Raw genomic sequence first — 288,358 nt, forward strand, 5'->3', positions numbered from 1 at the left:
TGAAATCTTTGGTCCTCATTTTTTGGTGGACTTAAAGCATTTTGCTCATTAATTTTTCAATGAGTAGTTTCTTCCCCTGAAATTCTGACTTTCTTTTCATCTCTTCAGAAAGTTAAGTTTCACAAGGTATAACTAGAAAAATGGAACAATCTCTGCTCTACCCTCTAAAGATTTTTACATTAGTGGCAGGATTACTGTTGATAATTAGGAGACTGCATGTGATCTTATCTAGGCAGGATTGACACATAATTTATTCAGGTGATTCATGTAACTTAAAAAATAATTGCCAAATGCTACACAAACAGGTGTCAAGTAGTGTGACAAATAGCATCCTAATTGGCCTCCTCAGTTGTTCTCCTGCTGGACATGTATGAAGGGCGATGATCCGCAGGCAGCACCTCATTTAGAAATGCCACTGTGTCCATAGTGACAACATCTGGTCCTTATTAAAAAAGTCAGCTGGAGAAAATCCAAATGTATAATCATGCTAACAAAGTAGTTCGAACAGATTATAAAATGAAATCCTAAGCAACGAGTTTAGCTCCACTGCTTTAAAAAATAACTATTAGATCTAGGTCTTTTTAAAAAAAATATTCTCAAATAAATCTCCTTTCAGTAGACTTTTATACCTTGGGCTTGTTGAATAGCCAAAGGCACACGGGCCCTTCTGAAGGCTCCTCGTTTTTGTACTTTCCCAAACGTTTCTCTTTTCTCCCCACCCCCCACCCAAACTTAAGTCGTGTGAATCCCGTAGGACTAGTACTTTCATTCATTGAAGTTGGTCAGAAAAATTCTAGACTTTTCACAGAGACCTATAAAGTCTTAGTGGCACTTTATATAAAATATAGCCCAGTGGATGACGCTGTTTTCTCAAATCGCTCTCGCTTAAAAGAAACTTTATTTCCATATGAATGTGAAATCTTGACTATGCATACTATTTAAAAATGACGCCAATGCTGAGGACAGAGAAAGATAGTATTTATGTATGGTAAGAAGGCAAGTGAACGAAGCTATAATTTTATTTAATTTCTCTTAGTACATCCACAACTATTTCCACCTCAATAGATCTTTAAAATAAGCATACACAAGTATCGACTATTATCTACAAATATTTATTGTAACACTTGAATAGAACTACAGGAAGCCCTTGGCACTGATAGAAAATATTGATTCACTGTTAGGTTACAAAAATTTATACATAGCAAAATTTAATGCTCTTTACATAAAAAATATTAGACTACTTAAACAAAACTTTCAAAAATTCTTGGTAATAGCTACCAGAATTAGAAAAAGAAAATTAGGCTTTAGACACTGCTTCTTCTAGAACACTGGACTCTAACAGCACCTCCACGGCTGGAAAAAAATACGTAAGTCTGTCATGCAACAGGAGAACAAATCACCAAGCTATTCTGCAACGACTGTTCTACGCAGAAGAGAGCTTCTCCCAATGAAAAAGAAAACAGTCAAGATCCAAATGGGCATTTTTAGGCATTAACAACAGCAACAAAAAGAATCCAGATGAAATATTATACTTGATGTTTAATTTTAATAGCGTCTTGACAAAGGTATGCTTCCTTTCACTTTAATACATTTCTGCACATGTATGTTTTAAAATCCAGGAAACAGCCAAACCACAAGTTAATTCTTAACATGAATATACATAGTTAACCCTATATTACGCAGCCCCTTTTAAAAAGCACTGATGCACCCAACAGTTCTATGTATCATTTCATAAAGAACAACACAAAGATTACCATCACTAATACCCAATATCTATAGTCACTTAATGTTCTGGAACACACCGATTTAGAAGGCAAGTTTCTTTTGAAAATGGCTTAAACGCAAGCAGGTTTTTTTTTTTGTTGGTTTGTTTTTTTTGTTGGTTTTTTTTTTGTTTTTTGTTTTTTGCTGAACATCGAACTTTATTATTCCAGGAAACTAAGATTTAGATAAGAAAAAGTGAAATAAATACCAACCCTAATTTAAATTACTTAAGTATTCAAGTCTATAAAAGTAGGAGGTCTGTGGCCTATTCGTAACTAGGTTTTAGATAGTTGGTATGAAATTGTAAACTCGCTTTTCAGACCACATAAAAATGGTTTAGAATGGTGGTCATTTTAATAAGGTAACACTTCTTAATTAAGAAAAGCATTTGTGGAACAAAAGTCTATGAAGGATTTTGGGTCTCGCATTGTAATATAAGTTCTTAGAAATTTAAAGCAAATACTCATTAAGGCAGAGCTGACATTTATTTCCCAAGAAGAATGATGACAAGTGGGTCATTTTATTAAAATGAGATCTTTTATAAAATTGATTCTGGAAGCTCGCCAATGAACCAGAGTCCAGCTTCTTCAATGGCAGGTGTAGCAGCACTATAGTAGCTCATTTTAGCATTATTGAAAAATAGATTTCCGAATGGATTATGAAATTAATGTGCCCTGGTCAATTGTGAGAATCATATTATCTTTGATGAGCCACAGTTGAATAAATGTCTGCTGTCAGAAATGGAACTTGACACCAATTCCATTCTATTCCCTATTTAGATACATTTATTTGAGGACAGACGGCACACATGAATTTATGGTCACATCCCTTGATGCCGCACGACACAGGTCCCTATCAAGGAGTATGCCATATTCTCATCGCCTGTCTTGGTAGGCTTGCTCTGGCAATAAATATGAACATGCCACAAATTTCAAAAGGATGAACAATCGTTGTGTCAAAGTGTTGCCTTTTAAAATGGCTAGCATAAAACCTCCAAGATCTGTTCTAAAGCAAAAGATTTACCTACTGTAAGGTTTTCCTAGAAATATATCCCGGCAGCTCGAGACAGACAGTGAAGTGTTTGTACTTGTACACTAGTGTTTTTGGTGGGACAGACATCCGCACTGCAGGGCAGCTCTCTGATGATTTGTCAGAGCTGTAAATTCGTCGGCTGAAGCACTCTGGCAAACATTTATGTGTAAGAATTGAGTTGTTCTTTTGACCGAGACTGGATATCTTGCAGTTCCTGTTCTTCCTTTGCTTTGATATCTTGGTAAGCCTGCATTTTGCTTGCATCCTTTAAGTAAGCCCAGTTAGAAGACAGTATCATGAGGAAGTGGATCTGGAAAAGAAGGGTGAGCATGATGGCTAGTGAGCATGTCAGAAGGCAAAGCAAGCTGCTAGGCAGATTAGACAATCTTTACTGTAAACGGGGAGAGGGTTATTCTGTATTAATACTCATTCTGCGATCAGCGGCATCAGATACTGAAAGCATGCTCTACTGGTAGGCTTAATATTAAAAGGCTGAAGAAAAGTTAGTATACAAACATAGTGAACTTGAAAAAATGGCCGAAGTTATTGTTAAGAAAAAGCAAAAAATACAAGAAGTGTTTTTTTTTTTTTTTTTTTACCATTTTGAGGGTAATTTTTAAAACCAATGCAGAAGTTCAGAAACACGTTGTGTGGTTATGTCAAAATAAGTGTGGTGCAGAGGTCTTTCCTATCTGAGGAAAAAGTTAAGTCCCCTAAAGGCCTAAGAGTGTGAACAATATTTATTTCGAGTAAATCATAAAAAAACTACATATTTAACATGTAAAATTAAGTGAATGTCAAAACCAGACTTAAGAACTGTAAGCAAAGCATGCAGTCCCTGTGTTAACAAATTTTTAGTAATGAAACTACATTTTCCATTTTATAACTGCCATTATTTCATTTCACAAAACGTAAAACTCCTTATTCTTTACAGTCGATGTGGTAAACACTCCTTTCCCGTTTATTTTCCTCATCTTTCCTGCAAAATCTACATCTCAACTTCCTTAGATTTCATATTTCCTTCTCAACATCTTTGAGACTTTCAGATCCAGGAACAATTTCTCTTCCCATTAAAATCTTACGTGCATTTTGAGAACTGGCTTTGAGGAATCAGTTACCACTCACCAAAACAACAGTTTAAGGTTATCGATTTTGTGGGCTCTGAAAGGAAGGACTGTGTTAATGGGTGGCCTTTATTTTTCTTCACATTTTCATCTGGCTTATTCGAGGGGAATTTATTTGGTAGTGAACCACGTAATCATAAAAAAAAAATCAAATTTAAAATATGTTTTAAAAATATTTTCCAGGAGTCTGACAAAAAAATCCAGATTAAGATGGTTCTCTTCCATTTCGTCTTCACTTGTTTTCATTTTCATCATTTCAACTTGGTTATCAAGCCAGCAAAAATAACGGAAAACGCAGGTATTTCCAAGTTTTAATACTTCATTTAGAGATACTGCTCAAAGTTTAAGAAATTTATTTTTTAATGGGTGCTCACCAATGTCAGTAAATAACTGAATCCTTTTCAATATGTGGAAATAGCCAGATCTCATAATTTTGTAATTCATGTACGGTAAGTCATCTTATTCATCTACCATGCGAAATGAGTTGACTAAAGCTATTTACAAATTACTGGTACAAAACTGCGGAAACCTAGACTCTGCTTTAGTCTGGGGGTGTCAGTGATATTCATGCTACATCGTATAGCTCTCTAAAGCTCCTTAGTGGCCTTATGCAACTTAGAATTTAGTGCAGCAATCTTCCCGACTCTTAAACTTCAAAACCGCATAGTTATATGTAGTAGCCATCATGTAGATCAGCTGGTGGAAGAGAACAAAACAGGACAGTAAGATACAGGCAGTGAGGGCCGGTGCCATGACACTTCTAAACTTGGGGCGGGGGGCAGGGTGCCAACTCGGCCTAAGGTGTTCCTTTTTCCCATTTATAATCACAATGGAAGATTTTCACGTATAGCACATACAGACTTTCTCTCATTTAACATATACAATATCAGTCCTTGGCTCTACCCTCAATACGTTTATTAAAAAGACTTGGATATGTTTAAAGAATGACAGGATAGAGCGCTAGGGTCAGCAGCAATGGACGGATGACGCTAAATGCCCTAGATTTCCCATCATCTTTCCCAGCAATTGTCCTCGTCCCGCCTATCGTATGGCCAAGAGAACAGGCAGCAGCCTGGAGAGTGGGCCGCCGCCATGACGTAACAGGAGCTTTCTTTTCATGGGCTGCAATGGGAGGGAATAATTCAGTGGCCGGAAAACCTGCGAATGACTTCTTTCAGAGCAGATGAGACAGATGTCCCCCTTGTTCTACCAGTCTTAGATCTCTCGAAATCACAAACCAAGCCCTCCCAAATTGCATATCTACATGCACGTGCGTACATACATACATACATACACACATATACTCGTGTGCATTTATACAGTTGATTCTTATTCACAGATTCCATATTTGCGAATTTCCCCACGTGCCAGAATTTCTTCGTGACCCCCCAAATCGATACTCAGCAACTTCACGGCCATCTGTGAAAAAGCTAAGTCTCCCAGCTGAAGCCGACCGAGGTGTCCCTGCCTTCTAGTTTCAGCTCTTAGTCTGTCAGCAAGTGTTCTTGACGCAGCCCGTTTAGTGCCCTGTTTTTTGCATTTTTGTGATTTTTCTCCTTAAATGTTTGCTAATGGAAGTGCTCTCTGGTGTTGTCAAGCGCAGGAGGACCAAGGTCCCTTAAAAAATGTGTGTGCTACATGAGCTTCATTTACTGCGAGTCTGAGTGCTGTCGCCTCTGAGTTCGTGTTAGCGAATCAGCAGTATACACAATATCAAGTGTCTTTGAATAGAAACACACGAAATGAGGTTATGCATCAATTGGTTTGACAACAAATGCTGGGACCAGAGGATCGCAGACACCTCACCCTCTTTTTCCCCAAGGAACAATGGCTTGCTGTTCGTTAGTTCAGCGTTGGAGTCTTTACAGAGCGTAACTACTGCACGGGACAAGATCAACTGTACATGTGTGGATGTATATATGTATATTTCCATTTTTGGAAAAAATGGAGATTTCTTGACAAAGAAAGGGGCAATGCCTCACGTGAGCATGGGTCCCTGACTGAATTCATGACAGTAAGGGCTAAATACGCAACGACACGACCTTCCAGTCCTAGTTAATAGGTGTTCAAGACACTAGTACCCTCTCTTCTTCCCCCAGAATCCGATTTACATTACCTGCAGCCGGTGCCACGACAGCCGACTAGTACCTCCTGCAACCTAGACGTGTGGTAAGTGTACACAGGTGACATTTAATCAACCTTGAGTCCCAGGGCTGTTTGCTGGAAGGGAAATCTGTCATTACAGAGACTCCTGGGAGGGGGGAGCTAGACCAGGCCAGTCCTCGGGCCATTACTCACCAGGGCAATGACGGTGGCACCAGCTCCTGCACAGGCCACAATGAACAGGTGATAGGACATGTAGAACTAGGAGAGAAGAGGGCACCGGCGTGAGCATTTCGTGTGTGATGAAGTGGCCTCCGCCCGTCCCAGTGGGCAGAGTCATCTTCTTCAATAGCCGTCTTCTGCAAGCCCAGCCGGCAACGTTGGCCTCGCGCTGGGCTCACCTGGGGAGCTTTGAAAACTCTCAGATGCCCCGGCTGCCCCCTAGAGCAATTAAATCTGAGCATCTGGGGGCTGAGCCTTGACCATCACTGTATCATAATGCTCCTCGATGGTGGCCAGCTGCAGCCAAGGCTGGGAGCCCCTGCTCTGAGCCGGTCCACATTGGCGGCATCCAAACTGACCAACCAGGTTGGTAGGCACTGATTATTTCAGTCACCGATGGCTTTCCAAATGCGTATTAGGATGCTCTTAAATATGTGGCTCCCACTAGTGCATTTACGAATTTTATAAACAGTTTTAAGCCAATGCCTGAAAAATATTCTGGGGCCGAGAGATTTTACACTGGAGCGTGTTAGGATTTAGTGCCAAGTAAGGGTGAATGAGCAATAACAGCACATTGCTCTGGAAATAGAAATCATTTATCTGTGACTCGATTTATAAAAATCTGCTTTATATATAAATTCAGGGAGACCTATGACATTACATTTATTCTGGGACACATGTTCTACTTAGAAAAACCATTCGAAGGGGAAAGAGAAGAGTCCGCGAGCCCCTGGCAGGAGAGGGCCGTACCTCGTTTGTGTTGCAGATGTTCTCCAGGGCAGAACCACATATTTTTCCTGGGAAAGCATTCCAAGGGATGATACCTGCGAAGCGAAGCCCAATAGAATGTTAGGGGCGTGGAAACTACAGTGCCCGGCGCTCACCCGCCCTCAGCGCTGTGGGTGCGGTCACCACACAGCTATGTGTTCCGTTCTTCATCCGCCCTCTGCAGAGTGGGCTTTTCAGAATAGTAAGTCCTATTTGGACAACAGGACAAGAGCCATGTCAAGCAGTCTGTAAGAAACTTAACCTGATTTTTTTTTTTTTTTGGCTTGCAAATTATGCTTTGTTTAGTTGAGCTGGTATCTATCTGCAAACATTGAATTTTCAAAGCTCGGTTTTCCTTCATATGAATTTATGAACTAGAGTGGAACAGCCGCAGGACGACCCCCTCATAAAGCGTTTCAACACACCGAGGTCAAATCCATTTCCCCGTGAATTTCCTGGTCTGCGGCCTTGCACGTGAGGTCTCCGTGAGTGGTTTGCCATAAGTTCTGAGGTCGAGAGTCTGCGCTCAGAAAGTTTCATGGCAGTTTGATGGCGATTTATGTTTACATTCTGCAATTTGGACTTGTGTTTGGTATGCCTTCGCTTTTATATTCATGTTCATTGTGTTTTACAAACGTATTGGAAATACTTTGGGATTGAAAACACTGTTCACCACAGATGGAGCCAGCACGGTCTGTGCTTTCGGCCTGCGAGTGACCCCGACCCCCGCCCCTGACCCGCACTGCAGTGACAGTGCCCAGGAATGCACAGGTGAGTGCTTAAATATGAAACACTCAAATTATACTTCTCTCAGGAGGTAAGGAAGGAGGATGTTTAAAAATTTCCTTATTCCTTTCATCCTTGCCATGGGCCAAGAGGAAGTCTTTATGCTTCAGGAGAACGGGTCATGACAAGTCCCTAAATTGTCAGGGATTTCAAATATAGATGATATAAAGAGATGTGATACCAATCACTAAAAATGTTTAGTGAAAATACTTAATAGGGAAATGATATACATTCAGACATTCATTTACAAATGTTTTAAAAATCAACTTTAGGCTCTATTTTCAATCCATTATAAAGAACAGTGTGGTCGAACCTTGGTGTTTACGAAAAGAGATCATTAGTCTGATGGGCAGTTTTAGGCAAGTTTCCTATGATGTGGTAAGAGGCTGGCGACAAGCCACACAGGAAAAACAAGCACCAAAAATGAAATAGTTGTTTCTCTAGAAAAGCACTGGAAAAACAGTTATTTCTTCTTTGATTCTAATGAAAAGCTCCCCCCCCCACTCCTGATTATTTCTGCCAAGAACAGGACTTCCTACCATCTTGGCTAGAAGCACTAATTAAACTCCTTACTTAGGATGCTCTCCTCTCTCACTCAGCAGGAAAGTCAAGTGTCAAATTAATGAGCAGGAAGGAGAAGCAACGGCCCCATCTGTGGCTTGTCAGAATGAACCAACCTGAGCTGCCTATTGAGGATCCTGTTCATTTGAAAATATGTGTGAACAGGTTTCCAACAGCCATTTTATAGAGTCCATTCTGGTGACTTTAAAAATACATGTGGATTTTATATTATGTTTTTCAGTACAGATGAACTTTCAACAATTGGTCTTTTAAAAAAGGCCTGCTTTCAAGAGTCAGACATTTGAATTAATTGGGTTATATAGTGCGTATCTTGGATGGGAAGTTGGTTGGTACAAAACGGAAAAGAAATTGAAGAAAAACTATGTAATCTGTTTATAGTCGACATCCAGAATTTTTTTTCTGATTGAACTGCATTATAAAGTTTCTTTTACTACATATCTAACTTGAAAATATAACAAAATTTTGAATGGCACCTTTTAGCAATTAAGAGCCTAAATGATCTTTGTGTTCAGAAAACAGAGTATAATGAGGCAAAACATATACAGTATTCCAACAGAAGAATGTATGAAACAGATCATGACGATGAAAAAGACGGCCATGTAATAACTAAAATCTAAGTGTGCAAGACTAAGATGTATGCACAAGAGGGTGAAAATTAATCCGGGGGATTAAAAGGAAATACCATATTGCCGTATATCCACGCAGATCTGCTCCACACCAGCTGTCCCGTTGGCCTGGGGTGACTTGATGACTTCACAGGTTGACCATATGTTGTAGTACATAAACACGGGCACCGCAGAGAACCCAAACACGCCCAGCCAGGCCACACCCAGCACATAGGTGAGGAAGACGAACTAAGCCAAAAATGAGAAAGAGAAAATTGTCATTGAACCCGTTAAGACGTATCCCTTGGGAGGAAGGATTCTCGATTTCTGACCTGACACTGAACTGTGGGATGCATTCAATTTAGAGCACTGCCTGGGCTCAGCGACAAGGTGAAGTGACAAGGGACGGGAAAACTGAGGGCTGGCAGCTGGGACAGGATAGTCACACTCTCCAGAGCTGTCGAATTGAGACTGTTACTACCGGAAGCCACTTCAGGGACTTTTTAGGTCCCTCTTTTAACAAGGACCTGAGACCCTAGGAGGTGATCTCTCTCATCCAAGGACACAGAGCTAATTAGTGATAGGGTCTCCCACGTGGCATTCTTTCTAAACATCAGTTCTGTACTTACCGTGGGCTGGTGTCTGGATGGTTCCACAGGCCACATGAATTATAACTTCATATTCCCAGATTTCCATTATTTTACATAATAAATGGGTGGTATAATAGCAATTGCTACAGGAAGCCCTTTCTCAAAAGGAATTTCCCTAGTTTCAAGATCCTGTGAAATTATGAAGTGTTAGATGCTTGAACCTTTATTAAAAGTTTAAAATAGCCTTAAACACAAGCTTAATGCGCAGTAAATCTGATAAAGTTCTCATTTCCCTCCAGTTTTTTTCATCTTTAAGATTCACAGCAGCTCTGCAAGCAAAGCCCTGGCTTAGGGAAAAATCTTCATCGTGTTCACCCACACGTTGCCATGGGTGATTTCAGGAAGAATATAATCATATTGCTTTAGTTTCCTCCTAACCTGCCTTGACTACCAATTTTCAGAGAATGTTAAAAGGCTGTTTCAAAAACATTGTGGTATTTATATTTTCAGAATGTGCACCCACACAGTATGTGGGTGAAGCTCTGGAATTCTAGTTTGGCTTTTATTTCCTCAGGCTGATGCTGAGGACCCGAAGGTTCCTTCTGACTTTCCATACTGCGAGAGACACCTGGATTATGCCAGGTTGACCTGGGGGTCAGGCTGAGATGGGCCACCTGCTGTTGGCCACCACAGGAGACTACAGAAACAAGTCACTTTGGTTTATCTCAAGGCCAGTTATGCTTTCGGACGCATCCGCATTTCTAAAAATATTCAAAGAAGCAAATTTCAGCAGTTTCGCAGCAACGCTTATGGACGGGCTACTCCAGACCAGGGTTTCTTTTTCTTGCGCTTCGAAAGAAAACTTTCTGATAACACCACGAAGACTTGAAAAAGGCTGCTGCTTCTTTGCTCGGTGAGCCCGCGAGGGCAGCCAGTGTCCCATTGGGAGAACCCATGGGGGCATCTCATCATGGCAGCCTCCAGCATTCTGAGTTGAGTCCTTAGCGAGTGTCCGGGCAGCGGCTGCCCATAATGGACCAGCCGGAGCAAGGCCTGGTGGTGGGCAGAGCTCATTGGTCCTCGCCTCAGGCAACTTTCTGTCATTAGCATGTTGCTCCAGCCGTCACCAACCGTTCCCATCACCTAGCGCACCCAAAGGTGGGTCCGTTCAGTGATTCCCCTCGTGTATCAAAACCACAGCGAGCAGGGAACAGGTGCCCAGTGAGGACATGGATGAAGACGGCAGGTCTCACTGCACAACTGGTTTTCAACTTTTTAGAACAGATTTTTTCTCAGATGAAATCTAACTTATACAACAGGTCAGAGAGGGATGTGTGTGTGGGGAGGGGTCTTCCAGCTCGGCAGGGTGGTACAGGGGCCCCCACACACGCCCACACCACATCCCCCAGGGGCCCCCCACCAGCCCTGGGTGAAGCACCCCCCGCCTCCTGTACCAGCTCCCCATATTCTCTACCACTTCCCAGATGTTAACACCTGCTCCAAGGTAAACAGAGGCACCGAAATTTTTTTCAAGAAGTTTGAAAGTGTATTTGGGAGTACATCCATTTGAGCGGGGCAGAAAGTGTTTAGGGGTGCCCCAGCAACAGGGGCTAGGCTTCTCCCCAGAAGCCTCGGGGTGAGCTTGCTCATGCCCGCCACTCTCAGACAGCTCTACCATCTCAGGCCAGAGTGCTCCCAGAAACCCTGGCCCAGGTCTCTGTGGCACCCTAGATAACTCCAGCTGGGCACCGGCCGCAGGCACGTCAAACCTGACACACGACACAGAAAGCAGGTGTCCATCCTGTCCCCCCACTCCTCATGCTGCTGTCGGGCAGCCTCACCACGTGACGAGCCAGAGGCTGGGCACTCATCTCCTCCCCTGTGCTCACTCCCACATGCCAAGTGTGGCCCACAATCCTTGAATCTGTCCCGCGTCCTCCACTCCACGACTGGAGCCTCGTTCAGCCTTCTGCTGTTGCCTAGCATGAGCCTTGCCATCACCTCTTGCTGGCCTGTCCCCCCTCCCCTCCACCCTCCCTGCGTGCCACCTGGAGGTCTCGCTCTGATGTGCATGCATGATGGTATCCCTCCCTGCTCGGCTTTGTCTTCCGAGTCTATTCCTGGCCTGGCACGCAAGGCCTTTCCTGTCCCCCCTCCCAAGCAGTGTCGCTTCCATCCTTCTTTGCTCCGCCCTTCCCTCCCGGGTGCAGCACTGGCCCCCTGGAGCCACCCCTCTATTCTGGGCCTCTGCCCTGCTCATGTTAGTTCCTCTTCTCGGATGTTGTGTGGAGCAATTTCCTGCACCCCCGCCTGCCACAACGGCCCCCCCAGCTCTGCGCACAGCGCCGGCACCACTGTACACATCTGTATTGCAGTTCCCAGGCTATTAGCTAAGGACTCAGAAACTTAGCAGGAACTAAGGGCCAGACAGAGAAGCAGCAGGGCCAGCACATCTCAGCACAGTTTCTCTAGGACCCGAGGGCCCCTTGTGGGAGGCGCAGCTGTCAGTGAGTGACACGTGTACCCAGGGAAGGATCGCACCGACCTTAAGAAACTTGATGCACACTGTGTCACAGACCCCTCGTGCCCAGGCTCCCATCTCGTCACAGAGAAGTACGCTACGATGCGCGTGCCTCCTTTAAGAGGATTTTCATGAACGCTGGGCTCTCCATCTGTTTCAAGCCAGTGTCCATCCCTTCTTCACGGGGGGCAGAAAGCGCAGTGTGTGGCCCACACAGCGGGGAGCCCGCGGCCTTACGGCCAGGTCCTCTGCGTCCCTCCACAGAGGGCCAGCGCCTTCACCCGCCAGCCTGGCCTGCCTTCCTCAGTGGTAGCATTTCTCTCTCTACTTCCAAAAGGTTTTCTTGACACCTGACGACTCCTTCTAATGCCAGACTGACGCCGCTGCTTGGGAGATGCTTCGGCTCAAAAAGGCCTTTACAAACTCAAATGAACATGCCCAAAATCAAACTATAAACGCCCCTTCCCTCCCAGCCTCTCAACCCCCCTCTGAGTTTCCCTCTGTGCTACAGCACTTTATAACCCTACCTTTTAATGAGCCCTTTAGACCAGAGGCCAGCAAGCCTTGTCTGCAAAGGGCCAGATGGGGATCAGTTTAGGCTCTGCAGGCCACTTACGGTCTCTGTCACGACCACTTGGCTGTGTTGTCCAACATGGACATGGACAATATGTCAACACTCGGACGTGACTAGATGCCACTTGAATTTCGTATAATTTTCACAAGTCATGTTATTCATTTGTCTATCCCCCCACGATTGAAAGATAATACAGCGATTTTTAGCTCATGGGTTGTACAGAGATGGATAGCGGGCCAGGTTTGGCCCAAGGGCCGGAGTGGGCTAATGCCTCTCTTTAGACTATAAGCCTCCTGAAGCCAGGAGCCTGCGTTTTAATCTTTGCATCCTCAGTGACTAAGAAAGTCCCCAGCGAGGTGCTTACTAGAAGTGCTTGGGAATTACTTCCAGAAGGATTGTGCCAGTTTGCCATAATACATGTGTAAGTCTTTATGGCCACGATCCGTATTCAAAGACAAATGACACAGTATGAAAGTCATCTTCTTTCATAGTGGGACCTTTATATTTGCAAAGGCTTCCATACCCTTATTACCTATATATTGATAAAGAAAATGTACCATTTAAGTGATTATCACTAATGTATCGAAGGTATTTTCACAATCCTAAGTCTACATTGGTAAGAATATTACAGGCATGCCTCGGCTTTACGGCACTTCACAGATGGGTTTTTTTACACATCGAAGGCAAGAGCTTCCCCACCATAAAGATTCCGACTCGCTTTACTGCGGTGATCTGGAATCAAACCCGTGATATTCGTAAGGTCTGCCTCTATCTGTGGCGTGGACTCTCCATCCGCTCCCAATCAGCTAGTAGGTTTTACAAAGCAACACATACAAAGCAACACAGAGAGGTGTGGCTCTGGCTGTGTATCGGACAGGCCGAGATGCGCACTCACCATTCCACTGATGCATCGGCCGCAGGCGGTGGTTTTAAACTCTCCATGCAGTTCTTTCACTGCGCTCGTGGTGTAAAAGCCTTCTGCCAACAGGATGATGCCATACAAGAAGAAAAAGGACGCAATTCCATAGATGACATACTGCATCAGTTGGATCCTATGGAAAGGAAGAAGAGAGCCTGAAAAGTTAAATCCGCAGCAGGTGGGAAACACGTTTTCAGCCTCTAGGGGGAGGACACAGGGCGATGGCTTCCGTGGGCTCATGGGGCATTCCGACAGGCGCCTCTGGCCACCGCCCCACAATTCGGGCCTTTCTTCCAAGGCAAGCCCACCGTTGAGGTGGACAGCCTTCCCAGATGAGGGAGGGGTTTCCTTTCAGGGCCGGGGGCCTAGTAGTGACCTTTTAATATTTAGCCAAGTCCTGTGCCATGAGGGTTAGAATCCTCACGTTGCACATAAGTAAACACGGGCATTGAGGATACAGAGTTAGTGGCGCAGCCGGCATTCAAACTGGTCCAATGGACGACGTGCTCCTCCCGCCATATCAAATGTCTCCCAACCACTAATCAGTGGTTCACGCTGTGCTGCTAAAACCCATCAGTTAGCACTCAGTGCTTCTTTAAGGAGTAACTTGGGCAGGTGTTTTGTGCACTGAGAGCCTCACTACACAAGTGATAATATGTCAAGTAGGTTTGATAACGAAGTGTTAACTCACGACTGATTTTATCATATGAAGGCTCATGGGAACTCAGGTGACTGTTCTTCAACCTTCAGCTGCCCATTGGAACCTGCGGAGCTTTAGAAACTACTGGTACCTGACTGCTATCCCCAGAGATTCTGACTTAATTGGTCTGGGGTGAAGCGTGAGTGTGGGGTATTTTTAAAGATTCCTGGAGGTTTGAGAGCCACTTACTGAGCTCACTAGCTGATTAAATCAACACACCTTTCCCAGGCTCAGTCGTGGTAACTATTTCCTGGTCTTCTTTGCATGTAGTTGTGCTCAATGAGTCCCTTGTCCTGCTCGATTGTCCTTAAAGCGCCCCCTGCCCTGCTTATTTCTTTGATTGGCATTGATGGAAAGATAAGGACTAAAATTCCCTCAGGACTCTTCCAACATGATTCTATTATTCCATAAAAATTCATGCCTTTCTCAGTCTGGCAAAGTTTCCTATACTCACAAGAAACCTCAACACCGCGAGACTTCGGGAGTCAAGGAAAAAAGCACTGAAGGCAATGGAGAAAGGGGAAAATATATGAAAGGAATAAATACCCTGTTGCTGAGTTGGCACAGTTATGAGAATCCATGCATGAGTGTTCAGATCCCAATGAGAATGATTCCAGAATGCTAAGACGGAGATTTCCGGCCCCACCCCCAAACTGCCCCTTTTCTACATTGGAAGACACTCTGGGGCTTGTTCTTCTGCCTGATGAATAAATGCCAAGGCCCTGCTCCTAGAGACTTCAAGTTAGGCTAAGTGCTCACCAGGGTTCCTGTCATCCCAGGGAGGAGGAACCACAGGTCATTTCCTGTGAGGACACTGGAGGGCGCCTGTTACTCGGGAACCATGAAAACTCTGGTGCGATGGTTGGCAGCATCAACCTATCGCCTTGCCTCGGTCCCCATGTCCACGGCTACAGCGTGCAGAGTGTCCTCGGTGTACACCGTGCCATTCCCAGATGAGATGCCACCCCAGGTCTCAAACACCCCGGGGGGCAAACACCCACTGCATTCTTGGCCCTGTCTTTTTCCTTCTCTCCTGGACCTTTTTCTTTCTGCATACGGCAAGCTTTAATGGAAAGCATCAGCTGTATTCTTTCTGAAAACATCACAGCGTGGTTGCATTTTAAATACATTTTTTAAAGGGAAGCAGCTACTTACACCTCACTCAGCAAGGCGTGGTCGCTGGTGTTGGTGGAGAAGTGTTGTTCAAGAATCGCCACGGTGCCCGCGAGAGCCACATGTCCGCAGCCACAGAACAAGGCGACTCCGGAGAAGCACAGGATGGTGGCCACCAGAGAGGCATAGGGGACTCCTCCCAGACACTTGATGCAGCATTCGAAGCAGCCTGGATCCAAAGGAGAGAAAATGCAGCTGTTACGGCCAAGATGTCTCTGGCCTTCACGTCCGTCTCCACCTCCCCTCTCATGCTCTATGGTCACTCGCTCAACAGCACGAAGGCCACTGGGGTTGCCATCATCATCTCCCATGCCGTGGGTGAGGACCCTGGGACTCCGAGAGGGAATGTAGCTTAATTTGCTCGGGGTGAGTAGCAGAGAAGCCACTGACAAACAGTTATGGAGTAAGTCACAGTTCTGCAGCTTCCCAACTGACCCGGGGCTGGTGGGGGGCCCTGCACAAGTGACGATGAGGAGCAATCATTCCACTAACACTCGAAAGAGGGGACAGCAGTGAAGCCGCAGTTCTATGCAAAGCGACCAGCAAGTTCCCCTCAACCTCACCCTTCGGGGATTTTAAGTGACTTTCTGTAGCGCTCATTGGCTTTGCCCGAGCCTTTTCCTCTTGGGTAATCAGATGAATCAAACACAGTAATTATACTGTTGCTGTTTTCAGAAAATGATCAACGTGATAATTTGGTAAGGAGATGGGTATTTTGGTCCCTAGACATACAAAGTCACCAAGAGCCACTCAAGTGGGTCCACTCAAGTTTCATTCATGTCAGCATCAGAAATCACCTCAACTTTGTGATAAAAATGTCCCCCAGCCAGGCAGCGCAAGCAGTTTATTCACAGTCTTCCTGCTCCCCGGCTTCCATCTGCCCCCCTCCCTCGACACACACCTTCAGAGTAAGAACTCGGAACTAGTGGGTGACATTTAAGTACTTGAAGAAGGAAAAGGAACAGAAGAAAAAAAAAAAGACAAAATGAGCATCCATGAAGTGAAATGAAGGAGAGAGGGCCACAATTCACTCTTCACCTTGAGAAGGATAAGACTTTTATCCATTTTTTAAGATAACCTTTTACTTGAGACGTGCACGGAGAGCTCCCCGAGGGGCAGAGGCGGGTACCATTTTCCATTCAGAGACATTTAGTTTCAGTAGAGCAGTGCTGGCCTCAGGATAATGTCACTACCTTCCGACCTCCCATCTCTGGTTCTGTTATCCAGACCCTTAAGTAAATGGCTTGTCAGGGAAATCAAACTCTGCCTGCATTATGAGGTCTCACAGCAATCACGAGCAGTTCATTACTTGAAGGCAAGCACATTAAGCTACATTTCTTTTCCCCAAGCGATCTTTACAATAGACCGGGAATGACTACCCAGCGTAAAACACTGGAGGCGGGCTTTTCCGTTTTGGTGAGCATCCCATTCTAAACTAGCTTTTGCTGAAACCTACCTCAAGAGTTGACTATGAACTCTCATTACCAGATTTCTCTTTAATTCCTTGGAAAATTAAAAAATGTTAGGACTTCATAAGACAGCATGCTTCCTTTTATTTCAGAAGGTGACGAGATGTGTTCAGGAAGACCAACCTCTCTGAAGTGGATTTATAAAACTACATAAAGACCCAGTACACAATACAGTTCAAGTTCACAGCAAGTCAGTATCTTAAAAAGCTTCAGGTACCTGAGATTTGTGAACGACAATGATGGGAGTTCAATCTGATTTTGTCATATGACTTTCTAGGGGCTGAAGTGAGAGGAATACAACTTAAAGTCCAAGTTCTTTCCAGGCTCCCAGACTAAGAGAAACTTAAATCCCCAGCCCAGATGTGTCCTATTACATAAAAACAAAATAGACCTGTGTGTGTTATATCATTCACGACCTTCCCCATCCTCAGTCTCTATGATGATGTAACAAATGAGATGAATGGCTGTTTCCCTGGCAGTTATATCTGGGCCTTATTGGGTAGAGATGTGTGGCCTTGAGATGATGATGTCTAATATGGTAGCCACACTACCATAATAGCTCATGTGGCTATTTAAATGAATTAAAATAAAATAAATAAAAAATTTAGTTCCTCAGTTGCACTAGCCGTATTTCGCATGTTCAAAGCCACATGTGCTGGTGGCCACCATATGGGACAGAGCAGACATAAAACATTCTATTATTATAGAACACTGTTTTGGAAGACACAGGTCGACCTGCCACATATTTGACTTTCTGTAACACGAACGGGGTTCCGAGTTTTACTTAGGGTTTCATTAAGTTAATTCAGTATTTTTTGAAGATCTATTGGGTGCTAAGCACTGTGCTTGGTACCGGCGATACAGCTAGGAAATCAGACATCTCCTTTGCCTTCAAGGAGATCAGTGTGATGCTGTAGACAGACACACAATGTAATTATTATGGTACAGCACAATGAGGGCCAAGATACTGCTGGAGAGCCAGTGGATGGTGGGCAAGGAAGGAGAAAGAGAACGGGGAGGAATAGAATTCCTATGGGAGAGAGCTTAGGAAAAGCTTTCTGTAGACACTGACATATAATCTGATACAATGCTCATTCATTTATGAATATTTTTGTAACCCATATCCTTTCTCATCATTTGGAGTTAGGTTTGGTGTCACAGCTCAGCACACTTGTCCTTTAACAATGTAACTCATCCCCAGTTGCCGCTTCAAAACAATCTTTCATCCAAAGGGTTATAGCATTCTGCTTCTTTCAAAGGAAATAGCACAGCCACTCTGACTCAAAAAGACAAGTGGGTTAGAAGAATGCTGCTTTTTATTCCCAAATTCACCACTAGATCAAGGCTAAAGTTTCCCTCCAATTTATCTTTCTCAAGGACTCTATGTCCCATGCTGTGGGTCTGGTTTTATAACAGCGGGGGAAACCAGGGACTCAAGAATTTTGGGGATCACTTCAATGAATCATAGTCTCTCAGCAGATGCCAGTGCTCTTACATTTTCAGCAGATGGTTTTACTTGTGCCTAATAGAAACTCTGGCTCCTACGGAAGTCATATTGGTCACCGTTGTCCCACGTGCACAGATTAAATTCTTATGGACCCTGCTGGCCAAGGTGAGTAGAAGCTTGTGGAATCAACATGGGAAAAGTTTATAGGAAATGATACAGCTGGGTGCATCGCTTACTCTAGTTTGGTTGACCAGTTACCCGCGGAGCTAAAATTGCATGTGTGTTGGATCTGCATCCATCTGTAAATGGACTGCCTTCCCTGTACCTTCTATGTCGGTCTAGAAGTTACCTCTATCCACAGTGTGTAAGGTATCTTTGAACACTGGACAGTTTGGTCACACACCATACACTTATCTCAGAGAAAAACTGCTGCACAAAGAAAGAAAAACTTAAATGTTTTCTAAATGTGGATATCTACTGTTAGTGTCCTCACATTAACAGCATTTCTGACGTTAAAAACGTAGATATGTATGTGGCAGAGGTGCTGGTGGAGGCCATGATGATGTGTGTTTAGGCTGCCCTCTGCAGCCTCGTGGGGCCCTGTGTTTGATTTAGTGCTCTACCACTACCATCTTGAAATTCTTAATTTTTGAACAAGGGTGTCTGAATTTTCATTTTACACTGGGCCTGCAAATTATGGAGTCAGTTCTGGGTGTATTTATGTGGGAGGAGGCACGAGGCCTTTTGTTTGTTTGTTTGTTTGTATGTCCATATTAGTATTCTGTTTCATTTTACAGTGCTAGAAATACAGCCTAAAATGTCAGACATCTCTTTGCCTACCATATCATCCTGAAAACAGCAACTGTCAAACTCTATATAAAGGGACTAGCCAAGTCCTGGAATTAATGACTTCCCCTTCACTTTAAAACAGAGTAGCTATTACCCACTACAGTATCCATCGCAGGGTCAACAGCTCAGTTCTCCTAAACCAGGGGTCACCTTGTATTTTTGTAAATAAAGTTTTATTGGAACACGACTTACACTCATTCATTTACAAATAGTCTGCAGCTATTTTTCCCTACAATGGCAGAGTTGAGTAGCTGTGACAGACAGCGTATGATTTACAAAGCCTAAAATAGTTACTATTTACAGAAAAAGTTTGCAGTCTTATATCTAGAAACACTGATAGAGTGTGATACCAGGACCAGCATCACCTATGAACATATTAAAAATGCAAATTCTTGGATTTCTCTCCAGAACTACTAAATCAGAAACTCCATAAAATGATTCCTGGCTTCTGGCCAAAATGGAGTATTGGGGACCAAATTTATTCTCCTGCCTGAAACAACTAAAAACTGAACAAAACATATGAAACAATGGTCTTCGAGACAGTAGACATGGCTAATGAGTTAGTTTTTAAAATACTTAAAAGAACCAATGTTAGATGACCTATAACATTTCGAAGAAACAGTTAGCAGAAGTCCACCTGAAGGTACAGCTCAGCCCTCACTCAAACGAGAGAAACTCTACCCATAACCTTGCTGTTATCAACACCTTGGGAATTGGGGGCTCTTAAAGGTCTTCTTTAATCGAAGCTGTCATTTAAGCAGGGTAACAGATATGGGTGAGGATGACAGCATTGGGAAGGAGGGAGCAGCTGTCCATTTACCCCTTCCATTTCATTCAATTAGTGAACATTCGATGTCCCAAGCACTGGGCTGAGCAATGGGGACTCAATGGTGAGCTAAGGTAGGCATGGCCTATAGTCTAATGGTGTTTATAGTCTATGGGGGAAACAGACATTAACCAAATGGTTTTGAGATCAGAAGTGCTAGGGGAGCAAACAATGGTGACTTACTTAGGGCACTGTGGGGGGAGGAGGACAGGAACGCCTTCCAGAGTTTAAATATGAAGGATGAATTTGAGTCCATTAGGTAAAGGGAGAGAAGGACGGGTTACAGAGGATGTTCCAGCACAGAAGGAACAAAAGCTCTCCGGTGGAAAAGAGCAGGGAGCTTCCCCAGGCATGAAAGAAGCCAGAACACAGAGTATGCACGTTGACGGGGGTAGGGCAAAGAAGGCGGGAAGGGGTCTATTGGAGCTCGACCACTTAGGGCTTTCTAGGGCACCTTAAGGAACCTCAGAATCATGGGAAGTCACTGAGCATTCTTCACCACGGGGACCAGACTGGGGTCGTAAAAGATCACTGAGGCTGATGTGATGGGAACAAAGTGGAAGCAGAGACCAGTAGGAACCCAGTGTAATGATTCAGATGAAAGATGACAGGAGCTTCGAGCGGGGGCAAAGGTGGTGGAGATGGAAGAAACTGTTAGGTCTGAGAGATGATAAAGATGTCATATCATATGGGCACAGCTTGGGGGTAGATTTGATCGTAGGGTTGGGGGTGCACTGGTGAGTACCAAGGATGACTCCTCAATGTCTGGCACAAATAACCAGATGGATATTGTGTTGTTCCTTGAGTGAGGGTTGACCACAAGAGGGCTAGGCTTTGAAAACAAAGACGTTGAGTTTTGTTTTAGATGTGTTGAATTTGAGGTGATTTAGATGTCATCATAAAGGAGGATTTCTGGTAGGAGATTGGACAAGTGGGTCTATAGCTTAAAAGAGCTAAACATGGATACTGTCAGCTTCTGCTGGACAGCAATGAAAACTTCCAGAGGTCAAGAAAAGATATGAGTGGACCATTTATTGGTTGAAAGTGCTTTAGACCCTTCGCTTTGCAAAGCGTGGTCCTTGGACTAGCAGCATCAGCTTTAGCAGGGAGCTTGGAAATGCAGATGCTCAGGCCTGTACTCACACCAGCTGAATCAGAACCTGCATTCTCACAAGCTCCTCAGGTGATTTGGTGCACAGGAAAGTTCGAGAAGCCCACCTGTAGTCGACAGTCCCATCTTCCCAGTCTCAGGAGTGCTGTCCCAAGCCTATCTGAAGTGCCTGTTTTGTGTTCAACCATATTTGGTGTTTTCCCCTTAAGAGGTGGCCCGCTGGGTTTGGCCATAACTCTAGCCACTTGCAAATCAAATGGCAAGTAAGTTCCAGGGGCAGCGACGTAGAAAACAAAATGTTCCAAGTTGTTCAGCTGTCTTGAAAAGACTGCAACTAGAGTGCTTTTTCTGAGCCAAGCAAAGTCCTGTTAACCTCAGAATTTTTGACAAAGATGCTTTAGTGCCACACCACAGACGGGGTCTGGGAAAACAGATTCATTCCCCCATCCCACCGCACCATGGTGCTGAGTGTGCTTAAACAGACAAAGGAACTGGATCTGTGATTCAGGCTGTCGCCAGTGTGAGAAGTCACAGGCGAGGCTGATGTTTGTAAGTGTGGAGGTGGGGTTCAGCATCGGCAGAGCCCCATCCTGCTACAAGTTTATGCTAGCAAAGGTGGGTCAGTGCTTTTCTTGGAGACGCCTATAAATGCACACTCAGGTTTTCCCCAGCTTCACACCAGCAAGGACAACATTGGTTAACATGAACCAGAAAAGGCGAAGAAAGTTTTTTTTTTTTTGATGACTATGATCTACTCAAGTAAACAAACAAACAAACAAACAAAAAATCAAGGCCAGGTCTTCTAGCACATTTTACTAGTAATTCTCAATACTTCTTATTTATTAAACCCCCCCAAAACTCTTAGGTTAATAATGCCTTAAGCCTTCACTTAGTGGGTCTCTGCGGCTAAAGAGAATTTTTGAATTTTAGGTGTTGATTCACACAAAAACTCCAATGTGCATTATTAGCCTAAGACAGTTTAAATATAAACCACATTGTAGGGAGAAAAAGTACGCATCGATGCCTCTAACTCTCAATGGCCATTTTGTCTCCAGCATCTCTAGAACCTTTGGTGCAGAACAACAGAATAAAACGCGTTTTGTCCTCCAGCTTGCGGATGGCCGTTGCCATGGCTGTGAGTTCATAACGGCCCAGTGATTTGCCCCGAGTTGTCTGTGACCCTGGCTGCGGATTTAATGCTGGCTCAGAAGGAGGGCCAGTGGGAACAAGGCTCAGATTCTTCCCCAGGGAACGAACGTCACACACTCCACGGTCTCACACACACACCACACTCTACGCAGGGCCTTCCTTGCTACTTTACTGATTCTTAATGAGCCGCAGAATTAAAAAGAAAAGGAGAACAACCAAGGTTTGCAACTCGGAAACAGCCAGCATCAGGAAAATGGAGGCAGAGAGAATTCTACTTAAAAGAAGCAAAAGTGAATGTCAGCGACAGTGACCTCCTTGATTCTGAGATGGCCCAATCAGTGGTTCTAGACAGAGTGACTGTGCCCCCAGGGGACATTCTGCAACGTCTGAAATATTACAACTGGGGGAAGGGGTGCTACTGACCCCAGGGATGCTGGTAAACACCCTACAGTTCACGGGACATCCCAACAAGCATCTGACCCCAAATGTCACTAGCGGTGAGATGGAGAATTCCTGAGGCCGCATGCAGAGACAAGTACGCAGGGTTTAGACCGGTGGTTTTCAACTGGGGATGATTTTTGCCCCCCCGGTGACATTGGGCGGGGTGTGGGGAAGTGTTTTCAGTCACCACAACAGGGAAGGCACTGCGGCTAATCACCTGACAGAGTACAGGACAGGAGAGCCCCTCCCTTGCCCCCTCCCCAAAAAGAAGGATGGGATGTGGCATGTCACCAGCACCAAGGGCGAGAAACACCCCTGCTCTAAGGTTACAATGTACAGTCCTGGCGGAGACACCTGATGTTACTGTTGAATTTGACGATTAAAACAAGTTGCTGAAAATAAAGTATATTTTAAAAAATATTGTGGAGCAGAAGTTCTCAAATTTTGCTGCACATTAGAATTACCTGGAGAGCGTCTGAAAGACCTGATGCCCAGACTTCACCATAGACCAACTAAATCCAAATTTCTGGGGGCGGGACTCAGGAATTAGAGGGTTTGTTATTTTAAAAACAAAATTCTTCAGGTGATTTCAATGAACACCCAGGTTGGAGAACGAGTATGGCCAATAATGCTTTGTTTTTAATGTTTCTAAATAATTTTCAAACCTAAACCTTAAAGAAGAATATTTCATGACACATGAGAAGTATATGAAATTCAAATGTCTGTGTCCATACATAAAGTTTTACTGGAACACGGCCACATTCATGTGGCTATTTGCAAGCTTCAAAGGCGGAGGTGACTGGTTTCCACAGATATTTACCATCGGGCTCTTTCCAGGATCTCTGTTAGAAGAGTAGGGCTTCTCAAACTTTATAAATCCCCTGGGGATCTCGCGAGAGTGCAGATTCATATTTAGGCAGGTCTGGGAAGAGGGCTGCGCATGTCTTACCAGCTGGTTGGCAGTGATTCCATTCTGCCAGTCCACTGGCCCCACACTGAGCCACAGGGGCTCTAAAAGGGGGGCCTGTGCAGCCCTGGGAGACCCTGAGACTCTTTCAGGAGGTCTGCGAGGCTCAAACTTTTTATAATAGCACTAAGATGTTGTTGAATTCACTGTGTGGACATTTGCACAGTAAAAGTGCTGACAGCTTAGCTTAGCACGAACCAGGCAGTGGCACCAAATTAGCAGTGCATTCTTCGCCACCATGTGCTCACAGTAACAAAGATAAAAACAAAACGATCGGTTTCACTTAAAAATGTCCCGGATGCAGGAAGAAAATGATGACTGTCATTAAATCTGAACCCAAGTATACACCTTTTCAAAATTCTGTGCGATGAAATGGAAAGGATGCAGAAAGCGCTTCTGGTGGGTACTAAAATGTGATGGTTGTCTGGAGGCAAAGTTCTTGTGTGACTGAGTAACGAGCTGAACTGGCACTTTGTGTGTGTGTGTGTGTGTGTGTGTGTGTGTGTGTGTAACACCATTTTTTCTTGAAATAGCTGACAAGGTACAATGATTGAGACTTGGGTATCTGACAGAAATTTGCACAAAATTACCCAAAAGAGCTTGTCACGTCAAAGAAAACAATTGATAGTATCTGTTGCCAATCAATTTTGGAAAACTTGTGCCTGCCATAATGAACATGACTGCTTCCCAACACTTGAAAGGCTTCTTGATGTAATTGGTGGTAATATGAACAAATGTGACTTTTTTGATCTGGTACAATGAAATGTGTCCATATTTGAAAGATCCGCATAACTCAGAGAACCAATTTTTTCAAATGACCAATGTGTGATGTTACAAAATCATTCTTGAATACAGAGCCAAGATAGAGCAACAGATTTTAATGCAATAGAGTACAAATATACAAAAAGGCCATTGAAACACTCCTCCCTTCTCTATCTACATATCTGTGAGACCCTCAGTTTTCTTCATATACTTAAACCAAAACTAGATGCCCCAAGATGCCTTTGAATGCATGTAGGGACAAATGTAAGAATCCAGCTGTCTAATATTAAGCCAGATAGTAAGGAGATTTGCAAAAATGTAAAACAGTACTATTCTTCTCACTGAAGCTATCTTTCCTAAATATTATTTGTTAACATGGAATGGGTTTATTATTATTTTGAATAAATAATAAGCATTCTTTAATAATAAATTTCTCAGTGGTAATTTCTAATACAGAAAATATTTACACATACAACCCACATAAGCCAAAGCTTTTTGGGGTCTTCAGTTATGTTTAAGAGTATAAAGGGACATAACTCCTGAAAGTCTATGAACCGTGGGTATAAAGGTATCATGAAGTTAGGGGGATTCCTGTTGAACAGCTAAGTGAGAAATCACGTAAATGATTAGATAGGTTGCTTCTCAGTTCTCCCTTGAGCTTCTTAGAGTAGTTGATGTAAAAGTTCAACTATATAATGCTAAAATGCTGAAACTCTTTTTAATAATATAAAAGGAATTGCTTTTCAGCAGATCCTTTTAAAAAGCTTGTCCTGAAATCTATTAAGTAGATTAAAATCTTAAAATAGATTAGCTTCAAACATCTGCAATATGGCATGAGCAGTAGACGATAAGCAATTATATAAAAGGAAAGATAATGTTCACCAGGTGAGAACAAACAAATTCAAGAAACAGACACTCATTAATTTCTTCCTTTGCCTTTGTGGAAACTGACTTTGGTTTTCCTAAAGACCATGTGTGTGTGCTTTTAGCCTAGTGAAATGGGGGAGCAGAGAATCAGGGAAACCGATGGTGAGTAGGAGAAGCTAACCCTGAGTTCAGATGACACAGATTTTAAGAGCACGGAAATCTGTAGGGTGTTCAAGAAATTTGAGAACTATCTACATTATTAAGCTTTGGCAGCACTCAACCCCCTTGACCATCTGGGCGATAGTGTCTATGCTTTCCTGGATTTCACTGAATTCAAGGAGTGTCTGTTGAACTGCTGCTCTATGCGAGGCACTGCGCTGGAGCTGCAGGGCTTTGGTTTGCCCTTCCGGCATTGACACTTTGGAGTGAGGCAAGGGACAGAAAAACATAATAAATCATTAAAGTAGAATAAAGAGATGACTCAGGGACATGAGGAGTGAGACAGGGAAAGATCTCCTTGGCTTAGTACAAGGAGCTAAGAAAGGCTGCATGGTGGCCATAGTGGAGACAGGCCTTGAAGAACAGAAGGATCCCATGGCTAGGGCAGATAGAATGGCATCAGGGAAGAAGCTCAGGACCAACGTCGTGAGGGGCACATGGGAAGAGTGCAGGGTGTGGCCGAGTTCATCAAGGATGCCAGGGCAGTGTTGGGAGAGAAGCCAGAAGGGTAGGTGGAGCCTGCAGCCTTGTGGGCTGTGTTTGGCAGGCAGTGGGGAGACAGGGAAGGTTTGCGAGCAGGTAAGCGACACGATCCAAGGTATGCTTTTAAGAGGTTAATCTGGCACTGGGGTGTAGGCTGGATTGGAGTGGGTGCAAACTAAACTCTTCCACTGTAGGTGGTAGCAGAATAGGTCTTGTTTTATTCAAAGTGCATATGGTGTGGTCAATGGAGGCAGGAAGGATGAAAATCAGACAAAGCTTGGAGCTATTCAACAGCCATCATCGCCCAACGTATTTCATGGGAATGGCTTGGTCAAAAACAGTGAGAGCATTTATGTGAACAAATCTTCACAAGGGTCATTCTAGAAAATGTAAACAAATACAGAGACACAGAAAGCAAATCAGTGGTCACTTGGAGAGGGCAGGTGAGAGGGAGGGCTTACAGAGGGACCAGGGAAACTTTGGGATTGATGGACATGTCACCATCTCACTTGAACACATACAAATGTCAAAATTTATCAAGGAGGCCACTTTATATATATAATTATATAATATATAACTGTACTCCAAAAAAAGTAAAAAAAAAAAGACCTGCTTCTTAAGTTTGATTTTTACAAAAGATACCAGTAATTTTAAAACGTTCCAAATCCCTTTAGGAAACTAAAGATTGGCATCAAACGGCAGGAGCCACATCGACCTGGGTGGGGTGGGGTTGGGGGAACATATCTGGTGGCCCAAGAAACCACAGCCCTGCCCACTAAGTGAAGGGGCTATTGTCATCAAAAAGAGAAGACAGTGCTCTATGGGGACAAAGGATGCATTTCCACTTTGAAAGGTTTATATAGCTTGTGGCAGGCAGCCTTCTAGAAACCCCCATCCTCACCTCCTGATAGTCACACCCTTGTGTCATTGCCTCTCCCTGAATGTGGGCAGGACCTAGTTGACTTGCTTCCCTGATTAGGTTTCAAAAGACTGTGACTTCTGTCTTGCTAGCATTTTCTTTTTCTCTCTCTTTCTCTCACTTGCTGGCACACTCTCTTACCTACTCACTTGTTCTCTCTAATGAAGCCAGCTGCCATGTCATGAGGGAGCTATGGGAAAGCCCACATGGCAAGGAATCAAGGGAGGTCTTGGGCCAACAGCCAATGAGGAACTGAGGCCCTCAGTACAACAGGCTGTGAAGAGTTGAGTCCTGCCAACAACCACAGAGTGAGCTGGGAAGTGCATGGTTCCCTGGTTGGGCTTTCAGATGAGACCCAGGGGCAGATAAGCTGAGCCCAGACCCAACCTACAGAAATCGAGATAATATGTTGTTGTTTCTTGTTGCTAAGTTTAAGACTAATTTGTTATGCAACAATAAATAATACGCTGGTGTTTGTCTACAGCTCAACAATAGAATCTGTTTGCACTTTTTTTAACACACAAAGATGCAATGACAATATAAAAACCTCAAGAGGAGTTTGCTTCAAATTCAACAGCACCATCTGCTAAGGATGTGATGATTTGGCTTTGGGCATCTTGATTGTAAATATGTATACGAGTTGCCTGTGAACTTCAAGTTTAGGTTGTTCTTCGGAAAGGTATCTTGAACTAAATAATACTTTACCAAAGATGTTATAAAGAGGAGCTATTTCCTTAACCAAGATTATGATCCTCTATGTCTACAGTAGCAGTGGCCAGACTTTAGCGTGCATCTGAATTGCCTGGGGAGTATGTTAAAACATACCAACTTCTGGGGCCCACCCCAAAGAGGGTAGGTGGGGCCTGAGAATCTGAATGTTTAATCAGCATCCTTGGTGATTCTGATTCAGAGTATCAGAGGCACATACTTTGAAAAATTGCTTAAAGAAATGACCCCCTCCATACAACATTAATGAAATATTATAAATGATGTTTCTCATATCACAGAAAATAAAACTTGCTAAAGCACACTGAACGGAACAAATAAAAACAGCTCCATGGCGGCCATTTAACAGGATTTGGTTTATTATGGGAACACTCAGAGAAAGACCTGGAAGAGGCCAGAGGGGCTGAGCTTCTAGAAAGAGCCAAGGGACCCTCTGGACAAGGACTGAGCTTTAGTGCAAAGCCTCTGAACAATGCCCCCTCCCCCACCCACCCAGGAGCGAGGATTCTGGAGCCTAGAGAGAAGAAGGTGAGGGATCTTAGATGCAGAAGATTTTAGAAAACTGAGTGACAAGCAGTGTTTTTAGGTGTTGCCTACCCTAAGTGGGTTGAATTTGCAAGATGTGCTAAGAATGCAATTATTCTAAGTCAGGCTGGCATTTCTTTCCTGTTAAGGACCAGATAGTAAATATTTTTGGCTTTGCAGGGCATATGGTGGTAACCACTCAATTCTGCAATTGTAGCAGGAAAACAGCCAGACCATCTGTAAATGAATGGGCATGGTTGGTTCTAATAAAACTTTATTTACAAAAATACTCAACCACAATAGAGGCTCAAAGATGCACCCCAAGAGATTAATGTTTCTTCCTCTTTGAAAGACATTTCAAATGGTTTCAGAAAAGACCTCAAACTTAGTAGCCTTACAAAATTAGGTTACGAAAAAGTGACACTAAAGAAAAACAAAAATACCCAACAGCATTTCCTAGGACTCACATCCACAGGTGTCAGTCTATTAAAGTGGATCCATGAGAGGTAGTTCCCATGCTCAGCCTGGCTGGGGCTGTAGAGATAAAGAGTGGGGATCTCAGGGGCCCGCCTTCTCAAGTCACACTTGGGCAGATACAAAGCACCAAACGTGTGACCTGAGTCACAGCGGTGAACAGGTGAGATGCTTCCTTGCCCTCTCTGCAGGTCTCTGCCCCTCCGCGGAGGCTCAGGGGGCTCAGGAATTCGTTCTCAGGGAGGGAAAGCCTGACACCTGGGCTTCCGGCTACACTCTCAGCAAAACACCATTCCCTGTACTCTTCCCACATTCTCCACTGTATGTGAGAGGGGCTCTGTTTGGATTTCTATTCCAGAATTACCTATGTCCATCTTAACCCAAGCAAGCATCAGAGCAATTAGGATTTGGGAGATGGGTAGAGGGAGGAATTAGTAATTGGTAAATGGACTGGTTTTTCTACTCCTTACCTGTCAGATTGAAAGTTGAACTACAGATTTACCAGTGGATGAACAGTCATTCTTGACCCATTAGCTTATAGCCTATATTAAGTAACGGTACCCTGCACATCACTGGATTTTATTAAAGAATGTGATGAGGGACATTTAAACATTTTCCCCAAGCTCTGATCAACTAGTTTCTCCTTACCCCACTCTTTAGCACAAGGAAACAAACCTTTCCCACTTTCATTGCTCCTCCTCACTCTCCTTCAGCAAGATTTTAAACAAAGGAATAAGAGTAGGCATGCTTTCAGAAAAGTAGGTAAGAGAGTCAAGGTCACAGACCGTCAAACTAAGCAGGACTCGGTGCATTTATGACTGGCTGTCCTTATGTTGGCTCTTCACAAACAGAGGGAGAGAAGAATGAACATCTTAGGCAATTCTGTCTTTTTCCAAGATAAAGAGATGTCTAGATCTCAAGGGTAAATTCACTTCAATTCCTTCCTGTCCTCTTCTTGCTCTTGAACCTTCCTCTAAATTAGTGCTTTTCAAATTTCAGTGTGCACAGGAAGCATCTGGAAATCTTGTTAAAATGCAGATTCTGATTCAGCAGGTCCAGAGTGGGGCCTGAGACTCTGCATTCGTAATAAGCTTCCAGGTGATGCCAATTCTGCTTGTCCACAGACCACACTTGGAATAGAGGATTTAAATTCTCTTAAGATTATACTCTGAACTCTGTGCAACATAACTGACAGTAGCCAGAAGTATTCCCTCCCTACACATTAAGTGCAACAGCCCACCCACTAGAATGCACGTGTATTATTTAACGATTCCTTCTTTCACTAGGCCTGCCATCTCAGGCCTAGGAGCCCCAGGTAGCATCACACAGGGTTGCCCATGTGGCCATCCATCTTTTCCGTCCTTTCATTTCCTGTAGGCCTAGAGAAGATGTAGGTATTACCTGGCTCAAGAAGTTAAAAAATGAAAATAATAATAATAATAATAATAATAATAAAAAGCAACGGATGGTGATAGATTAACCATCCGAATTGTAAACATGTAATTGTACTGGAAAGTTACACCAAAAAAGTAAAACGTGAAGAGATCAAGGCAAAGGAAACTGGAACCTCTGGACTTTTCCTGGGAAATAAGGAAGCTGTGGGCCTGGGGAGAGTGGTCTGTACTATAATCACCAAACGCACGGGGGAGGCATTTTCCTTTGGCAAAGATCTGGTCAGCCTGTATCAAAACCTCTTCCCCCCTCTTCCACTTGAAAGAAACTGAGAACTCTGCAAAAAATAAAAAATAAAAAGACACAGAGCCATATGGAATTCTCTATTTTTTTCCCTCATACCATCTGGTTTGGGATCTAAGTACAGAATGCCAACTGCAGTGATTTAGAAGCCAACAAAATCTCCAAGCAACTGGGAAGGTGACAACACGGTTGGGTTCATTCCCCTCACTCTGGGGCCTGTACTGTATTCTTTATACTATCCGACATGCAAGGGCTCTGCAGCTGGCTCCACACACAAATGGTCCCAATGCGTGCGCCACAGAGGCTTATTTTTTCCAATGACTTCAATCACTGCACAGAAAAAGTTAAAACTACGTGTGGGTGGAGATGATTTTATAAATCAAGTTCCGCGATTTTGTTTCTCCCCCTCAAACAGGAACCTGCTTGTTTATGGAATTCTCACATGAGCTATCACCAGAAACCTGATACCATTAGAGCTCTACAATTTCTTATCGTACCAGTCCAGAATTCCAAAAACTCTAAAAACAAAGGTTGGTTGGTTAATTGATTGATTGATTTATAGGTCTAGCTCATCTGGCAACAAAACCTATTCCAATCTGAACTTACTTGGTGCCAAAATCTGACCTGAATGGATAAGAGGCTGTTTACAGGCTCCATTTACCCAACCTAGGCTCGTCGTAAAGATGATGTGTTGAATTTTTGGGAGCACCCAGACCTTACTGGTGATGGCATGTAGCGCATGGTATATGTGCCATGTTACTTTTCAAAAGCCAAACTCTTCTGAATCCTGAAACAAATCTGGCCCCAAAGGTCTCAGAAAAGAAATGGGAGCCTTGTATTTTTCTTCTCGGCTGCCACTACTAATTAGAATCCCCGTATTCCAGTGTTTGGTTGTAGGGTCAAAAAAGTATTTTTCCAGTGCTCTTACAGGGAACTGCTCAACCAGTGGACAAAACTCATCAAGAACAATTGTTAGCGGGCGTTCCCCTAATAAGATATTGACATTTACTCTTTACCACACAATCTAGGAAAAACACTTCGTTTTTTTTTTCTTGATTTCCAACTAGACTGCTATCTCCTAATGCATTCTTCAAATGAATACCGTTCTCTTGCAAGCAGTAATTTCTGATAGCTTGGGGACCTTCTTGTCGCGTTAACACATACCCTTTTCTCATTCTCATTCTGTAACATCTGATGGTGTTTTTTAGGATGGGGAAGCTTTTTAGAAATAGCATTAATGAGATCAAGTTTATGTATAAAATTCACCTGTTTTGAGTAAATTTACAGAGTTCTGTAACCATCACCACAAATTAATTAAAAAAAAAAACATTTCCGTCACTCCAAAAAAGATCCCTTGTACCCATCAGCAGTCACTCCCCATTCCCCTCTCCCCCAGCCTCTGGCAAACACTAATCTACTTCCTGTCTCCGTAGATTTTTCAATTTCAGAAATTTAATATAAATGGAATCATACAATATTTGTGTTTTTGGTGTCTGGCTTCTTTCACTCAGTACAATGTTTCTGAGATTCTTCCTGCCGTAGTACGTGCCAGTACTTCATTTTTATTGCTGAATAGTATCCCATTATACGGCTATGTCATGTCTAGTGGCAACTGTTAAAAAAATCTCGATTCCAGAACCCTCCATTCTTTAAAAGATCTATGAGAACCGATGTCTGATGTCCTTTCTTGCTCACCTTTTCTAACCAGCACTGATCAGGCATTCACAGAGCTGGTGCCTAGCAGCCCTATGTAGAATGAAGGAAGACATAACTCATGATGTAGAACTCAATCTAAAGTCACATTTCATATTAATTAACCCGAAGCCACAATTTAGGTTTTAAAAGAAAAATTTTTATAAAATTAGAGGTATTGTGACTTTGTAATTCAGTAGGTGTCTGACATTGTACCTCAGGATTGGTCTGTCTAGACTTATAATTTCCACGTTGTCATTTCTTAGGTATTCCTGAAAAAGTAAGCAACTATTTGGGAAAAATAATGCTATGGGTCCATTTGAAATGATGGCAATACTTTAAACCCACTGTGTTTATTCGACCCACCACCATTCATTTTATATTCATATTTTAAGTAACTTCAGATCACTGAATTTTAGCTAACTGAGCTGAGTATTAAGATGCATGTAGACTTTGGGAACATGTGGTGGGTGGATGTCCATATTGCTCAGTCTTCTCCCCCTCCTGGGTCCCCAAATCTACCGACATACATTTCACCCAGGCCCAGCCAGTACCTAGCAGTCCTGAGAAACCAGTGTTTCTCATGAGCAAGGAAACTGGAAACTGGACCCGATGGACCTACCTGATGAGATCGTATATACCTGTATAGTTATCCGATGCTCATTTCATGGGCTTTGATTTTCCCACCTCGAAGGTAATGACTGATGTTTAATCAGAGTGATGCAAAGCAGTAGGGCTGAGCAGACATTTGGGGACACCCACAGTAATCTGGGGGCCAGTGCTCCTCAAGTGTCCTGGCCTAGTTCTCAGTCCCAACGTGGACATGGGTGACACTCCCCTCCTCCCATTACTGGTTCAGACACTGGGAATTTTGTGGTTAAACCCAAGGTGTATCTCATTGTACACTGCTCCCTTTCAGAAAAGGTAAGGGCGAGGAAAAGGGGAGGAGGGAGAAGAAAGAGGCGAAAGATGGGGTGGAATGGAGAGGAGGAGAGAAAAAAAGATGATTCAAAAATTTTTAAAGGGCCAATTCCACCCACACCCCTATGAACAAATTAATGCATCAAGCAAAACATAAAATATCACCAATCTGAAAGAACCATTACAAATAATATTAACGATAACAGTTGACTTGCTATTAGAATTCACCCCGAGGCTGTATTTACCTGGACTGCTCAAGGGGCTAGCCCTGTCCCCCAGGGTTGGCACGGGATGGTACTGGTGGTTCTTTGAGCCTGGGTACATCCAGTGGTACCTGCCAATTTCCATTTCAGCTCTGCTGTTCACTGCCAATTTCAGGTGGCAAAGAGTCAGTGTCTCTTTCTCCAGCAAAGATTTTATATCAGCATTTTTAGTTACTCTTTTACCATATAGTTAAAGGCAAGGGGGAGTTTTAAAATATGTGATTGAAATGCAATCATTCAGTACCATCTTATCAACTCAGCATGATAAATTGAAACTGTCGGAGTCTCTTCCATTTTTGAATATGTTTACAAAATCACCAAAACTGTCTTTTCTCTCCTTATTTTATCCATCTCCCCCACCCGTTACCCCTTAGAATGCTCATTTTGGGCAGACATTATTCGTAGCAAAAATCTGGCTTCTTGTGATAATATTGTTCTGTTTATTTCTCTTTCAGACCCACAGAGTGCCATAATTATTGCAGCTGCACAAGCAAAGGTGACTACAGGCTCACTCTCCATAACAGTACCCAGTTCCAGACTTGAAAATCTGGCAAAGAACCCCATGGTCTGCTGACTCTCGGATGAAACTCCTGTCTTCCCACTGACATCTGCAATATTCTCTGTCACCTTATCTTAAACTTGGTACTTCAGTCTAGAATGTTCTGGATTAAATCCTGATCCAATGATCATCATCTAGTGTTTTATAGACCAAAGTCTGCTTGCTTTGGGCTCCAACCACTGCATACTCACATGTAAGGTGACAAGTGGCCTCCTGGGGACTCATATAGTTGGTAATATGACTACATTTCCTACTTAGGGAATCGGAGAGAAAAAAACATCTACTAATTTGCCTGACACAGAGAGGCTGCTGGTAACCATTAGTTGAATTACAATCTTGAAATCCCTAAGAGACCATAAGATGACTATGCCAGCTTATATCTGAGAATCGCACAAAACCTCAGAAGGAGTGATATCCTCTGGGGTCCCACAAATATTTCAGGATAAAAAAAAGTGATTCTAGCATTGACATAGGTAATTATCCCATCAGATGATCAGGTTACAATGCTCCATTTGACGCTCACGTCACTGAGGATAAAGACTGAGAAAACGACCACATTGTGAGGCAACCGAGCAAATGCCCTCACCAGGTCCACTTAAAACCTCACAAAGTCTTTTCAAAATCCCCACCACTCTCCATGGACTCTGAAAACTCTCGCGGTATTTCCGATTAGGACGTGGAAACATACTTTTCTAGGTGGTGCTTTAGAGAAAACTTTTTTTGGCTTCAAGTTAAAGTCAAATGTCTTTTGAAGACATTCAAAGACTTTTAAAGACATTGAAAGAAAAAAAAGCTAGGACAATCAGAACTGCACATTGAACCTATTTTTGCTGCCACTGTTTTTGCTGTCGATGATGACAGCTATAAGTTAGAGTGCTTATGATATGCTATCATCATGCAAAGCACCTCGCATCCATTACCTAGTTTGTCACGACCACCCTATGAAATAGGTGCTATTACTATTTTGTCTTTATGAATGAAGAAATGGAGGACAATGAGAAGGTAAGTCACTTGTCCATGATCATGAAGCCAGGGTGGAGGACCCTGCGTATAAACACGGGCATTTTGACTCCATGTGGCACATTTCTGAAACCACCATGTTATCCTACTGAGGCCGGTGCATTTGCTGCCATTTTTGCTGAAGCAGTGGGTAGCTCAACAAGAATTTTTCTGAAGTCCATTTGCAGGTGGGTTGTGCTTCTGTGCCTCCTAGAGAAATGTTTCTGGTCCCAAGCTACTGATGTTATTCCAGGGCTCTTAAAACTTAACTCTTAACCTTCCCTGAATTTAGATTTTTGCTTTGCTGTTCAAGAGGTTCTCTCTCAGTCATGGGTTGTGCTACATTTTCTGAAAGCAAAAAAAAACCCAGTGGGGCTGGTGGAAAGAGCCAGAAGGTCAGGTTGCCTGATGGTATGTATGCTCTGATTTCCTTTTCATAAAGTGGCTGTGAGCCTTCCATATCAACTTCGGGCAAGAGGAGTCCATGTAGCTCAATCACTTTTGATCTGAAAAATTAAAAAAATTTCTCCATGCCCAACACACAGTAGGTGCCCAATAAATTTCTGCTAAATAAATATTTGGTTGAATGCAAAGGAGTACCCTGGGACCCTGTGGACCAAAAAATAGACCCCTAGTTGTCCCCAGCACACTGACCTTACCCAGGCCAGGCTGTGCAATTTGAGGGATCTCAGCATAGGATATATGTACTCTCTGTCCTCATCTCATAGGGATGGGGAAGTCTCCAGACATTTGGGAATTAGGCACAGGCTGCTAGGCAATAGCAATGAAAAGCATGGACTGCATTTTCTGAAAACAGCATGGCAGACATGTCTAAGATGCTTAATTTGCATAAAAATACCCAGCAGATGTGGGGATGCAAATGGGTAGAGGTTTTCCAGTGCCCCTGAGAAGGTCTTTTTACAATAGTAAATTTTTAGATAGGAAAGAAAAGAAAATCATGTCTATTTTATGTTTTTGAGCCAAACTTAAATGAAGGCATTGCCTATAAATTATTTATAAAATTTCAAAGAACACAGTATACAGGGTCCCAACACTTAGAAGGGAGTCACATGCTTGTCTCAGCTTGAAGCTATATTAATAATATGTCAGTTTTGGGCAACTGGCAAGAAATGGGAAAATGTGCATACCCAGGAAGATCCTGCTTTATAGAAGGAAGACAAATGTTCCTCTCAGAGAGTAGAGGAGAGCAAAGGGCAGGAGGCCAATCTATATTCTTGAAGAAGCGCAAAAGACTATGACATCTGAGATGATATTTATGGTTGGGGCTGAGGTGAGTGGTGATGGCTGATGTCCACAGACACAACTGTGGTTAGTCATCCCCAAAGGTGGGTATGAAACAAACGATGGGAAATCGAGGAAAGGAAAACGAAACAATGTCGTGTACACTTTTTTTTCCCATTTACTTAGATAAAGTGATTTAGTGGCAAGGCTGAATAACTGAACCGCGGACTGCTCTACTTTCTAGCATCTAGGAAATTATCACTGGAAACAACTGAGTGATGAAGACTGATGTCCTGGAAAGACCAAATTCACTGGGCAAGGTCTTTGAAAGCTCTATCATTCTTCATTTTTAGCTACTATTTAAAATATGAAAGGAAAGCTATAACAACACTATAGAATATAGCAGAGGTCAGCAACAATGGCCACCTGTTTTTGAAAATAAAGTTTTATTGGAACACAGCCATGCCCATTTGTTTATATACTATCTATGGCTATTTCATGCTACAGTGGTAGATTTGAGTAGTTAAACAGAGTCTGTGAGGCTCACAAAGCCTAAAATATTTACATTCTGGACCTTTATAGATGAAGTGTGTTGATCTTTGATTCAAATACAGCAAGTAAAGCTGAAATATATAAAGAAGTTAATGCAATTAATGAAATCAACCTATAAAATGGGAAACTGTTTTCTCTTATCACATGTTCTCTGAAGAGAAATATCATTGGGCTCGCTAAGGGTCAAAATTCTCTCTGGCATTGTTGTCTGCTATTTAATCTGCCACTAGTCAGCAAAATCATGGTTAAAACCAAGATCATACTACAAATATTGGTCCCTAAAATGATTTAGCACCCTTTTACTCCTATGACGTGAGCTGAGAGGATGGAAGGATAACAGCTCAAAGGAGAACATTATTAAATGAATAAATAAATAAATGAATCAATGACTAGGTACATTTGTGAGCTGGGACTGTAGCCTCGTGCTCTTCAAAGCCAGTGTATGTCACCTTCTTCCTCTGTCCCACAGCCATCCCTATTCCTGGCCAACCATCTCGACGTGGATGTACATCTGGTCCTCCAGAGAAAAAAGAGAGTGTCTTTGGAATAATTCAATTCATCACCAGTCCCAGTGAGGAGAAATTTATGTCATGGGGACAACTGGCTATTTCACATGCTCTCAGATACGTCGAAGCTAATAAATCATGTGGTTAAGATTATTTACTCTATATTGACCTCTACTTCCAAATAACAGAGAAATACGATTTTTAACATTGTAATCTGAATTCAAGATTTTGACTCAATTTCAAGGAAGGCAAATCTTAATTTCGGGAACTAGGTCAGAATTCTTTGTCTAATGAAATAGCAAGACCGAGTCTTGAAAAGTATGCTAATGGAAACAGTAATATAAAAGTAGGAGATGTACCAAATGGCTCGTTGAGATCTTCTCCACACTTAAGTTTTCCAAAAAAATAAATAAAAGCAAGCTGTATCATACCTACCACATATGTCCAGCACCATCTGGCCGGCCATGCTTTTCTCTACAGCCTAATCCCCAGACACCCTCTCTTCAAATGTCCTCCTCTGCAAATTCTTATAGGGAAAAACTGCATCTAAAACATTTTCTGTACCGTATTCATATAATCAAGTTAGAGAACGTCAATAAAAATCTCAAAATCAAATAATTCATAGATCACCAGGAACAGTGTAACATGTTAAATGTGTCGCTCTGGGTTTTTAACATACGGGTCATATATCCTAGAGGAGGGCTTTTCTTCCTAAATGAAAAAGAAGAGAGGGTTTGCTAAAACAAACAAACAAACAAACAAACAAACAAATAAACAAAAAATCCCTAACCATATAAGAAATTATGTCTAATTGATTAAAAAGATTTAAATGGATGTGCTAATTTTTCCATCAAGTCAACAATTTGAATTCATTTCTTATTTTGACTACATCTTATAATTTATTTTAAACCGTACTTTATTTGCAATTTACTGCATTTTTCTTCTATGTGGTTAGGAACTTAATTTGATGCCTGGAATTTTAGAATTTATTTCAGCAATGATTCATAGGAACTGAACTAGCCTGACTATTTGCTTCAGTAGATTCAAATTTCTGACATATAATAAAAATAATTTTCATCACAGATATTTAGTTTTTTTGTCATGCAATGGAGCAGTTGATTCAATTGTTTTTCTACCCCGTGATTCAGCACTCCCAGCAATTCCAGATGCATTGGCTTTCACAAATGAATTGACATCAAGTAATACTACACAGAAATAAATAGAAACCTAACTCTCCATTCTTTATTATTGAGTCTTATGATCTATTTCCTTTGATTCCGCCTTACTCATTTCTTCCACTTACTCCATTTCAATGAATCTGCTTACTCAATCCTCACACTTTGATTTAATTTAATGCTTCAAATTTAAAAACTGTCATTTGCAATAATTTGGCATTTCTTATATCCATCTGAGAAAACCTGATTGCTTTCCTTAAAAATTCCTGAATAACTACTAAATACTTCTTGTGAATTTTGATCATCACGTAGTTTTCTGTGACAAAAGCTATGAGACCGTTTCAAAAACACATTTGCTTTCTTTTTTCTTAAGGGCTTATTTTTATTTAAAATAGGAACAAAGTCATTCAGATTTCATTTAAAGAAACATCTCTTTGTCCTGCCCAAACTCTCAGGAAGAGTGACACCAACTAAAAAAGTTGAGGTCAGTTTATAAAGTTAAATTTAATTTATTTCTTAATGACGTTGTGGTAATTATCCAAAGCTACTAATTCAGAAGCTACTGGGCACCGGCCATTGGGCAGTAATACCCCAAATTAAGAGACAGATATTGTCCCTAGTGCTAACTGTTGAGAGCAAAAGAAGGAACGAAGGGGGAAAATATATGTGCATAAAAACTATGGGAAGCGACAAAACAGATAGGATTAAATTTGGTAAATTAAATCCCTTGCTAAAAGTCTTAAAAAAAATAGAAGAACAGACTCACCAGCTCAAGAACTATATAATGCATTCTCTGTGTCAAATTTTCAAATGATCATTTCAATGAAGTAAACATTTATTTTGTATTGAAACTGAAATCTGCAGGAATCCTGGAGTGACAAGCATGCAGAAACATGTGTGATTATCTTTTTATGCCTATGTGTGTGACTTGAATGACAACGGGTGAGCAAACTCGGAACACTACAAAGGTGACACTTGTGTGAGTTTTCACTTGTGCAGTTATGAACTTGCTCTGTCTATATAAGAGTAGTTGAGATACCACCCTTTGGATCCACATTTATGATGGGTGGGTCACAAAGCAATCACAACCCCAGTTGATGCAGCAAAAAGGCACTCCCAGGCCCATATTCTCACTCGAGCTCATAACTTGGCATTTTTTCATTCCTAACCAAATAGCTAGTTTTTATTAATTTTGGTAATTTTACAGTTCTTCCAGGGATTATCTTTGCTTCTAACTCTGTCTCTAAAACCATACATAGCTAATGAGTTTTCATACACAGATGGTCAATCGATGTAGTGGCAGCCTGTGGATTTGGTCTTAAATAATATTAATTAACATAAAATAATAGTGGTCCATAAGACTAAATGATAACGAGATACACAATTGTGTGGTAAGGATTTTATATTGGCTTTATGCCCTTTGCTTGCTTTTGGAAACAAAAAAGAAAGGTATGTTTTTACAGAGACCAAAATGGTGTCATTTGACACTGGCAAACATCGTATTAATAAAAAAGAGTGTGTTAAACAAAATCATCTATTTTAAGGAAAAAAAAACTGCTATCAACTTAGATAAGCTTCCTTACAACAATGCCATTAAACGATTACACCCCCAAACTTCATCTCTGATCATCGTGAAGCTTTAAACTTTAGTCTCAGTTCTTCAGCTTCACAAACATTCTCTTATTGTTATTTGCTCATTCGTGTAAATTTAAAACATACATACAAAAAAAGGCACCATGTTTTTTTTTTGGCTGTCTTTTTTTTGGGGGGGGGGCAGTAGGTTTGATACAAGATTGAACTAAACTATCAATTTTAAAATTAAAGTGCTATGTACTTAATGCCACTAAATTATACACTTAAAAATGGTTAAAATGGCAAAGTTTTTGTTACGTATATGTTCCTACTTTAAAAAACAATTAATTTAAAAAATGAAGTTGCTCTGTTTAGGATACGATATTATTAAAGCATTGTGTACAGAAGAAATTCCATGTAAGAACAAGCAGCTTCTATCCCAGTGTGCTGTTAAATTGAAAACATGAAATTGCCATTTTTTATCATGTAAAATGGTTGACTATCAGTAGTTTTTCAGTTTAACCTACATATTCATAATTAAAATGTAGTTGTCCTTCCACCCTGGAGAACTACTATTATTTAGTGACCGCCAGTGGACACAAGGGCTGTGAGAAATAACCTCAGCATGATGGCTTTTGATATTAGAGCCACTGCAGTCAGAGAAGATGTCCCTTGCCTTTCTGACAGTCTACAACTTTTAGGTGAGGGAGATAATTTACCATGCAGCGAAATGCCGTTAACCTAACGGCATAAATTTTAGTTTCTATTTTCTGCCATTTTCTTACCACAAAACATTTCTTTCTCAAAAACAAACAAAACAAAACATTCTGTATGTCGACATCGTGATATGTGTTGAGATTCCCTTTAAGGAACAGGACTTTTATCAATTTTCCTCCCCTAAATCTCCAGTCATAAATAGAAGACCCCCACCCTCCACCCCTGCTTCCATCAGCACTAGGAGAACAGAGCTGACGTCCCTTCTCTCAAGCTCCAACTTAAATACTTATTTCATGTCATAGTCAGGGCCAGATACACAGAAATTGCGAGTGTATTTAATAAGAAGATGAGAGAATGTCCAAATCGCCACGGCATTAGCAGAAGCAAAGCATAATCATCACTATGTGTGCCTCTCCTCGGCATGAGCAAAAAACAAAGCATCCCATGTCTCTGGAATATAACATACAGAACTTAAGTCATGACATTCTATTTAAAAAAAAAAAAAGTTTCCCCAATCCAGGTAGCAAGATGACAAACTGTGGACACCCTTCCGTGAAATACCACGTTCGGTAGGAAGATTTGGAACAGGAATGGATTGCGGAGAGGCTGCTCTACTAACTTAACATCAGCCCACAGGAAAAAGCCACCCTGAAAGCAAGACCGTGCCACAGGGATTACTTCTGAGCTATTTTACAAGAGACACAAAACCGGGCTACCCCTTTTTAAGCACCCCCAGTGAAAAGCTTTAAACAGGCTATTGTCAGAGCGCTGGGTACCTTTTCTCTCTTGGCTTTGTTCAGTATTTTCCTCGGCTGCAGTTTCCATGGCTGGCTTCATACCATTCACCAAAAATGCTTTTCCCCGCTCCCCCAGCACACACTTTTCCCCTCCTCTTCCTTTTCTTCGGACTCCCCTCCGTCTCTTATTTACACTCGCGTGATTGAGAGGTTCTGTTCTTCACTACAGTAGATTACAGTGCCTTCCAAGATGCAAAAGTCTCGTCAGCGTCAATTTCCCTCTGCCTACTGGTCCATAAAGACAGCTGCCAAGGAGCAGGCAGCCATACGTCACGGAGGATCCCAGTTATAAAACAGCCATTCTGTGCCTGATTGTGCCTCGAGTGTCAATGCGGCTCCGAGGGGACAAGGACTCGCTCCCCACCGGGCCCCTTCCTCCCTGCTCTCCAACACACGCTCCGGCGCCCTTCTTTCTCCTTGCCAACTGCACCCAATGAATGCTAATTAATTCTCCCAGGAAAGAAGAGATTCGTGACATCAGAGAAGGGGATGTGGAGAAGAAAGAGCCCCCTCCCACCACGTGACTCAGCTGATCAGCCAGGATGTATGTTCTCTCGGGGGAATGTGTGTCTTTCATAAGCAAACTCTTTCCTGTGGGACCCCTTTATGGGGCATCACAGTGTGATTTATTTCCTTTACCCCCGACCTGGCAGAATATAGTCGAAGGACTTGCCCATGGTCTCTGTTTTATTTGCTTGCTTTCATCTTTGTCTTTCACAAATCTCTAAATAGATTGATTGACCTCAACATATATATGAGACAGGGAAATATGTAAAGTGTGAAGAAAACCCAGACACGGGTATAACAATAACACTTTAGCAATTTACTATTAGGACCTGTTTCCTGATCTCTAGCTAACATATGTGATCGAAAGAGAAACTTCAGCTCAAGCCTAATTCTTAAAGGGACACCTGTCCTTATTTAAAAATAATCATAGTATGCTACAAGTATATCTAGCTGATATTTTGATGGCTTCTTGGAATGAAAATCAAAATAGAGTGGTTTTTCTTATTAAACATGGTTATTTCTATATGAAACTTTATTCATTAGAACCCTGCAAAGTCAAAGGGTATTTTCAAGAGCATTCAAAATGTTCAGCATAAAGGCTACAGTACTACTAATAATTTTGATTGCTTTCACAAGCATCCTTGCAGACCTACCAGATATCAGTGTTCTCGACCCACCTAAGCATATTAGCCTTTATCATGGTAAGCCACTTGTTTCTAAGCATCACTAATTTCTGTAGCATGTTTTAAGCATTTGTTTGACCCACTGTCAAAAAAATGTATAGAAGCTCAAGTCAAATACAGGGATGACTATTAATAACCACAGGGCAAAGGTTCCCTGACTGAGAACAGAGTCTGCTAGTTCGTTGCTTTGAGCACCCATCTTAGAAGCCAACATAAACCACTCTCCTCTAAAAAAAATCTCTCCCAAGTTTTGAGTATTTCTTGCTCAATACTTTAAAAAATGTATAAGATCCTGAATCAAAATCATCTAACAACTTGATCTTTTAACACATTAGCTTTAGATAACCCCTAAAATTTTCTACATTCAATACCTAAGGCCCTGTTAAACCAGAAAAGATTTTGAAAACCAGTTTAGCTTGTTTCAACATTTTCATTTAATTTCACATCTCATTTTCCCTTTAACCATCATACCAGAAGACCAAGCCCACAATCAGCTATTGCCTTAAATTATGGCCCCAGCCGATTTTATTGTCTCATGGCAAGGGGATTAAGAAATATAGCAGTCTAAAATTTCAGACTTTCAAAAACAGATTCATTTGCAATGAACTAGCTCCACAGGAAAACCTGACGATGTGTCCAAACAGGATTGTCTTAAACATTTTTGCGAAGACTACTTAGGTAGGTGAATTCAGAAATAGAAATGGCAATTGTTGCTCTGTGACAGGTTTGTTCTCCCTTGCAGTTCAAGTTAGAATTAATACCAAAACAATTCAATTCAGCACAAAAAGGGACAATTGTGATTAGCTATATTATTAGTTTTCATTTTAAGAGTATCTAACAAAATCATTCACTTATAGAACATACAGGATAGAATAATTTTCTGGTTATGATTTAAGAATATTACTTTTAAATATTGGTAAGAGTGGGAAGGTAGAATATGGAAGACATGCTGGACCGAAGGGTGATTCTGGTTCTGTATCACAGTCATCCAAATCAAAACCATGACACGAAATAGTCATAAAGTCTCCAGTTGACACCTTGATATACTTTCACCTGGAAAAACTCCATGTAAATGAACAATGCATCATTTTTGCCTCATTCGTATCTTCCTCATCTTCATTAGGCTGATAATGTATGACAATTCTAAAAATTACTATGTAACTTTATAAACTGCCTCAAAACCTCACTGATGTTTATGATAAACCATTTGAATCACAAAAAGCATAATAGAAAGACTGTTTATGGCAAGAAAGAAGAGTAGATATCTATAACATTTCTCAGGTATGCATCCATTTTTGGCCACAAAAACTGGATACATAGAACGAGTAGGACGAGAAATGTGTTGCAGAGGCAAAAACAATTCCTTGACCCCTTGTGTTAAGGCAGTCTGACTGAAGGTAAGAATACCTCTGCAAGCCAAAGTAAGAATAGCAAATATTGATGCAAAATAGATGTATTAGATTGAACCATACAAAATTGCTAATATTGACTGAGAAGAACAGTAGTTTCATATGGTTCAACTTATGTATTTGCATGTCTTCTAAAGAATTCCGGCCAGTTCAGTAAACATGCATAGAATAACATGCATGTTATTGTACTAATATCTACAAGAAATGCAGCCATAGACAAGAGATGGTACCTGTCTGTCTCACTGCCACCCACAGACTAAGGAAGCACCAAGAACCCTCCTAAGCCAGGGTGATACTACCTGCCACAAGCGCTATAGTATCACAACAAAGGAGATGAGAAGGGGAAGAGAATTTGGGAAAAGCTTTGCAGACTTGAATTAGCTACTGCAGTTGGTTAGAAACTTGCCAGGCAGGAAAAGGGAGAGAAGGGAAAGAGTGTTCCAGGAAAAACTGAAAAGCATAAAAAAAGGGAAAAAAAGGGTATCATTAAAGTGTTGGGGAGATGATTCTTCTGACGGAGGGTCCAGAGCATAGGGTATATGTGTGGTGGGCTGGTGGGTGGTGGGAGGGAGATGAAGGGAGATGGTTGACCACAGTAGGTTGGGAACCAAACACTTTGCTAATCCTGGAGGCAACAGGTAGAGATGGAAGGCTTGAAAGCAAACCTAATCTTGCTTTGCAAAGGTCATTCTGTTGGTAATGTGAAAGACAGCAGGGCAGGGCCAGAGTAGAGGAGTCTCCTGAAATAGTACAAGCAAGAGACATTGAGGGCCTGAATTATAGCATGGGGAGGAAGTGAGGACCCAGATGATGTCTCACTGGATGTGTTTGCATGGGGTAGCAGGAGGGATGAGAAGGGCGTGAAGGAGTTTCTAGCTTGGGTGAGTGTGGAGATGGTCATGCTGTGAACCAAAATGGGGATCTAAAGAGAAGGAAGAGGTTTGGTAGAGAAGATGAACATGTGTGATTTCTGGTGTCCTGGGACACCCTGTAGGAGCTGTGCAGGAGGCATTCAGGTATATGGCTCCAGAGGAGAGGGGCAGCCTGGAGACAAGGATCTGGGAGTCTTTGGTGCAGAGGTAGCCTTGAGAGTACAGGAAGTCCAGCTCTGCTCAAAAGCCACCTTCTCAGAGGAATCTCTCTGACTTTTTTGACTAAAATTGTAACCCTGACATGCCTAGTCCCCTTTCTATTCACTTATTTATTGTCTCTTTCTCTCCCAAGAATATAAGTCCCTAAAGGGCCAAAATTTTTGTCTATTTTGCCTCTGCTGTATTACCATATCCTATAACAGTCCCCGGCACATAGTAGGTCCTCAACAAATATATTTTAAACAAATGGTTAACAAATGACCAGAGAGAGATATAAACTACAAATACGTTAAGATTAGAATTTAAGGAACGTCGACTTTTAAATACAAAGGTAAAGGAAAACCTTTAAAGGGAGGGTAAAAAAAAAAAGACTAAGAAGGAAAAATTATAAAAGCAGGGGAACAAGGCCAAAGTGGGATTATGGCATTAAAAAAGGTTCCATGAAGGGCACAAAGTCAATGGTGTCAGATAGCGTCGAATGCTATAGAAGAAGCAACAAGCATGAGGACTGACAAGCAGACAGTACCTTTTACCACCAGAGTCATTGGAATTTCCTTAAGAGTTCTGGTTGCATGATGAGGACAGGAATAAGACTCATTGCTCTCAAAATAGGAGGCTCCTATGGTCCAATTGAAATGTTTATCTCACATATAGGGCTTTGTGCCTGTGCCTGTACATCTTGGTCCAGTTTCCAACTTATAAAGATGATCTCGATTTTTTTCTATGATCTATTCTATTAGTGATATTACCAGATTTATTTTGTCTCTACCAATTCTGGTTACCAATTTCACTCTGTGTGGTGTGTGTGTGTGTGTGTGTGTGTGTGTGTGTGTGTGTGTGTGTGGTGGAATGGTCACCATACCACCAAGGAATTCTACACCACCAGCTGGGTGTCCTAAAATTTAACTTAGTTCTGATACTATCTACCTGGAAATAGTATCAGATCCCACAGGTGAAGGGCTCAGTCCCACAAGACTGCCTCCTCCCTCTTCAGAGACCAGTCACAAGTCCAGGTTTTCATGTGAGCTTCTAACCTACTGGGCAGATTGAAGATCTCAATGACTCCCCTCTTAGGTTTAATTTGTTAGAGCAGTTCACAGAACTCAGAGGAAAATTTTACTTAGTAGATTACTCTTTTATCATAAAGGATATTAAAGGATGTGAATCAATAGCCAGATGAAGGGGAAAGGGTGCAGATCTTCCATGCCCTCTCCAAGTATGCAACTTTCCCTAAGTCTCCACGTGATCACCAACCTGGAAGCTCTCTGAATCCCCATTCTTTTAGATATTTATGGAGGCTTCATTACATAGGTATGGGTTGATTAAATCATTGGCCGTTGGTGATCGAACTCAATCTCCAGCCCCTCTGCCCTCCCTGGAGGTGGATGGGGTAAGGGTGGGGCTCAAGGTTCCAACCCTCTAAACACAGGGTAGGCTCCTCTGGCAACTAGTTCTCAACCTTAGGTTCCAAAAGTCACCTTTTGTTAACATAACAAAAGATACCTCTCTTGCTCTCTATCAAAGGAAATTCCAATGGTTTTAGGAGCTCTGTGCCAGAAACAGAGATAAAAATTCTTAATATATTCAGAACACAACACATTCTCCAAGTATAGTAAATTTGCTTTATGCATCTTATATGCCTGCAACCCCAAAAATGCTGGAAGTATTGAGAACAACAAGATTGAAGAGAGAGAATCCTGTGTAGGCTCCTATGGATATCATCCTGGTTGGTTGACTGATTCGTTCATTCATTAATTTATTCAACCAAGATTCATTAAGCACAGACTGCATGCCAGAAATTGAGTCACTATTGTATGTTATATGACTATGATTGTTCAGTCAACAGGGAATTCAAGTTGCACAATGATCTATACCAGTATATACTTATCATAGTCACATCACTATCAATAAAGTTTGTCAAATGTCTACTTCCAAATTTCTAGAATTATATTTTGTTTCTTCTAGTCGCAGAATGACTCTTCAGTGGGGCATCATTAATCACCAAGAAGGGATGTTTCCATATCCCTTCAAACTAATTCCTCTGAAATTTTCAAGTTTCATAAAACATTTTTTTCCTGAAGTCCGGCCTCCCACTCAGTACCCAGGGACAAAGCCTCCTAGTGGTCCTGCAGCTCCAGGGGACAAAGCCTCATTCATCCTTCCATTCACCTCATTTTCCATTCTTGGCATTGACTATTTTCTTTCTGGCTTGTTCCTTTCCTCCAGGTGATGGACATCCCCTCCTTTTCAACTAGCCAATGTACCTTTCACTTCTCTCCTGAGGAAGGAGCTAAGAGTGCAGTCATGGAAGATATGACGGTGACCAGCTTGGACAAAGGCAACTCAGAGCCAGTGGGTTTCTCTGAGACCTATTCCTTCTACACTGTTTCTGGGGCCTGGAAGACATTCCATGTCCCAGTATAATTTACATGCCTGGCACAACCCTTCCTCTTTGTCCCTCAAAGGATATCAATACCCAGAGCAACAGCCCCAGAACCAGACAACCTTGCTTCACATTCTAGTGTGAAAATCCCTCATCTGCTGGAATAGATTGATTTTAAATAAATTATGTTTTAAAAGAAATTGTTAAGTGACTAGTATTCTCACATTACTCTCCATGATAAAATCAAAGCTGTGTTCTAGTAGCAAATAACTGAGCCTTTGGAGAGGATTCTTAAATCTTACATTTAAAGCAGAAAAAATACTTTTCATATAAAGTAGCATGAATATTCAAAATATTAAGACGTCCATGCTATACTCAAAATGTTGCAGAAATTTAAAAACGCAGAAACAAGAAATATAGTATAGAGTCAGAAATTTACAATATGATTGTCCAGAGTTGGGTCCTTTCCATAATTAGATCTTCCTGAAGCTTTATTAATTTGGCAAAGCTTTGTCTCCCATTATCAGAATGAAATTTCTAATGTTACATCCAATGTGGTTTTTTAATACCTCTCAATGCCTTAGTCTTATTCTCTTTCCTGATATAATTTCCTCAGTACCTCCTCTATATTTGTTATACTTCCCTTTATAGGAAATGACATCGCATAAAGCTAAGAGCTGAAATGACAAACCAAAATAGATGGCATATGAAAACTCTTATAAATATATGAAAACTCTTATAAATTGCAAAGCTCTGAAAATATAAGCCATCATCATTAGTGTTTCTCTCTAATGGTAGAGACGGTTCCCAGGTAGGCCACTGTCACGAAACTGTCTAATATCTATAACGACGAGCACATAGGAGCCTCTGTTAGCCAATCTCTTCCCAATAGAATCAGCTGTTCATTGAACAATAGGCAGCGTCCTCATTAAGAGCTGTGGGGGCCACCAACCAGTGAATTTTGAGTTTGGCAAAAACTACTTGAAGGGTGATGAACCTCTCTCTTCTGGCAAAAATGCCGCTAAACCTTATTTTCAAAAGGAGAACAAAAGAATAAGTTTGGCAGGAGCAGGGTGAGGCTTCACATGATGAAACAGGTGTGGCATGAAAAGTTTCAACATACCAGGCAGATGAATGGGCACACAGCCCAGGCAGTACTGCAGCATGAGGTAGCGTGTGCATTTTCCTCACTTGCATGGACTGTATCTGTCTGCCCCAAAGTCAAAATCAGCATTGCTGCTTCTCTGCATTCTCTCCCATCAACTAGGAATTCAAGCTCAGCACTAGTGACAACTGGGGCTGGATAATGCTGAGGGGTGGGCGCTGTCCTGTGCATTGTAGAGTGTTTAGCAGCATCCCTGGTCTCTATTTACTAGATGTCAGTAGCTCCACCCTAGTTTTGACAACCAAAACTCTCTGTACATTGCCAAATGCCTCCTGGAAGGCAAAATCACCTCCAGTTGGGAACTACTGTATTAAATCTATTATTTTTTCCCTAAGTTTCCTCTGGCTATTGTGATATTCTGCTAGCCAATGGTTCTCAATCCTGGTTGCACACTGGAATTGTTTGGGAAGTTTTGAAACACTGATGCTCATTCCCCATCTCCAGAGAGTTGAATCTGAGGGTCAGAAGTGTGTGGTGGGTCAAGAGCTTTAAAACCTCCCCCAGGTAATTCCAATAAATCAGAGCTGTTTTATGAAAACTAAAGAGGGAAGTTTGATGGATGGATGGATAGGAAACAAGATAAAATAGAATTGGGGTGACCACACTCTACTGGGGAAGAGGTAGAAAAGTATCTCCATCCAGTTGAGGCATAAATGAAAACCTTGGCAGCAAGGTGAGGGAGAGAGGCTTCAAGGTTGATTCTGAGATGTCAGCTTGGATCCCTAAAAGAATGGTGAGTGTCACAGGAAACACAAAGGGAGATCAGGGGATGTGTTAGTTTCCTCAGACTGCCATAACAAAGTACTACAACTTTGTTAATTACTTAAATAATAGTAATTATTCTCTCACAGTTCTGGAGGCTAGAATTCCAAAATCAAAGTGTCAGCAGGGCCATGCTCTCTCTGAAGGCTCTAAGGGAGCGTACTTCCTTGCCTCTTCCAGCTTCTGGTAGTTACTGGCAATCCTTGGTTTGTAGATACATCATTCCAACCTCTGCCTCTGTCATTATGTGGCATTCTCCCTATGTGTCTGTGTCTCTTTTTCTAAGGACGCCAGTCATATTGGACCAGGGCCCACCCTAATTGAGAATGGTTTCATCTTAACTTGATTATATCTACAAAGACTCTATGTCCAAATAAGAGCATATTCACAGGTACCAGAAGTTAGGGCTTCAACATATTTTTCTAGTGGACACAATTTAAGTCTCAATGGGTGAGGATAGTAAGTGAGCAAGACTATCGAGTTTGGAGGCCACATGGGCCATGATGTGTAGCTGATCAGTCGGGACAGAATTGGGAAATGAAGACTTGGGAGTTAACGGCAGAGGAACCAATTATCATCATGGTAGTGGGTTAGGTGCCAAGGGCGATGGTGAAGAGGTGAAAGCCTTGCAGGTACCACCAAATTTGGGGGTCTCTAGTGAAAGAACTACTGTCAAAGGATGCAGAAGATATTGGAGGAGATCCAAGAAAGGGCGTTGTCACGGAGAATGAGGGAATTTTGAGAAAGAGGAGGTGGTTCACAGTCAAAGCAGACAGAGGGTGAGGACTCGGGAAAGGCCACTGGAATGGAAAATTCCAATTACCTTACCCGCACCCATAGAGAGACTGGAATAGAACCCAGTTCATGGAGTGGCTACTTAAAGACTGGGAAGTGAAGAAGAGGAAGCAGGGGCAGCTGACTTTCTGAAGAAATTTGATAGTGAGGGGAAGGTGAGAGGAAGACGCAGGCAGATTGAGGGGGAAAACACAGTAAGGAAGAGAGTCCCCAAATGTTTTATGCTGAAAAGATGGTAGTGGTTGAAAGAGAGATTGAAGAAGATGCAAGTGAAGGTGGATAAATGATGAATTGAAGATCAGAGGAGACCAGCTGTGGGTAACAGAATGGAACGCTACTTCTTCTGATGTGGGATTCCAGAAAAAAGAAATGGAGGGAAAAGGAGAGTTTATTTAAAATTTAAGGAAGTTTATCTTAGAAGAGGTGGTGGTGACAGAAAGATTAAAAGGGCATCCTGTTGGGCATCAAGAAAGGTCCATTTATCAGCTGACTTAGTCCACGTCACGCCCTAAGAGGGGGGTATCATCAGCCCCATTTTATGGGCAACATAATGGAAGGCATGATGGTCTTGGTCTTGGTCTTGGTCTTGGTCAGGGAGGAAGCTTGCCCTGAGACTGGAGGTAGAGCAAGGAAGACAAACAATACCCCAACTGAGCATCTTATCACACTGGGGGGAAGTGATCCCATCAGGATGGAACCACACCTAAAGCCAAAATAGAAACGAGGACAAGATGATGGGTTTTTAAACTGGTTTTGAGTTAAAAAGGAAAGCTTCTACTTCCTGTGTGCACAAGGCATGTATAAGGAGTCAGACAGCTGATCTACTGACAATGTCCTTCCTGATTGATTATCACATCCTGTGGGGAGCTCAGGTCCCTCGTTAAGAGTGGCATGCCATCAGTGAGCTCTCCCTGTGCGGGCTGTCAACAAACTCATTCACCAAGTAAGCATCAGTCAACAAGAACAAGAGCAGGTCTTTCAAATCCATTAGCTGTTGACGAGCAGGTATTGGGACCCAGGTCATGTCTTTGGAGCAGTTCCTACTCTGTTCACCAGAAAACAAGGTGGCTAGAGTATTCTCTTAGCCAGAGAGTTGACGGCTCAACCTCACAGCTGGATGAACCTGGAGTGATCTGTAGGGGATTTCTCTTATCTCATTTGCTAAAAGCCTAACTCACACTGCCTCCCCAGCTCCCCTTCCCTTCCTGAAAGGCACAGCTAAAGCCTGCCTCCTTTAGGAGACCTCCTTGGGGAACTCAGGTCACTTTCCTCTTAGCATTCTAACCACCCCTCCGTCTCTTCAGACGGAGTCTTTTTGAATGGCAGCTATCTACACTGGAAAGACACTCATCTGCCTTTACCTGTTTCCCACTCAAGTGAGAGACAAAGACTTATGCCAACTTGGACCAACTTGAACTTCATTGTTGTACTCCCAAGGAAAGCGAGTCTCAATATCTTTGTCCTGTTTTGCTGATGGAAGCTAGATATTTTCAAATCCATGGTTAAATCACAAGACATGTGGGCTGTAAGAATTCTCACAACAGAAGCTGGAAAATTATGGGACAAGGCTTGCAGTGTAGGGATAAAAATGATATGACTCCTTTAAAAACTGAGAGCTCAAGGTACATTAAAGAGGCCTTTTTCTTGCCTAGATGGAGCAGTCACTGTCTCCTTTCCCTGAAATGGTGTCCATGTATAGATTAATGGATTTCTATCTGTTGGGCTGCAGAGCGGAGGGACTTGATCGGGCAGGAACATAGACCCCCAGGTATCCCGTGGGGACCTGGACCCCTCTAAGCCCACCCTCAACAGTGCTGACTTCATATTGATCTGAGCAACAGAAAGCATAAATAGTCCTGGGGGCAACTTATATTTCCCAAATTGTCTGCAACTATCACCAAGTCATCACAGAAAAACTGTAAGCGACAGCTTCCAGAGACACTTGGCCAATTCTCTTCAAAAGTTGTTTTGATTTGCTATAGGTGAAAGAACTGGCCGGATGTAGATTCCAGGAACAAGGCTCAGCATGGTATCTGGAGGGCCCACTGCACTCACTAGAGATATGACAGTAGCTCAGGAGGTGTGGAGAGAGGCCAATCAATACTCAGGGATGGAGGGCCCCCTCTGTACCAACACCACTGCAGAAACTTTAATCCACAGTCTTACATTTTTGCCTTCTTGATGGCGAGAGGTGGGCACAACTATCCCCCTTGAAACTAAGACAAAAGAGAGCCACAGGGGCTTGGTCAAAGTCATGCAGCTGGTCAGAGGCCAAGCTAAGCCTTGACTCAGGCCATTGGATGTCGAAGCTGGAAAGTTGGGAGTCAAGCAAGAGCCATAAACAAGGGGGCATGGGACTAGGTGAGCAGCTGCATTGACTGGCTCACTCAGAGAATCCAGGTCACCGCCAAAGACTTGCTCAGAACGGATCTTCCACAACTTGCTACATTCTCCCCAAATGCGGTAGTCTGGCATGTCCCCCATTCGTCCTCCCAAATCTCTGGTAAAACACGAGGTTGCACACCATCCCAGTTGAGTGAGGTTTTCAGGTCTATATTCTTGCCCACCATCCTTTCCCATCCAGTTCCACCACTTACCAATCTTATGATGCCATGCGACCTTCCTGGGCCTCAGCTTCACCACCTAGTGAAATAGCTTGCATAGAACTCACTTCATTGGGCCATTGCCAGGGCGATGACATAAGCAGTACACAGAGCTTCAGCACAATGCCTCCTGCTCAGTACTTATAAAGTACTATTATTTGTACCTTTTCACTGCTCCATGCACCCACCATCAAAAAGGTCCATGGGGGAGGAAGAGAGAGGAAGGAAGAACTGGTGACTCTATATCCTTCCAGATCTTTTCCTATCCCTCAGGGGTTAGCTTCTGAGCATTTATCTGGCCTGACTGTTTTCTAAAGGCATTCCCCAACCCCATACCTCCCCCAGGCCTCCCTGAGTTGCTATGGCTTGGACGTGATGTCAAATAAATAAATGGGACTCAGGTGAATAAGGCAACGGGATTAAAAATGACATGCCTCCAAGGGTACTCTGTTAATAAATTGTCAGAATTGGTTTCTGGAATCTGGATGATGTTGCTAACACCTGAGTACTCAAGACCAAATTAGATTTGTCTGATTTTTATTTTTACAAAAAGCACATAGAAAGCCACCCTCGAAAGGGCCCCAAGCTTGGTTTAGTACTCTGATGTCATTGTATTGAAATTCTTAATAACTTGATCTTGGAACTTGTGTTTTACAGATGAAGTGCATGGGTCAATGGAGCATGTGATCAGAGGAGCTCTGAGTTCCTAGCTACCCTATTTGTGTATAGTATTCATGATGACCTGTAAGCACAAAATTCTGGTGAACTTATGAGACGTGGGAAGTTCAGTGAGATTCAAAGTCAGTCCAGGTAAGCATGCTATGCCTACCACTGAGTAAGCACTGGCTCTGTCACTTGCTAGTCATGAGGACTTGGGCCATTCATGCCTGAGCTTCCACTTCTTCAACTATAACAACACTGGACAAGATGCTTTGTGAAGCCTGTCCTGGCCTAAGGTCCACTGGGCCTTAAGTGACCACTTTGGCAGCATGGTTATAAGGAATAAAAAAACATCAAGTATGGAGGAGCCCTGCAACTCCCATCTCCATCACCGTTCCTACTGACCTAAGTCATCCTTCCACTGTGCAGGTCAAATGACTTTCCACCTGCTCTAACTAATGTCTGAACACCCTAGGGTGGATTCCACTGGGTTCTTGGCATTCTTTGGAGCAAGATGCCAGCATCTTTTTCTTTGAAGGTACGTGGCACAATTGACTTTTTCTCATCTTTGATCTTACTAACCTTTGTCTTTTGAGCTTCCAAAGTGGTTACACTAAACTTATCTTCGTATTGCTAAGAGTATAATGAAAATGGAAACCAGTAAAACCATTACAAAGATATTTCATAAAAATATTTAGACCTTGGTACCCACCTAGAAATATACTATAGAAACAAAATGCATAAAATTTAGTGCTATTCAATAGAACATACACAAATTGAGTTTTACGTTTTCATGTTTCAGTTTTTTTCCAAACAGGAATCTGGTAGAAAGAGAGTTTTAAGATTGCTTAAGATGTTTTCATGGATTTGGGATTATAATTTTTAGTAAAATTGAAACAATATATTTATGTAATTTTTATAATTAAAAAATAGGCTAGGATAGAAGGACTATGATATTTATTAGCCTTCGAACTGCCAGGGTGGAATAAGGTGATTTGGGGTGAGCACATGACTGTCACCTTCTTCTCCCTCTAGTCTAGATGGGACCTTCCTGATGAAGGATGATGAAAATCTAAGACAAGCAGTCTCATACCAAGTGATTCTGATATAAACACACCAAAGTCTGGAAACCATTAATTTACAGAAGAGTATAATTATCCAACATGTAGCCTGACAGAATATTTGAGATTTACCAATGCTTAGCTTGACAAGAGCATTTGAAATTTACTTTCTGATGTTAGAATGCCTGCTCATGCTACTTCAGGAAAACTCCCAGGACTTGTAGGTACATAATCCAAAAGCCCTCGGAAGTCTACAGAAAACCAGTGCTTTGTTGGGTCAGCTGTTTGGTAGGCTGGGGTTGGCATAAAATATGAATTGTGCCAAAACATGAGCTATTTCATTTAGCCCAGGGGTTCCCCAAACCCTGGGCTGTGGACTGGTACTGGTCTCTGGCCTGTTAGGAATCAGCCCGCACAGCAGAAGGTGAGCAGCGAGCTAGCAAAGCTTCATCAGCATTTGCAGCCACTCCCCAGGACTAGCATCACCGCCCCAGCTCCACCTCAGATCATCAGGCATTAGATTCTCATAGGAGCACCGGTCCCTGGTGCCAAAAAGGTTGGGGACCGGTGATTTAGTCTACTACTGATGAGAATTTACACTAAAAAGGGCAAAAATCCACATACTTTTAAACATATTCACATTATTCGAAAGCAATATTTTATTAAATTGCCTCTTCTCTATATTTTCTGGGATGAAAATTAGGAGAAGTAGGATGAAGTCATTTAGGTCCTTCACTCCATTAAAAGTCAGTAGGCTTTGAAAATTGGAACCATTAGGACAGCTTGAAATAACCATCCCTGCCAGATCAGATATAAAATATCCGAGTGTGTAGAAAAGGCGACCAATAAAGAGTAAATCTTGGTGATCTCACGGAAATATGCCAATAATATTTTACCTCATTAAATTGTATATGATATCTTCATATTGGGGACTCTACAGACTCAAAGCACCTCAGAGGAAAAGGCAAAATCTGAGGGCCAAGCTCTGTATAGTCTCCAGCCTCAGCAATGGACAATGGCAAACAAGGCCAACCACCTGCTGAGTACACACAGCCATATTTGTGACTTGAGTTGTGTTCATCATGCTAAATGGGGAAGTTGACAATTTTGCTGGAACGTAAAAGTTTGTCTCTAGGCCCAAACAACGTGTAGCAGTATCCTGAGAGAACTTTTGGGCATGACTGTACATCTGCTATAGATAATCATGTTGAACCCAAGAGATGCTGGGAACTGAGACATAAACTAGCCCAAATTTCTAAGGCAGAAAGAACGATTTTCTTCCATCACTAAAAAAAAAGTCTAAAGAGATTTTTTCAACAGATCACTCATGAATACTCCTACAGGAAACTGATTTCTAGAAGCCAGCCTAGGTCCCTAAGGAACAAGTAAAGACAAACTAACATGCTTTTTCTATTTCAATATTTAATTTGTGAACTTAACATACTTAAATAACAATAAAGTGGGAAAAAAATGCTTTCTCCCATGAACATTTTATGAATTAATTTTATTCAAACTCTTCTCCTGTATCTTCAACATTGTTCACTCAACCAATGAGAATATTTGTCATCACTAGAACGTTAAGAGTTTCCCAGAGCCCGTTAACCTTTGCTTCCTTCTTAGCTGTCTGATACGCAGCACTTCTGGAAAGTCTGTGGAAGGTGGTGTGAGATTCGCCCAGCCAATGACAAGTACCCACTCACAGAACTCATAACTTTAGATGGGTCAGGTAGCTTCAGATTCTTCTAAATTGCATAGTATTTATAAGTTTTATATTGATGGCATACTGTATTGCTAAAATGAATATATGTATGTATATATATATTCATATATGTTCAGGAATATATACATATATATTTTTAAAGATAGGATCACTAGATCAGGTGAATGCCATCTGCTATGCTGACTTTGCAAGCCACTTAATAAAATCCTTCCCATATTTTTGGGAATAAGATAATGTAATGTCAGTAACACGTCGGTACATTTTAAAATATTGTGTTCATTCTGTGCTTTCGATCAACAAACAACTTGAGGTCACTTATACATTCAAATGGAATCAGAATGGGCTAATGTGCTTTCAAAGTAGTTGCTACATGATGGATGTCAAATTAGAGAGGAAGGTTTCTAGTGCTGTACCATTGGGCTTTGATCTTGGTCTGTGCCATGGAGATGGCAATGTCATTTAGGGCCCTGAAAGGGCAGGCCACTAACGTTCATTTGATCACCTAGGCATTTGAGATGAAGTCACTGGAGTCAGACCACCTAAAATTTCTTCACGGAAACTACAATGAGAAGAATTTTGTTCAACTCTTCCCTGATTTCCTAGCCCTGCTTAAAATAAATGTTATGTGCGCACAGAATTCTAAAAGCAGGAGGAACATTTTCAAACCATCTAGCTCTTCTCTCCTTTTCCAGTCTGTAATCAGGGAAGACAGGACTAAAGATTCAGGCCTCTTGACTAACAGCCAAATATGCTCTTGTTGTTGCCTGATGCATAGTTATCAAAGGAAATATTCTGTTAGGATGACGTCCAAATGCCAAATCTGCAATGCGGACACTAGACACAGATAATTCTTCCTGAAATATACATTATAGCTTTGAAAAACACATTCGTGTATTTTACAAAATACCTTTTAAAAGTAAAGTCATATTGAGCCAAAACAGTATTATAGAGAAGACAACATAAATCTTTGGAAATCAATGCTTGTTAACGTCAATTTATCTTTTTAATGAAAAGCCACTGATAAACCATGCCATTGGATCAAGTGAGCTAATGCATGCCATGGGCTTTGCACAAGAGCTAGGAACACTCAATAAAAAGTAGCTGTTATGATTAATAGGCGAGACTGGAGTGGGGTTGGAAGGGCTTTTTCATGAAGGCAGTAAAGCTCCAGGATGGAGCTTGTCAACCAGCCCCGGCCAGAGCATAATGGATGGATAATGGTCATCTGATCCAGCATTCTTGGGGATCTAGGATGACGAGCAATCGGCGCCCAAGCTGAGATCCCACTCTTTCTTGCCCACTCAGGAAAGTAGATCAAAGTGCAAGGGACTGACAGTGGTGTATGATAAGAATAGATGCATACATTTACAAAAATAAAAAGGAAATCAGTGCACATCTTCAGGCTTCATTATTAACAGATTGGGATTTCTCACCAATAATTGTAGCACACCAGTATGATACATTCCACAGCCGAGAATGGATGCTTTGGGGGAATATGAAATGTCTCTAAACACTTAAAATGATAAAGCATTAAAAGAATCCAAACTATTGTTATATTACCAAAGAGGAAATGCTCACTACTGTTTGCAATAACAGAGAAAAAGAAGAAAATTCTTGATTTGGGCCAATTCTTCAATTCCTGAAGCTAAAGAAGAGTTTGTAGCTTTTTAAAAAACTGCCTTCCTGATCCTAGGGGTTGATATATACAGGATAAATTGAACACGGCACTGTGATGTAAAATGAAATTCAAACGTATTTAGAAAATTTAAACATGTTTATTTCTAATTGGCCATGTGATAATTAGCTGGTTTAAAATGTCAAAAATTTTGTTTGAGGGATTTGCTGTGTAACCTTTTCTGTTGCACTGTCAGATTCATGGGTAAAAGTGACAGGTAATTTGTCATGTTCAGACCAAATAGTTGATCAGTCAATATGCTAATTATCCTTTTAAAAAAGTAATTTGATTATTTTTCCCTAGTTATTGCTAACCTTAGTGGAAGTAGTCACAAGAAATTAGATATGAATTTTAAGCCTATTAACCCCACACTTGTTTTAATATGTTTGGTGGGGCTGGGAAGACAAATTATTTCACAGTTTAATCTGCCCATGATTACTTTTATCACTGTGAATAAAAAGCAGACAATTAGTATGTTTGCTGTAACGCATTCCAGTTAGGCTGCCTTAAATGTTCTGTAAACCCTCTGCCTAAAATTATAACGATTGAACTTTTAGCAAAAACATTTCCATTTCTTTCTCTTTCCCCTCCTCTTCCTCACCCATTAAAAAATCAGATCTCTCATTATTTCTGGATTAAAAACATATTAAAGCTCAGTTGGAAATACAGAGAAGGTGATGAAGGCTAATTCTTTCCTTTTTAAATACCTGTAATTTACTGCTAGCGATATCTAAAAAGTTATAAATATTTTCACTCTTAATAATTTATTTGTTTAGTTGACACATGTTTATCAAGCGGCAGCCATGTGGCAGGGAGCATGCCAGGTACTGTGGATCTAAAGAGAGTAGAGATGCTTTTTCATCCACAGAGTCACGGAGCAGCGGGACACCAACAGTCACTTCTAATTCAGCAGATCTTCACCTGTCCACTCATGTAGGGGGCACTGTCATGGTGGCTGGAATCCCAGAGTATTTCTCTCACAGAAGGAACGGTCCATGGGTGTAGGCTCCATGTCTGATTCATTCTTCAGCGCAGGCCCAGCATCTGGCTTGGGGCAACTGTCATGGATGTTATTGATTGGCCACCAAGAAAAATCTGGTCCTCAGCCTTCTTGAACTCATACAACCCGGGGAAGATGGGGAAGCCACAGGGCAGGGATGGAACGAAGCTGAACTTGGGGGGAGGATGGCAGATAAGGGCCAGGGCTGGAGGTGGCAAGAAATGCTTTGTAGAAGAAACACACTCTGAATGGGTACCTGAGGGATAAAGAGCAGGAGGAGGAATTTCACAGTTTCTTCGCGAGTGCTAGACCCCACTGTAAAATCTAGGAGTTTTAAGATTTTCCCCAACTCTGCAAGAGTAGCAAGTCACTCAATTCCTCTGTGTCTTCGATTCTCACCTGTAGAGCCAGGTAATATTTAGTCTACTCACCTTCAAGGAACTGGGAAGATTAAATGATAACATAGAAAAGTGGAAGAACAGTTCCTGGCTACTACATTAAGTGTTAAATACATAGTGATATAATTAAAAGCTACTCATTGTCATGTGGCTGCTCCTTGCTAAGCATGTGCCTTTTTAAAAAGCTCTCATTATACAAGATATTTTCCAAGTTCCAACACCATTATCAGCAGTCAGCTTGGACCATCGAAGTCTCTAAGAGGGTTTTGCACATCCCCCAGTCTCAAATCAGGGACAAGAAGTCTCGCTTTTGGGGTTTCTTTAACTCCCAGTTTCATTCAAGTTTTACCTTTTTATAGTGAAATACATAAGAACTTGATCACCACTACAAGTGAAAAATGCTCAATAAAACTATGCACTAGCTTTCAGCTCCTGGAGGTGAGAACAGAGTAGCAGTTCCCAGGCACGACAAAGCTGGCTAAGAAACCCATGCAAGACCTGACCCAGAATAACGTGGCTCTTAAACACCGGTCTTATGCCACCAGGTGAGGTTAAACAAACAGAACCGGTGTTAAACCATCGCTTTGTGATCTGTGTGAGTTTGAATGAGACAAGTCTTGGGCTTGCAACCAGTAGCAGATGGCACTTTAAGCAACTAAAATAGGTGACTGATCTGCTTCTTCACTATGAGATCCTTGACGTGCTATGATTCCAATCAGAAAAACAAATGAATGTTGGATGTTTACAACCTGTGATTTTAATGCTAAAGCGTGCTTACCATGCCAATGAATAGAGCCCAGACCTTAAATTAAGGAAGCAACAAATGCACACAGTCCCAGTCATTTATTACCTGTGTGCATCCAGGTACATGAGATACTTCCTTGTAGAGGTGAATGAGTGAACTCTAACCCTAGTTTCTATCGAGTGAAGTTCCATGGGTATAAATACGTTCCCCTTTTTACAGTGCAAAGATTCATCATGTTTTAGCTTGTCTACATTTATCAAAAAGAGAAACAAAGATGTAATGTTTAATTTTTTTTAAAAAAAAGTATATTAGAGACTATTGCAATAAAGACGTCTTATATTTTCATTTCATACCTAAAGCATACTACAGCTGGCCCTCCACATGTGCAGGTTTTGCTTCCATGGGTCATGTGCCCACGGATTCAACCAACTGTAGATCAAATATATTTTGGGGAAAAAATCATGGAAAGTTCCAAGAAGCAAAACTTGAATTTTCCATGTGTGGAGAACTACACTTGAATCCACAAAAATGAAGTAATGTGCAGGCGAATGCTGCTGTAGCCTATATGCAGACACGGTCATCATGCAATATCCTCAGGGCATTGGTTCCAGGACCACCCCTCCCCAAACCCAAATCCCTGGATGCTCAAGTCCCTTATGTAAAATGGTGTGGTATTTGCATATAACCTACATACATCCTCCTGCATACTTTAAATCATGCCTAGATGACTTATGATACCTAATACAATGTAAACACTATGTAAATAGTTATACTGCGCTGTTTAGTGTTCAACTTTCTGGAATTTTTTTTCTGGAATATTTCTGAGCCATGGTTGGTTGAATCTACTAGTGCGGAACCCACAGATATGGAGGGCCAACTGTAATACTATACCATTTCTCATAAGAGACTTGAGCATCCTTGGATTTTGGCATCCACGAATAAAGTCCTGAAAGCAATCTCCCAAGGATACCGAGGGACTATTGCACCATGATTTTTCACCAAGTACTCAGCACAAATGTAGAATTCAATTAACTTTCATTTTATAGCTTCAAATGGTGCTTTAAAATTCTCTTTCACGAACTGTGTAGAATAGGCTACAAGTATACATGACAAATATACAAATTGCCTCCAACGAGTCATGTGAAATTTCAATTTGGAAATACTTTTGCAGGTCTTAATGGCTGTTTGGTAACGCGTGCATTATTCTTCAGTTATGAAATTCACACATTTTAAAAAACTAACTGAGCTAAATTGTGTCCATGAGGAATTAAATCAGGGCACTTTTCCTGCATAAAAATCAGCCAGTGAGAGCAGGAAGGAAAACATGTTTTTCCTATTGCTGAATGTAAGAGTCCACATCCAATACTGTCATCTCATTGTATAGAAATCCTGGCTAAGTTGGCCGCATAAAAATTCAAGTTGAACACATAAACATTTAGTTAGACATCTAGTTATCTAAGGAGAGAGCCAATTGAATAATACTCTGAAGACCTGAACAAAATAAACACGAGGCAAATTGTATTAAATCGTGATAAGGCTTTGGAAGCACAAGTGTCTAGATAACCATTCAGTCATGGTCTTGGAGTGATAAACTTTTTGCTGCCATTTCGAAACGTCGATTTCTTTTTCCTGGGCTCTGCCTTGTCTAGGAGGAAGGCCTCCATTTCGAGTCTGTTGCATAACTTCCCCACCCTGACACATTTAGCATTCTATAATTTTAAGCACACAGCCTTTGTGCAGGGGGGCAGCCTAAGTTCCCTAAAGAACATGGCTGTCTAGCAAGGATGACAAGAGGCAGTACCTGGGTGTTGGGAGAGGGCAGAGCAAACCCATGAGAACCCACTCAGCTGTGGGCAGCCACAGACCAAGGCTTCACGGGTGACTGGAGTTGTCACCCTATTCATCCCCTTTCTCCCTTTCTCACAATAGGGAGCCCGGAGCCCTCAGAAGACCGCCTTCCCTCTCTTTATCATCATTCATATCTCAGCTATGACAGGCCGAAAAAAAGACTCGGAGGGGAAATGTGCCTCAAATTAGCATATTTCTCCCCTCCACACAATGGAGGCTTTTAAGCTTCAGCTTTTTAAAAGCAGGGGAGAGGGAGGAGGAGGGGAAGGCGAGGCTGCTCTTAGCAACAGTGTCTGAATGTAATGATTTGCCTCCCTCAAAGAGGCTATGTTTTCCTATTTTCTTAAAGCGAGCCTCCTCTGAAATGGCCTCGACACTTATTAGAAAATATTTATTGGGCCACTGTGTAAATAAACATCTTCCATCTTGTCATTAAATTGCAATTAAACTCTTTGATTACAAAAAATAATTACAAACCCTAAACTCTTCCTCCAATCGTGCTATGGAGCATGACGGCTCCCTTCTTCCTGCAGAAACTGACAAAATGAAGAAATCCAATTATTGTAAATGCTTATTAAGGGGGCTTCTCAGAGGGGACGGCCTTGTCATGTTTATCTAGACATTTCCAATCTCCAGTAATAAAAAGGGGGGGGGGAAGGTTGAAGGGCAACACCGATGCTCTAATTACTCCAACACTGACTATGGGGTGCAAGCCATCACATCATGCCACCTTTTCTCAGAGGCTGTCCCTGTCACTTTTGTCTTTGCTAAAGGAGAGTCCTAAAGCTACAACAGGCACAGGCTTGGCAAACCAGACTGGAACATTTGAAAGGTCATAAAAACATCAATCTCATAAATCTGTAAGAGGTCAGCAAAAGAAATGATTTGTGTTCCATTTCGCTAAATATTAATTCTCTAAGAGATCTCATCTCAATTCGAGGGGGAGAAATTAAGATTCCTCTGGCTCAGAGTGAATTCTCTGAGCGGGCTCTGGGCTTTAACATTAACCCAAAAACCATCAGGGATACTTAAAATGATATCCTTCTTCACGCAAGCTCCAGTGCCTTAATCATCATGGCTTAGGCTCATTAGTTTCCATGGCCCCCAGGAAAATCAGGGTGGAGAGATTCAGAGTGTCTGAGCGCTCCCAAGGGCCACGATGGAACCATGGGTAGCTCTGGAAGGTGACTGACTCAGGCGCTCTTGCCGAAGGGAGAGAAAGGCAGCTGAAAATGATGTCAGGCCATCTGCTTTGCCTCCCGACCACACTGCCACAGAGCCAGCCTCCTGAATATTAGATGCCTGGACACGGCCCCCTCCCCCAGGCCCAGTCCCCTACGCTGGGACCAAAGTTCATCTCTGTGTGTGTGATTGAGTCTGCGGTCACTAACCCTGACTTGACTTCTCCTTCTGCTTTCTCCGATTTACCCCGGAAACCCTTGGCTCTGACCTTCCTCTTGCTTTCTCATCTACGGCACACACGTAGCACCTTTTTCTCTGTTAACTGATGTTTCGCTGGTCTGGATAGTTTCTCTTTTGGGTCTCTCCTCATTTCGGGTCTTCTAGGGATTAAAGCTCAACTCAAAAACTGATATTCAAAATGATAGTTTAATTCTCTCCAATTTGATCTGTAGATCCAATGCGACTAAGTCAAAATCCTGGAAGGACAAAGGAACTAGAACAGCCAAACTCATCCCGAAAAAGAACAAAGTCAGAGCACTCACATTTCCTGATTTCAAGACTTACTATAAAGCTACATCAATCAGGGCTGTGCGGCTGTGACAAAAGGCAGACATGGAGGTCAGTGGAACAGAATACAGAGCCCAGAAATAGAACCACATAAATATAGTCACCTGACTTCTGACAAAAGTAATTTGATGGAGAGAAGATATTCTTTTCAACAAACAGTGCTGAAACAATTGGATGTCCACATGCAAAAGATGAACTCAGACACATAGCTCATGAAAATTAACTCAAAATGGATTGATCATAGACCAAAATGCAAAATGTAAAACTATAAAACTCCTAGAGGAAAATATAGGAGAAAATCTGCATGACCTTGGGTTCTGTGATGGGTGTTTAGATACAAGACCAAAAGCACAATCTACAAAGAAAAAAAAGCAAAATTTGCCAAGGTAGACTTTATCAAAATGATAGCGTAAGAGAACACGTAATATTCGGTTTAAAAGTTTTTGAAGACATCTGCTTCCTCTAGCTAATAAACGTAGGTGAAATGCTTCATTTTGAATGATGCCACAGCAGGGTCACAGTTCTGTCCTGCGTGAGGAATACCTGGCTGAGCATCACGCTACCTACCCCACTTATGTTACTCCTCTGTGACCTCACAGCGACTGGAGTTGCCCTGCTCTCTAAAGCCACAGCACCTCCTCTGTCACAAAGTGTTATGCCAGTGGTTTAAGCATGATCTCCTGGCCTGCCTGAGACTCCATGGGGGCTGGCACCACGTCTGAGATTTCCTAGTGTCCCCCATGTCCTCAATCAGTGCCTAGTGCCTAGTAGGTGCACAATAAATATTTTTTAAAAAACAAACAGCGGTGAACATTCAGATGACATTTGTTGGGCTCCTATCTCTAGTGGAGCACTGCCTGGAACATGTAAATCCTCCTCCCCCCAGCCCCTTCTTCCCCTCTTTTGGCCACACCTCCTATTCTCCTTATGATCCATCTGTGAATGTGTAAGAGGCTCATTTAGGTGCCCCGCCTCTCACGAAGTCACCCTTTCTAAATAGATTCCAACAGTTCCACTAGGTCGAAACCTCTCAATTCAAAATTTTAGGCCACAATTTCGAAGCTCCAGTGGCTCATTTATAACATGCATGTATGCATATGTACATATGTTTATAGACACATTCATACGCATGTACATATATACATATATGAAGGGAAGAATGAAGGAGGTTCTAATGGAGACAGGGAAGATGAATTCAGCTTAGAATATTTTGATCTTAGAAGGATGTAGAATATTTAAGTGAAATATTCTACACATGTGTCACATACATACATGTGTGACATATAAACATGCATCTACAAACACCTCACATGTATATATATGCACATGGATGAATGCATTTATATGTACATCCATGTACACAAACATGTACAGCATACATGCTCATATATGTACACATACATTTGTACATACATATACTTTCACTTAAATATTTCATATCATTCTAAACTCAAAATGTGCTAAGCTGCATTCCCCATCTCTATCCCCATCTGATGCTTCCCTTATCCTTTCCAATTCTCTCCTTCCTGTCAAAACTATCACATCATTGCAAAAAAACACATTTATTTAGGCATTCAGATTGCCAGCTCCTCCATTTACCAACTAAGTCACTTTGGGAAGTTATTTAACTTTAACTCTCGGATATCCATGTCTACAACTGCATAATGATCATGATATATTCCTGTATCAACATATTGTTTGGAACAGACATTCAAATTCTACAAAATCCCTCTACATACCGTATACACTTTCTCTCTCTCTCTCTCTCTCTCTCTCTCTCTCTCTCTCTCTCTCTCTCTCTCTCTCTCTAAAAGACATACTATTTGGCTATGACTTCTCCACATTGGACTAGTTAACTGTGTGTGTAAGTAGTTCAAATCCATCCTCGCCCTTCTATCCCACCTCTCCTGGTCTCACGCTTGGATGGTAGCAATAGATGCCTAGCTGGTTATCAACCTCTACAATCTCTCATCTCAAATCCCAGACCGAGGCTTATCTGTCCAAAATTGACACTTTCACTGAGTTGTTCCCACATCTACAATGTAATCCCTGCCTACTAGCCCACGTTGGCTCTCACAGACCCACATGGATCACCTTCCTGCAAACCCAGTCACCCATACTCACCCGTCATGCTCCTCTCAGTTGCCTACAAGTACCACACCTTCTTGTCTCTGCCTCTTGGACCAGTTTCATTCTCACTCTTTCCTCTGCCCTTAACTTGTTCTAATTCTAAGGCATAACTCAAAGGCTGCAGCTCCTGGGAACCTCTCTCAATGATTTGGTTCTCAGCCATGTCTCAGGCTTATGCCCCCCAATTTCCCACATTTTGACATTTTCTCTGAAGTGTCTGTATATTTATTTAAGTCTTAAATTTCAAAAAGACTCCGACCTCTGTTGGGACAGGGACCATACATGTTACTTTTCTGGTGTCATGCCAAAACACCTAGCCTAGGTTTAGAAAAATGTGGTCACATTTAATGAGAACTCACTGATTTTTCAAATAATAATCATCAGACTATTTGCAATGCTTATATCCTGTGGTTTTTAAAGAGTATGATTTTTCTATCTTAAAGAAATAAAAATGAACCACACAGTATGATCTCATTTTAAGAAATTGGTAAGTAAAAAGCACTTCATTACTAGAAAGAAACTATTTGGCAAAGAATATTTTAAAGTGTAAATTTACATATTTCATATATTACATTGGTAGGGCTCGATATGTAGAAATACTAACAGTTTTAATTTTCCACCTACAGTTTGTGAAGCCCAGGGGCTCGAAATGACCTCGATGTTGAACAGGAGGTACATCCGTCTGCCAACAGTAATTGTTTTATTGACCCAATTAAAGAACAACTATTTCTATGGTCAAAAACCCCAACCCCAACCCATCAACCTTAGTTAGGCACACAATGGCAGCAATTAGAGATGTGTATTTTCCTAATTAAAATGTGAGGCAATGGACAGAACATAAAATAATGTATTATTAACATTTAATCAATGTATTTTCTTCACTGGTTATAATGTATAATTAAGTCTAAACCCGCCCTTTTTTAAAAAAAAAATTAGCTTTATTAAGATACCATATAATTGACCCACTTAATATGTACAATTCAATTATTTTAGTCTATTCCTCCCTTCCTAGTTGTTTAAATCCTATGATTGCAACCATCACCACGACCTAATTTGGAACAATTTGGTCTCACCCCAAAAGAAATTCTGATCCCATTAGCAGCCAATCCCCATTCCTCCCTGCCCTACCCCACACCCCAACTCTGGTTCTAAGCAGCAACTAATCTACTTTCTTTGTCTATAAATTTGCCTTTTCTGGACATATGATATGTGGTCCTTTGTAACTGGTTTCTTTCACTCAGCATAGTGTTTTCGGGGATCATCTGTGTTATAGCGTACGTCAATATTTCCTTTTTTAATTAATGAATAATATTCTATGGTATGATACATCGCATTGTGTTTACTCATTCACCAGCTTATAGACACTTGGGTCCTTTCTACTTTGGGGCTATTATGAATAATGCTATTATGAACATTCATGTACCAATTTTAGTGTGGATGTAAGTTTTCATTTCTCCTGGGTCTATACCTAAAAGTGAAATTGCTGGGTCATATGTAACTATGCTTAACCTTTCGAGGAGCTGCCAGACTGTTTTCCAAAGCAGTTGTACCATTTTCCATTTCCACCTGCAATGTGTGAGGGTTTCACTCTTTCCTATATTGTTTTTCACATTGCTATTGCCTGTCTTTTTGCTTCTAGCCATTCTAGTGGTGTGAAGTACTACTTCATTGTGATTTCGATTTGTATTTCCTTAATGACTAATGATATCTGAACATCTTTTCACGTGCTTATTGTTCATTTTTGTATCTTCTTTAGAGAAATGACTATTAAATCCTTCATCTATTTTTATTTTATGTTGTCTTTTTATTATTGAGTCATAAGACTTTATTAAAATATATTCTGGACACAAGTCCCTTAGATATATGATTTTCAATATTGTCTTCCATTCTCTCAGTTGACTTTTCACTTTTTTGATGATGTTGTTTGCAATATAAAAGTTTTTCATTTTGATAAAGCCCAATTTATCTGTTTTTTTCCTTTTGTTGCTTGTACTTTGGACTTTGCATCTAAGAAACCATTGTCTAACCCAAAGTCATGGAGATTTAATACCCATGTGTTCTTCTAACAGGTTTATAGTTTTAGCTTTTACATTTAGGTTTATGATCCATTTTGAATTAATTTTTGTGAGTGGTGTGAGGTCGAGGTCCAACTTCATTTTTTCACATGTGGATATCCAGTTGTCCTAGTACCATTTGTTGAAATCAGTATCCTTTCCCCATTTAATTATCTTGGTACCTATTTTGGTCCATTTGGGCTGCTATAACAAACTACCATAGCCTGGGTGGCTTAAGCAACAAACATTTATTTCTCACAGTTCTGGACGCTGGGAAATCTAACATCAAGGCACTAGCAGATTCTGTGTCTGGTGACACTTTCAGTTCTTAAACAGCCAATTTCTCCCTGTGTCCTCACATAGCCAAAAGGCCGAAGGAGCTCTCTGGGGCCTCTTGTATAACGGCACCAATCTCATTCATGAGGGCTCCACCCTCATGACCTAATCACCTTCCAAAGACCACACCTCCAAATACCATCATAATGGGGATTATGTTTCAGCATATGAATTTGGGGGTGTGGCCACAAACATTCAGTCTGTAGCAGTACCCTTGTTGAAAGTCAATCCTCCACAAATGTAAGGGTTATTTCTGGACTCTCAGTTCTATCCTATCAATCTATATGTCTATTTTCCTGCCAGTAGCACACTGCCTTGATTACTGTGGCTTGGTATTTTGGGCTATTTTGGGTTCTCAAATTCCATTTTGATAAAATTCTATTTTAACACAAATTTTGGTTGTTTTAGAAGGAACTGGACAAAACTAATTTCACACTTGACTGATACTCATTAGATAGCAAAAACTTTTAGAACCTTAATCTTATGATAGTTAAAAGGTATTTTTATCACATTCACAGCCTACGGAAGTCAAAGATCCTATTTAACAAGTTCATCAACTTAGTATGTTCAGAATTATTTGAACAAACAGCATCAAAATTATTTATTCCAGTTGGATACAAGATGATTGCCAAGCTTTGGACACAAAAGAGACCTGGAGCCCAAGGAACGAGAGAATGTCATTCTCCAGGTCAATGCTAGGATCTAGAAGGATCTCCAAACTTAGGTAAGACAAAATATTTCATGGTGTGGTCTGTAGCACTTTTCAGTTGTCTACAGCTACAGGTGATTCCCCCTCAGAATCTACCACAATATTTCCTAGTGTCTGAGCTTTCTGAAGTTCTTGAATCATTTTTTACCACTGACTATACTCTGAACAAAAATAAGAAAACAAGAGACGATTCATTGTCTTTAATATGGAGTAAGAGCAAGAAAGCTGGGATATATCTTGCCTCACTTACTTGATTATTTTCTAACATTTGCCAGAATGTTTTCTTTTCTATGGTGGAAATTAAAGTACCTGAAAGCCTTCCAGCTCTTTCAGTATTTATGTAGGATACACTGCCATTTCCCACCCCACAGAAATTTTGTTCATTTGTATGAAATGGCCTTCTATCCAACATATTCCAACAACCTATTCCAAAAACAAAAGCCTTCTTATATATATGGAAGGCAGATTTTATTTTCTCTGCAAGAGTATAAGTTGAGAGTAAAAACTCGCTCTCTTCTAACACATATATTTGTATTTATATTCAACTGAAAGTTATTGAGCTTTCAGCTTATCACTAGCTACGTATTTGTAAATCACTTTTTTAGGATTTCATTTAAATCTTTAGCATTCTACCACCTCTGTGAGATGGTTTAGCTTCTCAAGACTAAGGAGAGTCAGCAGCTTTTCAAGGAAACTTTGTATTAGCGGGTATTGAATTTCCAGCTGTGTGCTCTGGAGGAATATATTGCCTCCACAGAACCCAGTGCAACCTCCAAGTCAATGGCCCTCATATCATGCATTTTATCTGAAACCTCCCCTCTTCCATACAGGAGGTTATATCTTCTAAGGATTCTTCCTAAGCCAGATGGGGCACTGTGTCCAAAGTGCTCGGTTCTTTGTCTCAGAGAGAACAGGTGGGGAGTCCTATTCCACAGAAAAGAATGCCTAAAACCCTGCTCTCCACCCTCCATTCCTTTCTCCCTTTCTCATTTTCCATCTTTCCCTTCCGCCATTTGGCTGCCTCGCTGTAACACCTACACCTCTGGATTTTACACCTGAGTACTGTTCCTTTTCCATACTTGCATTTCTTCTATGGAATTCTAAATTTGCACAGATCTATCAATCTCTTATTTCAGTCAGCCCCAGAACTTTGTCTAATTCTGATCTGTGTCCCTGGGCAGTACTATGCACGTTCCCTCCTTGAACCAAAAAAAAAAAAAAAAAAAACACTCTTACAAAATCCACTTCTCATGGAAAGTCTGTCTTACACGCATTGCAGGCTCATTGCAGGCTCATATTTCTGTTTTCTTGTTCCATATAGTGAAGTGTAAATCTACTCTCGCCAACCAGAGCAAATATGTACTTCATCCCTCTCCTCATCCACCTATTTTTTTTTACTAACTTTTTCTTCTTTGACTAATCTTGCTTCCTAGTACTGACTTACACTTTTTAGGTAAATGTCAATACTGGGGTGGACCACCGACCCGCACAACTATTGCTCTCTTGTTGGCCTCATAAGATGTATGCATGATAAGGGTGAGCGCTTCCTATGAACTACACCAGTGACACTAGTACTAATGGCCAAAGACAAGCAGGTGGCTTGGTTGTTCCGTCAATATGTCTATTTGTATTGAGCCCTTCCCCCAGCATCTGTCATGTGTCCAATGTTAAATATATAAACATGGTACTATAAATCCAAAATCCCCAAATCAGTAATGATATAGAGATGAGACCTTATAAAACTATTTGAGATAAAGAAAAATACTCTTATATGCCTACAAACATCCTTACATACGAGTTGCCGCCTCAGTTCTTGGTATTGAACATAAAAATTTGGCAGAAAATAAGTTAAGACAACAATAAGGCAATTTAAAAAATCCTAACTATTTTTGAAATAATTAAATATCCAGAGACCAACTTTTAATATTTACCAATGAACTTCTCTCTCAAAGTCTACTTAAACAAATAAGGATTCACATTCTTTATGGATTTCGGTATATTACTTCTAAATATACTGCATTAAAAACCCCATCTAAACTCTAACATAACATTAATTCCATCTGTATTTTCACATAGTTTGAACACGTAAATTATGATTCCAGTCAGCTTCCTCACCATCACTGAGGCCCTCACAATATCCATTTCTTTATAGTAAATGAAAGTGTTTGCTAATCTGTTAGCCACTTAGCTTTAAGTGGATTAATGCTGGCGCATTAGAAAATGGTTCCTATATATTACATCGAATAAGTAATCACAATATTGGACTCTATAATAAAGCCAAAAAGGCCCTCCAAATTCAGCTTTTACACTAAGTGAATAACAGGCTCTTTGCAAAACGACTCTACAAATACTGTGATTTAAATATTAATTTGATTCTTGAAACTGTTATTTCTTTAATTATATTTGATTCAAGATATGGAAGATGAAGTGCAGAATAAACACCTACATTTGTTTTTCTAATGTCTAAGCTGGAACTACATGAATATTCAGTGGCCATTCTAAATATATTAAGGGAGCTACCAAAAACTGAACTAAGAACTTCAAACACGTTTCTGGTTTACTCAGACAATTGTCCCACATCACAAATGTTCTTCGTTGGCAAAACTGGATATGAGAATGAGATGCCACTTCACACAAACTACGATGGCCATAGTCAAAAAGATAATAACAAGTGTTGGTGAGGCTATGGAGAAACTGGAACACCCATGCTTTGCCTGCTGACAGGAATGTAAAACGGTGCGGCCACTGTGGGAAACATGTAAGTTTCTCAAAAAGTTAAACATAGAGTTACCACATGACAATTGTACTTCTAGGTATATACTCAAGAGAAATGAAAACATACATCCACATAAAAACTTATACATGAAAGTTAATAGCGGCATTAGTCATAATAGCCAAAAAGTGCAAACAACCCAAGTGTCCAACAACTGGTTAATGGATAAACAAAATATAGTCCATCCATACAGTGGAATACTATTTGGCAATAAAAACTAAGTACCAATACATACTACAACGTGTGTGAACCTCAAAAACATTATGCTCAATGAAAACAGCCAGACATAAAAGAATACATATTATATTAGTCCATTTATATAAGATGTTCAGAAAACATGAACAAAGTTGATTAGTGGTTCCCCAGGGAGCCTGGGACTGAGGATAGGAATAGCAATTAACTGTAAATAAGCTCAAGGGATCTTATTGGGTGATGGTAATGTTCTAAAATTAGATTGTGGAGATGGCTATACAATTTGGTAAATTTGCTAAAATCATTTGTCTTTAAAAATGGTGAACTTTACGGTATATAAATTACACCTTAATACAATTGTTTAAAGAAATAGATGTTGGAGAAATAGGCAGGACGCAGGTATAGTCAAGTCAGAGATGATGACCATCTGGACCAGGTAGAAATGAAATTAGAGAAAGGTGGGCTGATTCAAAAGAAGCTGAGAAGACAGAACTGTCGAGATTTCCATAATGTCTTTTCTTACCCACTTTAGCACTCTGTGAACTCTTATGGCACCAATGCTCTGTCCCATTCATTTTGACATAATCACACACTGCCTTACATTATCAGTTGATTGTTTTGTGTATAACCGTCATTGCCTGGAGGCCGAATGTGTACATGGGGGCGCCATAAATATTCACAAACAAATGAATGGCGAAACTATTGGACATAATCAGCCCCAGGATGAATATCATTGATTATTCTGGAGTATATTAACAGTTATCATAATGTTCAGATAATAAAACTAGCAATTACCTTCACATAGGAGTTGCTAAAATCATCAATACATTAGTAGAGTTGAAAAATCAATTTGTTAGAAAATAACCACCATAATTGATAGTAAAAAGGGAGCAGAAGACAGAATCCACCAGTCAAAAGCAACATCTGCAATATATACATATAGTGGGAAAATAAAAATATAGGACTACTTTGAGGAATACATTTGTCTTCCTAATTACAGGTCTGTTCATTTATTAATTCAAATCTTAAGCCTATGTAATGCAATGGACAGAACAGGGTCCAGGATATTAGCTGAACCACTCATGTGAGCTTGGGCTCCTCAACATCCAGCTTCCTTGGGGAAAAAAAAATGAGAACACTAAATATCTTTCACAAAGTCAGTGGGAAACATAGATGAAATTATGTGTAGCCTTTAGGACATGCAAAGCATGCAAAGAATCAAAGTGTCGTTTCATTACTATTATTATTTAAAATATTTGTGGTGGTCGATTTTATGAATCAAAGTTATATTAAGCTCACTTATTGGAAAAAACTTAGAAGTTCATTTGAGTAGAGTTCTACCTAATAATTAATTTCTATTCCAAGTTATTGGACTACAGGGAACAGAATATAGATTTTGAGTAAGAGCTGGGTTCTAATTTCAGCTCTGCCACTTACCAGCTGGGTGACCTTGGACAAAAACTTAAATTCTCTATGCCTCAGTTTCCTTACCTGTAAAGTGAGGATGACAATAACCGCTTAAGATTGATGGGAGGGCTAAATAGATCTAATACACATGAAGCACCTTATAGACTGCCAAGGACACAGTAGATCCTTAATGAACGGTAGCTGCCATCATTATCATTCATGATGATTAAAGTCATGATTATTTAAAACATGTCTTGCTTACTGTTCTACACCAAGTTTTTGCTAATCACCAGATGTCTCAAAGAATAACATGTTTTGTTCTGGAAGGATAGATGAAGTCATCTCTGACATGCAACAAAATAAACAGTTGAAATGGAGGGAAAATCATCACATCCTGCACATTGCAGACCTTGGTTTCCCTTAGCAAAGTCCACTTTCCACTATTTTTAATCACATGAACCTTTAAAGACAACATCTAACCAGGGTATCATTGCCAGAAAGGTAGACCTTTCCTTATCTCAGAGGCATATGTATTTTTAGAAAAGAGATTACCCATTACTTTGCTTCTTAATATTTTGTGCCTTTGTAGAGGAGAATTCCCCACCTCCCGCCCCCCGCACCAACCACTGACCCTAAGCAATCACATAGCCTACATATCACGTACCAAATGCCACTCAGATTTGTTCAAAGTTTATTAGAACATGGCCTATTTGAAATGATTGCCATTTGCCTTGCCTATTACAAACGAAGGGCCAAGTCAAATTAAAATGCATCCTGTCTTTAGGGCATCAACTCTGATAAAGAAATGAAAGCCACTTTTAAAGTTATCGTGGACCAAATCTATGATAATGCGAAGAGAATGTGAAGAGAATTCCCTTTACACAGCCTAATACATCTTGGTCTATAGAATAATTCATTTTTTAGAAAGGTAACTAAGTACATGGAAAATCCTGTGGTGTATCATATTCATCAATGAAATATAGAAAGAGTAAGGGCATTCGAAATATTTCTTATGTGAGCCTAAAGATAACAACAAAAAAGATGGTTCATGAAAATCCTATCTCAGTTTGATTTCCTCCAGGAGCTAAGCCTGAAACAGGGCTTGGTTGCAAGTAGTTCATTTGGAAATCGATCCCAGGAAATATGGGTAGGGGAATGGGAAGTTAGAGAGGGGAAGAGAATATAGCTACTGGGTGACTGGATCTTAGTCCCACTAGAGAATTCTCAGAGACAGTATAGAACATGGGCTGCCATCAGTCATTGGTTGATGGCCTCTCCTGGAGGATGTTAATTCTCTGGAACTGCTGGCCTGCCAACAGATGAGCAAGGCAGTCTCTGATGGCCGAAGCCCTTGGGTGAAGAAATGCAGGTACTGATACTTGGGATTCAGACCAGGGTTCACCAAAGAAGTAAGTAAGGGAAAGGAATGTGGGCAGGGGCCTACAGCATCTGCTACAGATACATTACTTAAACTATTAAAAGGAAGCCCCACAAAAACATATGTCAAAGTGATGGCTAGAACCTTCAAAATTAACAACCCCTGCTCAGAAGTGAGCCATACTATTGGAAGATGAATCTAATATGCATCTACAGAGTAGTTATCAGATTTTGTGTCTTGTCATCTAATGCTTTTTGTATAAATATAGTATTTACTTGATAAAGAGAAAATAAGGTAATTATGATATAAGCCATAATTAATCAACACTATGGGTATAGGGTCACCAACCTTTTTCTATACAGGGCCACATAAATATTTTAGTAAATATTTTAAGTTTTGACCATCACGGAGTCCCAGTTTCACTAACTCAACTCTGCGATTGTAGCAGCCAGTATGTAGAAGAATGGGCGTGGCTGTATTCCAAAATTTTATCTTTACAAAATCTCAGGTGGCTGACTCATGGCCCACAGTTAATATAAGCAAAGGGAAAAATAAGCTCAAAGAATGTAAAAATTTTCTTACTTTCATTTATAAAAATATGATTTTGATACACTTCACCTATAATGCTTCCTCAGCCCTTTTCAGTTTTTATTTAAAAAAATGTAATATGTAATACAATGACACGATCAAAGAAGCCAAACAACACAAGGAACTACACATTGAGAATTCTCACTCCTCTGACCTTTATTTACTATCTCATTTGTACCCCACGGGTCAACACATAGTTAAAACATAAAGACACACACACACACACACACTTCCCATCCTTTCTACACAAAAATAGCATACTATAATTACAGTTCTGTACATCGTTTTTTATTTAATATACACAAGAAATCTTTCTATATATCAGTGCATAACTTCCTAATCTTTTTTTCGTGCTGTATAGTAATGCCTAGCGTGAATGTACCCCAGGAGGTTTAGCCGGCCCCTACAGGCAGACACTGCTTTCCAGTCTTTTGCTATTACAAATAAGCGCTGAGGGAAGAGCACAATGAAAACCTTTCACATGCCTCATTTTGTACAGGTATGTGAATAGCTGTAGGATAAATTTCCAGAGGTGGGATTTTTAGATCAAAGGATCGATGAATTTATGATTTTAATAGACTGACGTGTTCTCATCAAGGGTTGTTCCATGTTTGTACTCACAGCAGCAGTACACAGAGTGTCATCTAACCTCGTTTTCATTGGGAAAAAGCAGAAAAACTACTTTAAATATTTGCTTAGGTTTCTGTGTCTCCAAGACCAGCCCTATGTTCAGAGGGATTCACTTCAAGGACTCATGGGACTCAGCATGTATTTGGACTCACGGCTAAGATATATTAGTGCAACACACACAGAGCATAAGGGGGAGACACGTGTGGAGTCTGGAGAAACCCACATGCAGTCTTCCTTACGGTCTCTCCTTCCCATGAATAGTCACACAGGACACACTCAGCCCTCGGCAACTAAAACGCAACAACACGCATGTGACGTTTCTGCCCAGGGGGGAGCTATTAGAAAGACTCATGCTGGTCATGTAGGCACCCTCTGCCTAGACGTATCAAAAGTCCAGATTCCAGAAAACAAAGCAGGTGTTCAGCATAAACCATACTGAGTGTACAGTTTAGGCACCCGAACCAACCTAATAGGTTAGGGAAAGTTTCATATCCGTGAAGGGAACTGTTGACCAGTCAAGTTCCCTGATGCTAGCCAAGGACCAACCTTACAGGCAGGCTTCGTTAAAGAGAGTAGCTATGTCAATTCCTTTCTGCACAACCTCATAGGCTAAAATCATTTCAGGTAGGCTACCCAACTAGTTTGAAACTAAATAGCCAGTAGCATGAAGTGTATGTGGCTTCTGGTGAATGCTGACGCAGGGGGACGAGTTCTGATTGGTCGGCTGCTTACCTTGAACCACTTCACACCACTAGAACCCAACCGTAGCATTGCTGGCACTGCTGCAGGAAAATGTGCTTGGCATGACAAAAGTATCTCCTAACAAAATTACTGTTTATTTTGAGCTGCTTCTTTTTAAAAATGTCCCCATTCTTTCATTCTATATAGAACCACAAAGAGCCGAAAAGGCACTGAAGGCTGGTGCTGCCTTCGTAGATTTTCCTGAAAGAAAGATTGTACTAGCTCAGTGAGAAAGCTGACTATAATGTAAGTATCTTTTGGTTTACGACTGAGATTTAAACATACAAGTTTCTTAAGAGGAGATTTATCTCTGTAGCACGTCTTTTCTAATGATTCTATGAGTGCACACATATTGTCTAATGTAATTTACTTGTACACCTTTTAAAAAAATCAAAATTAAATTCTTCGAAGTCGAATAGTAGAAAGGCTTTTGAGAGATTCCTCTGTAAACCTTCTAATAGTCTCATTTAAACTCAATTTTTAGTCGAAATATAATATATATATATAAATATATATAAATGCACAATGAGAAGTGTACACCTCACTTTACTTTTGCCAAATGGATATACACGTGTAACCAGATCCCTGATTTTAAAAAATATCACTAGCACCCAAGGCCTCCTTCCTTTTGTGCCCTTAACTCCCCCTTCAAAACTGGCAACTACCCTCACTTTTAATACCACAGGTACATTTTCTCAGTTTTGGCTTTTATATAAATGGAATCACATGGAATGTTCTCTTTCGTGTCTGGTTTCCTTCATCGAACAACTTGCTTATGAGATTCATCTATGCTGCTGTACGTACATTACGGTGGTTTATACACTCTCACTGCTGTAGAGAAATCCACTATATGAACATGCTGCAGTTTATTTGTCCAGTCTACTTGAAGGACATTTGGATCGTTGCCAATTTGGGGCTATTATGAAGAGTTCAGTACGTTCATTTTCAAAATGCTAGCAAATTTTTTTTTTAAATTGATGAATAGGCATAGTCAAGTACACAAACCCTGAGTAATCAACTTGACAAATTTTACACACACACACACACACACACACACACACACACACACACACGTAACTAAACCCAAGAGCAAGATATAGGATACTTCCATCCCCCTAGAAGGCTCCTTGAGACTGTCTCAATTTTCAATCACTTCAAAAACATAAGCAACGGCCAGTCTTTAAACCTACTGCGCATCCTCCACTGAGGTAGTGCAGTGAATGTCTGAAGCCACATGCTCTGTCATTTGCTCGTGACCTTACAAAGGTCACGCTCGGCCTGTTTCATCATCTGCATATGACGGGGTGGGGCTAGATGGTTCTCAGGACATTTAGCAGCTGCAGAAGTCTGCACGTCAACAAGAATCACAACCTTCCCTGCCAGTCCTCATTCCTAAACCCAAATTCTTTTGGCTGCTATTTTATCCTGGAGTCGCCTCAGTGAAGGGGAGGGGCAGTTTAGTCACTTTTTCCCACGTATCAAATGTCCCATTTCTTACATATCAGTGTTAAGTCCTCCCTCAGCTTTCTTCTCCTCAGGTTGAATAACCGCAGCTCTTCTTCCCATGTTGGCTTGACTCCAAGGCTTTGTGGCGTGCCTCAGAACATTTTCTAATTCTCTACATGCCTCTAGAAACTAAGGAGCCCCGACGGGATATAATATTTTAGTTATGTTGACCAAAGGTGATTAAGGAGAGAAGCCCAGACCATGAACACCGTCTCCAGAGTGTGAGCTGAAACCAGTGGCGGGGCGGCAGCACCCGGTCCACCCCAGACCTCCTGAATCAGACTCTGTATTGTCACGTGATACCCAGACAACCCTGTGCTGACTGAAGTCTAGACCACGAAGGATGCTAAATTTAAAATAAATCTTTTGAGAAGAGATGGCTTACTAGTTTTTCTCGCTGCTGTAACAAACGACCACCAGGCTGAACGACTTACAGCAAAGCAGTGCTATTCTCTTATAGTTCTGGAGGCCAGAAGTCCAGAATTGGTTTTACTAGGCTAAAGTCAAGGTGTAGGAAGGGCTGCTTCTTTCTGAAGGCTCTAGTGGAGAATTTCTTGGACTTTTTCAGCTTCCAGTGGCCGCCTGTATTCTGTGGGTTGTGGCCTGTTCCTTCATCGTCAAGACCAATCACATAGCATCTTTAAATTTATTCCTCTCATCCCGGCCTCCATCCTCACATCTGACCCTCCTGCCTTCCTCTTACAGGGTCCATTGTGAATTTACTGGGCCCACCTGGGTAATCTCACCATCTCAAGATCCATAATTATGTCTGAAAATTCTCTTTTGTCATATGAGGTCACAGTCACTGGTTCTGAGGATTATGACCTGGATATGGGGACGGGAGTGAACAGTACTCGGCCTACCACAGACAAGGAGGAAGAGAAATAGGATGGAATGCAGCCAATTAATTATTAGTCACTATTGCTGACCAATCATCAGTTATAGAGGTAGTAGAATCAAAGAAATAAAATAAAAATATAGAAAATTTCTATGCAGCATAGGAGTTTGCACCTCAGCATGCAGCAATGGTTAACTTATTAGTTAACTAATAGGTGTAACTAGTTGCCAGCATTATTTTAATTTTACAGAAATACATTCTTGGAGGCTGAAGCAAATCTGACTGGTTTTCAATGTGAAAATAAAATATAAAAACTGTTCTTGGAGTTATTTCTAAACAGAACCTGTCCTTAATCCTAATGTAACAGAAATTTATACATAAATCAATCATCGAATGCATCTTCGGCTAACGACTGTTTGAAAACGATGTTAACATCATGTGTGGTAATGCTATGTTTTCTGGGATTCGATATTTTCAGCGATCGGGAATTACTGTTTTGTAAATGCAAATACCACTACTGAAAACAAGATGCTATCAATAGAATGATGTCATTTGTTTCCAAAGACTATCAGTATACTAGAATGATGCGACAATAATATTAAAAGTGAGATATTTCGTGGCAGACTTTGGGAGTAAGGTTAGGACTATGGTCCACAAGTTAGCTCAGAGTAAATGCTGCAGCCGCCAGTGCCACCAGCAAGTATTCTTGGGGAAAATTGGAAATGGGTTAAAGGACCCGTGATTTTAAACCCACTAAGTCTCTTAGAATCAGAGCATCTTAGACATGGAAGATAGTAAATAGCTTCAATTTCCATAGTGGGCAAAGACATGGAGATGCAGGCTGACTAGCACCCACCAATGATACATCCCAGGATCTGAGCCCATGTTCTACACGTGCAATGTTGCCTCTTTTTAATGTTTTAAGAAAGGCTCGAGTTTGTTTTATTGAACAGATGCTAACTGATCTTTTGATAACCACATGTTATCGAAAACTGAAATTGCCTAAATTAATTCAATAAGCATTACTTGAGCACCTACTGTGCAGCACTAGGTGCTAGGATACACAAAGATACAAAATTCCTGGCTCTTCTGGAGTTCATACTATTGGGGAGACAAACAAGTCAGCAAGCTTTTGTTTGGAAGCACACAGTACTAGCTATTATACTGTGATAAGGATTAGTTCGTTATTTCATTCATTCCACCACTATGAGTGCCTTCCATGTGACAGGAACCTAAAGAATGCCAGGAGGCATGGAGAAGGGAACACCCGATTTGGCACTGTATGTACTGACAATTCAAGTGCTGCATATATCCCAAAGAAGTCGAGGCCAGAGGGAGCCCTACTGAAGGTCTAAAAACACCCCATTTTACATAAGAGTTGTTTATTACTTCTGTGTCTGTGATAAGGCACGCTGTTTCAGTTCTTTTGGACACAAAAAGCATCCTACTCCTCTTTCAGCACTAACTATTTGTGCCTTTTTGTTCCCCTTAAGAGTAATTCCTTCTCTCCCAACACCTCCCCAGCCATCTCTAGACCATTCTGTTTGCTTCCCTCTCTTAAGTTCATAATTATTTAGGATTACAATCAATGGTATGCTGTAAATGGTTAACAACTGGATCTCTGGAGGGGTAGGGATGGGGTGGAGGGATCCAGATCTGTAGCATTTGTCTTTTCCAGGGTGTAAATAGTCCTACCATGGCCAATCTTGAGCTACCAATCCTATGTCACTGAACTTGGAGGTGGGAGGAGACACTTATAATGAGAGCAAGAACCAGTGTGTACCAGCTCTGGCATACCACTGGACTATCAGGAACCCTCTGTGATCGTATCTGTGAAACTGACAAAACTTGGAGTACTACACAATCCAAGTCTTCCCAACATGCTCCAGTCTAGCCAGTTTCAGGTATAAATTATGACCTCTGCATCATTGCTCAAATTACTTCCAGGACAGTCTATGCAACCCTTCCCAGTGTTAGCTCGGCCAGGGGCCTTCCCTAGCTACTCCTATCCCCATTAAATTTTCTTGCTTCTTGCTGACCTGCCCCAATACTTCTCTGTACCACACACCTTGAATTCTATTTGCTCATGATATTTCTTGCTGGTTTAGTGTACATGAACTCTTATAACCTCCTTATGATTTCCATAAGTATAAAGACTAGCACAGGTCCCTTTGGCGTTATCCCTCATATCTATCAAAACAGACAGGCACATGGCAAGTGCTCAATAGTCTCTGCATTAATTCTCTTTTGAAATAACCTAAAACAGGATCTGTGTAAAAACCATTCACCCTCGTTCTAAAATAAAAGACAATCTAACATCATATAGCCTTACAATTTGTAGCAAGTATATTTTCTTTAGGTTTGAAGTATAATTCACATACATTAAACTTCACCCATTTTTAAATGTACAGTTTGATGAAATTTAGTAATTCTATGCGGTTGTGTCTTACCACAATCGAGACACAGAACGGATCCCCCACTTTACGAAGTTTCCTAGTATCTCCGTGAAGCTGATCTCCTTATATGACCCCTGAAAACCACTGACCTATATTTTGTTGCTATAGTTTGGCTTTTCGAGGATGTCATATAAATGAAATCATAGAGTATATCTGCATCTTTCTTTTTTTCACTTTGCATAATGTTCGAGAGCCTTCCATATTGTCGTGTGTATGTATACATCTTTTCTTTTCATTGTAGAGTAGTATTCCATAATATGGATATATCATAGGTTTATTTTCCCCCCATTTACCAGTTAAAGGACATTTGAATTGTTTCTAGTTTGGGGGTATTATGAATAATGCTGCTATGAATATTTGCTTGGAAGTCTTTGTGTAAACAGATTTTATTTTTTATTGCTAATTTTTTACAAGTTTGAGTTTTTTATATATCAGGCACAATTATAAATGTATTATACGTATCATCTCCTTTAATGCTAACAACAACCCCAAGGGATAGGTACCTTTAGTTTATCTAAAAAAATGAAGTTGCACATGTTTACAAAGCTAAAAAGGAGAGAAGAGTCAGGATTTGGACTCTGTCATCCCATACGGTTGTCATAGGGATTAGATGAGTTAATACATACAAAGTGCTTAGAATAGTAACCGTTCAATAAATGTTAGCTATTATAACTATGCTCTTTCCCACACACAATCCTACCACCCACAGAGTATTCAATAGTGTTTGAAAGTGAGGCTGTACAGCTACTGAAATAAATGAACAATGCACCTCACCAGTGTTTGCCAGTCAGTTACACAGGCCCTTTTTTCCTTGGCTCACCTCTCTTTCTTCCCTATCCTTCATTCCTATCAAAAAAGAAATCCATGTTTTGTCCCCTTGGAACTGATATCACATCATAGCAACAACTGAAACATCATTCAGTGCTAACACACGCTCTAAGATAAATATTTCACAGTGAATTGAAAGAAAAACTCTATTAGTTGGCCAGGTGGTTTTTATAAACAGGGGGGAATTTTAGAAGACAAGAAAATCCTCACTAGAGTTTTTTCTTCATCATCGACCTCTTTTACCCCCCTTTAGTTATTTCAGTTTCATGGATTTTAAGAATAGAGCACAAAAATGTCATATAAACCTTGTTGGAGGAGTAAAATATGACTGTCATTTAAAATATACAGGAATCTTGGCACTCTGGTACAGTGAAAGATTTAGTATCAAAGATGGCTTCCATGGGAAGCCCGACTAAGGCAAAACACTCACGACAATTCCAGAAGATTCTTTTAAAATAAAACGACTGCCAGGTAAGATAAACTCTGGTGGGAGGAATATAGGAAGGTATCCCAATGTCTCTGTTCCTGACGTGATAATCATCCACTCTTAGCCTTTTGATTCTATCAAATAGCCACTTTGGCAACCATAAGAGTTTCCCCATGTGAATGAGACTGTTAACACAGTCAAGCCCTGGACATATTTACATCTGCTTTTAAATAATGATTTTTTTCGCATTCTTTCTTAAAAATAATTCATATAAAAATTTGAATGTTGATCTTTTTTTCTAATACTATTTTGCTTTTCAACCCTGTTTTTTTTTTTGGCAATCATGATGATATATATTTCGGTATTGAAAAAGTCAATAATGAACAGTGCTTCCAAGTTGACTCTCAGGACTCAATATTGTACTTAATCAAATAAGAAACACCTGTTTTAGGCTCTCGGTCTTCTAATTAATTTTTTAATTGAAAAAGTAACCTAGACAGATTCAATGAACAAAAATAATATATGCAGATGGTAAGAGAAAACTCAAAACAGAAATAAAGGATATGTAGTCAAAGTAAATCTCTCAGCATGGGCTACACGGAAGCTATGAATCCCTGCAAAACTGTAAGCAAAATCTGCATACAACTGTATAGACGCTTTTTAGGAGTTTATAAGTTTTTAACAGAGTCTTCAGTGGTCCATGATCCAGAAGTGGTAAGAACCAATAGTCTGGTTTTTCTGGCTTAGTACAGCTCAGTGAAGTCAAATTTTAGGGTCAGGAGTGTATATGGTGGGAAGAATGGCAGAGTCATAGATTAAGTTCTCAAGTCACCTATGATAGATGACTGGCTGAAGAAGCTGTGGTACATATATACAATGGAATATGACTGAGCCATAAGAAGAGATGAAATACTGCCATTTGCGACAACATGGATGGATGTCGAGATAATCATGCTAAGTGAAATAAGCCAGACTGAAGAAGTAGAAAGCCACATGATATCACTCATATGTGGGATATAAACCTAAACGCAACAAATGAACAGGACAAAGAGACTCATGGACACGGACTATAGACTAGTGGTTACCAGAGGGCGGGAGATGAAGGAGGTAGATGGGGTAAAGGGGGTCAAATACGTGGTGACAGAAAGAAATCTAACTATGGGAGATGAACAGACAATTCATATATGTTGCCTTACTGTTAAATTGTACACCTGAAACTTACTGGATTTCATTAACCAATGCCACCATAAAAAAACAAAAAGTTCTCTAGCCAGCAGACAAGACAAAAATGCCACAGTTCAAACTTATCAAGTGTATCTTGGTCCTTGGAAGCTTAAAAGCCAAAAAAAAAAAAAACCTTTTGTTTGCCCTCAGCCTCGGCCTTACCTTCCTGGGGGCAGATCCAGGTGCAAAGAAGGCAAAGACAATGGGGAAGACACCAGCAGTTCTCTCTTGCTGAGGTCACATGCCCGAGCCTCTGAGAGTTAACTGCACACATCACAGGACCCACTGGAGTCAGTGAGCGTTTCTTCTGATGAAGACAGCAGAAGCCTCAGCAGTCTTGGCTTCTGTGATTTCTTAAAAATCACCCTATGGTTTCTGCTTTAAATCTCAAACCCCGTTTTTATAACATTAAGTGATAAGTGTAACAGGACAGGTAGGTACAATGGAAATAATATGAAGCAACAGTAATAAATAAACGTATATTTTAGAGCTTTGGGAAAATAGCCAATGAGAAAAGTATATTAATCCCCCCCCACCCCTACCCAAGAGGTGTCTCTTTCACTTCTGACCTGGTTTGTGGAAATGTAGTTTAAAAATTGGCATAACCTAACCTTAGGAAGCCAGAGAGCCTTAAAGCAATCTCCCCTCTTCCCGACCCTCCCCACCCAATCCCCGCCCAATGTTTTGCATCTTGGACAGGCAGTGAGTAAAATTTTCAGGAACCTATCCTTCTCAGTCCTGCTTGGATGATAGGGATCTTTCATATTTTGACGTATTATATAATTTCACCAAACTATCCTTTGGGCAATCTTTGAAAAATGAACAGCAAAAGATATAATTTCACACATTCTTAGTACATCTCATTTGTGGGTACGAACAAATGTCCTATCCACATGCTACATCCATTTGAAATAAAAATTTACCCCCTTTTGTTCACTCATGCCATAGTAACTGTTCCCATTTCCCATGAAAATGGTACATTCCAATTTCACAATGCAGAGTGGTTTCAAAGAAGACAGTCAGACTCAGTGGAAACTTTGTTTGAAGACACCAGGGATTCAGCCCCAGAAAAAAACCACAAAGGCTATAGCACCACAAGCAAAAATAAGCTAGTAGTAGTTATTCAGATGCCAAACTGTCAATTGTACGACCTCTTTCCATGCTGGCCGCTTCCCAGGGCTCATTATAAGAAAGGTTGTTCTTTCTCTCTCCCGAATGAATGCAGCTTTTGAACACAGTTTTCTAGTTACATTTGGTCCCAGCGCCGACGGATTATTTTAACCATGATCTCCTAATGGGAAACTCACTCATTTTTTTCCCAGAGAAAGAGCTGCCTTGTGATAATTCTAGTGATTTTAAAAACTCCAGGATGTGTGACGTTTTGAAAGGAAAGAGATGAAGTCTTTGGCATAACAACAGAGAAATAATTTCCCTTTGGCCCATCCTTGTCCCTTTTCTTAAGTTTTCAGTGAAATGGTGAAAGAAACCAGAAAGAAATACTTGTGTTGCAGTTTTCATATTCTGTATCATATGTGATAACCAAATCAGTATTTTTCCTAAAGCAATTCTTTATGGTATCTCGTTTTATTACATCCAGAATTGATAACAAATGACTGCAGGATGCGGGCCCATTTATTTCTGGAAAGCGGTGAAGGCAAGAGAAAAAGTTGCCATAAGTTGTATCGATCAAGTTATATTATTAAAAGGTCATCTGTTGTTTGAATCTCCACTCTATAGTACAAAGGAACATGGAAAATCAGCAAGAGACTTGACAAATCTGAAAGAAATCGATGCTGACCCTTAACCTTCTTTCTGCCCATCTCTCCAAGGACACGCACGCTAATGAAAATAAATCAGCAAAGCAGATCTGTGGAGTGTCTTATTCAGCAAGAAAGCAGAGCTGATGAATTCTGAGTCTCCTTGCCTGATATTGCTGCCAATTCCCTCCTATAGAAAGCAGATGAGGGGGCTGCTGTACTAGACCAAATGCTGACATCCCGTTGGGAAGGAAGTTGGTGAAGGAAAAGGAATCTTGGGAGGAAGTGGTTGTGTCTTCTCACGTTGGCCTGTGGCACAAGGGGCTTACACCAGGACACATGGTACATGAAGGGAATAGTTCAACTTCAGGGCTTTCCAAAGGTTCAGAAAATGGCAATTTCGAGTCCGGAGTCACAGTTTTCAAAGGGTGACAGCTTTGGAGAATTGAGACGATCTCAGAAATGATATTCTGGTGACATGCTTATCAACAAACCCCAAAATAAGTGAAAGGGACACAGAGGAAAGTTGGCTAATTTATGAGAATTGCCCTTCCCATGCAGCATACGTAAAAGAAAGAGTAAAAGGGCGTGCGTTAAAGGACAAACGAGAGTTCTGAAGGATAAAATCAGAAACATGAGCTTCCGGAGTATTTAAATGTGTGTGATAAACTCAGCAAAGGCGGGGTGGTAGAAAGGCCAGGAGGCGCCCAGTTCTGTTACAAACAGGCTTTGAGAACACGTGGAAAAGTCGCTTAACACTGTGTCACTAAAAGTAAGTCCAGTTCTGTTCCCTCATTTTTAAAGTGCAGGTAGTCACTGGCTTACAGAGCAGTTGTCAAGAACAAATGCACATGAAAGCACTTTGTAAACTGTAAAGCAGTTCATGACATCACTATCAAAAAGAACGAAGAGGTCATGGGCTCTTTTGTGCTGTAATTCCAACAGGCAAAATAAAACCTGATTGTCTCCTCAACTTCATTTTGCTTCTGACTCTTGGACAAGAACAATGACCTTCAGCCAGGAAAGAACAGGAAAAAATACTAGGAAGAGAGAACTGAGGCTCAAATTGATTAGAAGATGTTTTAAAAGAATTCAAGCATTACAGTGATGACAAATTACACCCCAGGTATTCAGAGAACTGGAAGATAAAATAGCTAAATCCTCCCCTATAATACCAATGGAGTCAGGAAAATGCATTTGCAATTTTCGAAAAAGAAAAGGAAGATATATGCCTCGGAACCTATGGACTGCTGAATTTGATAGACATCCTAGTCGAGAGTCTAGAATAGATTATTAAAAAATGTCTTGTGAGCACTTAGGAGAGGATGCAGTGGTTATTAGATGTAAGAAGATTCACCTTTCTTGCTTTTTTTTCTGAGAAGGTAATTAGATAGATAGGCCAAGGGAATTTTCCAGACATAAACTATCTGGATGTGACAAGGCACTGATAAAAGTCTTTCAAGCTGTCCTGTGGAAGAGATGACCTTTAATGATATCGAGGCCTAGTGATGATAAAGCATTAAGCTGCCAGGCAGCCTCCATTCATCCCCGTGGTCCAGGCAGGCCCTTCCCCGACTGAAGCATGCTTATCAATAGCTCAGGCAAAGTTACCGACACCTTCTTGATTAAGTCTGTAAGTGATATGAAACTAAGAAGTGAGGCCAACCCACTCGATGACCAAACCATCAGATACCAAAAGGAACTTAACAAAATGAGGAGACTCTGACAAGGTTAAATGTCATGGGGACAAATATCATATCCTAAATTTAGGTATTAGGAACCAAATGCATGATTTCAAGATGGAGGTGAGAGGAGATGGTAGTGGGAAAAGCCCACCAGCAACGCTTAGAAAAGGGCTGAAGGGCTTAGTTTATATAAGCATCAACTTCAGCCCAATAATGCGTTCACCCAAAAAGGCCCATTAGAGCTTATACGAAATGACCAAAAACATGGAACCGAGAGGATATCTGTTGTTTGGTGTTCAGTTCTCGATGCCACACTTCTAGAATAAATACAAGTTGTCCAGGAACTGGGTGGAAGGGCTGATGGGAAGATAAGAAATTATGTTTCATTCTGAACTCTTAAATTCTGTGAAATGTCTTCATTTCACATCTAGGTATGACATCAGATTCCCGAGGAAGATTCAAGTTGGGCAAAGAATTTTCCAGAAACTGAAAAGTTGTCTTCATTAATATTGAAATTGTGTGTGTGTGTGTGTGAAGGTATTCCTGGAAAGTTATTTAAATGATGGGAAGAAATGCTCTGTATTAAAATAACTCTTAGAGGGCAATAACTGACAACTGCTAGATTCCAGAAATAAAAGGGCAACACCTCAGCAAAAAGTAAATTAACAGTTTACTCGGTTCCTGAGTTTTGAAGGTAATCTTCAAAACTGAATATAACTACAGGATTTTCTAATCTAATCCAAAACCAGTCTTGGGTTTTTCTTGCATTTCCTATTTCTCATAACTTTTGCTAATAGAGCATGAATTAGATATGTAAATCAGCTCTCGCTAAAAGTGAAATACAGGATCTTAGTCATCTTCTCTTAGATAAAATTGTCTATTGTTGGTTATTAACCAGCCTACATATAAAAGAATAACTTTAAAAATATGATGGTTGCATAAGAGTTTTCCTTTACCCCTTGGGTCAACTGAGGAGAAATTCCATGGCGCAGAATAAAATGTATGCTGTTTCCACAAAAAAAGATTGTTTCCACAAAGTTTGGCAATAGCATTCTTGGACAACTAATATCTTTCCTTTCTCACACTTATTCAATAAAGTGATTCATTGCGTGGCTCCCTGAAGTGGTGATTATTGATTTGGACATAACATAACTCACATTTTTCTGCTTTCTGGGGTCCTGGGGTCATTTCTTGCCTTAATTTTAAAGACATTCCAAAGTGGTTAATCGTGTACATAAGTAAACAATACTGCATGGGATGCTTGGAGATAGTGTAAGCACTTTATCCTGAGAGTCCATCTTCTAGAGCAGCAGATGCATAGGATCTGAGCGAAAGCCATCAGAATAATGTCCAAAAGGCATGTCTCTATCAACTGATGAATGGATAAACTAAAATGTGGTACATATCCACACGATGGCATATTACTGGGCCATAAAAAGGAATGAAGTACTGATATATGCTAAAATAGCTGAACCTCAAAAACATTATGCTAAGTGAGAGAAGCGAGAACCCAAAGATCACATGATTCCATTAAAAATAAGGGTCTGCAATAGGACATGAATGGAAAATGACTATAAAGACAAAGTACATTAGTGGTTGCTTAGAGCTGGGGGAGTGATTTACGGGGCAGCGTTCAGTGACAGCTAATGGGTATAGGTGTTTTTTTGGTGGGACAAAAATGTTTTAAAATTAGATTGTAGTGATGGCTGAGCAATCCCACCAATATTCTAAAACACAGTGAACTGTACTCTTTAATGGGTGAACTGTAATGGTATATGAATTATTTATTAATAAAGCTGTTCAAAAACATTAGGGAGTCAAAATAAAAATGTGAGGCCGTCAATCTATAATCTGTGGTTACCCACCCTAGGTTCTTTGTGGTACCAACTGTCTCCCGTTGGGCTTCTTTACTCTCCTGTCAGAATACCCCGTTCATTGACATTTCTATTATTTTCCATTCCTTTATTTAGAATTTATTTTTCACCAATCTTTGTGGGGGGGGAGGGGTGATAACTTTAAACTTTCAGAAGTGTCACAAAAACATGAGTTTCTGTATATCCTTCACCCAGCTTTTCCTCATATTAACATCTTACATAACTACAGAACATTTATCAAACTGAAAAGTTAACCTCAATACAATGTTATTAACTAAAGTACAGAACTTATTTGGATTTTGCTAGTGTTTTCACTAATGTTCTTTTTCTATTCCAGGAGCCAACCCAGGATCTCACACTGCATTTAGTTGTCATGTCTCCTTTGTCTCCTTCAATCTGTAACAGTTCCTCAGTCTTTGTTTTTCATGACTTTGCCTCTTTTGAAAAGCACTGGTCATGGATTTTGTAGAATGTCCCTCAATTCGAATTTGTCTGATGTTTCCTCATGCTCTGATTGAGGCTACGCACAACTGGAAGGGAACCAGAGACGTGATGCTGTGTCCTTTGCAATGCATCGTATCAGGGGGTAAATGGTGTTGATATATATTACTCGTGATATTAACCTTGATCCCTTGGCTAGGCTGGGGTCTGTCAAGATTTTCCATTGACATCTAAAATTTAAAACTTCTTTCTGTATACTCAAAAGATATTCATTCAACATTTGCCACGTGCCAGAGAACACAGTAGGCTCTAGGGCAGTGACGCTCATACCTGTCTACAAATCTAGATGGTCTGTGAAGACTTTTAAATCCACATGCCTTGGACTTGGCCTCTCAAGATTCTGAACCAGTAGGTCTGAGTGAGGTTCCCAGGAGATCCTGACAGAGGCCTGGGTGGAAAGGCAGAGAGGAACAGGACAGCGGTCCTACTCTGAAAGAGCTCTCAATCTAAAAGGAAGAAGAGCACAGAGACAGAAAAGTCATAAAGCGACAAGAACCATTCTAATGAGGTATGAGCTAAGGGCTGTGTGAACACAGAACACTGAGCCCCTGACGCTGCTTCAGGGGAGATCTGATTCCCTAGACCCGGTACCCGACTATTAAGCAACTCTGCTCTGCATTTTACTTCTTTAAAACTGTACAATGGACGCATGTGTGCAAAGTAAAGTATAAACTAATTCACAGGGTTTGTGTGCATTTTGTCAGAAAAGTCACAAGGTCTAGAACAGTCCTTTGTAAAAGGGAAATTCTTTACAACTGTGAGGCCAAGTCTGTTTGGCAGCTTCCAAATCTGTTTAAAGAAGTTAGAGCTGTTCCAAACTCAGGAGATTTGGAGGGAAAAGGTAGTCCAGGGGCCCCAATGGGGCTCTGTGCTGAAGATAATGGGCACCACACAGAGATATGTGAGTGCGCAGGTTAGTACCTTAGCTCCTAATTTAACTGGTTTAGGGTGGGGCCTAGGCATCTGGCAGATGCTCAAATCTTCCCAAGGAGGCTAATGTTGAGCTGAGGCTGAGAATCATTGGGTTAGACTAGAGCCTTTCTCCTCTCAGGGTGGTCCTCGGACCAGCAGCATTGGTTTTACCCCAGGAGCCTGTTAGAAATACAGAATTTCAGGTCTTGTCACAGACCTACCAAAGCAGATTCTGCCTTTTAAATAAGATTCCCAGGTGACCTGTATGCCTCAGTTGCATAAGCTCCATTCGAAGTGTTCAATAGCCACACATGGCTAGTGGGTACCATACTGGGCAACACAGGCATAGAACATTTCCATCACAGGAGAAAGCTCTATTGGATAGTACTAGGATAGTGTTAAATGAGCAGTAGCCCCTGATAGCCAAGGGAGCGTGGATGTCAGGGAACAGAGGTGGAGGCCACTGGGTCTAGCCGTTCCTCCAGGTGTGGTGATATCCCCTCATCCTTGATATAATATTGATATATAGTATTGCTATAACAGATCAAGATGGAGAAAGCCGAGGTGGTATGGCCTTTAGGCAAGACAATGAGGAATCTGCTTTTGATTTGCTGAATTGCATGTTCTTCCGGCACACTCTATGAGAGTAGAGGGACTGCGGAGGAAGGTTGCCATATATGACCACATGTCACTTTTAAGAGTGGCAGGGGGCACTGCCAATAATGATTCCGAAACAATAGGCATAAATTGAGACTTTGGAGTCCAACCAGGACATATGGTCACTGAGTCTGAGGGTGGAAGACAGAACAAGGCTAGAAATGTAGGTATGAGAGTCATCAACACCCAGATGGCAGAACACAGGGTGAATGAGCAGACTCAGCCGGATATGCAGAGCAAGGGGAAAAATCAGGCAAGCACGCAGAGACGGGCAGAGCAGGAGGAACCTCAGTGAGGACTGTAATCGCTGATCAGAGACAGGAAGACGAAGAGTCAGGAGGGAGGAGGATCCTAGAGGGCAACAGAGGGAAGACAGGGAGGCAAGGAACGAGAAGCAGTAATAATTGAACATGATCCTGGGGGAGGTTCAGAACAAGGCTGGGACTAGGGGAGGCGACAGAGCCCAGACGCTGAGCTTACGGGGCCCTGAGAGTAAATATTTTTTAATATTTTGCACTCTAGACACCTCTCCTGCCTCACCTGGCTCCAGCCCTGATGAACGGATTGGAAACTTCTCAAATGAGCGCATAGAGAAATGTGCAGGTGGCTATCCAAACGCAGAGGGGAACGGCCACCTGGTGTGCTATTTGCTCTGAAGTAGGGTTCGGAAGTTTGACAGAGGAAGAAAAGGTGTGGCATGATGCCTTAGGGGGGACAGTGCAAGAAATGCTGACTAGCCCTGAGGTCGCAGCAACCAGCAAGAATCATACCTCCTTTTCACATGAAGATCAGGACTTACAGAGGCTAAGTACTTTGACCCTAAGGGTGCAGGGAGCAAGTCGGAGCCAGGGCTCAAGCTCAGGATCTTCCAACAATGGGTACAGCATGGCCTTGAGTTGGTGCTCAGCTTCGGACAAGGGCTCCATCACTTACCAGTTGGGTAACCTTTAGAAAGGGGCTTATCGTCTTCATGCCTCTGCTTCCCGGTTCTTAAAAAAGGGAAGACAGGGTTTCCTCTTGGAGTGACAAAAATATTTTGGAACTAGATAGAGTTGGTGGTTGTATAACATTGTGAATGTACTAAATGTCAGTGAATTGTTCAATTGAAGATGGTTAATTTTATGTTATGTAAATTTCAGTTAAAAAAAAAGAGAGGGATGACTGTATCTACGTCAGAGAATGGTCTTGGGATTAAATGGGTCAACCCACAATAAGCAATTAGAACAAAGACTGACACACAGTAAGCCCTCCAATGATACCGACTGTGATTATGATTATATCATAGTCGAGCTGCTTCATTCCATGTAAGTGCCACGAAAATGTGCTCGGGGGATCTAGGCCATTCGAGTGTCTCAATTTTGCCTAATGAATAATTAAAAACCAATCATTTATATTTAAAAATGCATTTCCTTTTAGAATGTATCTGAAGTATCCCATCCTCTACATTGTCCATCATCAAAATAGCAAATTCCCATTTCATTAGGCTGTACTCTGTCTTCTAAAAATTAAGCACAGCATTAAAAAGACTGGGCTTTTTTCAATGACAAAAAAACACTGTCATTTTTTCTTACCGAGCAACAACACGGGAGAATACTTAATAGTACATATTGTGCAAAAAGACACATTTCAAATTGAGCTGCCAGTGATTTACAATGGATATTAATACTATTTTTATCCCAAAAGAATGGAATTAAGAAAGACATTATGAGGCAGTCAAAAGCTTTGTTTCAACAGTTTGTAAACAGATGCAAATAAAGACTGAAGCTCCTGTCTAGGAATAAATCAGAACAATTTTATAAAGAAAAAAAGATTTTCTAAGCTTTAGGAGAAAAATTAACAAAAAATGGATGTTCGGGGAAATAAACACATTGGGCGTATTCCTTGGTAATTAGATTCAACAAATATTCATTGAACAACAAGCATACCCAACACATCTGTAAGGTGCTGGGGGATACATAACTGGTGAGCCACTTTTGAAGCTAGAGGCTCATCAGTAATACCTACAGCACTAGTACAGGGAAGTGATGACAGTGTTCCACCCTCAAAATGACAAAGGTGTGGCAGTAGCCAAGAGCTTGCACATTGTTAAAAAAAACTAACTTATATATTGTTGAGGGTTGAATTGTGTCTCAACAAAAATACATGTTCAGGTCCTAACCTCCAGTACCTATGAATATGACTTTATTTAGAAAGAGGGTTTTTGCAGATGAAATCAAGTCAAGATGAGGTCATAGTAGATTAGAATGGGCCCTCACCCAATGGCTGCTGTGTCTTTATAAGAGAGAAATTTGGACACAGAGGAGAGACACGGGGAAAATGCGAAGGTAGGGTCAGAAACTGGAGTGATGCTTCTACAAGTCAAGGAATACCAAGGATTGTGGGCAACATCAGAAGCTGAGAAAGAGGCTCAAAGTAGGTTCTCCCTCGAAGCCTTCAGAAGGAACCAACCCTGATAGTACCTTGGTTTTGGACTCTAGCCTCGTGAACTGCAAGAAACTGAATCTCTGTTGTTTAAGCCACCCTGTTCGTGGTATTTTGTTACAGTCACCCTAGGAAATGAATACACATGCCATTACGGTCATACCCTCTTTAAGGACCATGAAAGGTTGAATAGAAGGAGGGGTCAAAGGCACAGGGTCTGCAGTCAGACATTTTGACCTTGCCTCTACAAGAGCCATGGGACCTTGAGCCAGGGACTAAAATCGCTCTGTGACTCAGTTTCCTTGTTTTTAAGTGGAGATAATGATAGGATCCACCTCACACAGTTGTCATGAAGATTAAATGAGATCAAAGTTAAGAATGCTGCATTAATGCTATTATCATTATACAGAAATTTTTAATTTTTACACTATATTCACAACAACCCCTCTCTTCAAACCCCCTTTTCCTCTTTGGTCTACTTTTTAATTCTCTAACATTCTAATCTTTCAAACATGGCAGGATCTAGATGCCTGTATCTCGATGAAAACCTGAGCTTCATGAGCAGTAGAGTCAAACCTAAGTTGGAATCTCCAGTCGTTACTTGAATAGCTGAACAACAGAAAGGCAAAAACAGTACCCAAGAGCCTTTGAGCATGAAGACTGAGTATCTAGCTCCATCCTTGAGAGGCTACTGTTAGTTCAAATAGAGGGACAAACATCCCTGAAGCCCAAAGAAACAGTGTAGACACAAACGAAGATATGAAAAGCCAAAAACCTGGGTAGTTTGTTGGCAGAGCTGAATGAGAAGCATTCATGAGACTGCCAAGGGTACACGGGTCATCAGAAGCTGCAGGGAACCACCAGGAGAAGAAATGGTGGCGGCAAGTCCTAATATTGGGTTTGAAAGAGATTAGACGTATATGGCTGAAGAGGGCCAGCATAGGCAAAAGGCCACAGGAAGTTATTAAGTTAAACACTGAATTATTATATGACCCAGGATTTCACTTGTAGGTATATACCAAAAGAATTAAAAACATTTTCAAACAAAAACTTGTACACACATCCACGGCAGCACTCTTTGCAATAGCCAAAAGGTGGGAACAATCCAAATGTCCATCAACCAATGAATGAAGAAAATACAGTCTATTCATATACTGGAATACCATTCAGCCATAAAAAGGGATAAAGCAGTGATACAGGCTACAATGAGGATGAACACTGAAAACATGCTCAGTGAAAGAAGCCAGACACCAAAGGCCACATGTTGTATGATTTCATTTATATGAAATGTTCAGAATAGGCAAATTCATAGGGACAGAAATCAGCTTAGCGGTTGCCAGAGAGGCAGAAAGAGGAGGGAGTGAGCATAGGGTTTCTTTTTGGGGTGATGAAAATGCTCTAGAACCAGACAGAGGTGATGTTTGTACAACATTGGGAGTTTACTAAATGCTATTGAATTGTATGCTTTAAAATAGATGGTAAATTTTATGTGTTTTTTTTAACCATGAAATGAAAGTAAATTAAATAAAAGGGATAAAAGCAAAGAAAAGTTCCATAAGAACAACAACAAAAGCCACAGTGAGTGAGACAGGGTGATGTGGTATGTGGAAAGAAGAGAACTAATGGTGATTCATTTGTCACAGAGATGAGGTTAAGTTGGTACAGCACCTAAGGCAATCCTTTCTTAATCAAAGATCAAAGGAAAGCCAAAAGCAACAAGCCAAGGCCATCCTCAGGGCTCTACACAGTCTGACACTACAGATCAGATCCTACCTTTAGAAGGTCACTGTTGTTGACTGGTTATTCATCAAGGGAAGCACACAGATTAACATATAAGATGTCTACATCTTTGTCTTCACAATTTTAAGAGCCTTGCTTGTTAAAAATTTCTGCATGTAAATGTTCTCTGATGAACGCCCACAGGTCCCGCGTTCCCAGCATAACTGGTCACCCAGGAATTGTCCAAAAGCCCTATCTGAGTAGATAATGTCACAGGGAACTTTAAACTGTTTTTTTAGAACCATTAGGGAATGAGATGGCGGCATGCAGGGCAGATGGTGAGATGGAGGGTCCGGAACAATCTACTATTTGTGAAGATGGCCTGCTGCTGACTCTGAAGGCATAAGGAAGCTTCTGAAGGCCTGTGCAAGCTTGAGCACAGCACATCCACCTATAAACACAGGGGACAGTGGACAAGAGAATGGCTGTTTCGCAGTGGAACCCGGGCTCTGCTACACAGTGCCGTATGTCTGACTTGAGTGGGCCTGTTGTCTTGCACTGTCTGAGGTGACATCATGCACATACCATCATGCTGTGTCACCCCCTGTCCAGTTCCTGGAATAATGGACAAGCCGCCGGGGTAATTTGGGGGCACTATCTCAACTCCCAAGCTGAGGGGTGGGGTCTAGGATTCGTATGAGAACACAGGCAAGACCATTTTCTGGGTCATACAATTTCCAGCTGTGTGTCTCAGTGTCATTGCAAGGTCTGGGTCATGGGGCAGGAGAAGACGCTTCCTTGGTCGTAGCTTCTCACAAAGCAGCCCCCTGCTGCACCCACACAGCTGGAGATCAAGTGGCAAACACATACCAGCTAGAACTGTGTATGATTATATGGGCTTTCTGTCCTAATAAGTAATGCTCTCCACCTCGAAGCCGGATGTGTCCTTTAGAAGTTGAAGAGCAGACTATGATATAGGACAAAGCAAATGTACCAAGATGGCAGCATTCTCTAAAATGTAAATATGCTCTACCAAAGAGCACTGGTAACATGTGAACTCGACAGGGACACTAAGGCAATTTTCTTCAGGGCTTGATAAAGCATGAGTTGCATGAACAGAGAAGAGTTTGGGAGTCAGTGGGCTGTGATCAGTAAAGCTCCTGGGGTCCAAGTTATTTCTCCAGTGCAGTATTAAGAAAAAAAAATAATGACTTCAGAAACCATATTTGTGGCCATCTGTGTCCTTTAATTCATTTGATTGTATATAATACTTTAAAAATCATTTCACCATATTTGCTTCATCTCTTTTGTCTAAAGATATTTCACAACTAAGTATTTCAGTATGTATCCATAAAAGCATATTTCCTATTTAACCACAATACTGTTATCATGCCCATAAGAGTTAACAACTTCTTAAGATCATCCAAGACCCATCCATGCTCATATTTTCCCATTATCTCCCAAAATGTCATTGACAGTTGGTTTGATTGGACCAGGATTTGACAAGGTCCTAGATATGAGAAAATCAGAAGCAAATCTAGAAAGCAGAGAAACAAAAATTGAAAATCATATCTTCAAAAAACTGATTTAAAAAATCAAATGAAGCATACACATTTTTGCGGATATTTTTTTCTAGTCAAGGTTTAAGTAGGGAGGAAAGATAGGAACACATTTTTGTAGACAAGAAGGGTTTTTCCCTCCTCAATCTTCTACTTGCAAATGTTCTGATTACCTATGAACAGTCTCTATCAGCAAGGAGCAGGAGGGTCCCCGCCAGCGGGGGTGTCAAAGAACAGAGCAAAGGTGTCTGAGAGGGAAAAGGAACCATTTAAGTAATTTTTAAAAGAAACAATGTAGAGACTTTAGAAACACAAAAAGAAGTGTTGGAAGACTTCAAACTCTTGACAAAAGGCCACCAGCATTCACGGAAGAACAGCTCTGTGCCCCATCTGTCTCTATGCATCTCATTTAATCCTCAAGGAGATCCTTCAAGAACTTTTTACTATCCCCATCATGCAGATAAAGAAACTGAGGCTAGAAGGAAGTTCGGTGGCTTGCTGTGTAGGCAGAATCATGTAATAGATATGTAATATACATGTTGTTTTAAGCCACTACATTTGTGGTCATTTGTCGCCCCAGTCCTAGGACACGAACACATGAGGAATAAGAACAGCCCCCAGGGCACGATGGCCTTTGCTTTTACAATAGTATTTGGGACTTTTATTTCCTCATTCCCCCCAGTAGGTAGATGTACTTTTTAAAATGTACTTAAGCTAAAAATCAGTCTGTTTTCCCTATGTAGTCCTATGATCTGAATGTTCCTCGACCCCAAATCCATATATTGAAATCTAACCCCCAAGGCGATGGTGTTAGGAAGTGGGGCGATAGGAAGGCACTTAAATCATGAGGGTGGAGCCCTTGTGAATGGGATTAAGTAGCCTTCCTTATGAAAGAGTCTCCAGAGAGATCCTGCCCCATTGCCACCTGTGAGCCAGGCGGCAGACCCTCATCAGACGCCAAATCTGCTGGCGCCTTCATCTTGGACTTCCAGCCTCCAGAGCTGTGAGAAATAAACTTCTGTTATTTATAAGTACCGCACCCCCCTCCAGGGCGTAGTATTTTGTTAGAGCAGACTGACAGACTAAGAAAAGCGGATGACTTATACCTAAGGGGAAGATTCACACACAAACAGGTTGTGAGCCACCCAAAGATTAAAAACTCACAGAGGGAAAATGCAATGTAGACAGTCCACCCATGGGCAATTGAAGATAAGGTTTTTCAATTCAAATGTAACACTGCTGGTCCGTTCTCAGTACAAACTTTATCAGGACTGCCAGAGGCTTCTTCCAACATAGACTTAAACTCCACTAAGGACATAACTATACCAGTTCTTGGACTCTGAGAACTCGGATAAGAAACCAACCCAGAAACCCATAAATATCCCACCCTACAGTCGCATCAGATGGGAAGAACCTAAATAAACGTGAATAGCCTGCATGCACAAAGAGCTGGATTCAAACGCTTGACTCCAGGAGTTACCCCAAACCTCAACATTGGCTTGAAAAGATTACAGTGAAGGGGACCTCCTGATCCATGGCCACTTAGCACTTTTCACTCTGAACAACCACCTGTATCTGCAAAAACCAGCGGTTTCCAAAATGTTGACCTGAGCCACCTAGGTGGGGGCTTGTTAAAATACACGGCTGGGCCCACCTCCAGAGTCTGAGTAGGTTCGCTGGGATCGGGCCTGAGAATCTTCATTTCTAGCCAATTCCCAGGTGATGCTGATGCTGGTCATTAGGGACCACACTTTGAGAACCACCAGTATAAATCCATTATCTCTACCTAAAAATCAGTTTCACTGTGGGGTGGCGGTGGGGGGAGGAGGAGGGGTGTCAGAGCCAGCTCTTTGTTTACGAAGTATGAGGATAAGGACCCTGCTGCATACGTGTACAAGCAGAAAGCGATGCTTTTCAGACACCGGGGCTGTCAGAGCAGCTGGTTGCCGGGGGTTCAGCTCGTGTTCTACGGATCTCAGACAGTGGCGGCCCTCCCTCCACCTCTATAAAATTCTTCGAAGCCAGAGTGCTGTTTCTAAAAGGCAATTTGGACCTGTTACTTTCCTGCCCTCCACCTTTTATTGCTCTAAGAATAACATTCCAAGCTCTGCCCGGTCTCCGAGCGTCCAGCCCTGCCCGCTTCCTGACTTCGTCTACAACCTTCACCTCCTTCTGTGTATCCCCCCAAACACACGAATCAGTTCTTCAAATGCGATACATCAGTTTCTCCATGGGGCCTTTACCGCCTGCCACTCTGTGAGCCTGACGCTATGCCCCACATCCGCACCAGCTGGCTGCTGCTTCTTGCGCACGTCTGACTCAAATGTCACCTTCGCTGCAAGGTTCCCCTTGCCTGCTTATCTACCCCCCACCCCGGCTCCTCACTACCACGCCTACCTGTCCTAGAGACACCGGAACACTCGTTCTCACGTCTGGAATGCTCTTGTTCATTTACCTGCTCACCTGTCTAATGCCCGTGTCCCTTCACTAAAACATGAGATGCGAGAGCGGAGCTCTTGTTTGTCTCACTCCTCGCTATGGCCTCGGCAACCAAAACACTAATGGGAACTCAGGAAGTATTTGGTAAATAGTGATCAAACGAATAAGCCAGTCGAAAGTGAGACACGAGGCAACCTTTGCAAAGATGAGGATGCTCATTAAGAGCTAAGGTTCTTATATAGCAAAGCTCACTGCTTAGTACTAAGTCCTTTGTGTCTATTAGTTTATCTGATCCCTACAACCCTAGGAAGTAGTTACCAGTCTGAGCCTTCGGATGAAGAAACTTAGGTGTATGCCCAATGAAGGGGGTCAAATGTATGGTGACAGATGGAAACTAGACTTCGCGTGGTGAGCACAAAACAGCATATACAGGTATCAAACCGTGATGTTGTATACCTGAAATTTATGTAATGTCACAAACCGATGTGACCTCGATAAAAAAAATTTTGAAATACAGCAATGATTTATTGATTCATTCTAATGTTAATGGAGTTTCCAGTTGTTTCCAGTTTGAAGCTATTATGGTTAAAGCTACTATAAATTAAAAAAAAGGGGAACTGTCCCAAGATCACAAAGCCAGCGAGTAGTCAAGGTGGGACTCAACACAGGTGCCATAGCTACAGAGATGACAGTCTCACCGCTGAAGTTCAGCACGTCCGCCTCCCACTGTCATCAGCATCTGGTTTTTCACAAGTGCAAACGGACAGAGGATGCCCTTCCGACGCACACAGAAACAGTGCAGAGCTTGGTCATCAAAAGAAAACAAAGATTTTCTATGCAAAGTGGTTTAGTTCGTAATACGAACTATTACAGATTTCTATCATGTTTCTTTTTAAAGAGCTCCTTTTCTCAGTGTTCAAGTCATCTTCCTACATCAGGGTGAGAATCTCGATTAGTTAATCAATCTCTCACTGTCTGGATTTAGGAATGAAGATCTAGAGCTATGTTGTCGAACACAAAAGCCACTGGCCATATGTCACCACTGAGCACTTAAATGGGGGCTAGTCCCATTGAGAAGTGTTAGATTTCAAAGAGACCTAGCATGAAAAATAATGTAAATACCTCGATGTTTAAATATTGCTTACCTGTTGAAATAACATTTTGGATACATTGTGTTAAATAAAATACATTATTAATTTCACCCATTTTTTAACCTTTTAAATAATTTGTAATAGCCTCTTATAAATTACATAAGTGGCTTACATTATATGTGTTTTGGACAGTGCTGCTCGAGTATTCTACAGTAGTTCATATTGGATAAAATATCTAGAATAGTTTTCCATGTCAGAAATACATATTTTCTTAATCAGGTTTTTATCTAGAAACAAATATCAGAATCCTCTAGATTCTGAATGTCAAATGAATTCATCAGGCCTCTCCAAATACACAAGACTAACTAATCTGATGTTCTATACTTTATTTCAAGAGCAGTGCATAAAGCAATTTTGCATTTTCTGAAACAGAGGGGAAATGTTTTTAAGGACCTATCAATCGATAGTGCAGACCCTAATCTAAAGATTCTGCAGATCTTACCTCACCTTGATTTACTCACATTAAAAGACTCTGGCATCATCGTGTAAGAATAAATAACAAGCAGTCTCCACTTCCTTGGCACATTTTTTTCCCCCTGAGAGCTACAAAATAATGCAGTATGTCATTAAGTAGGCTGAGTTTTCCCATAGACATTAGATAATTGAGCCTGGGGTCCTGACCAAGGACTCCAGATCAAAGAGACAAAAATAAACAAATGTGACAGAAGGAAACAGAGGACCTCCATCTTGCATGTGCATTCAAAATAATGACAGGAGGACCCTCTAGTGGATGTGCCCAGAGGGGTAGACCCCACAGAGCATTTGGCCTGCCTGGAAATTTATGTGAGGGAAAAATTTACATGAGAGACAAGTTACCCTAGAGGAAGGGATAGAAAAACAACATTTGTTGAGTACCTGCATATAGTTTGCATATGTCATCTTACTTGAGGAGAAATCCAGTAACTTTTTAGTGCAGACATCTTGTTCCCAACTCCGTCTTTAAAAAAAAAAAATACTGGACCACTTTTCTTCCAAAGTCTAAAAACTGTGCATAAACGATCATTATACATGGAAGACTGGTTTATTATAAAGTATACGGCCATTGTATAAAAAGCAAAATTTCTCTGTGATTTTATTTCATCCCAACTAACAGATTAGCTCACACAAGCACTCAACATTCCATTAATGACCTTGCTTGCCAGCTTAGGAATTCTTAGCTGTTCCAATAGATGTCTAAGAAGTGTAAGCTAAATACCTTTTCTTTCCTCCAATAAGTGCTCCCCCTGCAAATAGAGGCAATCTCCAAAAATATCCCCTATGGTTTCACAGTAATGGAGATACCACGAAGGTTTGGTTGGGAAGTTAGCAAGCAAAGCACTTCTAGGGGTAGACTTGTCCCCCAATACTGTCCTTCTGAGACGGATATCACTTGTAAAATTCTTAATCTTTTAGTAGGAAATGAAATGGGTCATCTTTTGCAGTGTTAATCTTTTTAGTAAACCTAGTGTTCTCCCCTCCTTTCTTTGAGAAAAAGGCCCTCTCTCTCAAATCCTGATAATTGCCCTGGCAACTCAGATCCTCTGGCTATTGATAAGAATCATCAGCCCATTGTTAGCAGAAATGGTGTTAAGTCAGACAGGGACCTTAGAGTCTGAGGAGGGAGGGGACTTCAGGCCAAAGGCCTTTTTTTTACTGTTTAAGAAATATATTGACCAAGCCTGTTTCCCTTTACTCACTTAATAGGCGAATCAATAATAGAAATTAATAGATGTATGATTTAAATAACAAGTTTGTATCTTCTTTTCCTTGTCTATGGACTGAGATGGCACTTCAGCAGGGAACCCAAGACCCCACCCTGACTGAGGCAGGAAGGGAAAGCTCCATGAAACCCCTGTAGGCAGGGACTATGGCCATTCTCAGCAGGAAGCAGATACGGAAGAAGAGACCTCCTGTCCCTCAACATCCATACCAATAATAAGGGGGTTCATGGCTCTTAGGAAAGAGCTAGGCAGGAAAGTTAGTTAGGGGGTTTCGGGTATGCCTGCAAAGACACCGAGGTCATCCTATCCTAGAAGAGGTCAGCCCTAATCCGCCCACAATTAAGCAATCCAAAAGGCATTTTTTTTTTAACTCACGCAAAGAAACCAGTAGGTAGAGATTTAGGTACCAGTTTAAGCCAGTCACTCACACCTGGGCCATGAAGACCCCAACGACCTTCAACTCACCTGAGCCTCATTATACCATCATTATAATACAATGCATATGCCTGGAAGTTCATTAATATCATTATAATAAGACTGAATTCTGGGAACAAACATGCACAGAAAGCGCGATGATGAATCATTGACTTCTGTCAATCAAGGAAGCCCACTCCTCTAAGAAAAGTAACCACCCACAGCAAAAAGGGATAAAAACCCTCAAGTCTTTGTTACCAGGCCTTTTGAACCATGCTTCTCTTGCTCAGGCCCGCTTCCACGTCTGGAAGTGGAGTTTCCTTTCTAATAAAACCTTTCTTTTTTACTGTATTTTGGTGTCTTGCTCAATTCTTTGTTTGAGACATAAAGACCCTAGACAAGGCGCTGGGAGAGGACCCCACTCTCCGGTAACACTTCGCTATTTCTGACCCCTCCTCAGCATGGTCTTCGTGGGCCAGTTGAGGAATACATGGAGAGGGGCAGAGTCATCTCCCTTAGAAGACACAAAAGTGCTTATAACCCCACATCTGTGTAAACAAACCCCAGTACCAGGACTACCTCTTGACGTCCCACCTCCCCCCACCTTTGGTCGCTCTGGAGACAAGAGTGATGGATGGGTGGAGTGAATACCTTCCAGTTGAGGTGGAATGTTCGACGTCAGTAAAGGAGCAGAGAAGGCGGGGTGTGTGGCAGAGAAACAAGGCTTGCCCTCATACGGAAAAGCCATATACTATTTAATGTTTGGGTTTTGAGAAGGTTGTTTTAGCTTTTTACCCTGATTGCTTCAAACTTATCATAATGACTCCAAGTGAAAAAAAAAAACTGACATCTTCTTGAAAGCAAAAATATGTAGAAAAGATCAAATACCTGAAAAGCACAAAAATGTACACTGTTTGCTTTTGTGATACACTTGTAATTTGTTAAGTCAGCAACAGAAATGTAATACTGACCTTGCTACCCACCCCCTTCTCCTGAGTCTACAACTCATAAGCATAAAATGCTTATTGTTTTTTACGTTGTGGCTGCAAAAAGATTTCACAAAATTAGAATTCTATATATGAATTAATGCAAATGTATTCAAATTTTAAGCAATAAATTACAAAGCAAAATCTCATCCTGAAGTTTCATGTTTAATTAATGATTAATTTAACCCAATGCTTTTAGGAACTCAATTGATATCTTTCTGTGTTACCACATTTTTCTCCAGTGAAATCTTAAAACAATCCCCTTAAATTATCACGTTCTTTTATCTTTATGTTTACAGTCTGGTATGTTTCAGGATACAGCTGTTTTACCAGAGCATGTGAAAAATGCTTGCACACATACACAGTGTTTATAAGCTCCCAGCACTGTTGACATTACAGGGCATGGAAGGAATAGAGTTCCTATGTAATTCAGTCCTCTGTATTCAAATTCCAAGACACATTTCTTCTCCTAGGCTACATAAAAAGAGACCATGAAACCCTAAAGCAGTCATTCTCCCGCCGACATCGCCCCTTCCCCAGCTCTCAACATGACTGACCATCAACACGGAACCAAAGAGAATGACTTTTTCTGGGTCCCACCTCTGTCTACCTTCAGTCACCGCTGAATCAAAGATAGCAATGGCACAATATAGGAACCCTCATTCTCAACGGTTAGTGCATGAACTTGGGTACTAAGTTACAGGTGCCCGTATCATAGTGGCTCTCATCTTCCAACGAAACTAACTGTGGTTCTGTCCATGCCTACTGCGTCCACTGCAAAATGCTTCGTTTCCACTTCTGGCAACAAACAGGCAAGTCAAGCTCAAAAGATGACCGAAGTGAAGAGCGTTAACTAAGTTCATCACTTCGGGGTTCTCCTTCAGAGAGGTGTCGGGGCCATCTTGGGGGAAGACACTGATAAGGGTGCTGGAATGAATAACATGAACTTCCTCATACCAGCCTGGCTACCCCAGAAATGCCAGTAGCAAAGGGACACCACCTCTCTCTGCAGGAAAGCCTCAGAAGCCCGCTAGTGGGTTTCCATCACAGACCTGCCATCAACACGATCCCCCAGCCTTGATTCCCTCCTCGTTGAGGCTTAGGGTGGAAACAATGATTCTCAGCGTTGGGAGAATAGAACAGTGGGCTAAGGCTGCAAGTCTCCATGTTGGCTGCACATTAGAATCACCTGAGGATGTTTCCACAGTCCCTCCCCGCCCCCGGGTTGCACCTAGAACAATTAAATTAGAATCTCGGGGGCTGGCACCCAAAGAGCAGTAGCTCGTAAAGCTGCCCAGATAATTCCAACATACAGCAAACTTTGAGAACTAGTGTTAGATGGGGCATATCAGAACTGCTGAGCAGTTTTTGGTTCCAAAATGACCTCTCTGCCCTCAAAATTCATGCATGCATGACAGAGCCGATGCTCCCAATTGCCAGGTCTCAAATTCTACAGGTGGATTGGGACAGAAAAACAGACTGAGAACCACTGAATTCAATAATGCCTAAGGCCCTTTCGGCATCCAAGGTCTATTTTTCTGTGATCCTTATTGCATCTCCCATCACGTATGGACTGTGATAAACACTAATGGAAAATGTCACCATTTCGAAGCATTTCTCCACGCAGCCATGACTACTGTAAAGTTCACTTTCTTGCAGAAAGCTATTTGGTTACAAGCTTGGTACTGAAAATAAGCTAAGCTTTCCGTCATAATGGATCTTTCAATGCACACGCTAAACTTGGGAAGGTAAAGTTAATTACCTTCAATTGTCTTTCATGCAAAGCCTCAAAAAGAGACAGAAACAGACGCATTTCTCTCTTCCACCCTGCTAAATGAAATTGACGGCGCCATTTGTCACATGGTTGCAAACCAAGCCAATATTTGGCAGTTCAAACTCTGTCCTCTCGGCCATTTCTATATTCTTTTCTTGGCAGTGCCGCACGCACTGAAGCATTCTGCTGAGGCTCTCAAAGAGGGCAAACAGGAAAAACATTCTTTTCTTTGCAAGTGAACGACGTAGCTTTTTGCCTTTCATTTTTCTTCTACATGGAGCAAGATCATTTTATTCCATCCATTTGGTTCCTGCATCTCCTACCTCCCCCACCCCCTTTTTTTCTTATTTTGCTTGTTGACATTTTTTAAAACTGAGACTAGAAATGAAGTAGAAAAAAAAGTGTTTTTTTTTTCTTTTTTTGCCTTTTGTCTCCCAGGCCAATTATCTAAAATAGAATCACAACTGAGTCTCATGGTAACAATACTTCTTTCTCTGTAAAGTATTTTTGCATTGCGGGCCTCTCTCCAGCCTCCAGAAATATGCAACACGTCCCTTTATGGTGGAGTCAACAGCTCTCCAGGCCAACTAGAATGGGCCATTAACCAGAAATGAACCTACAGGTTGCTCAGACTGGGTAGGCAAACGAATTACCTGGGGGCTTTGTTAAACTGCAGATTGATTCCACAGAAGGGCTGGGGCAGGGCCTGAGATTCCGGATCTCCAACCAGGTGGTGAGGGCGGGGGGCGGGTAGTAATATTGCTGGTCTTGGGATGGCATCTTTGGAAGCAAGGTCCAAGATGGTAGTTCTGAACCTTTAAATACTACTGATGGCCAGCCCGCTGCGGATCGACAGAACCTGAGTGCATGGAGCAGGGCCCAGGTGATTCTGATATAAGCCGATCCCCAGAGGAACATTAGAAAAAGTGTTAACCACAAACCCTTCACCTTACAACTCCTCTGGTAGAAAACAGAAGACAGTAAGTCTAAGTGTGTGAATATCGGCCAATCCCCATTCTCAGGGAGGTTCATATATACAGAGTACTAGTAGTAGATCCATCCATCCAACGAATACTTGTGGAATGTGTACTAGATCCCAGGAAAACTGGGCTGGTCTCTGTGGATACCATGGAAAACAAAACAGATGTTTTTTTTTTTTACCCACAGAAAGCTGACAGTCCAGGCATTACGCAAATAATTACACAAATCATTACGATTTCGAGCCATGATAAATGCTAGGAAGGAAGAGGATCCAGTATAATGAAAATGTGAAGCAGGGAGGGGGGTTCCAGGCAAACAAATGGTTTGTTTATTGTCCAACCGATGATCACAGAATTTTTTATTGTGGTAAAATATGTATAATGCAAACTTTATAATTCAGTAGTATTAAACACAGCCACAAGATTATGTAACCATCGCCACCATCCGTTTCCAGAACTGTTCCATCACCAGGAGCAGAAACTCTATAAGCGTTGAACAGCAATTACCCGCTCCCTCTCCTAATCACAGATGGTTTGAACTGAGAGACTTCGGGAGCTTGTATTTCCATAGCCTGATTTTACAGAGGGCACTTGACCTTCCAGTTCAGAACCCTGGCCACAGTAGCATGTTGTAAAATAGAATCAGACACATACAAAAAGCTATTTCCTACAATGCTATCAGTGAATTACTCTCAGTAGTCACTGAAGAAGGAAAGAAGCATTGAACTTCCCAATCCGTTGAGGGCAGGAGTTACATAAGTTATATCAGCTTACTCTATCTGGGCACCATCGATATTAGAGCTGGATCATTCTTTGATGTGGAGACTGTCCTGTGAACTGTAAGATATGTAGCGGCATCTCTGGCATCTAACCACTCAAAGCCAGTAGATCCCCTCTCCAGTTGTGAAGTAAACATGTCTCCAGACACTGCGAGATGTCCCCTGGGGGGCACAATCTCCCCAGTCAAGAACCGATGAGTTAGAAGGGTGCTTTCTGCAAGTGCTTTCTTCAAGGGCTGAAGAACTTGGCTCAGTCTGGCTCAGAACCCAAAATGAAGATGTATCCTCCATTCCGTGCAGACAAATCCACTTCTTACAGATGCAAAGCTGAAATATCTCCCCCACAGTGCATATTAAAACTACCTGCAGAGACTTTAAAAATCCCTTTGTCCAGGCCACACCCCAACTAGTGAAACCAGAACTTCTAGGGGCGGGCTTTGGGCATCAGTATTTTTGAAAGTGCTCCATGTGAGCCCAACGCACAGCCAAGGTTGAAAACCACTGACCTAGTACTTGCTACTCAAGCATGGTGTCCCACTGATCTGCGCCATCAACATCACCTCAAGGTCATCAGAAATGCAGAGTCTCAGGCCCCACTCCAGACCTACTGAATCAGAATCTGCATTTTAACTAGATCCCCAGGGTGATTCAAATGCACATGAAAGTTTGAGAAACTCTGCTCTGGAATTCATAAAAAAATAGTACCTTGATTTGTCAGTAGTCATGCTAATCTTTTTTTTTCCAGCTACATGAAGCAATTTAGATAAATTTAAAAAGAAACCTTGCAAATGGTAAAAATGCTGCTTCTCAATTTCCCGCCTCTAAGCCTTTGAGGCCACTTTTCTGGGGTGAAAACATCAAGGGAGAAATGTGGTCTATTTGCCATTGTGGACATTTGTCTGAGCTTGCAGTCCCCAAAAGGGAGCCGGACACACTGCTATGCGCTCCGTGGGTGCTTAATAAATGTTTGTTGGCTGGCTGACCGGCCCAGATGTGAGAACAATGTGTGTTTCTCTCTGAGTTGGGGGAAATTTATTCACCTAACCATTTCATATGATTTAAGGCGAGAAGTCACAAGTCTGCTTGTCTCTTGGTTTTGAAAAGCAGTGGGGCTGGAGGAACGGAAGGCGAGGGGAAGACTAGAACAGTCAGAAGCAAAGCAAGGCTGCAGAGAGCACAGAATGCATTACTGTACTCAAGGCATGAAATAAACAGAAGCAAAGTATGCCAATCACACATAATGAATTCGCTTCTGGCTGCCAAAGTAGGAGCCATAGAACAATGAACAATTTGAGCAGCTTCTGTTTCCACAATGCAGCCTTGTGAATGTCCACAGGCAGAAAATTTTGCCTACCATGCACTGCACATTTTTCTTTCTGGGCCGGGCTCTAGACCTGGGCAGCGAATTGTGTACCTAAGAACCGTTTCATTTCAGGGCCAGGGAAATGAACATTTGAACCTCCTGTCCTGCATTGTCCTGGGTATGGCAGGGTTTCTTTTTCTGGAAACTATTTTCTCAGTAAAAGCAAGTGTTCCCAAGAGCAGCGGTTGTCTGGTTAGCTGAATATTGACATGCCAAAAGGGTTTCAAGTAGCTCCTTGACAACTAAACCATCTCATAGGCCGAGCCTGGGAAAAATCATGCTGCCTCTGAGTACTCCTCGGTCATTATTTGTCAGCTTGACCAGTCATGTCGGTATCTTCCATAAATAGGTTCTGACAAGTAATAAATAGATCATGATAATACAAACCATCCCATCAACTGTTGTATGTGTTTATGTCCAGGTGGCCTACCCAAATTGTCCCCAAACTGGCATTTTGAGAAGTCCAGGAATACTCACTTCTTCAGACAAAAACTGGGGTCTTTATTCAGTTGACCTGGTAAACACAGGATGGATTTTCATTTTAGCTCCTCCTCTGTAATGCTCCCTCAAACAACAAAATCTCTACACAAGCCCGAGTCGAAGACTGGGCATGCTGCTTTGCCTCTCTTTGGCTCGGTTCCCTCATCTACATATTGGATCGTTGGATGAGGGCTACGCTGTGTGATTTCTGGGGAGACAACACACTCAAAAGATACCTGCGTTGCTGCAACTGTAATGAGCAAACACCTCATGAAAACACACAAAGATGACAATGTTATATCTTCCATTATCCTTTCTTTCCTAGTTAAAAAAAAAAGAAGAAGAAGAGCTTTGGTCCATTCGATTTTCTTGAAGCTTATAGCCATCTGTGGTAACCTCCTTCCTGTCCTCCTTCCTTCCCTCCACAGTTCCCACACTGGAGGCTCCAGCATCTTCTGTGGGATACCAATTTGTTCTACAAAGAACTTGAGGCCTCTATCCTGAGGTTTCCATCTAAAATCAGTGGTCCCATAGGTAGTGCACGAGGTGTAGGAAGTATACACTTTGACCATTTTTTCCAACAGCCTCCAAAATTTTTTATTGATACAGCTCTATTATTTCAAAAGTAAAGTTCGTGTAGTCCCAATCCATATAAATTTAGGGACATATTATATACTTAAAGTACTAGAAGTATGTACATTAAAAATAAAGTTTAACTTCTTTATTTTTAAATAAGTAGAGAAGTGTCAGTATTTCCCTCCCATGTCCAATGAGCCACCCGTGTCTCCCCCTTTGGTGAACCTGCTTGTATTCCCCCACATTCTATCCAAGTGTGTCCCACTGGGTAAAGGTAATTTGAGGCAATGAGTGAGAAAAGAAAATATGAATCTATTGTTCTCTGATTTGTGTCGTGAAAATTTGGGTTTAACCTTAATTGCATTTCCAAGAGTTTCCTTTCCTATATAGAATGTTCTGGTGTGGAGTTCCAGTTCCATTTTCCGTATAGCACTTGCTATGAAGTGTGGTAATCAATTATTAACAAGAAGGTTAGAGCTTCACACTCTCATTGCTCATCATTCCAAAGTTTGGTTTCATCACGAAAGCAGAAAGCTAAGGGTAGGCTTAAGGGTAAAACTGTTATGAGCTCAAAAGAATGCATTAACTTACCTAATAATAGAGACAGGAGTTCCAAGAATTGTCTACAAATAGAAAACATGTTTAGTCCTGCATCCAAAGTATAGAACAAAACAACCAGTGAATGTGTACATGACCATTTGTCCATTAGACCAAGGTTTATTAAGTACTTTATCATGTATCAGGCTTGGTGACAAAATTTAACCAGTCACGACCATTGCCCTTAAAGGAAATAGACATGTAAACAAATGATTATAATACCACGTGATCCAATGGGTTAGAGAGGCGCATCCTAGGCAGAATGGTACCATAAGGGAGGGGGCGAAGAAAAGGGTTCGGAGGGGTACTGAAGGCAGAAGTAGGGGTTAGTGAGGCGGACAAGGCAGGGTAGGGACCCAGAACAGAATGTGCAAAGGCACAGCATTATGAAAGATCACAGAGAGTTTGGGGAGACATGAATGGGTTGGTATGATGGAAGTAAAAAGTAAACAGAGGAATATATTTGGGAAATGGGGCCAGAAATAGAGGTGTAACCAACCAAGACTTGTAAAAAATGTATCTATATCCCTTATATCAATGACTAAATCCATTTCTGAGATCTTTAATAGAAGATCTTTAACAAAGTTCCCAGGGTGGCCAGGTAAATGAAATAATCCCCCAGATCACTAGAGTTTAAGGTTGAACACAGTAAGCCCCATACGAGGAAAACGAAAGGCCTTGTGTATTCAGAGTAAGAGGCAGGGAATGGTGTAGAGATCGCTTCTCCTTTAGTGGCCAGATTTTAAACTCTGTGGTTGTTTTTTCCTGGAGGCCTCTGTTATGTCCCATTTCTAAACTCCTGACAGACACTTGGGGACAGAGAGAGCTTTCCTGCAATCTTTCATGAGTCACTCTTTTGCTTATTAGAAGATATGGGGAAGATTTTTGCCAGGGAGGTGAGTGCAGCTGATACACAATGAGCAATTTGGGGCTACTTGAGGGTTTTGTTTGTGGGACAGAGGCTTTGAAAAACTCAAGCAACAATCATGCCTTCTTTAGCCTTGTTTTGAGTAGGCATGCAGTAGATTCTCAGGGATCTACCAGTTCTCCACAAGCAATTTTAACTATTGGGATTTCATTTGGAAGGTTATCTAACAAAACTCCAAACAAACATACTCTGGATCGTTTAAATCAGGGGTCGGCAAACTCCTTTGGGAAAGAACCAGACTGTAAATATTTTCGGCGTTGCGAGCCAGTCACAACTCAACTTTTCGCGACAGCGCAAAAACAGCCATAGATAATATGAAAACGAATGGGTGTGGCTGTGTTGTAATACGATTTTATTTATGGACACCGAACTCTGAATATCATTTAATTTGGACATATCATGAAATACTATTCTTCTCTTGATTTCTCTTTCAACCATCTAAATATATAAAAACCATTCCTCAGCAGTGAGCCATTCAAAAACAGGTGGCAGCCAGATTCGGTCGATGGATAATGGTTTCCCTCCTGCCGATCTAAACGGCCATTTCATAACCAGGTCCGACCTCCAAATTACATACCTGAGTTGGCAGTTGTGTTTATCTTAACATCTATCAAGTTAAAGATTTTCACTATAAATGCAGAATTTCTTAAACACAGTCTCAGGGATCCTCGTGACTTCACATCTAAAAATGCCATCGTAAAAACATATCATTATCTTAGTTTCTCAAATGACCACATTTTCCTTCTAGCTTAAATTGAGTTACTTGCTAGAGTGAGACAGCGTGGTAGCCACACCGAATTGACACCATTCTTCCTGTCAAATATTGGCTTTCCCCTCCTTTCTGATGGACGGACACATTCCTGGAGTTGATGACGATTTATATAATGTACTAGCTTAACAACCACTTCTTTTCCCAGCTCTGTGTCTGAGGGTCAATACTAATGAAAAGCGATGGTCATATTTGACTGAATGGCCAAAGAGGCAAGCAGCGAGAGAAGGAAATTGGGGACCATGACAAAGAGCTGTGTCTTGGGTTACTAGTCCCTGGAGAGCCAAAGGTTTTTAATACTCCACCAGTAAGGGCTCATATCCCAGAAGTCACTTACTAGCAGGTGTCTTTACTTTCACCCATGAACCAGAGGTCCCTAAGTCAGTGAAGAGAAGCCTTCCACAGAACTGGTGTGTTTCATTTGCTGCAGGTAACTCAGCACAGCACGTGTGTGCTTTTGTCATTAGGGGGCCGTGCCAGGAGAAGACTGCCTTCTGTGCAGAGAGTTTGCACTGTCAACGGAAGTCTCTCGCCTCTTCTCCCAGAGGGTCGTAAACAAGCCTGGGGATTTAGAGTCACAGGCTGCAACTCTGCAGGGAGTGTTCCATCTCTCTGCATCCTCAGAGACTTCTGCGAGAACTTGCTGGCGCTCGGCCTGGATCCTCCCCAGGGTTAAGCAAAGATGATTCCAAGACTGAAACTCACTGTCGCTTGGGGAAGGGTTCTCTCTCCAGGACATCTTGGGGAATACTCACTATTTCCACAGTGCATAAGGAATACAAAGGACCAAAGCCTGGCCTTTCTGACCCTCTCGAGGTGACCCCAAAACTTCTCAGCCCACTAAGCCATTAAGCAAGCCCGCAGATTTAATGAAGGTGCATCATAGCCACCCTATGAATGACACAGAACTCTTAGTCTCTGAACTAACCCCCATTCTTCTATCAAAAGATTTGGAAAAAACGACATCGTGTTATTGTGGTAGATCAGGACACAATACTGTGAAATATAGCTAACCGGACAAGCTAGGCAGTAAAAGTTTATCATTTATCTTATGGTTACAAGTATTTAGCACAGTCTTCCTAAGATAGCTGATTCACATGCTGATGGATTTTATTGTAGCTTTTTGTTACAAACTAAATCATAGTTTATTTGCCACTGATTTATGTTGAACGAAAATTTGTAAGCCCCATGAGAAGAAATAATATAGCAGATCAAACAGTTTGGTTAGAAACACAATATTAGATTCCTTTCTGGTCAGTGATTTGCCATGAAACCACTTTATGTTTTATCCCTTGCATCTGCAATGAAAGGGTACGCTGCTTTTAAACTTCTTCAAGGAAATAACCCATAAATTTGCTAAAACACAGAGGTTTACAAAGCAGAGACCCCAAGCAGGTCTCCCATATACTCCCCCTCTCCTCTCCTCTCTGAGGACTGCTCAGCCCTAGGAGATATAACTGACAATAATAAATGAGTTGCAGTCACTGTTTTCCCTGAAATGTTACAACATCATTTTGGTGAGAAAGAGCTGTTTGTTACTTGCCATGCAAATATTTTCTTCGGGGGATTTTTCTCGTAATGGGAGAGATCTTAATTTGAGAGTGTCTACTGGGGCATCTTGGCTGATGCTCTGCTTTCATTACAGTTTCTAAATATATCCACATAATCACAACAGCCAAGGGGTCAATAAGCTTCTTAGCATGTCCCTGCTATGATCCTGCCCCACAGTAAGGCACTGACGATGGCCAGAATTAAACTTGCACATCTAATTTCTGCAGAAGATAATAATAATCTGGTATGGTTCCCCCCTCCCATTTTTAGTTGTTTTAAGATTTCTAAACTTGTGTTGAAACATGCTGCTTTCATTTCCCTAGAGGGGAATAATATTCCTTTAGCAAAATTCTTAGGTCAAGCCCATGTGTATTTTGGAATGGATCAAAAGCTGGGGGAAAAAATAACAGATATCATCTGGGGTAAAATTTGTAGCCAATTAGGAACAAACCTTTCTGGAAAATGACTAGTGTGGAACAGGATTTTTTAGACTGTATATTGAGGATTGCTAGTTTCATGAGATGTTAGATATCTTTGGAAAATGATACAACTTACATCTCCATCATGGAAATTAGTAATGGACTTTAGAAGATTAGCAGAAAAGCCACTCTACTTTTTAAAATCTCAGTGTTCCAGATACTGTCATGACCTCAAAAATCTCCATTTTCCTCCAAGGAATATCTATCAATATCTTGCGGTTCTGGTGTCCTATTGATGGGATGGGAATGCTGGGATAAGATTAGGTTGTTTTTTTTTTTAATCTTAAATATGGTTCTTATGAACAAGAATTTAAAAATACATACAGCTAGAAGATAGGTAGTTCGTCATTTTAAAAAATCAAGAGAAATAAGACTTTTGTATGGCTGGAAAATAACAGAATGGACCACTGCGACTCACACATTGTGAAATTTCGGGTGCCAACCCCAAGTGAAAGGTGTCATTGGTATGAAACCATATTCTCTGCAGAGATAAAAAACCTGACAGTGCCAGCTAAATCAGAAAATACACATTATATCTAGCTATTACCCCTCAATGCTTATAAAAGCTATTCCTTAAAAAGAAGAATTAAAATACATTACTAAATAATAGTAAACTAGACCATATGAAATTATTGCTGATTGTGTAGTAAAAAATGGTCACATGTCGGCAATTTCAAACACTTCAATGTAACCAGTAAGGAACTACAAAAGTAAGGTACATTTATTCCAGATGACAGTCAACTGTTCAGCAGACATGTTTTTATTTGTAGGAAGAGTCTGGATGTTCTTGTTTTAAGTATATATATAACCCACAGGCTCAACAATTCTTGCTCAACAGCTGAGCTCAGCCGATAAAATTCCACTGGCCTTAGGATTTGTTAGAATTGTGTATTTTAGATGCTTCTCTCTTTCAGGGTCAGCAAGTTTTAAAATCATCTCAAATGACCCAACAAATCTTTTTGCCCTCTCTGAATGGATCAGCATTACTTGGTTGACATTAGTTGATCATCACGCTTTCTTCCAAGAAAGCCTGTAGTTAGAGTAAACTTACAAATACCTCTCAGGAGAAATTTCATAATATTAAAATTCTTTTAACCCAAATGGAAAATTACACTTGACAGAGAACTTTCAAACAATCCATCCTCTGAGGAGCTACTCTTATCTTTTGCTGCTGTTGTTTTAAATGATTCAAATACACATTGATTATATGACTACATTGAAAAATCCAGATGCTGCCACATGTACATCCAATGAGACAAGGCTGGTTTGTTAATAAGCATATGTAGACCGACGCATCAATCTGTACGTGTGACTACCGTGAGGGGAAAATCTTCCGCAGTGAATTATTCCTATGGTTAAAAAGAATCTTCAATCTGCGCATCATAACATTGCACCACTTTCTTACCCAGCTGCAAGTCATATTCAAGAATCCAAAGGAATGTCCCAAGTTTGTTCCAAAAATGTCCAGATGGGCTAACTCGCATACCACTCCAATAAACAGTGTCGGCCAAGCGTGCGCAGCCTGGCCAGCCCACCACGTTCACACTCCACGAGGTGCAGGCATTTCCATCCTTCCACCAACAAGGTCTCCTGCTACGTGTACATGTAGATTTCTCTGTAGATCTCATGATTACAGAGATGTTTTCCTTTAATCTACTTAATTGCATTTCTTTATACTACCATTACTTCGCTTCCCCATTTAAATTGATTGGAGATATGTATTCATGTCAATTGCAGAGCTTGACTACTATGAACTGCTTGGTGCTACCATCTGGGTTAATGTCGCTCCTGTCAAGGAGGACACGGGGTATTCGTATTGGTCTGTGCTACCTGACTAGGGCCGTGTGGTTTCCTTCAGACAAGGTTTCCAATTTCAGCACTAGTGACATTTTAGAGATCATTTTTGGTGGAGGGTGCCATCCTGTGCATTGTAGGATATTTAGCAGCATCCCTGGCCTCCACCTACTAGATACCAGTACCACCCCCAGATGTGACAACTGAAAATGTCTGCAGACATTGCCAAATGGTCCCTGGGGAGCAAATCGCCCCCAGTTGAGAACCACTGCTTTAGACCTTCTGAAATCCTGAAAATGGTTTGAGGACCTCTTATAGCTAGCTGCCTTTGTTTTCTCTTGGGATATTGCTGCTCAAAGTGGGGTCCCTGGACCACCAGCATCTGTGAGCTTGTCAGAAATGCAGACTCTCAGGCCCCACCCCAGATCAGGCTGCATCAGAATCTGCATTTTAACAAGATCCACGGGTGACGCTGCTGCACATTAAAGTCTGAGCATTAATCTGTAATACCCTAGAGGCTGGAATCTATCATTTAGTATCTTATAAAGAAGATGATTCATTACTAAAGGTGCTAAATATAGGCCGACAAGTCAGAATCATTTATTATTCAACAGTCAATTTCTTTCCATTTGTTCTCTCTCTCCTTCTCTCTCTCTCCCTCTTTTTCTCCCCTGCTCTCTTTCCCTCCCTCTCTTCCTCCCCCCCCCCCCCCGTTCTCTCTCTCTCTCTCCCTCCTTCCCTCCTTCCCTCTCTCTCTGAGAGAGAAATTGAGGGGAGTGGGAATCACGCACTCACTTACGCCTCACTTTCTCATGGGGATTGGCTCGATGACAGTCACCTAGCGGTACTCCCCTGAGAGGCTCACACAGATGATAGCAAACCACCCAACAATAGCACTTATCCACCCCCCGCCCCCCGCAAACTCAAGTCCATCATTCTAAGGTAGTCCGACATTAATTTAAAAAACAGATTTATTTTTTTAAAAAATTGAAGGCACAGAATGTGCATTTTCAACAGGGGCAAGTCACCCCCAGTTGGATGAAAATGGGTTTTTGAGGGGGCAAAATAAAACTTAAGTCTTTTTATGTATAAAGCAGAAATATACACAGTACATAAACATACACGCAATGTATCTGTGGTATTAAGATTTCAAGGGGAAGCAATTAAGGAAAAATGTCTAAAAAGTCTCCTTGTGGGGGAGATTAACAATAAATAAAAAGGTTGAAAAACACTAATTTTAAAAAGTGATCTGTTAAACCAGGGGTCCCTAAGCCCCAGGCCATAGACCAGTACCATCCAGACTGGTACCATCCAAATCAGTACCATCCAGACCAGTACCATCATCCATGGCCTGTTAGGAACCGGGCCTCACTGCAGGATGTGAGCGGCGGGCCAGCAAACAAAGCTTCATCTGCATTTGCAGCTGCTCCCCAGCGCCGGCATCACTGGCATCACCGCCTCAGCTCCACCTCAGATCATCAGGCCTTAGATTCTCATAGGAGCACTGGTCCCTGGGGCCAAAGAGGTTGGGGACCGCTGTCTTAAAAGAGAAGGTCTCCTAAGACCCCGATGTAGCAACGACCCACAGGACTCAGTAGTACTGTATTCGCATCAGGAGATGATGAAGAACAGGGACAGAGCAGTGTGGGGACCATGCTGCTTGGAGAGAGGAGCTGCTTCTTGGCTGTGAATCCCGGCTCCATCCCTTCGCAGCTTATAGGGACCTTGGCCGATTTCCTCTCTCCCTCCAAGCCTCAGGTTCCTACCACCTGAGTGCATTGCCATGTAGCTGAAATGCAGTGATTGTTGGAAGGCGACCAACACGACCTGGCATAAAGTAAGTTTTCATGAAATGCTAGCTTTTTTTTTCCTATTAATCATCCTTTCCAGTTGTAAAATTTGAAAACGGCATTAATTTGGGGGGGGGGGGTTCAGCAAATAAATCTATTCCTTCTTATTTGGATACTGAATGAATGAATCATAAACGGAATTTCAGTGTACTATAAAATACCTGTAAATAGATGAGTTTCTTATCTCATCTCCAAAATAAATTATTTAACAGGGTTAACACAGATAAGTTTAGTGCAAAAGTTTGTACAGTCACTTGTGCTTTAATAACACACAGACAGTCCTAAAAGTCACCATTCTTTGCAAAAAAAAAAACACACACACACACAATAAAAAACACAGAGCTTATGGGAAAAAATGGGGTTAGGTACACAACACTCGAAAACTTTACCAGTGATATATTAAAAAAGAAACCTAATAAAATGATTTTTACACATTACATGATTGAGAAATATATAAATACAACTATAAATATCTCGCTTCGCCTTGCTTAAAGACCTGAAGTTTGCTTGTGCAGTGGGCATCAGAGGGCAGCTTATGAATTGCTGCGAAGGAGTGAAAGGAGGATGATGGGAGATCGGAGAGCAGATTGTAACCCCAGGTGTGGATGGGCTCCTAACACACGGGGTGAACAGAGGGGGCTTAGAGATGTATGAGGTGTGTGCATGCGTGTTCTGTGTATTCCAACTCTGCTCGGTTCAATTGGGTACAGTCTTGTTTAACCCAGTGTTTCACCAGGAGAAAAATGGCACGTGAGCAGATGTGAAATTCTGATTATGCCTATGTTATTCCCTGATATATCGGAACACATATGTGGTTTCAAAACAAGAGTTATAGTGGAATTGACTGTATTTCCGACACTGCTTAATTTCTCAGTCTTGGATGCTCTGTAAAAAGAAGGGATCCTTTTTCTGAAAGACATTTTGATTTAGAGTCAGATCCATCAACTAGAGTCTGAAGTCTCTAGAGACATCTAGCTCATTTCCCCCATGACAATGCTTCTAACAGTGTCTCACACCATTCCTGAGTTTACACAGAGTTCAAGAATTCACAAAAGTCACACAACTTGCTGAAGACAGGGAGCAGCTGTGAAGAGGGTTCTAGACTTAAAATCTATATCCAAACCCCTGTATGGCTTGTTACATCCCTTCCCCTCCCTGAGCCCCATTATGAAATCTCTAAACTAAGGCTACTTGGAGGATCAGATGAGATAACAAATCTTGAAATTACCTGGACCAGTGCTTTAAAGTATCAGTGGAATGTAAATCTGTACACAGATTGACTCGCAATCATGAAGAAGGCATAATCCTTATCCTTCTAAGAGGTAATGTATTAGGAACATCCTTACTTTACTGCCTTGGCATAAAATAGTCATTGAGGTGGCTATAAAAATACAGAGAAAATAGAAAATAAACATCTCAAACACTAGGGGAATTTACAGACACAAAGAGACGTTGGGGAAAGCAGCCTCTTCCACCAGCCCAGAGAGAATTTCATTTCCTCCCTCAAGGTTTTATTAGCTTTCGTCTCCCTGGTATCTTGTGTTACAGTCTGGAATGTCCCACTTCTTTGTCTAGAAAAGAAGATTCAATCTCCTGAGTCTACAAAAATTATTCTTGCTCAATCCATTCCTCCTGTCGTGGCATCGGAAGGAAGTTCAGAGTCATATGACCTGGTGTCACTCTTTCCTTAGTCCTGCCAGGAGTTAGGACCTCTTGTTCCCAAAGCCCAGTGAGGCAGACGAGGTCACACTGAAAAGTCCAAAGACTCCTGCCTGCTCATTTGGGGGACTCCAGGTTCAAATCCACTTCTAGAGCAGAGAACTGGGCTGTGAACTTGGCAAACTCTCCTCACTATTACTGTCTGCTCAACCCAGTATTGAAATTTAGACTCCAGGGAGCTTTCCCAACCAAGAAAGAGATGCTTTGAAGTTGAACTTGGCCTGCTGATTTTATCTCCCATTATGAATTAATTAAATGACCTCCGATTTTAAGTTTTATTTTTTAAAAAAGAATTGCTAAGTGTCACGTAAAAGCAAAGGGCAACAACATGAGTTTACACTGGAAATGGACACTTGCTGCATCAAGACTCATCATTTGCTGGTCTGAGTTCAGAATTCCTTTGTGATTATGAGGCTGTTAGTGGGCACAGAAAATTAGCTGACTGTGCAATAGGAGTCCAAGTGTGTGCTTTCTCTGTCAGTCCACACATATCCTTCGTGGTAGAAATACAAGAAGGATACTAAATTTATGAATCTTTCCCCTCACTCGATTTCTTATTAAAGGTGATTCCATAAATATGGACTGCGTTTATTTTCCCACTGACGTTGATTATTGCACTTCTGCCACTCTGAGCCAAGGACAGGGTGCTTTCCCCACTGTGTTCATGAAAATGGCTTTCCCATAAAACGATTTCTCAATATTGCCTTATTCATTCCTCAGGGAGAATATTATTCCATTTTCAGTGGGGTCACTTAAGCCCACGAAGGTTAAGTGGCTTGCCTAAGATCATGAGATAGTAAGTGGAAGTCACAGCACTAACCCCCTGGTCTCTGACCCTTAGTCCAGCACTCACTCCTTCTACCCATCCACAAGCGCTCCCACCTGAACGAGCTACCCAAAGGCCAGCAGAAAATTAGTAAGGAAAACAGGAGAAGGACATCAGGCTTCTGTCTCCCTCTCTAGTCAGGGCTCATGATCCACACTTACACCCAAATGCCAGTCCAACCACAGCAAAGTCCGTCTCATTTTACCTGGATAGTCTTGATATTCCCAATGACAGTTACTGCTGCCCCTCCCCCTACTCCTCAAGCACATGAGCTGCAGCACTACAGCCTGAACCACAGGAGGCCCATGTGACCGAGTCCCACAGAGAAAGTACTGAGGATCAGACTCCAACAAGGTGGAAGAAGGCTCAAGTGAAGGCATCCATTTGGATATTAATAGATGTGTCCATGATTTGGCTTCATCTGGTGACCTGAAAACATCCCAAGGCTCTCTGGAGCTGGATGCTGTGTCCTAGAAATGACCACAACCTGATGTGGGTATCAGGGGGTGAGATACTCACATCACCCAAGAGGACCTTATTAAGGGATAGACGCATTAAGGCTGGGAGACTCTCATGCTTTGTTATAGCCACTCCATCCGAGGAGTTCATCACTGCCCACAGTCACCCTGCAAGGCGAACTTCCCTTGATACCATGCATCAGATATCTTCATCCCTTTGTCTCCACCTAGGATTTCAAGGCATCTCTGGGGTTCATGGGGTCAGCCTCAGGATCTAGATTTACACCAGACTAACTCCAAGTACTCAGTTATCAACCCACCCAGGCGGATACTACCTTTCTGCTAGTGAACATTTGCCATGTACCAGGCACCATGCCAGTTACTGTTCTTAGAGTCAGATATTATTTACTCTTCACATCCTATCATGTAAGTACAATCCCCAATTACCAATGAGTAAATTGAAGCTCAGAGAGAATAAATATAGGCAGTTGCCCAAAGCAGGCAGTTATCAGACAGAATGGAGACATCAGCATTCTACCCGTAGGCTTCTGTTCATCATCATTTGCAACACAGGCCCTTGGGTCTTCCCCAGGGAAAGGTCAACCTCTACGCAGAAACACTAGCATAAAGTTGCCATCATGGTTACCATCACTTAACACCAATGAATATCTTTGATTGTGTGGGGTTCTCTACGGTCTGGGAGAAGTGGCTCCTTCTTTGAGGAATCTCAGATCCACTGGATTTCAGAGCTGACTGTCTCACTAGGCCAGGACATAAAAACAGAGACAAATAAGACATGACCACAAGGCGGGCCCGGGCATGAGTGCCTGCGACTGGCACCGGGTGGTAGAGCTGGAGGAAAGCATTATTCGGGACAGCCACGTCGGGCTCTGAAGGCTGGGCAGGCAATGGATGTGGCCAGAAAGAGGCATCCCAGGCAGAGCTAGGGACGAGCGCCCCTCAGTGGTTGGGAGGAGAGGGACAGGTCACCCGAAGAAGCGGTAGCACAGAGCTTCTTATCCCTTGGTGATCTGCTGAGCCCTCTGGGCTCCCTTCTCAGAATGTGTTTAAAGTATGAAATAAAACACATAAAATTAAGAATAAAACTAAACTGAAGTACGACTATCAAAATAAACAAATTTGAAATATATATCATAAATATATGTAATCATATAATGTAATTATACATACATGTATAATATATATGTTCTTTATTAATGCTGGTGAGGGTATAATATACAAGTTCCAAGTAGTTATGAGTATAATGATATTTTGAGATATCCGCCACAACTGTAATGAGATATGAAATTACCTGTGATTTCTACTAATGCCAAAGTCACAGGTACTGCTCCAGTGACTGGTTGGTTGGCCACTTTCATAAGAGAACAAATGCTAAGTTTCTGTAAGAGGTTATTAAAAATACAGTTGTGTTTTATTTCTCTCCCAATTCCTCCTGAGTTCCATCCCCATGAACCCCTTAGAGGATTGGGGAGCCCTGCAGAAGCCCTCGCTCTAGACCAGGGGGACAGCAGGCTATGGCAGGAAGGCCAAAGCCAGCCTGCTACCTGGTCTTGTCGATAAAGTTTTATTGGCACACAGCCGCATCCACTCATTTACATATGGTCTCGTGTTGCTTTTGCACTACAGATGAGTAGTTGTGACAGATATTGACTACCTGGCTCTTTATAGAAACAGTTTGCTGGGCCCTGTACTAGACAGACTCAGCGAGCTGGGAATTCTCTAAATCTTTGGGAGTAGCTGGAGCTCAGGCCTGACATTCTGGAGGCAGAAGAAGGGCTAAAGACCCCAAGTAGACCCTTAAGGCTTGACCAGGCAGGCACCTAATGCCTCATCCATCCTTGGGGTCACCTGAACTCTAACCCTTCAGAATGCAGGAGCTCGCTGCATGAGAAGTTTGTCTTTGGGCCTGAGACAGAATAAGGCCAGAGTAGGCTTCCTGCAAACCAGTGCTGTTTCTGCCTTTGAGATAAGTCAATGTTATACTCCAAGGACGCACTATGGTCTTTAGTCCAGTGGTTCCCAACCTTTTTGGCACCAGGGACCGGTGCTCCTATGAGAATCTAATGCCTGATGATCTGAGGTGGGGCTGAGGCGGTGATGCTGGTGCTGGGGAGCAGCTGCAGATACAAATGAAGCTTTGCTCACTCGCCCACTGTTCACCTCCTGCTGTGCGGCCCGGTTCCCAACAGGGCACGGACAAGTATTGGTCCATGGCCTGGGGGTTGGGGACCCCTGCTTTAGTAGACCTCATCATCCATACTCAAATGCGGCTCTCCCATCAAGGGTTCCTTTCAGTTCTTTATAGTTTCTTAGACTCAATGGCTGGCATAGAAACTTCCTAAGTACAATGAAAAAGTTACCTTTCCGAGTGGGCTCCCTTGTAAAATGCAGAACTCACTTATGGTATGAAGAAATGCAATGATATAAATACTGCATATGCATGAGCCATCTGTACAACATGGAAATGAGCATCGCCAAGAAGGAGTTTTCTAGTCCAGCTAGCCGTTCAATCTCTCTCATGTTGCCTCAGGTAATTCTGATTTTTCCAGACCAGCCATATATGCAATTTCTATAACAAGAGTATCCCACGAAAGGGTCAAGGGTCTACCGCACTGCCTGCTTTCCTAGTTGGCTCAGCTTTATGTCATGTGTATTTGTTGTTCTGTTGTTATAAGGTTAAAAACCTCTTTCTGATCTTGGATATGAGAAGATTTGGCCTGAGACAGCTATGCCCTCCATTCTGAAACAATGGGATACAACAAAACAAAACAAAAATATTCATTTTGATGTTGAATATTAACCAACGATTCAGAATTTTAAAATGAAACAAGGGCTATGTTGATTTAAGAGTCACTGGTCTCATATTAGTTTCATTTATGTAATAATCTACTAACTTCACACACATACTTCATTTCATTTCTTCCCAAAGAACATCTATAAACCTTCGAAAACTTTAGTGATCAAAATGCAATGTGAGGGCTTCCTCTTTTGATAATTTGAGCAGCTGTTGTGACAGAATTGTTTTTCTTCACCCCCTTTCACTGGGTTTTCTCTCTAGCAGCTGCTTTTGTTTTTTGTTCATGCACCTCCTCCCACTTCCCCTCCCTTGACTAGTTTTAAAGTTGGGGGCTGGGAGGGGGGGTACTGAAATACAAAGCAGCGCTTGTGAAAAATTTGAGTAAATCTGGGCTAATAGCCAAATTTAATTCTAAAGACCCATTTTGGAGGCTCAGGACTAAAATGGAACTTAGTATAGGTCTGGCTGTTTCTAGAACACCATGTCCCTATTGAGGGGGACGACGGAGAGGGGGGCAAGAGATTAATTTGATTCTATTGGCCGCCATGTTTTGAAGATTTGATACATATTAAAAATAAATCATTTCTCATAGAGCTAAGCTATAAAGAGATTTTTAGTTTGAAATAATTCATGATTAGATGAAATTTTAAACTCAGTAGCTATACTGCACATTGATCATATAATTCCCTATTTCCCAAACCACAACCTAACTAGACTTTACCGTCCTAGAAACAGAGCAAATGTAGCATTTTTATTTATTTTTTCTTTTAAGAAATGTCCAACCTAATGACCTTCACATTTTAGGATTAAATTAATTAGAAATAGCTAGTGCTTCAAAGAACAACGTAGCTGCTGGGAAAGAAATTCACCACTCAAGTTCATAAAGAAATTCACCACTCGAGTTCATAAACTCTTTTCAATGATTAGATTACTTCCAAAACTGATTCCCCAAAACAATTTTAATAAGCTACTCTTAATATAGCAATCTTTTATTAGTAAGTGATGTGGGAGTTATGGGAAACAATGTGTTTTAGAGTCATCCCTAGATAGATTTTGGAACGATGGTCACAAAAGCAAGACCACTAACTTGAGAATGATCTAACTGCACTTAAATTTGAGGATGTGTATGTATGTGTATGTGTGTGTGTATATATATATAACAGAGTCTATATGCTTTTTCTGCTTCTATGTCTATAACCCAATTGCAGAGTAATTAGGACGTAAAGCTGATTGTTTATCCTTCCATGCTCTGTCAAATTTTACGAGGCCATAAAGAGCCCTGTGTGGGTAATATCACAGATAGCAGCTGACAGTTATTGGGCACTTTCCATGCACAGACACAGTGCCTGGCACATCCCTTACATCTTCTCATTTACTCTTCATAACAACCCAGAGGGTTTAAGTGCGGAGACTGTTCCTTGCAGTAGTTAAGGGCAATACCAAGATTCGAATCCAAGTTTGTCTGACTTTAAATGCACTGTTGAATATTACACCTCATTTTGAAAGTTAGCAAAAAAAAAAAAAACGCTTCAAAGAACACCAATTAAAGTTCATGTCCTACATTTCCAGAGGACTCTCTCAAGTCTTAATCTATAGCCTATTTATTTTTACTTTATATACAATTAAAACAGCTTCATTAACCTTTTATCATCTGATATCTGTGGCAGAACTCTGAAAATGGTCAGAAGGCATCATTGAGAGTACAAATAAAATTAAAGAGAGAAAATTAGGAAAATTACACAGATAACATCAAAAGTATCACTATTTGAAACCATTTAATGCTTGAGAATAATTCCTCCCATCTCATCCTTATTTTGTAACATGGGGACAAGAGTGGTGTCCATTAGCAAAGATACTTATAAAAATAGATAAAAGTCCACAGATGCCCCTTCGCCTAATGATCAGGGTTGATATCACTAGTAATGAGACATATGGACATTATGTGTCCCCTGATATAATACACTGTGAAAAGCACGACGGTAGACATTCTGTGGCATTCTTGCCCCAAATGTGTAACCTCAATCTAGTCACGAGAACACATCAGACAAATCCAAATTGAACATGTTACAAAATACTTGACCACTACTCTTCAAAAGAGGAGAGGTTCTGAAAGACAAGGAAAAACAGAAACTATCACATATTGGAGGAGAATAAAGAGATGTGACAACTAAATGTCATGTAGGATCCTGAGCTGGATCCTGCAACAACAAAAAAAATGACATTAGAGGAGAAACTGGTAAAATTCAAGTAAATGCTGTAGTTTCGTGAACAGTATTGTACCAATGTCAGTTTTCTGGTTTGATTATCGTACAATGTTTTCGTAAGCCAACATCGGGGGAAGCTTGGTGAAGGGCATACAGGAACTTTTTACCATTTTTACAACTTTTCTCTATCTAAAAATTATTTCAAAATAAATTTAAACATTTAATAGATCTAATTTGGTTCTACAGACATATGGAGATATATATATATTTTATAACTATCTGCCACAGAAATATTTAAAACAAACATATTTTCATTCTTTATGAAATGGGGTTCATTTCCCATTTACTGAGCAGAGCTGGTGCACAAATATGTGTTGAAAAATGAACAAATATCTCATTTCCATTTAACGAGGCAGTACTACCTGATAGTAACTTTAAAAAATACACTTATCATTCTAGAATAGTTTTAAATTTACAGAATTATTGTGAAGATAGTACAGAGAGCTCCTATAGATTCTATTCCCAGTTTTCCCAAATATTAATATCTTACATTAGTATGCTGTGTTTGTCACAATTCATAACAAGCCCTAACCCAGATACTTGTATTCATGCAGCAGCTGATCCTGCTGGCCCTTTGTGCAGGCCCATTACATGGATGACGATGAAGATCAAATTGACACTAAACACGTATTTACTGAGTACTTCTTATGGGCCAGGCATTGAACTTGCATTCTGCATAAATCATCGTATTTAATTCTCACAATAACAGAATTAGGTAGGTACCTTTTATTATTCCCACTAAACACAGGAGGAAACTGAAGACCAGTGAAGTTAAGGGACATGCTCCAGATCACCCAAGAGGAAATGGTGGAGCCAGGATCCACACATAGGACGGTTTCTAAGTACACACTCCTATCCACGGTAGCTATCAATCGACCGAAACCACTCTGCAGCTGTTTGTTTATGCTTCCCGTATTCTATACATGTTTACTTGGTTCTATTTAAAGTAAAAGGCTTTATACTCCTTCCAGGTTAACTTCATCGTCCATGGGTCTCATTGGCATGCTTTGTCCTGACTCATATCATTGGGAAAAATGGAGAACTGGACAGGACCCTGTGAAAACCCACGACTTAGCTCTATCCAGGGTGCTGCGGCCCCATTAACGAGCCATGTTTGGGCCACACTTCAAAAAGTGTCCACTAAATCTCACTAGGTGGTGGCTGGTCCAGTGGGTCTCAACCTGGCTGCACATTAGAATCACTTGTGGAACTTTAAAAAGTCCCTATGTCCAGGTAGCACTCCAGAAAATTATATTGGAATCTCTAGGGGTGGGCCCAGGAATCAGCATTTCTCTTTATCCACAAGGAGACTAGGGATTAAACACTGGTCAAATACCAGGTGGACACCCACTTCTGGATGTAGGCATGACCCTCGTCTTTCAGTCAAGTCGCCCACTGACAAAGGACCTGTGGGATGTGACAAAACCTTTATGAACACAATACTGGCCCTCCTGACTTATTCGCGCCAAGATCTAAGGAGCTGGAGAGATATGAATACAAATACCATTGGAGGAGAGGCTGGAAGTTCTCAGCATTGACATCAAGCTTACTCATTTCTTTGGGGAAGAACTAATTATACAGCTGAAATGTCAAAGAACAAACCTTGAGTATGCAGTTGTAAATAATTTATATTCCAAAGGGGCTTAATTTATGCAGGACAATATAAGTATTAAGGAGCTACAATGTGACATGTTTATATTCATGTATAGCAACATGTTGCAAAGAGGTTAAAAAACATAAAATACCAGCAAACTGAAAACATCATTTGTAACAAAAATTTTTGATAGTACCTTATACTTGATAGATGAAAATAATAATAATAATAATAATAATAATAATAATAATAATAGTTTAAACACTGAGTATTTTCCATGGTACAGGCATTGTTCCATGCAATTTACATATATGAAACCATCTACTGCTCAATCATACAAAGTAGATACTTCACTGCTCATTTTTCAGATTAGAAAATCAAGGCCCTGAGAAGTGCACTTGTAGGTATTTAAATCCAGCAATCTGACTCCAAAGTCTGCTCTCTAAACCATAAAATGACATTATTACATCTGATCCTCACGTTAGCTTTATAATCTACACGAGCATAGAAAAGTAGTGGCTGCAGGATTGACATGTCCACTGAGGCCTAGGGTGGTTCACAGATAAGATTACAGAGCTTTTAAGGGCTCAAATGAGAACAGAATCATCTCTTGATTTCCATTCCAAGCCTCCTTCTTCCTATATCATAATCATTTCCTCCTTTGGTGCCTATCTATATAGATTAGCAATGTCCAATAGAATGTTTTGCGAGGGTAGAAATATACTAGGCTTGTGTTGTGCAATATAGTAGCCTCTAGTCACATGTGACTGTTGAGCATTTGAAATGTGACCGATGTGTCTAAAGTATTGAACTTAATTTAATTTAAACTAATTCAAATTGAAATAGCTAGTGGCTTTCATACTGGAAACACAGCTACAGAGGTCATGAAAGGCCTATCATTTTTGCCTGTTACAATTACTTTTCAAACCAAATTCACTTCCAGGCTCTGTTTCAACGTTCATTTAACAGCTCGTCAGTCCATCTCAAGCTCTATTGAAAATAAAAGACCACCAAGGGGTTTATACAAGCATGAGATCTGTGATCTCACTGGGTATTTGCCCAGCAAATTCACCACAGCTGGCTCAGCTATAAATTGGAATACGTGACTCACAAAATGTAGTCAAGGAAAATATTTCCTGAAGAAAAGCCATCACCCGTTTCCTTGCATGTTGAGGATGTAGTTTGTTTGCAAAGAGCTGTAAAAGGTCTCAAGATAAGGCAAATGTGAACTCACTGACCAGTAGCCAATCACCTGGCCTGCCTGAAATACTGCCACAAATTGAAATTTAAGACATGACCGCCCCAAGTCCTTCCCCAGTTGCCAACCACACAGAGTATTCATTATTTCCTTTGTCCTTTCACCATTTTCTTTTCCTAGCTGAGAAGACTGAGGCCAAGATGAAGGTGAACAATCTAACCAGATAGTTACAGGCTTAACAGATAGCGAATCCTAGAACAAAATCCAAAATACTGACTTCCGTAGAGGTTCAGAACAAGCCAGCCCAAAATGTGTCTCAGTGGCATGCAGATTATTTTGAGCTAAAAGGAACCCAGACCCTGTGGGTTCATGAGAAACTTCTGCCCTATTCCGATTAACTAACTAGAAGAATTTAAATTAGGGGTCTGGCCCATGATGAGCATTATCACCAGAAATAACTTTTGACCTATCTATATGGCAGGGCAAACTAATAATTACCAACATGTACTCTCACTGCAATGACCTTTGGAAGCCCAAGGTGCCTAACCTCGTCCCTAGAATGTCATATACACCCATGTTCCCTTTCTGCCTCTGAACCTCTCATGTATGCAGGGTTCCCATACACATGTATGAAATTAAATTTGGTCATTTTCTCTCACTAATCTACCTCATGTCTATTCAATTCTTGGAACAGCCAAAAGAACCTAGGAGGGGAGAGGAAAGTTTCTTCCTCCCGCACACTTCCTAGTTCTAAAATTAAATTCTGGAAAGCACTGCTTTCCATTGAAGAAAATAGGACAATTTTTCCGCAGTTTCTCTGCTGATATGTTCTACTGTTGAAAAATATCTCTATAGTTCAGAGAGCAAAGTAATGCTGAACCAATAGTGGATTTAAATGTCACTGTTTAAAGCAGCTGTTACACAGAATGCTTTATTAGCATCCAAATGCCATTAGAAACCTACCCTAGCCCCCCGAATCATCTAACCTTCTCTATTCCTTTTGTTCCTTATGATTCTGACGTTTATATGATGTTTGCGCATAGAATGGTTAAGTAAAAGACTAGGAAACAAGATGTTTTGAAGCAATCCTTCTCATAAACAAAACTGGAAGAAGGTTGGTATTTTTTTCAAATTTTGAAAAAAAAATAATTAGAACGATCATCTAAACAGAGAAGCCAATAATGTGAAAGCAAAAGGGAGTACCAAAGTCACAGAATGAAAAAAAAAAGTTAGGGTATTTAGCTTAAGAAATTTAGCAAGAATTCCTGCTTTCATCAGTGGAAGGATGGGACATTATAAGAAACTTCATCTCATGCATGCTGCTAAGATAATCATCACTTTCTCTACTCAATTCAGTTTTGGTTATTTAAAGTTGACTCCCCATATGGTTGCTGTAAGAGGAAGATTAAAAATGTCTAGCTTTATCTATTTATTTTGTTTCCACATCTTGGCCTGAAGAAAACTCCACATAGAATGACAAAAAAAAAAAAAAACTGAATCCATCTTATTACATCAGCGTGAGGAAAACAGTATATATCTTTTTATTTAGATGAAAAACATTAAATATTTATCTTGAAAAGTTTGCAGGGCCAAAAGCTATGTGCTCATGATTAACTAATGCGTAAGGATATGTTAAATAAAAATTATAAGACAATCATAGTACATCCCAGTCCTTCTGTTCTTTTTAAGCTACTCCTGAACTTGAGATTGTGCCTCAATGTTGAATGTAACTTCAAATTAGAGCATAATTCTACTTTATAAAATGTGTCCTTCCTTAATTTATACTAGCCAAATGTGAATCAAAAGCAGGGGGTGAGCCAACCCTCTAACATATCATTCAAATGTTAATAAACACTTCAGTGTCTTCTTGTTCTAGCTCATTTACAGTCTTAATTTTGGAGCATTTCCCAAAGCAAGGGAATTTATATTCAAAATGTGTTTATCAACTATCTAAAAAACTTTCCTCTTGTCCATCGTGGATTTAGTAATAGTTATAACACAAGCTACATGGAGTTTTTTGAAGTTTTACATTTGTAATGTTAATATGAAACATGGATTGCAAGCATATCATTATTCTGAAAGAAAAATGAAGCTATTCCAACATTCGAGATTTTTAAAAATCTGAAGGTTTACATTATGTTATTACGAATTTTACTTCCCCTTTACTATGTAACTGTGGCAGACACTGTTTCCTGTTTTCTAATATCTATACTCTGCCTCTTCTATAGTAATAACACTTTTAACGTAGCTGTCCAGCTAAAGATTACATTTCTCAGAATCATGTGCAGTTGGGTGTGATTATATGATCAAGTTCTGGCCATTGGGGTATGAGCAGAAGTGACATGAGCAACTTCCACAGAAAAGCCTTAAAGAGAAAGCTTTGCCCAACCTTTTCTTCTTCCTGTTAGCAGGAATGTGAAAGTGATAGCAGGCGTTGCGGCAGCCATCTTGACCACGAAATGGAAGACAAGTCTTGAGTATGACAGAACAATAACACAGAGCTAGGTCTCTGACTCCTTTTTGGATGAGAGCCACCATAGCAGCCAGCATTTTTATATCAGAGGAATGGAAACTTTGAGCATGCTGAAGTTATTATTAATATTTTGGGGGGTTCTATTATAGTAGATAAACCTATAACCCAGCTAGTTAGTATGATATTGCAAAAGCGTACACACAAAGAACTACTTTTCCAAGCCACCTCTTATCCAATGGTGCTGCTGAAGTATCTCTAGAGAGAATAAACAATTTACATTATTTTACTGGGTCCCAAAATGGCAAACCTCAGGTTGGTCACTCACCTTACTCACTGGATCTGGCCCAAATGATTGAAACCACTTTCCAAAAACCTAATCTGGCATCAAAAATGTACTACCATTGAGATCCTTAAAACGAATGAGCCACAGGTTTCCCTATTCCTCTTCCTACACTGGCAGAAGAAAATAGGTAGGAGAAATGACATTCTCCATTCCCCATCCATCTCTCCATCTCTCTTCTTTAGTTGCAGGTCCCCTGTGGTTATAAGCACAACCAACCAATAAAGCGAATCGACCATAACATTAAGTCATATCGACTGTACCACTTCCATCAAGAGGTGAGGAACACAGAGATGGGGCCAGAGTGCTGGGGTTCAAATACTGACCTTGCCACTTCCTGGCTCTGTGACCACAGTGGTTATAATCTAAGGATTACATTGGTTGATGTGGATAAAGCATTTAGAACGGTACCCACACATAGGAAGAACTCAGTAAATGTTTTATATATGTGTGTATCGTAAACGTGTATACACATATATGTGTATGTACTGTATGTGTATATATGTACACAATAGATACATGTTTTACATACAACATACATCTGCACATTTGCACACATGTTTGCCTGAGTACATGTACATTATATATAACATATATTCATTTTCTACATAATGGGTAAGTATATATATGCATATGTGTTTGTGTGGGTATCTCTATTTTTGACTGATTTATACAAATATTCTGATTTCTGTGAAAACCAAGTTGATTCATAAAAACAAAGTACCCTTCTGTCCTAAGTTCAAAACCTTGTCAAATCTTATTCTCTGCATTTGTAATACACCTAATAATTAAGTGCATCTGCCACTTAAACATCCCCTAAGAGGCTCTGAAAGGCCCAGCAGGGTTTTCAGCTGCTCTGGCCCAACCCCAGGAGGGGGCTGTGGCACGTGGGTACAGAGCAGGAAGGGCGCCTAAAGCATAGTCTCTGGACCTGCCTCCCAAGGCTTTGAACTATAATTGTATTTTCTCAGTGACCAAGGGAGCTTGTTTGTGCCGTCAGAAAAGGATGCGAACATAGAAATACGAACATACTGCCAATGAAAGATCTCCATAAAGGCACAAATGGATCAAAGACGAGCTGCTCCCAAGTTTTTGGAAGGAATAGTACAAAAAAAAGGGGGGAGGGTAACATTGTCATTGTCTATGTCCCTAAAGCAGGACAGATTTCTAGCACCAATGTGGACACAGAACGCAGATTATGCATGGATACATACATCTACATAGACTGTTATTCCCCACTTATCCAGAACTTGAAATGTTTTGGAGGCCTCGGTCATTTGCAAAATAGTCAAGTATATAAAAGACTCAGGAACAGTCAATAGCTGCCACAAAGCTCACTCAACAAAGCCCACTCCAGGCTACTGCACCTAAAATAATGCAGCATTCGGCACTGCTTAAGTTAATTTACAAATAACGTGTGTCTGTTTATTAATTTGTGTGTGTGTTTTAAGGAGGTTCCACCTTCACAAAAATAAATAAATCAAACAAGGCAGCAGATTAGCTATAATGGGAGCTCCACAATAGCACGGGGAGATAGGAATAGACTGATACGTTTAAGTCCAATATCATAGGGATTCAAGTGAAAAGTGGGCACTTCTGCCTCAGTGCCTGCTGCTAACTTAAGAGACACGTATTGAGCAGAAGTCCCTCAATTATCCAGAACCAAGCCATGAAGGTGGTTTCACTCCATTAACCATGGCAAAGGCACATGTATGCTATTTTTTAAATATTCAAATTTTTAAATGATGGAAATTTAAAATATGTTTAGTGCTTTATAGTAATAACCTCTGGCATTTCTCAAAACAACTTATGTAATCAAGTCATTTGCTGAAATGCCAGTTAAATGAGGAACGACTCACTGGACGTGAGAAAATTATGTGTAGAGATTTTTATAGCAATCAAACTGTAGATATTTTTACACCAAGTAAGCATAGCCTGCCATTTTAAGTACAAAGTTACCATGGCAACAACAATATATACCCTGTCTCCTCTACCCTAAAGATAAGTTTTCGTAGGTAATAAAGTTATAGAAATAATTAAATGAAGCATTCCATTTAAAACTAAACTATGTAAGAGACTAGAATTTGCCAGGCATGCAAGCAACACCTTAATTAGTTTTCAGGTTCCTGCAATGGTGTCTCTAGGCTTCTAAAGAAAGAAGCATCACGTAACAATGATGTTCCCGTATGTTATTATGGTTACTGACATCGTGTATAATTTATTCTGGGATATAACTTGTGGTTTTGATCAGTTTTATTACTATTTTCCTGACTGCATTAATGTATCAATGAAAATTGGTTGCATTCAGAAAATGCCCCTTTTCAAATATCTGATTCTCCCCAAGTGAATACCCTTCATCAGGAAGTTCACTTGTAAAAGTAGCAACAGATAAAACTAAATCTGAAACTTGTTAATACTGTCACTAAAATAGTCGGCTACTATGTAAAAGAAGAGAAATGTCTATTCTAGTAATAAATGTGGTAGGAACATAGCCCAGTATTGGTATCATTCTATCACTAGAAGACAAAGCTTTTTTGAATACATTTCTATTGTTTCACTTTTAATCCTTATCATGGTTTCTCTCCCACCAGACTGTAGGCTCTTCCTCAAGGCCAAGGACTCTTATTCACCACCACACTTCTTACACTTTCAACTGCACTTGAGTGATGAATGTGCACAATGAAAGTTGGGAAGCTGGTGGTAAAACAAGTTATATCTCCAATAATGCCTTTGATGATGTAAACAAAGCAACAGCATCACAGCAAAGAACTACCATGGACATTCAGAGTTTGGGCTTCAGCTATTGACAGTCTTCTTTCTCCCCAGGCATCTCTGTAGCTGACTGTGACAATGACAAAACATTAGACCTTCTCTGTAGCATTGTAGAGACACTTCCTCATGGAAAAGGAAGCAGAGACAACTCCCAATTTTGTGAGCAGACAATGGGGCGAATCTTTCCTTCATGGTCACTTACTTCCTTAAATTCTCAACTTCTTTTATTTCCTTATTTGGAGAAGCCATCAAAACTCTCTTGAACTTCAGGGAAAGGTCAAGAGAGGCCAAACCCCTTTCATTACAGAGATTTCAAATAAAAGTATAGCAGTATGGCGGATATCACAAAAAGGGATTAGGCAAAAAGACTGGAGTTGGGGATGGGAGGTGGGAAGAAGAGCGTTTCCTGACTGGCCAATATGTGGCTCTGTGGTTTTTGTTTGATAATATTTTCATGAATAAACAGCTACTTTCAAATATAAAGGTAAGTACTATAATAAACAGGGTTCCGATTACTTGATGTTTCATATTAGGATGAACTCTTAATTCTAGGAAACCAAGGTATAGGTTTTTCCATTCTTAATTTTACCCTCAAAGAATAATTTTATATTTATTTCAGGTAACGCTCATGAATGTTCAGCAGTTTTATAGAAATACTACTAAAGACTAAGACTTTTAAACAATCTATGTAGAAATCTCAGTAAGTGAAATTATACCGGATTTTTCTCACAAAGATATTAAAGTAAGATGCACCAATTGAAAATTCACACTAAGATGAAAATATAAATATGTTTAGGAATAATTAAACTCTATGGGCATAAAAATCTGACACTTTCCTGGAAATGACCACATTTTTACCAATTTCAACTGAAAAAAATAGAAGGAAAACTTTCCCACAAATGTCAACTATAGTTAATTTTCTATGCCAATTAAGACATCAAGAAGCATTTGTTTAGTATAAGTGAAATTAACAGGCTGAAAGTAACTCGAGAACTTCCTCCATCTCATACTTAGTTACCCAGACAGGTGTACCACACACCTGACGAGAACATAGCACACACAAACCTACATTTACAGGGGAGATAAATTAGGGGATGACTCTTTGCTTCACTAAAGGATTTACTAAAGAACAGTATGCTTTGGTTCTTAAGTATTTGTGAGGGAAACTCCAGGTTTGGGACTTCAGGCTTTTAGAGAAACCTAAGGCTGAGTCCTTCAAAGGCTAATCAGAAATGAGGCTATAGACTCATCTGCAGCTTCTTTGTCTCACTGCACTTACAAAGCTGGAAATGGCCCCGGAGAGAGAATGTCGAAGCAGCTACCTTCTTTTCAGCTTGTCGGACAGCTAGGCTGTATTAGACTGGACTATATGAAAATGCCATATCATATGTCAACAAATGGTCAAATGGAGTTTCTTTCATGTGTCTCAAGATCTTTACCAAGGATTAGGAAAGTCAGGGAAATAAGATACTTAAACGAGTCATTGTACTATTCATTAGCAGCTCTTAGAAGAAAATTAAAAGTTTCAAGCAAACGTATTGCTTGAAATTAAACGGTGAATGAAAAAATAATTGGCTCACTTCAATGTTCTATGTTATCTTCTTTTGTTACCTGAATATTTGAGTTTGCTAGAAAGCAGCTGAGATAATAAATAAATAAAACCTTTCAGGCAAAAAGAATTTTCCAAAGCTAGTTATAATTCACTTTTATATCATACATGCTATTATCATTTGTTTCATTCTCCTTATTATAAAGAATGCCTTGTTCATGGTAAGAGTTTAGTAGAAACAAATGAATTAAACAAGTGGGTCCATATCAGCACCAGCAGGTAATTAGTGACATCCAGGACTAGGTTTGTGGGCATCAGAGAGAGGCTTGTCCAGAAAGTTCCCCTTCAGAACAGCACCTTTCAAACTGGGCACCTTCCTTCGACACCTGGGTCCCTTCATTCGCTGACTTGTCTCTTGCCCTATTTCAGCCCAAATCCCAAACATTCCCATAGACTATATGTTTTATCAATTTGCAAAGACCATCTTTCACGACTTCAAAAGTTCAGTCTAGATCAGTGTTTCCCAACTTTGGCACTCTTGACATTTGGGGCCAGATGACTCCTTTGTGGGGAAGGCTGGGTCCCGAGCATTATAGGGTGTTTGGCAGTGTCTCTGGCCTCTATGAACAAGCATTTGACTTTCCAAATACTGTCCCGTCGCACTGAGGAAACAGCCTACCCATCTTCAAGTCACTGACCAAATAGAGGTTTCTAAGCAAACAGCCACTCTCTGTCACAATTACTTTGGTTAGAAGTTTTAGTTTTCTTTTTAATGATCACTCACTTGTGGTATCAGGCTGATGAAATTGCAAGTCAATCACCAAATAGAAATACCGCCATTTCTCGCTCAAATCCCTAAACGCTAAAAGATAGAAAGTAAAAAAGAATTTGTTTCACATCCAAAATTAGACCTTAATTTTAAATTCTAGAATTTTACATTGAGCGTTCACTCCAAGACAAAAATATATGACCGACAGAAGTGAAAGTTAAGAATGGATTCTTATGACTGCGGCCTTTCAGGGTTACTCAAATCTAAATGTATGGAAGTGTGTGTGTGTGTGTGTGTGTGTGTGTGTGCGCGTGCACACGCACATGCGTGCAACAGGTGGGGAGACAGAAGGGGAACTTTCTGAAGGGGAACTTTCTGGACAAGCTTCTCTCTTATGCCAACAAACCTAGTCCTGGATGTCACTGATTACTTTCTGGTCATCACTGTCAACAGAAAGGGAGTAACAGCACTCTACTGAAAACCGTATTTCCAAAGATATGTTTTAGGAGAATTTACATTTGTGATTTCTGTTACCTCCAAGAAAATAAAAGTTTGAGGCCTTGTAGAGGAATAAGAATATTTCTGTGAAGCGATGGGTAACAGCCATGTACGTAATCTCATTTGACGGCTGAATAAACCGTTTTCCGGAATAAATCAAGTTGGCCCAGTGCTGGCCGCCTCTTTGCAGGGTGAGCAGCTATGTAAAAATATTCCAGGAAATGTTTCCCATTAAACTACTTAGAGGAACTAGGTAATCTTGAACTGATGAAGAAAAGTTCATTTTCACAAGTAACATCACCAAACATGGAAGTAACACTCCAACAGAAAAGCCACACTTAACTCATTCTAGGGTTACTTTAGCTGCACTGCTCTAAAATATTAGTGGAAAACAAGCTTTTTTTTTTTTTGCTTTCTCTTTCAACTAAGAATTTGCCTCTTGAATGTAAACTTGGTCTTTGTAATAGAGTAAATTGAATCATGTTTTTCTTTGAGAAGAAATCCACATTTTAACATATTGAGGATTTTATTTTCTTATTACAATATGAATAATATGTCGAGGGTTGGTTTAACTAAAAATACCTCACTTTACTTCAATTCTTACAACCAGGCTGGTGTGTGATAACTCCAAAGCAGCCTGCCCTACAGTGCAGCTGCACTTCCAGAAGTCACAGGTCTGTGGAAGGAAACCATGACATTTCATGGCATTAGATTTGACCCTGATTGATTTTTCTCTTTTAAATTGTATGAAGAGATATACCATATATACAATTGGAAGGTTCAATATAGTAAACACACTACACACAATGTACAGCTTTATGTGATGACTATCATGAAAATTATTCTGTAAATTCGCTGTAATGCCACTCAAAATCCTAACAGGGATATATTGTAGAACATGAAAAGATGATTCCAAAGCGAAAAAAATGAAGACTATCTCAGATACTTTTAAAGAAGAGCGAGAGGAGAAAAGTTCTCCTAGGAGATATCCAGGCTTATTATAAATCTACAGGAATTAGGGCAGTGCAGTATTAGCACATGGAAGGCAAAACAGACCAAAGGAACAGAGTTCAGAGATGTACACACATATACAGTAGGGAAACAATACATGAGCGATGGTATTATATAAAGATAGTGGAGGAAAGAATGAACTATTATGTGGTGGTTTATGCATAGGAAATATAAAATGAAAATTGATTTCTAACACTTACTATTCCAAAAAACTAAAATCCTAATGGAATAAAGACTGAAAAATGAAAAACATACTTAAAAAGAAAAAAACTTTAAAAGAAAACACATTATAATAGAAGAACATCCTCATGACCTTGGAGATAGGAACAATTTTTAAAAAAGATGAAAAAGGCACAAATCATAAAAGACTTAAGGAAAAGATTGATAATTAGGGTTTTATTGCAATAAAAAAAATTTGGTGTAACAAAAGATGTGTTCAACAGTCAAAAGATAAGCCACAGAGACGAAGACGATTTTGGCAACACATTTAACTAAGGGTCAATATTCAGAATGTATAAAAAATTGCTACAAATCAATAAGGAAACAACAGATAAGGATGTAAATGAGAGAGAAAACCCAAATGGCCAACAATCTGCCCAAAAGTTTTGGCCTCTCCAGGGTAACTCAACATAAAAAAAACAAAAAACAAAAAAAAAACAAAAAAAAACCAAAAACGATAAAATACCACTTCATACCTCTCAGATTTTTGAAAAATTAAAATGTGACGATTCCTAATGCTGGTGAGGATACAGAGAAATTAGAATGCTCAGATGCTACTGGTGGGAGTATAAATCGATACCACTGCTTGGGAAGCAGTGGTACCACACGACACAATGTACAGCTTTATGTGATGACAAAGCATTCATTTTGCTGACATCATTACTTCAGTCAACAAGATGACAAAAATCCCTCAGTGAAGGAACGAAGGCAGATTATTATATTCTAAGTCCAAACAACACAAGAAAAATGTTTTGACAAAAACAACTTTAGATCTATTTTAGAAAAGTTTCAGAGTGAAAACCACAATCCTTTTTGCAAACCTGCGTTCCACTTGGAACACCCACTAGGCAATGGTTAACTGTTAATTCAGATCATTTCTAAAACTCTATCTTCAGGAAACTAATCGGGGGGAGGTCTCAACGTCTGTTATATCCGTATATTCCGAAGCCATAAAATATTCATACTGATCTTTTCCTGAATAAATATGCAACATCTACAGCTTCCTCTTTATTCACAACCCCTCATGATGTACTTTCCATTTCGAGGTGGATAATGGGGACGTCTTATCTTTGTCATCTCAACCGCTGTATGCATGTTTTTCATGTACCATTCTCATCTCTCATCAATTATTTTCAAAGTCCTTCTCACACCTGCTTTGTCAATGTTTTCCCCTTAAAAAGGAGGGTAGGAACCAGTGGTTTATGTACTACCTGGCACAGCTCTACGCACAAAGGCATTTAATACATGCTTTTAACCATAATGATTTAGAAGCAGGTCTATTTTCTGGACAGAAAACATCATCGGATTTTAAAATAATGTTCTTAAGGTTGATCAAAAGCTGCCAGATATAAGAGTTCACACTGTATTATTCTATTTATACGAAATGCAAGACTAGGCAAAAAGATGTTGGCAGAAATTAGGAGTAAGTACCCCCGGGTCAAAGGCGCATGAATTGCAGGGGATTTCAGGGACTTGTAATGGTCTGCTTCTTAATCTAGGTACTGGTTACTTAATTTTGTAAAAATGAATCAAGCTGTACGCTTATGATTTGTCCACTTTGGTGTATGTATTATACTTCAATAACAAATTTTTTAAATGATTTTGTAATATTAGTGCCTCTTTCAAAACATCTAAAAATATTTGTGACAAGATATCATTAAATAATAGAGCTCAAACCACTTTTTAGTAATCTGAGATGGTGGCTTTGCAAAATGGTAATAATTCATGGGATGGAAATTCATGTCTTTAATGCTCTGACTTCTGTTTTACTTACCATAGAAATTGTCGGAATATGTCACATGAGAAAACTGAAAGGAAAATATAAAAGAAAGTCCTGCATCAAATAAAGTTATCTTAAGGGTTTGAATTTCTCTGCTAACTACATTTCCATTCTTTGCTCCTTGTGCGAAGGAGCAAATGCCTTAGTTTAAGCTGTCTTTTAAAATCCACCATTTAAACATTCTTTTCAGGGAGTGGACGTGAAACACCACATTCCCAAACCGAAAAGGGTGATCTGATGCACAAACCAAAAAGTGGATTTTCTAGGCTCCTTCTAATTTTCGCTTCTTAGTGTTCCTGCTCTTTTTACACTAGAACTGGTTTCCCAGTGTGCTCACATCTCTCAGAAGACACCAACTTAAGGTGTCCATCTGGGAGGAGGGAAGTTGAAGATGCGGGCAAGGAGATCACTGATCATTGGAAAAGGATCTCTGGGCAACAAGGGGAAAATCTGTACTTTCTCTTCCAACTCTTGCGTCCCTCAAACGCATGGGAAAACATAATGAAGTCATGAGTACAGACCCTAAGGACAGGACAGAACATGTGGGAAGGTTGCCTTTGAGGCTTAATCTGGGTAGATATGATTATAGCTAAGGAGATGAATTCTAAATTTAGAAAGGCCAGCAAGGTAATTAAGAAATGAGATAAGATCCTTGCTGTCTTTCTGCTTAATGAAGAGAACAAAAGATGATGAAAACAATTTTAATAAGCAAAAGAAATCATATAGATTCAGTCCTTCCAAAGATAAAGTGCGCTGAACATCAGAACAAGTTACGAAGGAAAACCAGGCACTCTCTATTCCCGGGAGCGTTTGATCTCATTATGGAGATGGTTTAGGTACCATTTTACTGCAAAGAAAGAATGATTTCAGTGGTCTGAAAGGCTCCCCTTTATATCTCCAGATTCTCTGGTGATGTTGAAAAAGGTGAAAAAACAAAACTCCCTTCCGCTAGAAAAATCAAGCATCCCTTCTGGAAAGATGACACCTTTTAAACCAGAGAGCTTCTCATTCTGCAGATGTGCTCAACCAAGTCCTCAATAATGCTATGACTCAAATTTTATAATATTGTGAAGAACAAAAAGTTTTCAATCCCTCTTATTTAGAGCAGTGGTTCTCAAAATGGGGTGATTGTTATTTGGCAACGTTTGGAAACATTTTTGGTTTTAACGACTGGGGGAGTGTTACCGGCATCTAGTGGGTCGAGGGCAGGGATGCTGTTCAACATCCTACAGTGCGCAGGACAGACACTCCCGACAAGGATCATCCAGCCCGAAATGTCAACGGTGCTAAGACTGAGAAACCATGCTTTAAAAGTATACTTGAAAGAGAAGGAAAGGAGACTTCTTCCATTTCAGTATCTGTCTGCAGCTCCTCGAAAGAAGAAGGTAGAATTTAATAGTCAACAGAAAACAAATCAATAAATATATAAGCAAATACTACGCACTAACTCTAACTCAAGATTATTTACAATAGATCCTGTCATACTAAGTTCAAATGTACTGAGTTGAATATAGCAATTCAGAGTAAAATACAAAAGATCAGGTGTAGATGCTTTTTCCTTTTGGAAGATTTTTTTTTTTAACCAAATAAGTAGTTTTTACTTCTACATATTACAATCCTATTTTCTGACTACTAGGAAATGTATTCCTCATTTAACAAGTGGTCAGCTCCTCTATTGGATGGAATTTCAGGTGTAAGTATCAATCTACTAAAATAAATTCTTCAATAAATGGCCAAGACTGATCAAGAAAAATAAAAAGAATACAAATTACCTATGTCACTAGGAATGAACAAGGGAACATCACTACCAATCTTAGACAAGAGATTTAAACAGAGAATACACAAATATTATCAACATTTTTATGCCAATAACAATAATAACATAAAATGGAAGAAGTCCTTGAAAAATACAACTTATCAAAACTGAAACAAAGAGAAAGAAGAAATCTGAATAGTACTATCTTTGTTGAAGAAATGCAATTTTTAAAAAATTCCACAAAGCAAATTCCCGACCCAGATAGCTTCCCTGGTGAATTCTTTCAAATATTTAAGGAATAATGCCACTTTTAATATTAATAATCAAATAAATAAATAAACGAGGACCAAGTTCCATTCCGCCGGTCCTTGTGGGATCACACTAACGATCACGTTTTCCATGCCAGGAAAGTTCATACTTCCTTTGTTCTCCAATTTATGCTTTGAAAGGGAGGAGGCAATAGACAAGATTAAAAACATTTTTGCAAGATTCATTTATTTGCGTCCCTTTGGAATCAGTTCAAATTTGTTACTCCTCATCTGGCTTTCAGTGCCCCTTTCCCCATCTTATTTTCCACTTTATCCCACACCTACTCCCTGCCATGGCCAGGCCAGTTGCTTCAAGATCTCACCAGTAAACCGTGCTCACTTCTAACTGTCCTCCGTGTTTACCCTAATCCTTTCCACCCTGCTTCTCAAAGCACCTAAAATCCAGGTCTCCTCCAGAAGCTTCATGTAAGCCAGGAGGTCTCGGTCTTCTCAGAACTCCTTCTAGACTTTTATTTGAAATTTTGCAATGGACACTAATGATTCTATCTCGGTGGGTTTCTCTTACCTCCTCGGGAAGAATGTCATTTCCCTCCATCTGTTGCTTCTATGCTTAAAATTGCTTCATGATTTTCTATGACCAACAGGTTAACGATCAAGTTCTTTGCTGGCCTGGCCTTCTCTCCTCGCCTCAGCTTTCCCTGCGCCCCCACATCCAGGCCATGCCCAGCTCCTCGACATGCCCATGCAGCAGCCACCTTCATGCCTCCTGCTTTTGCACATCTGTACTAAGGGCCTGGGATGTCCTCTGCAGGACACTCCAACCCCTGTCATCCTGTTTATCCTTCAAGACTCAGATCAAAGGTAACTGTCGCCCCCCGCCCAGGGAATCTCTCCATGAAATAACACGCACCCCATGTTTTTGTTGTTGTTATTGTTGTTGTTAAGACAGAGGAAATTTCTACAGGACCTTGAACTCCTATTATAATTGTTCACCTGCCTCTCTGAAGTGACTATGTACATCCGAGGACAGGACTGGGTCTTGTTTATCTATTTATTTTTTGCTTCAAGAGTTAGCACAGTACCCGGCTCATCTGAGCAGAACCCTGAGTGCTCGGTGAGTGAGCACCTGCCGGCCTTCGTGGTGGTGAGCACGTAACAGGAAGTCAAAACCTTAGAGACTGACCCACGCTACTTGCATGGCACTGCAATAGGTACTCATTCAACCCAACTGCATGAACCGAGAACGGAAACACAAGACCGTTGTTAATGTTCCAATCCTCAGGGCAACAATGATTTCACTGAAACAGTGCTTTAGGTCCAAGTTTTCCTGAACTTTAAAATCTGACAAGAAGGAGGTATTTTTCACCAGAGAGGGAGAATACTTTATAATATCCAAAGAAAAAAGCTAAAGGCAAAAAAAAAAAGTAATGAAATAACACCAAAATGCTCTTTAAATTGTTTGTGTCTGTGTGCCTACAGCAATTGAATTCCTTCTAAAGTGACTTCAAGCTCTGAATTCTGTTATTATATGAAAATCTGTGCTAAAAGTATTAATAGTATTAAAGAACAATAATTAATGTCATTTACCATATTTAATTAAGTACAATTTATCATAGCTTGTAATACAGTAATATAATTTTATATACCTTGAAATCTATACATTTATAATGCAGATAGACCTTAATAATGTGCATTTTGTGACAAACTTTTATCTTTCAAGAAATATGTGGGGAGCACCTACAATACACCAATCATTTGAATGACCATTGGGATACAACAATGAATAAAACAATCTTTGTTCTGGAGAGATTTGGTATTTGAACAGAAAAGAAGGCATACGAAAAAATACTAATGAGCCAGCCAAGAGTAACCAGAAAAATCATGCTAAAATTATTAAATGGATGCTATTGGCTTAAAAATCCAGTAGAAGCTCTTACCAACATTCATGTAACGGACTCACCAAATTACCCCATATTCTCTATTCTTTTTGTAAACCACATCAACCATTTCCCACAGAACTTGGCTTCATCTGGACTACTTCTGTCACCAGCTGAACCATGCACCTAAGGGTCAATTGTGTTTGTTCCTAAACCTGTTTATGACTGTTGTACTTGTTGCTGTAATTATGAACTTTAATTCGATATTACACGAACTAATAAAATATGAGTGCCAGAAGAAAGAGTTTTTGTTTCTTTGAACACCAAGTTGATTGTTTCGGAAAGTCTGAACAAAGAGATGTCACTTGGAAAAATGATTGCCAAAAAAATGTATGCATAAGACAATTTTTAAGGTTTAAGGGGAGAGGGGTAGGTGATACAAAACGATTGTGCACACAGATTGGTTCCCGATGCTTTGAGGTCTCATTCTATTTTAAAAGAATCTGAAACTAGAAGTCAGATGCCGATAAAGAGTCTTCAAGGAATTCTAACCAGGACTCACACTCAAAGCAAAGACCTGGACTCTACAACAAAATATCAGTGAATTAATGTTTAAAGTTGACTAAATGTTCAAGACACAAATGTGGCACTTTTTATGATTCACCCCTTTGGCATTTTCAATAAACCATGTAACTGCTTGACCCTGGATGCAACAGATAAGAATCTTCTTGAAGAAATCCTTGGAGGGGTCAAGTGGTTGGGACAACAGCTTTTTCTGAAGCAAAAATATACAAAATAATTAATTACTTCCTGTTTGTCAGAAACAGTACTCTGTGTTATTTGGGCTATGAGGTTTATTCAAAATTTCAGTGTGCATGACAGACTTGCAGGAAATGTTCTCCAAGACCAAGGGTGGGCTGTTATTAGACCTTTACACTCAGAAGGAGGGAGGCTAGGACATTCTGGGAGTACTTCCTGCCCAGCTAGTCATCAGGATACCATGCCTTTGTCTCCAATCGCATCTGAATTCCTGAGCAAACTTAGAGAACCAAACGTTACATATATGGGTCCTCGGTACTTCCTTCTGAGTCTTGCCTCTGAAGTTGGCCTGGGCTCTGTGTGGGGGGTGAGGAAGGGCTCTCTGGAGCAGCCAGATCTAAGGAGAAGAGGACAGGAGAAGCCAAAGCTGGAAGCACTCCTTTACCAGTCTTCCTGGAGAAAGGCCAGTCGTCCAGATGCCAGCATTCAACGCAACTACAAATGATGCCTGTGATGCTGGCTTCATGGAAACAAATAGTGTTCAAACAATTAGAGAGCTGTTTCCTCTTGTTTTTCAAGCATAACATTACCCTCTCGTTTCTTTTTTTCTAAATTTCATCCATTTTGATCTGTAAGGGCCCAGAGAAATAATTTCATCAAATGTTTTCATTTTGTAGTAAACTGAGATTAAGAGAAAGTGATTTACCCAAGGTCACATAGCAAGTGAGTAGAACTGCTGAGGCCTCTGGCTTGCCCTGCTTTTCCTTAGTTTCCTCGTCCCAGGGACCAGCATCGCCTGGGAGCTTGTTATAAACACAGAAACTTAGGTCCCGTCCAGGCCCTGAATCAGAAACTGTTTTTTAAAAACAAGATCACAGATGCTCTATATGCACATTACAGTTAAAGAACCGCTCCAAACTAGTTTTTTTTAAAGCTATATTGTGAAATGTTTGACTGCATTTAAGTCATAATCCTCATAAAAAATGTCCTTACCACAAAATGGATCAAAAAATTACTTAACTGTTTTGCTATATCTGATCATTTCACATTCAATTTTCATTTAAAATCATATGCAGTTAATGAAATAAAATCAGCATTTCTCTCTGGATACATGATCCATGTTAAAGCAGGATGGATACTCTACAAATGTCCCCCAAGAGGTTATTGCGTTGACTCTACTTAGTTGCTATGTCTTCAGGTCTATGAACAAGGTGACAGTCAAAATTCTGTTAGGCAATGGGATTCCCGTCAGATAAAACCAGAGTAACACCAAGAATGTGTGTGTGTGTGCGCGCGTGCGCGCGTATGTACACGTGCATGCGAGCACCTGCACAATGGCTAAATGTGGAACTCTTCAGCCAGTGAAATTAGTTTCATCACATTCATTTAGGTAGTGTACTGCAGAAAAACAATACATAAACATCTTCTCATTGTGCAAAACAACCAAAGTTACTGAATAGTCACACTGCAAATATCCATTGCCTCATTGCATTTACATGAACCATCCAGAACCGGCAAATCCATGGAAAGTAGATTAGTGGTTGCTAGGGGCTGGGGGGAGGGGGAGAATGAGGAGTGACTTCTAATGGGTCCAGGGTTTCTATTTGGGGTGATGAGGATATTAGACAGTGGTGATGGTTGCAGAACTCTGAACGTAGTAAAAACCACTAACTTAAGTGTGCAAATGGTTAAGGGGATGTGAATTATATCTCAGAAAAGCCGTAAAAAAAAATCAATTGGCTCAATAATAAAAAAAAATGTTTTAAGATGCGCTGAAAGATAAAATTGTACACACCATCGCTGCTCATTATTTTATCTTTCAACCTAAAGATTTTGAATACCTTAAAATTTGAGTGTGAAGGGACTTTTATTTCCACCAACTTCACCCATTTTACCAGGAAATTAACTGATACCAGGTTAAGGAAGTGACGCATATAAAAACCAAAGCCCCAACTCAATGGACCAATAGCCAGAATTTTCCCAGCATTACATCATTTCAATTAAAACATTCATGGGTACGTTTGGTAATGAAATACATCTGGAAAAATAAAACCAGTTCATGGCCCTGTGGTGTATTTACCAAGGACCTACCAGAGAAAATCAGTGTTTCCTTTTTAGCATGAAGGAACTTTTTTTTTTTTAATGTAAAAACTAAAAACTAAAACCAAGGAAACTGCCAGAACCAGTGAGGTATGCACAAATTAACATAAATTGGCAATTGAAGTGTAGAACCAACAATTGTCTGAGACACAAAGTACTTCCTTGAGAACGGGCCTGTGGTTTGGGCATTTGCTTCATGAGAACTTCCACACCTATTGAAAACTAAAACCGTCACTTAAGCCTAGGGTATTGTGAAAGCCATTCTCAAGAAGGTGTCCATGTGGCAATTCGAGGTTCAATTTCTAATTCCTAAGAATCCCAATGCTCAGCTTTAAAAAAAAAAAACAGAAATAACTTCATTTCGGGAAAATTAGTCAATGCTTTCTTCACTACTGGACTTGTGTGTAACTTCAACATCTTTTGCCCCAAGCCCTGCCAAAATAGTTATGGGCTGAGTGGCGGCCCTGATTTTTGCGTATGAACCTCTTTTAAGAAGGAGCAGTGAGTGATGTGACTTTTAATTGGCACAAAGTGACCCCCCCACACACACACACACTCAATAGCAGGAATGTAGGATGAGGGTAAGTGGCTAAGGGATGGCGGGTGGGGGGACCAGCAGGCAGAGAATTGGTTAAACCCAGTGACTTTCTCATCAGGAATGCTTCGGAGGGGCTCTTCAGTGTGTGGCTTTTGTGGCGCTGGTGGCTGGAGTCTGCCTGGCACTAGAGAAGGATACCAGAGCAGGGAGAGAACCCCCTTTTCCCCAGCACAGCGCTCAAGCATTTCCAGGGGTGCAGCGGCATTAGGGTGATTTCCACTGCACTCTTTACGAGTTTCCCCGCCGATACCGAGTCCCCATTTAAGGACATGTTGCTGACGGCAGCATTTCGGGGTGTTAGGAGGTGACAGAAGGAATCTTCCAGCCGCTTAATATCCGCCCGGGCCAGGTTGGAGATTTGTCAGTCTCCAGGGCTGGGCTTTCACCGTTACTAGTCGATCCCCCAACCGGTACCCGCTTGGTACACCGTCTCCACCTGTACCCAGGTCCGCATTTCGATAGTTGGAACAGAGGACAAAGAAAAGAAACCCTCGGTCCCATCCTGGCCGCGTCCCCTCCCACCTTCCTGGTCTCAAGGGTCACGGCTCTTCCGAGAGACTTGGGGAACTGGGCGTTTGTTACACGTGGGTTTAAGGCCACTAAGATCACGGCAGGGTGGGACAGGACCTGACTCGGAGCTGGGAGCTCCGGCGAGAGGGAGGGACAGCGTCCCGGGAAATGGGCAAGAAGCTACTCTCTACCGACCCCTTAAAATAAAGCAGGAGCCGGCCGCCCGGGACGCTCCATCTGCTCTCCGCGACCCTGCCGGGAGCCCCGCGGCTTCCCTTCTGCGAGCCGCACGCCCGGGGGTGCAGCCAGCGAGCAGCCGGAGCGGGGACGCCCCCGGGATTGGACGGAGACACGCACCTGGGCGTTCGGGACACCTGCGCCGCGCCCCTCCCACCCCCATTCCCCGCGCCCCCGCCGGGGCCTCGTGGCGCAGCTGCCCCAGGAGGCTTCACCTGAGCGGGGGCGGGTGGGGGCGCGAGGCCGTGGCCGTGGCGCGGGGCCAGCGCGCTCGCTTACCCATGGCTGGAGACGGGCGGGAGGGGCGCGGGCTCCCCGGGGACGAGTCGAGCCGGTGGCGCAAGTTTGCAGGTCGGGCGGGCACGTGCGCGGGCCGGGCTCCGGGCGGGCTGCGCTGGGCGGCTGGGCTAGCGGCTGGCTCCTGGCTCCTGGCTGCCGGGCCGGGGTGGGAGCGTGGCGCGGCTCCGCCTGCACTGGGGGCCGGCCGCGCGGAGAGGGGCCCTGACGTCAGCGCCAGGGGCTTTGCGCGCCCGCAGCAGGGCCCGGACCCGTCGCAGGCGCACGGAGGCTGCGGGCCAAGCTCGCGGCTTCCCCTAGGAGCCCCCAGCGAGCTCCCGGGGACCCGGAAACCGGAAAAGCCACCGGGGGGCTGGGGAAAGAGGGGAGTGGGCTTCTAGGATTTCGGAGAAGAGAACTCTTTCAGCTGCGGGGGCTTTGTGATCTTAGTCATCACCCATTGTGCAGATAAAGTAACTGAGGCCCGGACGTTGCCCCAAGGACGCCGAGTATTTGGCAGTGTCGCTCCGATCCACAGCCCCGGATCCTCTTGTTCACATACGGGCTCCGGGTGGTTGCTTAATTCAGCAGGTCGCAACCCTGGTTGCACGTTAGCATCAGCTGGGGAGCTTTGGAACCCCGATTTTATCAGGGCTCCGGTGGGTGGGACCGAGGCATCCGTGCTCCAAAGCTCCCCGAGTGATTCCGGTGTGCAGCCAGGGTTGCCAACGCTGACTGGAGTGACTTGTGGGTGACAGATGACTTCGAAGGGCACAGGTGGCACTCTCCATTCTGGGGTGGCGACCGATTTGCTGGTGTCTGTAATCAGCCCACTTGCTCCCTGCAAGCCCACCCCCCTGGCAGGCTCTGGGAGACGTGGCAGACTCGCCCCAGTCACCGCTTCTCCCGCTGCTCAGGCCTTGCGCCTGAGTCTGCAAGTGAATTAATGGTTTAACAGTGTCCAGGGTTTAAATTCCTTCTGTCTCCTTAGAGAAGAATTTTCCTGTCTCCAAAGGTTTCAGAATAGCCCTGAGACCCCGGCAGTTTTTATACGGCTAATGCTTTCTGAGGCATTTTTGAGCCCAACGGTCCCCCCTGATAGTCTATGTTGTGGTCCTTCGTCGTTTTGAAAATACATCACGTTACTTTAACCCGGAGTTACATAAACCGTAACGATACATAGTACACTTAAGGGACATTTAAGCCAGAAGAAAGAGGCTTCAGGACTGAGAAAGGGTAGAGGAGGCAAACATTTCATCTACTGAAATTTATTGGATTAGGGCAGATTTTATCAAGGCAGAGCTCTAGAAAGCCTAATAATGCCTTGCATAAAAGGACAGATTTGTGCTAGGCGGATCACTGGCTCATTTTCGCATACCCCCCACCCCCCATAGTCATTTCCTAACGAATCTTCATGCAGTAATAAAACGGCAGGGAGCTCATAGGTTTAACTTTCTGCCTGCCCCCCCCACCCCCAACCCCATCCCCTCTTACAGGAAAATAATCTATTTGAATGAGGCCTGAATGCACGTGTACGCAGGAACCAACTGCTGGCTGTGACTGGGATGACCTGTACAGGCCAAGGCTGAAAAGGGAAATGGGGTGGGGGGAGCAAGGAGGAATTCATTCTAAGACATGATTTGGGGAAGAGCATTTGGTTCATTTGGTTCCCACATCGCGGGAGGCCCCTAGGAGACAGTGAAAACAACAGAATGGGACTTGGGCATGACGATCTGAAATTGTGTTGGGGCAAGATCTGCCCTCACTCAGCCACTATGGAAGCCAGAACTCTAAAGTTTTATGTACTGAGATGAAAGCAAACCTTTCGGTCCACTGTCTGTCATTCTCTAGAAGTCTTGATTTTTTTTTGTTTTGTTTTTAAACCAAAGAAACAACAGCTGTCCAAATACTGGTGCTAGTCACAGTGGGATGCTGTGATAAAAACCAAGTTAGAGCGAGTGTGTACACAATGGTAAAGGAAAGCCACATTTTAATAGAAACTTTTACTCACTTTGGAAATGTCACCGAATGATTTCAACAAGTAGTTGTCCTGAAAACCCTTAAGAAAAATAAAACAGCAGTTGGGAAATTAGCAAGGCTACTGCAGACAGAGCGCAGAAGACACCTAATATACACATTCAACTAATAGTCAAAGAAATGCTATTCAAAAGTCATAAACCATTTTTCTCATGTTAAGTAACTAAAATCTTTTTAAAAATCAAGCAAGACTACCTTGCAGGTGGGTGAATAAATTGGTGAGAGCCTTTCTGGGAAGCTATTTGGCAGTATGAATCAAGAGACTTAAAAATACTCATAGCCTCCGACCTAATAATCCTGCTTCTGGGACTCTCTCCTAACTGAATAATGACCATTTCAGTAAAAATTAATGTAAAATGATGTTTATCACAGAGCAAGATATAATAGCAAACAAAACTAAACAAAAACAAGAAAGCAACAACTGTTCAATAGAAGGGAAATAGTGATATAAATTATTGTTGACCTAGCTCAGTAGTTTTCAGCTGTAGATGATTTTGTCCCAAAGGAGACATTTGGCAATGTCTGGAGACAGTTTTAGTTGTCACTTCTGGGAAGAGGGTGCTGGCACCTGATTGAGAGAGGACAGGAATGCTGCTAAATATTTTACAGTGCACACGATGGCCTCACTGCAACAAAGGTTTATGACCTAGACCCACCTAAACATCAGTAGTGCTGATATTAAGAAACCCTTATCTATACGATTATATATCACACAGCCCTGTTTCCAAAGAATGCTGTGGAAAAATATCCAGAGATTTTTTTTTAATTTAAAAAGCAGAATAAAAAGCTAAATGTACAATATAATCCTAGTACTACTTGTATGTTCATATACATGTGTTGAAAAAGACTGAAAGAAAATCCGCTATAGTAGAGACTACGGGGAGGAAGAAACTTTCCTCTCCCCTCCTAGGTTCTTTCAGTTGGGTATAATAATTAAATTGACATGAAAGATTAACAAGAGAAAAAAAAAAACACATTTAATTACATATGTACCTATGGGAGCCCCACATGCATGAGAGAATCAGAGAGAACATGGGTGATTAAGGTATATATGATATTCTGAACTAGGGATGAGGTATGGTCCCTTGGGGCCTTCAAAGGGTCATTGCAACATGATAAGAAGAGCAGACGTTTAGTAAACAGAAGTTTGCCCTGCCATACAGGTAGGTCTTACAAAGTTACTTCTGGTTATAAATCTTATTATGGGCCAGGCTCCTAACTTAAATTCTTTAAAGGAGAAGTAAAAGTTTCTCATGAGCCTGCAGAGTCTCAATTGCTTTCAGCTCAATGTATTTCACATGCCAAAGTGGCACATCTTTGGGGAGGCCTCTTCTGAACCCCTATAGGCTATTACTTATTCACCAAACATATGTCTTCTAGCTAGCCACACAGCTGGACTGCATTTCCCAGACTTCTTAGCAGTTGGGTGGGGGGGCCAAGTGTGTGCCTCTGGGAATGAGGCCATCAGCTGGGAGAAGAGGGCTAGGAGACTGGTTTTCATCAAGCCCTACTATTCTATTTAATTGTTACCACATGTATGTGTTACTTATAGATCTAGATATTGACATATTTAAATAAAGCACCTGTATTCATTGGGTATGTACTTCTATGCATTCTGGGTTCCTGAGACCTTATTTCTAGACATACCCCATCTATACAATGAGTATAATCATAGTCCCTCCCTCATATATTGGAGGAATTAAAGGAGATAATATCAGAAAGGCACTCATCATTTAGGGCTCAATAAATGGTAGCTATCGATGTGGATGCTGGGGATGTTAACTGGAGCTAATCTTCCCTTGGGACCTTTGTGACTCTTCAAGTGGCTCTTCCAGTCCCCTACAAGTGACAGATGGATGTGTCCTGGCTCTCTGAGCCCCAGTCCTCTCCCAAGGACTTTCCTGAGCATCTGGGTGAGGACTCTAGATTCTCTTTCACACTCTTCTGGCTATCTTATGGCGTCTTGACCTTTCATTGTGTTTCCTTTGATGAAAATATTGGGTCTTGGAGATATTAGGTCACATGTCCCAGGTCAAACACTGAGTACATGGCAAATTTAGGTTTACATTTGAGCCCTGCTCTATCGAAATCCAGGCTCTGTCCACTCTGTTACATTACCATCTGTAGAAACTGTCTCCAGAGTATAAGCTCCCTGGTCTAGGCTATAAGGAGCATGTGCAAGGACTCAGCCAGGGTCTGTTCCAGGTTCCCCTTTCAGAATCAGTGTGCAGTTAAGCTGTGGCTTAGAGAACAAGGAACATCCTGCCATGTATCTTATAGAGTCACAGGCTAGAGGTGAGCAGGATGCAGGCAAAATAGAGCACACCTGCATCCCAGGGGGACCTGGATTCAAAGACAGTTGAAAGTGGATTTTGCCTTTACACATAGGTCATTTCATGCTCTCTTTCTGTGAAGCAGAACAGCTAGCAAGTGATTTTTCTTTGGTTTGTACCGAGCCTTTCAATCTGCAAGTCTGGGTTATGTCCACGTCTAATGCTTGTGTCTTTCATGGGACACTGTTCTTTTGGAGTGTGGCTGAGTTTCCCGCATACATAAATCTAGATTGGAGTTCACAGCGGGGCATCAGGAACTCACAACGAACACCAAAGAATATAGCTAATCTGACAGAGTGTCCTTGTTATTGCAGATGAAATTTAATATGGAACCATGTGCAGTGCTCAGAATTATTTATTATCCCATCATTTTCATTAGCTGACATACTTCTCATTTGCCTAGTAATAATGAATTTGGTAGCCTCTTAGAAAAAATAATGTTACTTTGAGCTAGAATTTCACTACCTTTCTACTTAAGTGATCCTTGAGAACGTGTCATAGAATCTCTGAGTTAAAAAACTTTATAACTCATCTAGTCTAGTCCTCCGCATTCAGGAATTCCTTGTGTCCTATCCATGGCTGTCAGCCATTCAGGTATACCTGAATACTTCTCAGGACAAGGAGCTCACTACTATTATTTCTCAACAAATGTGACTGTTAGCACATTTTTCATCCCAAGCTACTGTGTGCCTCTCAACCTCCATCACCTAACCCTGAGAAGGGCTCCTTTTATTCCAAGTTGGTCAAGCTCCTTTGACTGTTCTCTATTACGAAAGTTTTAAAAATCTCTCAATATCCTGGTTGTCCTATGGTGGACCTTCCCTAATCTTGCAAAATTCCTCTTCAAGAAGGAGGCTCTTACTAAGATGTAAATCTCCAGCTGATTAGGTTGCAATTCTTTCTTCCCTTGAGTTGGAAACACGATATGGTGCACATGTCATTACTATTTAGTTCCAGAACATTTCACTAGCCAGAGGGAAACTCTGTACCCAGCAGTCACTCCCCATTCCCTCTTCCTTCTTGCCCTGGGCAACCATTTCTCTAATTTTGTCTCTATAGATTTGCCTATTCTGGATATTTTGTATAAATGAAACCTTATTTTGTGTCTTGGCTTCTTTCACTGAGCATAATGTTGTAGCATGGACCAGTACTTCATTCCTTTTTTATAGCTGAATAATATTCCATTGTATGGATATACCACATTTGTTTATCTATTAATCTATTCGACATTTGAGTTATTTCCACCTTTTGGCTGTTGTAAATAATCCTGCTGTGGATATTGGTACACAAGCAATCGTGTGAGTCCTTGCTTTAAATTCTTTCGGGTATATATACAAGTAGAATTGTTGAGTCATGTGGTCATTCCGTGTTTAGCTTTTTGAGGAATCATCGCACTGTCTTCCACAGTGGCTATCCCATTTTACATTCACACCGTAAATGTCTGACGGTTCCAAGTTTTCCATATCCTTGTCAATACTTATTATTTTCCACTTGTTAAGATTGTAGCTGTGTTAGTGAGTGTGAAGTAGTATTCTAAGTAATCTCTTTTTAAGATCTCCTTGATGTGACCTCTGAGGCCCTGCCTCGTCTGACTGTATGCCCCTATTTTCCATGCTCCGGCCTCGCTGCTCTCACAGGCTCTCCCTCTCAATGCAGGACCTTTGCACACACTGTTTCTACCGCCTCCACTTGGCTAGAGCCCACTCATTGTTTGGCTTGCAACCTGAGCATCACTTCCTCAAGGAAGACTTCTCCGACCTCCCCCTTAGGTCAAATGCCCCAGGTGACAGTTTCATTGCACTGTCCACCTCCCCTTCCTAGGTCCCGCCACAGTTGCAAATTTACCTCAGGTTATGTGAATATATAAAGTATGTTTTTCTCCTCTGTTGGGCCATGACTAATAGCGGGAGTAAATGAAAACATGCTGATTAATTAACAAAAAACTTTTTGAGGAACCTTGTGAGACTATGAACTTGTGACTAAAATCGAAAAGAAACTTGAAGTTTCTACACCCATGTCCCATCTACTCCTTCCCAGGACTCTGTGCCTATAATAATAGCCTTCTGTTTCTCCTGCATCGTCAATATCTCCCTTTTAATTCAGTCATTCCTACTAGTTCATACGCGTTCTAGCCACTGCCTTATTTTCTTGCTCCCTTTCTTAGCGTAACCTCTTGGAAGAGTCATCTGGACTTGCCTGCACATCCTTGCCTCTCATTCTCTGAAGTCCACTCCAATAAGCCTGGTGTCCCCATCATTCTGCTGAAACTACCCTTGTCAAGAACACAAACGATCACATATGGCAAGATGGGACTCTTGCAGCGGAGGCCTTCCTTCTCCTAGAAACACGTTCCATGAAGCCACACATTTCTGGTTTTATTCTATGTCATTAGATGCAACTTCTCACTGTTCTTTGGTACTACCTAAATTTATCTGGTCATGACTATGTTTATTTCTTATTATAAGTTTTACCCCATAGATTAGATGCTCCATGCGGGCAGAAACCTTGTTTATCTTGATCACCACTGTAACCTCCATGCACAGAATGTATCAGATGCTCAAGTTTTTATTAAATGAATGACTAGCTCCTCCATTTGAACTTATATAATTTATACCTAAGGATCTTTAAAATTCTTGTTTGTATAAAAAATATCATGACATAAGTATCATTCTGAGTTTTGATTCTTTTACCTAACAGATTAGCTACTGCGTGTGAATATGAGTAAAGGAAAACCTCATTCAAAATCAAGTCAGGAAGCCATGAAGGGAGGACTCTCATGCACATACCACTTGTTACAGCTTACTTTACATACCCTGACAGGAAGAAGATTTTCTCTTTGCCCAGCAACAACTCAGCCATTGAGAAGCTGCCACAACCTAGAACTCTTGCTCTCTCCCAAGGAACTTTTGCTCAAAACCATCCATTCTGACTTCCTCCACTCTATAAAAGTGTACTCCTCTGTTTTGCTCTCGAAACTTGCCTGTGGTTCACCATAGTCTGCAGTTCCTCTGCTATTTCTAAAGAAACTCAATTTTCCTGGCTAAACTGCTTACCTTTTTGTTTTAGGGGTTGACACCCTTCTACTTCTGGTGACCACTCTGTAAATTTTTGTCCATCTTGTAGAAAAAATATTGCTTCTGACAATCTTCCTTCACATTGACCTCAATTCATGGATGGGCATTCTTTGACCCTGATTGCTTTCAGCCAGCTGGGTAATCCTTGATTGTGTTGACACCTAGCACATGCTTCTGTATGTTGTCCACAAGGAAATGACAACTTCTGTTGTGGAAAAAGGCTATCGTCTGTTTAGGACACACAAAGTTCTAGGCTGATTCAGCTGTTCAGCTGGGGCAGACACCTGTTAACCGGGTGATTTCCAAAATGCACTGTGAGCAAGGACTACTTAAAAGCAAGGAAGAAGAACAAATGTAACAATTATGCAGCCCCTGCATATGTCAATGGCCAGAGACTGCCTCATGGAGAAGGAACTGGTTCTTGTACCATATTAAACCAAGGTCAAGTAAAACCTACAATGCAATAGTTTCTGCTGCTCTAACAGGGCCATGTGATACAGTTTCAGGACTCTCCTCCTCTCCTGCAAATGGCTATCTCTCTGCTTCAGCTCTTCCTGAAAAGCCCACAGAGGATGCCATGCATGGCTGTGTTCTCCCACCTAGAGATTTTATGTGGGAAAGAAATAAAGTCAGAGGTGGCAGGGGAAGGGAGATGGGGGTGGGGAGTGGGAACTTCTGTGCCATAATAAATGCTGGTTCCATACAGTCATCTCTTTTAGAAATGCTCAGAGATCTTACTTGTAACTCTACCATACATTTGTTGATGCACTCTACACATCATTGAATACTTCTCCCAGTGGATTTATGAGATCGGAGGTAGGCAAGGACAGCATTATCAAAATTTTGCAGAAGAGATCATTAAGACTGAGAGCGGCATAGTGCCTTAGCCATGCTTATAAGACTCGTGGATGATTAGAACTAGAACTTGCTGATTAGAGTCACAATAACTTGTTAATTTCCCCTCCCGCCTACCATTATCAGCATACGGCTAGAAATGTGATGAAGTGACTTAACTCCTTTGAACCTGTTTCTTCATGTTTGACAGGCAGATAGCAATACTCCTGGCATGTGCTACCTTGTGGAATATTGAGGATGCTCGAAAGAATATTCAAAGAGACATAGTTTAAGGTAAAGTCCTGCCTCCGGGCTTACTATGTTTGTTAATAGTTATTGCCATGCTCTGTCAAATCAATATTTTTCTCTTTCTCTCTCTCATTCCCTTTACTCAAGATGGAGACTCCTGCTTCAGTCCAATTTCCTGGTGCATCTTCACATGACCCAAAGTATCCACGATCATATCTGCAAAGCCCTGCAGAGTCGAGGGATGTAAACTGACGAGCTTGACATCCTGTACTGGTGTTAAAAGAATAAGAGGTGTTCATTCCCAGCTCACCTGGAGATGCCCTAAGCACCAGCTGGCCTCTTCTCCTCTATGTCTGCAATCTCTCACTGATGTTTGTTGAATGAATGAATGACTATAAAGAGCAGACAGACTTAGGATTAAACCTCACCTTGGGCTCCGATTAGCTGAGCCTCAGTTTACCAATCTTCAAACTGAAGACAATAGACTCCCCACAGGGTTGGTAGGAAGATTTAAACAATAGCTACTGGGTATGTTTCTCTTTCCCACATTCATTTTACCCTTAGTTCTCCCATTCATAATGGTATCTGCTTTCCATTTTGTTGTTTCCCTTCCATTTTTTCTCCTTCACAATGGCAGAAGCGAACTAGGAGGTAGATAGTTCTGCCTTCTGTCTGTCATCTGATCTGCCCCCAAACCAGTCTTTGTCCCTCCTTTGTGTAGTCATGAGTTTAAAAATATCTTTTGTGCTTCGTGGGTCATAAATAAATGCAAAGCACACACAAGGATAAAATATTAGCAAATCAGTCCGCTTACATAATGTCCTTTTTTTTTTTAACAAGGCAATCAAAAAACATAATTCTAATTCTGAAAAGTATTACATTTCTTTTGATTTCTTAAATGCAATTGAATTTGAGATTTAAAAAATCAAAATCCTTTAAGAGAATTACGTTGAAGTCGTTTTCTATCTCCAAACAGGTCATATTTTGGGAGCAATTTCCCCATCTGTAAAATGAATAATGATTGCTTTACAATAATCATAATTACATCCCCCAAAGGGAATTTTATCTCAGTTAATTTTTTTCTTTGTACTGTCAAATGACTGATTCTGAAGCAATTATAAAGCCCCGCATTATTTTCCACCACTGAATAGCATACCCATTACCCTTCACAGTTCCCTGTTTTCCCTGCCATACAGGCATTTGAAAACAGTGGTTTTGTGATTTAAACTAATCAAGCAAAATGTCATTTCAGAAGCCAATTTGCTAATCGACTTTTGCGTGTGTGTATCTTTGTATGACAGCAAAGGGCCAAGAAAAAAAAAACTCGTAGGCGTGTGGCTGTGAAGGTAGGATTAATCCTCTCCCTGCATTTCATTTCCACTTTCTTAAAGGGTTTCATGTGGGTGGTGGGAGCAGATTGGTCACCTGAAAAAGCCAGGCTCCTTTTCCTCTGTGGGATGGAGGCTCCTTCACAGCAGCTGTGAAAGGGTTTCTTTGCCTCCCTTGCTTATGGCTTGGCATTTTTGGTCTCTCTGCAAGGCCAGGTCCTTTGCGGATGTGACACGTCCTCCACCTCTTCCTGATGCCTGTTGCATTGTCTCTCGCCTCTCCATGGGCCCACTTGAGCCAGGCTCCCTCCTTGGAGAAGTTAATTATCACATCCAGTAAGAAGGGCAAAGGATGCCGGTGGGTGGCACTTTGTCTGCCCCAGTTAGAGATGCACAGCTGACAGATGTGATGTCATGATTCAGTTAAGAGCATGGGCTTCGAAGTCAAGTAGACCGGGTTCAAATCCTGCCCTTGGCTTCATAGAAGCCATGGGGACTTCAGATGAATGACTTGAACCTCTCTGAACAGAATGGGAGCAGAATCCTGCCTCCCTTGAAAAGGTTCTTATGAAGAAGCAATGACTCAACGCACTTAGAGTGTGGTGCAAAGCCTCGCTTTCAATAAGTGCTTCATAAAAACCAACCCCAGTTATGGAGTAGCCAGAGTGCGGGTGAAGCAGCCTCATCTTCACTCCGCACACTTGGCTTCTTCAGACGACTTCGTTCATTGATCTGTTTTAGTTTCTGTGCATGGGCATGTGTTCGTGTAGCTCAACAACACTTTCCAGCTGGGTGGTGACCTCCGATCATCCGCTACGTATATATGTATGGAGATACAAATGTACTTACACATATACTGATACCGCTCCCCTTTTGGTAGCATTCGATGGTATTTTTCTTGCTTGTCTCATTTCACTATTTTGTCACAAGAAAAACGGTTTTAACTCCTGGAGTGGCTTTCTCAACCCAGTGTTGATTTAAGTTTTCTTTTGAGGAGCATTGTCTCTCTCTTTAAGGTCAAAGCACGCAGCAGCTCACGGGGCCTCGCTGGGGGCGATGGCAGCAGACGCATCCTTATGCATAGACATTGGACTCCGAGGTGGGGGACAAGGGCCGTGGGACAGCCCCGTGGCTTTGAGAGAAGCCACTGGCTGCACAGACGGTTCTGCCACCCCCGTCCTTGGCTTGGACCACACAGCAGTTGTCTTCCTTGCCGCTCCTACATCTTACTCATAATCGCTGACTGTTCTCAATCTGTCTTTTTCTGATTTCCTTCTTCTTATTCCTCCACCTCCTCAAAATTTTTATTTTATTTTTTTTTCCAGCTTCCAGTTCCTCCTCCGATGCCCACCATCCCACCCTGGCAGGCTTTCCTCTCTTATGATATTCTCTATGTTGACTAAGCTTCCCAGCCCTTTCTGCTTTTTGGGAGGTTGAGGCCGAGTGACATTCAATGTTTGTCGGTCCTGAGGCACAATGGTCCATGCTGTCTGTGTGCATTTCCCCTGCGTAGCCAGTGGGGCAAAGCCCTGGTGGGCCCAGTAACCTATTTCCTGGCCATTTGGTTTAATTGATTCATCGCACAGCGAGTGACCCCTCGCTGTGCGATGAATTGATGAATTACTTGGTGTGAGGGGACCTAAAAGCCTCTTTCTGCCACTGGCTGGCCAGACAGCAAGGGGTTTCCAGTCTTGGGGACATTCAGATTGTTAAGTTGTGTATGATTGGCGGCCGCTTGGTCCAATGCGTTGGGGATGCTTGTGAAAAGATAGGCTCCTGACTTCCTGAATCAAAAGTTATCTGCCAGGAATATGGATTTTAACAAGCTTCTTAGAGCACGGCTGCTCAGAGTACAGGCTTGAAACAGCAGCATCAGCCCAACCTGAGAGCCTGTAAAAAATGCTTGTGAGAGCCTCATCCCTCCGTCCTGAAGCAGACCCTCAGGAGGAGGGCCCCGGGGCTCAGGGTAGTTCTCATGCCTGTTAAACTTGGACTGGGTTAAGCTGGTATGTTAGTTTCCTCTTGCTGCTGTAAAAAATTACCAGAAACATAATGGCTTAAAACAACACAGATTTATTCTCTTCCGGCTCTGAAACTTAGAAATCTGAAATTGGTTTTACTAAGATAAAGTCCAGGAGTTGGCAGGGCTGTGTTCCTTCTAGAGGCTCCAGAAAAGAAACCATTTCCTTGCCCTTTTCGGCTTACTATGGTGACTTGTATTTCTTGGCTCGTGGCCCCTTCCTGCATCTTTAAAGCATACCACCCCAGTCTCTGCTTCTGACATCACATTGCGTTCTCTATCACTGCTGACTTTAAAAGGGATATTATCTGGGTAGTCTAATCTACCATGAGCCCTTTAAAGCAGAGAGCTTTCTCTGGCTGGTAAGAGAAGAGGAAGGCAGAGAGATCGGAAGCCTGAGAAGGCCTCGCCTTGCTGGCGTGAAGATGGTAGAGGCCTCAAGAGAATGGATGGGAGCCATCTTACGGCGCTGAGAGAGTCTCCCAGCTGACAGCTAAAGATGAATGGGAACCTCAGTCCTCAGTCCTCCAACCACAAAGAACTGAATCTGGCTAACAACCTGAATGGAGGTGAAAGCATGCTCTTCCCCAGAGCCTCTAGAAAGGAAGGTAGGCCTGCCGACATTATGATTTCGGCCTTGTGAGATGCTGAGTAGAGAATCCAGCCACGCCAGGCCTGGACTCCTGACTTATAGAAATTGCGAGATAACAACTTTGCATAGTTTTAAGCCACTGAGTTGGTAGTAACTTATTATGTGGCAGTAGTAAACAACATTGAGCTAACATGCCACCACTCTATGGTTCCTAACTTTGACTATGGCTAACCTTGGGTGTCAATCGAGCTATTCATAGAAAGAAAAAAATAAACTCAAAAAGGGGCAAGTAGCTATGGGCTGTGAATAGACCACTGTGATGAGCTAGATACCTAACCCCAAAAGATGTCTACATCTTAATTCCAGAATCTGTGACCGTGTTGCCTTATATGGTAAAAGGGACTTTGCAGGTATGACTCAGTTAAGGCTCTTGAGATGGAAGATGATCCCAGATTATCTGGGTGGGCTCCATGTAATCATCAGAGTCCTCATAAGAGGGAGGCAGGAGGGTCAGTGTCAGACGAAGGAGACGTGAGGCAGAAGCAGAAGATGCAGTAATTCGCTCTGACGACGCGGGCAGTCCTCCCCCGCAGCCTCCAGAAGGAACACAGCCTCACCGACACCTCGATTATAGACTCCTGACCTCCAGAACTGTAAGAGAATAAACGTGTTGTTTTAAGCTACTACATTCACGGTAATGTGCTATGGTAGCAGTAGGAAATGAATACAACTCCTCGCCAAACAGTGCGGTGAATCCACGAGCAGCAGCAGCAGCATATATAAAGGCTACGAGCCACCTGAGGGAGGCAAAGCAGAAAAGCTTCTCTACATTTTAGTTTAGGAGTCAGACTGGAAGTTCAGGTGAGTTATCACCCAGTGAAAGCCCTCGGGAGAGAGGGAGCAAGCATTGTACACTTTGTAGAAAATGGATCCTGACTTTTGATTGCTTTGTACTGTGGAGATCAGCAGCTGAGTGGCCATTTGTAGAAAGGGAAGGAATCAGACTGGTTCCAGCGATAGCTGAACTGAAGTCGAGTCACTTAATAGGCAACCGAAATGGCCTTTCTGTTCATGCTAAGTATTCTTACCACAATCAAAAGAAAGTTTTAAATATGGTGAAATCTGTAGTGATATGGAAAGCTGATATTTTCTCAAGCTTATGCACATGCACATGAAGAAAAGCATCTTGGGGAAAAAAATGAAATGAACCTGGGTCCGGGGTCGGGAGCCGGGGTGGGGAAGTTTGGCTACCTGGCTCTCCCTGATGCCAATCTATTGGAAACTTTTCTCCACTATCCCCAGTCAGTATTTTTGTTTGCTTTTGGGTTTTGATTTTTAGACAATTTCTCTTAAGAAACTCTTAGACCCTTTGCTACTCATATTGGGGTCTCCAGACCAGCAGTATCAGCATCACCTGAGAGCACACTAAAAATGCAGAGTCTCAGGCCCCTCAGGCCTGCTAAATCAGAACCCACATTTTAACAAGATCCACGAATGAACTGTATGCACATTAAAGTTTGACAACAACCAGACAACCAGAAAATACAGGCAGTAGTTCACAATTCTTTTCTATAAGGAAAAAGCACCATTCAAATTCTCGTAATGATTTTTAAAAGTTTAAATTAATTTCTCCTTAAAGTAATAAAAGTTCATTACAGAAAAATGGAGAAAAAGAAAAATACCACCTGCTCTCCCAACACCATAATGTGCTTGCTACTTTTGCTGCGTACATTTTCATTGTGTATCCACGTGACCCTGTTCATGCTTTTAAAAGGCTTTTTCACTGAACATTATCTTAAAGCCACAGTTTGACTGCCATTACTTCAATGGTTTATGATAGTGAAATGGTTTATTTCACCATTTTCCAATTTTTAGGCAATCTTTCACCAATCTAAGCAATATCGTGATAATAAATTTCTTCGTACACATAGCTTTTTTCTAAATTAAAGATAATTTCTCTAGAATGCATTTCCAAAAGTGGAATTACTGGGTCCTTGGTAATAAACAGTCAAAAAAAGTACATTTTAAGAAATTGGTGGTACACTGTCTGCGTGTGTGTGTGTGTGTGTGTGTGTGTGTGTGTGTGTGTGTGTGTAAATGGGGAACTTGTTTTGGGAGCATAGAAATAGAATAATTTTCATCTAGATTCCACTACAGAGTGATGTCTTTTCACTGCATCTTCAGCAACTCAGCCTGGGTTCAGCCTATGAAAACGAATGTGGCATTAGGAGATGCCTGGTGACATTACTGTGAGGGATGACCCGCTCCCAACCTGGGATTCTTGTCTTCTAAGACAGTGTCCTTGGTCTTCAGCATCATCTCATGACAAAGTGCATTATGGGACACGATCACCCCTATGATTATCAATGCAAACAGAACTGGTTCATTGAGATAGATGGATGCCTATTTTAACTGTTTTGATGGATCACATTAGAAGACAGCGGTGGATGAGTCATTGTCATTCGATTTCTGTCCCTTCATTTTTCACACCTGCCAGTAAAAGTGGGACGAAGTTTGGGGATTTTTTTTTTTTCTGGTGTACCTTTTTTTTAAGTGTACAATTTCAGTGGTTTTAAAAAGCAACTATCACCACAATTCATTTCATGACATTTCTGTCACCTTTAAAAAAGCCCTCGACCAAATAGCAGTCACTTCCAATTGTCCCCCAAGTCTCTCCCACCCCACACAACCACTAACCTGCTTTCTGTCTCCAGAGATTCATCTGCTCTGAATATTTCATATAGTTGACTCTTGAACAATATGAGGGTTAGGCGCACCGACACCCCAAAAATCCACATATAACTTTTGACTCCCCCAAAACATAAGTGCTAATAGGCTATGGTTGACAGCAAGCCTTATCAATAACATAAATAGCTGACTATCACATGTTTAGTATGTTATGTGTATTATATACTGTATTCCTATAATAAGTAAGCTAGAGAAAAGAAAATGTTATTAAGAAAATCACAGAGGAAAAAATACATTTACAGTTCTGTGCTGTATTTATCGATACCATAAGTTTACATCATATGTTTACAAGAGGAATCATCTGTCAGTACCTACATCAATATTGTCTTATATTATGCAAAACACTGTAGATGTTATAGGTATTACTAACACTAGACATCAAAAATGAAAAGAAGATGTGAGAAATTCATATTTATTTACAGGTAGAATGATCAGTACATTGATAACTAAGAAGCGGCAACATGATTGCTTTATGGTAACCTACAGTAATCGATGTGGTAGTAAGAAAATCTCAAAAAAATTCTCCAATATATTTATTTAAAAAATCCACATGTAAACGGAGCCACGCAGTTCAAACCCATGCTGTTCAAGGGTCAAATGTACATGGAATCTACAATATGTGACCTTTTGTGACTGCCTTCTTTCACTCAGTGTAATGTTTTCAAGATACATCCATGTTGTAGCACGTGTCAGTATTTCATTCTTTTCATGGCTGAGTAATATTCCACCATATGGATAGACCACATTTGTTGACCCATTTATCAGTGGATGGACATTTAGGTTATTTCCACTTTTTGGCTATTATTAATAATGCTACAATGGACATTCACGTACAAGTCTACATGTGGACATACGTTTGCATTTCTCTTGGGTATACACCTAGAAGCGGAATTGTTGGGTGGTATAATAACTCTGTTAACTTTTTGAGGAACTGCCAGACTGTTTTCTAAAGTGGCTTCACAATTTTACCTCCCTACCAGCAGTATATGAACGTTTTATTTTCTCCACATTTTCACCAATACTTATTATTGTCTCTGTTTTTGATTACTGCCATCCTACTGGGTGTAAAGTGGTACCTGATTGTGGTTTGGATTTGCATATCCCTCACAGCTAATGGTGTTGAACATCTTTCATTGTTTATTGGCCATTTGTGTATCTTCTTTGAAAAAATGATTATTCAACTCTTTTGCCCATTTTTTTTTTCAGTTGGGCTGTTTGTCGTCTTATTATTAAGTTGTAAGAGTTCTTCATATATTCTGGACCCAAGTGTTTTATTAGATAAATGACCTGCAAATATTTCTTCCTGTTCTGTGGGTCGTCTTAACTGGTACAACTTTTTTAGTTTACACATACAAGAAGTTATAGCATTTAGAAATTTGCTTTTGGTCTTTTTCCAACCACCGTTTCCTGGTGTGTATGCATGCACATGGGTGTGTGTGTGTGTGTGTGTGTGTATTAAATCTAGACATTAAGCAGCTTTTAAAAACAGGCACCCAGAACAGGCGCCAGACCATTTGTTTGCCTGTCTGATTCTGAGCGTCTGATTCCTATAGTGAGTGAAACTAAACCAACAACAAAAATGAGAGTTTATTTTCTCTCTTCTGTGCCCCATAGCTTTCCTACGTAAACACAGATTTCCAGAGATAGAGGAATAGAAAAGAGAGGTAATAAATCACCCACATTTTGGTAGAATCATTTTTCAAATAACAATGCAATACCCCAAATGAGAGAATGAATCCAGCAATTGAGGCTGGTGAAATTCTTTGCAAAATAAGGTCTTAACGGAAAGAGTAATAAAAATTTTCAGGAAATTAGTCCCACATCGACAGGAAATAGGAACGTTCAATGTGTTGGACAAATGGTCCTTTCTAAAGAAAAATGCTAATTTTTTCACTAATGACACAAAGGCCCCTGCCACTTAATGGAGCAGTCAGGAGAGTAGATGGATCTAGAAGGTTCTTCTCCTTCTTCGCTGTCTGTACATATTCCTACTCTATCCCAACCAGCCCACACAGGTCCCCGTGCTCTCTTACTGCCCTCAGGGCATGCTGTCCCTCCCACGCAATTTTGGACTTATCTGCTGCCTGAGATTATTTTTCTCTGCTAACAACTTTTCTCCCCACCTCCCTGCAAGTTCCTGAGCCGGAGGTTGCCAATTCTGTAAGTGTTTGTTGAAGCTGAGTTATATTATGGCCTCTAAGGGTGGGAAACGGTGCTGGGTCATCTCACACCATGTCATATGGTTGTGCTTTGTCACAGTTCGCTGGGCTACTAGCAGAAGAGGGGAACAGCAGGCCCGGGGGCGCTGCTTCTGTCATTCGCTGTTTGGCTCTTCCTCTCTGCCTCTTCCTTTCCTGTGCCTCTGCTTTCCATTTGTGTCCTTTTTTTTTTTTTTTAATCTTCTATTTTTCCCACCAAATGATGGGGAGAAAAATAACAAGAGAACTCAAATAGCAGAAGAGCAAAATGAAGGAAGCCTGGAATCGTTTGATTCTTTTTCATCTTTTCTATCATCTTTTTCTTTTTTTCATTTTGTAAAACTTGGCCGAGTTTTGGGAAATTTGTATCTATTTAGAATTGCAGATGGTGGAACCAACTTGAGATAGATCACGCAGCCTACCACATAACTTTACAGTAAAGAAATGGAGGTTCAAGGAAAGTTAAAGAAACAAGAGAAAAGGAGGTTCAGAAAGATGTCTGCCCAAAATAGCCCAGCAATGAGTGGCAGGGTCAAGGTTAGAACCTGGGCATCTTGACTTCCTGTCCAGAGCTCCTGCCCACAGGGTAAGACTTTCATGCACATGAATGCCTAGTTCATAAGGAAGGGTTCATAAATGGCACTATTATTGAAATTAGCAATGCCTGTAAACCTATATAGGTCCTTGTTGAATGTAGGCTGATTCAATAGTCTAAAATCTGAGAATTAAATATAGTATCAGACAGAAAGAAAACAATGCATCGCTCTGTCTGACAGTTTTCCTAAAACTCACCATGGCAGAGTTTCCTAAAAGTCTACAGCCTCCTACCCTGCAAAAATGCTGGCTTATTTCTGGCAGACGAGTAAAACCAAATCCAACTCAGAAAAAAAAAATTGGGAGCTGAAAAGTTAGTGCAATATGAAATTCAGAAATGAGTGTGGATGTCGAGAGGCCTGTACTGGTGCTCTCATGGCTTGCCCTGGCACATGTGGCTTCGAGTCAGGCTATCCAGTGTAATTAAGTCATGTTATCTGTCAGGGGAATGGCCTGTTCCAGCATTAGCAAGAAATGGTGCGGTAGGAAAAGGTTCCATGAAATGTATCTATTTCATGGAATTACATGAAATATATCAGTGTGAGAATCAGCTGATTTTATGGAGGGCAAGAAGGTGACCATCATGACCCTGAGAAATCCTGTTGGTTTGAGAATCTGCCAATGAAAACAGAAATAGGGCTTTCTTCCAGCAGATACCTTAGGATCAGCTTCTTCCGCTTTCATAGGCAGTAGAAACAGCAGTCTCTTGTAAGCCTTTCTTTTAGCATAAAAATCTTGGTTATATGAGGTAACAAATAATAAAAGAAATAACAGGACAAACTGGAACCGAGATACTGAGATAAAAGGCATAGCACAATTTTTCCATTTGATCTTTTCTGAGAGTGATAATGCTCTGACTGGATTCTTACTTCATCCTCATGATGGTTGGGGTCCTGATTGTAGCAATCAGAGTCAAGTGGAGTACCAGATGAATCCACTCCCAGGATAATGCAACTCTGGGAGAACTGTCAAGCTCAGAGCTTTAGATGCAATGCTCATCAGAATTCTGCTGACATGCTGGTTGCCAAGGAGATGATTGGTGTAGGGATCCTGGGGGCCTGCAGTCCAAATTCTTCTGTGATGCCCCCAGAGAGCGCAGTCCCTCCCCAGAGCAACACGGCATCAGGGAGGTGATTGTGTTATTTCAGTCCTGTCCCCTCGGCTCTGTGGTTCATATCTTATGCTCTAAGAAGGCCAATGGAAGAAACCTCAGGGCTCATGAGTCTCTACATTAACCATTTTTGATGTTGGGAATAAGTAAATCATGGGGCTTCAGTGGTTTATTGAAATATCGAGGAGCTGGAGGGCGTTTCTTCTATAAACACTTGTTGAGCATTTCCTGGGGGGGACCATCTCTCTGTTAGAGGGAATGAGAGATGGGAGACAGGAACCCGGCCCTCCCGGAACTTATAATTAGACATTGGCTTTTAAAGAAGTACCATGATTGACTCACTGCATGCAAGGATGATCTTATATAAAGAGTACTTCTGTGTCGCTAATATTGAGACACCTCAGTCCGCACTCTATCCCAACCCAAGAGTCATGGCTCTTTAGGATCCTGGGACTCATAATAAAAAGGCAAGAACTGTCTGGCTCAGAGAATCTTTGGATACTTATTGGCCATGTGGCGCCCACCACATGGGAGTCAGATGGTATCCCACCCACTCTATTCCTGATTCCAAGAGTGAAACCTTATGAAAATCTGGCAAATCTTGGTATATAGATGTTTTCTCTAGGCTTCTCGTGTCCCCTTCCATCAACAAGGCCATCCACATAACACTAGCTGAAGAGGGAAAGGGAACCCAATGGCGCTATCTCATCCTTTCGTCATCCCTGACTTACACCAGTATGTCCTGAGCTTTAAAGATCCCAAGTCACTTCAAGTTGAACCATCGGGATCTGAGTTCTTGCCTGATTGCCTGAAAAACAGCACAGTCATTCCAAAGCAATTTATTGGATAAATAAAAGAAAGAGTGAGAGAGCAAGGGAATAAGAGAATGAGAGCGTGAGAGAGAGCAAGAGACTTTATGCAGATGTTCAGGAAGTCCAGTGTGTTCAGCTTTGAGGATGAATTAGCTAGATCAGTCATCTCAACCCTGGACACTTCAGAGCAGTGGTTCTCAGCCTGGCTGTACATTAGAATCCCCTGGGGAGCTTTTAAAATGTACAGATGCCCAAGTCCTTCCACAAATGAATTAAATCTGAATCTCTGGGGGTAGTTCACAGACATCAGTATTTATTAGCATTTCCATTACTATAGAATCATCAGACGACTGAGAGTCACCAAATTAGATTTCTGGTAGAGGATTCAGGAGGACCAGATTTAAAAATCCCTTGCTCTTCTGAGGATACTCCAATTCCATTTAAATGTAAGACCTTGGAATGATTAGTATCAGGCCTCAGTAACCTCAACTTGTTATTATTCTCAGCATTTTGTGCTACCAAGAGAATACTGGTTATATGTATGCATAAACACATCTAAATATATAGTAATACATCTTTGCAGAGAGATTGGTTTATCACTGTTTCTGAAACCAAAGTACATAAAGGCTTCATTTTTATCAGGGAGGCATTTGCCTCTTCCTTTTGTGACATGGGCCCTTGAAAACTCATCCATTCCTTTAGTCAAAGAATATGTGTTGAGCCTATGCCTTGTTTCAAGGAACGTACAAGGGAGATAAGAGAGCAGGGCAAGCCTGTGGAACCTGGCCAGTCTGTGGTGGGGAGCAGCATAATACCATCCAGAGAGATACTGTTGTAACAAAGTGTACTGGGTGCTAATGAAGGTTGAGGACTAGATGATGGCATTGGGGAAAGTGCTAGAAGGGATGATTTCCTGAGACTTGAGGGAGTAGCTTGCCTGGCAGCTCTTAGTGGGGATGGACTAGCAACATGGTGGTACGGTAGGCTCAGAGGCAGGAAAGAAAAATTCCTACTTGGGCCTCCACCTTGCCCTTATCCATAGTATACCATTAAGAAAGAAGACAAAACGGGGGTGTATAATCCTGTCTCCACCTAACCCAGGGGGTTTTGGACACTCATTCACATGGGTGAATGAGATATAATCCTTGCCCTTGAGGAAATTGCAGTCTCATTGGAGCTCATTACATGCTTTCCTTTTTGAATGGATTTCCCCAAAAGCAGATTGTTGAATCTGCTATAATCGAATACAGGACACACCCAGAGAGAGGAATTAAAGCATCTCATTATATACCAGTACCCAAAGCAGCTCGCCTGAGACTTCAATATGTTAATAAGACCCTGTGATTGTATATCGCTTTGCCATTTATTAGCATATTTGATCTTCATAAAAGCTTTGTGAGGTAGATGAGACAAAACAGGCAATATTAGTCCCGCTTTACTTGACTTGAAGGCTCAAGTGATTGACCTGGAGTAAGGAAGGAATGAATTGTTCTAGAATGCACATCTTCCTATTTCTTATCTCATCTTTCTACATATTTCTCTCCTTCTGGCTGAACACCAATTTATCACAAATGTCTCCATGTTATACCATTTAGAAAGATGAGAAGGCTAGTCCTGGAATAACTCAATTTAAAGAGAATGTGTTAAATGTAATTCTTAGTCCCCACTTTAGTCTCTTAGCAACCACATATATTTAGTAATGACTACTTCGATGCCTACAAAGCATACCCAGCGTGTACTCGGTTTCATATGCACTCCTAGAGCTGTATCATAATTTAACTGCAGCTTTGGTCTAAAAACTCAAATGACTCTTTCATACTCAGAATTTTATTTTTCACCCTTTCTGCTATGCATATGATGTGTGAAATTCTGATACTTTCTCATTTTAAAAAGAAATGTTCTTTAAGACGATGATGCTGATGAAGGCTATTTTTTCCTTCAAGGTTGTTTACGACTTTAGTAAACTTATGGGAATTTATATAGGCACCATCTTGTTGGAGAACAATCTGACAGTGGGTATCAAAACCTAAAATACATTCTGTGTTAGACTTGCTAATTCCACCTCCTTTTCTGTCCTGTGGAAAGCAAACCTAAAATGAGGAGCAAAATTTATGCATAAAAATCTTCATTGATACATTATTTAATGGCCTGTCTGAGTTAAATTTTATGTAGTCATAAGATAGAATATTAAGCTTCCATCAGAATAAATAATGCTTTTAGTGGTAAAATGCTTATTCTGTTAGGTTGAGATCAAGCAGGATATCAATGTACATGCCCATTATGAACCTTGCTGTGTAAAACCACATGGATAGAGGGAAACGCACCATAATGTCAACAGCACTTGCATCTGGAAGGTATACTATTGGTACATTTTTTTCTTATGCATATTTTTCTGTTTTTCTCGAGTTTTCGGCAGTGACTGTGTGATCGTCTTATGATGAAAAACAAATTAGCTTTCAGACTCAGTTCTGTTTGGATATAGGTTCTTCACATGCATCCGCTTTGAAGAGCTCTAAGAATATGCTTCAGGGAGTGATACGAGTGACGAAATCATCCTGCTTACACCCTTGATTCCCTGTAGCCTGTTCGCCACACAGCAGCCAGAGGGATGCTTTTAACATGTAAGAGCAAATTTCACTCTTCTACTCAATATTCTCCAGTGGTTTCCCATCTCATTGAGGCAGTGTCTTTAGCAGAGCAGACAAAGCCCTGCGGCATCTGCTGCCTCCTTCTTACCACCTGTGCTTCCCCCATTTATCTACTATTGCCACACTGGCCCCTTTGCTGTCCTTTTAACAGGCCAGGAAAATTTCTGCCTCAGGGCTTTTGCACTGGCTGTTCCCTTTGCCTGGAAGGCTCTTCTCTCTGATACCAGCATGGATGCTCCCTCCCGATCTTTACATCTTTCCCCAAATGTCACCTTCTCAGTGAGCCTTGCTAACTACCCAAGTCAGATCTGTATACCCTCTTTCATCCTAGATATTCAGCCTACACGCAATACCTCTTATGGATTCGGTTTTCTTTATTGGTAGCTTTCATCATCTCTTAATACACTATACAACTCACTTATTCATGATGGGCCTAAGTCTGTAATTGGCAGGCCAATATTGAGCTCTCCTAGCTCTCTTGCACTGTGATAATGTGCAAACTGCCTTTTGTGCCCTTTCCCCACTCTTCCAAATGCCTTTTCTTTTGGCAGAGAAATGAGCACATTGTGTATTTAGCCTCGCATTTGTCTGTGTATTTATTACAACTGGACATGTAAAGATACATCATATAGGTCATTGCATATGATTTAGGTCTCTGCTAATTCTATTTGAGCCATTGTCAAATACATTTCCAAAATGGCTCTAATATAAAGGCATACTTTATTTCATTAAAATTTATATTTATTTGTTTTTTGAATGGGTAATATATTCACATGGCTCAATAGTCCAAAGACAGAAAAGGGTATACAGTGAAAAATTCAATTTGCATCCCTGTCCTTCCTAGTGATAACTACTATTAGCAGTTCCTTGCGTAGTCTCATAGATATTTTATCCCTACCAAATCGAATTCATAGATAATGTATATATTTCCTTTTTTTTTTTACCCAAATGGTAACATACTATACATACTATACTGTACCTGTTTTTATTCTTATTATATCTAGGAGATCACTCCAAATCAGTACATAAAGATTCTCCTTATTCTTTTTGTAGTGGGGTATTTTATCATCACACGCATGCATCAAAATTTACTTAGCCAGCCCCATATTGGCAGATGTCTGGATGTCTGCATTCTTTTAAATCGTTGGCATCGTAAACAATGCTTGTACCTAAGACATTTTGCACATATGTGACAGTATCTCTAGAATACATTCCTGGAAGTAAATCAATTTGTCAGTTTGTGCATTTATAATATTGCCACAAAGCTTATGTTTGGATATAAGGATACGGAATTATAAAGAGGTTATCCTCTATAAATTAATGTAAGATTTCAACGTGATCTGAAACAAAATACCTATAGAATCAACTTTTGGAACTTTGAGTCAGCTCATGATACACCTGTGCTCAGCATGCTCCACTGGCTTTCCGCCTCACCCAGAGAAACAGCCCAGATCTTTTCACTTGCCCGCAAGGCCCTCCTTGATCGCTTCCTGTTACTTCTCTGACCTCTTCTCCTTCTCTCTCCTTTACTCTGCTCCAGGGATCCTGGCCTCCTACCTCAGGGCTTTTGTACGTGTTGCTTCTGTGTCTGCGCAGTTCATTCCCTCACCTCAACCACCACGTTCTCAACGAGGCCTGCCATGACCACCAGGTTTTGTACTCACCTCACTTCCTATCTTGTTTCCCTATTTTGTCTTTCTCCATCTCATTTACCACCTTTTGATGCTGTGTGTATTTGACTGACTTAATTTGGTTCTCGCTTGCTCACAGCTGGAATGTATGTACCATGTGGGCAGAGTTTTCCCTGTTCTGTTCACTGTTGTATACCTAGTGCTTAGACCACTGCCTGGCACTTACTAGCTGCTCAATCACAGTTACTGACTTAAATAAACATGTGAGAATGGCTACGAGGACTCTGGCCGGGGAGGGGAATGATTAATGGATAAGGAGTGATTATTAGCTTTACCAAATAGTAAAATACATTATAAAGCAACGATAATTAAAACAGTTGGGTGTCTGGACCAAGAATAGAGTGAGCAAAAAAACAGAACAGAGAGTTCTGAAATAGACCCAAATCCATATGAGAATTTAAAATATGATGAAGTCACATATCAAATCAAAACAAAAAAAGATGAATTATTCAATAAATGTTTTTGGAATATCTATCTAGTCACTTGAAGAAAATAAGGTGAAATCTCTCTGTTTCCTCTTTCACCAGATGGACCAAAGATATATTTAAAAAATAAATCACAAAATTTGGGAGAATTAATTTATAATCATGGGGACAGGACACAAAACTAAGATATGTAAGAAAAGATTAATACATTTCACCAAAAATAAAAAAGCTCCTGCAGGGAAAATTACCATAAAAGACAACACACACTAGTGAAAACTAGTGAAAAAGAGTTAAAAGACAATATGTACTAGTGAAAACTTTGTAACATATATGAAATGACTGATTTCCTAAAGTTACCGAAAGTTTTTAGAAATCAATAAGAGAAAGAACCTAACAGAAAAATGGGCCAGGACACAAACGAGCAGTTCTCAGATCAAGAAATCCCACTGGCTAATAAATAGTGACAAAATGCTTACTTTCATTGATAATTTTAAAAATGCAAATGAAAACATTAAAAAAATACATTTAAAAATATTGGATTGGCAAAGATCCAACAATTCATTAATAGCTACTACTGGCAAGGGAGAGAAAGAGGCACCCTCACCACCGTTGGGGGAGGGCAATTTTGAGTGATCTCTTTGCAGAGCACCTTGGCAATATTTGTGAAAATTCCAGCTGGGCATGTCCTTTGATCCAGCAATTCCACCTCTAGGAATTTGTACTATAGAGACAAGTGAAAAAAGATGTCTATTTAAGGATATACATGGCTCGTATTGAAAAATAAAAACTTAATTGTCCAATAATAAGGAAACACTGGTTAAGTATATTATTCAGCATCCATACAATGGAAGACTCCGTAGCCATTTAATAAGCAACCTGGGATCTTCTATGTGATTATACGATACAGGGTGTAGTAAATGCAAACAGCAGTCAGTCTTAAGTAGTAAGTCCTAATATATGAAGGCGGGGCAGGAACAGGGTCTGCTGTAGGAGGGAAATGACGTTGTAGATAAGTCCAGCTTCTCGAGATGCCCCCATCGTTCTATTAACCTCTCCCCAGAGAAGGAGTGGAACCTTGGGGAATTTGGTAGACGGAGATAAGCATGCTTGGCTCAGACTTTCTAGAGTTATTTCTCTTCCAGATTTGCCAGCTCACATAGAGGATCTATTCTGGCTTTCTCTCCACTTTTAGGGTGGGTGCTGCCCCAGAAACAGGAGCCCACAGTTAAGTTCAAGTCAGTGGGAATGGATTGGGAACTCCATTTGGCCATGGAGTTAAGGTCATATTCTTCAATCATCTTGTCAGTAACAAAGTCGATATTTCTATTTCTATTGGTTGGACTCCTGAATTCATTTCTCAGTTCATCCTGAACTTGGGTGGAAAGAGGATTGTAATTTATTAGGGTCTTAAACCCCACAAATTATTATTTCTATGCACTGATGGACTTCTTTAAGTTCTTTACGTAACCTACCAAATTACTATGAAAGACTCAAACAACGCCTGATTTGTGGAATGGGTATCTTGTGGGTATGTTTGCTCAGGACATTTGTTTACCTGTATGAAATGAAACTACAGAGTATAGAACATTGTATCAGAAAACTGCTTTTCTGGAAAGATGACAGAGAAGTCCTGTGTACTGGAAAGTGCTCGCGATAGATTAATACTCTTCTCTTCATAACTTGGGCAACAATGGCCTTTGGTAACCTAAAGAGACACGCTATATTCTAAAACAGAAATAACAGATGTTCATGTATGCCATAAGGAGAGACTTGCACAGGGAGTGCCATTTACTCTGGTGAAAGCGGAAGAAGCCACAGACAAGAGAACAGTAATGTCTTTTATGGTTTCTTTTTAGAAACTTGATTCTTATACCCCCTTGCTTTGCACTTCTTGCATAATTATAATGAGAGTCTCTGCTACTTGTGTTGTTTCTATGGGTAACTATTTCTATTTCTATTGCACCTTTAAAAAAAAAAAAGCTTGAAACATCTCATGAAATGGTCCTAACAGAAAATAAAAAGATGATGACATGTAAGGAAATAGAAAAATCAGACAAAGCAAGTTATTATAAATGTGACTAAGGCAGGCAGAGGATGTGTCAATGATGGGGAGAAGTTGCGATGACTGTCCTCCATTTGAATAGCCCAGATCTTGAGTGTGCTGGCATAGGGCTTTCTCACGGTATGGCTGGTGGAGGCACATATCAGAAAGGCTTAGGTGTAACTGGAGGTAACAAAGATTCCAAATCATAGTAGCTTAAGAAGATAGAAACTTACTCCTCTCATGAAGGAGTCAGGACAGGGCGGTCCAGACCTGGTGTGGCTGTTGTGCTTCATCAAGTCCTCAAGGACCCACACTCCTTTCATCTCACTGCATCACCATCCCCAGGGTGTGACCTTCCATCTATGGTCTAAGATAAAGGTCAGGACCCCAGCCACCACATCAGAATTCTGGGCAGCAGGAGAGGAAGTGAAGAAGAAGAAAACTGCACAATGGCATGTGCCAGCTGTCTTTTAAGGGAGGTACCTGGAAGCAGCCATGGGACTCTTTTGTTTATACCTCATTAAGCAGAATGTAGTCATGTGGCCACACCTAAATGCAAGGGATCCTGGGAAATATAATCTTTCCATATGTCCAGCTAAAAATCAGGGTTTCTGTTACTATGGAAGAAGGGACATTGGCTATTGGAAGACAACAGGCAATCTGTCACAATGAGCCAAAAACTGATCACAGGGACATGTCGTCCATGTGTTGTTCCCAAACACTGGGCCTTAGAACCAGTGCCAACCCACAACAAAGTATTCACTGGGCTGTTGAATTGTAAATAAATTTGTGCAATGTGGTGACTTTTTATATATATATATATATGTATGTGTGTGTGTGCGTGTGTGTGTGTATACACAAATTTTTTTAAAGGGACTTCCTATGGGAACTTCTCTGGAGCTCCTTAAGACACTGTCCACTTCTGCCACCCTCAGAGACATGGGGAACACCTGTCATATTCATGACTGGCTGCTTGAGACCCCTTTGCCAGAGACTATGGGGCCATATTTTCTCTAGGGTATTGTTGTTGCCAAGGAGGTCACACACACACACACACACACACACGAGATAACCATCAATTCTTTTGGTGGAATATCTGAGCTATTTTAAACTTCCTCTAGGATCCCTATGTGGGGTCTGTATTAATTAGAGCACTTTTGACTGCCAGTCAAGTGGCTTAAAAGCATGGATTAAATGATCTCACATGACAAGAAGGTTGGGAGTAGGCTAATTCTCTGCCACTCTCTTGGCTTCCCTTAGTCATAAAATACTTGCTGTGGCCCTAGTATCACGTTGTCTCATGAGTGCATCTGAAGCAGGAAGGAGTGGTCCTTCTCTTTCTCTCAGGGAGGAAAAATCTTTCCAGAACCCTTCTTCTTAACTCCTTGGGAAGAAATGGGTCACATGGTAACCCCCTAAACCACCCACTGGCAAGGGGCAGGAATACTGTGGTTGGTTTAGGACAATCATGATCAATTTCCTGGAGCCCAGTGAATTGTTGACTGATATCTGAACAGTATCAGGGTTCAGGGCACCCTATAGTGTCTGCTACAGCTTCTTTCTGTCCTCTTCTTGCCCCAGGCTCTTCTAGGGGAGGGGATATAGAACCCAAAATGTTTCTGTGCATGAATAACTGCTCCTCTGACAGCCATCCTCCCCTCCAGGGAATCATTGTCTGATGGGAGAAGTAGTTGAGAGAGAATGACAAAGCATTAATTTATTTTATATTCTCCAACACCTACGGTATTTGCACATATGAGTTCCATTTATCCCTCTTGAGTGTGAGGCCTTTGGAAAAAGCCCAAAGCTAACTTATTTTCTCCATTTCTGGATCTCATCCCTTCCCTGAGTTAATGAACGATTGAGCAGGGGTAGGGTTACAAAGGAGAATATTTTCTCATCACACTCATCTGTATGCCCAGGTAAGCTGCAGCTTCTTGAGAGCAGACCTTGGTTTTATATTCCCAGTACCTGACACTTAGTAAACACTCAAGCAGTAAAGACTGAAAAGATAAAGGACTCCTCCTGGGGTAGGAAAGAGAGCTGCCAAATAAGTCAACAGGTTCCAACGCAAACCTTTACATTCACAAGTCAAGAGAAATGACATTTCAGGTCCTCCAAAGTTACTGCTTTCCCTGAAAGGGGATATCTAAATCAGGAAGACAAGGCACACCAGCTTAAGTGAAGACAATGACAATATTATCTGAGTCACTACAGGATTAATAAGTAATGTCTGTTTCACAAAAGGACATGAAAAGGAAGTATAGAAGTTGCAAAGTGTTCAAGATGGCAGGGATTGTCTCCAGTGCTATGATGCCCAACAGAAAAAATGGTAGAACTGGGTTATACAACCTCTTGAATTTCTACAAATTGTTATACTGTGAGTAGGAGCAGCCTGAGAGTTAAAACTCACCCGTGAAGAGCAAAGCTCTTAACACAGAGGATCGGGAGGCTATTGTCTACATTTGGTAGAAACCAAGAAAAAACATCAAGATGTTCAAAGATTAGAGTTAGAGAGATTTAGTGTAAAATGTCCTCACTGTAGATAAGACCTTCTTTATATTTTTTAGCCTTATTAATAACAGCTGTATTGAGATGTAATTTATATACCATACAATCCCCATCTAGAGTGTATAATTCTATGGTGGTTTTAGTCTATTCCCAGAGTTGTGCAACCATCACCACTATCAATTTTTAAACATTTTCATCATCCCAAAAAGAAATCTCATACTCATCAACAGTCCCCTTTCCCCTCAATCTCGTCAGCCCCTAGCAACCGCCAGTCTCCTCTCTGTCTCTATGGATTTACCTAGTCTGGACATTTTACGTAGATGGAATTATACAATATTCAGATATTGTACGTGGCCATGAATTTTATCATCCTCACAAGTAGTAAAACACACTAGAGAAATCCCTATTTGTCCTTAAATGGGCATAATCACATAATCAGGCCATTGTCCATACAAAAAAAAAAACCCAGATGAGACAACCATTAATTGTTTTTGGTAAAATATCTGAGCTATTTTAAAATTAATATTCATGTGGTAAGATGTTTTTGACTTGTAGTATTACTAGTGTTATTTTTTTTTTAATTGTTGTTCCTGGTATTTATCCTATGGCCCTCTGCCAACTTACAGATTCAAGTCCTGACATAGTCTGTGGAAGGGTTGAAATGCAGAAAGTAGAGCAATGAAGAACCTCTTTTTTGCTTTGTTCATTGTCCTATTTGGTGGCACTGCTGAGGTCAGTGTGCACTGGCATGACGTGGCATCCACTGGGAGGGAGGGACATCTTTATTTGCATAAAGATGCCATATGGGCCAGCGGCAGCCTTCTGCATAGCTGAGAACGGGAAGGGTTAAGGCTTAGGTTAGATTTAGGAGAATCCTCGAGTCAGAATCAGGCTTCACACACAGACTCCACACACTGATGTCAGAGGGAGTCGCAGAGGTGAGCTCGTAGCCTTTCTCCCTTTAAAAACACCGGCTTTCTTCTTGATGCATATGGTCCAAATACACACTCGTTTTGTCCAACGCCGACCTGAAACACTACCGTCCAACAAAACTTCGTGTGATGATGGAAGTGTTCCATTCTGTGCCACCCATGTGGCTGGAGAGCACCTGAAATGTAGCCAGTGTAACTGTGAAACTGCATTTTCAATTTTATTTTAAGTTAAATGTAAACGCCACACGTGGCTACTGGCTATTGCATTGGACAGTGCAGACATCAAACATTTCCCTCACTGAAGCAAGTTCTATTAGACAGCACCGTTATTCCAGAAACCAGCCCTGAGGCAGGGTTTGGAATTTTTTTCAAAGGGTAAGGGAGTGGGAAAATGAGACAGGAAAGGAAGGCGGCCAGAAAAGAGCATGTCCACACTGTAGGCACCTGGGAACCAAGGGGTGCAAGGAACTCTGGGAATCCGTGCAGAGCACACACTGATGAATGATCTCAGAATCATCCTGCCTAACAGGTAATGGACTCAGTGCATTTCTCCACCAATTCCCATCGGTCACTGACTGACGGTTGTTCCTGGGGGGTGTTAATTCTCAAGTACTTCCACCTGTCCAGAGCATGGGCTGAGAAGGAGGCTCTGTGGCCAGAGGGAGCCTTAGGACCAAGTCTCAGAGGACATGAGTGCCCGGGCACTGACAGGACCTCCTATTCCTGACTCCCATTCTGCTCTCCAGATATAACCGTGACATTTCACGCATATCCTTAGAGACACTTTTGCACATATAAATACCTGTAACACATGTAAATATGTTTCTTTTTTTTCCCCATTTATACAAATGGGATCATTCCATACACACTCTTCTGCATTTTGCTTTTTGTGCTTAATAGCATATCCTGGAGATATTTCCTTGTGGTAGGTTCTTTAATTTCCTCCGTTTGGCTATCTTTATCACAAGGAAGTTCAGACTTAAAGAGAAAAATAGCTGTAATGGCTTGCATATGCATTGGAAAAGCAAGCTGTTTGTTGAGACTGCAGAGTTTGGTTCAAGGCATTTCAGGATGGTGCCATTTTTCTGCTAAAAACAAATGGGAATTTGCTTGGTGATAAACTCAGGCAGTGTGTAGGCTGATTGGACAATGGAATATACAATCAGTGGATTAGCCTCCTAGGATGACTGCAGTAGCAGAAGGCAGCTGTCTCCAGAGGCGGCAGGAGTCCCCCAGGTTCAGGCCCCAGCTCTGCCACTGACTTCCTGTGTCATTGTTGAAGACTCCTGACCCCTCACGGCCTGTTTTCTTGTCTGTTAGGTGACAATGGTAATGCCTATTCTACCTTCTCTCAGTGGGTTAGATGCTTGGACCACCGGGGGTTGCAAACCCAACTGCCTTCAGGAGCTACTCCATCAAGTACACGAATCAAGTGGAGTAGTGAGAACTATAACTAAGAGAAGAATAACCCCGCATCTCCCAGGTTTAAACTTTAAACAAATACTATCCTTGCCAAATCAAACATATCTGTGGGCTACTTGCGGCCCTTCAGCAAGACTGCGCATCGTATACACTGGACTTATGATTTCCTCACAGAGGAGATGGCCCTGCTGTGACCGCTTACTCTGTCTCACCCCTGTTGACTCAGCAGTCCCTCTCTACATCAGTCAGGAGAAGCTAGGCTGGGCTGTGGGACCGACCCTAAAATGTCAGTGGCTTTAAACAGCAAAGGTTTCTTTCTCGCTCATATTACATGTCCCTTGTGGGACTACTTCACCACATGGGCGGCTGGATGCTGACCTCCACATTCTTGGCCACGCATCCTGATGGGGCTCACCATCCAGGGCCTCATATCGTCCAAATGCTGGCACTGCCGGGGCCTCGGAAAAAGAAGGACAAATTGGGCACAGGCTCTTAAAGGATTCTGCTTACATCTCATTGGCCAAAGCAAGTCACGTGAGTTGGGTACCCTCAAGGGCAGTCCTATGCTGTCTGGGAAGAGGACTGAAAATATCTGTTTACAGCACCGGTGAGGCACACACTCCTTCAGACGTCCAACCAACTATGCACATTCCTTTTACTTCTATAGTTTACTGGACATGGACGTTCAATATCTGGCTAAGCTCCTTATCTCATAGTTTCGTAAGCTTAAGGTTGACATTCACTGAGTCTACAGGCTGTTTCTTCTTTGTTGCCATGGCACTCAATGTATGAGCTCAGTAAAGCCAGAACAATGGCATAGTGGTGGGGCTGTCCCTTTTCTAGCTTCTGCTGAAATAAGGGGTCCTCAGTTAGGGGTCCATTCTCTGGCAGTCTTTTTAAAGCCTTTATTTTCCTTTTTAGAGCAGTTTTAGGTTTCTGATAAAATTAAGAGAAAGGTATAGAAATTTCCCATGTATTCCCGGCCCCACACACACATGGCTTCCCCCACTATCGACGTCACTCACCAAGAGTGGTACGTTTAAAAAAAATTTTTTTTATCAAGGATAAATCTACACTGACACATCATAATCACCCAAAGTCCATAGTTCACTTAGGGTTCACTCTTCATATTCTATATTCTATGGGTTTGGACAAATGTATGATATAGAACCATCATAATATCATAGAGTATTTTCACCGCCCTAAAAATCCTCTCTGCTCTATTTATCCCCCTTCCCAACCCCAACAACCACTGATCTTATTGTTGTGTCTGTAGCTTTGTCTTTTCCAGAAGGTCATATAGTTGAAATCCTACAGTATATAACTTTTCAGATGGGCTTCTTTCACTTGGTAATAAGCATTTAAATTTCCTCCATGTCTTTTCATGGCTGGGTAGCTCAGTTCTTCTTAGCACTGAATAACATTCCATTGTCTGGCTGTGCCACAGTTTATTTACCCATTGACCTACTGAAGGGCATCTCAGTTGCTTCCAAGCTTTGGCAATTATGAATACAGCTGCTATAAATATCTGTGTGGTTTTTTTTGTGTGTAGAAATGAGTTTTCAACTCCTTTAGGTAAATACCAAGGAGTATGCTGGATTGTAGAGTAAGAATATGCTTAGTTTTGTAAGAAGTTTTCAAACTGTCTTCCAAAGTGACTGTATCATTTTGCATCCCCATCAGCAGTGAATGAGGGTTCCTGTTGCTCCACATCCTTGCCAGCATTTGGTGTTGTCGATATTCTGGGTTTTGCTCACTCTAATAGATGTTTAGTGGTATAGCATTGCTATTTTAATGTGCATTTCCCTGATGACTTATGACGTGGAGTGTCTTTTCATATGCCTGTTTCCCATCTGTATCTCTTCTTTGTTGAGGGTTTTTGCATACATGTTCATGAGAGATATTAGTCTGTATTTTTTCTTTTCTTGTAGTATCTTTGTCTGGTTTTGGTATTAGAGCAATGTGGCCTCAAAGAATGAGTTAGGAAGTATTCCTTCTGTTTCTATTCTCTGAAAGAGGCTGTAAAGACTTGGTATGATTTCTTTTAATGTTTGGTAGAATTCGCCAGTGAACTCATCCGGCCTGGTGCTGTTTTGGAAGATTATTATATTAATTATTGATTCAATTCCTTTAGCAGATATAGGCCTGTTTGGACCATCTATTTCTTTTTGTGTGGGCTTTGGAAGCTTGTGTCTTTCAAAGAATTGGTCCATTTCATCAAGGTTATCAAATTTGTGGGCATAGAGCTGTTCATAGTACAGCTGACCTTTGAACAATGTGGGTTTGAACTGCACAGGTCAACTGAAAGAAACCCATATCTAAGTGGAACTGTGCAGTTCAAATCTGTGTTGTTCAAGGGTCAACTGTATTCCTTTATTATCCCTTTAATTTCCATGGGCCCTATAGTGATGTACCCGCTTTCAGTTCTGATATTAGTAATTTGTACCTCTCTCTTTGTTCCTATTTTTAGTTTCTATTTTTTTTCCTGCCTTCTGTGGTTTTAATTAAGCATTTTATGTGATTTCATTTTCTCTCCCTTTTTAGTATGTCAATTATACTTTTAAAACTTTTTTTAGTAGTTGCTCTACAGTTTGCAATATACATTCACAACTTATCCAAGTCCACTTTCAAATAACACCATACTATTTCACGGGTAGTGTGAGAACCTTATCGTAACAAAATATTCTCAACTCCTCCCTCTTGTTCCTTGGACCATTGCTGTCATTCAGTTCTCTTATATATAAGCATACATAAGCATAACATATATGTACACACATAGATATACACATATCTGAGATATATACACAAGCATATATAATTAAATACATTGTTGCTATTATTATTTTCAACAAACTGTTATCTATTAGATCAATTAGGAATAAGCAAAATAAAAAGTAAAAGCTACAAGTAAAATAACCTTATACCATACACGAAAATCAACTGACGATGTGTTAAACACTTGGATGGAAGACTGAAACCATAAAACTCCTAGAAGAAAATATAGGCAGTAAGTTCCTTGACATTGGTCTTGGAAATGATTGTTTTGGATTCGACACCAAAATCAAAGGCAACAAAAGTAAAAATCAATAACTGTGACTACATCAAACTAAAAAGCTTCTGCATAGCAAAAGAAACCATCAGTGAAATGAAAAGGCGATCTACGGAATGAGAGAAAATATTTGCAAATCATATATCTGCTAAAGGGTTAATATCCAAAATATATAAAGAACTCATACAACTCAAAAGGAAAAAAAATTGATTAAAAAATGGACAAAGAATTTGAACATTTTCCCGAAGAATACATACAACAAACAGGTAGATGAAAAGGTACTCGACATTACTAGTCACCATGAAACACAAATCGAAAGCACAATGAGATATCGCCTCACATCATTTATAATGGTTATTACCAAAAAGCCAAGGAATAACAAATATTGGCAAGGATGCAGAGAAAAAAAACCCCTGTGCATTGTTGGTAGGAATATTAATTGATACAGCTACTATGGAAAATGATATGGATGTTCCTCAAAACATTAATAAGAGAACTATATTTCACTATATTTAAAAATAGAACTATATAATCCAGCAAGCCCACTTTCGTGGATATATCCAGAGGAAATGAAAACAGGATGTTGAACAGATATCTGCACTGCCATGTTCACTGCACCATTTTTCACAATTGTCAAAACATGAAGACAACATGTGTGTCCATCAACAGACGAACGGATAAGAATATGCCATATAAATATACAATGGCATATTATTCTGCCACGAAAAGGAAATCCTGCCATTTGGGACATGGGTGGACCTTGAGGGCGTTGTGCTAAGCCAATAAGTCAGACAGAGAAGGACAAATACCATTATGACCTCACTTATATATGAAATGTAAAAACAAAAACACCATAGCTACAGAGAGCTGATTGGTGGTTGCAAGAGACAGGGAGTTGGGGATGAGCAAAATGGGTAAATGTGGTCAAAAAGTAAAACTTCCAGTTATAAGATAAAGAAGCCCTAGGGATGTAGTGTACAGCATGGTAACTACACTTAACGATTTGTATCGTATATCTGAAAGTTGCTAAGAGAGTTTCCTTAAAAGTTCTGGTCACAAGAAGAAAAATTGTAACTGTGTAGTGATGGATGTTAACTAAACTTACTGTGGTGGTCATTTTGCAGTATACGCATATATCAAATCAATATGCCGCACACCTAAAACTAATGCAATGCTATACATAGATTAGACCTCAATAAAAATATTTAAAAAAAACTTTTTAAAGTAAAATAAGAAGTAAAAGGAAAATTTAAAGTAAGACCCACATTGGAATTTAACTTCCAAAAGAGATATATCTCACAGGTTAAAAAGACATACTGTTAAATGATGGGTTTTATTTTCTATTTTATAATTAGCTAAAGTTTTCAAATGACCGTATTTCAGAATTACTTTTTAGCCTATGGTTAGGCCTCATCCCTTTGACCTAAATGACTGTATCGCTAATCACCATCCATGCTGTGGGATGCGCTGCAGCATTCCCCAAAGAACTTTACCTGTAACTTTGCAAAATGAATATACTCAAACATTATCAATTTTTACTTAGGGCAGACCAACTCCGTAAGTCCCCCTTGGACTTATATACACAGATATCTTCAAGCAAGAGTGGGGATGTTAATCATAGCCTAATTTCTCTTTCCTACAGAGATTCTACTTTATTTAAAAATCTCTTTTTACACTAGTTAGACTCCTGCTTTGTTAGCCAAGTACTTGTGCATGTCTGGCCTTGCAGAAGCTGGGGTGGACTGCAGCATACTAATGAAGGGAATTAGAAGTAGTTTACAAAGCTTGCTGGCTTCTCATTTCTCTGTGATCACCTCCTACCACTGGCTGGGAGAATGGAGATTTTCAGTTCAGGTGGGATAAGTGCTCTAAAACGCTGCGCCCAGAGGAAGGAGCAAATAGGCACATGTTTCCAAACTACTTATGTTATGTTCTACTTTTATGTTCTACTTTTTTTTCATTCTTTGTCCTCTGCATTTTGGTGTTCAAGGATTCTACTGATATATCCCCCAGTTCGGCTTTAAAAAAAGTTCCAGAAAAAAATCTTATCAAGATATGTAAAGGAAATGTTTTTTTTTTAAGAGACCACCAGTCATGTTTGAATTTGATAAAATTGCATAAGAAGCTGTTAGTGTTTCCTTCAGGATAGGAATGAATTGCTTAATATATCCATACTACCTTGAACAATACAATTGCATTGAAATAACTTTGAAATGAAAAAAAAAAGAATAAGAAAAATAAGTTTTGATTTTACCTTCATTTATTCCTTCTTTGCTCCTCTTCCTTTATGCAGACCTGAGTTTCTGACCAGTATTATTTTCCTTCTCTCTAAAGAACTTCCGTTAACATTTCGTGCAAGGCAGGTCTACCGGAAACAAAGTCCCTCACTTTTGGTTTGAGAAAATCTTTATTTTTCCTTCACATTTGAAGGATAATTTCGCCAGGTACAGCATTCTAAGTTGGTGGGGTTTTTTTCCCTCTCTCTTCTCTCTTCTCTCTTCTCTCTCTCTCTCAGCACTTTAAATATTCACTCCATTCTCACTTGCGTGGTTCTGAGGGAGAATTCGGATGTAATTCTCACCTTCGTTCCTCTATAGATGTTTTCTCCTCTGGCTTCTTTCAGGACTTTTTCTTTATCATTGATTGATTTTCTATCATTTGAAAGTGATATGCCAAGGTGTAGGGGGTGTTTTTGTTTTTGGCATTTATTGTGCTTGGTTTCTCTGGGTTTCCTGGATCTGCTTGGCATCTGACATTAATTTGGGGGAAAATCTGTCATCGTTTTAAATATTTCTTCTGTTCCTTCTTCTCCTCTTTTCTGTTATACCTTTTGTAGTTGTCCCATAGTCCTTGCATATTACGTTCTACTTTTTTTCATTCTTTGTTCTCTGCATTTTGGTGTTCAAGGATTCTACTGATATATCCCCCGGCTCAGAGAAGATTTTCCTCAGCTGGGTCCAGTCTGCTAATAAGCTCATCCAAGGCAGTCTTCATTTCTGTTAGTGTTTTTGATCTCTAACATTTCTTTTTGGCTCCTAGGATTTCCATCTCCGCTTACATCACTCATCTGTTCTTTCATGCTGTCTACTTTACCCATTGGAGCCTTAAGCATGTTAATCATAGTTGTTTTAAATTCTGGCTCTGATAAATCCAACATCTCTGCTATGTCTGGTTCTGATGGTTATTTCTTCAAACTGTGGCTTTTGCTATTCGTACGCCTTGTAATTTTTTTCTTGCTAGCCAGACACAATGTGCCAGGTAAAAGGAACTGCTATAAATAGGCCTTTAGCAATGTGATGGTCAGGTGCGGGGAAGGGAAGCCTTCTATAGTCCTATGATTAGGTCTCCATCTTTCAGTGAGCCTGCGTCTCTGGACTTCGAACTTCACAAGTGCTTTTCATTTTTTCGCTCCCCCTTTAGGTGATACAGGATGGTTGGAGTTGGGTGTTTCCTATCCGCAGGTCGGCTAGGCTCTGATAACCCCCCAGCAGGTTAGGCTCTGGTTAACTAGTTTCCCCTGAGGCTAGGCCTCGTTAAGAAAAACACAGTGCTCTGGCATATTTCAAAATGGTCCCATTTCCCCTCACCCTGCTGGAAACCGGAGGAGATTTTTCTCCAATATTTACCGTGGGAATCTGGTCAAGCTCTTGGGAGATAAATCTCACAATATTGTTAGGGCCCCTCCTAGGAGTGGGACCCCCGGCGTTTTTAACTCTCAGAGTCGTCCACGCCGGGCCTCCAGCAGTTTGTCAATTACAGTTCACGTTTCCTGTCTCAGCACTGGTTCCCACGGCGGTTCCAGCCCGTGATTCTCCGCTGTGGTGAGCTGTGACTCCTCACGTCCCCTGCTCTCCAATCCCGGGCCAGCAGTCTACTCTGCATCCTCCCCTCTTAAAGATCCTGGAAGAGTTGCTGATTTTTCATTCTGTTTAGCTTTTTACTTGTTAGGATGGAGGGGGTGGCTCTCAAGAGCCTTACAAGTGGAATTAGTCTCTGGCAGTTTTTCATCTCAACAAACAAATAAGTGGAAGGTATACATGTACATACTTTAAAAGTCGAATAAATAATCCTGCAAGATTTCGAGTCAACAAAGTCGTGGTCTGAACCCCCTCATTCCACATCTGATTCCACTCCCTAGAGGCCACCATTTTCAGGTTGTGATAAGTGCTATGGGGAAAATGAAGGCACTGGAGGGGTTAAGGAGTGCCCTCCTTGTTGGAGGGGATTGCATTTTTAAATTGAAAAATGCAAAATCCTGGGCGCAGCAGTGCCAGGCTGTTCTGGATCACCGCCTCCGTTCCATTGATGTAGAGAAATCCCCTGGGGGTCTTGTTAAGATGCAGATTCCGACTCAGCAGATGTGGGGTGGAATTCGAGACACTGTATTTCTAATGAGCTCCCAGTTGATGCCGATGCTGCTGGTCTACAGATTGCACTCTGAGTAGCGAGGTCCTAGAAAGAGTTAGATCAGGGGGGCTGGAGCGAAATGAGAGAGTGGGCAAGTATACTGAACCGATGTCAGAAAGATTACAGGGACCAGATCTCGCCATGCCTTAAGGCAACTGTAAAGACTTCAGCCGTTATTGTGAATGAGCAGAGGAGTGATGCGATCTGGCGTATGTTTTCAAAGCATCTCTGTACGAGCTGTGTTGAGCATAGACTGTAGGAGGCAAAGGCAGTTAGGAGGCCATTGAATGAATCCAGGTGAGAGATGGCGTGCTGCGGACACGGAGGCAGCAGTGGGAGTGTGGGAAGTAGTTAGCGCCAACCGGGTTTCTGATGGATTGGTTAGAGGACTGAAAGAGAAGAGTTGCTTGAGCACCTGGAAGGATGGAGTTGCTGTTCCTACCCCATCTCTCACATCCGTGTTTTGTCTCCAGTTCCACTGCCACTTCTCTAGTCAAGCCCCATTAATTCTCATTACTGTAATCGCCTTCAAACAGATACTGCAAACGTCTTCCTGAAAAATGGCTTTGTTCAGTCCAGGCCTTTGTAAAGACCTTGCAGTTGCTTAGAGTTCACAGTCTAGCAGGGAAGACTGTTTATAAACTGGCCCTTTCCCACACTGCTGGGTCATCGCTCCCCTTCACGAACCCATTACTCTAGCCCAGGGCTTCACGACCTTCCCCCCATCACGATGTACCAGCTATGGAGGATGAAGAGCTGTGACATATTTGCAAGTTGTGGCACAGCTGCCCTAACACCACCAAGTTGTCTCCCATTCAAACACCTGAATCCACTTTCGTGGATTATATTTTAAACAAGGAAACCATGTGCAAACCTTCCTTTACTGTTTCTTCACGGTTGTTATCACATTGCTTACTTACATCAGTGCTACTCAACTTAAAGTCCATGAGCCAGCAGCATCAGCACCACCTGAGAGCTTAATCAATATGCAAGTTCATGGGCCTTGCCCCAAACTCCTGAATCAGGATCTGAAAGTAGGGCCCAGGAATCTGGGTTTAAGCAAACGCCCCAGGTGATTGTTACACGTGCTAAAGTTTGAGATGTAGCGGATGACATCACTTCCCTATACCGTATTTGAGAACCGCTCACCCCCGGCTGGCTGCGCGTTAGGATTGATTACCTGCAGAGTTTTCAACTAGCGGTGCCGAGGCCCCTGCTGCCGGCAACTCTGATTTAATTGGCTGGAGCAGGATCCAAGTGATTCTAACGTGCGGCCAGGTCTGGGGACCCTGGGAGTCTGGCAGATGGGTCTACGTTCTGTTTCCAGTACACAACCATATTTTCTGCCTTTTGCCGGCCGCCCTACCTGGTGTGTGTGTCCGCGCCATGTGCATGTTGCCAAATCTATCCATTCTTAGGCACAGACGGAGCCCAAACACAGCTTCTTCTCAAATAGGTCTCTGATCTTTTTATTCTCTCAATTTCCAAAGCCACGCTACGTTGTTACTTTTTAAAAATGATACTTCATTCAATGAAAAGTGTTTCTCAAACTGGGTCCTATGGAGAGTATTTGTGTTCTGTCATGTGCTAATATCTGTTGTGGAAAATTGAGAAATACTACATATCACATGATTCCTGCCCATCTCTCCAGGTTTTGCTCCCGTGCCTAAACCACAGCTTCTCAAATCTTATTTTATTATTATTATTTTGTTTACTTATTACATTTTCTTTAATGGAGTTGAAATTCACGTAGTACAAAAGTAACCGTTTAAAAGCGAACAATTCAGTGACATTTAGTACATTCACGGTATTGTATAAACCCCCACTTCTATCTGGTTTTGAAATATTTTCATCACCTCGAAAGGAAAGCCTGCATCCATCACCAGTTGCTCCCCATTTCCACCCAACCCCCAGCCATTAGGCTTGTTATTTCTTCTTACTTTGAATCCATTTGCTGGCCAGAAAATTGGAGATCACGCTTCATCAGGTTGTTGGGAGAAACGAGGCAGGTAATATATGGAAACTGTCCAGCATGGGACACACTGGGTTCCCTATGGAGAAGGTCAGAGCCTTACGCACTCACCTTTAGTCTTCTCATCCTGGTACCTGAGGTATCAGATTCCACAGCACTCGAAAGAAGAAAAAAAGGCTTTGTAAATTCTTTCTTTAAAAAAATTAAAATATATCTTCCTTCTTTTAAAGGTGAAATTAGAGTTACATATAAATACAATTAGCAAAAATCAATATTGAATTTCCCTTTTAAAACTCCTTTTAGAATTATTTTAGATTTATAGAAAAGTAAAGGTCGTACAGAGTTCCTATACACCTTTGTCCAGTTTCCCATATTGTTAACATTTCGCATACCTATGGAACATTTGTCAAAACTAAGAAGTTAATATTGGCACATTTCTATTAATTAAAACCACGGACTATCTGGATCTCACCGGTTTTTCCACTAATGCCCTTTTTCTGTTTCAGGATTCAATCCAGGATCCCACACTGCAGTTAGTCATCACGTCTCCTTAGTGACTTTTGTGAGTTTCCAGCTTTCCTTGTTTTTCATGACCTTGAGGGTTTTAAAGAGTCCTGGTCGGGTATTTTATGGACTGTCCCTCAACTTAGGTTTATCTGATGTTTTTCTCATAATTAGACTGGGGTTATAGGTTTGAGATGACCAGAGATGAAGCGCCCTTCTCATCACATCAGATCGCATTAGGTATTACATGGTACCCACAGAATTCATCACTGGTGATGTTAACCCCGAGTACTTAGATGATGTGGAGTCTGCCAGGTTTTTCCACTGAAAGTTGTTCTCCCCTTTCTAAACTCTGTTCTTTAGAAGTGAGTCGCTATTTTAGCCCCTACACAGTGAGGAGGGAGGATATGGTCCACCTCCTAGAGGACGCAAGATCTATGGATGTTATTTACAACTCATCTATAGGGAAGATTTGTCTCTTCTTTCCATTTATTATTCACTTATCAGTATGGATTTATATTTCTTTTATACTTTGAGTCACAATCCAATACTATGTTATATATTTCGTCACTGAAATTGTTCCAGTTTGGTCACCGGAAGCTCTTTCAGATCGGCTCCTGTGTCCCTTTGACATGTTCCATCTTTTTTCGTGCCCCTCAGTATCTTAGCTTTGGATGGAGAATTTGGTTTTATTCCCCACTTATCCACTGAGTTGCTTTGAGATTACAAATGGTTTCTAGATTGTCAGGCTAAAGTCTACTTTTCTGTTTTTAATTTACCAGACCTGTAACAATACTGTTAACCAGACCTTTCAATGACAATACTATTAAACTCTTACCTTCAAATTCCATTTCATTTTCTAAAACTTTGCTATGGAATTTTCAAACTTAAAGCTAGAGAAAAAAGCGTATCGAAACTCTACATATCCTTCTCCTAGCTTCGACAATTCTCAATATTTTGCTGATCTTGTTTCAACTGTCGCCTTTCTCATGCTCTGCCACTGGAAGACTTTAAAGTAGCGGTCCTCAACCTTTTTGGCACAGGGACCGGTGCTCCTATGAGAATCTAATGCCTGATGATCTCAGACGGAGCTGAGGCGGTGAGGCCAGCAGCGCTGGGGAGCGGCTGCGAATACAGATGAAGCTTCGCTGGCTAGCCTGCCGCTCACCTCCTGCTGCGCGGCCCAGTTCCTAACAGGCCACGGACAGGTACCAGTCCGTGGCCTGGGGTTTGAGGACCCCTGCTGGAAATCCAAGACAGCATATGAATTGCATTCTAAGAGTTCAGTGTCTTTAACAGATAAGGGCCTTTTAAAATACATAACACAAAATAGCTATTATACTTAATAAATCTAATAATTCTTCAATATCCTCTAATACACAGTCCCTATTCAAATCCCCGCCCCCCCCCCCCGTTTTAATAATTAACTTGTTCACATTCGGACGCATCCAAAATCTACTCATTACAGCTCGGAAAAGTCCCTCCTCTTTGCCATCACCTCTTCCCCAACACACTTTTTAAAAGTCCATTTGTTGAAGAAACTGGGTTTTCTGTCCTATCAAATTTCCCTCATTCTGGAGTTGGCTGATTCTATCTTCGGCGTCTTAACATGTCAGTCTGCTCCCTGAACTTCCTGTACATTGGTACTTGATTAGATTCTGTTACATACACATATATTACATATTATACATGTCATATTTATGTAATGTTAAATAATTGTTTACGTATATAGTATATACATATTTTATATAAAATGTTATATAAAAATATCTGCAATATATTTGCGATTATGGATCTCAGTATCTATACCTATCTACGTCAATATATACATATTTGCAAAAATATTTCAGTGCTGGTGAAGTCAACTTCCTAATACAGAAATAGAAGCCATAGTAGAAGCCATATGGTCTGGCTGTCCCACTTACCATTTTGCCTTTTGGGACATCTCTTGCTCCTGGTTTTCGTCCTCTTTGTCTTTGTCATTTTCTTCCTGGCTCCCCTCAGACTCCTCTTCACCTGTTTTGAAGTCATTGTTCTTCAGGGCCCACTGTCACAGGTCCATTTCCTCTAGTCTATAAATGGTCCCTTTTCCCATATTCCTAAGGCTACAGACATTAAAGTCTGTATTTTTGATGCAGACCCTCTCCACAAAGTTCCAAACCCAAATCTCCAGCAACTGATGGGATGTCTGTCACTAGACGTCCTATGAGCATTTCCAACTCACTGTGTCCCAAATACAATTAATTATCCTTCCTTCCAAACAGGTTTCTCATTGTTTTCTTTACCTCAATGACCAGAACCACCATCCAAGACAGAAACCTGAGTCATACTAGATTTTTCCTCACCTGTCCCAAGTCGCCAAGCCACAAAATGTCTATTTCCTCAACATCCTAAGTGTGTCCCCTCTCCTTGCTGCTACAGCCTGAGTTCTAAAATTCAGAAGAAGAGTCTGAATGCATTATCCAGAGTCACACACTACTGAACTGAGCTGGGACTAAAACCTAACCCCATGCTCCAGCATGGAGTACACTGGAATCCTGCAGCCTGTGACAGGCTCCAGATTCTTCGCTGTGCTTTACGTATATCGTCAGTATGGTTGTAGAGGCCGAATTTGGCGGGACGAAGCAGCTAAAAACTTAGGAGTCAGAATATCTGGGTTTGACACCCCCTCTCACCACGGAAAGAGAACAATAGTTGGTTAACTTCTCTGTGCTTTGGTTTCCTCATCTACAAAATTGTATTAATATTTCTACATCTTTTTCCTGAAATCCCCAAAGCTCTGAAGACTGGGGGTTATTGTTTTTATTTTGTTTAAAATAATGTGTTTGGCAGCCAAATCTGACTTGACTCTAAGGATTTGATGACAAAACAGTTAACCCTAGAAATGAAGTGAAAAATATACTATTTTACGTCAGAATGAAGACTGATGAATTTGGGGGTCTCTATCAAAGCTGGGTTCCTACCATAGCTTTTCTGTCATAAAGAAATTAAACATCAGAGACAGAAAAACCCTGCTCAGAACTAAACATTATTCTGAAGCTGGTGTGTGTCAGTCATTTGCATGCAAGTTTCTCGATTTTCTGTATGCATCCATGGTATGCATTTTTTTAAGAACTACAACGATCTGGTCCCAAATGTCAATAGTGCTGAGGCCGAGAAGCCTCACCCTCATCTCTCTCTCTCTCTCTCATGCTCCTATAGCTCCTGCACGTGCCTCTAGCGGTGCATGAATTGCAATTATCATCATTGCACACCTGCCTGCCTCTCCTCCTAGAATGCCAGGTCCCTGGGGGGAGAAACTATGATTTAGCTAAGTGGAATGTAAAGGAGTAAAAAATTGGCTGAATAAATGAACAAATCCTAGGTCCCTCCTATCATAAATTATCCATGAGCCATGTGGGAAGGACAGGTGGGAATGAGATGTGAGAAGCCAGAGCATCATCTGAAGAGCTGACAGGGAAAGATTTCTCCATATTTGGAAGAAGTTTCATACCCAGGATTTTCACTGGCTCTCTGGCAATTTTTTAAAGACAGGGAATAAACATCAACACGTATTGAATATTTCCCATGTGGCCGGCACTGTGTTTTATAGGCACTGACTCAGTGTGGCCCTTGCAAGGACCCCATGTGGGGGGATCACTAATCCCCACGTCAAGAGCAGAGAACACAGAAGCAACTGAGAGGTGAAAGTAACTCCCACGGTCTGCAGTCACAGAGCCAGCAGGAGTGGGACCGGCATGGTGGCTTCTTTGGGGAAAGGTAGGAGAGCTTTTTGTAAAGAGAAACACTTCACTCAAAGAAGCTGATGCAATTACAGGCTTTAGTTTGTATTTGTGCTTGAGTCACACCTATTCTCTATTTAGGTATATGAGTTTAAAATTTAAAAAAAGAGAACTACTAAAGATTTCAAAGTTCAGCCACGTGTCACCTCAGGGGAAGTCAATTCTGATTTTTGTCTGCAATACCCAAGCACAAATTGCAACTCCAGTAATAAAACGAGAGCTGGGAAAAATAAGCACCCGGGGCTTACGAAAGGAATGCATTTATCACGGGGCAGGAACTGCAATGTGGAGCTAAGTGTTCTTAGGGAGAAACATGTCAATATTAAATCTTTTCACCGACCTCTGATGGATGTGCTAATCTGCTCAGGTCAACAAGGCTCACCCTGGCAATGTACTATAATAACTTATTTAAAAGGCAGCTGGCTTTTTGAAATGGACGATTCCGTCAATTCTTAGATTTTCATTCTCAGAAATGTATTCTCTTATCAAAACTCTATTCGCTAGACAAAGTACGAGTTCAAATGTACCCTTTCTACAAGAGGAGACTGCAGAGGTGAGCAGGTTTGGGAATTACTGTTCTTTGCTCAGATCTTTCTGATGTTCAAGGCCTGTAGGGTTACCGAGATAATGTGAATGTCAGACAAGTATTTTCATTCCGTTAGAGCGGGGGTCAGCAAGGCCCACAGGCCGCACCTGGCCCACGGCCTGATTTTATCAAGTCTTAAAGGACACAGCCACACCCACCTGTTTACTTACCATCTCCAGCTGCTTTCCTGGGCAAGGGTGGAACTGAGGAGTCCTGACACAGTGTGACCTGCAAAGCTGAAAAATATGACCTCTGACCCTTTACAGCACGTGGGAGAGAACTAGCGTTCGCCTCGCCGAGTGCCTGGGTCATTCTCGGAGCGGGCTGAGGGAGTTGGAGTAGGAGAGCACATCTGACTCATTTACGGCGTCTGCCTCATTCGGTCGGGTTAAAAATAGAGGAAAAGAGGAAACGACTAATTACAGGATCCATGAGAACTTTAATGACCTGAATGCCACCGTTAATGTAAAAAGCAGTGTCATACGTGACATGATCATTTTATGTTAAATCTCTCATGTTGCCGACTGCACGCGCTTGCCGCTTCAAGGTGGCTGACCTATGACATCCACCCCCAGGGAGGGGCCCCTCGGACTTCGGTGAACATGCTGATTTCTCGGCATAAAGAGTCCCCTTTTCCCGAGGAAACGCACAGGAGGAAATGGAAGAGAGCGAATCCCAAAGGGAGGGAGTGACGGCTGGGGACCCGGGGCTCAGAACTTCAGCGGAATGACCGGCCAGTATTTGGGCCGCTTTCGGTCACAGTACTTGTCAAAGCTCAGCTGCACGGCGGCCTCCATGGCCTGGATCTTGGCGGCGCTGTCCCCGTACAGGCGCTGCATCTCGGCCTGGCGCCGCTCGCCGGGCCGCTCGGACGGGGGCTCCACGGAGCGGCGGGTGCTGTAGTACAGGTCGTGGTCGGCGTTCACGTAGTCCTCCAGGCGCGCCTCGTCCAGCTGCTGCTGCCGCCCTGAGAACGAGCCGACAACGGTGAACCGGGGGGGACATCCGCGCTGCCCGATGTGCCCCAGGCGGCCCCCACGTCCCACAGCTTTCCCTTTCGGGCTGTGAGCCGGGCCCGGCCGCGGCAGCTGAGCTGTTTGTCCACTAGATTCCAAGGCCCGGCCTGCACGTTCTTATCCACCTAGTTATGAAGCTCATCGCTCACTTATCTGGGTTATGCACTGATAGAAATGGCAAAAAGCCACGAGGAAACATGTCACCCCCAACCATCCAACCTCTGGGAGGAGTCCTGAAGATACGGGAGAAAATGACACCAGCTGACTTCCTCCCTTCCTCTGCCCGGGGAGGAACCAACGGCCCGTGGCGCTCACTGGGCTTTAGACACAGCACCGGGCCAGCAGGAAAACACAGCGCCTGCTGGAAAGGCCGGCGCTGCGGGAGGCCGGACCTCCCAGCACGAACGAGGTGCTGGGGGGCGAACCCAGCCCTTTGGGAAGAGCTCCTGATTTGACACAATCTGGAAAAGAGCAGGCGCCGGTGACCGGGGAATGGCCGCGACGGCGGGTGACCCTTCCACACATCCGAACCACGACCCACACCAAGCGATTCGACCCTCGCCGAAGGTTAAAGGGCTGAGCAAGGGCGAGGCTGCAAAGGGACGTGAAACCTCTGATGTCTGCTCTTCCTGCTCCATTAACAAAGCCGAACCGTGGGTCGGAATGTGACTTTCCTGTCACTCCGCAGGCCACCCACCTGAGGCTCGGTTCCAGGTGCTACTGTTACACGCTTTCAGTCCTGCTCATTTAAACGGGTTCTTGTAAAGCAAGAAATATTTATTCAATGTATTCTCTCCTATTGTTTTTATTATGAAAGTACTAAAATAATTTTTATTCTTATGTAAAACAGAAACAAAATATTGACAATGCTGAAGAACGTAAAATTTAGCCTACCTAGATTTTTATACCCGACTGTCAACAAGAAAGACAGTAAAATGCACACATCTGTAGCTACTATTGCTACCGAGAGAAATGCTACTAAGGGGTAAAGATAGTTGTAGGGGATAAAACAAGGATATAAATCTTTCTTTCCTTCTCAAAGCAAAAGTAGTAGAAAGAAAGCTTAGTATGGAGGGGCCCACAAAAGTGAGCAAATCGAGTGTGAACACAAAGATATTTATGTGGCTATGCCCAGCCACGCTCATAAATCCTGTTCTTCCTAAGTTAACACCTCGGAGTTGGAGGAAGGACTTCTATAAACAGGGAAACATTATTAAAAATGTATGTGGCCATTTCTGTCTTAGCACATCTGCAGTTCATTTTCACATAAGGAAGCAATATACGGAGATGCCAAACGGCTGTCAAAATAAATGCCATATAACTGTTACCTTATCCATGGAAAAGATAGAGTTGACTTACTGTGAAATGCAGACCTAAAGCAAAATGTTGACCTCATATGCAAATGAATGGGAGGTCAACAAGCGTTTCTCATTTTTGGTCTTTCTGCCAAATCTGGAACACAGGGATGTTAAGGTCTTTAGTCCTCATGGGTGTTTAAATTCTACCGTCCCCACCCCCCAAGGACTACTCTTCTGAAGGCTTGGCATTTCCGCATTAGCCAGGGACAACGCAGTCCCGCCCACGACATCACCAGTCCTAGGGCTTGCCTTTGGTTGTTGGCCCGGAGGACACGGTCCCACGTGTGGGGCTGCTGGGGCCTCAGAGTGTCCGAATGTCGAGGGCAGAGGTTCCCAGATCATGGTCCTTTCACTCTCAAATTTGTCCCAAGGTTATCATCAGCTTTTCCAACAGATTCAGTGGCATAATCGACGTTAAACTTCCTGTCTAAATTTGAGTCTCTGAGTTTAGAAGTTTTAATAAACACAGGAATCTGTTGTTCTCTACCATTAGGATATATGAATGTAACTTTCCTAACTCTCGCATCTTTATTCTTCTTTTCCTTATAATTTAACGGGGTCATAATTATGCGTCTTGCTGCTACCCTTCTGATAAAAACTATCTTGCAGATATTAAATTGGTCTCATAATTGTATGCCAGGAGACATTTTCTCTTACTGTTGACATCTGTGGATGACACACTCTGTTAATACAAAGCAACCCCAGCTGGCCAGCCACGAAGCCTGTGCCATTTTCCAAGTTCACGCTCGCTGTGTGCTCACGGGCTACCATCACTGGGTTTTAGATGTTAGCAAAGTTCTCACAGTGTAAGAATAAAAGACACAGCCCTCTGCTCACTAGTTGTAGCTCTTTCCCCATCCAGTGTTCCTCATGAAAATTTAAGGCCCAACCCCGTCCCCTCCCTTCCTGGCAAAAGTTTAGGAGGTTTCCCAGTTTCCTACATGGTGGGTAGTTGTCCAAAACAGATTCAAGGGGCAGGAAGCCTGCTCCCTGCACTGAAAGACCGCCTAGTGCCAGGACAGGCCTGCAGGAGTCACCATGGAGAAGCCCTGTCGCCTTTATTCACCTCAGCCCCAGCCCCAGCCCCAGGAGGACACCGTGTTCGACACAAAGCGGCTGCTTTGGAAATGACTGTTGAAAGCTCAAAGGCCATACATTATTTTTTGTAAACAACTCTGTTTCTTCCAGATGCTGTTAAAGAAAAATGAAAACAACCCAGGGATAGAGAAGCAGATGCTATGGCCACAAGAGGTACTGGGCAGAGCCTCCCTTCAGGAGGGTCCTCAGAGCCCCCATGGCGGAGAGGCTGGGGGGCGGGGGGGGAGGGGAACACTCCGATGAGCTGGGGTCTGACCTTGTGCCCTCACATTGCAGTCACTTCACCTCCACTTACTCACACAATTAAAAGGAGAGAAAACGAAACGGCATTCTAAGGCTAGGCTGCAGGTTTGAAAACCAGCCGGCTTCAAAGCAAATCCCCTCAGCCTGGCTGTACACCGACTGACCTAGGGGACCAAGCAAGCCTGAGGGTGGGACGTACCCAGCTGAAGGCGTCCGCTTACTCACTCTTCCTTCCTCCCACTGAAGGGCAGAGTTCTCGGCCACTGGCAGTTTTTCGCCCTGTCACACAAGGTGAGGGCTCATCCAACTAGACGGAGAATCGGCTGCACGAAGCAGAGGGGATCACGCTTCAGACATCACTGAATAGGGGCCTTGTCGTGAGGGGTCGGTCATTTTTATTGAAAACAGCTGTGCGACTCGATGTGCCCAAGTGCTTTTTTCTGGTAGGATATTTTTGGTCATGGGACTTTGTTTTAAATACAAACCAGAGTATCTTCTTGGACTCCGGCTCTAAAACAGGGTTGTAGCAGGTTGGGTTCGCATATACTCGAAACCTCAGAATGCAACTTTTTTTTTTTTTTTTTTTGGAAAAAGGGTCTTTGCAGGTGTCATTAAGGGAAGGATCTGATGAGACCGTACCGGATTAGGGTGAACCCTAAATCCAATGACAGGCATCCTCATGTGAGACAGGGAAGGACACGTGGAGACATAGAGAGAAACCATGTAAGCCTGCAGGCAGAGATCGGAGCTACGCAGCCGCAAGCAGCAAACGCCAGGAGCCAGCTGACGCCGGAAGCGACAAAGCCCTAGAGCCTCAGGAGGAAGCATGGTCCTGCCAACACGCTGGTTTTGCACTTCCGGCCCCCAGAATCACTGTCTGTTGTTCTAAGTCACGCGGTTTATGGTAACTTGTTATAGCAGTCTTAGGAAGCTGACATACGGGTTAATAAGCAAATAGGGTTAAAACGAGAAACCCAGTATTATACAACTAAGGAGACACGCTACTGGATTCCACCTGGGTTCAGGAGAGACAACCTCGGTATTTTTTGGCTCAGTCTATACAGTTACGATGATGTTGTCAATATAGACTTAGAGGCCATAAAGGGGAAAAAAAAATCATGGGGACTGACGTGGACTTTAGAGAACCTGACCTAGCAGGAAAACCTTTCAGTATTCCAGAGAGTTAGCCCAAACACAGAGGCCTTTTGGAGGAGAAAGCACTAAGACAAATGAGTGCTGAAGAATGTTATTCTTCCTAATTTTTCAAGGATTAGCAGGTCTTTCTGATTATATTCTCTGCTACGGTGACAGAATTAACAATCTCAGCACAACCAAGTGAAAGCGCAGACGATTTGTATCAGAACTGCCTCATTTCTGGCCAGCCAGCATCGCACCCGGCACGCGGGCGCAGACCTGGGGCCATGGCTGACGGGTCTTCCATCGTCACCCCTCGTCCCTCACTCCATGACGAATGTAATCTCGAAGTCAGTGGGCAGTCACCATTTCCATGTTTAGAATAAAAGCGCATTTCTCTTCCTTCCTTCCACGTTCCCACAGCCTTTCAGGGACTGGTTTTATACGTTTGAACATCTGGACTATTCAAAACACACAGAGAGTGGAACTGGGCTCGATCAGTAGGATTCCACGCTTGAGTCTCACTGACTACACCAAAACAACTCAATAAACAGTGGGCTGTAACCTTCGCTATATCTTCTAGGCTTTCCACAGAGGGTGACCTGAGGGAGGACCAGCTGGGGTTCCAGGAGGCTGACAGCGTCTAAACCTCTGTAGACACAACACCATTGAGCACATCTCCCGTCGAGGGTATAAAAAACGCCTTTGGTAAGAATAGGACTTCAAGGCCTAGGTGGGGGTGGACTTAGCCCTTTCTTTCTCTCTCATTCCTGAGTTCACTGGCTAAAGTAACCACAGACCACACCACAGATGGCTCATCTAGGTATTGTTTTAAATTTGATTTGATCTCCTGTCCCTACCTGGGTTTGTTCTTTGTAAACATGCCTGTTTTGACCCAACATCTACCTCCCAAACACAGGTGGTAAACACCTGAGAGGCCCAAGGCCGTGACAATGGTGACAGCGTTTGTTTCGGAGGGCCTTCTTCTCGTTTGGGAATGATGACTCGCACTCATTTTCCCTGTGGGTATTAGGACTGTAACCCTGCAGTCTTAATCGATGGGTTATTTACGCCTAAAAATAGATACTTTTCTTAACCTAATGATAAACATTTTTCCTAAAAGTAATTGAAAACACAGCTGACCTTTTAAACTTCACAACTGTCTACTTTCCCATAGCAACGTCACCACGGAAGTTTTAAATAACGGAAATATTTCATTAGGAGGTGATGACATATAACATAATTGAAGCCATGCCTGTTCCCATGGCATAAAAGGAGTTTTTCACCCGCCTAAGTTTTTTTTTAAATCATTGAAATACATTAAATTAGAGATTATCTGGAATAGTAGTAATCACAAGCAAGAACGTGCTGTCTGAAGGCTGTTATCTTAAAAAAAAATAGTAAATAAGACTCTGATGATGATGAACTGTATGTATAACATGTTTCTGCGGAAGTGAATAATACTAAAAACCTAAATCTTTCAACTTTAGCTACGTTTTCCGTTGCTGGTAATATTTCATAAAATTCTGTGTTCCCTATATGGTTCATTAATTTGCCCTTATTGAAGAAGTACCTTCTAGTGGTTCAAAGAGCAAAACAAAACAGCTTTAACCAAGTATTCATACAGCTCGGGCCCCTCCCCTCCTTGTTAAACATTTCCCAGCTGTGCACGCATCTAAACCCCCACGGACCTTTCCGTAAAGGTAACGGACCAGAAAGCACCCTGGGTATTCCAATTACTTACATCTGAATTCTAGCATTCGCTACTGCTCAGAGGAACACGTATTTATCCTACACGCCGCCAGAAGTGGTGACAAAAAAATGCCCTGGCGGCGTCTTCTAATAGAGTAAGGCTCTGGCGCCGCAGCCTATTCCCACCCTCGCCAGACAATTCTCACATCCCCAGGGACCTCTCATAACGCTTTCGGGCCAGACTGCAGGATACAAAAGCGTGGTGGAGAGGCTGGGACAGGTAGTTCTGAACTTGGCTACAACTGTACATTCTAAAATGCACAAAGAAGCGGAAGCCTGACGAGCTCAGTGCCGTTGTTAGCAATGTGGAAGTGGGTTCATCTTTCCAGCCCAAGAATTTTGCTACAGTTAAGTTAGATCAAGCGAGACTGTCCTTTGAACAGAACAAAAGCTGTGACTACCTGGGTGAGATTGTGGTAATGACTGAATTTGACAGACACCAAAACCTAAATTCTTTCATGTTTTACGTGTTGTGAATCGATTTAAGTGCTGCCCAGAGCAGATATATGATTCTTTCTCAAGTCACAGAACATCTTTAGCAGAGATGTGTACAGTCTCAAACACTAACCAGGACAAATACTTATCAGAGAAAAACCAGTTGATGGTTATTACCCCACAATCGAGGATGAGTTCTCAGCAAGTAACTATAGCAACTAACATTTCTTGGGCACTGACTTTGTACCGAGAACTGTTCTATAACTTTTATTATCTTGTTTAAGCTTTATAATAACCACCCCATTAACTAGGACCCCCATTTCACAGGTGAGGAGACTGAGGTGCACAACAGTTAGGGCAGGTGGCTCCCAAGAAGATAAAATCCTCCCGCTGGTGAAGGGCTGGAGCCCCGTGATCTGGGTGGCTCCGCCATAGCCTCCTCTGTTTCATGTTACTAACGATAATGTAAATAACTGGCGAGTAAGGTTAAGGACAACAGTTGCAAAGGTTTTCGTAAAAGTGTCTTTTTTTGTTGGTTTGCTGTCTAGATCACGGGAAAACAAGTACGCACCACATTTTCTTCGCACAGGCGGCAAGACCTGCCCGGTTCACTTTAAGTCCCACTCACAGACTGCATTTGGGAACAAAGACAATTCTTGTAGGGAGGCTGAACTAGTTTCCTGTGGCGGCCGTAACAAGTACCGCAAACTGGGGGGCTTAGAACAACGGAAATGTACCGTCTCCCAGCCTGGAGGCCAGAAGTCCGAGACCAAGGCGTCGGCAGGGCCGTGCCCCTCGAAGGCTCTAGGGAAGGACCTGTCCGGGCCTCTCCTAGCTTCTGGTGGTTTCCCGGCTTGGGGCAGCAGCCCTCCCGTCCTCACGTGGCGTTCTCCCTGGGTGTGTGTCTCTGAGTCCGAAATGTCCCCTTTCAGAAGGACATTGGTAACACAGGATCAAAGCCCACCCCCATGACCTCATTTTACCTTGCTCATCTCTATAAAGACCTTATCTCCAAAAAAGGCCACATCCTGAGATCCGGGGGATTAGGATGGCAAATATCTTTTTTAAAGTACACAATTCAACCCATAACAGTGATGGTGACTGGGGTTTGCTCCCATCCTTAGTTACCACTTCTATCATAAAAGTATCAATCTCTTGGGAGAAAAGCACGTTATCTTATCTTCCGGTAAGGAAGTAAAGCAGAAATAAAGCCCTATCTTCATCATATTTGCTTTTTCAAAAGTAACAAACAGCATTCCAACTACATGTGGATGTGGTCCAATGCTTACTCTTCCGTTGCGCGCCAGACTAATGGCTATTTTGTATGTGTTTTGAAAAAAGGTAAAATTTATTTCTGGAGATTAAGGAAAGAAACGTCTTCTATATGTAATATAAAGTGTCGTTTTAAAAATACTTGTTGGGTATACTTTCTGATGCACATCAAAGAAATCAATAGTTTAATCAAAAGAAGGGAAGTAAGAAACCCTGAATGAGTAGTTTAGTGAAGAGTCAGGGAAAAGACACTAAAGGGGGTGACAATTTATAAGAAGCCATCGCTCAGTTCCTGGCCCCCAGCGGGGATCAATAAATGCTGGCCCACCATTATGAAAGTAGGAATCATTCAACATGCAAATGAAACTCATCTGTTCCCAGTCTCCTATGTTTCTGTTGACTAGAAAATTATAAGTAAAATATAGAATTAGAACTCAATACAAACAATATTGAGACTGCCTACTGGTTATAATAGGGAGAAAAGCATTTGTATCTCCGTTAGAGACTCTTAAAATGTAAACAGTGGATCTCGAGATAATCATGCTAAGCGAAATAAGCCAGAGAGAAAAAGCTGAAAAATCACGATATCACTTAGATGTGGGATATAAACTTAAAAGCAACAAATGAACCGGACAAACAAACAGAGACACATGGACAATAGACTAGGGGTTACCAGAGGGGAGGGGGGAGGGAAATGGGGTAAAGGGGGTCAAATATGTGGTGACAGAAAGAAATCTAACTACGGGAGGTGAACACACAGTGTAAACATACACATACCTTACGTTAAAGTGTACAACTGAAACTTAATTGGATTTCGTTAACCAATTGGATTTCGTCACCATAAAAAATAATTAAAAAAATAAAAATACCTTTTAGAACTTATAATTAATAATAATAAAAAATAATAATAATAAAATATATTCTGAAGGAAAAAAATGTAAATGGTCTGGTAATCTTAATGGTAGCGAGGGCATCAAAAGCAGTTCTATTTCTTTGCAGTAAGTGAGTAAGAAATTTTTAAAAATTCCTGCTTTCTGACTGAAGATATAAGACCATTATCACAATTCTCTAACCCCAGGGACAGAGCGCCCCCACGCAGGGTCAAATCGGGGTGCTTAAGTACCAGGCACCTTGTGACTCTACTGAGGTTCACACTGATCTCGACTCTGAAGGGGCATTAATATTGAAGATTTGGCAACTCTGGAGCAGCAGGGAAATCTGAGTTGTGACCAGTGGGCTGGCAACAGTATTTTAGGGACAAAACCCAATCCCTAAGTTTGTGCTTGAGGAAGGAGCACAGGAATTGGAGTCAGGCAGACCTTGGTTTGGATCCTAACCGCAAATTACTAGTGTGTACCATGGAATGAGTCAATTAACCTTCTCAAGGCTCACCTTCCTCGTCTGTACAATGGGTCTGATGCCTCGAAGGGCTGTTATAGGTTAAGGAACACGCGTCTGCACACATATGCACGTGCACACACACTCTCCATCTGGTGGAGTCTCTGCCATTCGCTAAATGGCAGAGACACTATCAGGAAAAACTTTGTTCTAGAACTAAAGAAAAAAATCCTACATTCATTAAAGCAGCTCCAGAAACTAATACCACTGAGGTGCAACATCACCATAGCTTTTCTGGGCGTAGGACCGGACTGGAGTATTATCTGTACCCGACCCAGGAGTCAGAAGACAGCTTTACAGATCAGGGGAGACAGAGCCGGGAGGGGCCAGCGAGGACAGGACGCGCCGGGCACGGCCCGCACTTACGCCGCTCTTCCCGGTGCCTCTCGGTCTGGGCGAAGTACTGGCGCAGCTCCTCCGTGATCTCCATGTTGCTCAGGTCACACTCCACCCCGCCATCTGACTCGCTGTCCGTCTCCTCCTCCTCCTCTTCCTCCTCCTCGGCCAACTCTTGGTCTTCTTCGCCGACGTGCGGGTGCTGCCCAGACCTTGGAGGATGCGAGTAACCGCAGTAGGGGGGCGTGGAGTCCATGTGATGGTCAGAGGAGGCCCAAGGCGATCGGCCCTCCTGGGCACAGGCGCCCTGGGAGTGAGCTGCAGGAGGGAAGTACCATGGGAAGCTGAAATAGGCCGCCACCGCCTTCTGATAGGCATTCTGGTGGCTTCGCATCCAAGCCATCGCTTGATAGTAATGCTGCCAGTATCTTGCATATACCGGATGGGAAGCCCAAGACTCGGTAGTTTTCGATGATGCCGCCTACAAAATAAGGGGAGGTGGAGGCTAGATGCCACAGTTCACCCTCAAGAGAAGTGTTTACTCACCTAATCAACACGGACTGACTTAGTATCTGCTCGAACCTGACTCTACAATACAGTACTGGGTCAAAGAGGAGATGACAGGTCCAAGCCCACGATGGTCACCAAGTGTACGCATACTTGCTCTGAAGTATGTGTACATGAGGTACACACAGGATGATTAGTTTAAGGTTATGGCCGTTAAAACGTGGCTCATTTTTAAATAAAGATGCAGGGAGAGCTAAGGACCCAACGTCCATCATCTCAGCCGCATCTACCCACTGTAATTAGGCGACTAGTTCCAAGTCAGCCACGACCCGCCAAGGACCACATGGACAAGTGAGTGTGATGTTCCGCCATCCCGTCCTGCCCGCCCCTGCCCACCTGCCGGTCCAGCCCGCTCCCCAGTGCCTGGAACGAAAGATGGGGAGCTATGTGCCCGCTGCTGCTTTTACATTTCGTTTCCTGATGTCTTTCTCTGGTCCTCTCCATCACGGATCGAGAACACCAAGGCTTTAAAGACTAAAATGTACTTTTTTCTCTTATGAGTTAAGAAACAACAATCTTACCTTTGCTTCCATCTCCGACTGTGAAAATCCAAATGGGCACCAAAACTAGGAAAGAACCATCACAGTGCAAACATCTGGTCAGTACGGCTGTGTCATACTGGTGGCTATTTTCTGGTTTGCAAAGCAGCTCCTCAGAGGCCCCCTCTTCCCAGTACTGTGCCTGGTCCTCACAGGACTTACCACCGGGGGACCCTGCACCCAGGCTATGACCTCGTGGTCTGAAAAGGAGGGCTCCCCTTAGGTATGACTGAGTGGCCCAAAGGCTACTCCCGTTTTCAAGTACTGGTTTCCCTATTTTTTTTTTTTAATCAGCCTGAAAGATGTCCAAGATGCTCCCACGAGCATAATGGTCATGACTTTAAAATGCACTGACATCTACGGATTTCACAGAACTTGTTTCCCTATTGAAAGTAAAGTGCATGAAAAGAACCATACAAAAAATATACAAAGCATGAACTAAAATTGACGACTATTATTTTACTTAACCAATCCTTAACACACACCATTGCCTATTTAAATGAACCCTGGATGTCCCCAATGCCTGAACACAATACAGTACCTCTCACCAATGCACTGGAAACTGTCACTGCATCTTGCCTTAGGACTGGGACTCAGAGAAACCTCCCTACAGGAGCATCTCTCAAGCCCGGGTTGTGCCCTGCACTTTAAGTCCCCTAGACCTTATTTTAGTTTGGATTGCAATGAGCCATTTCGCAGCCAGCGTGTCATAACGCGCTCTCCTTGTCTAACTACTCTGTCTTTACGGGAGGAGAAACTGGTCCATGGAGACGCTCCAACAAGCCAGCATGTAGAACGCCCTTGCCCGACAGCCTCGCTCTGCCCACCCCTGCCTACCTGCCTGTGATGTACTCACGCAGCAGGAAATGCCTACAGGGAAAGTTCAATCTGCAGCTGCGCCTTTTACAACCTTTTAAAAACAAGACCTTTAATATTTTCCCCTCCTGTTCAGGAGTTCAGAGCCACTAAAATGCCAGCCTACACCAGAACGTACTCTGAAAAGTTAAATGAAAATAATATCCTAAAATGCATGGGAATTTAAGCATTCGTGAGATGAAACCTCTTACGCATCGTGATGCTGAGCAGTTACTTAGGGTTTGAAACTTTGGAAATCAGACACTGAAGAGGTCCTATTTTTCCTAACTTCACTTAATTGCAGGGTAGAATTTAAAGATCTTCAAGCCTTAAGCAATAAATTTGACCTATTTTATAATCTCTATCAGATGTTTTGCTATGGTTAATGTCGAAAACTGAGATATTAAAATGACCACTTGTTGGAAGATTTAGCCTAAAGAGAACCATTCACATTCTTTTTAAACATAAGCTTTCAAATAGGGCATTCCAAGAGGGCTGACGTGACCTTCTGTAAATTTATCTTAAACATAGCTCACATTTCCTGTTCACTGTTCTAAATTAAGGCACATGGACAGACAGACAGACACACACACACACACACACGCAGTGAATATAAACTGAAAAAAAGTGAACAAATGCAGTGAAAATACAAATACAAATTAAGTTAATGTTACATCTAAACTATAATTTGAAGATTTAAAACATGAGTAATTATCTGAAAACCTGGCTAAGTGCTATGTGTTTTACAGGCTTCTGAAGAAATATAAAACAGTCAATACAATCCGGGGTCTGACCAGCCAGAGAAGTAAAACAAACACAAATGAAATCGTGGAAGAAATCAGTCCACACTTGAGCGCTGAACTGTAAGGTGTGACCTTTAAGTGGCTAATTCACCTCCACCAGGGTGCATCTGTCACTGAAAATCTGAATAGCTTTGAGTCTGCAGCACATAACAACGTTAAAGTGAACTCTGTGTGTGTCTTAATCGAATTTGTTTTAGAGATTAACAAGTAGCATAGGAAATAAATTAGAAAAGGCTAGGAGACATCTGTGTGTCTTCTGGAGATGAAGCGTTTTGAATTCAGACTTCAATGCCTTATAAAATGTATTTAGAACTGGATTAACGTGAATATTAATTATCCCAAACTGGGAAGTCTGACAGCCTCAACTATGCAATAAACGTTATTGTGATTGAACACTACTGTAGACCGCAGAATATCCTGTTTTTATTTATAAGTGGGAAATGCCAGCCTGGCTTTAAAAGTAGTAGTACCAATATTCTGAAAATGCAGGAGATGCCTTATGAGAGGCTCCACTTGGCAGAGTGATAAATGTAGGCAGATGCGATAAAGTAGGCAACTGTTTGAGAAGTTCAAGTGTAATCCATTACGTACGCCAAATGTCAATGGCTGTGATTTAAAAGGGGGAGGGAGCACTAATTTGAGGAGCGGTTACTTATTTATGCCTTCGATTCAACAAATAATTTGACAGAAGGGCTGCCACGTTACACTTCCTCGGAGATCACGCAAGGCACACTCTGAGCACTTCCGCAATAAAGAAGCCAGGACGATGAGCTGAGATGCCTGAGCAAAGCCAATTCCAGCATCTGGACCAGAAGCAGCTCCGTTTCGGCCCAGTGTGCCAACTAAAGTATATCTATAAAGCATATCAAGTAATACCAGCTAAAGCACTAAGACTCTTTTAAGACCCAGGTCGTTAAGGAAAGATGAATTTATATTAATGATGGAATACAGGCAACCGTGTCATCAATTTCAGTCTGGTTACACTTTCTGCACTGTCTTGGCCACCGGGACACTTATAATCTAATCTGCTGCCATCTTCCAGGAAGTTTACAGTCCTGGGGTTGTATGTCAAATATGCTCATTTCTCTTAGACTTTATTTTCCCTCTTCAAGTTCCCCAAAGTAAGTCTTATATCCTTTTGTATTTTAAGTAATTTTAAGATTCCTAAAATCCTATAGTCAACTAAAAACAGTTCCTGAGAATGAATAATCATCTCTCAAAAATCAAATAAGATATAGAAAAACACATCTAAAAGGAGAGCAGCTTGCCTAGAACTTTATAATTATTATTAGCTCCCTATTTCCAGGATTTATTTCCTGCTATTTTATGCCAGCGATTTTTTCTGTAATGGACCAAACGGTAAATATTTGGGGTTTGTGGGCCACATACAGCCTCTGGCACATATCTTCATACTCTTCTTTAAAAAACAAAAAAAACTTTTAAAATATGAGCAACTAATTGTCTATTATATTTCAATATTATATTTCAATAAAGCCGCCGGGGGTGGGGGGAGGGCGGTGGGGTGGGGAGGAGAAGCGAACAATTTCCAAACGGGGGGTAAAAAAAAAAACCTTTAAAAATGTAAACACCATCCTTAGCTCCTGGTCAGTACGAAAAACAAGCCGAGGGCCGTCATTCGTCTGCCGCTGTTTCACGTTAACGTATCATTAAGCTGTACAGACTCTGCCCTCGATATGCTGAGCATCCTAACTGTTCCTCGCTTTCCCCTTGGGAGATCAGTGGAGAAACTCTGAGATTCTCACACTTGGAATAAGACTAGTGGAAGCAAGAGAACTGGGATTATGACCAACAGCAATTTTGGTGACCGATTCCTAATATTTGGAATAAAAGAATCATGTCCATGATTTAAAGCAAATTGGACCATTTCTTAAAGATCTACATAGACATTTAAAGACTTAAGAGTCTATGGCCCAGGCCACCCTGAATGTGCCCGATCCTGTCTGATCCTTGGAAGCTAAGCAGGGTCAGGCCTGGTTAGTACTTGGATGGGAGACCACCTAGGAAGACCAGGTGCTGTAGGCGTAAAAAAATAATAATAAAAAAAATAAAGACTTAAGAAAAAAACAACAACCTGAATTCACGCAAAACTGTATCAATCGACAGCGCTTTGAATGTCACATGCAGTGCCATGATTTCTGATGGAGACCCCACCAGCTGCCATGTGCTAGACAGTGACCCAACAAGGAAGGGAAGCAGGGGAGAGTCCCAAGTGTCTATTCCCTGAAAGAAGGAAAACATACCCTTTCCTGCTACCGCATCACCACCCAAGGGAAGGTGAGTCCTGTTAAGCTTTTCAAAGCTGGTTCCTCATTCCACGCACAATGCTTAAGGACCTAATAAGAAAAAGGCCTGGGTTTCTGAAAGGCCAACATGAATTCTAGACATTATAGCGACACCACCATCTGACACCAGCACGATCTCAAAGAAAAGAAAGCTTATGGTCACAGCAGACTTAGATGCCCTTCCGGTGGTCTTTAATTTTGTATTTCACTCCCCACCCCCCTAGGAGAGCCTCCTACTCTTTCCTGGCTCACTTCGTGGATTGTACAGCAAGTGTCTTCCTAATGGATGGCGGAGCTGAAAGAAAAGAGACTGGCAATGTCAGGGCAGGCCGAGGTCCACAGCACTACCCAGCTGAGCCCAGGCAAGCACAGTGGCTGAATTCATTGTCTGTCTTCAATCTGTAGAGAAGGAAGGAAAAAAAACAGCATTGAGGTCATTCGCTAAACACTGCCGAGGCCCACAGGCAAAACAGGGCTTCTGAGTCTTCAATGATATATTTTCCCATAAAGCCTTTCGCCAAAAAAAAAAAAAAAAAAGCACCAATTCTTCAACCGATCTGCTTATCTCGGGAGATACACTTTTAAATGCATAAATGTACATGAACGATGACAGCCAAGAGCTTTGCAGTTTTCAATGGATCCACTGTGACTATTTCTGTCAAGTTATTTAAAAAAATTCTACAAATAAGTAATGCGCTTAGTTGAAAGGCAGTGACGATGCATATCTTCTTTTCATTGCATATTTATAGTCTTATAAATATAAGAGCTAGGATATGTCATAGCAACCAGATAAATAAAAAAAAGTCACCGATTCCCCTCAAAATGATAACGTAACTGGATTTTCCTCTCCATTTTCCTTTTCCACTAGAATTCGGAAAATGAAATACATGAAGACACACATGCTTTGAGTTTTGCATGGACACACACACGAAGTCATTAAATAAATTACGCTGGTTAAAGCCCTGTAAGAACCTTTCCTATGAAGGCTCCCACCGAGTTGGTTCTCTGGGCCAATCAGATGATTTGGGGGATCTAATTAGGCCTTCGGTACACAGTTTCGAGGTAGAAGGAAGGGGGTCTGCTGGAGATTGCTCAAATGAACGAAAGTACGGTGAGAAATCGGAATAACGTAAATTGAGTCATATGTGGTTCTTAGCAATCTCTGTATGTGCAGTAACAACCCCACCGGAGAAGACGTCTTCCGATAACGCACACACCTGTAGGAACTTCCTCAGCTAAGATAAATGACAAAATGCGGTTTTGTGAGAGCACTGCTTTCTGTCCCCCCAAACCCCGCCCCTTCCCCAGCAGCTGCGTGATCAGGCTGGCAAATTGGTCTGGCTAGTTCGTCTGGCTTGATGTCCTCGTGAGCTCCCTCTTGTGGCTTTGCATGGTTCCTGCTTAACGATTTGGACATCAAAGACGGGTCAAGTGTGAAAGGCTTTTTTCCACCATTTGGCCGGACACGGGCCTCCCACAAGTGCGCCACCTACTGTGTGTTTAGAAGGCCCACACCTCTCCACTGTTCATACCGTTGGGCAAGGAAGCCCCCAAACTGTTTTATTTCCTTTTCATTCTCTCAGCTCCAACCCCCAATTTACTCTCTTCTGGATGTTGCAATAAGTGAAATAAAGTTACCTCTGACTCATGCACAGAACATGCAAAGTGATAGCTGAAAACTAGGATAACTGAGGACATAATAATAATACAACTCAAAGAGGAAGTAGATAAGATTGCTTCTCTGCAAGTATGTCTTTCATACAGTAAAACCTAGTGTGACCATAAAGGAATACAGTTAAACGGGCAGTAATACAAGTTAAAAAGCTACCAGCAAAAATTATGACCGGTTTAAAGTGGTTAAGACCACAAGTAGATTTCAGGAAGCTGCTTTCAAATTTTATTTCTATAAATGCATACACGGTAATTCCATGTTAATCTCTCTCTTCTGAATGTATGTGGCATTCACTGTGCCCCATTCATTTGGGCATTTAACCAATTACCGGTAGGCATGGATTCTGCAATCTATTTCTTTTAAATTTCCTGTTTTCCTTCTAGCATAAAAATCATAACTAATATTTCCTGCCCTTGGATGCTGTTGAGATTGTTTCCTGATAACTCTCTCCTCCTACCTCTACCCTCCCTAAAATCACAAATAACTCTGACTATAAAGCTCCAAATCTTTTCAGAAAGCAGACATTAAAATACATTGTTTTCAAAGACTTTTTCAACTCATCGGACCTTTGAGCAACTAAGTTATATATTTTTCACCTGTTTACTTTTTTCACTGTTCTGTAGCCAGATTGATTTCCTATTGTCCAGCAGTAGTTCTACGATTTCTGCACCTAGTTAGGAAACTCTCCAACCTCTACTGTAGCCTTGTTCAATTTCCAGCCCCATCCTTCTCATCTCGCCCTATCCTTCAACGGTGGATTCTAAAAAACACAATAACCCCTCACCATCTGAAAAAGTTTTAGGATGAAAACTTCTCTCTGGAGCTGTAGTTTGTATACTTTCCCAGCACAGCAATAAACACACGGGGAATTTGCACACCTTACTGTGAACCTGCTTTTAGTCACGCCTATCCGAAGTTACTAACAATCTTTTAAAACATAGTTTTAGGTTCGCATTGCCATCCTAAAGGGACTCTTTTATAAACTACATAAGTGTAAATTGCATTTTTAAAGGTTATGCCACCCCACGATTCATGGAAACCCCAAGAGTAACCCCAGAAGTGTTCTTTGTTTTCTTAATCTTTAGGCTGGACTTTCAAATAATGTCGTCTGACTTCAGGCGCAAAACAGCTGAATACAGAACCCAGCCTGTGAAACAACTTTAAAAATCATTCTCGAAAAAAATGAAGTTGTTCAGAACCACCTGATCTGTACTAAGGGACTCTCTGGATTTCAAAGCTAAAAGGTAGTTCGTTGGCTATTGGTTAAACTCAATTACTGAGAAAAGTGGGCAAAGCCACCTCCAAAAGTAAGGCTCATAAAAGAATGCAGATGCAAATGCTCTCCAGATTAACTTCCACCAAAACCCCTAACCTCCCACGGAGGTCCAAGTGCGAGGGAAAAGAAAGAATACCCCAAATCTTAAATAGACGGGCCAATATCCCAAACATCCCTCTAAGGATGAGGCCGCCTTGGGCGACCTTCTGTTTAGATACTGGGCCGGATGGGTGAAGTTCACCTTCCAGACCTAGCTTATCGCATGGTACTGGCACACAAGAACCACATGGGGAGCTATATCAAAAATACCGATGCCTGGGCCCCACTTTTGGAGATCTGGGACGGGGGCCTGAGCATCAGAATTTTTAAAGTCATCCAGTGATTCTGATACGGCAGAGCAGAGAGCCTGTGGAATCGGTCCCTTTTCACAAATAATCGGCACTGATTTAGGACTCTCTTGGGCCTCTGGCCTCACTTTTTGCCGCCGGATGATAATTACGGCAACGTGACACCCACGCCCTCGGCTCTCCGGGCCTCACAGGAAGCCAGGCTCCGGGGCCTCCAGGCTCCACCTTCACTTCCCAAAGAACACCCAGCCGTCCCCGGAGTCACCTCGTGGGCGCGTAGCTTGCAGGTCCTGGGCCGCGGGCTAGCAGGGACCTATTTCAAGGTGGGGAGACAGAGAGCACGTGAGGGAGGGAGATGTTGCCGGGGCGACTAGAATTGGGCTTCCGGATTAGGTCACGTGATAGCTACGCGCCGGAAGTCCCGCCCCCGACGCGGCTTACGCCACTTCCGCGCCGCGTTCTGCACCACTCAGCGGACGCGCGCGGGATTAAGATCCGCCTCCTGGGCGGAGCGTGGGAATTTCGGGCGGAGGGTGGTGGAGGCGGAGGATTTGGGGGTAGAGTTCGGCTTGTGGCACCATGGGCGGGGACGCGGACCCGCGCCCGGGTTGGGCGGTGGTGCCTGCGCCGACGGGTGTGGCGAGGCGGGAAAACAAGGGTCGTTTGTGCAAGGCCTTTGTCCCCACAGCAGCTTCTTGACTTTTCACAGTTCTCTCAACGGAGGATGGTCGTGGCTCAGAAGCAAACGGCCTGGCGGCTTGGGAAATAGTCACCCAGATCTGAGTTTGAGTTCCATTCTAGCGCTTAGTTTATTAAGCCCCCCGAGCCTCGGGTTCTCGCCCGTAAGATGTGAATAATGATACCTAGCGCACAGTGCCTGGTGCTTTATTGAGAGCAGACAAATAAAGAGTGCCTAGTAACATTTTTACCGTGACAATCAGCATGCACAATACTCGCCCTGTTTGCGTGGCAGAGGATTAGTTAATAAGTATAAACCACTCAGTCTAAGCGGCAGATAGATAGATAGATAGATAGATAGATAGATGATAGATAGATAGATACTGGGCTGGATGAGTGAAGTTCACCTTCCAGACCTAGCTTATCGCATGGTACTGGCACACAAGAACCACATGGGGAGCTGTATCAAAAATACCGATGCCTGGGCCCCACTTCTGGAGATCTGGGACGGGGGCCTGAGCATCAGAATTTTTAAAGTCGTCTAGTGATATATAGATATATATTTTTGCAGTAGCTTGGCAAAGTACGGCAAGAGTCCTAAAAGGGGGCATAATTTTGTCCTAGAATTTTCACTTCTGGGAATTAATTCCAAGGAAGAACATGTAAGCTGGATGCTCATTGCAGTTATTTTAAGAAATGAAACAAAGAAACGTGCTCAATAAGAGAGAACTAGGCTACATTAACGGGGCGGACGTTATTACCATGCCACTCCTATACTACAGAAAAATCAAATAGTGCAGAAGAATTAACTTTAACAACGATGTGCCGGCGCCTGCTGCCTTCAAGTATTACTCTACACCGGCACTGTCCATGCAGTCGCCAGCCACATGTGGCTGTTCGCAGCTTGCCGTAGCTGAGCTGAGATATACTCTAAGGATAAATTACACGGTGGATTTTGAAGAATTAGTATGAGATGAAGAATATAAAATATCTCGTTTTTAAATAGTGATGACGTGTTAGGGAAGGACCGTTTAAACTAAAAGATTAAAATTAACTTCATTTTTATGTTTATTAACGTGGCTACTGGAACATTTAAAATGATACGTGTGGCATGCATTATATATTTATAAATGTATCTATTGGACAGTTCATCGCCAGATATACAGTGGTGAACAAGACAGGTTTTGACCTCACATAATTAACATTGTTAACTAGAGCAGAGACAAGCGGATAATATAACCACACATCATGGTAAGGTATATGAAGAAAATCTTGCAGGGTAAGGGCCAGAAAGTGCGTGTATATTGAGGTGAATTATATTAGACAAGAGTCTTTCTCCACTGTTTGGAAAATGAATGTGGGAGGAAATGAGATATCTGTGGCTAGAAGCAGGGGTTGAGGAATGGTAAGAGTGTGGTGTCTTCTGGGAAAAGTCAGGTATGAACTGAATCTGATAAATAAATTGGGGCCTGGTGAAATCTCTGCCTCAGGGAAGAAACTGCTTCAGTGGAGAAAGGAAAGAGAAACAAAGAGGGGTAAGATGCCAGGGAGAAAGAGCCGAGTGGCCCCGGGAAAGGCAGACCAAAGCGGGCCTAGAGTGGATCCGTAGAGCAGTCACTGGAGTACTATGAGTGCATATATTGTAATGTTAAGAGCGTAGTATATATTCTGTCTGTCAGGTGGTAGCGTAGGACAGGGACTCAAATTCCACCTATCTTGTAGCTGATGCTCCCTGGTTTGTTGCCTGACCCACATGGCCCAAGATGGCACATCACTGCACCTTCCTTCCAGCCAGTGGGAAGAGAGAAAGGGGAAGCCAGGGCCTGGCTCTTCCCTCTAAGGTAGGGTTTCTCCATCTTGGCACAATTCACATTCGAAGCCACATAATCTCTGTTTTGGAGGCTCTCTTTTGCATTGTAGGATGTTGAGCAGCATCCCAGGGCTCTACCCACTAGATGCTAGTAGCGTCCTCTAGTTGTGACCATTAAAAATGTCTCAGACATTGCCAGATGTCCCCTAGGGTCAGAGTCACCCCCCCAGTTGAGAAGCGCTGCTTTAAGGATACTAATCAGAAATCTCCAACAAAACTTCTGCTTAAATCCCACTAATGGCCAGAGGCTCATCACTGGGCCATTTCTAGGGGAATGGAGTCTTAGAACTGTCTGCTAGCCAGGTACCTAGTTACCGGTTAGCTATAGAGGAAGGCAAGAAGCTAGCAGATTCTCATGTCACAGGGAGTGGAAACTCCCCAGCTGATTGAGAAGGTGCTTCTGTTCTTTTCATCTTCCAGGCTGAATTTTAGTCATTAATCATTTTAATTCACTTGTGTGAAAATAGTGGTGGTGGGGAACACTAAGCACCGAAAAAGTAACCATCTCTTTTGGAAAGGATGGACATTGTTACCACAAAGAACTGACCAGGGTGAGAAACTGGGTTCTGAAATGGAGGCCAGAGAAGATTGGATATTTTTAAGTTGTGTTTTGGCGCCATCTGGCGGAAATTTATAAATCCGACCGTTCCTCTCTTGTCTGGTATTCAATTGATTTGTCTCAGGCATTAACCTCAAATTATAAATAACCCTTATGTGGATTTTAGCAAAACTTTCAAAGGTCCTTGCAGATGAGGAACTCTTTAAATCAGGGTTTCTCATTCTTGACATTATTGACATTTAGGGCTGGATAATTCTTCGTTGTGGGGGCCGCCCTAAGCATTGTAGGATGTTTAGCAAAAATTGCCAGATTTTCCTTGGGCAGGAAGGCAAAATTGCCCACAGTTGAAAATCATTCCTTTAAACAAAGCCCCTAAAAATCTTATGGTCTAATAAGGCCGTATGCCACAGTAATCTCATAGCAGGGTATCATGGGGGTGGGGGAGGCGTGTCTGAGCGATGGGAAGACAGAGATGGCGAAAACGAGGCTCTGGCTACAGCATGATGTGTCCTCTTTTTTATACTCTGGAGAACTCTGCTCCTGCTTGTCCCAACAGCTAGAGATGCGATTGACAGAGGGATGCCGAAAAGCTCGGTGAGAGGATGCAGAGTTTCTTTAAATCCCATGGCAAGGAAATTTACAGAGGCCATTACCTAAAGCAGGAAGTAGCACAGAATCATCCCAGACCGTGACACTGGCCTCTCAAGTTCCCCTTCCAAGGTGTACAGGAGTGGGAAGCCATAGCCAGTCTTACAGGGCTTTTTGGATCCTTCTGGTACCCTTCTGCCACCTGAGTGCTGTGGAGAAACGGGTTGGGGGCCAGTCCCCTTGCCTGAGTCAAGGAGGTGTTGCTAAACCACCTGCACAGAGAAGAGCTGAACTTGGACATGGCCTAATAACAGTTTTCATGGATCCCACAGGCATCTCAGGAGCTAGACCGGCCCTCCTGAGTTGTCAAAGTCGGGCTGAGATGGTGGGAACTTTATTCTCCCATACAGCTCAGTCACTGGACGTGAGGTCCTGGGAGGGGACATGGCTTTGGGTGAGGTGGCTCTCTGAGGCTGGAGAAACAAGGCCTTCATTGAAGGGGGAGCTAGGCCAACTCAGTGTTCATGACACGTGTTACTCCAGAATTATTCATTTGCTTCTCGGCATCTTCAATTCAATGATCAAACTCCTTATTTAGTTCTGTGTCAGCAAAACATAGCGTACTACATGGGAATACTGGTTCAATGAAATGGGACAATTGTGGTCATTCGGATAGTTGCAGACTTAAAGACTATAACAAAAGCCTTCATTATGCATTTTTTTGAGATGTGGGAAACTCCTCAAATATTACTCCATATTTACATTATTATATTATGATACTTTTTTGGAAGTAATGAGTCACTATCAGCTGGTAATACTAAACAGTGCTAGGCTAATATTTAACAGTGTTTTGAATCTTTAGTAGATGAGATTCTTTATCAGTAACTCATAAAGAGGATTGGTGTGGGATAGAGCTAATTTATAAAATATTACTCACAATTCAAGTAAGGTAAATTTCTGCTTAAATAGATGTGATTATAACTCACTGTCTATGTAAAGCTCCACAAAAAAGTACCCATTTTCGTCCAGCAGAGGGCACAGCTGTATATAGTTATCGATGGAGAAATACTTTCAAAAGCAAAGTGCATTAATGTCACAGCCACATGCTGTAGTAACATATTTTATCACATATCAACGAATGTAACTATATATCTGAAGTTCAATAATGTGTTGTTTGTACACTGCAAGACTGCATGTCCAACTCTATTCTTTCATATTGTATTTTAAATTATATCTTCAACAAATTCAGGATTAGATTAATCTCTAAATAATACTATTAATTTTTACTGGCTAAAATCATTTGAGCCTAACAACGTGTAAGGGTTTTTTAGAGAATAATTTCACTTATGGTATGTTTCCCGTTATCTCAAGATATTTTATAGGTCATGACTCAGAAGCACAACTACATATACTGTACAGTGTCCTCATACTTTAAGAAAAAATGTGGTTAATGACTGATAATTCACATAATAAAAATTTTTGCTTAAATAGATATGATTATAACTCACTATGTCTATGTAAAGCTCCACAAAATAGTACCCATTTTCGTCCAGCAGAGGTCACAGTTATACATAGTTATTGATGGAGAAATACTTTTAAAAGTCAATAGGAAGTGCATGAATGTCACAGCCATATGCTGTAGTGACACATTATCAAATGTCATGAGTGTAACCATACATCTATATTTTGATTGTCATGGGTTTGGACAGGATGAGCTCACGTTGTGAAATGGACACAGGGAATGGAAGATCTGGCTTTGTCTCACTGATTGTTACCTTGGTTAAGTAACTACTTCTCAGAGCCTCTCTGTCTTCATCTGTTAACAGAAGAATGATCATTCCCAGTGGGACCTCTTCACAGATGGGCGATGTGTGCTCACAGAGTAAGAGCTGTGGCCATCACCCATCAGATCACTGGGTCATCTATGCCATAGTACAGGAGTAACCCAAGCAATGCAGCCATCATGAAGTGTCCACTGCATGATGGTCAGCCTAGTTTTCCCTCTGTGAAGAACTTGACCAAATGGATCTGCAGGTTCTTGGGCCATTTATAGGCGTGAGAGGAAGAGGAAAAGGTCTCCAAAGGTTAGGTTTCTGCTAATCTGGGGAGAAGCGCCTTGAATAGTGAATGTTTCAACCTTGTTTTTACCACAACCTCGTCAAGCTGCTCAGTCATCAGGTATGTTTCTTACTTTAGGTACATTTCTAATTCCATTTTGGGGAATTTATTCTTTGTAGTGATTCAAAGCTATAAAAGGACATAACATATGTATAGATGTTTATTACAGTATTGCTTATGGATAACTAGTGAAACTGGAAGCAATTTTAGAATATGGATTATTAGGCAGCCATCAGAATGGAAATTATGATGATTATAGAGGTGCATGGAAAGTAAGTCTGATGAATGATAAGTAAAATAAAAGCAGAATGAATTATGTGTCCCATTAATAACTATGTCAAAATTGAAAGCATACGTGGCTGGGAAAAAAATGGCAAGATGGAATGGTAGTAACCTCTGACATGGAGAGTTAGCAGGGTCTGTCTTTCTGTATCTTTCTCTCTCTACGTGTCTCTCCTTCCTAAATCACGTTATTGCTATTAGAGTGATATTTGCAGAACACAACACTTCTAAAGAGATTTCATGCTTTGTTTGAAGTATAGGAATACCTAATGTGTCTGGCATGTTAGGGAAGAAGTGGCGTATTTAAATGACTATGAATCTGATATTTTGTTAGAAAATTTTAGCTGATTAAAAGATTCAAAGTTAAAGGATCACTTTCTCTAATCTTTACTCATTTAAGCACAAAAACAACAACAAAACCATATTAGCTAGAAAGCTTTCTAAAACGTATTGCATACTTTCTTGCTTTCTCTGACAGTTGCCTGAACATATCTTATTCTGTGTGTGTGTGTGTGTCTGTGTGTGTGTGTGTGTGTGTGTGTGTACAAAGCCAGGTCTCAGGTTTGTCACAATGACTTGTCAGTTTCTCTCCCATACTGGAATACAACAATGTCCTCACATGCAGTTCGCCAATAGGGTTATTTGCCTTTACAAGGCATGATTAGATCTCTGAGTTTTGATTCCTAGATTTTTAACAGGTTTTCTTTTTTTGTTGTTTGGTCTTTCATCTTTTGCAGTCGACTAAGTGTCATTTTCATGGTTGCCAGAGTCCTAGCTTTTGGCAGCCTTGTTTTTCTAAACTCCCAACAAATTTGCTGCTTCTAACATGCCTTGTTAGAAAATCACACGATCGAGTTTACTAGAATTACGGGCAGACAGTTCCGAAGGCCTTTCCACTTTATATTAGTGCTTGGACAGTGGAGACATGGTAATATCTATTTTGGTTGCTCAGAGGTGTTTTGGTTTATTCCTCAGCCCTCGGCTGTTTCTTGGATATGTTGAGGTCTTGAGGGAATGACCTATGCACAAGGGACATGGTACTGCAGGGAAAATAAAATACTGGCTCTCAGAAACAAAGCATAGTAGCAGTAAATCCAGTCAACCCCAACAAATCAATGGGAACTGAAAGCAGAGTCAAGCAATCAATAGTCATCAAAAAACCCACGCTTGCATCTGCTGCATTCTTTTTCTGTCATTTCATCCTCTCCATTCATAGACTTCATCCTGGTCCAGATTTACCTCCAGTTTAGAAAGGAGCAATGGAACGAGGAAAAGCAGTAATTATACAAAATAAATTAGAGAATTAAAATTTCGGCGATGCAAGGATTTTTTCCTTTAGCCAACCAGTAAATAGCACATATTTTGAACATGAAAGGCGTATTTTAAACATATCAAGTAGGTTGCCAGATGCTGTGGAGATGCGAAAGAAATAGGCGTTTATGCTCCCTACGCTTAATTTTTTTTTTTTTTGCAAAAGAATTAACTGTAGTAGAGTACAAAATGTATGCAATTAAAATAGAATTAAATATAATTAAATTAAATTACACGTAACTCTGGGGATCTAGGTGTTATATAAATTCAGATATTTCTGGTACCCAGGGTCAGTGTTATTTACTTTTCGTTCTGGTGTCTAAAGTAAGGCTCAACACTGGTCGCTATGGCTATATAGACGCTCTTTTGAAGAACGTTTCTACCATATCGTATTGAACTCTACCTCACTCTTGAAGATATTTCTGTACTTCTGGGGCTTAGAAAACTTTTTACACTTTCCAGCCTTCTCCTTATTTCAAAAAATACCCAACAAAATAGGCAATAGCCGCAGATCAAAATAAGCAAAGCCACTCCTTCATCTTCAGAGTAGTGATTGAAAGATAGTTTGTGATGGGACATAATTTTCGGTTTCTTTTAATTCTGAAGAACCTTATAGATACCATGGATCAGTGTGTGAGAAACAGCCTACACTTAGATCAATGTATAAGAAATGATCATTTTTTAAGAATCAATGTAAATTGCTGAACAAATCTTTGTTCGGTGTGATTACTAATGGTCATCGGTACCGAGAAATGATCAGAAAGTCCACACTGTTTTATTGCTTACACTGAGGTGTAGACTCCAGGGAAGGAAAGGAAGTATATTGGGAGCGAATAGCAGTGTTGTGTCTACATTAGACAAGATTTGCTGGTCATTTTGATAGAAAACTAGTTGAGAAAATGATTATCTTTTCCATAGTTTGAAGGCTATGTTAATGAAAACCTACAATGTCCAATTGTCTTGTAAATAAATTGCATTTTGGAAACTGATGCATCTATTCTAGATTATTCATGGTAGTAGGTACGAGTTTAATTTTTTAAAAAATCACCTAATCGAACATATTGGAATATTCTAAAAGAAAATGTTTAGAGCCCTGAAACCATTCCAAACCACATTTACCCAATAATTAAAAAAAAAAATGCTTCCATCACATTTTTACAATGTTGTGAAAAATTATGAAATAACCAGTTTATCTTTTCCTTTTTTTTTTTTTTTGCTTGCTTTCTATTGGAAATGATGATGGGAGACAAGGTGGCTTAAAGGTTGGGAACTAGAGAATACTTTCCCTTCTGGCTATAGGATGCTATGAACATCTATAAATTTGATGATCAGTAGTTCAATAAATGTTGAGAATAATGTATGTACTCAGGTCACTAGGTAACCATTTCGTTGTCTGTTAAGCTAAACAAATATATCAATTTAATATGCATAATTGACAAGACTAGTTTGTTTATAGCAATGGTTCTTAGCTTTGGATTCATAGTAGCAGCACTTGGAGAACTTTTAAAAACCCTAAATCCAGGCCACATCCCAGACCAAATACATTAGGATCTCTTGGGGCTGGGACTCAGATGTCAGTATTTTTAAAGCTCACTAGGTGATTCTAATATGAAGCCGAATCTGGGAAACACTGCTTTATAGACTATCCCTGCTTACTCTGAGTTAAATTTAAATACATTAGGGACTCTTTCTTTACCACTCTTTAACAGTCTGTTTCTTTAACAGTCTTTAGTGACCATTTCTGTTTTGTTTCTTTGGCTTTAAACAAAAGCACATCATTCTAAAAGAGTAATTTTATTTGTTTTCTTTCATTCCTCCTTTCTTTCCCTTTGCTTTGTTTTTCTGCCATGTCAATCAATATAGCATAATATAATTGTAATCGGGTCATCCTAGGTGTGACTACAGGTTGGGCTATTTAATACTTGTCATAGATTGGCAACTTACTTAATCTCTAAATTAGGTCCCCTCCCCTAACCATGATCTCTGGAGTCTTTATGTATTCAAATTTTTGTTCCTCTACTCCATAACAGTGTAACCTTGAGCAGCTTACTATTCCCGCCTGAATCTATCTGAAAATATAAACATTATTAGCACTCACCTTGGAATCGATGTGAGGTTTACATGGATTCATGCATGTGGAGTCTTAAGACAGTGCCAGGTAGCTATTTATCACCAAAATATATCTCTTTCTATTCTTAGACATTTGTGGCCTCTTGTCAGGGTGCTTGAGATCATTTGTTTGACCCTCTTCTTGACAATCTCAGCACTAGTATTTCATGACTTGGTGGTAGGAGGGAGAGAGGGGTTGCAGGGCGAGGATGTCTTTGAATATGTACTTGCTTTGGATTTTAAGTGGAAATTCAGAGGAGACAGTCCTATAGACTTTCCCTCCCCAGCTTTCACATTCCTCTCCCGCTTTATTACTAGAGCTTCGCACTTGTGTTGAGGTGGAGTGTTCAAGTAAACAAGCCTGTATTGGCTCAAATAAAGTCATTCTTGTAGGTGCTGATTCTAAGGGAAGGGAGCTTAATAACAATGAACAGCATTTATTAATAAACTTTGTCTTTATTATTAACAAGGGGTAGATAGGTACGGGAGTCTAAAACTCAGGAAAGAGCTCCGTGCTGGAAACAGATTTGGGAATCGTTATTACAGAAGGAGTCAAGTTATGGGAGAGAATGAAAATGCAAGGAAGGGTGGAGGGAGAAGAGAGAAGGGAGCTCAGGATAGAACCCAAGAAATATGTGCTGACCTAATATTTATTGCAGACCTACTGTGCACTTGCCAGTCACCTTTCTGATCTATTGTACTACATCTCTCTTTTAGGGAGAGTCGCCTCCTGCTCCCTCAGTCCTCATCCTCAAGTCTTGTAAATCTGCCTTAAAACCAATAAAGTAAATCTTTACTGAAGACAATACGGAATACTCACAAAACTAGCTTGGAAATTCCTGCACTGATGGTTCTACATTAATTGGATTCATTTTTAATTTTTGTCATTATAATTACATAATCATATCACAAATTATTTTAAAATTTGAACTTTTCCTGTTCATATGCTTTTCTCTAGTCACAGTGTGCATATAACTAGATGTTTTTTAATAATAACTTTGTCAAGATATAATTCACGTCATACAATTCACCCACGCGAAGCACATAATTCAATCATTTTTAGTATATTCACAAATGGAGCAATCATCGCCACAATCAATTTTAGAACATTTTCATCATCCTCAAAAGAACCCCTGTGCCCATTAGCTATCACTCCCCATTTCCCTCCAATCCTTCCAGCCCTAGAAATTATCTGTCTGTAGAAATTTGCCTATTCTGGACATTTCATATAAATAAAATAATTCAATATGTGGTCTTTTGTGTCTGGCTTCTTTCAAGGTCCATCCACATTTTAGCACATGCCAGAACTTCATCCCTATTTATGGCTGAATGGTATCTCATTGTGTGGACCGACCACATTTTGTTTATCTGTTCAGCAGATGATGGACATTGAGTTGTTCCTACCCTTGGGGTATGGTGAATAGGGCTGCTATGAATATTAATATACAAGCATTTGTGTGAACACCTGTTTTCAATTACTTTGGGTATATATCCAGGAGTGGAACTGCTGGGTCGTACGGTAATTCTATGTTTAACTTTTGGAGGAAGTGCAAGAATGTTTTCCAAGGCAGTTAGTTATACCATTTTACATTCCCCTCGGTAAAGTGTGAGTATTCAAATTTCTCCACATCCTAGCCTACACTTGTTATTACCTGTCTTTTTGATTCTAGCCAACCTAGTGAGTATGCAGGGATATACCATTATGGTGGTGATTCTATATTTCTTTTTAAAAATGTATTTGATATGCATCTTCCAGGTTGCAATCTTTCATAATTAACAAATCAAATGGCTTCAAATATTTTTTTTAAATGGATGTATTATAATTTGCTAGACCATTCTTTTGTCTGGGGACACTTGTCTCCAAATTTTTACCATTACAGATAGATTTTCCTGCATACAGATTTTCCGTTTGGATTACTTTCTTAAGCTACTGTCAAGATCCATTTTGAAGTCTTTCTTTATTCTTGAAGAATTCATAAAGAAACATGCAACTGGAAAAGTTTGTGTGATGGAGAAAGTAGTCTATCATGGATTAATATTTTTCATCAAACATTTAAAATGGCAGAAAGCTCCCAATAAAGAGGATTCCAACCAAGCAGTGAGCACTAGTTAGGCCATCTAATCCATCTTTGAATAGAAATGGAAAGGTCCTCTCTGATTTCCACTTGAATAAAAACAGATTTCCTAATATTCACCATTGAGCTGGGACACTTACATTTATTATTTCCTAAAAATAGATTTTTATTGTATGAAAAAAAAAACCCAGGAAATTTAAGGAAAAGGAAGGGAGGACAAATCTCCCTCCCTGGCAATACTAATTGCCTCTTTCTACAGAGTCCCCGGATGAACAACTTTGAATCATTAGCAGATCTGATCACCTCCAGTGGTTGAGCCTGAGAAGAACCACCCATGGGCAGTTCTAATAAATGCCCCATAGCCTCTGAGCTCTGAAATTGCTGGGGTTCTTCATGGAAATCTCCTTGGAGAAAAATAACATTTGTTTCTATTTTCTTTGGTCTTCTGTTTTGTTAATATGTGTTTCAGAACAAAATTCCTACAAATATGTGGAAGAAAGTTTCAGTGGGCTTTTCCACTTACTTCAGAAAATTGATTTCAAATTGGAGTGACATTAATTCCCAATGCATTAATTAGACAGTTCACAGGGTCCATCTTCTGCTAATTTAAATAATTTCCCTAAGTTCTACTTTACCACTTCTGTATGCAAAGAAGTGCCACTGAACTGATTTGATTGTCACAATAGGGACTTTTTTTGACCGTAAAAAACCCCAGATCTTTTTTTAAAAAAACTGTAAAATGTCAAATTATGAATACAGGAATACTTTTGTACATTTATCATTCATATTTGAACATTTTTTGAGTACATACTGCACGTAAGGCAAGATGCTGGGACCAGGGACTCAACTGCAAAATGGGTTGGGTGCTAGGGAGAAACAAGACAAATCTTGAGGCAGAAAAGTTATATTATGAAAGGCAAAAGGTCCATCATGAAGGGATTCTCTAACTGGATTTTCTAGACACCAGCTTTATTTCAGTTTCCGTTTTTAGAGAGCAAAAATAAAACCCAAATGTGCTGGAAGCAGGAGGAGCCCTGGAGGTGTTTGACCAGCACGAGAACAGGTGTGGAGCTGAGGTGTTCGCAGAGCCAGGGAGGAGCAGGAAGCCTGTCATAGGGCCAGAGCTCAGGAGGGAGGCACGCTGATGTCACAGAGCAATTCCGCCCTGGTCCCCGTAGGGTAGAAATTGGCCCTAGGCAAGTGTTTCCAAAGCTGGACTCTCTTGTGCCTCTTTAGACAAATACGAATAGCTTGACCCCCCAGGTCCCAAGACTGTGATTCAGTTGGTAGGTGAGGAGCCTGGGAATCTGTATTTTTACAAAGCTTCCAGGGCAACGCTCGTGCACAGCCAGGTTTGGAACCTCTACAGTGTAGTCACTGCACTAAACTCAGTGGTGCTGGACGACCCGGCTGCACACCAGAATCATCTGAGGACTGCTAATAAAGCTGATGCCCGGTCCCATCCCTAGAGATTCTGTCATTGGTCTTCGGGGGACCTGAGCTCCGGGATTTTTCAAAGATCCCCAAGTGATTGCAATGGGCAGCCACGCTGAGAACCGCTGGCTTATAGCCATTCAATCCTGATGGACCGTCCTTCTTGCTAGCCGAGCTCAAAATGAAGAAATGCTCACAGTTTGAATAACAGAAACAGAGAATTCAAGGGAACCAAGAGAATGGAAGAAAGGATTCAGAGTGGCAGCCGTACAGGGAGTAGGCGCATCATTATCGATGCAGCACCATGAAGAGCACTTTCTCTCAGAGACAGGTGTACTTTATCACCTGAGGGAGTGCAAGCCAGGAAACACAACCACTCTTTAAAAGGCCTGCTGTTTCTGTCATGTTCATAAAAGCAGCCAGTGCCTTGATTATGAAATGAGGCCTTTGTTTCCGGAAGGTAAACAGTGTCAATAGTCCCCCAGGGCCACCAGAAACATGGGAAGGACACGGTCTGGCGATTTCTTCACTGAAAGGCCAGACATCTTTGTAGACGGAGATGTGGCCTTCGCACAGATGACAGAGAAACTCCGCTGATTTTTCATAGATTTCGGACTTGGAATCTACGTGTCATGTTTCTTCTCATTTATAAATGGCAGTCCAACATAAAAAGAATGAGATGGACCCGTGACCATCCCCATCGTGGCAGCCAGGCAGGAGATGGCAGAGTCTGGGAACGGTATAGCATCTGCAGAAGCACTGACCAACAGAACTTTCAGGCACGATGGAACTGTTCTATAACTGCGCTGCCTAGTACAATAGCCACCAGCCACATGAGCTCTTCAGCACTTGAAATATGGCTAGTGAGACTGAGGAACTGAAGTTTTCATTTTATTTAATTGTATTTAAATACGATTTAGATTTAAGTAGCAACATGAGGCTAGTGGCTTCCATATTAGACGGTGCAGTTGTAGGGAATGAATCTTGATTCTGCCACTTACTACCCACTTAACCTGGGACAAATTTCTAAGCTTCTTTGGGCCTCAATTCTCTCATCTGTATTTCTTATTGGCTGGTATCAGAACCTCTTTGTTTGGGAAAATACCCTGATGGATAATTTGGCTATGAAAATATAAGCTTCAGAGAAGGGTCTGGAAAGGAAATGCAGAATACAGGAAGGGCCATTTTCTATAAGAACATGGGAGAAACTCTTCATTTATTGTTAGCTCTGATGAGAAGGAGTAAAGGAGAAGGAGAAAGAGGAGCCAGTAAGAAAGGCAGAGGCTACACGGAATATTGGGGCAGCCAAAAGGATCTTAGGAACAGGGAGAGCGAATATTAGTCTCAAGTTAGTTCTGTCACTCTGTTTGTAGACCTACTCTGTCTTTCCAAACCTTTGGTAAAATTTGCTGTAAACACAACTGGCTTGGTTGAATTTGTGTGTGTGTGTGTGTGTGTGTGTGTGTGTGTGTGTTTCAATGTGTTTGTGTGTGAATTAAGTAAAGGGAATGGCCCAATGTTTAGAGTAGAATGGAATGGAAAAGATAAAATATGGAATGATCAGACAGTCACTAAGCTAAACCCATTCTGTAACGGCAAGAACTCAGAGGCAGGGGAAACCATGAGAAAGTAAGTCCCCAAGAAAGTTTTAGAAATCGTGGGGGCTAGCATTGGTTTTTCATAAGTGGAGCTTCACACCGAGCTTATATATATCTCAAAAGGAAGGGTCATCCCAGCTAATACTTGTATTATATGTAAACTGCAGACCATAATACCTACCTGAAGGGTTCTTGTGAAGATAAAATATGATAATGCTTGTTAAGTGTTTAGTTCAGTGCATTGCACACAGTAAGAGCTTAATAAATGACAGTCAAGCTTCAGTTTCATATTTAGAAAATGAATATAATACACTTGTTTAAAAAAGAAAACTGAGTGAAATACCATGTAAAGCCCCCAATTTATAGTAAGCATTTCTTAAATGCCATATTCCTTCCATTTTAGGAAGGGAATCTTCTAGACCCTTATGTGGTAGCCATATCAGTATACACGGTAGGCCCACACTGGCCCCAGAAACTTCCTGGGAACATGTGAGATCTTTCCTCTGCCCCTTCTCTCAATTACAACTGGCCATCTCTTTTAGGAACCGTGAACTGAGGCAGGCTTGTCTCTCATCTTCATCCACAACCATCTCAGATTCTCTTTCTCTCTCTTATAATGCATGTAGAATTATTGCATCGATGACCCCAACTTTCATCTAATTTTGCTGATTTGAGGGTCTTGTTTGCCCAATCACTTGTGCTTGCCTTTCCTATAGTGGTCTTCATTTTCAATCATTTTCATTACTCTTCCTTTTCAAATGTCACTAATTGCCTATTCAGAACATTCTGTCTTTGGCTGAAATATGTTATTTACATCATTTTTTCATCTCTCTTATTTACTTCAGCCTGCTTCTTGTTGCTGAGTGAGTACTTAACGATCATTCTTGTACATAAAAATCAAACTTCTTCCCGAGGGTAGGCTGGGAAAAATTCTGAGAATTATAAGGGCTTTGACTACAGTGCCTGAAAAATTCAGAGTACAGGCTACTCGAGTGGTCACCAGACAGGTGTCTGCTTTTCCTTATCAATGACATAACTTAAAGGTTGATGAATCAAATTAAAAGTGTTTTATTCATCCTTAAACAAAATTACCTTCTCACCTGCAATTCAGCTACTTTACCTCTGGGTAGCGGTGTGTTTAGTCCAAGCCACTCCTCAGCATTTGTGGCTATGGGAAATTTTGTTGATTGAAGTAAAAATAAACATGCCCTTTGTCTCTCAAAATAAAAGGTTTTAATTAAAAGGGCTTTGGGTAAGTACCATGGCATACTTTATCAAATTTATTACTTAACTTTTCAGTCATCATGTCTATCCAAGAGATGGAGAATTGCAGTGGGATTCTTGCACAGTCTGGTGCTGGATATTTAATGATTTGAGGCCCGGGGAATCTTGTATTTTCCAGTATGCTTAGATTCTTAATTCAAGGGCTCAGCTGTTTCCTCTCCGTGGTGAATAACACACAGCCATAAAGTGTAAAGAGATATTTTCTTTTCCAGGATATGTAATTGCCTAGAAAACTCTGGAATTAAAAAAAGAAAAGCTGAATATAAATCTTGTCAGACCTGTTAACTAATGCTTGAAATCTTTTTCTACTCTAAGTGGTGAGAGTTGGCAGAGTATATTAAGAACAGCACCCCAGTTCGTCTTTGAATATATAAGGTGTTTATCAGTCAGTATTACATATGAAGAGTTCCCCAGACTTAGCACGTCCTGCCAAGCTCTCTTGTTTTACTGTTTATAAATCAGAGTATGTCTGAAATGCAAAGTGATGGTGAGCTCTGATGTGTGATAAAGGGTTGCTATTTGTGCCAATTTTTTCTTCCCACACCTTTACCTAGAGCTCCCACGAGGAAGCCAAACTGAAAGGTGCACGAAGCATTTCCTTTTTTTGAGGGGGTTCCTCTTAGAACCCGAGTCACAGTTTTCGAATATCCCTAAGGTTGGTATATCAGCTGAGGTACAGCCAGAAGAGAGAAATCACACAAGTTATTTGAACTCTCAGTCCCTGTCCATGATGCTGCAAACCAAACTGTTATTGTAATCTTGAGAAAACTAAAGTTATGTATTTAAGCAGTTTCCATGATTCGGACACAAAGGTAGTAAGGTTTATTTGGAAAAAAATAAAAGCTTGACTCTGAAAAATTATATTGTAGAAGAAAATCCTAACAATAAAGGAAACATTTGAGCTACATTGGTGAGTAAAGCAAGTTAACAAACAGTATACACAGCGGATTTCCAATTTTAGTGATGGCAGAGCGGTTTGGATTGGACTAACCCTCCTGCATCTATAAATTGTAAATGTTTGTCAAAACGTTAACAAAATAACTATTTGAAGGCACTGGGAAGTGACAAAAAGGTTGCAGACATTGGATTTGACTCCTGAAAGAAGGGAACCGCACTGGGTAAGATTCAAGTTTGTATAGTTTTTATTTCCTTTGAAGGCATTTTTCAGTCTATGCTAAAATTCAAACTGAAAGCTGGCATTGTATTGGCTAGAGGTGTCAGAAGATTGAATCAGGAGATATAAGAGTGACTGGAGAGGAAGGAGTCACAGATGTGGCTGCATATAATCTCTCCTCAAATCCTATAAATGCGTCTCATAAATGCACACAAATCTGTGTATAACCTCCCCTTACATCTTTGACTAATCCCTAAATTGAACTTGCACCAAGGAACAGCCAAGGATTCTAGTGGAAGACAAAAGCTAGAAAAGCTGAAAAATGTGGGCAGAGATTTAAGCTCTTGTCCACAACAGAGGAGACAGAGTTTGGAGTTTGAATCCTGCCAAGTTACATAGGTTTGGCAAGTACTTTGGGATTTCCGCTGAAACTCTAGAAATGCCATGACTAGCATGCTAAAATGTTGTCACAGATTATTCCTAAGACTAAGGACAAATCAAACCAGATCCACCCTGATAAAGTATAAGACCAAGCCTCCATGAGTTCAAGGTAAGTGAGTAATTTAACTGCCTGGTAAAATAAAAATCAACAATATTTTGTAGGGGATAACAGAGTCCAGATTCTCTAAAATATACCATTCATAATGTTCAATACATAATAAAAATAAGATATGCAAAAATAAGCAATAACATGTGACCTAAGGTCTGGAAAGAAAGCGAGAAAAAGAAACAGATGAAAATTTGCAGACAGGAACTTTGAAAAAGGGATTATAATCATGTTCAAGGACTTAAATTTAAAAAAAAAATAACTATTAAAATGAGTGATGGAGAACCAAATTGGAGAAATAAAAACTATAAAAAAGAACCAAATGAAATTCTAAAACTGTAAAATACAATAACAGAAATAAAAAATTCACCGGATAAACTGAACAGTAGCTTGGAATCAGCAGAAGAAAAGGGCAGTGAATTTTAAAGACAAATCAATATAAATTATCAGAATTAGAGAATGAGGAGAAAAAGAAGATTGGAAAAAATTAATAGCCTTCGGTGACAGGTGGGACAATATCAAGTGATCTTATATATGTGTAATTAGTGTCTTAGAAGGATTGGAGAAAAAAGAGGAGAAAAAGATTTTGAAGAAATAATGGCTGAAAAGGTCCCAATGGTGAAAACCATCACTTTATAGGTATGAAGTTCAATGAACAACAAATAGAAAAACACAAAGAAAACTATACCCAGGCACATCAAAGTCAAACTGCTGAGAACCAAAGGTAGAGAGAAAATCTTAAAAGCAGCTTGTGGGGTGGGAGGCATTTCAGAAAATAATGGTATGCATTATGGCTGACTTCTCAACAGATATAATAGAGACCCAGAGACAATGGAATGACATTTTAAAAGTGCTTGAAGAAAAAAATTCAACCAGAATGCTATATCCAATAAAAAGGAAATAACATTAAATAAAAAACACAGACATCTGTATCCAGAGAAAGTGTTTTTTTTTTAATAATATAAAAAAAAATTAAGAATATATTTTGAGGCAAACAAAAGCTTGAAGGAATTTGTTCCAAGTAGAACTGAACTGCAAGAAATGAAAAAGGAATTTCTTCAGGCTGAAAGGAAATGGCCTTAAAAGGTATCTCAAATACAAAAGAAGGAATAAAGAGCACTGGAAATGATTAATATTTGAGTACATGTAAAAGACTCTTTTTTGTTTTTAATTTAAATTTCTTTAAAATACAACTGCCTCTTTTAAATAACATTTTATTTTGGCACTAATAATATATATAGGTATAATATATATAACAATGATAAGAAGGGAGGGTTAACACAATTATAGTTACAAGGTTTTTACATTTTATGTGAAGTGGTATAACGTTAAATTGACAGTTTCTGATGAGTTTGGGATGCATGTTGTAATGTTTACAATAACTACTAAAAGTAACACAAAGAGGTAAAGGTAAAAAGTCACTAGAGGAATTAAAATGGAATAGTAGAACAGTATTTGATTAACTACATAGAAAGCAAGAAGGGAGAAACAGAGCGACAACAAAAAGTGCGACAAATAAAACAAACAGTATTCTAAATTTTATCTAGAAGAATAACCCAATGGAGAATAACCAAGAAAATAAAAAAGAAAAACTTGTTCTGCTTGATATGAAAATGACCTTTAAAACTATAGTGATTAAGACATTACGATACCAGTGTGGGGAAAAAAAAACAGACCAATGGAAATGGGCTCATGAATATAGGGAGGTTTGGTATTTAATAGAGATGGTATTTCAACTCAGGGTGTGTGAGGCGGGGCGCAGAGCTTATAGCTAACATACTCATCGATGAAAGATAGAATGCTTTCTTCAAAGATTGGAAAGAAGGTAAGGACCCCTGCTCTCCCAACTTCTATTCAACATCATGCAGATGACACGATGGGGGAAAGGACAATCTTTTCAACACATATATATTCCTGGAACAACTGGATATTCATATAAAAAGAGATTAACCTGGTCCAAATTGATCCACAGACTCCACACAATTCCGATTCAAATGCAAACAGGCTTTTTGGTAGACATGGACGAGCTCGTTCTAAAATTTACATGTTCATGCAGAAGGCCTAGAATTATCAAAATCATCTTGAAACAGAGGAACAAAATTGAAGGCTTTTACCTTACTTCAAAACTTGCTTGTTGTGGGTCAGAAGCCACGAAGAAACCAGTGCCGAGACTGCAACATTTACATGTAGGAGCTTGATCGAGCAACACTTGTGAGGGGTGCAGGGGGTGTGACCGGGTCTCAAGGAGTTGCAATGGGGGGCTTCAGTCTATCTCTTGGAGGACCCTACAACTGAGATGGCCCTGCTGAGCTGCCCTGCTCTGAAGTAAGGGAGTCCTGGCTTTTATGTCCTCCATGTGACCACTCTCTGGTCTGTAACCTTGGTGAGTCAGCATTCTTCAGCTGGAGGCCATCAGCCACTAACACTACCAGCAGTTGGGAAATGAAAGCTTCACTTCTTAAAGGGGATCCAGTTGGTGCTCCAAAGCATCCAGTATCACCCACCTTTGTGCCACCTGGATGCCCTTGCATCCTGTAAGTTCTGGGAGCAGCTTCTAACAAGTCTGGTTGGTCTGTTTTCCTGTTGAAAATGTTGAGAGGAAAGTTAGTACTACACTCTTCCTCGCTGTAGCTGTTCTTGAGGCCACAACTGATACTCATCAGCTCTCTCCTCTACTACCCATTCTGCTTTCTACCCACCCTCGGCTATCAATAGGAGACAAACGAAATGTGATACGGCCATACAATGGAATGCTACTATAGTCACATGGTGGAAAATGCCTCAGCAACAAAAATGGGTTAACTGCTTATACATGCAACAAACAATATGAATGGATCTCAAGAACAATATGTTGTGCGATTCCATTTTTACGAAGTTCAAGAACAGGCAAGACTAATCTACAGTCACAGAAAGTAGAACAGTAGCTGCCTATGGAAGATGGGGATTGACCGGAAGGAGCCGTAGGGAACCTTCTGAGGAAGACAGATATGTTCTACTTTTTGATTCGAGTGGAGATTGTGTAGGTGTACGCCGTCATCATAATTCATCCAACTGTACACAAGACATAAGCTCAAATGTTAACCACACATTGAAATTGAGTGACTTTGTTTTCTTATTTGCCATATCTATTTTCCAAGTTGTCCCCAATGAACCCGTATTTCTTAATTAGAATTTATGTTCAAGAAATTGTTTAACTGTCTGAGCCGGTAAGCTATTTTTCTGATTTGGTCATTTACAAATTTACATCTGCACACAATCACATTTTCCCTGGATGTACTTCAGGCTATTGCATTTGTATTAGCATATTGCCTACAGATGATTTCAAAGTTCTAGCGAATCACAGATTTTTTGTGGCTGGAGAGTAAGTTGAAAAATCAGGTGGTCCAAAAGACTAACGTCCATAGCACTCAGCAGAGGTGTTTATTAACTTTCTTGTGGTATATCTCTAGGTACAGAGCCTCTGCCACTTCCTTTAGCCAACCTCTTTCAATACTTTATCATCTTGATGGGATGATTGCTTGAAAGATCCCTTTGAGTCAGGTAACAGCCAGATCGAACACTATTATATTGAGGACAAAGTGAAGTTATTGACTTCTAAAACGTTCTTCTTCCCACCTGATCCTATTGCTCCATCATTGATATTTCTATAGTTTGATTTTTCTATTATCCACGATGAAATGAAAGAGCCGTTCGTATGTTTGAAAGTTGCTTTTCTTTAGGAATAATTTTCTTTTCTTATTTAGGAAATTTTAAGCATGGAATCACCTCAGCTCTACAATGATGCTTTAGTCCAGAATAAAAGCATTGTATCCATCCATGCTTTCTTCTATCTAGTAGGCTGCCATTTACATATTATGAGAGGAAATACCTTGGCAAGAAGTTTCCAAATCAGGACACTTTTGAGAGTGAAAATGGTATTGTTTCTGATTTAGCTAGCACAACAGCTATAAACGGGCTTATCCCAGGCTCTTTAGACTAGAACAAGTTCATCTAAGCTGCTTTCAGCCAACCTGTGAGTGATGGCTGTGGATTCGTGTGTGATTTATACACCAGAGTGGAGCGAGGGAACCGTGTCTACACAGAAAGAGGGAGATTCCAGCTAAGGCAGCTTTTGTCTTTGTGAGTTTTGGTGAAGAAGAAAAGTAGTCTGCATTTCTGTTGAAGTCTATAACTGTCATGAATATTGTAATGAACATAGATTTCATTACATTTTTGTAATTCATGATGCTCTGAATATTGGTGGAGATATGGATTGGTGGGAGCTCCGAGGAGTGGTCTGTCTTCTCTTTACTGATTTTTCTGCATGCAATTCTGTGTGTTTATGAGAGACAATCTGTTTGCCTATTCATGAGGAAACTTTCCTTTGATTGAGTTTCTGGTCTGCTCAGCGCTTCCCTGCATTACTGTTTTGCTTTACACTAATCAAAATTGATAGCTATCGACCGACTCTGACACCATTCTGATTTTATGAGTATTTTTGTACACAAACCGCTCCTTGGGTATGCCTATAATTGGTACAGTGGCTGCAGAATCATTTTTAGATTTAATTGGTTGTTCCTGACTTACTTTTAAGTAGTTTCTTGTGTGCAAAACAACTACTGAATATAGTCTGATGAGAATACCATTCATCGGTTTAAAAACACAGTCACATTCTTGGGTCTGTACTGAGAAGGAGGAAGTTTGTTAAGGAAAAATATGTTGACGATAAAGTGAACTCTCAAGTGTTCAGTCATATCTGGGAACAAATACAGGCAATATAAGCATTTGCTTAATTCAACCACTTGTTAGTTTGATTCTGTTTAATTCGATCAAAAACCCATGAAATCAAACCATTTGTAATAAGGGCAACACACTCCTCTGATTTTATTTTGATGGATGTTAATTACTGCAGGCAGGAGCTATGGAGTAATTCACTTACTGGCTGGAATAACATTGTCATTTAATTAATAATGCATGCCTCATATCTGTGTGAGAGAGAAGAGTGTGAAGGCTTTGGAGAGTTATTACAACAACAAAAATTGTAATTCAGATACCGGCGATTAAAATTCTAAGAACTATTGCCAAGGGTAAAGGCCTGTTGTAGCCTACAGGAGATGGAAATGATGTCCAGTTGCTTGGTGAATAAACTATTCCTTAGTGAAACAAGGTAGGAGAATTTGGGGACAATTATTAATAGTGAAGTTGCCGACCATCAAAAATAGAGATGTAGCACCAGTAATAATAATAATAATAATAGTATTAAGATAGCAAACACATATAGTGCTCATTATGTGATTGACGATTTCCTAACACTTTCTATTCACTCCCTCATCTTTATAATATCCTTAGTCATCCTTCCTCTTATAGAAAGATGTCTTAGCTTGGATTCCCTTAGGAAACTCTTGAGAAAGAATTCGAATGCAAGTAGTTTATTTGGGAGGTAAAAGAAACTCTAGTACAGTGGGAAGTTGAGACAGGAATGGAAAGGCAGCCAATATCGGGTTAAAAAGTTACGTACCACTAACTGCAACTGCTGAAATTCTAGGAGCCAATATAACACCACACTTCAGAATTATTTCAACTAAGGGGCAAGGGAACTGGGCTATTTTTATATACCAGCTCCCATCAGTCATTTTTTGAGAGCTGCTGCCAGGAGGCATTAATTCCCTGGCACTTCTAGCCTGCCAACAGGTGGTCAAAGCAACTACGATGCCAGAGAGAGCCTCAGGCACGGGGATGCAGGGGATGACCTTGGAAAGTTGGGCTGCGGGCACTGAAGTGGTAAGAGCTAGAGGCCCTAATAGAATTTACTACAGTCCTTCATAATGTATGGAGTTAAAAAAGCAAACAATGAAACAATATGTACAGAATGAGTTCATTTTTGCAATAACATTCCACATATATTCGTACACACACAGAAACATAGAACGTGCCACTGTGTTGCTGCGGTCCTCGTCCCTCCGTCCTGAGGTCTGGACCCCTTCCTCTTATAATTTTTTGAGCACTTAACTCCATCTGTTTGCTTCCTCTCTCGGTGCCCTGTGTCTCTCTCATACGTAACAGCAACCCTCTTGTTCCATTGAAACAGTCTCATCTGATACACATATACTCCACCAGCTGTCAACTTTTCCCTTAGAGATGTTTGTCCTAACCAGAGATTGAAAACACACTATTAAGCCTCAATTACAACAATTTAACTAAGGTATGCATAAGTGTGTGCGTGCGTGCGTGCGTGTGTGTGTGTGTGTGTGTGTGTGTGCGTTTTCAACCATGGTTTTCTTCGTATTTATTCTGGTTGGGATTCACTGAGCTTCTTGAATCTGTGGGTTGGTATCTCTCATTGTTTTCATCAGTATTAGGAAAATTCTCACAGTGGCCAGGATGTGGAAGCAACCAAAGTGTCCTATGATAGATGACTGGCTAAAGAAGCTGTGGAACATATATACAATGAACTATTATTACTCAGCTATAAGAAGAGATGAAATACTGCCATTTGCGACAACATGGATGGACCTTGAGATAATCACGCTAAGCAAAATAAGCCAGACTGAAAAAATTGTAAATCACATGATATCACTTATATGTGGGATATAAACCTAAAAGCAACAAATGAACAGGACAAACAGAGACTCATGGACGTGGATTATAGACTAGTGGTTACCAGAGGGTAGAGGATGGGGGAGGAGGGGGGAGGTAGATGGGGTAAAGGGGGTCAAATATGTGGTGACAGAAAGAAATCTAACTATGGGAGGTGAACACACAGTGTAAATATATATATATATATATATATATATATATATATATATATATATATATATGCCTTACTGTTAAAGTGTACAGTTGAAACTTATTGAATTTTGTTAACCAATGTCACCATAAAAAATAAATTAAAAAATAAAAAGAAAAATAAAAAAGAAAAAGAAAAATTCTCAGCCATTATCGCTTTGTTTCAAACATTTTTCTGTTCCATTTTCCTTATGTCATTTCTTCCTAGGACTCCAATCACACACTTATTAGGCCTATTCTCCAGATCCGACATGGCTATTATACCCTTTTCTGTATTTTCTATCCTTTTCATACTCTGTATCAATTTGTATATTTCTATTCGTCTGTCTTCCTTTGCACTATTGTATCTAACCTACTATTAAACCTATCTATTGAATTCTTAATTGTAGGTATTGTTATTGTTTTCTTTTTGGGAGAAAGTTCTAGAACTTGTGGACTTTTCAGGATTCCAGGTCTCTGCTGAAAACTTTCATCTTTTCCTATGTTAATTAGTTTAAGATTCTATTCCTCTTAATTAAGATTTTAATATAAGAATTATCTTGCCATCTATTTAAATTGCTTGTTTTATTTCTCTTGATTTGGTCAATTTTTCCTTTTTTTTTTTTTAGCATGGCCTGTAATTTTCTGCTAGATAATAAATATTGTGGGTAAAAAATTGTAGAGGCTCTAAATAATATTCTACCCCTCTAAAAAGGGTTAGCTTTTCTTTTGGTAGGCAAATAAAGTGCCAGCGGCTCATCTTGGTCCTACTGAGTCTTGGTTTTTAGGTTTCATGAGGGATGGTCTGTCTCAGCTCTTCCTTCAATCCTAGGGCATATTTCTATATCCTAGTGCATGGCCTAGGAATATTTACCAAGCCTGGGTGTTTATTAAGGCCTCTCTACCTTGATAGAGTTTGAGTTATCACTTCTGTTTTCCTAGCACCACGTGGCTGCTGCAATCTTTGCCCAGCTTTCAGCCTCTCAGCTGCTATTTTCTGATGGGTCCCCCGGAGTCTCACCTCGTGCAAAGACAGCTTAGGAGGCAGCCAATCACTTGAGGGGAAAATCTGTGCAGATTTTGGAGCCCCAAGTCTCTCTGAGACTCTGCCTCTCAAGTACCAGGTACTTTGGCAACTCAAACTGTGGCCTCTATGTCTTCAGCTCAGTAACACGGCTGCTCTCTGCTTGTGCCATGAGTATGAACTGCTCTCAGGGAAATGCTGGAGCAAATGTGGAGCTCACCTCCTGTTTCCTCTTTTCTCAAAGCTTCTTGTACTGCTTGGCTTGCCTGTATTGATGTGCGGTACTTTCTAAGGGTTATTTTCTATATCTTTTTCAACATTTATAATTGTTTTCAGCATGAGTGTTAGTCCGATATTAACTAGTCATCCTTTGAGTGACACTGAAATGTCACCTCCTCAGAGGGATTTTCTCTAGCTACCATATCCAAAGTGTTCTCTCCTTTTATTTCTTCTTTGTTTGCTTCTCAGTTTTTATCACGATATGTACTTTATGCACATGTTTGTGCCTGTTACTGTCCCCCACCCCGAGTGAATGTGCTGGAAGGATTCTGTCCGTAGGACTCTTACTCATGAGTTATGTTTTAAGGTAATGGGTCGCTGAGGAAGGTAAGGGAGTAAGATAAATGGAGAAGAAAGGAAGGGGCCACAAAGAAACTCCCTACTTTGCCAGGTGTGAGGCTGGTGGGAAGGGCTGCTGGGACTTCCAAGAAGACAGCTGTAAGGTGATGATGTGGATGCTCACGAGCTCAAAAACCAGTTCCTGAGATTGTTTTCCAATATGAACATGCAACTCATCTCTATTCTTCCCAGGGACATGGAGGTGGACAGCATTATCCCCACTGCCCAAGGGACACACACCAAGATAGGATTTGAATCCAGCCACGATCTACTTGATTCTAGAGGCAACGGCCTTTTCCCTACACCTTCGGCTCACACACTTTAATGTGTGTACTTTTCTTCTCTAGGCCTAGGCTGGGCCCAGGCATCTGCTTTTGGTGATTTAGACATTGGTTGTCCATTGGATGTCACTTTGCAAAACTCCTGTTATAGCACTGAATTAAATTTGAGATTCGAAGACCTTATTAATAGTCTCTGATTAAAATAGACCATTATCATTAAGAGCAAAAAAGCCAGGGAGATTCCAGTGTGTACAATATGTATATAAAGAGAGGAAAAAACAATAGATTCAAATTTGCTTGGGTATGCAGGGCGAACTTTTGGATAATACACAAGAAACTAAAAACATGGGAGGGGAATTTGGTGGGTAGGGACGTGGTGAGAGGAGACTTTTTGCTGTGTGCCTTTTAGTAACTTTGAATTTTAAACCTTGAAAATTTAATATGTTTTCAAAAAAGTAAAAACATCTACCTAATACCTATGATTAAATAAATGATTAAAGAAGTTTGTTTTGTTTTGTTTTGTTTTTTTTTGTTTTTGCCTTGGACTATCTACTGCACCCCTTATAACTCTTCTGTTTTAGGATATGATTGCCAAGAAGCCAGATTTAGGGCTTATCATGTGTGTACTCTGGATAAATGTCCCACGGAAATACATAAAAATTAGTTGGAGTTATAATGACGCTATGTATTTACATTATATTTTGCTACCCAGTGCATTCAGTAGGATTTTTGATCGTGTTCACCTCGTATCATACTGTTTCTATGGAATTATATGCTCCAATTTTCCTAAAATAAAGACTTATTAAGTGAGCATAACAAACTTTTGTAAGTTGTCATCATTTAGAAAAAATGTACCTATGACTAATTCTTAAAAACGTTTGGTTCGGCATTTTCGCCTTCATGTGGGTACAGCTGCTACCTTTCGGTGTTGAAAAGGGAGAAGTCAGGCTTTCATTTCAAAGGAGGAAAATGCCAGGAAGATGATAGGAGCAAAGAGCATCAAGTAGACTCTCGGGAATCCGAGAAATTCTCGGATGATCCAACTGACTAGTTAAAAAACAGGACTTTTTTTCTCTTTTGTTCTTTCTAGAATAACTAGTATTACTCATGTGAATAAAACCTGGCTTTTAAGAGAAAGAAAAAGGGCGCTGTCCCTTTGCATTTAGTGTATTTTTTTTTTCCCCAGTAGAGTTTCTTTCACTTACATCATTAGAGCAAAATAAATGATTCCGCTCCTCGGAGTCACATATGGTCATATGTCTAAGTGGGGCTTTATGTTTATCTTAAGACTATTTTGGCTTAAAGGCAGCAAATGAAGTCTGTAAATTCTAGGGAGTGCCATCTGACTGCCTGAATAACACCGAAAACAGTGCATTGATGACTGGGCGAGTCTCTGTCTCAAGAGCCTTGCTAATTGCAGACTCCGTGACACCATCCTCTTCATTTAAGCTCTGCACGTGGTGACTGCTCTTTTACATTGTGTTTCTCCTTCCAAGAGAAACAAACGTCTGTTGTTCTGCTTCACACCAAGGAAGACCCAGGAACTGCTGCATGGGATTGTCAAAAACCAAAATTCAACCGAATACATTTGAATGACCTAATCGGCTTCATTGAAGAATCCATGAACCGGATAGCATCCAATCCAGCAAGTAGAAAGGTGCTCCAAATGGCTACGGGAAGGGTTTGTAGAGGCAAGAAGAGAAAGACAAACGAAAAAACGGAAAGATTATTTCACATTAGGCTACCTCCCCTTGGGGGACGAGAAAGTCTTATTAGGTAAGTTACTGCATCTTCCTCTGAGAGAAGGAGAGGGTCCCTGGGCTTACCTTATTCATGCTGACCAGAAAATTCCAGACAGACCTTAAGAGTACATTCCTGGGGGAAGGCTGAAACTGCAACTAGGTTAGGTATTAAGCCCCGGTTTGGTGACATGGCCTAGCATAAGTGACTCCATTTGGGGCCTGTGGTTTTGTTTTTAATAGGATGAAGTGCCCAGCAGCATGCCTGGCACATGGAAGTCCTTGATTCTTGATATTATCATCTAAACGCAGTAAAAGAAAAGTTCGTCTGAACTGAGGTTTTCAGAAGCAGACCATGACAGAATTTGAGAGTAAGCAATTTCCTCCGGAAATGCTCCCATGAAGTGCTTCCTTCCCTAAGGAGGGCCAGGAGGGTGGGTGCAGGACCGGGAAGGCGCGGCCTGTCTGATCCCTGGGAGCTCTACAGGATGAATGGAGCCTTAGAGAATGTCTACCCTGCAGGCGAGGGGCGCAGGCATCCACACTCACACATGCTTCTGCTCTCAGGACGGGAGAATGAAGTGGCTTCTGAGACTGAGGGGCCTGTGTTCCGAGGTAAGTTGCAGATGCCAGCCTTCGGAAACAAAGCCCATAGAAGACAGGCGAAGGGAGTACAGAACTGACAAAAGAGATCGGACAGGGTCAAGTTAGGGCACTTGGCACGTCTGTTGCACGGTCAAGTCAGGGCCGGCGTCACGGATGTGTGACCAGTGCAGTTTTACGGGGTTCTGTTCTCGGAAGGGCCCCACGTTTGGGATTTAATGCTCTGTAGTCACCATCTTGAAAGTCTCAGTAATTCTACCTTTGACTTTGGGTTGTGTAAGTGAAGTTCCATGGAGCATGCGCTGGGCACTAGGTGCCTTGGTTCAAGTGCGGCCCCTCTTCCCACCGTCTGCCACCTCCCTGGGGCTTGGGAGCTACCTGCCCTTCTCCATTCCTCCCTGCGCAGCAACTGTCACCTCCCTCTGCTTGGGCAATAACTGCTACAATGTGAGGGGAAGCCGGGTTCTGCAGTCCGCCTCCAGTTGGGTGCTGGATTTGGCAGTGCAGCCTGTGACGTCTCAGGGTGTGGCTGGCGCTGGTCATCACAGACCAGGACCAGGCCGGGTGGGGCTAGGGGAGAAGGGTACACCCTCACTCACCGCCATCCAGGTGCTGAGTATGACCTGGAGGAGAGCCTTTCATCCCATGGAGGCATTCGAGTCCTTCGTGAGTTGTGGTCCTGTGGGAAGGGGAGATTGACTTTCCTGCTTCTTGTCAGACAAAGCACATCTACACCGCCCTGGTGGTGGCCAGTGGGTTGTATCCTCACCACGTTTCAAGGTGAGGGTGCCCCAGTGCCTGGTGAGGATCTGTATTCACCTCCAGAGTGCCCTGCAGACACCCCAGAGGGAGCCAGGCATTGAACAGCAAATAACAACCACCACCACAGATTGAGAGAGAAATCATCAACAAAGGAAAACTTTTTCTGTTAATAACTTTAAAAGCACATTTCCCTGTTATTCCCCCCACCCCCACGTTTTCCTTTTGCGCTGAGCCCCACAAATTAGATAACCAGCCTGGGTCAAGGTAAGATAAGTTTTAATAGAGAGGCTACTATAGCAGGTCAGAGCAGGAGGAAACATTTTAATGCCCACACCAGGAAGTGTCATAATTTAAAAAAAAAAATCAAAATGAATTACCATTTATTGAGTTTTTCAATGCCATTCATTGTACAGACTGCCTTATTTATGTCTTTTAAGCTTAACAGAGACCCCGCAAGCCATAGAGGGCAAAACGAACTCAGAAAGTTGTCCTATTTGCCCGAGTTCACAAACCTACTAAGTGGAGACTCAAACCAGGCTCTGTATGCAGGACTCAACTTCTAAGCCGATGTCTTCCAATCAAAATACAACATGAGCCACAGCTGTAATTTCACATTTTCTAGTAGACACATTAAAAATAAATAGGTGAAATTAACCTTAATAATCTATTTTCTTTAACCCAATCTATGCAAGGTATTCTCATTTCCAAATGTAATCAATATAAAAATTATCAATGAGAACGCACACTTTTTTTTTTCATACCGAATCCTCAACTTAGCATGTATTTTACATTTGAAGCACATCTCGGGATGCTAAATTTTTATTTGACATAATTTGCATTTTGATTTCAAAAAATCACAGTCAAAAAGGTAGATTCACATGCCCAAGGTGTTCCGAGCATACTTGAAAATTTCCCAGTAACTAAATTAAGCATTTATTTTTATATTTAAGTTAATCAAATTTAAGTTAATTAAATTTCAATTTTAATTAAATAAATTTAAATAAGAAATTCATTTCCTCAAGGGCACTAGGCATATTTGAAGTACTCAACAGCTATATGTGGCCAGTTACCACTGACTTGGACAGAACAGCTCTAAGCTATGTGGAGGCAGTCAGAGGCAGCCAGTGGAAAGTTTCTGGCAAGGGTCTTGAGATAGATTTGTAGAGTCAAGGGACAGGAAGAAAGGCAAGAGGAAGGGGTACCTGGATTTTTGGTAAGTGTTGTCAGTATTCAAGTCATCATGGTGTCTCCATTTAGGCAGGTTCACTTCCTTTTCTTTGACTTGATCTTGATTTTTTTCACATCTATAGCTGTGTACTCTGCTTCCAGTCCCCATTGGACCAAGTCTGGAATCATAAGAGACATCATGGAAAGGAAAGAGGTCACAATATTAGGCTCTGAATACTACTCTCGAATCAATTCTGTTGTGAATCTGCAGTTTAAACCATTCTCCATAGCAACATAATCACAAAGATAACTGAAAAAAAATTGAATAAAAACAAAAAACTCATTCCTTCAAAAACAAGACCAAATTTCAAAATACCAACCAACCTGCCAGCCAGCCAGCCAACCAAGCAAGCAAGCAGCCAATTAAACAAAAAACAAATTCAGAGATAATCTCATGTGCTGTCCTTCTCATTTCTAAAGTTTGAGCTCTAAGTTTCACCCTAAACAAACATCAATTCCAGGTGGACTAAGACTTAAATGGGAAAAGTCAAACCTTCCTAGAAAAACAGGTAAAGGGTTCTGACACCCAGTTTCAATGTGTGTGTGGGGGTATGACTTTCCACACTGCCAAGCAAGTCTTTGACACCAGCTGGGTGTCCTACACTTCGACTCAATTCTGACACTATCTACCTGGAGACAGTGTCAGGTCTCACAAGTAAGGGATCAGTCCCACAAGACTGTTCCTTCCCATTCAGATTCCAGATGAAAGTCCAGGTTGTCACCTGAGCCTCTGACCTACTGGCTATAGATCAGAGGTTCCAACAACCCTCTCTATGGGTTTGATTAGTTGGCTAGAGCAGCTCACAGAACCAGAAACATCTAACTTATTAGATTATTAGTTTATTATAAAAGTATATAACTCAGGAACAGTCTGATGGAAGAGACGTGGAGGGTAAGGTATGGGGTGTGGAATTTCCATGCCCTCTTCGGGAGCATCACTCTTCCCATATCTCCATGAGTTCGCTAACCCAGAAGCTCTCTGTATCCTGTCCTTTTGGATTTTTAGGGAGGCTTCATTACATAGGTATAATTAATTAAATCATTGGCCATTGGCAATTAATTCAACCTCCAGGCTCTCTCCCCTCCCCAGAGGTCAGGAGGCAGGACTGAAAGTTCCCACCTTCTAACTACAGGTTGGTTGTCCTGGCGACCAGCCCATCCTTAGCTTCTAAAAAGTACCTCATTAACAAAACAAAAGACACCTTTGTTGCTCTTACCACTTAAGAAATTCCAAGGGTTTTAGGAGCTCCTAGCCAGAAACAGGAAGATGAAATATGTATTTCTTATTATAAATCACAATAGAAAAATATTTTAATAATTTTTACATTAAATCCCCCTTAAGGAATAGCACTGAAACCAGAAACGTTAAAAATATTGAGAGATTTGGCTTCATTAAGAAAGAAAACATAAAAAACCTTATAGGTGACCAAAAATACTCTACGTTAAAAGACAAATATTAACCCATGGTAAAAGCTGCAACACATATGACAGAAAAAAATATGGAGGAGTTATTAGCTATAATGTAACAGAGTCATAAATTAATAAAACATCTCAATAGAAAAATGGGCAAAACGTGGATGTAAAGAATCTATTCTTAAAACCAGTTCGAATGGCCAATACATTTATCAATATATGCTCAATTTTGTTAATAATGAAAGAAATGCCAAGTAAAATAATAAGATATACATTTTGACTTATCAGTTGGTAAAGAGGCTAAAAAGACTGACAATGCCCACAACTGAGACGGTGTGAGCAGAGAGGCCCTCTCACACACTAGTAGTAGAAATCTAAATCCATACCAAGTTGGGGTGGACAATTCAGCAACATGCATCAAAGTGACTGAGAGGTATATCTTTTGCCTAAGCAATTCCACTTCTACAAATTTATTTTGACAACGTTATCAAGCAAGTGAAGGAAGATATCGGGAGTTTTATTGCAACACTGTAAAAATGAAAAAATGAAAACAACTTAAGCATCCAACACTGGGGGATTGGATAACTAAACGATGGTATATTTATGCAATGGCATATCATGCGGCCATTAATAAGAATAAAATAAGTGTATAGAGATGAAAACATGCTGATGATATATTAAAAAGTGTGTTCTGAATACTGACTACAGTGGGATCTTCATTTCATTTTCTAAAAAAGTATCTGAAAATGTTTAGTCCATGGTGATTTCCTCTAGACAGTGGAGTTAGGGAAGATGCCATCACTTCTTTCTAGGCAATGGAAAGCAGTGTTTCAAAGCCAGACTTCTGGGGTCGGACTGTGGGAGTCCAATTCTGGCTCTGCTATTTACTGGCTTCTTATTGTTACACCTGTTTCTTAATCTTTAAGCCTCTATTTCATCTTTTAGATTGGGCACAGACACAGTGTTCGGCTCACAGAATCATTATGAATATTCATACATGTATTGATTATTTCATTTCAGCACGGTGTTGGCAAATGGCCAGGTCTTAATCCATTTTAGCTGTCATTATGACATTTTTCTTTATGCCTTGAATCTTACAATAAACGTCTATCACTTAAACTGTAAAAAAAGCAATATATACGAGGTGGCCCCAAAGTGCGGAAGCACAGGTACATTTACATAAAAATGGCTTGTTGATATTACATCATATTAAAGTAAAATAGCATCTATAATCCCTGACTTTATGACCGCCCTGTAAATTTATTTTTTTCTACTTATTTTTTTAATCGAGGTGAAATTCATATAACTTAAAACTAACCATTTTAAAGTGAACAACGCAGTGGCATTTAGTACATTCGTGGTGCTGTGCGATCACTACTTGTATCAAGTTCCGAAGACTCTGCCAGGACCCCAGAAGGAAAGCCTCTCCCTGTTAAGCAGGCACTCCCCGTTCTCTTGGGAACCACCCTTGGGAGCCACCAATCTATTTTCCATCTCTGTGGACTTACTTATTCCAGACATTTCATAGAAATGAAATCATTACAATATGTGACCTTTTGCGACTGGCTCCTTTCACTTAAGCATAACGTTTCTGAGATTCATTCAATTATAGTATATATCAGAGCTTTGTTCCTTTTTATGGCCGAATAATACTTCATTGTCCGGTTAGACCACACATTTTGTTTATCCATTCATCAGCTGATGGGACATTTGGGCTGTTTCCACCTTTTGGCCACTGCGAATTGTGCTTCCATGAACGTGCATGTACAAATGCTTGTTTGAGTGCCCTTTTCAATTCATTTTTATATATACCTAGCAGTGAAATTGCTGGGTCATATGCTAATTTTATGCTAAACTTTATGAGGAATTGCCAAACTGTTTTCCATAGCAGCTGAACCAATTTGCATTCCTATCAGCAATGTATAAGGGTTCCAGTTTCTCTACATTCTAACACTTGTTATTTTTCATTTTTTTTTTAAATAGCTACCCTAGTGAGTGTAAAGTGGCATCTGATTGTGGTTTTGGTAGGTTTTTCCCTGATGACTGATGATGTTGAACATCTTTTCAGGTACTTGTTTGCTGCTTATACATTTTCTTCGGAGAAATGTCTGTTTAAGTCCCTTGCCTATTTTCAGTTAGGTTGTTTGTCTTTTCGTTGTTGGGTTGTAAGAGTTCTTCATGTATCATGGATATATATTTACCATTGAAAACAAATAGTGTTACTCATGCTTTGAGAACTAAACTCAGATCTTCCAAAGAGGTTAATGTTCCCAGCTTGAATTTATTTCTCCACACTCAGAGAACATGCAGCAAAGATCGTGTGCAGCCCACAAAGCCTAAAATATTTATTATCTAGCCCTTTACAGAAAATACTGACGCCTAGACTATCAACTTTTCTAGGGTAGGGATGGTTCTTGACAGAGTCTTAAATGCTCAAAATGTTGGCCCATGGTCACTGAAAAACCTTGTATTCTGCATATAGTCAAATAAAGTAATATATTTTAGAAAAAATTCTTTCCAAAGTGATTATGACCCAAAGAGTTCTGAACTTCAAATATCTTTATTTGGAAACTTTATGTATATGGAATACCTCATTTTTTGGTAAAGCAGAATAAATGAAGTGTTTCTATAATTTTGTTCACATTTGTGGCTGAGGATTTAGGACATGATTTGAAAAAACAATTTTCATGCTTCAGACCCTGAAGTCTGAAACGCCTATAAGACTGAGAACATTGTTATCATTTGCTTTGTTTCTGTTCTCATATGCTTCTCTGGAAACACAAGATTATTGGTACAAAGTGTCACTCAATTTATGGCTCAGGAACTGAACCACTTGGCCTGTGGCCAGCAATTATCTCTGATAGCAAAGGCCTGTAAATGTCTCAGCTCTTACCTGAAGAGGTTTCGGACTGACACCAGAAATGTACTTAAAAATAATGCATCTATTTTGGAGATCCCCAAACTTGGACATTTCCACATTGATATTTTCACCTTCGTCTAGGCTTCTCTTATACACCAGAAATAGCACAACGAAAGAGACACCGTGCCCTTTTCTTAGCTGTTTTATCCCGATTTTTTTTCCTTTCTTTTTTTTTTTTAGTCTCAGCTTGAGCATTTCTCAGGCCTTGACAGTCAGATTGAATTTAGGAGCTGCTTGCAGCCTAGTGGAGGGAAATTAAAAGTTGCGACTGCATTATTCTCTGGTCTGTGTGAATGGCTGAGGTCTGCGTTTGATTCTAATTAAAAGCAGACAAAATTACTGAGGGTGAAGCTGAGGAGAAACAAGAGCCTGCCTTTACAGTCGGTGAGGCGTACAGTCAGGGCCGGCACACGTGGGAAGTTGGGAAGCCGATGTCCCAGGATACGCGACAAGCTTCTATAAAGGGCCAGACGGTAAATATTTTTAGCTTTGCAGGCCATAGAGGCTCTGTTGCAACTATTTAATTCTGCCATTGCATAGACAATAAGAGAAAATAATAGCATGGCATTGCTCTAATAAAACTTTATGTACGAAAATAGGTTACAGGTTAGATTTGGCTCGTAGCGGGCAGTCTGCCAATCCAGGTCTACACCATCCATCCGAGGTTTGGCTGCTGGCTTTCTTTCTCCTGCTGACACACTTTTGAGGGTTTCCGTGTTTATAGCCCATCCGATGAAGGTGACCAGGGAAGGCAGAGAGAGATGCTCTTTATAAACAGCACATTTTCTGTTAAGATTCTGTTAATGCATTTGGTCGGGGACAAGGCTAAATTCATAGCTAATATAAGATTGATGATCCATGGAGTTCTAGCGACATTTTTATTATAGATCTCACTGGAAGAATCAGGAACTGACTGACTGTTATCTATAGGCCTAAAATAAATGGGGCGACAATTTCTCCTGACACAGCGTGTGTCCGCCACTGTTGCTCTCAGATCACTTTTTTTTTTTTTGGTTTGTATCTGGTTCTTTTCTCTTAGTAAACTTGATGTTAATGATCTCTGTGTGGTTTCTGCATAGATGATTCACTTATATGCTGGGTTTGACTTTCCTAACTTAAATACTCCCAAGATGCCCTTTAATTTCTTCTGAGAGGTAAGAACTAAAAATAATAAAGTGGAGTGGTCTTTAATCGTACATTTTAACACTAACTAACAGGTGTTGTCCTCCTTAGTCACTGGGATACGTTTCAAAGCCCCAATTGGATGCGTGAAACTATGGATAGTACTGAACCCTATATATACTATGTTTTTTCTTATAAACACGTATCTATGATAAAGTTTAATTTACAAATTAGGCAATTCCACAGATTGAAGCTTCATTCCTTCTGTAGATTGTAGGAATCTTGGCATATGATTTTTTTTTTCTTTCCTTATTAAGTCAAGAACTTTTACCTTTTCACTTAAAGAAAGTACTTTGTGGCCTTTCTTTAGGGTATCCGAATTGCCAGCATCACCACTCTTGCACTTTGGGGCCATTATGAAGTAAAATAAGGGTGACTTGAACACAAGCACTTTGATACTGCCACAGCTGATCTGATAACCGAGATGGCTACTGAGTGACTAATGGACGGGGGAGTGTATACAGTTTGGAGGTGCTGGATAAAGGGATGATTCATGCCTCATGCAGGACAGAGTGGGATGGCACGAGATTCTATCATGCTACTCAGAATGGCATGCGATTGAAAACTGATGAATTGTTTACTTCTGGAATTTTCTAGTTGACATTCTAATAATATTTCCCTGGTAACTGAAACCATGGAAATCAAAACCACAGATAAGGAAAACACTGTAGCTTAGATGGTGTTGAGCTAGTGTAAGAAAGGACAGATGAATGGGATGGCTTAGAAATGTCCCCCACTCTTACCCTCATTAGATCCTATTTTTTACCCTTATTTAGGCCCCAGTACTTAAATAAGAGAACATTGACAAATCAGTGGGGGAAGGGGTGGGTTATGTAATAAATGGAAAAATCAAATTCAGAAAAAAAAGTTTGGAAAAGAAACAGTTTAGTACCTCACCTCACACCACACACTAAGTGAATACAGATGATATGAAGAGTTATCAATGATCTACGATACAAAAGTATAATAAAATCCAGAAGAAAATTGGTTGACTATTCAAATGATCTCAAGTAGGAAATGACTTTCCATGTATAAAGCAAAGGAAGAAACCAAAATAGATGTGTTAATAGATTTATAGATCAACATCAATGAATAATATATATCTATCTTCATAATCAATTTATAAAATTTAAAATCATCTCCACAACCCAAAATATCAAAATAAAATAAAAATGTCAACAAATTAGGAAAAAATTTGCCAAGTATTAGAAGAATTAATATGACCAGTAGATAAAGAACTCCTATGACTTTAAAAAACAAACAATATTTCAATAACAAACAGGAAAAGTGCACACAATAGCAATCAGAGAAATGCATAGAAAAACAAGATACTAATTTTCATCTATCAAATTATCAAACATTAAAAAATGATAACAGTCAAAACTGGCCTGTTTACAGTGAGATAGACACTTTCGAACATTGCTGTTGAGCACTGTCCATCTTTTCTACAGAGCAATTTAGCAATATGGATTTACTGCCAGATATTCTTATTGCTTGGCTTAGTTGTCCAGGTCTAGGAATTTTTTAGGAATTTGTCTAAAGGAAGTGGTCAGAGATTAAGACAACAATTTATTTTTTCAAATGTCTGATACAATATTTTTTTAAACTGGGGAAAAAAACATGGTTAGTGAACTATTGCTTGCCATCTGTTTTTGTGCGGCCAATGAGCTAAGAATAATTTGTATATTTTTAAATGGTTAAAAATTCAAAAGAATAATATTTCATGACACGTGAAAATTATATGAAAGTTTTCTTGGAACACAACTGCGTGTAACGTCTATGGCTCCTTTCGTGTTCCAGATGCTGTGTGTCCTGCAGTCCCACATATTTGCTATCTGGATCTTTTTGAAATTTTTTTTTTGTCTCCTGCTAGTATAATAAATAATGGAACGCTCAGATGTTGTAATACTTGTAGTCATTAAAATGATATTTGCAATTAATATTTAGTAACATGAGAAAATGCTCATAACATCTTGTTAAGTGAAAAAGATTTAGAACAGAGCTATTTATACTAGTTTCCCAAGGAGTATTCTGTTGGATAATAATAGAATTCAGGCATTGAGAAATCTGAGTTGAAAAAGTTATGCAGGACTTCTCACAGCTTTCACTATACTACGCAGAGTGAATCTGTAAGAGGGAAGATAGTGTATGATACATTCCCCAGGAGAGAGTGATAAAAATGAGTCAAAATGTTGATCATGCCTACTTCTCAGTGAGAGAATTATAATTTTGGGGGGTTGTAGTTTTATGAATTTTCTAGAATAAACATGAATTATTCTTGCAGTCATAAAAAATGTTAACAAGAGAAGAATATGGAGTGATACCTGCAAAAGGAAGAAGATTTTGGAATCGAAGTAAAACCTCTGAGTAAATTAGAAATAAGTAGAATATTTGAGTGCGTGCAGCAAAATTTCGAGTCATTTCTATTTATCCAGTCTGTTTTCTCCTCTGCCCCTTTGGCTCTCTATATCCATCTATCATTCATCCATCTATCATCCATCCATCTATCTATCTATCTATCTATCTATCTATCTATCTATCTATCCATCCATCCATCCATCCATATCTATCTATCTATCTATCTATCTATCTATCTATCTATCTATCCATATCTATCTATCTATCTATCTATCTATCTATCTATCCATCCATCCATCTATCTATCATCTATCTATCCAGTATGTATATCTATCTATCTATCTATCTATCTATCTATCTATCTATCTATCTATCCAGTATGTATATCTATCTATCTATCTATCTATCTATCTATCTATCTATCTACCTACCTATCTATCATCTATCTATTTAGGTATATGTAATTTCAAACAACTGTCTACATAACTTAGGACAGGTTTTCATATTCTAACATAGAAGCTAATCTTATTATTTTGCCTTTAAGAAAATAAGAATCATCATTTCCTCCCAGTCTGTCAAAATGGACTAGCTTCATTCTTCTAAAAATATAAACTTCTTATTTTGGAATAATTTTAGGTTTACAGAAAATTTGCAGAGACAGTACAGAGAAGTCCTGCCTAAGCTTCACCCAGCTTTCCTTAATTTAAACATCTCACACAGAACCGTGGTACATTTGTCAAAACTGAGAAAATGACAGCACATAATACTATTAACTAAATTCTAGAGCAAGGGGTCCCCAAGCCCAGGGCCACGGACCAGTACCACGGCCTGTTAGGAACCGGGCCACACAGCAGGGGGCGAGCAAAGGGCAAGTGAGCGAAGGAACCTTCATCTGAATTTCAGCCGCTCCCCAGCGCTGGCATCACCGCCTCGGCTCCATCTCAGAGCATCAGGCATTAGATTCTCATAGGCACATCAGTCCCTGTGCCAAAAAGGTTGGGGACTGTAGCTCTAGAGTGTCCACCAGTTTCCATCAGTGACTGCTGATCTCCTTTTTCTGTTCTAGGATCCAATCCAGGAAAACATATTGCATTTAGCGAACTGGTTTCTTTTAATTCAGTGAAAACTGTTAAGCATAAGCTCCATCGCAATTTAGTGATTTATAAAGTGCTACGTATAGGTGAAGTATTTGGCTATCCCTTATTAAGTTCCTGTAAGTGGGCAGGAGGTGTCCATGAGACCCCTTACTTGTGTTTCCAGACTTTTTATAGCCTCTGCTGTGGATAAAGTGCTTTCACATTTGCAAAACATTTTTACAGGTGTTATCTTAATCTATCATTCCAATCATCCCATGAAGGAGGTAAGGAAAATATAATTTTGTTTTTTCCCTGTTTCACTGATTAAAGGATTGAAACCTGGAGACAGGTAGAACCTGCACTGTAGCACAGGGTCTCATGCTTTAGTAGAGCCCTGTGTTTGGTTTAATGCTCCATTGCAACGTTTTTGAAATTCTTAATAATTTATGAACAAGGGGCCCTCCGCTTTCATTTTGCATTGGGTTCCGCAAATCAAGAAGCTGGTCCTGCTCGGGGAACAGCCTCACTCACACAAAGGCACACAGAACTGGCGCAGTTGGCGGAGTTTAGTGCTTTATGACTTAGAGCTCTCCTTTCTATTACACTACATCTCCATCAACCTTGGGATCTACGATTTCAATGCAACCTTGTGGTCTGTTCCCTTAATTGCCAGAAACTTTACTTTTCTGGCTCTGCATCAATGCCTCAGCACGTCTGCACGTAATTTTTGCCTCTGCAACTTTGATTTGTTTCAAAACCAAATCATTCTGAAAACTTGCTTACTTGTGGGTTAAAGAACCGCTCTGCCAATTTATGTTCATAACAATTTCTTAGTGGTGACTACTGCCTCAGCGGCTACGCATATCATATAAACAGGTTTAAAATAAAATAAAAACGGCTCTATTTTATTTCCAAGGTTGGTTAATTAGCTCATGCTGTTGTCAGGGCTGAACTGCGAATTATAACTCCCAACCTGAAGGGGAGATATTAATTTTTCTGCAAACATGGAAACACCGAACTGAACGGCACGATTTTAAAATTAGGGAGCACTGCTTGGGGGCCAAATAGTCAGAATACTGCTCAGTGGCCTGGAAGGCAGAGCCACATTGTTCGTGTTGGCTCAGAACGCACTTGATAAAACTGTTCCACAGCTCCTGAGAGAGATGAGGGCTTCAGCCAAGTGAGGGCTTCTTATCACGGACAGAAATAGAGATTTTGTTTGGGAGCGAAGGGGTGGATTGGTCTATTCTGCTTTAATTTTAGCCCAGCAAAGGTCTGGTTACGTGGGCACTGGTTGTGTTGTAGTCACGCTTACATCTAGTTTATAGAATCAACCACAAGAATTTAGGAGAGAGGGAAAGCAGGTGGGGGGAGAAAGAGGAGACTTTTGGTGAGGCTAAGATGAGGTGAATGTATTTTGCATGTTGGAAGAACATGATGTTTGGGGAGCCAGAGGGTGGGTTGAATCGTGTTCTCCTAAAGAAAGATATGTTGAAGTCCTGACCCCCAGAACCTGCGAATGCAACCTCATTCGCAAACAGAGTCTTTGTAGATGAAATCAAGTAAAGATCATATTCGAGGTCATATTCGATTAGAATGGGCCCTAATCCAAGGACTGATTTCTTTATAAGAAGAGGGAAAATTTAGACACAGACACAGGGATGAGAGCCATGTGGAGATAAAGACAGAGATTGGAGTGATGTATCCATAAGCCAAGGAATGCCAAAAAATGTCGGCAACCATTGGAAGCTAGAAGAGGCAAGGAGGATCTCCCCGAGAGCCTTTAAAAGCAATGTGGCCTGCTGGCACCTTGATTTCAGACTTCTGGCCTCTAGAACTGTGAGAAAAGAAATTTCTGTTGTTTTAAGCCACCCAGTTTGTGGCACTTTGTTATGGTGGCCCTAAGAAACTGATATGTATCATAAATGAGGACAAAAATGACAAAATGAAAGGCAAAATCAATTTACCTATCCTATAAGTATGAATAGCAAAAACAGTACATCTTTTAAACGAGGTTTATCTTTTTCTATCTGAGTATGTTTATTGTAGAAAATCTGGAAACAAGGAAGTGTAATTCCTTTACTTTGTTCCTTCTACACATATCATATTGATATATATGTACTTCCCACCTATTCTGTCTCCTGTTCTCTCTGAAAATAATATCAAATTAAATATGCAGGTTTGAGAGCTGTATATTGAACTTAACATGCTAGCACAAGCATTAGTAATGTCAGGAAATATTCTTTGAATTATCTTTATATAGGCTTAATGAGACTTTTCTATAGATGTATCAGTTTCCTCTATACGAATGTATCATAATGTATTCTACCATTTCTGTTTTTAGGCATTTAAGTTAAATTTCTTTTATCTTTTTAAAAAATCGATTTATGTCTAGAGTGCTGATTTTTTCCACTAAGGTAGATTCTAAAAATGGCTTTATATTAGAAATACACACACACACACACACACACACAATAGCTACAAAACCAACAGAAGAGACTTCAATAAGTGGATGATGTGAACATTTGCCATAGTCAGTCTAGGGCTTGTTAGCAAGACTCTAGGGGCTTCTGGAAAATTTTCCCAGTCTGGAGGCACAGAAACATGGCCAGGACAATACTTAACCAGGTTGCTCTGGCAGCCTGGGAACATCGGGCATAATGAATGAGGTATGTGTTCATGCCTGAGCGTTTTGTACTATTCCTCATCCAGTAGTCAAACTGTGTGTAGCATGATTTCTGTATGGATGAAGTGCTTCCTGGCATATATCTGGCCTGGACCACCTCCTGAACTGCTCTTCTCTATACACGTAGGAACAGGTATGTAGGAACAGGGCATAAAGTATATATAAAGCAGTAGTTTCTAACTCGTTACAGAGATTTCTGAGCAGAGATCAGAAATAAAGACAGGGAACAAAGGCAATGAAGAAATGATCACTAGACATACAAATTTAAAAAGATTTATGAATGGAAAAATGTATAATAAAGAAACCAAAAGACTAGAAATAGACCGAGTCAAATAGGCACAGTATATATGACAGGTAAAAACTTAATACCGCCAATTTTCAAAGAACTCCCACATACAGATTAGAAAAAGAACACAATAGAAAGGAACGTTCATATTTATAGAAAATAAATGCAAATGATAAGGAGAAAGGCTTGACCTTGTTAGCATTCAAGGGAATGCATATTTGAATTATGATTTTCACTTGTCCAATTGCAAGAATAAAAGGTTGATAACATTCAGTAGTGGTGAAAATCTGAGAAAACAAACGTTTGTATATTGCTATGGGAAGGTGGACGTAGAACATTTATGGAAAGTTATTTTAAAGTAGTTGTTAAAAATGTAAAAATGGATGTGTCGTTAGCCTAGCAACCCCAGCTATGGGCATCTATCCTGCAGGATCAAATATACTGTAATGTAAGGTATAATGATATGTCTATCCAGACAGCTTTTTCTTGTAGTGGTAAAACTGGAAAAAAGTTGAATGTTCCTTAGTAGAAAAATGTCTGGATTAATCATGCTAACTCTTACTGCGAACGATTACTAGAAAAATGAATTACAGCTATATATGGGCTTTGAGGGATGCAGTGGCATGTTATTAAGGGGAGAAACAATCTTCATTGTAAAATATAGAGTGTGGTATAATTTCAGCAGAAAAAAAGACCCTCTCTGTCGCATGTATGTGTTTGTACATCAGCATAGTGAGGGATGTAGTAGGATAGGCCCTGAATTCTTATTATTGGATATCTCGGGGGAAGGGGGTCGACTGGGATGGGGAATGTATGTAAAGACGTTAGCACTATATCTATTATACTTAACATTTTAAATAAATGGAATATGTCAGAATTGTGCTTCAATTGCAAATTTACAAATGCTTGCTTCTTATAAAGCAATATAAGGTAGCGTTACATTTTTTTAAAAGAAAAAAATTATTATATCAATTTTTGAATATCACCTTGTGCCGTCTTTGTATATATTTAAGATCCTTACTATTATATTTTCAAAAATATTTTAAAATTTATTTATTTATTTATTCATTCATTCATTTTTTTTTTTAGGTGAGGCAACCCTTGGTTGACCTCACAGATTGCAAGGACCTTGTCACCTAACAACCCCTTATTTTTTATTTTTTTATGCCTATAGGACCTGGTCTTCCTACGTGGTCTCCCATCCAAGTACTAACCAGGTCTGACCCTCTTTAACTTCCGAGGTATGTATTTTTTAGTATTATAGATTTAATGGCTGAACGGTATTTCATTTAACTGAAATATCATGATTTTCTTAACTATTCCACTAATGTTAGGCAGATCTTATTTTTAGCTTTCTGCTATCACGGTTCTTGCTGCATGAATACTTTCAGGCTTATTATTTTTATTTTTTGATGAATTTTTAAAAATATGTTCTTTAGTATATAATTACTATTCAAACTATATAGGGATATTTATCAATCTTGTTATATACTGCCTTAACTATAAACTTTTACATGAGATATTGCTTCGAGATTCCCTGCAATCCTTTTCTGTCTGTGGGCAAACCTTCTAAAAGCAGCCTGGGAAATAATTTTCAAAGTGCTGCTTTTCTCCGCCTTCTACTGATATCCCAACATAAGGATACAAATTACTACTTGTTCATTACAATGAGAATTTGTAAATATACCAAAATGTCTGTAGCTGAAAGGATCTTTTAAGAATTTGACAGCCTTGTTGAAAATAATAACAGTAATTTTCATTTACCTCATACTCTTACTCAACTGTCTGACTCCACTTTCTTTTTTAGTAAAATGGATTGATACCTAATTTCTTATACTGCTTCACTACCATCTCTGTACACTTCATTTAAGGAACTGTTTTCACTTGCCTGAGTTACAACAGCTTATTAATAGAAACCCGAGATAAGAACTAGGCTTCTGTTTCCCTGGTCATAAATGTTTCCCTAAATCACACTTCCTATGTTTCTGATGTACTCGTTCATAGTATAGGTTCTCTCTGGTATTTAGGGGGAGCTTTCACAAACACCAGCAGGCTTTGAGGCTCCCCTTCACCAATATTTTCTTTTGACATCGGTGGGATTGAGGATTCAGGCATGTTGTTCTTATCTTCTTGTCTCATAGATGACTCAACTATACCCATGAGTCATGGATGAGCATTGCTCGACTGTTTTCTATTACCTTTGTGACTTATTGAATGGGTTTTGACTTTGTACTTCTTCCTCTCAAGATAGAATTCCTACAATGGATATCTAATAATGCTACAGATATATATATTTTTTACCTCCTCGTTTTAAGCAATCTCAGCCAGCCCAGGCAAAACACTTTGTATTTTTAAGTTTCTTTGGTCATAAACTAGGAGCTCTAACTGATCCTTTTCTTTTAATTAGGCCATGTTCTTAGGATAAATGGGGTCACAAGTCTTCATGTTCTACTTCTCAAGCAACATCAAAATATCGTTAGTATATTACCTGCTACACTTCCTTCCTCTGTTCTGATAGAGAGCATGAGATACTTGTGGTAGTAAAGACATCTGTTTTAAACTCATGTAACAGATGGTATCATTTGAACTAAAATGAAGTAGAGAAGAATGGAATGCAAACTACTTGCGCAGTTAGTATTTAACTGATGTTTTGCACACTTGGATGGTGCAGATTGCTTCTTAAATGATATACCATGAATTGAAATGCTCTGAGATATTTACTATTTCACTTTGTGCTTATTTCTTTACCTACATGAAAAACAATTTTTTGTTAATCATTACATTACCTATCCTCTGCCCTTCTCTCTTTCATGAAACAACTTCATTAGTACTTGGCAATGGGATTAGTATTATGTTAAGTAAGTTAAACAGATGTAGCTCCTACCTCTATGACTTTCATTCTAAAAATAGCATTTCACAGGTTTACCACAGCTGAAGGAAAATAAAAACACATGCACCAATGTCAGAAAAAAAACGTTCCAGCAGCTGTTCCTCCTACTCCTGTTTTCTTTGTTTGTGTGGAGTATAATTAGATACAATAAATGTTCTAATCTTCAGTGTATGATGAATTTTGACAATACGTACACCTATGTAAGTAACACCCCAATCCAGGTACAGAATCTGCCATCACTTCAGAAAGCTCTTTTGTACCCCTTCCCTGTTAATTCTCCTGTCTGCCAGCCAACCTCTGTTCTTACTTCTATCACCATAAATTACTTTTGCCTGTTCTAGAACTTCATATACATGGAATCATAGGAAAATACTCTTTGGTGCCTGGTTTCTTTCACTCAACCTAATGATTTTGAGATCCATCCATGTTGCTGCATTAGGAGCTCATTCTTTATTGCTGAGTTGTATCTCATACTATAGATAGATGATTTGTTTCTCATTCTCCAATTGATGGTCACCTGAGATGTTTGTAGTTTTGGGCTATTATGAATAAAGCTGCAATGAACATTTTTGATAGAGCGTTTTTGAGGATATATGTATTTTTTTATTTTTGTTTTGTCTCTGGGAATGCAATTGCTGGATTATAAAGTAGTTTTATGTTTAACTTTATTAAGAAACTGCCATATGCCCCTATCATTTACATTCCCACAAGCAATGTGTGACACTTCCCTTTGCTCTGAATCCTTGCTAATGTTTGTTTGGTATGAGTTTTTAGTTTTTAAATTTAAATTCTATACTAAAAATTAAAAGTTTTTGCCATTCTAGTGACTATGTAGTGGCATCTCATGCAGTTTTCATGTGTATTTGTGTGGTGGCTGACAGTGCTGAGCATTTTTTCATGCTTTCATTGGCTGTTCATATATCTTCTTTTTTTTTGACATGCCTCAAATCTTTTGCTCATTTTTTAGTCAATTGTTTGTGCTTTTATGTAATTGATTTGTAGGAGTTCTTTACACACACACACATATAAATGTATATGAAATTCATGTTTTTCTCCAAGTCTGTGGTTTGAATTTTCATTTTCTTAATGGCATCTTTTGATAAAAAAAATAAATAAAAGTTTTATGCTTGTATAAAGTGCCATTTATCATTTTTTCTTTAAAGGGTAGAGATTTTTGCATTCTGTCTCAGAAATCTTTGCCCAATTTATTTGCTAGTCACTTTATTGTAAAGCTTTGACATTTAAGTCTGAAATCCATCTTGTGATAAGTTTGTGTATGGTGTGAGGTATAGGTCATAGTTCATCTTTTTTTAATATTGATTTGCATTTGTTCCAGTGTCATTTGTTGAAAATACTTTCCTTTTCCAACTTGATTGTTGTGGAATCTTTGTCAAAAATGATTTGAGCATATGTGTGTGGGTCTTCTTTCTCTCTATGGTATTGCATTGATATACTCATGGATCATATGCCAATACCACAATGTACTGATTCTTATAACGTTATAGTAATTTCTGAAGACCGAAACGTAAATCATCTAGTTTTGTCTTTCTTTTTCAGGAATTTTGGTCTTTTGTATTTCTAAATAAATTTTAGAATTACTTTCCAATTTCTACAAAAAACTGGCTGTTTTTTGTTCCCGTTTCCATATTAACCAATGACAATTAACCTAAATTTTACTCCATTACACTATGAAGTTTTTAATATGTTAAAGTCTCACTTTTCGAAAAACAAATACTTTAGAAACTAAAGTCTTATTCTATGTACATGTCTTTTAAGTACAAATTACTACTGAAAAATCAAGTTTTGCCTTTATACCTAGTACGAGAATTCAGGATGACTTCAAAGGCAGATGTGGGCTGATTGCTGTCATTTGAACATTAGGAAATGCCAACCCAGAGGAAGCCAGACGTGCTTATCAACATGTCATGCGTTAAATATTGTCACTCTGTGAAATCGCTTGGAGGCCAAAGTGATTGTAAAAACGAATAAAAAAGGAAGAGATATTTGAAGGTAAGAGACAGATTGTGGTTTAAGGAGGACACTCTGATGATCTAGAATGCGGCACAATAAAAGTTTTTAGATTATTATTTAAATGAAAAATGCAAAATTAAAAAAATTTTCCCAGGCTTTGCAGACCCTTAATAATATGTCAAAGTGGGTCCTAAGATGCCATTTTGAGAACCTCGGGTACAATGTTTTTAGCCATCTAGTTTTCTGCTTGGTACCCAGTAGGTGTGTATCAATTAATACTGCTATAGTTTGCATATAGATTTTTTTCTTAATCATTTTTTGAATGAGTAATTATACAAGTAATTAAGGGGGGGTTGCAAACTATTCAGGAAGACACATTGGCCATGGAATAATTTGGGTCCAATAAAACACAAAGGAAGCGACTTTAGGATAATGGATCCATTTATTCATTTCCTCGTGTACCTACTATATACTAGGGATTATATGGGGTGTTGGATATAGAGTGACAAACAAAATGGGGTTTCTCTTTCATGAAGCTTACAGTGTATTTGAGAGGGGCATATAATAACCAAGTAAATAAACATAAAAACACAATTATGAATTGTGATACATGCAATGAAGGAAATCATCAGAATACAATGGTAGAGAAAATTGCTTAGACTAGAATTAGCGAAGGCCTCAGTGGGGAGGGAATATTTCACCTAATGTAAAGTATAATCTTGCAAATTTAAAGTAGTTCCCAGAGGACTCCAAAGTAAGAGATTGAGCACAGGAGGTGGGGTTCAGGTAGGAAGCTTTCGGGGAGCTGAATTCCAAAATAGACCTTTGAATGTTAGAGGAGGTTTTGTGGAAGATAGTGGGAGAGAAGGAAGAGGTACATAGATCAAAAAAGATTAGGAAAATGTAGCTAAAAGGCAGGAAGAGGTGATTAGCATATAAGTTTTTGGGAATGGGCAGAAGATGGAGAAAGCTTACAAGGCAAAGATTTATGGCAAAGTATCAGATAGTGTCTGGTACATAGGAGGTCATTCAGATGGATGGAAAATTTCTAAGTTAATAAAAAAGTATAATGATAGCTCCTCTTATTTATTCTTAGCATCAACTCCCTGGAAATCTCATTGTTAGCAATGCTTTTTATAAAATCCACTCAAGTTCCACTCTAATATATTAGTGCTACATGTTCTGTGGAACTTATAGATGAGATATGCTTTTACAAGATCAGTTTTTGAACATCAGTTTGGAAATGAATTCCTTTGGGTGGAGACCAAAATATATCCCATGGGATGCCAACTTCTTCTGAATATATTATAGCGGTGGTCACATTTTTAAGAGAAAGATATTTTTCTATGTATATTTTCACTTGGAGCTACTATTTGTGGGTCATATGTTTCATTTGTGAAAATGAGAGTAATTACAAATAGCAATTAAAATATGGTGAACTCTTGAAAATATCACCTCAAGTATTTATGATCTTTACCAACCCATAAAGATCATTCATTATTAACTCAGCCATGAAACTAAATGTAACTGAAATAGTGAAATAGCCCATGGGACTTATAAAGTTGTTTTTTTAAGCTGGTTGTCGTAGGGACAAATATAATGACCTGATAAACTTAATGTGTGGGATTTTCTTGAGGTGCATATACCATTTGCATAATTTTACCTTTTAGGTTCTTCTACTTGCCTGTTTAGCTCTTACTGAATAAAGAGAGTGTATCACAGCACCTGGAATTCCACATCTCACAGACACCAGTAGTATAAGTTTTCATTCAAGAGTATTTTGCTCCCTCCATGGGTCTGACATATTTCCCTATAGATGTAGTTAATATCTTACAAACTGTAATTCTGTGCTGTGGAATATGAAGTACTGATATTTTTAATGTACTCGGGATGATCTAAAACGTATGACTACTATTCTGAATAGTTAGTGCATCACAATATAAAGTTCTTTAGCAATGAAAAACCACAACACAGAGAGATCAAATGTCCACAAGAGGCTCTCCCCAGAAAGCAAGACGGCAGAGTAGGTAAACACTGTGCTTGCCTCCTCCCGTGAGCACATTAAAATTACAACTAAATTATAGAATAATCAACCTGGAGAGCCATCTGCAGACTAGCTGAACAGAATTCCTATAACTGGGGATATAAAGAAGAGACCACATCGAGACTCGCAGGAAGGGCGGAGATGAGAAATGGGCTGGCCCTACACCCATGTGTGGCAGTTGAGGATCAGGAGAGAGATCTTAGCTGCAGAGAGGTTCCCCATGAAGATCGAGGTCCCAGCCCCATATCCAGAGCACCAGTGCCAGGAAGAGGAACCCCCGTGACATCTAACTGGGAAAACCAGCATGGACTCTGTCCATCAAGGTGAGATGGAAGGTGGCTGGAAATGCAGGCATCCTCTTAAAGGGCCAGTGCACAGACTTCTTGCTCACAGGCACTCATTATGGGCTGATGGAACAACGGTGTTTCAGGAGGTGCCAGAGACATACAGGGAGAGACTGAATGTGTGGCTTCAGGGAAAGGACTGTAGGGACACCTGCCATTGTCTGGGTTGAGCCCTCCTCTCAAATGGTCAATTCTGAATCTGCATTAACCTGGTGAACACAGCTTACCCCACACTGGTCACTACCTGAGACCCCACCTCATTGGGCATGCGAACTGCCTGAGGTTCTTTCAGCAGCCGACAGGTGGCGGCAGGACTCAGGGTGCCCTGGGCCTTTTGCTGTGTTGCCTCTGCCCTGGTACGGGCGGCAGTAGTCTTCAGTTCACACAGCGTGGTCTCTCCCACATGGCCCCAGGTCCAGCACAGGCAGCGACCAACCTTGGATCGCTTTGTAGCTCCTACCAGGTAGGCCTGTGCTGGTTCACAGGCAGCAGCTGACCAAGATCTGCATAGGAGCCCCTCCTAAGAAGCTCCAGAACCAACGTACCCAAAGGCTGGCTTCAGACCACAAGAGAGCACCACCTAATTAGCTCCACAAGCGGCACACCCAAAGGGTGGTCCAGGTGTGCACCACAGCTCGCTGAGGCAAATTCCACTCTGCAGGGTCAGCCCCTACACAGGAGTGGCCAATTCTCATAGCCAGTTAGCCTGAGGGTCAGTCCCATTGACTGGCATGCAAATAGCAATCAAGGCTCAACTACAACAGGAGAGCACATACAACCCACACAAGGGACACTTCTGGAACACCTGGAACAGGTGACAGGGAGACTGCACCACTGAGTCACATAGGGCACCTACTACATAAGGCCACCCAGCCAAGACTGGAAAACATAATAGATCTACCTAATACATAGAAACAAACACAGAGAGGCAACCAAAATGAGGAAATGAAGAAACATGTCCCAAATGAAAGAACAGGAGAAAACTACAAAAAAAGAACTAAGTGAAATGGAGCCAAGCAACCTACCAGATACAGTGTTCAAAACACTAATTATAAGGATGCTCGAGGAACTTAGTGAGAACTTTACCAAAGAGATAGTAAGATAAAAAAGGACATAGAAGTCAGAAACGAAGAATACAATGACTGAAATGAATGCACTAGAAGGAATCAACAACAGATTAGATGAAGCGGAAGATTTGGAAGACAAGGTAGCAGAAAACTCCCAATTGTAACAGCAAAAAGAAAAAAGAATAAAAAATGAGGATAATTTAAGGAACCTCTGGGACAACATCAGGTGTGCCAACATTTACATCATAGGGGTACTAGAAGGAGAACAGAGAGAGAGCAAGGAACTGAAAATCTATTTCAAGAAATAATGACTGAGAAGTTTCCTAACCTGGTGAAGGAGCTAGATATATGAGTCCAGGAAGTGCAGAGACCCAAAAACAATAAACCTAAAGAGATGCACACCAAGACCCATCATAATTAAACTGGCAAATGTTAAAGACAAAGAGAGAATCCTAAAAGCATCAAGAATAGGGCAGCTAGTTACTTACAAGGGAGTTCTCATAAGACTATCAGCTGATTTCTCAACAGAAACTTTGCAGACCAGAAGGGATTGGCACAGAATATCCAAAGTGATGCAAAGCAAGGACCTACAACCAATACTACTCTACCCAGCAAGGCTGTTATTTAGAATCGAATGACAATGAACTTCCCAGACAAGAAAAAGCTAAAGGAGTTCATCATTGCCAAATCGAGATTACAAGAAATGTTAAAAGGACTTCTTTAAAAAGAAGAAGGGGGTTGGGGGTGGGGAAAGGAACATAAATATGAATAATGAAATGGCAAGAGCTATGTACTTACTACCAATAATGGCTTCAAAAGGGAATGGATTAAATGCTCCAATCAAAAGACATAGGGTTACTGAATATATAAGCAAAGAAGACCCATGTGTATGCTGTCTACAAGAGACCCACTTCAAATCGAAAGATACACACAGACTGAAAGGAATGGAAAAAGATATTTCTGCAAATGGGAACTGAAAAAAGGGCTGGGGTAGCAATACTTTTATCAGACAAAATAGACTTTAAAACAAAGGCTGAATGAGAGACAAAAAAGGACATTACATAATGGTAAAGGGATCAATCTAACAAGAAGATAAAACTCGTGTAAACATGTATGTACCCAACTTAGGAGCACTTAAATATAGAAAGCAAATATTGACCAATGTAAAGGGAGAGACTGACAGTAATACAGTCATTTTAACACCTCACTGACACCAGTGGACAGATCTTTCAGGCAGAATATCAACAAGAAAACAGTGGCCTTAAATGACACATTAGACCAAATGGATTTAACTGATACTTTTTAGAGCATTTCACTCCAAAGCAGCAGAATATACATTCTTTTTGAGTGCACAGAGAACATTTCCAAGATAGATCACATGTTAGGTCACGAAACAAATCTTAATACATTTAAGCAGATTGAAATCATATCAAGCGTCTTCTCTGACCACAATGGTATAAAACTAGAAATCAATTACAAGAAAAAAACTGAAAAACACACTAACATATGTAGTCTAAATAAAACACTACTATGAACAGTGTAACCTTATACTTAAAGGAATAAGAAGAACTGCAAACAAAGCTCAACATGAGCAGAAGGAAGGAAAAAATAAAGATCAGAGCAGAAATAAAACAGAGTCTAAAAAACAATACAAAAGATCAATGAGATCAAGAGCTGGCTCTTTGAAAAGATAAACAAAATCAATAAACATTTAACCAGACTCATCGAGAAAAAATGAGAGAGGACCCAGATAAATAAAATCAAAAATGAAGGAGAAATGACAACTGATACTACAGAAATAAAAAAAGATTATAAGAAAATATTATGAATGATTATATGCCAACTAACTAGACAATCTGGAAGAAATGGATAAATTCCTAGAAACATATATTCTTCCAAGACTGAATCAAGAAGAAACAGAAAATCTGAAAAGACCAATTACTACTAACAAAATTGAATCAGTAATCAAAAGATCCCAACAAAAGTCCTGGACTGGATGGCTTCATGGGTGAATTTTATCAAACATTCAAAGAAGAATAAACACCTATTCTTCTCAAACTATTCCAAAAAATTCAAGTGGAGGGAAGGCTCTTTATCTCATTTTATGAGGCCACTATTATCCTGATTCCAAAACCAGATAAAGACATTATAAAAAAGGAAAATTATAGGTCTATAATCTGGACGCATATATGCAAAAATTAAAAAAAAATAGCAAACCAAATTCAGCAATACACTAAAAAGATCATACAACATGACCAAGTGGGATTTATTCAAGGTTGGTTTAATACCCACAAATCAATTAATGTGATATATCACATAAACAAAATGAAAGATAAATATCATATGATTATATTAATAGATGCAGAAAAAGCATTGGACAAAATCCAGCATCCATTTATGATAAAAACTTTCAGCCAAGGGGGAATAGAGTGAACATACCTCAACATAATAAAGGCATGTATGACAAACCTACAGCTTACATTACACTCAATGGGGAGAGGCTAAAAGAATTTACTTTAAGATCAGGAACAAGACAAGGATGTCCACTTTCACCACGTCTATTTAACACGGCATTGGTAGTCCTAGCTATGACAATCGTACAAGAGAAAGAAATAAAACGCATCCAAATTGGAAAGGAAGAAGTAAAACTATCATTATTTGTAGATAACATGATACTATATATAGAGAGAACCCTAAAAATTCCATCAAAAAACTATTAAAACTGATACATGAATTCAGTAAAGTAGCAACATACAAAATTAAGATTCAGAAATCAGTTGCCTTTTTATATACCCAATAATGAACTATCAGAAAGAAAAATTAGGAAAGCAATCCCATTTACAGTTGCATCAAAAAAAAAATACCTAGGAATAAATTTAACCAAGGAAGTAAAAGACTTGTATTTGGAAAATTATAAGACACTGAAGGAAGATAAAAATAAATAGAAGCATATACCATGTTCATGGGTAGGAAGATTAACATCATAAAATGGCCATACTACCCAAAGCAATCTATAGATTCAGTGTGATCCCTATAAAAATACCAATGGCATTTTTCATAGTACTAGAACAAATAATCCTGAAATTCATATTAAAAGACCTCAAATAGCCACAGCAATCTTGAGAAAAAGAATAAATTTGGAAGTATCATATTATCTAATATCAAACAATACTGCAAAACGGCATGGCACCAGCATAAAAACAAACATATAAGTCAAAGGAACAGAATAGAGAGCCCAGAAAGAAACCTGCGCCTATATGGTTATGTAATTGATGATGAGGGAGGCAAGAATATACAATAGTGTAAAGACAGTTTATTCAATAAATGGTGTTAAGAAAACTGGACAGATGCAAGCAAAAAAAAAAAAAAAAGAAAGAAACTAGACCACCTGCTTACACCATATATAAGAATAAGCTCAAAATGGATTAAAGACTTAAAAGTAAAACCTGAAACCATAAAACTCCAAGAAGAAAAGATGGGCAATAAACTCTGACATTGCTTTTAGTAATTTTTTTTTAAATGATATATCTCCTTGGGCAAAAGAAACAAAAGATATAAACAAAGGGGACTACATCAAACCAAAAGGATTTTGGACAGCAAAGGAAACCATCAACAAAACAAAAAGACAATGATACATCCGATAAGGGTTAATATCCAATTTTTACAAAGAGCTCATACAACTCAACACCAAAAAAACCTCCCAAACAATTCAATTAAAAAATGGACAGACGACTTGAACAGACATTTCTCCAAAGAGGCTATCCAGATGGCTAACAGACATATGGAAAGATGCTCAATGTCCCTAATCATCAGAAAAATGCAAATTAAAACCACAATGGGAGAACCCCTCACAACTGTTAGGATGGCTGTCATAGATAAATGAACAAACCAGTGTCAGTGAGGATGTGAAGGAAAGGAAACCTTTGTGTACTGTTAGCGGGGTTGCAAATTGGCGCAGCCACTATGGAAAATAGTATGGAGGTTCCTCGAAATATTAAAAATAGAACTACCATATGACCCAGCAATTCCACTTCTGGGGATTTATTTGAAGAAATTCAAAGTACTAATTTAAAAAGGTATATGCACCCCTATGTTCACTGCAGTGCTATTCACAATAGCCAAGACATGGAAGCAACCTAAGTGTCCATCAATAGATGACGAGATAAAGAAGTAACGGTACATATCTACAATGGAATATTATTCAGCCATAAAAAAATGAAATCTTACCATTTGCAATGACATGGCTGGACCTAGAGGGTATTATACTGAGCGAAATAAGTCAGAAAGAGAAAAATGAATACCACGTGACCTCACTTATATGTGGAATCTAAAGAACAAAATAAATAAACAAACAAAACAGAGACTCATAGATACAGAGAACAAACTGATGGTTGCTAGATGGGAAAGGGTTTGGGGGGCTGGGTGAAAAAGGTGATGAGATTAAGAAGTACAATTTGGCAGTTACAAAATAGTCACGGGGATGCGAAGTACAGCATAGGGAATACAGCCAATAACATTGTAATAACTTTGTGTGGTGTCAGGTGGGTACTAGACTAATCAGAATCACTTTGTAAATTACATAAATGTCTAACTACTGTGCTGTACATCTGAAACTAATATAAAATAATATTTAATGTCAACTTTAATTGAAAAATTAAAAATAGTTCAGAAGCTATTTGGTAGACTTGGAACTCTCCAGGGTACCACAGACTTTCTGACTCCAGGTACGGCCAAAGCCACAGCTAATACATCTTTGACGATGGGGTGTTACCAGTAGGCACGTTGGCTGAATGAGACTCCTTGATTCCTTTGTAAACTACAGGTTTGCTTCAAGTACACTGTGAAAAGCCACCTCTTCAACCCAGTTACTCTTACTTGAAAAAGAGACAAGTAAAGACAGAACAAAATAAGGTACCCTAAAAATGGGTGTGGTTTCAAGGAATATCTCAAAAGCTGCCTGCAGTAGTAACTATTTCTCAAAATTTTACCATGAGAGAAGTGATAGAATCTATTTTTCCAAAGTGGTAGAGAAAGTTGGGGATGAAGGCGCCGTACCCCAGACTTTGGCTAATTTACCGTAAACATCTTTCAATTGAGTCATTATAGAGGCTGTGGTTTTCTCATTGACCCTGAAGTGAGGGTTTGAACAGAACCAATATTATCATCAGATGATTTATCATCCTTGAAGACTTGACTCTTCTTAAGACCTTTGGATGACCATATCATTTATCACTTATTCTAAAATGAAGTGAAGATACTTGATAAATGGCTCAGCCTGGCTTCAGAGGGCTTGGGTGCATCTGCTTTTCATGTGGAGAAACAGCTTTCTTGAGATAACTGGCTCCCTTCCTTTCCCTCCCCTCCCTTCCCCTTCCCCTTCTTTCTTTACTTTTATATTTTCTTAAGAGGACCCTGTCCCTCCAAGCTAAAAAGAGAACTTTTTGCAGTATCAAGTCAGGGTCTCAATAGGAAACTGAATTCAATTCAAATGGTTTGAGTGAAGAATTGAATGAAAGAAAGCCTTAGGGGAATATAAAAGATTAGGGAACAAAGGATGATTGACTACGCCAAGGGCAATGGCAGGAAGCTACTGCCAACCACAGGGCCAAAGGAAGGTGTGACCCGAGCAGAGTGAGAGCCAGAACTGTGGAAGAGGGTCCTACCTGGCAGGACCACTTGGTTTTCTTTACTTCATCGCCTGAAGTATTTTTAGGTTTTTGTTCTCCAAGTTCTTGCTCCACCCATTTTAGGGGTTCAAAACGGAGACTAGCTCTTGTGGAGCGTTTACTGCTCATAAAACCATTTGATAAAAATGCAAATGCCCAAGTTTTAAAAATGAAATTTGAGAAGCTATGGATAACTTGGTGTAATTGAACTGTAGAGGGCATGAAAGAATAAGACAGCAGCGTCTTCTTGCTGCATGGTTTTGGCCAAGGCAACCTTTCCTTTGATAAAAGAAAGATTTTATTCAAGCCTCTGCCATGTGATGTCATTTGTAGTGGAATGTAGGAGACATTGATAGGGTAAAATACTTTAAAATAAGGTCATGGATTCTTGTAGAAAGCACAAAGTCTAGAAAATATTACTTTTCTCAGCTAAAGCCAAAAACATCACTACTTCCCTTCCAGTCCGAATAGCACAAGAGGAACACATGAGTCTTCTGAGTTGGTGGCAAGGAAGGTATAGTTCCTTCTACCCTTTTTTTTAAGTATCCCAGATTTGCCCTGGAAGAGCGGTTCTGGTGGCTGAGGGATTTTAAACTATAGTGTGAAGGGACCTTGACCTGAAAACACCTTGGAGAGCACAGTGTGGAAGTCAGCTCTCTAATTCTTATAGTGAATAACTAATTTTTTTTTTTGCCTCTTCAGTATCTGGTTAGGAAGATGGTCCAGATGGGGCTGACCCCACCCCTAGAGTACAGGCGTGGTCATGAGGCCCGGATGTGACCCATGAGAACCTTGTGCAGAACTCTGAGTTCAGGAAAGCTTTCTTCTCCCTGAGTCTTGTCAAACCAGTAAAGGGAAGGTCTGGCGCTGTTAATGGCCACTTTTGCCACCACGTCAGGAATGATCACTGACAGGAAAGCAGAGCATAGTGATGACGACCTTCCAATATCTGTGCACTTGGAAGAGCAGGATAGCCCATATATACCTCTAGCATGCCTAAGAAGCATGAAGGAAAGACAAATGGAAGTGAAAAAAAAAGTGTGTGTGTGTGTGTGTGTGTGTGGGGGGGAGAGAGGGAGAGAGAGAGAGAGAGAGAGAGAGAGAGAGAGAGAGAGAGAGAGAGAGAGAATGAAAGCATAGAAGAAAGCTTACTATTTGATGTAAGATCTAGGGCGAATTTCTTTGGGGAACAATAATACCCACCTTTCAGGGCTGTTATGAGGGTTTAAAGGAAATGTATAAAATCGCTAAGGCAGAACCTGCCCGCCTATTGTAATTTGATAGGTTGCCACCTGAGGAACTGAAGGGATCTAAGTTATTTAAGGTTTAAAATTAGCCTCTGAAACGCCTTGTCTTGCAAAATTATATTTTCCTCTTTTGTAAAATGAGGGGCTCATACTTCATCATCTCTAAGGCGTCATCTAGCTCTGATCTTCGCAGACCAATTCTTCCCTTGGCGAACTCCAGTGCATGTCCAAAAAATTCAGGTGCAATGATCACAGAATTACGCCAGAGGTCACCGTAGGACACAGTTAATTCTTTGATTCAACAGTCTTGTGAGGAATGCAAGCAGATTCCCCAGGAGACAGTGGGAAACCACACAGAGGCACCATTGCATGCCCCAGGGTGGGTCACGTGCGACACCTTCGCTTTCTTGGTAATACATTTTGCTTCCTTGCTTCCCTAATTATCCACCATGTAAACATATATATAATTCACTGTACGTTCCCCCTTCCAAGTATAGCTCAGGTAGGCATTTCTGTCTCTGAAGAATAATATCGTACTTAATTATTAGACACCCCAAATCTTGTATCTCTGATGAAAAGGTGAGCTTGAACACAAGCATTTCAGCAGGAGTTTGGCCTGTTTCTCTTTCTTCTGTTGTGGTATGTGTTACCTGTCATCTCAAAGCTACTACTGCCACTGCCAAGAACATGGGCCTGCCTTGCTGAGGACCTTATGGCTCTACTCAGAGACTGTTCTAGAAGCACCTGTGGTTCCTACATAACTTATAATTTCACTGACCATGTGAGTTCTAGCCTTAGGCACAAGGGTCCAGGAAGGTGGTGAATGTATGAATCTGAGAATGTGTACATCTATGCTGCTCCGTTCCCAATCAAACATCCATTCTATTGTTTGTGGGTATGGAAGTATAATGCTCACTAAATCACTATGTCCATCCGACAGTTCCTAGACACCCCTGAAACTAGATTTGAGTGCGTGATTAGTTCTGGCCAATAAACTCTGATTGGAAGTGACATGCGTCATTTCTGGCTAAAGCAATTAAGAGTGTGTATGTCACATCCATCTCTCTTCGAATGCCACCTTGACCTTGTAAGCCACATGTTCTAGCTGGCAGAGCCACAAGATAGAGGATAAAATGAATATGATTAAGAAATAAACTTTTTTGCATGAAGTCACTGAGATTCCAGGGTTTATCTGTTACCGCAGCATAGCCTATCCTATCCTGACTAACTCAGTGGGAATATGAACACATACAGGAGAAAGAAAAAGCCTTTATTCAGAAGCTAACTGCAGTCCCTGACATTTTAATTCTTAAATATTATTATTTTTTGTTATTGATACATTTGTAAGCAATGGTAAAAAGAACACTCTTATAGGCCAATATCTGGAAAGTAGATTTTGGGGTTCTAGCAGAGCCTGGAAATTATTATATGGACATTCTAATGCACCAAAAGAAGATATATTTGAATAACATTTGGATGAATCTTGAACCAAGGGTCCTTTAGAGAAATATCCATGAAGGTTCATAAAGGACCCAGCTTCTAGGTGACAGAAGCCTGACCACTCCTAAAATTACTGGAGGTGCCATGAATTCTTGCCATCCTCTGAAGAGCAATATTTCAGCATCTTTTCAAAACAGAGATTCCTCTTCTCTCTACCCAGGCCAAAATTGCATGTTATCCTAATTTCACCAAGATGAAAAGAATTTCTAATATTATTTTTCCCAAGCAGATTTATTTTTGATGTCTTTTGATTTCAAGTTCTAAACCAAAAGAAAAGAATTTTTAGTTTGATGGCTATAGCCCTAATGGATTCCTGCCCCACCCCCCACAAAGATACTGATAAAGAAATATTAAATAAAATACTCATCATAAAATTTCCAGTGCATATCATTAAAGCTCACTGGTGATTAAGGATTTCTATGGTTAGTCACAGGTTAAGAGAATCTATAATACAACTTGATTCAGCTTTATTTACTGATAGGTTTAGTTTTAACTTGCTTCCTCCCCTCTGATTTTTAGTTCCCTCATTTTATTAACTCAGATGCTAGAATGTTCTTCAGTAGCCCATGTTTTCTCTTAGGACCTCAGGCTTGTCTTTCCACCTGGGGGTTCAGTTTGAAAGTGATCAATCTCAAGGTCTCTCCTTTCCTCCAGTAAGCATGAGAGTCCTCCAGCATGCACAGGTGCTCTCGTGTCATTGCGTCAAGCTACGGAAGACTTCCTTAGAGCCTTGACGTTCAGCTCTGGACTTCCCAAGTGATAACCCTTGGTGAATTGAGAGGGGCACAATTCCAATGAGGCCCTTGGAACCCTTCCTTTCTGGTGTTCAAGATGTATCACCTCTGTCTGCCTCGGGGGCTCCACAGGCATTATCTCTGGATGGTAGTCCTTTCTCCCACATTATGCAGCATAGAACAACTACAAGAGTATATCCTTCTGTTTGCTTAAATTTTAATACTTAGGATCTTAGTGTTAATTACTAAAATAAAATTTAAAAACCAATGAAAATAACTTAAACTTTTATAAGACCTATTTTATTTGAACTTATTTGTGTGCATAGTATCCTGGACTTTACCTAGGCCAATGGATTACGATGGAGTACAGATGAAGGGGCCCAACCATTATCTCTGTGTTCACAATAGGCTTGCCACTTCCTCCAAATTTTCTGGGTGATTCTATCTTCTGAGGTGATAGATATTAATTGTCATATCCTATCTTTTTTTCTTTAGGGTACCAGGGAGAGTTTAGAAGGCCCCACAAATCTTAACATGCTAGTGATGTAGCATGTACTTTGACCTAGGCTGCATTAGTTATCTATTGCTGCATAACAAATTACCCTGAAATTTAGCAGCTTAAAAACAAGGAACGTTTGTTATCTCACACAGTTTTGAAGGTCAGGAATCCAGTTGTGGCTTAGCTGGGTGGCTCTGACTTAGGGTCTCTCATGAGATTGAAATTCAGCTGTATTCATCTGAAAGTTTGATTGGGGCTTTGGAATATGCTTCTATGCTCACTCATATGATTGTTGACAGGCCTCAGTTTATTACCATGGGGCACATGTGCCTCTCCATAGGGCTGCTCAAACATGGTACCTTGTTCCCTCAGAGCGAGTGATCCAAGAGAGAGGAGACCAAGGAAGTACCCAAGAGAGAAGCCACAGTCTTTTATAACCTAATCTCGACAGTGCCATACCATCACTTCGGTTGTATAGTGTTGGGCACACGGACCAGCCCTGGTACAGTGTGGGAGGGGACTACACAAGAGTATGAATACCGAGGCAGAGCTCATTAGGGGCCATCTTGGAAGCTGGTTACCACACTGGCTCTTTCTTCTTTGGCTAGTCCTTTCCAGGGCTCCAGGACCTCTGACTTTTCAGTTCCTCCAATGTGCCATGCTCACCCTGGCCACAGTGCCTGTGTATGGGCAGTGATCTCTGCCTATGAAATTCCACTCACCCTCAGCTCAATCATCTATTTCTCGGAAAACCTTTCTCTGCTTTTAACAGCTCTAAATTTATATTGGGTGCTTATTTAATTAATCTCTTTCTCTACCCACCCTCTGGATGTTAAACTCCAAGTTTTTGTTCATGAATATATATCCTCAGCTCAGCGGCTGATGCCAGGTAGATGTGTTGAATGGATAAATTAATAAATGAAGAATGTCAAGGTGAGTACATGAGGAAAGTATGTGAGAGGAAGTTCATATGTGTAAGGATAATATGTGTGTGAACCGGAATTATATGAGGTGAGGAATTCAGCATTTCTCTTTCCTCTCACGTTCTCTAATCCTCTCCTTTTATCTATACCTTCCTTGTCTGCCTTTCTTCTTTCCCCTCTTCTGTTCTTCTATGTCTCATTCTATTGCTTGTCTATCCCACTTTACCCTGAGTCTGTTGTCTTCTCATGAATTGTAATTATAAAAGGGAAATCACAAGTTGGAACAGGAAAATGAGAAGTGAAATGAGCTGTTTTATAACACGGTCCTGGCCATAGTACAGAAAGTTGAGGCAAAAACCTTCCAGATCAGGAAACGTGCTGCTAGCTTGTTATAAAAGTGGGTAATTGGGGCAGAGTGTCTGATATGGTTTATTCATTCATATGTCCATTTAAGCAACATTTAGGAAGAAGATTTTACCTATCTGAGAATGGGCTGAGTGTTGGGAATACAGATGGGCTGGGTGTTCGGGTTATAAAGACTTAAGGAGACAGGACTCCTGATATCAAGGGGACCACCATCTAGCATCTTGGTGCTCAAAGTGTGGGCTATGAACTGCTGCATTAACAGCCCCTGAGAGTTTGTTGGAAATGTAGAATCCAAGGCTGTACTCAGATGTACTAAATCAGGATTTTCATTTCAACCAGAATGTCCAGGTCATCTGTAGGTCCATTAAAGTTTGAGAAGCACCTGACTAGAAAGCACAGATAAGTAAAAGGCCAATGGTCAATAGGTGAAGAAGTGTCAGAATTGATGTAAACACAGAATGCTGTCGGATTTCATTGGAACACGCTGGTTCTTGTCTGCTGACAGCAAGTGATATGAGCAGGAAGGTCAGGAAATGACAAATGAATGGGAATTTGAAGAGGGGTCACAGAGATATACAGTACAGCACAGAGAATATAGTCAATAATGTCTTAATAACCATGTATGGTGCCAGGTGGGTACTAGACTAACCTGGAGGATCACTTCGTAAATTATATAAATGTCTAACCACTATGCTGTATACCTGTATACCTAAAACTAATATAAAATAATATTGAATGTCAACTGTAATTTTAAAAAAATTAATAAAATAGGGAAGGATTCCATAGAGTGTGGTATGCAGAGGAAGCAGAATATACAAAGGCATATTGGTACCCAGAAGCAGGGCCCATTTGATTAAGTACAAGTTATTCAACCTGGATAGAGCTAGAATTGAAGATGAAAAGTGACAAGAGATGAAATTTAACACATGGATGGAAGCGGATCATGACGATTAACTGTGCTCCCTAACAAGGACTGACATTATTTGTAAGGCATTGGAGGGTTATTCTAGTTTGTGTTGGTGGGAAGTCATTCTGAAAGGGACAAGAGTAGAGCTAATAATACTATAATAATGATATTTATTGAGCATGTATTATATTCTAGGTGCTTTATGAAAACTTAAAATGCCTTATTCCACTTAGTCTTCCCAATAAGCCTATAAAGAAGGTGCTATGACAACTTCTAAGGGTAGAAGGAATAAAGCTTATACACTTGAATGGTGGGGGAGGAGGAAGGTTCTCTTGGTGACATTTCAGAAAGAGGCAGAATAAAGTTGCTTTGTACTTGGAGCTTAACTGTCCACATTACACCATTTCAGGGATGAGGTTCTGGAGAAAGCGAGAATAAGAACGAAGCAATACTTCTCTTATCCTCTTTTGTTTATTGTGTTCTGTTAAAAATCTGTTTTGTTTGAAGAATGATCTCTTTTACCTCCTGGCATGGGTTATACATCGTGGGTTATGCATCGTCAGCCAGCTTAACATAGAGACCCCAAGTAATTGCTGGTGCTCTACGGGTTACCTTTCAAGCGAATTCCTTGAATAAACAGTTTAGTCAAAATACAGCAGGTACCCAATCTCAAAACCCAAAAAATCGAACCTGACTTCTGCACTCTGTGGAGAACCATTTTTCCAGGGATGGTGAGGTGGGGTGGGGGGCAGGAGTGGCCTTCTCTCCCTTTCCCATGACTCACTTCAGACTGTTACACCAACGAAGATGGAGAAGGAAAAAGACCTCTTTGCTTAACTGGTCTCAATGGTTCCTTCTCCTAGACTTGCTGTTTCTTTGGCCAATGCTAACTGACTTTCTAGGTTGTCTGTGTGACATGTATTCTGGTGGTTAGGCTCTCTCCATGGGGCACCAATGTTTTCTTTGAAGGGTGCTATAGAGAGCTACTTCACAACACATTTCCTTGATGTGGCAATCTGAGCCCAGCACATTCTCTTGCATCTCTCTTTCAGCTATGGCCATGGGTGGTGTACTCCACGCCCATTTGCTGCTGGCTCCCTTCTTGCAGAAGGTAGTCCTCTGGGGTTGGGTGTCAATAAGATGGTTCATTTCCTCTTGACCACCAAAATGGAGGGCATGCAGGAGGCTCACCAGCTCTCCCTTACTTGCTACCCAGCATTTACCCCCTATTCACTTTTCTCTCGCTCAGGTAACCCAGAGGTAGAGAAGCACATCTTCTGCCTAAGTAGATGACCAGCTGGTATCTAGACACCAATATCTTCTTGTGTTCTCCTTGTAGGCACATGCAATGAGTGGTCCCCTTGGTGTCTGACCTTTATTTGGACTCAGACTTGGTGAGGGCCCCCAGGGAGGAGCTGAGGAAACAGCTGCATGCTCTCTGACCTGACTGACCCTCCTTCCCCACAATCTTCTAACATCATCTGAGAAAATGGGAGGACTATAGGGAGAGGGCATCACCTGGGGTTCAACTCCCTGTTAGGAAGCCCTATGGGGAGATGTCTCTTCGTAAGTATTCGTGGCTCTCTTTAAAAGAGGGGTCCCTTAGCGTTTTGCACAGAAAAAAACTCTCACTCAAGTTCCAATTATAGAAGCATCACACAAAATCCAAAAGTAATAAAATAAATAATTAATGGTTTGAGTAAAAATTTTAAAAGTTCTATATGTCACCGGCTGACTTTAATAATGACAAACTGCAAACATATTTGTAATGTGTAGGCTGGATAAATATTGTGATTCTTAGCATATAAAAGCTGTTAGAAACCAATGAAAAAAAAGATGTTACATCCCATTAGGAAAAGATGGACAAAGGACACTAAGAGGTAAGTAATAGTGAAAGGTTATAATGTAAGAAAACAAATGGAATGAATCATAGAAATATGGTGAAGAGAGTTAAAGGTAAAGAAATGACATGAAAGGAAAAATAAATTTAATACACGAAATGAATGCTATAACATCCAGTACATAAAAAGAGATAGGCCTTACATTTAAAAAACACTGTTCTCTCAAGAGAATGAGAAGCCACAGAGTGGGAGAAAATATTTGCCAAAGCCATCTCTGATAATGGACTGTTATCCAAAACACACAAAGAACTCTTGTAACTTGACAATGAGAAATCAAACAATTCAATTTAAAAAATGGGCAAAAGACCTGAATAGATACCTTACCAAAGAAGATATACAGATGGTAAACAAAAATATGAAAAGATACTCAACATCATATGCCACTAGGAATTGCAAATGAAAACAGTGAGATGCCACTACACACTATTAGAATGGTCAAAATCCCAAACACTGACAAAACCAAATGCTGGCAAGGATGTAAAGCAACAGAAACTCCATTGTCAGTAAAGAAAAATGATACAGCCACTTTAGAAGACAGTTTGGCAGTTTTTAAATAAAACTACACATACTCTCACCATACAATCCAGCAATCATGCTCCTTGGCATTTACCCAAACAAACTGCAAATTTATGTCCAAATAAAAACCTGTACGTGAACACCTACAGCAGCTTTTTTTCATAACTGCCAATACTTGGAAGCAACCAAGAAACCTTTCAGTAGGTGAATGAATAGATAAACTGTGGTACAGCCAGACAGTGGAATATTATTTAGTGCTAAGAAGAACTGAGCTATCCAGCCATGAAAAGACATGGAGGAAACTTACATGCATATGACTAAGTGAAAGAAGCCCATCTGAAAAGTATATACTGTCTGGTTCCAACCATATGACATTCTGATAAAGGGAAAACTTTAGAGTCAGTGAAAAGATCACTGCCAGGGGTTAAGAGGGAGAGAGGGATGAGTAGTGGGGCACAGAGGATTTGCAGGGCAGTGACACTATTCTGTATGATACTGTAACGGTGGATACGTGTCATTATACATTTGTCAAACCCATAGAATGTACAATACCAAGAGTGAATCCTAATATAAGCTATGGACTCTGGGTGATGATCATTGATTGTAACAAATGCCCCACTCTGGTGGGAGACGTTGATAGTGGGGGAGGCTGTGCGTGTGTATAGGCAGGGGGTATTTAAAAAAAAAGAGAGATGGGCCCCAAATCCTAACCTGAGTCAAAGTACAGACCCTTTACAGTCTAGAGGGAACACATGTAACTGACCCATCTCCTGGATCTTAAAAGGATTTTCTCCTTCAGCTTGTCCCAAAAAGGACAGTGTGCTATGTGCAAGACCAAGTAAACAAACAAATAAACAAATAAACCCCAAACACCAGAAAAGCATTTGAGCCACTTTTTATCAACTCCCTTGATATTGCCTGATGGCCTGATACCGAAGCTCAGTCATTCGGCAAAAGCAAGACCAGAGGCTGCCCAAATAAAATGGATAAAGAGCACAATTCTGACTATCAGGTTTCTCTAAGGATAAAATTTAATGTACATGCAATCAAATAGAGTAAGCAGCAGGGCGTGCTGGCAATGACCTATAAATGCTATTTTTTACAATTTAGCTTTTGCTGAGTAGTTCTCCTCTTTGGCAAGTAGTCAGCATGTAGAGACTCTGTTTTATCAATACAGTTGGATCCAGATGCTTTGAAATCAGCAGAGACAGGGGTCAGGTTGACTGCTGTAGAACCTGAGTATTTGCCTGAAAAGAAATCCCTTCAGATACTGTATGGTGGTAGGCAGACCCACCCCAGGGGTCATCCATGGGATGGGCGAGGCTTTCTTCATAAAGTAATTGTGGGTTGGCTTCCAATACATGGTTGGTGTGGGAGAACTTGGATGTTTTATCTTTCCTCAAAGTCCAAGTTTTCTCCATTCCTTCCTCTGTTCCCCTACTTGGCCTCCTCACCTCCTCCTTCCCCTTTTCTCTGTTCTCCCTTCTTGTTTTCCCTGCTTTTCCTCTTTTCTCTGTCTCCCACAGCCTTGAAGCTTGCTCTCCCAGGTGGCGTGCGGCGCTGTGCCTTCTCACACAGAAGGAGATTTTAATTATATAAGGAGACAAAAGCATATCGAGCAAAGATTAACTGCCTGGGCAGTGCAGATTAAGGAAAGAAACAGGGAAATTAATTACGAAGATGAGACTGTTTTCTTTCATTTCGTTTTGACGGCCTGATAAGGGCTCACTGGGAAGTGACCAGCATCTGATGTGACACTCACTGCTTTTCTGCCCATGGGCAATGATTTCTGAGGTTCTCTGTTCCTTTTCTTTTGCAGCTTTATCCTGACCCAGCTTGTAGCTCAGGCCTGGGACTTACAATGTTCCTGAGGTTGCCCGATGTTTTTCTTCTGGCACTTTCCGCAGTCCAGCCATACTCACGCATGGCAAAGACTTTTTATATGATTCCACAGCTTGTAACACCTTGAAAGAAGCAGTTCAGTGTTCTGTCTTCATTAATTGCCACCAATTGCGCTATACCCCCGAGGAGACCAAAACCTTTCTATGTATCTTTTAGAGTTCTACCGAGGATAAAAAAAGTACCTGAAATATTTTTTAAAAATGTGTTACACAGTCAGGATGATGTTAAAATACAGGGAAAGTAACACCATGCTGTGATTCTTAGTTGGTTATCATGTGTTCAGATTTATAAATGAAAACAGGAAATGTTGCATAGTTAATGCCTACAAAAGATCAAATGTCTCTGTGGTTGGGCTACAGATATTTAAATGCCGAGGCTGAACATATCGAATCAGAAGCGTGAATTTTCCCTTCTGTATGTGAGCTGATAAAGAACTTTCTAGAACTGTTTTGTGTTTCTCAGTGGAGCTTTGGCTGCTTCCGTTCAGCCTGAAGGAGAAGTATATTTAAGAGAAAAAGGTAAATATAAATAAGGAACCACAGGACCAAATCTTTTGCATGCACAATTATTTAGTTCATCAGTAGGTTTTTGGGTGCTTTCCCTGATGATCCTGTGAGGAATATATCATAATATTTGAGGTGGAATTTGAAAAGAAAAAAAAAGACAAGAAGTGGTTTGCTCTATGTGAGAAGAATGTTTGTGGCTAGTGAACATGATTATGCGCTCTAAACCAGAAGTCAACTTGTTTTTGTTTTTAATAGCTTTGTCGAGGTATAATTTTCATACCATAAAACCTACCCACCTTAGGTGTACAAGTCAAACATTTTTTAGTAAATTTACAGAGTTGAGTAACTATCACCACAATTCGGTTTGAGAACATTTTCATCAGCAGCAAATTATGGCCTGATTTTATAAATAAAGTTTTATTGGAACACAGCTGTACCCATTCACTCATGCATTTTCCAGGGCTGCTTTCCCTCTGCAACAAAGCCGGGTTCAGTCGTTGCAACAGAGACTGTCTGGCCTGCCACACCCAAAATATTTACTAACTGTCCCTTTACAGGCAACGTCTTCTGACTACTCCTTTAAAGAGAAACATTGAAAATTGAAAACAGTTCAAACTGGCCAATTTGATGAAATGTGCCTTACTTAGATAAAAGCTGTTGCATTTTTAAACATCAATTCCATGATTCGCTGGACTTATTTTTATGGGATATACTTCTCTTAGCCTCCGTTTTCTTCATCTGTAAAAGAGGGACAGTCTACCTCATAGCGCTATTGCTATAAATACGAAGTTGAGATGATGCATATAAATTACATATAGCACAGAGCAGGGTACATGATAAGTATTCAGTAAATTACATTCCACACCGCCAGATGTTAGCATTCACTTTGTTGCTTAGCCAGAGAGAGAGAGAGAGAGTTTCATCATTTTGTAAAACTTACTCTCAAAGGAAAGTGTAGACGTTTCCAGGGGAACGGTGAACTTCTGAAACACTTTGGGGAAGCAGCATAGTCTTTTACCCATTCCTTCATTGCGAGTAGGGAGGCGGACATGGTGGCAACGTGTGCTTAGAAATCTTTATGGCTCCGTGTTCAGGACTGGGCTCACTGTTCTCCTCCATTTGAGAAGCCTCAAATATGGGCCCAGAAGAGCTGCCTGGTGCTCCCCAGTTATCCAGGGCTGGCTTTGGGTCGAATGGCCTTGGGGTTTGTGACCAAATAGTCAGACAAAACTGTGAGAGAGATCTAGAGATCATCTGGCTGGGCTTTTAATTTCTCCAAGAATTGTGTGGTACTAGGAAGCAAGAATTACACAGAAAGAATCAAGTTCAAAGGTTTTTCAAGTTAGAGGGAAAATGCATGTATATGTTTGATAAGCTGAAAAAAATGGTGGGAGTGTAATCTGGTTTGAAAATATGACTCACATTAAAAAGATGCTATGTGCTTATGGTTCATACATACAATGGAATATTACTCAGCCATCAAAAAAATGAAATCCTACCATTCGCAACAACATGGATGGACCTAGAGGTTATTATGCTGAGTGAAATAAGTTGGACAGAGAAAGATAAATACCATATGATTTCACTTATATGTGGAATCTAAGGAATAAAAAGAACAAACTGATCAAAAACAGACTCACAAATATAGTGGACAATTTGGTGACTGACAGAGGGGGGATTGGGAGCTGGGAGAATGGGGTGAAGGGTTAAAGAAGTAAATATTAGAGGCTGATGGATGGTCACAGGGATGGGGAGCACGGCATAGGGAATGCAGTCAGCAGTAATATGATGCCTAGGTGGAGGGTCAGGGGAGGAAGGGAGCAATTGGGAAAATCATTTTAAGAACTATATAGATGTCTAACCAATGTACTGTATACTTGAAACTAATTTAAATAAATGAATTTTTTTTTTAAAAAAGATGCTATGGGCCACCCAATCTGAAATTTTTAAAGTTGCTGTTACAAAGAATAAATAGGGCCTCGTCAGTTCCATCAGCGCCATGGTCAAACATTCAATCACGTCCTGGCCAACCCCCAAATTACATGGGAAACTAACCCATAAATTGTGTGGGATAACATAAACTTCTTTAGTGGATAAGCAGCCTTTATCTCCAGGAAAATTCAGAATTCAGGGTAGACATGTTTCAGATAATCGGAGTTGTAATATTACTATATTTTTATTTTAAAGCACTGATACATATTTAGAATTTTAAGTATTTGTAATGTTTAAAAGAATTTAATCTCTTTAAAATGTTGGGTCAGCCCTTTAATTCCAATTTTTAACTATGTAATTGAGTAATTAATTTAGATTTATGCTATGAAGTTGCAATTTTACTAAATATTTAAGCTGATTAGAATATTTAAAGTACTTAAGTATTATCCTATTTGTAAATTTAATCTATCACCTTAATAAACATTATTTAAGAACTTAAAAGTTTTATTTGTGAAGTCAGACAATTTAGTTATTTTTAAAAAATAAAATTGAATTTATTAAATTTATAAATTTAGTCAAAATGCTCCAAGGCATTTAAGTTTTAAATGGGACCAACATTATTCAGGGGCCTTTTAAAGGTTATTCCTAAATTTTGCTAGCCTTAAAAACTTAAGGAATTAGATTTTTGAATTTATAACTTTAATAAATTGAATGTTGATTTTTAAAACGTACATCCAAACCCCTAGAATATTCTTTTCTATGCACAAAAGTACCCTTAAGGATGAACACACACACACACACACACACACACACACACACACACACACACAACAAAAAATAGGTGACCAAGTGAAAGTAGAGTATTGTTGACAGAAAGAGTGATTTTATTTTCTTTTGTGAATGCCCTCCCCACGTCCCAACCCTGGATAAATTAAAGATGGCTGCACATTTTTTGAAACTCCTTTTAAGAGGTGAGGTTTGTGTCTCTTCCCTTGAATCTGGGTGGCTTTATGACTGTGTGATTGATATTTAGCGAGGCTGAGTACACTGCCATTCAAGCCCCAGCAATGGCACCCGTATGCGGGTGCAATGAGAGATGCTCAAGGATGTTTACAGTTACAGCTGACATTGCTATCCACAGAAGAGTGGATAAATAACCTGTGACACACACATGGATCTGTACGCTCCTCGTTGTGAGAAAGGAATATGCTAGTTACACACAGCAACACGGACGCACCTCACGGACCTAAAATTATGGGAAAATAGCAGAATGTAGAACAGTGTTCTTCAACCTTTTTTTTCACTATTGCCTCCCAAAAGAGCCTTTTTAGACATTTATTCTTAGTCCTCTCTCATGAAATTATAATACCTCATATATATTGTATATGTTTTTATATACTGTGTGTATCTGTGCTTCATGCATCAGAGAGTCAGATTTCCCCCCCTCTAAGAATCAATTATCCCAGTTGAGAATGCATGATATAGAGCAATGCAGGAAGTCTGATACTATGTATCATTGAAAAGTATCATTTAGGTATTGTCATTTAAAAGCATGCAAACAGAGAACAGACAGGGGATGGCCAGATGAGGGGGTGGGAGACTGGGTGAAAAAGATGAAGGGATTGAGACGTACAAATTGGTAGTTACAAAACAGTCACAGAGATGTGAAATACAGCATAGGGAAGATAGTCAATAATACTGTAATAACTACGTATAGTGTCAGGTGGATACTAGACTTATTGGGGGTGGAGGATCGCTTTGCAAATTATATGAACACCTAACCACTACGCTGTACGGCTGAAACGAATATAAAATAATACTAAATGTCAACTGTAATTGAAAAATAAAAATTAAAAAAATAAAAAATAAAAGCATGCAAAGCAATACCATTTTGTTTATGGATATACACATATGTGGTAAGACGGAAAAGGAATGTATGGGAACGGTAACTGTGGGGGCGGAGCAGGAGGACAATGCAATTGGAGAAGGCGTCACAGAGGACTTCAGGTGTGTTGATGGACAGGTGTTATTACGGATGTTTCAGGCAGAGACTCCGGGGATTGGAGCTGCAGCTGCTACACTTCATACACTTTGGTTTCTAGCGGCTTACTCTGCCTGAAAATTTCTCCTGAGGTTACATTAAAAAAGTCTCTTGGAAGAAAATAAATTTAGTGGACTGTTGTCACTGCATAATGTGATAGGAATCAGTTGGCATGTATCATCTTAATAGAAAGTTGTCGAAGACAGCAATTTCCATCATAAAAAAGCAAACCCCACAGGTTTGGAGCACGCAGTTTGTAATTTCTTAATCAGGCTCATGAAGTACCTTTCATGAAATAGGCATTTGTATTTAAAATTTTTCCTTTGTAACACGAGACTAAAAATATATGTGCAACATTATCCTCAAAATGAATATTTTAGACATCCCTAGTTCAGTATTTTGGCACGTAGCAATGGTTTAAAATGAAGTCATCTGAAACATGTTGGCTACCTCTGTAACTGCCATGGCTCGAGCTGTCCTCATCTCATAATTATGTATTATGACTATGTCTGAAGGTGAGTTCCGTGTAATTCCTAAGACCTAAAAGTTGTACCTCACTTCGTTACATTAGGTATTTCAGGCTTTAACTCACTAAAATATTTTCTCTCTATATATGCATAGTTACACATCCTTCTGTGTATATAACAGAAATAGAAATATACAAACACCCATTTCTATAGCATCTGTCTTCATAATAAGACCCAGCAGGAACAAGCAGTTTTGGTTCATGCACATTGAATATATCAGATTTTACATATTTTATTCTATTGTGCAGTAAAGAAATGCATCGTAAGATGCAATGCAATTTCTTTTCTAAGTGATGTAGGATTTTTATTTAATTAATTATTTATTTTTATTGATTTATTGTTTTAGGTGAAGCAACCCTTAGCTGATGTCACAGGTTGCAAGGACCTTGTCAGCTTGCAATCACTTATTTTTTTATTTTTTATGCCTACGGCACCTGGTCTTCCTAGGTGGTCTCCCATCCAAGTACTAACCAGGCCCGACCCTGCTTAGCTTCCACGATCAGAGGACTTTTATGTGGAACCACAGAAGGGGCTCCCTTTCCCAAGCTCGTAGTGAATCAATGGCTACAGCAATTCCTATGAAAGAGATTAAGTTGGACTACACGTTGCTATCATAAGTTACTTCCAGATAAGTCCTTAGTTATAGCTCTTGTAATTCTGCAAAGGATAAGAAAGAGAGCTAGGGCAGTTGATAAAGGAAACATTTAACAGGCAGTGTTCCCAGAAAACATTGTACCTTTCTTTGTGTTAGGGACTAGGGTGAGTTTTATACTCACCCTTCTTCCTTTCCAAGCTTCTGGGTGATGGAGAACATAAACAAAGTAACGAAAGTAAAATGATGTCAACATTATCAACAGTGCGATGAAAGTCTACGAACTCTCAAATATAGAGTTCTTTGGAATGAAATACGCTTTAGTGAGAATCCCAGTGTGGAGCTTCCTGCTTCCTTCTAGAACCCAGAGCCTTGTCTTTGTCTGTTGGAAGAGTGGAATCTGAAGGGCAGTCTTGATGTTCACTTAGCCACATTCCTTCAGGGGGTGCGGACCTATCTCACTCACAGCGTGGCTGTTAGGACACTATGAGACAGGAGGAATGGAAGGTTTCCTTCCACAGAAAAGCCCTGTCCAGGAGGCCCCATCCCTTGGATGTGAGATTTGAAGATGGAATACTCTCTTCTGAAATGCCACCTAAGCTCACAAAAGGCAAAGACATAATCATACTGATTAAGAAAACTATCACCCTGTGAATCTTCTAGACTCTAACCAATTGGGTTCTTCATGTCTTTGGTTGGGAGGAACCTGTGGGGAAAAAGAAATTGAAGGTGTTCTCACTACCTGTCGGCCATCGGATGGAGAGGTGTGGAAGTCCCTTCTTGTATGGAAACACAAGGTGTGTGTGTGTTGGGGGGGTAAACATTCCTCTTTCACCCCAACTGACCAGGAGGTAATTCATTGGATTGGGGCCTGTGAAGTATGCTGTTTAAGTAAATGTGGCAGCACAGGACAGAAGTTAGCATTTATTTAGTATCTACTATGTTCCGATAACTCTAAATACTTACAGAACTTCACCATCACATCATTTAATGCTCATGCTATTCAGGAGGAGTCACATCTCACATTAGGTTAGGGTCTAAAGCTAGCTAGCAAGGCTCTGCGGTCAAAATGATCCTTGAAAACCCCTTAGGAAAAGTGCCACCCTGGCAAGAGCTTCCCTTTCTCTGAGTAAGCCCGACACGGCCATATTTTTCTCTAGCTTTGGAACAGAACTCTGATGTCTGCTTTTCAGTTAAACAGAGGTAAAATAGTTGTGTTTAGGGACTATACTGTATATAAAATATGTATCTTTAAAAGCTAGAGTTATATTTAGGTAGTGAGATGCTTATACTATATAAGAGGCAGGAAAAATGGAGATCGGGTAAGGGCGCAGCTATACATTTATGTTTCTTATCTCACACTCATGCTATCATGTACTTTTTTAGGAAAAAGAGGAGCAGAATAACTATTTATTTCTAACCTTTTTTTTTTTTACCAAGATCATATAATTGAATTTATTTAATTGTGCACACGATGAGACTGCATTATAACGGTGTATTAGTCATGTTAAGCTAGGCCATGCTGCAGTGACAAGTTGATTCTGAAGTCTCAGCAGCTGAGCCCCACAAAGGCATATTCCCCACTCACACAGTCTAATAAGAGGTGATGACCCCTCAAGGCAGCCACCTTCCATCTGAAGACTCAGCAATCCAAACTGTTACCAGCCTGTCTTTGTCATCTCATCTTACTGCCTCTGTGATCAATTCTCCAGAGGAGAAGAGAGAACTGAAAGGTTAAACAGTAGTTTTTCAATGCTTTGGCCCAGAAGTGACATACATCATGTGCTCACCATCTATTAGCCAGAACTGGGTACATAGTCCCGTCAAGCTTTGAAGGAAATATGGGGGAGCACATGGATATTCAGAGACCACTAAATGTCTCTGTTACTGATTGTTAATTTAATAAGGAGTGACTATGTGCATAGCATTATTTTAAGCATTTTATATAAATCGCTAATTTAATCTATTAGATAAGTGGCATTTTTATCTCCACTTTGATGTGTGAAACTGAGGGTTGGAGTCATTAACTCATTCACGCAAAGTTACTCAGTGAATAGGTGACACAGCCAGGATGTGAACCAACTTTTATCTACCTGCAAAACCACTAATCCAGGTATTTGTTACTGAGTCACACTGTAGCCCTCTGTTGGTTGGGCTTAGAATTCTATATTAATAGTGGTTTATCCTAAGCCAATGGAACTGATTGGGTATATGATTTAGGCATGCTATCTGGTCCTGACAGTTTTTTTTTTCAGGTATCTCTTTTGGATTTATATGTACATATATTTTGTCCTTTCTCTTTTTTTTTTTAAAAAAGTATCTTTTTCTATTATTTCTTCTTTCCCCCAAGAAATGGCTTCTTTGCTCCTCTCACACTGAATTCACAATTTTATATTTATCTAGGCATTACAAATCTGTCCACATTTATTATAAAGCTGACAAATATCCCTTCAGGCCAGAGCTAGAAGAGGTGTACATTACTACCACTCATAATATATGGACCAAAAATAAGGCATTGGCCACACCTAACTGCAAGGGAAGCTGGGAAATGTTGTCTAGCTATGTGCCCAAGAGGAAGAGGAGATGGGTTTGGTAAACACCTTGACAATCTCTGCCACAAGCAGTATGAACAGAAGGCTAGCATCTTCATAGAGGGCTCAGCTTATGCCCTTGATGGGGAGCAAGAAATCAGGACTACATTCCAGGGGCCAGGAGAACCATAATACTGCAGGTCACTTGCAAGTGAGGCATGGCCTAAGGCAGGGAACACCAAAACCTTATACATACAGACCATTATTCCCTGGTATTAATCTAGCAGCCTTCTGGGAAGAGATGGCAAGAAAGAGGCCCCTGAAGTATGAGGGGGTGAACAGATGGATTGCTCTGGGGCTTTGGGAAACTCTATATAGTTTTTTGAAATCTTATACGAGACTTGGCTACATTTTCTTACTATGCTATGAGCATCATCTTGCTATATTGTTCACAGGCTATATAACAATGAATAGGCATCAGACAGGTAGTATATTGTAACCACAAGAAAGGATGATAGTGTGGAGATTCACACATTCAATTCCCTACAAGGTCCAGAGACTATGCACAGCAGATAGTACCAAGTTCCACAATACTTGTTAGGGATGGTGAGGCAGGAGTTAAAAACCTAGATTTCTGATGACTCTGCAGATCCACCATACCAGCCCTGGTCTGCTCGACTCGGGTTTACTTTGTGTGAGTGTATTTGTTCAAGGTAGGCTAACTGCTTAACAAACA

The 288,358-nt window shown here is 40.8% G+C and overlaps 2 protein-coding genes and 1 pseudogene across 12 annotated transcripts; 1 reads left to right on the forward strand and 2 right to left on the reverse strand.

Moving 5' to 3' along the window:
* Positions 1 to 1,887: 1,887 nt before the first annotated feature.
* GPM6B (glycoprotein M6B) lies at positions 1,888 to 148,337 on the reverse strand. 5 transcript variants are annotated; one of them, XM_016119195.2, is made up of 8 exons: positions 41,367 to 44,342; positions 33,251 to 33,370; positions 15,446 to 15,632; positions 13,567 to 13,723; positions 9,064 to 9,235; positions 6,996 to 7,069; positions 6,219 to 6,284; positions 1,888 to 4,616 (listed from the first exon to the last, which is right to left on the reverse strand). In XM_016119195.2, the coding sequence occupies exons 1-8, from the start codon at positions 41,425 to 41,427 to the stop codon at positions 4,536 to 4,538; spliced, it is 918 nt and encodes a 305-aa protein (XP_015974681.1). In that variant the 5' UTR covers positions 41,428 to 44,342; the 3' UTR covers positions 1,888 to 4,535. The 5 variants fall into 5 exon arrangements, with proteins under 5 accessions (XP_015974681.1, XP_015974673.1, XP_015974695.1 ...); XM_016119187.2 differs by having other exon boundaries at positions 1,888 to 3,106; positions 41,367 to 44,334; XM_016119209.2 differs by lacking the exons at positions 33,251 to 33,370; positions 41,367 to 44,342 and adding an exon at positions 148,227 to 148,337 and having other exon boundaries at positions 1,888 to 3,106.
* A 46,208-nt stretch (positions 148,338 to 194,545) lies between these two features.
* GEMIN8 (gem nuclear organelle associated protein 8) lies at positions 194,546 to 213,741 on the reverse strand. Of its 7 annotated transcripts, none has more exons than XM_036226785.1 (5): positions 213,616 to 213,741; positions 209,194 to 212,424; positions 205,257 to 205,301; positions 204,199 to 204,649; positions 194,546 to 195,093 (listed from the first exon to the last, which is right to left on the reverse strand). In XM_036226785.1, exons 3-5 carry the CDS (start codon positions 205,266 to 205,268, stop codon positions 194,837 to 194,839), a joined length of 720 nt encoding a protein of 239 aa, XP_036082678.1. In that variant the 5' UTR covers positions 205,269 to 205,301; positions 209,194 to 212,424; positions 213,616 to 213,741; the 3' UTR covers positions 194,546 to 194,836. The 7 variants fall into 7 exon arrangements, with proteins under 7 accessions (XP_036082678.1, XP_036082676.1, XP_015974662.2 ...); XM_036226783.1 differs by lacking the exon at positions 213,616 to 213,741 and adding an exon at positions 212,796 to 212,914 and having other exon boundaries at positions 209,194 to 209,634; XM_016119176.2 differs by lacking the exon at positions 213,616 to 213,741 and having other exon boundaries at positions 209,194 to 209,286; positions 209,488 to 212,914.
* LOC118608557 lies at positions 208,855 to 208,975 on the forward strand (annotated as a pseudogene).
* Positions 213,742 to 288,358: the final 74,617 nt, after the last annotated feature.

The sequence above is a fragment of the Rousettus aegyptiacus genome, unplaced genomic scaffold (assembly GCF_014176215.1).
Source record: "Rousettus aegyptiacus isolate mRouAeg1 unplaced genomic scaffold, mRouAeg1.p scaffold_m13_p_9, whole genome shotgun sequence".
Taxonomy (NCBI): domain Eukaryota; kingdom Metazoa; phylum Chordata; class Mammalia; order Chiroptera; family Pteropodidae; genus Rousettus; species Rousettus aegyptiacus.

What these genes read in the sequence shown, in the direction of transcription:
- GPM6B (XM_016119187.2), bottom strand. Translation starts at nt 41,427, where the DNA reads ATGAAGCCAGCCATGGAAACTGCAGCCGAGGAAAATACTGAACAAAGC. An exon ending in ACAAAGCCAAGAGAGAAAAG is followed by an intron (nt 33,371 to 41,366) that starts GTACCCAGCGCT and finishes TGAAATTGGCAG; the next exon opens with TGAACAGCAGAGCTGAAATG. An exon ending in ACATCTGCAACACAAACGAG is followed by an intron (nt 6,285 to 6,995) that starts GTACGGCCCTCT and finishes CTTCTCTCCTAG; the next exon opens with TTCTACATGTCCTATCACCT.
- GEMIN8 (XM_036226785.1), bottom strand. An exon ending in GAGGCACCGGGAAGAGCGGC is followed by an intron (nt 195,094 to 204,198) that starts GTAAGTGCGGGC and finishes GCTCGTTCTCAG; the next exon opens with GGCGGCAGCAGCAGCTGGAC.